This window comes from Ovis canadensis, chromosome 3 (assembly GCF_042477335.2).
Source record: "Ovis canadensis isolate MfBH-ARS-UI-01 breed Bighorn chromosome 3, ARS-UI_OviCan_v2, whole genome shotgun sequence".
Taxonomy (NCBI): Eukaryota; Metazoa; Chordata; class Mammalia; order Artiodactyla; family Bovidae; genus Ovis; species Ovis canadensis.
In genome coordinates this window covers 144,268,379-144,547,815 of record NC_091247.1, presented here as the reverse complement: position 1 = coordinate 144,547,815, position 279,437 = coordinate 144,268,379, and the positions used below count along the sequence as shown (strand labels likewise).

At 52.6% G+C, this 279,437-nt stretch overlaps 7 protein-coding genes and 2 long non-coding RNA genes across 23 annotated transcripts in view; 3 read left to right on the top strand and 6 right to left on the bottom strand.

Moving 5' to 3' along the window:
• ENDOU (endonuclease, poly(U) specific) overlaps positions 1-1,630 on the bottom strand; it is a 17,331-nt gene extending 15,701 nt beyond the window's left edge. The window contains exon 1 of the mRNA XM_069580910.1: positions 1,482-1,630. Coding sequence (XP_069437011.1) covers positions 1,482-1,536 — 55 coding nt within the window. The 5' untranslated portion in view covers positions 1,537-1,630. The remainder of the gene's footprint in view (positions 1-1,481) is intronic.
• An 11,648-nt stretch (positions 1,631-13,278) lies between these two features.
• Positions 13,279-35,145, bottom strand: RAPGEF3 (Rap guanine nucleotide exchange factor 3). 3 transcript variants are annotated; one of them, XM_069580908.1, is made up of 28 exons: positions 34,599-35,145; positions 33,910-34,122; positions 28,207-28,260; positions 28,013-28,119; positions 27,692-27,813; positions 27,380-27,525; positions 26,716-26,800; positions 26,329-26,389; positions 26,166-26,242; positions 25,839-25,985; positions 25,215-25,327; positions 24,843-24,931; positions 24,468-24,546; positions 24,130-24,280; positions 23,968-24,050; positions 23,188-23,227; positions 20,365-20,446; positions 19,929-20,075; positions 18,007-18,104; positions 17,513-17,638; positions 17,245-17,426; positions 16,903-16,993; positions 16,714-16,764; positions 15,741-15,828; positions 15,348-15,412; positions 14,848-14,902; positions 14,681-14,752; positions 13,279-13,702 (listed from the first exon to the last, which is right to left on the bottom strand). In XM_069580908.1, the coding sequence occupies exons 5-28, from the start codon at positions 27,782-27,784 to the stop codon at positions 13,584-13,586; spliced, it is 2,340 nt and encodes a 779-aa protein (XP_069437009.1). In that variant the 5' UTR covers positions 27,785-27,813; positions 28,013-28,119; positions 28,207-28,260; positions 33,910-34,122; positions 34,599-35,145; the 3' UTR covers positions 13,279-13,583. The 3 variants fall into 3 exon arrangements, with proteins under 3 accessions (XP_069437009.1, XP_069437007.1, XP_069437008.1); XM_069580906.1 differs by having other exon boundaries at positions 27,380-27,548; positions 34,599-34,994; XM_069580907.1 differs by lacking the exon at positions 16,714-16,764 and having other exon boundaries at positions 27,380-27,548; positions 34,599-34,952.
• Positions 35,146-51,255: 16,110 nt separating this feature from the next.
• On the top strand, positions 51,256-60,038 carry SLC48A1 (solute carrier family 48 member 1). The gene is made up of 3 exons (XM_069580905.1): positions 51,256-51,619; positions 57,060-57,227; positions 57,849-60,038. Exons 1-3 carry the CDS (start codon positions 51,484-51,486, stop codon positions 57,983-57,985), a joined length of 441 nt encoding a protein of 146 aa, XP_069437006.1. The 5' UTR covers positions 51,256-51,483; the 3' UTR covers positions 57,986-60,038.
• Positions 60,010-97,240, bottom strand: HDAC7 (histone deacetylase 7). 7 transcript variants are annotated; one of them, XM_069580903.1, is made up of 26 exons: positions 97,008-97,213; positions 80,888-80,938; positions 76,915-77,102; positions 76,726-76,816; positions 76,300-76,411; positions 75,394-75,509; positions 75,107-75,232; positions 74,676-74,767; positions 74,393-74,488; positions 74,081-74,261; positions 73,700-73,896; positions 73,304-73,477; positions 71,925-72,144; positions 70,268-70,401; positions 69,995-70,115; positions 69,690-69,739; positions 68,403-68,510; positions 67,475-67,530; positions 67,196-67,283; positions 65,773-65,892; positions 65,454-65,551; positions 64,121-64,239; positions 63,378-63,511; positions 62,976-63,060; positions 61,369-61,507; positions 60,010-61,224 (listed from the first exon to the last, which is right to left on the bottom strand). In XM_069580903.1, exons 3-26 carry the CDS (start codon positions 77,053-77,055, stop codon positions 61,179-61,181), a joined length of 2,844 nt encoding a protein of 947 aa, XP_069437004.1. In that variant the 5' UTR covers positions 77,056-77,102; positions 80,888-80,938; positions 97,008-97,213; the 3' UTR covers positions 60,010-61,178. The 7 variants fall into 7 exon arrangements, with proteins under 7 accessions (XP_069437004.1, XP_069436999.1, XP_069437000.1 ...); XM_069580898.1 differs by having other exon boundaries at positions 96,994-97,096; XM_069580899.1 differs by lacking the exon at positions 97,008-97,213 and adding an exon at positions 96,514-96,728.
• LOC138435819 (uncharacterized) lies at positions 90,597-92,971 on the top strand. Its single transcript, XR_011255244.1, has 3 exons — positions 90,597-91,130; positions 91,431-91,486; positions 91,762-92,971. It is a non-coding gene; the product is annotated as an uncharacterized lncRNA (long non-coding RNA).
• A 15,809-nt stretch (positions 97,241-113,049) lies between the features above and the next one.
• LOC138438216 (uncharacterized) lies at positions 113,050-116,297 on the bottom strand. The gene is made up of 2 exons (XR_011256286.1): positions 116,083-116,297; positions 113,050-115,000 (listed from the first exon to the last, which is right to left on the bottom strand). It is a non-coding gene; the product is annotated as an uncharacterized lncRNA (long non-coding RNA).
• Positions 116,298-117,952: 1,655 nt separating this feature from the next.
• VDR (vitamin D receptor) lies at positions 117,953-224,581 on the bottom strand. Of its 5 annotated transcripts, XM_069580896.1 has the most exons (11): positions 175,931-176,007; positions 153,889-153,974; positions 152,044-152,173; positions 150,329-150,476; positions 141,298-141,428; positions 134,090-134,274; positions 133,804-133,918; positions 130,746-130,917; positions 122,794-122,945; positions 122,490-122,606; positions 117,953-121,282 (listed from the first exon to the last, which is right to left on the bottom strand). In XM_069580896.1, the coding sequence occupies exons 4-11, from the start codon at positions 150,472-150,474 to the stop codon at positions 121,023-121,025; spliced, it is 1,278 nt and encodes a 425-aa protein (XP_069436997.1). In that variant the 5' UTR covers positions 150,475-150,476; positions 152,044-152,173; positions 153,889-153,974; positions 175,931-176,007; the 3' UTR covers positions 117,953-121,022. The 5 variants fall into 5 exon arrangements, with proteins under 5 accessions (XP_069436997.1, XP_069436995.1, XP_069436994.1 ...); XM_069580894.1 differs by lacking the exons at positions 152,044-152,173; positions 175,931-176,007 and adding an exon at positions 224,035-224,581 and having other exon boundaries at positions 153,893-153,974; XM_069580893.1 differs by lacking the exon at positions 152,044-152,173 and having other exon boundaries at positions 153,893-153,974; positions 175,931-176,047.
• A 9,884-nt stretch (positions 224,582-234,465) lies between these two features.
• On the top strand, positions 234,466-240,315 carry TMEM106C (transmembrane protein 106C). The gene is made up of 8 exons (XM_069580892.1): positions 234,466-234,922; positions 235,405-235,616; positions 236,732-236,795; positions 237,300-237,459; positions 237,549-237,689; positions 238,124-238,173; positions 238,634-238,687; positions 239,550-240,315. Exons 2-8 carry the CDS (start codon positions 235,433-235,435, stop codon positions 239,644-239,646), a joined length of 750 nt encoding a protein of 249 aa, XP_069436993.1. The 5' UTR covers positions 234,466-234,922; positions 235,405-235,432; the 3' UTR covers positions 239,647-240,315.
• Positions 240,316-245,325: 5,010 nt separating this feature from the next.
• COL2A1 (collagen type II alpha 1 chain) lies at positions 245,326-275,681 on the bottom strand. Of its 3 annotated transcripts, none has more exons than XM_069580890.1 (54): positions 275,233-275,681; positions 270,881-271,087; positions 269,410-269,426; positions 269,180-269,212; positions 269,046-269,078; positions 268,892-268,945; positions 268,644-268,745; positions 267,592-267,669; positions 266,917-266,961; positions 266,758-266,811; positions 266,282-266,335; positions 265,489-265,542; positions 265,035-265,088; positions 264,850-264,903; positions 264,519-264,563; positions 263,930-263,983; positions 261,464-261,508; positions 260,929-260,982; positions 259,434-259,532; positions 259,111-259,155; positions 258,919-259,017; positions 258,691-258,744; positions 258,265-258,372; positions 257,638-257,691; positions 257,458-257,556; positions 257,283-257,336; positions 256,750-256,848; positions 256,306-256,359; positions 255,889-255,942; positions 255,535-255,588; positions 255,298-255,351; positions 255,014-255,058; positions 254,718-254,816; positions 254,430-254,537; positions 254,078-254,131; positions 253,724-253,777; positions 253,276-253,329; positions 252,935-252,988; positions 252,588-252,695; positions 252,039-252,092; positions 251,567-251,620; positions 250,774-250,935; positions 250,429-250,536; positions 250,130-250,237; positions 249,847-249,900; positions 249,613-249,720; positions 249,326-249,379; positions 249,064-249,171; positions 248,767-248,820; positions 248,204-248,311; positions 247,547-247,835; positions 246,946-247,133; positions 246,378-246,620; positions 245,326-245,907 (listed from the first exon to the last, which is right to left on the bottom strand). In XM_069580890.1, exons 1-54 carry the CDS (start codon positions 275,315-275,317, stop codon positions 245,761-245,763), a joined length of 4,464 nt encoding a protein of 1,487 aa, XP_069436991.1. In that variant the 5' UTR covers positions 275,318-275,681; the 3' UTR covers positions 245,326-245,760. The 3 variants fall into 3 exon arrangements, with proteins under 3 accessions (XP_069436991.1, XP_069436990.1, XP_069436992.1); XM_069580889.1 differs by having other exon boundaries at positions 270,878-271,087; positions 275,233-275,383; XM_069580891.1 differs by lacking the exon at positions 270,881-271,087 and having other exon boundaries at positions 275,233-275,383.
• Between the last annotated feature and the right edge of the window lie 3,756 nt (positions 275,682-279,437).

Below are 279,437 nucleotides of genomic sequence, written 5' to 3'. Positions count from 1 at the left end.
CCACTGTTGCGTCTGCCCTCAGCAGTACCCCCCAGGGACTGAATGCCTCCAGTTGCTCTCATCTCCTGAGACTGGGATGCCCCAACCCCACGGCCACTGCTTCACACTAACCCTGAAGCTCTACACCCTCCCTCCCTCTCTACCACGAGCTCTGTACCACCCGGGCCCGGCTGCTCTGCCCCGTGTGCAGGAGTGGAGGTACAGCATCCCAGCAAGTGGGGAGGCCTGGAAATGACTTCCCCCTCCGAAGTCTTTTCATTTAGTTTCTTTGGTGGTCTCCTTACCCAAAACCTCATGGGAAATGATTGCGAGACTAAAGTCTGTATTTATATAAATTATTTTACATAAATAAATATTTATTATATCATATTAATATGATTAATATATTATAATACAGGTAAAATATACATGATCTTATATGTATTTACATTACGGGCTTCCCTGGTGGCTCAGGGGTAAAGAATCTGCCTGCCAGTGCAGGAGACTCAGGTTCAATCCCTGGGTCAGGAAGATCCCATGGAGACGGAAGTAGCACCCAGCTCTGGTATTCTTGCCTGAGAAATCCCATGGAGAGAGGAGCCTGGTGACCTACAGTCCATGAGGTCACAGTCAGGCATGACTGAGTGACTAAATGACAATTTATAATCACAATCATAATCAAAGACCCATTCTTGGAGACATCATTCCATGTAGGGTGCTTCTGATATATTGTCTTATTTAATCCTTATGACAGTCCTGTGTAGGAACACCCTGGTGGGGTGCAATGTGTATCCAGCTCAGATTCTTTCTCCTCTGGGCAGAGGAGGCTTCCCCAACACCCCTCAGCTCAGCCCCCTCCCTTGGCACTCTCCCTGCTCACCCAGTAACCACCAGTTAACACGGCAGCACCAGCGCCTGCCCCCTGCTGAACAGGAACGTGTTCCCGTCCTCAGCACTGGTCCCATCCCTGCACCACTAGTACCTGGGGGCCTGGACCTTTCTCCACTTTAGGTCCTCTACCAGGGACGAGACGGTGTCCTCTGACCACGTGGCCTGCCTCCTGGTCGGGGGCTCTACCCCTGGAGCCTGCCCACTGACTAGGGCTTCGTAGGGAAAAGTCCCACCCAGACAGCTCACCCCTCACCCAGGTAGCAGAGGAAGTGACCAAGGGCGGCCAGGCCACGCAAACCCAGCCAGTCACAGTCCAGCTTCACACCATATGGTGGCCTTGGAAAATAAAACCTTGGTGAAATCAAGTCAAGCTGGACTAAGGGTTGTTTGGGGCTCATCTTCCAAGGTGCGCTGGCCCATCAGTCCTGCAGCTCCCCTCACACAGCCCATCTACTCCAGAGGCAACGCCTGCCTCAGACCAGGCCTGGTCTAGGGGATCCAAGGCTTTTGGACAGAGCTGGCCCTCCCTTATCTCATGACCCTCACGCTCTCCCTCCCAGGTGCCCCAGCTCTCTGCAGGACCCCTGTCATCCACACCAGCAGTGACTTACCGGCCCAGGCCAGGCCGCAGAGCATGGCCACTATCAGGGGTACACAGGCCCTCATGGCGTCCAGTCGGAGGCCAGAAGGAGATGGCTGGTAGGCTCTGACTAGCGTCCACGTGAATGTCACGGTTCCCAAATGAGCCTTCTGGCCCAGGCTGGTCCTTTTAAAGACATCAGACCTTGTGGATCTGGTGCCTCCAGATCCTTTCAGGAAGAAAAAAAGAGGAGGGAGGGACCCCAGATGGAAGGAGGTGGGGAGGAGGTGGGGCCTGACACCTGTTAGAAGCCAGAGGCAAGGTGACTAAGGAGGCAGGTAACTCCAGATGTTTAGAACAGGTAATGCTAGCTGTTTGTAGCTTCGAAAATAGGCCACGCAAGCAGGCACAGCAACTCGGGCCTAGTTTGGGGGGGGGGTTCTCTGTCCAGGTGAGAACTCATGGGCTTGTCTCTGGGTGATATCCTCTAAACATCCACCTACCTGAAAGCCAAGGGCCTGACCTTCCAAGGGGCTATGACTGGCTCCATCTTTGAACTCCAGGTGCTCAGCTTGAGGACTATAGTGAAAAGATAATTATGCGTTAGACAAATAGTAAGTGCTTAAGCAAGCTTTGGGCTTCCCTCGTAGCTCAGTGGATAAAGAATCTGCCTGCAATGCAGGAGACCTGGGTTCGATTCCTGGGTTGGAAAGATCCCCTGGAGAAGGAAATGGCAACCCACTCCAGTATTCTTGCCTAGAGAATCCCATAGACAGAGGAACCTGGCAGGTTGCTGTCCATGGGGTCACAAGAGTCAGACATGACTTAGCGATTACGCCACTACCACCAAGCAAGGTTTGGGGCACCGGAAGGAGTGATCTAGGAGACACGGGTCAGAAACAAGTGCGGCTCTTACTACATCAAGCTGCACGTAGCTACCTCATCCTTGAAATATGCAAATGGGCCTCTACTCTTACTGAGTCAGCATCTCAGGTTTTACCTGTTTTAGGTTCTCCCAAGCTCCAGGTTTATGAGGCTGGGGAGGGCAAGAGGCCTCTTAAAGGCTGCCGAAGGACCACCCTTCCCCTCCTCCTTCATCCTCATCCCTGTTACATTTCTCTCCCCCATGGACCGACCCCGCAAGACACAAGGCTCTCAGGACTCCCATCATCCCAGGCCCAAGGGTAGAGATGCAGCAACGAAGAGCTTCCAAGCTCTCCCCCCCAACAAAGGTAAACTCTTCTAAGTGAAATGCCCTCTCCAGAAAGAGCCCTGCATGGAGAGTCTCAGCTGTCTCAAAAAAGGAAAGTCTCATAGGAAAAGCCAAAACTGATGCACAGTTGAGACCACACTGTAGTAATTTTTCTTGGGGTAGAGTCAAGGCGAGCACAGCCTCCTCAACAAGTGCTTTTTAACACTGGAAACTTCCTCTCTTTCAACTTCAATATTCCTATCTTTGAAACAATGATGGGGTTATAGCTAATGATCCCTTCTAAGTTCTCAGATTCTAATTTTCAAGCTTCCTGTCCATGCCCTGTGGTGGGCAGCTGCAGTGAGTTAAGGAGAATCCCCCAAACCTCCCTGTGTGGAGATGAGACCAAACCGTGGCCCCCTGGGAATGGAGCAGGCACTTTGTAAGGGACTTGCACCGGGAACACAGTAAGGAGTAAGCCTCGCCCTTCTCTCCAGGAAGCCCGGTTAAAGGGAGTAGGCGTCCTTTGTTTGCATAAATGTCGTTTGCACAATCAGAAAGCAGGAGCTAAGCCTTCGCCAGCCAAAGTACTCGCCCTCCCTGGACTGGCAACACAGGGACATAGACACGTTAGTTTAGGGATTAAAGGAGAGAGTCCCTGGCCGGGAGGAAGCAATGAAGCCTCAGAGTTTGGGACTGGAAGGTCTGTCCCTTCCAGGGGCCCAGCTGCATGGACCTTGGGTAAGGCCAAAGCTCTCAGGGTGGGAGTGGGGTCTGGCCGGGGTTGCCCTGATGTCCAGCTGAACAGACTATGGGATGGAGCGTCAAGTGTGGGAGCACTTCCCTCCTTCAGGGGAGTTTCAGGTCACGGGCAAGGCTGGGAGCTGGGGAGACCATTGAAACCAACCCCTCAGCGCCAGTGTGCTGATGGGGTCAACCTTAACAACAACTGCCAGCACTGACCGAGCACGTATTACGTGTCAGCCACAAAGAGCTGCCTACGTGCTGTTCCCTCCTCACTCACTGCAGTCCTTTAGAGGTACTATTGTTGTGTGTAGCCCAGCAGATTCCTCAGTCTATAGAATTCTCTAGGCAAGAATACAGGAGTGGCTTGCCATGCCCTCCTCCAGGGGATCTTCCCAACCCAGGGATCAAACCCACGTCTCCTACATTGCAAGCAGATTCTTTACTATCTGAGCCACCAGGGAAGCCCCAGGTACCACTATTACCCTCATTTTACAGGTGAGGAAACTGAGGCACAGAAAGGTTGGGAGACGTGCCTTAAACACCTGTTCCACCTCCCTTGTCCTCTCTGAAACTGAGGCCGAATCACTGCAGCCCAGGACCAGAGTCCAGATGGACCCTGCAGCTGGCTCAGCACAGGTGAGGCCTGGAGTCACTTACTGAGGGGCCCCTGGCACCAGAAGATGCTGGATCTCCAGCCTCCCCTCAGCTGTGACCTGGGAGTGCCCCCAGGATGGCAGCTCCCATCTCGTTACTTGTGAGCCACATTAATCTGTAGTTTCCTCTTACTGAGAGTGTCTTAGAATGGCTCCATGTGTGGGTTTATCCCACATTGGTTTGCCTGCTGTGTACCACAGTTGGGTTTCCAGGAATTTTTTTTTTTTTTTTTTAAGTTCACGGGCATCCTTGACATTCATTATCACATTCACCACCAGCCCTAGGCATATTCGTCAAACACGCCACCGGGCCCATTCGTATGTGATGTACCCAAGCTGTAAATCTGGTTCTACTGGCCACACCATATCCTGGTACTCTGCCTGGAATGCCCTCCCCCCAACTCATCCACTGTCCATCTCCCACTCATCCGCCAGCCCCAGAGCAAACCCACCCTTCCACAAAACCCGACTTCCTCCTCCACTCCTGTCTATGGACTCAGTTCCTACTATTTGTCACATGTGCCTTTGAAACACATCACACCTGAGACAGTGCTGCCAATGGAGTGGGGTTAACCGCTGCCCTTCCATTGAACTCTTCACCTGTACTGGTGGTCTCTTCAGCTGGCCTCTGAAATTCCTTGACCTAGGAACTCTGCCTCCTGGGTCCCCTCTACTGCCTTGCATTGCCCACCCAGTGAGTATTAGAGTACGGTCAACTTGTGCCTGGGACCATCAATGAATCAGTGAATGAGGAGTGAATGAGTGAGCAGGCTGAGCCTTCCAGCCTCACTGTGATAAAGGCCCAAGGGAAGATGATGACAAAACAGAACAAATGGCTTCCTCCAGTAGGTCTGAAGGGTCCAGAATCGGTCCTGGGGGAGAACGTGGGAGAGCTCGTCGGCAGTGGATGGAAGTGGGTGTAGGGATTCACTTTGTAGTTGTGTTGTCATAGCAAACACTATTTTCATCTGGGACTAATGGAAACCTGGGGGGACCCAAAGCCCCAAACCATTCCTTGGCACCACCACTGCAAAGGAGCAGCCAGTGCAGGGACTGGCTAGAACTCAGGATTCCAGCAAATTCTGAATCCACCATGTAGATCATTCAACTTTATCCTGCTTTTTAGAATCCCAAATAATCAGCTGCCTGCACTTTTTGCCAACCGTGCTGTTTGTTTTATACTGCTTGCTAGTGACTGTAAAATAAAATTTTTTCACGTCCCCGAACCCCAGTGGCTTCGGAGAGGTCTGGGGGCACAGATGGGAAAAAAGAGAAGTGGATGAGACAGCAGACAGGGATAAGGAGGCTTGGAGAGACAGCAGGGGAGTGAGCAAGGGCAAGATCAAGGCAGAGTGCTGGGCGGAGGCCGACCAGGAACCAGGTGCAGGCATAAGGCACCCTGCCCACCTCTCGCCCCAGGTGTGTTGGCACCGCCAGCTGCTCTGTCCTCACAAAGACGATGACAGGACTGGCAGGAGCAGTTCCCAACCCATGGCGTGGAGATCTGCAATCTGGCAAAACTTTCATAATTACTTGCTGAAGTAGTTGAATGATGGGCGGTTTGCCCCTTCCTTGTTCATCTGAGCATGCGCTCTGTTATGCCAAGCCAAGCGGACCATGGGTGAGTTCTCAGCGTCATACAGGATGACGGACAGAGCACACGGAAAGCTCGGACTGAAGCCAGCAAGGCACCATGCTGAGGCCACTGGTTCTAAGCCAGGCCGCCTGGGTCTGAATCCCAGCTCTGCCCGTCACCTGCTGTACAACCTTGGGCAAGTTCCCTGACCTCTCTGGGCCTTGGTTTCTCCTAGTAAGAATACCTTACAGGATAGGTTGTGGGACTGAATGGGTCAGTATTTGCCGAGTCTTAAAACAGTATCAGGCATGTAGCAAGACCAGGGAGGTGTGTGCTTTAAAAAATAAAAATAAAAAAGGTCTGGCCTCAAAACACAGCCATGGCTGTTCCCCTGGAGGAAAGATCAACAGGCTGTGAATGGAGCTGAAGAAGCTGTTCAAGCGGGCGCTGGTGTTGAACCTGGAGTGGAGACTGAGGCATCGGGTGGTTGGGGCTGTGATAGACGAAGGGCTAATCACGCGGAACCGCCTCAAGAAGCAGGGGTCCAGTGCGCGTGCCAACATTACTGTGTGGGAAGAGGCACAGAAAACTCTCCCAGCAGAGCCAGCTTGCCCAGAAAGAGAAAGCAGCTATGAAAGTGGAATCCCCTCCCAAGCCAGCCAGGACTAGTGTGTGCGGACTAGGTTGCCTCACTCTTTGCGACCCTATGGATGGCAGCCCGCCAGGCTCCTCTGTCCATGGGATTCTCCAAGCAAGAATACTGGAGTGGGTTGTCATGCCCTCCCTCCAGGGGATCTTCCCAACCCAGTGATGGAACCCACATCTCTTACATCTCCTGCTTTGACAGGCAAGTTCTTTACTACCTGGGAAGCCCACTGCCCAAATCAAAAAAGAAGACAAAAGCCCCCCAGACATAGAGGACCTTGAATATAAGAGCTAGATCTCACAGCTCTTCCACCAGAAGATTTCAAGGGGAACCAGGAGGACTCGAAGCTTGCTTCAGGGGACTTTGGAGAAACTGTTGCTCCTTTTTACTCCCTACAGATTCCTCTTCCCTAACAGCCTACTGACCCCCTATAGGGATGTACTGAGAAAAGGAGGGTAGAGAGAAAAGATTGGAGAGCGGGTCCAAGCAGACAGCTCTATTTGTAACAGAGCCCGAGTGTTCTCTCTGAGATGTGTGTGGTTAAGCATGGGAATGGGCCATGAAAAGGGGCTGTGAGTGTGCAAACAAGACAATTGGGAAACAGGACACACAGCGCTTACTTGAGCAAAGGCAACAAGAAGCCAACCTACGTGATGGCCCTGTTTCCCCAAAGAGTGACACTCCAACTTTGGATTTCTGACCAAAATGACTATTGTAGAGATGGCAGAGGCGGTAAGGGTCCTGATATGAGCCCTGCCACCTGCCCTGTGTGACCAGGGTGGACTAGTGACTGTGGTTGTCTCTGTTTCCTTTGCTGGATTATGTTTTTAATAAAGTAAATATTATTTTTCCCTTATAAAAATAGGTTCACATAGAATCTAATTTACATGGATGCTTAGGGAAGGTCTCCCTGAAAAAATGACCTTTTAAGTGGCAATTTTTCTTTTTGTTTGTGGTAATTTCTCTAAGCTTCCCATTAGGTGATTTTTTTTTTCTTTTTTGGCCCTGCCACATAGCTTGTGGGACCTTAATTCCCTGCATGCATGCTCAGTTGCTTCAATCGTGTCTAACTCTTCGCCACCCTATAGACTGTAGCCCTCCAGGCTCCTCTGTCCTTAGGATTCTCCAGGCAAGAATACTGGAGTGGGTTGCTATTCCCTCCTCCAGGGGATCTTCCGAACCCAGGGATGGAACCTGCGTTTCTTATGTCTCCTGCCCTGACAGGCAGGTTCTTCACCGCTTGTGCCACCAGAGAAGCCCCGATCAGGGATCAAATCTGTGCCCCTGCAGGGGAAGCCAGGAGTCCTAACTACTGGACCACCAGAAAATTCTCTATAAGGTGATTTTTAAAAATAATTCCAAAAATAAATTTACATTCTCAAACTGTACATTTGAGTACTTTCAAGTCTTGGGGACGACACTTTAATGAGTCACACCGTCTAGCTCACCTGGTTTGTTTGCCAAAGGTGACCACCTCTTTTCTGGGGATCCAGCTGCAGCCTGGGGAACTGAGCTTTCTGCTGGGGGAATCTGAGCACTTCAGTGGGAACAATGCACAGCTCTGGCCTCCTGGGCCTTGGCTGTTGATGAGATTGCCAACAGTTACCTGGCCCAGAAGACAAAAACCAAGGAGAGGGACAAGGAAGGCTGGCCTCTTCAGTGGGCCTCCAGAGTCCAGTAGGCTCTACCTCCAGCACACAGGTTGCCCTCCAGGGCCTGGTCCCAGTGAAGCTGAGTAGGTGGAGCTTGCCACCCACTTCTCTGTCCAACTATCACCCCGGAGGATTCTGCCATATTCCCTAAGTCATACTCTGGACCTTGCCCTTGGCCCTCTGTCATGAACATTCCCTTTATGCCATTGCTTTAGGCTCTTCCTTTCCTGTTCTCCCCCTTAAAGTGACCATTAGAAGTATTCGCTACAACCTTGACCATCAGAATCCTCCCAAGTTTGTTGTTCAGTTGCTAAGTCTTTCCAACTCTTCGTGACCTAATGGACTGCAGCACTCCAGGACCTCCTATCTGGGAGTCACTATCTCCCAGAGTTTCCTCAAACTCATGTCCATTGAGTGGATGGTGCTATCTAACCATCTCATTCTCTATGACCCCCTTCTCCTTTTGCCTTCAATCTTTCCCAGCATCAGGGTATTTTCCAATGAGTTGCTCTTCCCATCAGGTGGCCAAAGTATTGGAGCTTCAGCTTCACCATCAGTCCTTCCAATGAATATTCAGGATTGATTTCCTTTAGGATGGACTAATTTGATCTCCTTGCAGTCCAAGGGACTTTCAAGAGTCTTCTTCAATACCACAACGCAAAAGCATCAATTCTTCAGCGCTCAGCCTTCTTTATGGTCCAACTGTCACAACCCTACATGACTACTGGAAAAACCAGAGCTTTCACTACATGGACCTTTGACGGAAACGTGATCTCTGCTTTTTAATATGCTGTCTAGGTTTGTCAAAGCTTTCCTTCCAAGGAACAAGCATCTTTTAATTTCCACATCCGGTTCTAACTGTTGCTTCTTGACTTGCATACAGGTGTCTCAGGAGACAGGTAAGGTGGTCTGGTATTCTCATCTAAGAATTGTCCAGTTTGTTGTGATCCACACAGTTAAAGGCTTTAGCATAGTCAATGAAGCAGAATAGATGTTTTTCTGGAATTCCCTTGCTTTCTCTATGATGCAACGAATGTTGGCAATTTGATCTCTGGTTTCTCTGCCTTTTCTAAACCCAGTTTGTACATCTGGAAGTTCTCAGTTCATATATTGCTGAAGCCTAGCTAGTAAGGATTTCCTTACTAGCATGTGAAACGAGCACAATTGTAGAGTAGTCTGAACATCCTTTGGCATTGCCTTTCTTTGGGAAATGAAAACTGACCTTTTCCAGTCCTGTGGCTACTGTTGAGTTTTCCAAATTTGCTGGCATATTGAGTACAGCACTTTAACAGCATCAGCTGGAATTCCATCACCTCCACTAACTTTGTTCGTATTAATGCTTCCTAAGGCCCACTTGACTTCACACACCAGGATGTCTGGCTCTAGGTGAGTGACTACACCATTGTGGTTATCCAGTTATTAAGACTTTTTTTCATATAGTTCTTCTGTATATTCTGGCTATCTCTTCTTAATTCTGCCTCTGTTAGGTCCTTACTGTTTTTGTGCTTTATTGTGCCCATGCTTACGTGAAATATTCCCTTGATATCTCCAATTTTCTTGAAGAGACTGCTAGTCTTTCCCATTGGTTTCCTCTATTTCTTTGCATTGTTCACTTAAGAAGGCTTTCTTGTCTCTCGTTGCTATCGTCTGGAACTCTGCATTCAGTTGGATGTATCTTTCCCTTTCTCCTTTGCCTTTTGCTTCTCTTTTTTTCTCCCAAGTTACATACCTATGTAACAGGGACCTCCTAGAGATAACCGGAACTCAAGTAGGCTGCAGAAGGCAATATTAAGGGGCAGAGAACTCTCTGAGAATGCTTCTAACAAAATTGTGCTTGGGATTTCCCTAGTGGTCCAGGGGCTAAGACTCCCAGCTCCCAATCCAGGGGGCCCAAGTTTGATCCTTGGTTAGGGAACTGGATCCCAAATGCTGCAACTAAGAGTTTGAATGCTGCAGCTGAAGATCCTGCATGCTGCAAAGATCAACAATCCTGCATGTTGCAGTTAAGACCCAGCACAACCAAATAATTTCGTGACTGACTGTCCCTCCCACAGGCAGTCTGGCTGGGGGTTACCATGGGGAAGATTCTCAGGAAGTGGGGAGGGTCCACACCCTCACAACCCAAGAGGGTCACATCGCATGTGACGCCTTGCGCTAAGTCAAAGACAGCAGTTGCAAGAAAATATCACAAGCCCTTCTAATCCAAATCCCTGTTTATTAATAAGGAAGCTCAGCCCCCAGGAGAGGAAGGGACTTGCCCAAGGCCACTGCTCGCCCATGGGAGGACTGTCCTGACACCAGCCTGTGCTGCCTCAAGCTCTGGTTTACAGAGCGCTTTTTCTGGGAGGTGGAGTACGTTTTAAATGTCCTGTTGCCAAGGACGCAGCAAAAGGTTGCCCTCTCGCCACCCCTGTGCTGGCTAGAGTCCCTTGAGTGCCAGGAAAGCCTTCCAATCTCCTTCACTCAGCAACTGGGAAGCAGCTCCAGCTGCCCACAGCTCACACACCAGCGAGAAAACTGAGGCCCAGGCCCTCCTCCAAGGCCAACAGCATGGCAGGCAGGGTCAGGCAAGGCCCTGGGCTCCCTGGCCCACAGGCCATACTGGTCAGAATCTAAACACACACAAAAAACCAGAATCTTACTCTTTCCCACATGACGTGGGTCTGGGCTCCAAGCCCAGCCGTCCTCCTTCTGGGGGTCCCGAGGCCCAGACTCTTGCAGCAGCAGCAGCCCTTTAGCCCCAGCAAGACCACTTGCCCTGTGACATACAGGCGTGGGAGGAATGAGCTCTCAAAGCACAGGGCAGTCGGACGCGGCTGGCTGGGAGGGATGGTAGCCCCATTTCAGAGCACTGTCAGGTTGGGGGCTGAGCTCAGGTCTTGAAGAGCCCAGAGTCTCGGAGAGGGGTGCTTGGATTGGCTGGGGCAACCGGATGGGCCTGAGAGGATGCTTATTTTCAGCCCATGGCCTTGGCCCTCGGGTGAGAAGCCCAGGACTCTGGGGGCAGGGGCAAGGTCTGAGGACACATTCTGGAATGCATTTATGTTCTGGCCTACAGGTCCATGGAAGGGAGGAGAGATGGAGAACAATGGCCCAGTCAGAGACCGTTCCAGCCACCAGCCACCATACTGATACTTGGATGGCTGGTGCCAGTGGTGAGCTCAGAGCGCCCCAAGCCTGGGAGGCAGAGCTGTTCAGGCAGGCGTCCAGGACTCAAGGGGGCCAGAGTTGCAGCCAGGGGTGCTTAGGGGCAAGTAGTGAGATCCCATGGCCCCAAGCATCCACTGCTCTCTGGACTTGCCCTCTGTGGCATCTCCTCCCCTCTGCCGGCCTTCTTCTGCATCAGTCTCCCTAGCTGGGTGGTCTGCTCCAGGAGGCCATAACCGCCTGTCTCATAGGTAGGACTGCCCTACCAAGCCCACAGTAAGTATTTCAAAATAAAAGGAGGGACTGCTGTGCCGTTCTCAGTCATGTCTGACTCTTTGCGGCCCCATGGACTGTAGCCCACCAGGCTCCTCTGTCCATGGAATTTTCCAAGCAAGAATACTAGAGCAGCCATTTCTTCCTTCAGGGGATCTTCCCGACCCATGGACTGAACCTGCATCTCTTGTGTCTCCTGCATTGACAGGCAGATTCTTTATCGCGGCACCACCTGAAAGGAGATATGTATAGGCAGGGTCTAGCCTGGCAAGGCCTTCCCAGACCAGCTCAAAAGGTGTCCTGCCCCAGAGACTGAGGCAGCTGGAGGTGGCCAGGCAGTCGAGGCAGAAAGGAGATTCCTGCACTGCCAAAGCTCCTTGGGGACATGGGTGTGACCACAGGGAAGAAAAAGAAAAATGCCGATGGAAGATGCCCACCATGGTTGGTTTCCACTCCTTGTCACAGGGCTGGTCTCCCCTGGGTCTGAAAGGATGCAGAAGAGCCGTCCAGCTGGCTGGTCTGGACTTGGCCGAAACTTTGACACGGTTTAGGAGACAAGAAAGGCCCTGGAGTCCTGACTCACCTGGTCCACACCTCATGTCATGATTACTCAGCTCTGGAAGCTTCCATGCCCCTGGGTCTTCCATCTCCACCCATGGGTAAGGGCACTGGCTTGGTTACCCTGCTCTCTGCTCCATCCCAGGCTCTCCCTGGGGAGTGGGCTCCCCTAATTCCTCTGAGGAGACGCTGCCCCCAACAGGCAGTGGACATGGGGCAGCCCTCAGCTGTCACCTGAGCTGCAGAGGCAGAGCGGCCGTTTACCTTTTTGTCGCTAAGAGCGGACCTGGGATCTTCACACCCATCTGACAAATGGAGAAATGGAGGTGAACTGTTCACTGACTTGCCCGGATTCACTTAGAAACCTGAGGTATGATCCCCCAGTTGGGCTGCCTCCTGCCAAGGGCTCTGACCCTTTCTGGAGGCCAGTGTGTGTCCATGACCTCAGGGATGAGATCTGGCAGCAGAGGGGTGAGGGAAGAAGAGGGTGTTCACCCTGAGCCCCTGCGCATGTGCCAGCTGTCTCCCCTCTCCAGGTGTGGGGCCCGCTTCCTCCATACGCCCCAGGGCCCTGGTACTCAGAACCTGCACCAGGGCATCTCCAAGGCTGAGAGTCCCTCTCAGGGTGAGCCAGTGCACCTCACCCTGCCAAGGCTCGAGGCCACGGGAGCAGAGAGGGCTGTCCCACCTGGAATTTCCTCATGTGAGGGTCCCTGTGCAGGAGGGTCCTCACGTGTGGCTGGTTACCAGGGGAGATGTGGAGGACTCAAAACCGACAGAGCTGACGGGCCCACTCATCACCGATGAGAGATGTGACTCCCGGAAGCCTCCGCCTCTGCATCACTGCCTCCGCTCAGAGCACCACCCAGCGGCCGGAGGCAGAAGGCAGGAAGTGGAGTGGGAGGGGAGGAAGGAGCAGCCTCTCAGACCGCCGTGGGCCGCTGAGGGCCACTCTGAGGGCCACTTGGACCAGCCCCCCGCAGGGCTGCAGGCTCCCACAGCCCCTGTGCCAGGGTCGGGGGCTGAGGCCTAGATGAGGTCAGCCATGGAGCCCTGCCGGGTCCCAGAGACCATCCCGGGCAGGGGGCGGGGCTTGGCCCTCCCTGCCCCGCCCCGAGGGGCTGGCTGGAGAACACAGCCTCTGTCCACTTAGGGTAACAATACAGCTCCTCAGGGGCCACCGCTCCTGGACAAACAGCCCTGACCACACCCAGCTGTTTATCGCCCAGGCTGTGGAAACAAAAGCGCTGCTGCTCCCCGCCTCCGCCCGCTGCCTCCCCAGGCAGGGCCTGCTCCTGCTACACACGTGCAGACACTCAGCCCACCAGGGAAACACACCCCAGGGGCCAGAGACGGCTGAACAACAGAGCCACGAGGCGCAGAATCTGGGAAAATCCTGTTGTGGAGAGCTCTCTGTTGAACACAAAGAGAGAAAACGCGCTGCTCTCCTGCTCACTCCAGGGACTCTCTGCCCCCCACTCCTTGGCCTTGGGCCCCGGCTCCTTCCATCCGCAGGTCCTCCGTGGCCGCCAGTCATCGCGGGGGACGGGTGCCTCCACGCTGTCCGCTCCCGGGCCTCAGGTCCAGTCCTTGGAGAGCCCTGCCTGGCTCGGCCAGCCCCTGGGCCTCCTGGCCCGGCGCGCCCCGGGCTCTGCTGGCGGCCAGTGTCTGCTCCAGCCCAGGCCCTCCTCACGGCTCCAGCTCCCGGGAGAGGCGGGACAGCTCCCGCTGGTTGTCGATGACCTTCAGCTGCTGGACGTAAGCCCAGGTGCTGGCGGGACTCCGGGTGCTCAGGGACTGCTCCGAGCCTGGGGGGCAGGGAGGGCGGTCAGCACTTTGTAGAGCCCACCTTTCCCCCTTCCAAGAGGCAAATCGACCCTCCTACCTTCTGCCACCCAGCCTGCCGCTTCCCACAGCCAATCCGGAAGACACCCCACCCCCCATCTGGGACAGAACAGCACAGTGAAACGGGCCCCAAATTATATGCAGCTTCATACCCCTTTTACTAAGTTCAAAAACAGTGAAAACTAAAGAATATTTTGTTGTCATAATATATATGAGATATTTTAAAGATATATGTATATGTGTATTTAATTATATGTACACACGATAAAGCTATTTTTTAAAAACAAGGAAATGGGTAACTCAAAATTCAGCATAGTGGTTTCCCTGGGTGGGGAGGGGCAAGGGAACAGGAAAGGGGACCACCACTAGGGAGATGGAAATTATTGTCAGTGTGCTCAAGCTTGGCTTGGGTCCAGAAAGGCTCATCTTATTTTCAGAATAGATACATACATAAAGTAAGATAATGATGATGATGTGGTATGAACTGTGGATTACGACTAATCCCATTTCACACAAACTGAAGGCCAATTAAAAGAATACAGGTCTGGAGTAGGAGTGTGTGGGTCCCAGCTCTGTCTAACTGCTTATCTAACCAGCTCTACCTCACTTCGGCTTCCACCTGTTTTTTCAAGGCCCCAGCCCACTATATACCTTTAAGTGGGGATAACACTCTACCTACTTCATACAGCTGTTATGAACTATTATCACCATCGTGCTTTGCAACCCCATGGACTGTAGCCCACCCGGCTCCTCTGCCCATGCGATGCTCCAGGCAAGAATACTGGATCTTCCCAACCCAGGGATTGAACCCAGGTCTCCCTCATTGCAGGCAGATTCTCTTCCATCTGAGCCACCGGGGAAGCCCTTTCTTGTATGGATGTGCCTGTAAGTGCCAGCCAGGCATGGCCAGCTTGTCAGCACCCAGCCCTGCCCTCACTTACATGTGGAAACCCTGACCGCCTGGCTGTCCTCGTGCAGGTGGGAGACTCGGCTTCTGAGCGGTGACAGAGGCACTGGGAGGTGAGGAGGGAGTCAGTGAGAGGAGACCAAGTTGGTGCCTTGCAGGGGCCATCACTCAGGGGCACCCACCGGGGATCTGCCCTCTCACCATTACTGTGGCTTCGGCAGTGGTGTAGCATCCGTGCAGCTCTGGCCATCATTCTCTGGGGGTCAAGCAAGGACATGAGACCTGATATGAGGAACGGGGCCCTGGCCTGGCCTAGAGGACAGCTGAAATGCTCCTAGGCACCAGCGGCTGTAGGAGATGGGGCTGTGCCTGCTGCACCCCAGCTCACCCAAAGACCCAGCGGGAACCAGGCACTGGGAAGACAGAAGTAAGGGAGGGCTTAGAGAGGAGGAGGCCTGGTGGGGAGGGGATTCTGGTTGAAGGGTGAGATAGCTGAGGCCATCACCCCACCACTCCCTGGTGGAGACCAGATCCTCTGAAGGCATGCAATGGAGTAAGGCAGGGGCTATTTTAAAGGAAGTCTTCATATTTATGTTGTTGAGAACAACTTTGGACTGTCTCCCAACCCCCGCCCCTTCCAAAGCCATCGTCACAGCCTCCAACCTGTTCCAGCCTCAGACACCTGCTCTCCTTGGACTCACCATCTTCTCAAAGTTGATGAGATTCTCCACCAATGTGTGATTTCCCTCGTGGATGAAGGTCATGTCTGCAAAGAGATGGGCTTTGCTTATAGGTCCCCAAACTCCTTCCCCTCCCAGCAGCCAAGGAAAGGTGAGGGACCAATAACAGGGACACCACGTGGCCCTCTTCCTCCCTGCTAACCTCCTGGAGCAATTTCTTTATATCTCTTAGGCCTCATGTCATCAGCCATCTAATGTCTGCATGTGTTAACTCTGCTTCTATCTGGTGAACTCCTAGTTCACCTTTGTGGCCCCAGGGCATTGGCACAGTGGAATCACCCAGAGGGTCAGGTGGACACTCTGGGGCAGGGACGGGTGGGATGGGAGCAGGGTGGCAGGCACTGGTGCCCTTACCTTTGAGAAGAAGGGGCATGAAGGGGATGAGGGGAGGGGAGAGCTTGGTGAGGGCCAGACGGTACACTCGGTGGTTCCACGAGGGGTCCTGAGAGGGAAGAAGCCACAGTGAGAGAGGGAGGGTCCCGCACACCATGACCTACTACATGCCACAGCATATCCAAATGCCCACCCGCCAAGGAGAGGCCATGCGCGCACTCCTTGGAGCTTAGCCTCCCCTCGGCCCCAGATCTCTCCAAGGCAGGCTGTACGGCAGGCAGAGGGGCTGGAGCTGTGATGCCGGGATGCATGACGTGGTTTCCTGGCCTCCAGTTAGCCCCAAGACACTCATGGACATTGTCACAGGGGCTCTGAGGATTCCTGGAAAACTTTTCTGCCCCTGTTTCTCCCTCTCTCCCTCTCTCTCTAGTGGGTACACCCCTTTGAACTTCTTCAGCCCCAGGAGGATAATTTTTTCCTCAGGAGCTCTTGGAGCCTTGCTAATGAAAGCAGCCTGCACGAGTTCTCTCCTGAAAGCTATACATCTTTCGCTACCCCCGCTACAATTCCCGGGAGTGGAGGGCTCAGCTCCTCAACTCTTGCCTCGTTTTTTGGCCTAGGCTCCTTGAGTCTCCTGAGGGGCCTCTGACAGACCCCAGAACACCATGGGAGTTGGGTCAAGACCTGCTTCCTGGGTTCTGAGGCAGGTCAGCACCCCCCTGGTGGTCCCCTGGCACCTCAGACCCCAAGGCCAGCAAATGCCGCAGCAAATGCCACACGGGCCCCTATACACCTGCTGAGGCATATAATACAATACACAGACCCCCACAGTGCTAACACTGCATTTCTCAGCCAGCCCCACAGAGCCACAGGCCAAAGGGAACCAGGCCCTGACCCAGGGTTGGAAGTCCAGAAAGTGACCAAGGACAGGCAGGGGTGCTGTGGGGAAGAAGCCGGGGGTTGGGCCAGGGTGGCGGGGGCGGGGAGCACTCACCAGCAGCCTCTCGAGGGCTGAGTAGAGCTTTCGGACTTTGTGGGGCAGCCGCTGTGAAGGAGAGGCCGGCGAGGCTGTCACTGCTCTGAGGTGCGGGCCCCATTCCCAGCCAGGACGCCCAGGACAGGCAGGGGCCTGACTCAGGACTGAGGTGGGGAGGCCCTGACCCACCCAGCAGATGGCACTCACCTCCCAGGTATGGGCCAGGCGGCTGATGGCTGAGTTGCTGAGACCAAACATGACGGCAAAGAAGGAATTAAGATTCTTTTGCTCCTTGAGGCTGTGAACAGAAGACCCAGAGACCCTCAGGGGGAGCAGCCCCACACCCACACCACCCCCAAGCCACAGCACAAGACCCGGCCAGGCCAACGCTGCCCTTGCAGGGACTGGAGCTGTATGGTGTGGGGAGGCGGGGGCTCCAGGGGCCCTAGGCAGGCACAAGGGTGGGAGACTTGGCAGCACTCCGACCACAGATCGGGGGGTTAAATAAAGGCACCATGGGACTCTGCCACCCAGCCCACCGGCACTCACTGAGCTGCCAGTTTGATGAACTTCCTGAGCAGCTGGGCCCGTAGGCCGGGCACAGAGCAGAGACACAGCTCTGTGGCCACCCAGTACTGCAGCTCGTTGAAGCGGCGCATGAAGCGCTCCAGGTTGGCAGTGGTGACGTCCCGCAGGTGCTGGGGGCCCAGCACATAGTGGATCAGCTCCACCTGGACAGGGGGGAAGCACTGCAAGGTCAGCACACAGGGTGGGGTGTCCCCATCGCCCACTCCTCCCCTCTGCTCTGCCTCAGCACCTGGTGGATGCTGTTGAAGAGGCTCCAGTCATGATCCGTGAGCTGGCCCGCCAGGTCCTTGGTGCTCACCAGGTCCAGCCCCTCGGCAGAGCCCACCGTGGGCCCCAGCTGCTCGGGGTGTGGGGTCTGCAGGTGGAAGAGTGCTCAGAGGGCTGCCTGGGGGGTCCAAGGGGCATGGTGGGAGGAGAGAGTCTGGGGCCAAAAGTCTGTGCCCAGGGCCGGAGGAACGTCAGGAGGGCAGAGGTGCTGCAGGGGTGGAGGGGCTCCCCAAGGAGGCATGCCCTGACAGCTCCCCAGTGCTGGGGCCCCTCTCCCACTTGAGAGCTCCCAACAGTTCTCCCCTTGTGACTTCCTCCATCGGCTGAGACCCAATCCTCTCTCTTCCTCCTTAGGAGCAGCCAGAGCCAAGCCCTGCTCTCCTTTCCATGTGGCCCCTTCCTAGCACCCACCCAAAACAGCCCTTCCCGGGGCCCTGGCGCCCTGCCTGGCCCTACCAGCTTGTGCACTTCCTGTGGGTTGACAACAAAGAGCCGCTCGTTAAGCCCCAGGGATGTGGCCACACCACGGGCATCTGGCTGCAGGCCAATGGCATCTGCAAAGAGAGCAGAGGCTGTGCTGGGTGGGGACAGAGAAGGAGGCCAGGGAGCAACCGGAGGCGGGGTGGAGGCTGGAAGAGGTCTCCCAGTAGCAGCACTGGAGTCCTAGGCAGGTGTTCTAAATGCACAGATGTGCATGCCCACACACGCACAGCGGTAGCACGGCCAGAGGACAATGAAAGAGGAGTCTTGGTGAGACAGGCTGACACTGGGCAACGCTGGAGCCTCCCTGAGTCCCAGCTTCCTCCTTTCTCAAAAGCAGACACCAAGATTTCCCGTGACTACTCATCAGTCAAATGAAGTCACTGATATAAATAGTGGCTATAAGGATATGATACATATACAAGCCCTTTGAAAATTGGGAAATGCCTTACAGAAATCTTCGTGTGGATTTTCATCAGCTCTTGTGGACTGGGACTGTGTTTTCAGTCATGTTTGAGTCCTCAGTCCCTAGACCAGTAGCCTCCAAAGTAAGGTACACAAGACCATTCCATGCGTCCAGGAAAAAAATATTAGCACTTATATTGATTCTTCTTACCTGTTTTGCATTTGCTTTGTGTATTGCTCTATGATCACGTAGCAACAGTGTAGGAACGTATGTATGTGACTTGCAAGGAAATATACACAAATAAGGGCGTTTGTAATAAAATACTGATTACTGACATAGGTGTCCATCAAAACAATCAGTGCTCTAAACAGAACATGGCATGTAGGGTCTCAATTAACACTGGGTTTGGACAACTGCAACTTGCCACGTGGCCACCAGAGGGTAGTGCTTCCCAGAGGAGCACACAGGCACCGGTGCCCTCATCATCTCTCCCTCCTGAAGAAGGAGGCTTTGCTGGTCTCCCTGCCCCTCCTTGCCATTATTCTCTGGATGGCCAGCTGCTTACCCTGGGCTCCCGCTGTCATACCCATGCTGTGGCTTTCATGGATAACAGTGGTTTTTAATGTCCCAAGTTCTCTAAAGGCAGGTCTTAATATTCCTCATGCTGCCATACTCTGAGCACCAACTTTATGCCAGGTCCCATGCTAAGAGCTTCAAACACAGTAGCTCATTTAATAGCCACAGCAGTCCTAGGTGATAGGTAGTTACAGTGGTCATTCAACAGACAAGGAAATGGAAGCTCCCAGAGGTCAAACAACTTGGGCAGGATCATATACTCAGTAAGCAGTGGGTCTGGGAGTCCACAGTCTAGGCTCTAAACCATCAAGCTGCTCATCTTACCTGCCATGGTACCTCTGCCTCCTAACATGCTGCTGGCCCATAGATGACCCTCAAAGATGTTGATGGACTAAATGAGCAACTACCTAAATTCAAAGTCTGCCTATGCACTTAAGGGCTGAGCCTGGGAAAAATCACTGAATCCATTTGAGCTTCAGTTTCCTTGTCTGAAAACAGGATAAAAGTACCTATCTCATAAGACTGCTATTAGGATTAAATAAATGTGTAAGCATGGTAATAATGTCAGGCATCCCTGGTGGCTCAGTGGTAAAGAATCCGCCTGCCAACCAGGAGACGCAGGTTCAGTCCCTGGGTCTGTGCCCATCACCTGGAGCAGGAAATAGCAATGCATTCCAGTATTCTTGCCTGGGAAAGCCCACGGACAGAGGAGCCTGGTGGGCTACAGTCCATGGGGTCACAAAGAGTCGTACCAGACTTATACATAATATGTATAAGTAAGATGTAATAAGCCTCCCATAAATGCTAACTACCATTAACCTTGACAGAGATGGTGATGATCTTAATTCAGGGGATGGGCCCAGCTCTGAGGGGGGCCCCCTCCCTTGGGGCCACCCTACCCAGAGACACAACTCACCACCTGCTGAGTTGACCTTCACCAGCACCTGCCCCTTAGTCCAGCCGTCCTCCTGGGCCAACGCTGCCATCACCTCTCTCACTGAGGCCGTCACAGGCAGCTGCAGGGTTAGCACGGAGTGGTCTGGCCGGCAGATGTCGTAGGGAACTGGAGAGGACGATGGGACTGAACTGTGGGAGGGAGCTGCCTGGTCTCCCCGCCCCAGCAGGGAGAAGGCAGTGACTGCAGCAAGGGAGGGAGGGAGGGTCTCAAGGATGGGGGGCAACAGCACTAAGGAGAAGCCTGGGCAGGCAGGTGGGAGAGCCTGAGGTGAGCAAGGGGGGAGCCTGAAACAGAGGCCCCGAGGAGCACAACATGCCATCTGGGCCAGGCACCCCGAAGTCAAGGTGATGAGAGCAGGGCTCGAGCTCTGCCCTGGCTGACTCAGACCACCAACCTTTGTCCCCAACTCTGATGGCGCAGTTGTTGCTGGGGAGAGGCTCATCCTGGCTGGGGAGCCAAACGGGAACATTCCGGGCCTGAGAAGGAGAGGAAGTAAGGACCAGAGGACACAGGAGAGCATACAGGGACGGGGAGGGGCCTGTTACCCGGAGCGTGGGTCCCGCACAGCACACACACCACCTAAGGGATCTGCGCGTCCCGCAAAGCCGGGACAGGTAAAGCGCTGGGGACCTGGGGACCGAGGCTGCCAGGGAAGACAGAGCAGAGCTCAGAATGAGTCTGTGCCCCTGTATATGTGTGTTACCCCCTCTGCCAAATGGGTCCAGAGCCTCTCTAATATGAACACAAGGCAGCTGTTGATCCTGGTCTTTTCCTCCTTCAGCTACCATTTGCTATTTTCTATATGCTTATATTAAGTATCTAAATATGCACAAAAGCCCTTTGACAAAATATTATTATCCCCATTTTACAGACAAAATCAGTGAGGGCTCAGAGAGCTTAAGTAACATACCCAAAGCAGCACAGCTGCTAAGCGGCCCTAAAATCCTAAACCTGCCACCCCCCGCTCCCCCTCCCCCATGCTCTTGTCCACCAACACTCAACTGTATTAGCTGCCCCATAACGCTTTCTCCAAAGCCCCACCACAGTGGGCTCTTGGGGGCCCCCACTGCCTAAAGGCCTCCCTCACACAGCTCCTCTGCCTACTGACTATTCTTTCCAGATTTTGTACTATTTTCCTCCTCCCAACTCTGAAAGAGGCAGATGAGGTTTAGACCTTGGTCCATGGTTCTTCCCTGGATTTCCAAAGCCCTGCACTCCCCTCAGGGCTCCTCTCAGCATCATGTACCAATGGCCCCTTTCTCTCCACCCCCAGCATATGGAAGACTCTTAAAACCATACCACTGGTCACTGAATTCTCTTGCAGACCTTGGTCTCAAATGCCTTCAGGGTCTTCCATATCTGTGCTGCATCACGCCAAACTCGACACACTCCTCGGATGCCCTCACCCCGCCTCCCAGGCTACTCTTCTGGCCATTCCCCTGGGTTCAAGGCTCCTGCTCCCCCCTGCTCCCCTCCCCCACTTCCCCACAGAGTATCATCTAGTTCCGGGGTCTCTGTGTTCCCCCTTCCGCAGCCCAGGCCATCCCCAGATCCACCAGCCCGTATCGCCTCACGCCTTATCTACTACAACAGCGCAACTATTCTCTGGCAAGGCCAGCCTTGCCTCTCGGGTGCTTCCCTCCCTCCCACTCCCATCTGCCTGACCAGAGCCAGATTAACCTTCCTATCATAGCGTCCAGGCCACCATTGTCTGCTGAATAAAGCTCAGGCTCCCCAGCTGACCTATTCGATATACAAATCCCATCTTGTCAATCCTGGGCTCAAACACCTCCAATGGCTTGCAATGCTTAAAGGACAAAGGCCAGGCCCCTTTCCAGGGCCCACAGGGCCCCACCTGCTCTGGCCCCCCAGGGCTCCATCAGGAGGCAGGCTTCCTTCCCCACACCTGCCTGCAGCCTCTTCTCCCTCCATCCTCTCTCCCTGCATCTCTCAGTTCCAGCAGTCACTTCTCCCTGACCCTGACACTTTGCTTTTCAGCCCTTTCCTTCCTGCCTCCAGAGACCCCATCTTTGTCCTTATTCAGCATGAGGTTGCTCTGTAGCTCTGTCCCTCACTTCCCTGTGAACCCCTCGAGGCCAGGGTGGCTCTCCCAACCCTGTACAGCATCCTTGGCACCTAAGGCATGCCGCCTGCTCTTCACTGAGCATCAGCAAGAGGTGAAGACCCCTCAGGGATGGAGCCAGCATTCTAGTGGGCCGTGAGGGTCACTAGCAGACAATTAGCAAGGAGACAGCTAAACAAAGAGAACAATTCCACTAGGACAAGGCTTTGAGGAAAACCATTGAGGACCCCCGTGGAGAGGAGCCAGTGAGCCAGTCGGGGAGGGGCTCTCACAGGGAGATGGGAGGGGATGGCAGGTGGGGGCAGGAGATGGAGGAGGGAGGGAGCTTCACCTTCAGCAGAAAAGGAGTCAAGAGGAAGCAGAAGGATGAGGTGGGAGAGCCAGCTGGGCCCTGCAGGCCCAGATGTGGCATTTGGGTGTGATTCTCACTGTGAGTCTCCACAGGCGGCCCCAACCTACCTTCCCAGTCCTCCCCACCCCATTCTTCAAATCTCACTCCACTCAGGACTCCTCCTCCCACTTTCCTCTCCCAGCCCACTGCTGGGGATGGCACTGGCCCCCAGGACCCCTGGGGTTTCCGAGATGCCTCCAGGCACCATCCCTCACCTGCCAGGAGGGAACTGCTAACTGGCTCGAGCTGTGAGCATGAGGGGGCTTCCCAGGTGATGCTAGTGGTAAAGAACCTGCCTGCCAATGCAGGAGACATAAGAGATGTGGGTTCGATCCCTGGGTCAGAGAAGATCTCCAGGAAGATCCCCTGGAAGAGGGCATAGCAACCCACTCCAGTATTCTTGCCTGGAGAATTCCATGGACAGAGAAGCCTGACGGACAGGCTACAATCCATGGAGTGGCAAAAAGTTGGACACAGCTGAAGCAACTTAGCTCGCAAGTGAGCATGACCAGATGGAATAAAACCCCTTGTGGGGGTGGGGAGCAGTGACCTTAGACCTCTGTCTCCTGCAAGGCCCAGCCCCAGTGTCACACGCAGCCTGAGCTCCATGATCACCTATCCCAGACCAAGGATGTGCCTGTGTTTTGGGGGGACCTTCCCATGCAGAGGGGCCTGGAGGTCCTTGGAGGACGGGGAAAGCAGGGACCCGGCAGAGGCATGAGGAGCCCACTCTGGTCGGACACCTTCATCTGAGGAGACGCGTTCCCACAGCCGTTCTCCAACCTGTAGAGCAAGTGAGAGGGAGGTGAGACTGGGGGCAGGGTCCCCCAGCAGGCAGGACGATGCAGGCTCAAGTGCAGAAGGATACCAGGCTCTGGATTCCCTCCACCGTCACCAGAGGCTCAGAGGTTGGCAGACTTGGAGAGGATGACCCAGAACAGGCACAACTTGAAATCCAGCCCCTGGATCCTACGATTTTCCCAGGCTATCAGGGAAGGGAAGGAGCTCAAGGGAGAAAGGGACCCGGTGTGGTATCAGGTCAGGGAGGCCACACGTGAGCTCTCCCCAAGCCCCAGCTGCCCCCACAGGAGGCCTGGGAGGGCGGGAAGGTCTGGGAGCATGAGGTAAAGGCTGGGAAATTGGGTAGAGCAGGCGGGAGCTGGCACCAAGAGTGCTCAGCAATAAACAGGAGCCAGTGAGCAGAGCAGGTGTGCAGGGCAGTGGGAAGATGACGCACAAATGACTGTGGGCTGCCTGAGCATGGACGGACACATGACAGGAGGGTGTGCAGCTGGTGAGAACATTCGCTGAGATGAGCAGGACTAGACAAGTGAGCACAGCACAGGGTTTTACAGCCAGGAGCAGGAGCCCTGGGGGTGGGGTAACGGGCTCAGGGCAGCGCAGCTGCAGGGCTGCAGGCTGGATTGAAGCCACGTGTTTGCCCCCCAAGGCGGTGCTCCCAGCTCCTGCCACACAGCCTGTCCTGCCCGCCCGTGACAAGCTCCCTTGAGCCAAAGAATCACCTGTGGTGTCGCCGCCTCTCTGGCCACTGCTCCCGCAACAGGTTGCTAAGCCGGGCGTCCCTGCTCACCAGGTCCGACAGTTTCTGGGGGAAGCCAAGGTTCACTGAGACCCCCGTGTCCACCCCGGGCAACCCGGCCCAGCCCCTCCTGGCTCCCAGGTACCTTGAGGAAGCTGGTGGCCACAGGGTCGGTGTGGAGCGTAGGGCCGTACAGGGTCACCCACTGACTGACCAGCCGCAGGATCTGCTGCCTCTTGTTGCAGACGTAGGAGCTGCGCTCCTGCTCGCTGCCCCCCGCGGGCTCCGCGTGGAAGGTGGGTCCCAGTCAAGGGAACCACAGTGTCCAACAGGACCACCCACCACCCTCAGGAACAGGCACCAGAAGGGCAGGACACCCGGAGCCCATGAATGGGCTGGGCCTGGAGGGTTCAGTACAGCCATGCTTCGGGGGATCCCTCCCCACTCCACACACCATCCTCACCCCCAGGGCTGGAAGGATATTGGTGCAGGAGGGCAGCACAGAGCTGGGCAGTGGGCATGAAGACACTGTGGGTCAGGAGGAAGTCACTGAGGAATGTCTCTGTAAGGCAGGGGACAGGTGAGGGACTCAGCAGTCGAGTCTCCTGAGCTCAAGTATATGCGCAACCGGGGCACCCCTTTTACCAACCCCGCCACAGGCCAGGGAGCAGCGACACCCTGTCCCTGTCACAGCACTTCCTACACAAGCCAAAACACAGAAACGGAAACTTCTGGCCAGCTGACCAAAGAGACCAATCGAGCACCCGATGAGGTCAGATGCAGGGTGCCTGGCCCTCTCCCAGGCGGTGCTGACCACCCTCTGAGTCAGAAAGCAGGCAGGGTGTCTCCTGCCCCTACCTGTTGGGTCATGAGCACTGGAGTCAGGCCGCATGGCCTCCAACAGAAGTTCTAGGATCTTCTCTGGGGTGCCAGACATCACCGTATACCTGGCAGAAACAGCCGGTCCATAGCACTTGAGCCCAGACTCCCCCTCCCGCAGCTGGGGCAGACATCAAGAATTAATCGTATCACTCGTCCCTATTTGCCAGCCCTTTCCCCACCCCATGTGGTGGAGGGGGGACTCGGGGGATGCATCTTAATCCCTGGAAGCCTCTCCACCCACTGCGGGCAGATGTATGACACAGAGAAGGGAGTAAAGCCCGGGAAACAGAAGGAGAGAAGGTGGGCAAGAGAGATGGTATGGAGAGGGGAGCACGGCGGGCGTGTTACCGATTCCCGCCTGGGGTTGGGGGACGGGAAGGGCCCGTGCCCTGAGAGGTTCTCTCCAGCACTAACACCACTTTGCCATGTTCTTCCAGCCTCATGGTCTTTGCTTCCACGTCCTGGAGAACAAGCCACACTCAGTGCTCAATACATACCACAACTCCTTTACCCATCCTAGGGCCTCTCCCCCTGCCTCCCCCATTCCACACTCCAAGCCCCACAAGGCCCCCACAAGGACCCACAACCCTTCTCCTGCCCTAGTCAACACCCATGACCTTAGATTTGTCCCTCACAGCTGCCTCTCCCCCAGCCTGAGCCCCTCCTCCACCCTGTCCCTCCCAGTGCTCCTTCTGTGGACCCCACTCTCCATTACGCTGCCTCCCCCTGCACCCCAGACCCCCACCCCTCTGTAACCTCACCCCTGGTCTCCCACGGCTCACTGAGCCTCCTCAGCAAGCCATGCACCTCCTCCCACACTCAGAGCTGGGCTCCCTTCTCCAGCCATCATCCCCAAGGTTTCCACCTCCGACCTCTCCCTACTCCTTAAAGTCTCCGTCTGGTCCCTACTCCTTGCCCCACACCACTTCTCCAGACACATGTCCCTGCCCTCCCCACCCCCAGCAGCAGCACCTTGATGATACGGTTGAAGTCCTGCTTGTCCACGCGAAGAAAATGACAGTTGTCTTCTCCCAGGATGATGGTGGCTGCCCGGGGTGCATCGTTCACCAGAGCCAGCTGTCCGAAGTCGTCTCCCTCGTGCAGGGTGGTCACCAGGCCCTGCAGCCAGGCCCGAGTTACAGCCCAGCCCCCCAGCCCTCACCGGGACAGACCCAGAGCCACCAAAGCAGGAGGAGACCTGAGAGGCCGGCAGCCTTGGGTCCATTAAAGGCACTGCCCACAAGGACAAGGACCAGAGACCAGCTCTGCCCCAGGGGCTGGGCATGGGGGAAGACTCACCTTGCCATGGGTCACCACGTTGACCGATCCCTTCCAGATAATGTACCACGAGGTGCCCTTGTCCCCCTGGCTGAACACTGAGAGAAGCAGCACGAATCAGACATGCCCCAGGCACCCATCGCTTCTCCCCTGTGGCCTCCGCCCACGTCCAGGCAGGACTTACACACAGTTCCTGCCTTGCTGTGCGGTTCAAAGAGCAGGACTGCAGCCAGCTCCCGCTTCACCTGTGGGCAGGGGGACGACAGTCAGAGAGGCGAGTCCAGGGACGAGGGGCCAGGTGAGGAGGTTAGGTCCAAAGCCACGCATACTCGGGGGGCAGAGCTGTGATGAGGTCAGGTGACCTGGGATTCAGCAGGAGACAAAGCAGGGGAAGAAATGGGCACAGAGAGCCAGAGGGACCTTCAGACAAGGATGCCATGCCGGGGACAAGACATTACACTGAAGCATCCAGGCCACGGGTGGAAGGGGAGGGGCGTGTCTTCTGGCCTAGCAGGGGTCACAGGAAGGGAGGTTTGGGGGAGGGCAAGGTGGGGCGGAGTCAGGGGCTGACCGAGTTGGAGAGGTGGGCCACAGCCTTGATGTGCAGCAGCTCCTCGAAAATGAGGTCCAGCTCCTCGTCTGTGCGCTGACCAGGGCTGCGGGCACAGGGGACCAGGAAGAAGTGATGAACAAGCCAGGTGTGGGGAGCCACAGCACCCACTCAGCCTGGGCTGGCCGGGGCCCCAGCGGTGGCCGTTCATCAATAACGGGCCAGCCTTTGATGGGAGCACACCATGTGCCAGACGCTGGGCCAAGCACTTTACATATGACTTCATTCCACCCTCACAACAACCCCATGATGTGGGCTATCGTTATCCTTTGACAAAAGAGGAAGCTGGCCAGCAGAGACCCAAGGACACAGAGCTAGTAGCCAGCTGAACTGGAATTTGAACCCAGACCTGCCACGACTGTCTTGGCCACGGGTGCTTCTCAGAGGGGGCAGGGTCCCTGGAGGCCACAGGCCCCATGGCCTCAGTTACAGAGGAAGGACCAGGTTCAGAGGGGGCAGGAGGGCTCGAGATCACACAGCATGTCCGTGGCAGGTGCAGACCAGAGCTCAGGCCTCGGGTCCAGCCAGGGTCCTATCCCTCCACGAGAGGTCGGGGAGAAGTCGGGGCTCACTCCCCCTCAGAGGGGAAACTTCGGAGTCTGAGAGCGGGGTTTTGCCCACTTACGGCTTTCGAAGCGCCACCGTGAGCAGGGCATCGGGCCCCCGCTGGGACAAGAGGGCCAGAGCCTCTACCAGCTCCTCCTCCAGCTCATGGGCGCCCACAGGCTCTGGCTCCGGCCCCGGGAAACGGTAGAACTGGGTGTCTCGGTCCTGGAAGGCCCAGTCGTGTTTCACTGTGGGGCAGAGGCCCAGGTGAGGGGGAGGAGAGGAAATTGAGGCCACATAGGTATGAGGCTTCCATGGAGATGCCTGGCACAGGCCTGCTCCCCAGGACTGCCTGGCACTGGGTGCCCACCCACCCGGGGCTCAGGCTCACCGTGGCAGAGGGCGCCTTCATCCAGGAGCACCTGGCAGATACCCACGGCTTGGCTCCGGGAGTGGACGCCCAGCCCCAGGGCCAGGATCCCATCCACCAGCTCCCGGCCGGAGCAGCACTGCCTGGGAGGAGAAGGGGACAGGGCAGGGAAAGGAGATCAGATGGCAGGAGGGAGAGCGGGGAGGGAGGAAGTCCATCCGAACAGCACCTTCTAGAGCTAGCCCCAAGGCTGGGTCCAGAGCCTGGGCAGAGTGAAAAGGAGAGAAAACTGCTGGGGGTGGCGGGGAAGCGGGCGAGGAGGCAGCCAGGGCCGCCACTCACCGGTGGAGCCGGAGGTGGTACTTTCTGTCTCGGATGAGGTTGGGGCAGTTGGCCAGGAGGTGTCGATGCAGCTGCTTTCCGGCCCTGAGCACCCGTTCTGTGGAGGCCTGGAGGAGGCAGGCACAGCTAGCTGGCTCAAGCCCTGAGTCCAGGCGTGCGGGCCCCCTCCCAGCCCCACCCCTCTGGACTCATACCTGCTCCAGGCTCACGCTGAAATCCAGGGACTCCTCGCTGCTGGTGAGTGGCGTCTGAGGGCAGTGGGGAGTCTGAGTGTTAGTGCCAGGCCTTGAAACCCAGCTCTCAGGCCCCTCCACCATGACTCCCAGCCCCGGCCCAGTTCTTGACTCCAAGCATTCATTTAGCTAACGGTTCAACAAATACTCACTGGGCAACCCCCCATATGCCACGCATCTGCCCCATCACCACCCTATTACTAGACCCGTGTCTTCATGACGCCATCAGCGCATCCCCAGGGATAAGATCCAGGCTCTGCTTCCTCAGCGCCCAGTGTGCCCAGGCATCCAGGTAATTCAGCGCGTAGGGGAGGGAGGGCACAGTGGACCTGGGGGAGCATGGGGACACGAGATAAGAAGGCCAGGAAGTGAGCAGCTCAAGAGGTCCAGAGACCCACGGCCTGATGCCGAACCAGGGTCGGTCCCCAGTCATAGGACTATGGACAAACCTCCTGCCTCTGTAGACCTCGGTGCAGCCTCGTAGTTAAAGACACAAACCCTGGAGCCAACTCCTGGATTCCAGTCCCTGCTCCTATGTAACCCTGAATACATGATTTAATCTCTCCCTGCCTATAAATCTATAAAACATTCATAATAACAACTCAAGCTTTGGAAAGGATTATGTGAGTTAATAGAGATCAAACATTTAAAGCAATGACTGGCATATACACGCAGTTGTGTGTGCACGTTAGTTATCATTACTCATCTGTGAAGCACAGCGCCGGCGGCCTGCTGGAAGGCCCTTTATTCTCCGAGATGCTGCTGCTAGTCCCTAGCCCTGCAAACGTGAGTCAGTCTTGGCAGAACATGGGATGGCTCTGGAAATGGGGTTTATGTAGAATCACTGGTGAACGAGGTTCCCTGCCCTTGGCATCCATCAGGCCATGCAGGACTCGCCGGCCTGTTCGCCCTGGGATGTCGGCCATAAAAGCCTCTCACGCTCCTCTCCTACCACCTGAGGACTGGAATTCGTGAACACCCCTGAGCAGGATGCTCTACCCTTTAGGAGCCCTCCCAAAGGCAGGCACTGCACAGTTCATACAGCATGTCTTTCTCGTGATTTCATCTGACTTCACAGAGAATGGGCTTCCCTTGTGGCTCAGCTGGTAAAGAATCCGCCAGTAATTCGGAAGACCTGGGTTCAATCCCTGGGTTGGGAAGATCCCCTGGAGAAAGGAAAGGCTACCCACTCCAGTATTCTGGCCTGGGATCAGACAGGAAGTAGGTAGAGCAGGCAAGGTCAGTCCTCCTTGACTTATCAGGAAACAAAACTCTAGAGGTGATGTGCCCTGGTAACTCAGACACATAGCCAGACAGCCAGGGATAAACTCAAGCCCCTTCCAGAAGTGCTCACATTTTTGGTCTCACTCCACCCAGTACACCTGCCTGTTTCTTCTCCCTCCCCTTCCTTCTCTGCAATGCCTCCCTATCAGCACTCAGGGCCTGAAGAGGACCTGGCCTGGGGCCAGAGCCCTCTCCCCTGGTCCCAGCATCTTCCCATTGTGCACTGGGCAGAGGCCTGAGGTCCAACATGCGTAGATGCCTGGCCCAGTGCCGGGCGGAAGTTGCTAGGTGTCCCAAAGGTATACTTACCCTAGTCATGGGGCCCATTCTAGGGCCAGATATGGCCCTGGAGACTCAGCAATAGGACAGGAAAAGAGAAGGAGGAGCCAAGGAGGGAGGAAGGGCAGGAATGCTACCCAGCCAGCCTCCTGTGTTGGAACAAACAGTGCCAAGTGCTAACGACTTGTTGTTGTTCATGTCAGAGTACCCAGGTGGCCCCAGTCCCCCCAAAGCCCCTTGGTGTCCAGGACCCAGGTTCCAACACACACTCCCTTCCTGGTATTATTCTGACCCTAGAGGGCACATCAGGAGGGGAGGTGCCCAGTCATGTGGCCAGGCTGGGCAAGACTCAGATCTCAGATCCGCAGGCCTCGCTTCAACCATTTCCTGTCCTGCCCCAGGGGACGTGCAGGAGGCTCAGAGCTGGAACACTGGCCCATCAGAGCTGAGGAAGAGACCTGAAGGCATCCCCCTTATTTTTCCAAGAAAAGCAGCAGGAGCCCAGAGAGATGAAGTAACTTGCCCAGAGTCACACAACTGCTTAGAAATGTACGATCCTACTGAACAATTGTTACCAACACTGATCCAGAAGTAGGTGTTTGTCTCCTGTTTCCTGGCTAGAGAAAAGGAGGCACAGAGGTTATGTAACCTGCCCTTTTCAAGCTGGTAAATAGGGGCACCAGAATTCACCCTGTGCCCATCTGATTCCAAAGCCCATGATCTTAGCCACTAAGCCCTGCCATCTCCCATGGCACCTCCACGGTGCTGGGCCTCCCCCACTGCGCGCGATGGACACAGAAGTGGTAAATTCTGTCCTCAGGAATGTTCCGCCGGCAGGGAAGTCTGAACAGTCCTGGGTTAGACGAAGTTCCGTATCTGTGTCATCACAGTCCCTCTGAACCCCTGCCATGTTCCTATGCATGGGGACCTCCTGGGATCATGGTGGGGGTGCTATTCAGGGGCTGTGGTCAGCTGTGTGGGCTCTGGAGTCAGGTGCCTGGGTTCAAATCTTGGTTCCCCGCTACCAGCTTGTTGTGTGACCCTGGGCTGCTTATAAAGCTCTCTGTGCTTCAGCCTCCTCATCTATAACATGGGGTTGGTGGCAATAGTACCTATCCCATAGGGTAATTTTGAGGATCAAATAAGTTAATTAATAATATGGAGCATTCAAAGCCATGCCTGCTTTGCAGTAACTACTTACTCAATGGTAACTTAATATAACTCTTCCTTCATGATGGGCAGCTATCACCTGGACACGGTGCAAGACATGCTGTACTTTGACTGATGCCGTACCTGATCTGATGACCCTGAGTGTCAGCTTAGGGGCTTCTCAGTTAGAAAGCAGCGGCTGGTGTGGGTAGGGGTGGAGGCCCTCACCCACCACCTCCTGTCAGGTTTGGACAAGAAGGACTCAGGGTGGAAGAAGAGGTCTTAGTTTCCCTGCACAGGATCATGGCTTGCCCCACCCCCCTCCCTGTCACTGAGTGTCAGAGTCACACTGGAGGGGCAGGCACAGAGCCAGACAGCCACATGGGGACTTGTCAGACCAGTTCCCTTAGGCCACGGCTAGGGTCTCAGGCCAGGGTTGTGTGCGATGGGACTGGGAGAGGATGCATGAAGCAGGGTGAGGTTCTGGAGTGTCAGTGGTACCTTCTGTAGCAAGAGAATATACACCACAAACTTGAACTCTGCAGCCAGACTGTCTCAGACCCAAGCCCAGCTTGTCCCTTAGCAGCTGTGTAACCCTAGACTCTCACTTAGCCTCTCTGGGCTTCTGCTTTCGCATCTATAAAGTGAAATGATGGCGTTAGTAGCTATCTCTCAGGGCTTCTGTGAGATTATTTGATGTGATTAAAGCTCATAATAGCACTTTGGATATAAATACTGCACAAACACCAGCTACTTCCATCATTTGGACAGGCTGAATGAAAGCATGTTTTCTGAGTTAGAGAATAGAGACACCTCTCCTAAAACAATCACTCAAAGAGTAGCATCTCAGGGTTCTCTAAGCTCAGGGGACCCACGAGAGGTCATCCTGACCTTGCCCCTGCCTCTAGATAGACTGGTTTCTGTGTTGGCTCCCAGACATCCGATAAGATCTCATGTACCCCTAAAGTTTATCAAAGGAGACGTTCTTCCATCCTATTCCAGTATCAACTTTGCCATGGTTGTTAAGTCCTTTCTGTATCAAACCTCAGGGTCTCCTGCTGTAACCCGCTTTAATTTTCTCTTGTTCTGGTCTAATGGGAACAGAAAGTGCTCTCTTCAGGCCTCAGGAGGTTGATGGATTTCCCCCTCAGTTTTCTAAAGGTGGCCATGGCCTGGGTAACTCCCAGCACTGTCCTCCTGGGATGCTGGGCTCCACCTCCTTAGAACATCCACCCTTCACCCTGTGTGTGCACATTCCCTGCCAGACACTTGTTCCCTAACATGAGCCCCCTCAGCCAAAGGCATCATCCCAGAGGTGAGAATTAATAGCTTCACAGGGACCCAGAGTCTCTTAAACATAGACACAATGGGCTGAAACCACCTCACCCCTATTCCCCAGAGACGGTCCTCAGGAGAGGATGTGGCCCCTGCCTCAAGCCCTAAAAATCTAAGTTCCCTCTAATCATCAATTCATGCACATACACCTGGTGGGGGAGGGGCCTTGTTTCTGTGCCTCTGATTCCATCCCTCACTCCACTGATCCTCACCCCCACCTTTCTGGCCTCCCCTCGCATACCAGCCCTTCAATTCTGGGACTGAGGGAGTCAGGAGACAGCCTGGCAGCCTCCTCCACTCTCTCCCTTACTTTGGGTCCCAGGGGATCCTCCAGTGACCTCATTGTCCTGGCCCCTGACCTTCCCCCCACTCCCCACCTAGCCTCTACAAGCTAGGAGAGGGACAGGAAATGCACAAGTAATTATAGCCCGAGAGGGAAGGAGGGAGGGAGGGTTCCAGCCCACTGGCTCCAAGCAATAGCTACTGCCAGTGACCTGGGGTGGGGCTGGGTCTGGGGATGGGGGTGGGAGGGACAGACAGCTAAGCCCCAAAAGACCATGGCTCCCCTGCTCCATCCAGAGTGCCATCTGCAGCAGGACCCAGGCCAATAAGGCCCCTTCTCAGTAAGACCCAGGGAGGGAGGGGATGGAGGACAGCTGGGGACTGACACCTAGATTCTCCTCTCGCTTCCCATTGCAAGGGGGACCCCATTATCTTGGTGGGCCTTGGTTTTCTCAACTCAGCTTCATATTTTGGTACATTTGGTAAATATAAATGGCTATATTTGGTAAATATATAAATGGATGAGGTAGGAAGAGGGAGGCAGAAGGTGGTGGTCATTCTACTCAAAAGAATGCTCCTAAGAAAGGGGTTCTCCCAACTCTATCACCTGATCCAACTCCACCCCTTTGCCCCTATGCCCTCCCCATACCTACTTGCACACATATCACAGACACATATCAGAGCTCAGGTGAAGAAACTCAATTATTAAGTCTGGGTGGTTGGGGAGAACTTCCCTGATGTTTTGGATCCTGCAACCATATCCTACCCACCATCCACCATCTCCCCCCTCCCCACTTCTCTTTCCCTCATTCTTGCAGCTCCAGAGATGTTCTTCACTGGCAGAGGGAGCTCCGTTCATCTCACAGTCTCCAAACTTCTCATAATTCTCCCCTGAGCCCCTCTAAGCCAGATGCCAAGCAACGTTCACATGACCATTTCACCCCAGATCAAGACACAGACTCCACGCAGTTCAGTCCTCACTAAAGGAGAATGCTGCCACGGTGATGTTTAAAGAATAGTACCAAGCTTACCTCCCCAGCACTTGACCTGACCCCTGTATTTCGTACATGTCTCCCACCCCCACCTGAAGAACACACGAGCACCTAACTCAAGCCACGCGGAAGTGACAAGTTCTTTTCCCCTTCGCCACATGCCTGAATAGGGGGATTGGGCACCACACGCATGCACAACTTAGTTGTGTGAGCCACCCACACTGCAGCCAGGCTGCCCACCCCAAGTGTATCCCCCATGCCTGCAGAGCAAGCTGGACTGCCAGCAGCATGGTCGCCCTCCCAGTTGGGCCCCCTCCAGCCGAGGGACGGGGATGGGACTCACCCAGCGCAGCCCCTGGATGCAGCTGGGGCGCTGGTGTTCGAGCAGCAGCTGGTAGGAGCAGCTTCGGGACCGGTACATCCTCCTGAGCACCATGTTGAGCAGCGTCCCCTCCGGCACCACGTCCGGGATGCCTCCCAACGGCGGTGCTCCCAGAATCGAGTCGCCCTCCACAGCCAGGCCCACCTGCCAGCGGCTCTCACCTGGCCAGCCCACCTGTGATGGGAAGAGGACGGCAGACAGCCATGAGGCTGGGTCCGGGGCAGCTGGACCAAAGCACGGCCCGGCCGCCCCAGGCAGAAGCACTTCCTTCGAATCCTCTGGACTGGTCAGGCGGAGGTGCTGCGTCCCTGCCAGGAGCCGGGGGAGGGACAGGAAGACCTTCACTGGGGCCTGCCGGTCTGGCTCACTTAGGGGTCTCCAGCCGGCGGCGGCGGCGGCATACCAGGGATCTGGCCCTTCTTTGGAATTCTGCCCCACCCCACCGACCATGGACCTGCAGGGATCTCCACCAACTCCCAGAATGGAGCTGTGGACTCACTGGATCCCCGAGAAACGCAGCTTCAGCTCAAACCCTTCTTTTCTCCTCCTTCCTCACCCTTGACCAAGCCTCTGTCTCCCACCCCAACTCCCCCACCGTGTCCGCTTCCTCCCCTGCTCCTCCTCCCCTGCCCCCACCCCACCATACCCACCTTCATGTTCCTCCTTCAAGCTCGCACAGCCGTGCAGGCTCTAGCAGAAGGCAAGGGGTGGCGGGAGCACCCGCCCGCCCCACAACGAGCCACTGTGTGCCCCCGGCCTGTAAGTTCCAGGCGAAGTGAGCAGACCAATTCGTAGCTGAAGCCGCTTCCAAGGCAGCCCCAGCCAGGCTGGGTGGAAAGGCTCCTCTCGGGTTGGGGGAGAACTGGGGACTTGGTGGGGGTACGACGTCACCCCCGCCCCCAGCGACAAGGAACCCCGAGCCTCCCCTCCGTCCCAAACGAAAGAGCCAGCTGGCACCGGGCGCTGAAGCGAGGCTGCAGCTGGCACTGATCCGGGCGGGAGCTGTCACACCCCCTGCGCGGCCCGCCCCCTTCCCCTCCCGGGCCGACAGGAGGGGGCGGGGAGGACGCGCGCCGCGCTCGGGCAGGGGAGGGGGCGGGCTCCAGCAGGGGGCGGGGTCGGAGCGCAGGGTAGCCGGAGCTGGCGGGAACCTTGGCCTCGGGAAACCCCGGGGGCCGTAGCGTCCTGGGAGTGTGTGCCCGGGGGCGGCGGCGGCGGCGGCGGGGCTACTGGGGTAGGGGCTGCGGGGTAGGGCCGCCACGCGGCCGGGAAGAGAAACGCAAACAAGGAAACGGGGGGAAGGGGGAAGGGGGTGAGTCATTGCGGCCCCACCCGGGAGGGAAATCCGGGCTGGGGCCGCTTCCCGGCCGGGGGCGCCCTGCCTCCTGTTTCGGTTCAGGGTCTCGAACAGGCTGGGGGAGGGACTGGGCTATTTTCCCGGAGGGAATCCCGCTGCCCAGCCTCCCACCGCAGCGCTTCTGTGCATGCACCCCATCCGCCGCCTTCTCCCCGCCCTACACGCGCACGCACACCCCCGGCACGGGTGGGGAAGTCGAGGCTGGAATGGAAGGACGGCGCTTGCGGACGGTGGGGGCTGGAGTCGGGGCCGAGCTCTGGGAGGAGGGGTTAGAAGGCCTGGCCCCGCCCGCGGTTCCGGAGTCTCAGGCCGGCTATGTGTGGAGGGCCATCGCCTTCCCGGGCCTCAGTTCCCACCGCCGCGTCGGTGGCCCAGCGCCCCCTCTTCACCCTTCTGCTTCTGAGGCGGCGGAGAGACAGTGGCTCCGGGTCAGCTATTCCCCCGGCGCCAGCGGCGTAACTGGTCCCATTCTTCAGTGAGGGTTTTGGAAGGAGTCGCGCGCCCCGCCCCCGGCTTTCTAGAACGCACCCTCTTTTTGCCCCATCAGTGTCCCTTTCCCTCTGCAGCTGAGCCTGCCTGGACGGAGGAAGGCACATCTCTAACATACCCATGTCCCTTGGGGGTGTGGGTGTGGATTTTCATTGTGATTAAAACCTCAATTTCAATGTGTCTTTAAAAGTCTTCACAGGAGCTTATCAAATGTAAGTTCCAGCCCCTTAAATTCAGATTCAGTCTTACTGGCATGAAATGCAAAATCTGTGTTTTGAGCAAATACCCTAAAGTTGTCCGCTGAGTTCACACTTTGAGAAATGTTGGTGGAGTTTTAAATGCTCCCTCAGGGTAGGCGAGGTTAGGTATGCGTCCTCAGTCGCTCAGTCATGTCTCTTTGTGACCCCATGGACTTTAGCCCACCAGGCCCTTGTCCATGGGATTTTCCAGACAAGAACACTGGAGAGGGTTTGCCATTTCCTCCTTCAGGGGACCTTCCCAGCCCAGGATGAAAGATGAGTCTCCTGCATTGGCAGGAAGATTCTTTACCACTGAGCCACCTGGGAGGGGAGCCTAAAGATGATTCTAGCCCCAAGCCCAAACCCAGCCACCCAAGTTCAGGGAAAGATGATGCTGTGAAAGTGCTGCACTCAATATGCCAACAAATTTGGAAAACTCAGCAGTGGCCACAGGACTGGAAAAGGTCAGTTTTCATTCCAATCCCAAAGAAAGGCAATGCCAAAGAATGCTCAGTTCAGTTAGGCAGGTGGAAAAGGAGCTAGTGAGTAAGGCAGGACCCTTGCGTCCCTCACAGCAGACCACAATAGCCTATAAGTGCCTGGCACTGTTCCAGGTGTTCACAGGTATTTTCTCTCTGCCACCAGCCTATGAATTAGTACCACTGTCATTACCACCTAAGATGGTGAAGATGAGGTTCAGAGGTATTAAGTAACTTGCCAAGGTCACTCAGCTATTCAGTGATAGAACTGGGGCTTGAACCTGGGTGGCCTGGCTGCACTTAACCCCCAGGCTATGCTGCACTGTGTGTACATCATATTAATTTTCTGATCCAGACTACATGCCTTAGAGAGGGGGCTACAGAAACAGAAATTGAGTATGGTGGAGGGTAAGGTGCCACTATCCAAAGAAAGTCATCAAATGGGACCTTCCAACTTGTTTCTTTATCTCTGAAGAGCAGGCAGGGGCCCCCACCTCCCACCAAGGCAAATGATTGAGCAGGTGTTGCCTTCTTAGGATTCCTGGCTGAGACTAGTCGGTAGATTGAATGCTCAGTAGATTTTTGATTAGAGGCTGAGGCCTGGAGGAGGCAGGGGTCTAAAGGAGTGTGTCTGAGGAAGACACTTTAAGCTAGATGGTGACTCATCATGGGGACAGTCGTGCCATGCCCCGGTACAACCTCCACCCTCCCCCAGCTATCTTTAGATGCCTGAAAGGTGTGTTAGGACAGATAAATAATAACAATAGTTAGCATGCACTGGGCTATGTTCTTGACACTTGTTATACATTCACAGATTTAATCATCACAACAATCCTATCAGATAGGTACTATTTATCCCATTTTGCAGATGAGATGGAGACATGGAAAAGTTAACTGATGTGCCCAAAGTCTCACAGATAGGATGGGGAGCACTGAGTGATTCTCCCCAACACTTACAAATCTGTGTGTGCTTTATTTACCACTCTGCAGTCCTGCCTCTCAAATATACTGACAGCTCCCTCAAAGGCGAAGCTCACATCCAGAGTCCTTTCCCCCACACCTGGGTGCACAGGCTCCAAGAGGTGGGGAGTGGGACAGACAGATGATGGAGGCTGAGCACCTGGGCCCCTTGACACCGTCCACCTCCATGCTGAGCTCTCTGCCAGGACACAAGCCTCCTGGAACCATACCTCCCTGTTTTCAGACTGGTAGCAGAGGAAGGCAGAGGCTCCCAGGGAGTAGTCCAGGAGGGTCGATGGGTAAGGAGGGCTTCTTGGCCCGCTGTGGTCTGGGCCATAGTCCTCACCCAGGCCTCTCTGCTGAGCTCTACACTGGTGGAGCCCACAGCCTCCTGGATCTTCACACTGTATACATGAGTGAAAAACTGCCTTCCCACCCTAGCTGCCCGTCTTCCCACCCTGCCTCTCTCAGTTCCCTGCTCCAGGATCACCACCACTGCCTAAGCAGAGCACCTCATACCTCAATCCTTCCTTCTCTCACATCCAGTTCAGTTCAGTTTAGTTGCTTAGTCATATCTGACTCTTTGTGACCCCATGAATTGCAGCACGCCAGGCCTCCCTGTCCATCACCAACTCCCGGAGTCTACCCAAACCCATGTCCATCGAGTCGGTGATGTCATCCAGCCATCTCATCCTCTGTCATTCCCTTCTCCTCCTGCCCCCAATCCTTCCCAGCATTAGGGTCTTTTCCAATGAGTCAACTCTTCGAATGAGGTGGCCAAAGTATTGGAGTTTCAGCTTCAGCTTCAGTTCTTCCAATGAACACCCAGGACTGATCTCCTTTAGGATGGACTGGTTGGATCTTCTTGCAGTCCAAGGGACTCTCAAGAGTCTTCTCCACAGTTCAAAAGCATCGATTCTTCAGCGCTCAGCTTTCTTCACCATCCAACTCTCACATCCAAACATGACTACTGGAAAAACCATAGCCTTGACTAGAAGGACCTTTGTTGACAAAGTAATGTCTCTGCTTTTGAATATGCTATCTAGGTTGGTCATAACTTTCCTTCCAAGGAATAAGCATCTTTTAATTTCATGGCTGCAGTCACCATCTGCAGTGATTTCAAAGCCCCCCAAAATAAAGCCTGACACTATTTCCACTGTTTCCCCATCTATTTCCCATGAAGTGATGGGACCAGATGCCATGATCTTTGTTTTCTGAATGTTGAGTTTTAAGCCAACTTTTTCACTCTCCACTTTCACTTTCATCAAGAGGCTTTTTAGCTCCTCTTCACTTTCTGCCATAAGGGTGGTGTCATCTGCATATCTGAGGTTATTGATATTTCCTCCACGGTTCACGTGTTACTGAAGCCTGGCTTGGAGCATTACTTTACTAGTGCGTGAGATGAGTGCAATTATGCGGTAGTTTGAGCATTTTTTTTTTGGCATTGCCTTTCTTTGGTATTGGAATGAAAACCAGCCTCCAATTTGGGCTGATTCAACCAGTGGATAACCTCTTGCATCCATCCATTATGCCCCAGTTCAGTTCAGTTCAGCAGCACCCTGTCCATCACCAACTCCTGGAACTCACTCAAACTCATGTCCATAGAGTTGGTGATGCCCCATCCCCTCTGAAACTAGCCCAAGGATGGTCTCTTCCAGCACTTACTCTATGCAGGGTAATCTGCTTATTACTTTAGAGACATCACCTTTTAACCCTCAAAACAATCACTATTTACCAGTGAAGACCCTGAGGAACAGAGAGGTGAAGTAATGTAGCCAAGGTCACATAACTAGTAAGTAGTAATGCCAGATTCAGTCAGTCTGACTGCAGAGACCACACTCAGTCACAGTTTGGTACTGCCTCCCTGATCACTGATGCTGAAGCTCCAACACTTTGGTCACCTGATGTGAAGAGCTGACTCATCAGAAAAGCCCGGATGCTGGGAAAGATTAAGGGCAAGAGGAGAAGGGGTGACCGAGGATGAAATGGTTGGATGGCATCACCTGCTCAACGGACATGAGTTTGAGCAAACTCCGAGAGATAGTGAAGGACAGGGGAAGCCTGGTGTGCTGCAGTCCAGAGTTGCCACGAGTCAGACACGACTGAGTGACTGAACTCTCCTGATCACTACTGTCAGCCTTGTCGTCCTCAGCCATTCCTATGCAACGCCACAAGAATCTTTAATTTCTTCAGCAGCGTTTATTGCAAGTGTTAGGAACTCTGCCATAAACTGAGGATCTAAAACCAGGCAGATACTAGGCTCCAGGGTCATGGAGCCTGGTGGAATTTTCTGGTAACTCCCTAACATACTACTCTGGTCAGGCCTCTACCCAGCACAGTGTCTGGCATATAGTGGGTGCTTAATTATTCCGGGGGGAAATGAGATGAAGTCTGGGAGGAGTCAGCCGGGGCCAGCTGTGGGCATGTACCAATGGCAGGGCAGAAGGGACAGCAGCTGCTCTTCCAGTTCATTTTCAGGACATTTCACTTCGTCTCCTTCCCTCCTGGCTGCTTCCTTTTCTCCTATTCTTTCCTTCTCCTATGCTACAGACCTTGCTCACGAGGCTCAGCTACATCCTTTGAGGTTGTTGGTAGGATGGAGGGTGCAGGTTGGAGGTTGGAGGGCATCTTAGCTAACAGGCCTCCTGTGGGACTATGGAAAAGGGCCAGCTTGGAGACCAGAGGCGGTACGGGCTGTTCTTCAGCCTGTTGCAGCCTCCCTCAGCATCCCCACCATTCTCCCTTGGCCACAGCTTATCGACAATGGAGAGAGACTGAGAATTGAAAGAGCCCAGCTCCCCTCACCCGCGCTCCACCACCCAGCTCTGTAAGGCTGAAAGTCCACTAGGCCAGGCTCCTGACCCCAAGGGTGGTTCCAGTCCAGTTCCCCCATCTCCTCTCCTCCCCATTCCTGGGGTGGGGGACTGAGGCAGGGAGCTGGAACACTGATGGGACCCAAGCCAAACCTTCCTAGGACCAGCAGGTCACAGCTAGACACTCTTGAACTGCTAAGGACCGTGAGGGTAGAGTGAGGGGCAGAGGAGAGACTGGCTCCCACTTCTCCAGGAGAGCGAGCAAGCTGGAGAGAGGTCTAGGAGGGTGGACAGAGCTGGGGACCAGTGGGGAGCTGACCGAGGCCAGAGCCAGGACCCCACACTTAACTGGAGGTACATTTTTCTGGCTGGTGGTCAAGCTACCCGTGCATGATGGGGGCAAGGAAACGGTCACTGAACAGGCCTGTGGTGCTGACAGCGGTGGCCAGAGGGCAAGGAGAGGCTGGGAGAGCAAAAGAGAAAGCAGGGGCAGGTCTGGAGCTGTGCTACGGGAGGGAACAGGCCTGCCTAGCGGGCAAGTTTGGTGGTGTTTGAATGTGCAGGAGGGACCTTCCCTCTCCGGCTTCTGCTTCTCAAGGGTGTGTGTGTGTGTGTGTGTGTGTTACACACACCCAGAAGACACTGCATCTGCCCTTGAGTGATCAATGCTTTGGAACGCGGCTCCAGCCTAGTCATGACTACTTCCTCTCAGAGTCTTCTCCTTGGTCCTTGCTCCTGCACCCCTATTAGAGCTTCTAGTCTGCACTCGCCTTTACCTGAACCCACCCCACTCCCTGCCTCTCCCTGGGGCTCACCACCCTCACTACCTCCTCCCCCAGCCTTCTCCCAACATCCCCCACCCTCCCCAAACCCTCATCTTTGGGGCTCCCATCTTCCACCCACCCTGGGCCATGGACCCTTGCTCAGGACGCAAACTCTGCACCCACTTGGCCCTTGTGTTTTAGAGATGCGGCAGGGGTGCTGCAGGAGCCTGAGGGAGGGTTCTGTCTGATCTCGAGCCCTGGCCAGGGAGAGAGTAAGGCTGTGGGTAACCAGGCAAGCAGGCCAGGCAAAGAAGCCCCTTCTGAGCATCAGAGCAGACCCCAACCCTGCCCCCAGATCCCAGTCCAGAAGAGCTAGGGCCACAGGAAGCTGAGCAGTCCAAAGACTTGGCACCAGACCCACTGCCCATTTCCTCTGTCCAGACAGGACACAGCAAAAGGCCAGGGAGGCTGCAAAGAAGGGGTCCAGAGAGGGAAACAGAAAAGAGAGGTGACATCTTTTGTCTGAAGGTCTGACTGAGAGAAGGGGCTGCAGGCCACTCCCTCCCCTCCTGGGATCAGTGCTGGCTCCAGGATGGAGGGGCGGCCACCAGCTGCTCAGACTTCCTCCTAGCCCCACCCCAGGCCTCAGGAAGTCCTTCCTGCTCTTGCCTCAGCACCCACTCCTCTAGGAGCTTCACCTTCAGAGAAATGGAGAGGCAGCAGGCTCCCCTTTTAAACCCATGGCATGGGGGCATGGTGCCCACCTCATGCCTCCCCTTCTCATTCCACCTCTCATTCCACAGAGGGCTGGATTCTGATTTCACATGCAAGCTCCTTCAGGCCCCAGCTCCTGGGGCCTCGGCTGACGGAGCCCCTAGGGTTTAGGTTTTTCACCTGCTTTGCCCCAGCACGGCTCATCTCCCACACAGAACCGGCCTGTGTCAGTTCCTCCTGTGGGGCCCCATCTCCCTGCCGCACGCCTGGCACTCAGCTCAGCTGAAGATTAGAAATTTCACAGAAGTTGCTACTTCGCAGTGACTTTGGCGGGCAGGAGCTGGGTGTGCGTTGCCCCAGGCCGCCTGGCTTAGCACAGCCAGGGGGAGGCACAGAGGCCCTCAGAAGAGGTTTCCTGGGTTGCATAGGTCAACTCATCGCCCAGCTCCTGCCGCGGGTCCCTTCGCCCTCCTCCTGTCTCCCGCAGCTCTGCCTTTCCTGCCGCTACCTTTCTACCCAGTTTTCTTGACCCACCCCCATTCCTCACCCTGCTTCAGTCTATTTCTCGCCCATCCTCTGCCTCCTCCAGGAAGTGCCCTCAGATTCGTGTCTCAGACCTCTCTAAGGTGCTATCCGTGGGTCCCATGCACCAGACTAAGCACAGAACAGTCTTCTTTCTGGTCCCTTAACTTTACCCAGCGCCTTTTACAGAGAGACCAGAGGTGATTCCTGTGTGCTGACTGAGCCTCCCTGGTGACCTTCTCATTCTATAAATCCGATCCCTAAACACAAATCTAAAGGCTAAATGTGTACCAATCCCTGTCCTGGCCTCTGTCCTTTAGGGAGAGTTGGTGCCCTCCCCTCCAGCCTTTGTTGTCTCTCACTTCCCATGGCTCCAGGCTCTTGCCTTGCAGGGGTTAACTCCCAGCTTTCTCTCTCTCTCTCCCTTCACCCAACAGCAATCCCACAGTGAAACAGGAAGGGAAAGAGCATTGGAGGACATACCTGTGACCGAGGGGTTCAGGTCAGGAGACGGAGGCCACCAGAGGACTAGAGAGGCGAGTAGGCCTGGGCCCCAGGCCCTTCCTTGTTGCCCGTCCAAATGCCTCGGCAGCTGTGATCGCCCTCACGCACCCACATCCTCCCACTCCACACTTGTCTGTCTCTGGTGCTCATCTAGCTCTGGGGCTCGGAGACCCGTTGCTTCCGCTCAGCATCTTCTCACTCAGCATCCTATCCTCTGCACGGACCTCCAGGTTGTCAGTGCACAGGCAGAGGAAGTGGGGTTTCAGTGAGAAGCCAGACTGTGAGCGGTTTCACTCTGGCTGTACAAGATGAAGATGTCCCCTTCTAGGGGCAGAAAGCAGCCACAGTCCTAGGGAGCAGCACTGGAGGAGGGGGAGGCCAAGGTGACCCCCCTGGCTCTGAGTCCTCAACTTAGGCTTACTTCCTTCAGCCTGGGCAGCTGGGATGCTCACGATGGGCCTAGCTCCTCCCTGCAGTGAGCCACCTACTACTCCTCTCTAGAACAGTCCTTTCTGCTCTGTGGTCTACAAGCTGACCTCAGGAGGAAGATGAAGCTGCAGGAGGGCAAGCTGAGGAGTCAGGGACAGCCTCAGGCTACCTTCGCCAGGGTCCTCAGCCTTGAACCCCACAAGGGTTGGGGGTGGGCAAGGGGACCACATAAGGTCTGGGGAGAATCTTGTGGAATTTGCTGGACTTCCCTGGTGGCTCAGACGGTAAAGCGTCTGTCTATAATGCTAGAGACCTGGGTTCAATCCCTGGGTTGGGAAGATTCCCTGGAGAAGGAAATGGCAACCCACTCCAGTACTCTTGCCTTGAAAATCTCATGGACGGAGGAGCTTGGTGCAGGCTGCTGTCCATGGGGTCACAAAGAGTCGGCACGACTGAGCGACTTCACTTTCTTCTTTCTTTCTTTGTGGAATCTGCCACCTAAATACATGCAATAGGAGAGTCTTACCCCAATCTTGGCACAGCTGAATCTCAAGGAACAAGATTGGAGAATGCTGCCCCCTAGAGCCAGGATTAAAGAATTCTTCACAGACAGCTGGCCATTCTTTCCTTTATTTATAGAACAAATATTTATTGAGTTCCTACCTAAGCCCCTGGCATTAGACTAGGAACTGGGAATACAGAAGTGATCAAGGCAGGCGATAACACCACTAACCATGAGAATTTTCCATAGACTCTGGGATTTCTTGAAATGGACCTGTGATGGCACAGTCCCAGACAAACCTAGAGGAGCTGGTCCCTAACAGATAAAGCCCCTACCTTCATGGAGGTTTATATCCAGTGGGATGGCAAGGATGAGGGTGAAAAGATTAAACAAAATATATACGACAATTTCACGTAGTGATAAGATGTCACTTATCACAAGGTGTAAGACAGAGTAGGGGGCTGTGCTGCTGCTGCTAAGCCACTTCAGTCATGTCCGACTCTGTGCGATCCCATAGATGGCAGCCCACCAGGCTCCGCCATCCCTGGGATTCTCCAGGCAAGAACATTGGAGTGGGTTGCCATTTCCTTCTCCAGTGCATGAAAGTGAAAAGTGAAAGTGAAGTCGCTCAGTCATGTCTGACTCTTCACAACCCCATGGACTGCAGCCTACCAGGCTCCTCTGTCCATGGGATTTTCCAGGCAAGAGTACTGCAGTGGGTTGCCACTGCCTTTTCCGAGTAGGCGCTGTACTTTAGAGAATAAGGACAGGATTGCCTCTCTGATGAAGTAACATGTGACCTGAGGCTTGAATGATGAAGGATCAGTCTTATGAGCACTCAGAGAAGAGTTTTCCAGGACTTCCCTGGCAGTCCAGTAGTTAGGACTCCACATTATCACTGCTGGGGGCGTGGGTTAGATCCCTGGTCAAGGACTAGGATCCCACATCCTGCTTGCTGGGCTTTCCTGGTGGCTTAGACGGTACAGAATCTGCCTGCAATGTAGGAGACCCAGGTTCAATCCCTGGGTCAGGAAGATCCCAGAAAAGGGAATGGCAACTCACCCCAGTACTCTTGCCTGGAGAATCCCATGGTGGAACCTGGCAGGCTATAATCCATGAGGTCACAAGAGTCAGACAAGGCATGGCCAAAAAAAAAGAGAGAGAGAAGTGCTTTCTAGACACAAAGTTACTAACACCCCAGAGCAGGAACAACCTTTGCACATTCAAGAAACAGAAAGAAGACCAGTGTACCTGAACTGAAATGGGCAGAGGTGAGACTGGTTGGAGTTGGCAAGGCTCTGATTTGCTTACCCAAATTGCTATGGAAAATACTGAGGGATTTAAGCAGGGGAGAGCTGTATTCTGGTTGTTATCTTTAAAAGACCATTCCAGTAAAATAAAGTAAAAATAAAAATTTAAAAAAAAAAAAAAACAAAAAAAGACCATTCCAGCTGCTGGCTGCAGAGTGGACTGGAGGGGCAAGAAGCAGAGGAAGACAGGTTAGGGAGCTGCTGCAGAAGGGCAGGTAGTGAGGACTGGTGCTTAGACTAAGCATGGGGACAGAGAGAGGGCACAGAGGGCAGACCCAACTGTGCTTGCTAATGAATTGGACATAGGGGTGAAGCCATAGTGAATAAGGATATATCCCAGAGGACATCAGAGTTCCCTCCATGTGGGGATTAAGCAGCGAGGAGGAAGCCCTGACACATCCAGTGAACTCAATCAACTGGCGTACGGCTCGGTAGCATTGTGCTGTTGTTGTTCAGTCATTCGGTCGTGTCCAGCTCTTTGCCACCCCATAGACTGCAGCATGCCAGGCTCCCCTATGCTTTACTGTCTCTCGGAGTTTGCTCAAATTCAAGTCTATCAAGTCAGTGATGCCATCCAACCATCTCATCCTCTGTCACCCTCTTCTCTTCCTGCCCTCAATCTTTCCCAGCATCAGGCTCTTTTCCAATGAGTCGGCATTGTGGGAGGAGATCTATGTCTGGAATGTGCCTGCTTAGGAGGAGTGAGGAAGAAATGTCTTAGGAGACAAGATGCCCCTGGGTGGGAGTTAGGAGTCTGTCTTAATATTGATGTGGTCCAATTTAAAAGTGACATCAGAGGTTATGCATGTAAGAGATGTTTACATGACCTGAAATGGAATGAGGGATGGTAAATTAGGGTAATGAGGTTAATTGTAACAAGCCTGAAATCTCAGTGACTTAGTGCACACACACAAAAAGTGCTTTTCATTCATATTACAGTCCAGGGAGGGTCTGGGGAATGGAGTGGGTAGTTCTGCTCATTCACTCATTTAAGGGTCCCAGGCTCTTTCTATCATGTGGCACAGCTGTCTTCAACATGTGGCTTCTAAAATCATCACAGAATGGGAAGAGGGAATGCTTGGTGCACAGGAGACTGTATGGGTCCAGCCTGGAAATGGGGCACTTTGCTTCTGCTTTGATTCCAATGCTCAGAACTTTCTCTGATAGCATCAACTTAACTGCAAGGAAGCTGGGACGTGTTCAAAGTTCCAATTCAGTAGGTCATGGGCCAGAAAAAGAGATGCTCATGGTGAGCACTGCTGGTCTCTGCTGCAGGCAGGGAGAGTGGCTGCCTCTCTTAGGGATGTTGGGTGAGGGGGGTGGTGTTTTCTTGAGTTAGGATTGCAATGAGAGCTCACTCTCTGAAAGCCCCTTGGAAAAGAAGCTGATGTGGGGAGAAGAGCATGTGTGATGCACACTTGTGTGCTTTGCAACTTCATAATCCTCCCATGTTTTCCCCTTCTCCTGGCCTTTCTCCAGGTAAGATCTTTTTTTTTTTGGCTGCTCCAGGTCTTAGTTGTGGTATATAGGATCTTCAATCTTTGTTGCGGTGTGCAGGATCTTTTAATTGGCATATAGGATCTAGTTCCCTGAGCAGGGATCAAACCCAGGCCCCCTACATTGGGAGCTCAGAGTCTAAATGACCACCAGGAAAGTCCCCAGATAAGATCTTTATCCCACATCATATCCATTAAAATAGCATTGTGAATGCTTTCCCCTCTACAATTTTCTTTTCCCATCAAATCTAACTTGATACTAAAGTCTAAATAATCTTTCCTAAGACATGGTTTTTGTTGTGCTATCCCTGTTCAGTAATAACAATAACAACAATTTCAAAAATGGCAATAACAACTTGTCAGATTACCGAGTTGAGTACTTTAACTTCGGCATCTCAATATTTCTCAATTGCTGTAACAAGGTGATTATACATCATTCATTCCCACCCTACAAATAGAGCAGCAGAGATTCTGAGAGGTTCCTGTACTGTCTAATGTGCTGTCTAATATGGCAGCCACTAGCCATGTGTAGCCACTAGCCACTAGGCACCCTTCATGGTAAACAGATGAAGAAAAAGTGGAAACAGTGGCAGATTTTATTTTTTGGGCTCCGAAATCACTTTGGATGGTAACTGCAACCACGAAATTAAAAGACGCTCCTTGAAAGAAAAGCTATGACAAACCTAGACAGTATATTAAACCTAGACAGCATACTGGAGAAGGCAATGGCACCCCACTCCAGTACTCTTCCCTGGACAATCCCATGGACAGAAGAGCCTGGTAGGCTGCAGTCTATGGGGTCACTATTAGTCAGACACGACTGAGCAACTTCACTTTCACTTTTCACTTTCATGCATTGGAGAAGGAAATGGCAACCCACTCCAGTGTTCTTGCCTGGAGAATCCCAGGGACGGGGGAGCCTGGTGGGCTGCCGTCTATGGGGTCTCACAGAGTCGGACACGACTGAAGCGACTTAGCAGCAGCAGACAGCATATTAAAAAGCTGCATAATCAAAGCTATGGTTTTTCCAGCAGTCATTGCAGATGTGAGAGTTGGACCATAAAGAAGACTGAGCACCAAAGAATTGATGCCTTTGAACTGTGCTGCTGGAGAAGATTTTTGGGAGTCCCTTGGACTGCAAGGAGACCAAACCAGTCAATCCTAAAGGAAATCAAACCTAAATATTCATTGGAAGGACTGATGCTGAAGCTCCAATACTTTGGCCACGTGATATGAAGAGCTGACTCATTGGAAAAGACCCTGATGCTGGGAAAGATTGAGGGCAGGAGGAGAAGGGGATGACAGGGGTGGTGGTGAGATGGTTGGATGGCATCACTGACTTAAGGGACATGAGTTTGAGCAAACTCTAGGAGATAGTGAAGGACAGGGAAGCCTGGCATGCTGCAACCCATGAGGTCACAAAGAGACACAACTGAGCAACTGAACAACAATAAGCCATGTGTGGCCATTTAGATTAAAATCAATTAAAAATTTAGTTCTTCAGTCATGTGCAGTTCAGTTCAGTTCAGGCACTCAGTCGTGTCCGACTCTTCGTGACCCCATGAATCGCAGCACACCAGGCCTCCTTGTCCATCACCAACTCCGGGAGTATACCCAAACGCATGTGCATCGAGTTGGTGATGCCATCCAGCCATCTCATCCTCTGTCATCCCCTTCTCCTCCTGCCCCCAATCCCTCCCAGCATCAGAGTCTTTTCCAATGAGTCAACTCTTCGCATGAGGTGGCCAAAATATTGGGGTTTCAGCCTCAGCATCAGTCATTCCAATGAACAGCCAGGACTGGTCTCCTTTAGGATGGACTGGTTGGATCTCCTTGCAGTCCAAGGGACTCTCAAGAGTCTTTTCCACCACCACAGTTCAAAAGTCATATTAGGTACATACCAAATTTATGTGGCCAGTAGCTACCAGTGTAGAGAGGGCAGATATAGAAAATTATTTTCCTCTGGGCAGAAAGTTCTCCTGAATTAGGGGAAACCTACTTATGTGACATAGTAAGTAAGTGGTAACCGCATCTGAGCATGAAATTCTTCAACAGCTCCTTATTGCTTTCACAGTTAAGCCAAAGTTTCAGCCTGCTTTTAACCTTCTTGTATTATATCCTGGGCCCAAGCTACTGTTACATAATTATCTCTCGTTATTTTCTTGCACAACCTCACTCTCCAGTGTAACGAGTTTGTTCACTCCTCTCCATTAGTCCTGACATGTGCATTCATAAATATTTTTGCTCTCCTCCTTTCTATCTGCCCAGCTAGTTAATTGCTACCTGACCTTACGGTTCAAATAGCATAAATATTTCTTGAATCAGTTCCCTCTTCCCCATTCTCGCTGACAGCCTGAACCACCTTTCATTCTCCCCTCACCATCTGTTGCCCTCACAGCCTTTCCGCTGCTACTAACCATACTCGCTGGCGTTTATGAAGCACCTACTGCATACTAGTTACTCTTCTAAGCACTGACTCGTCACAGAATACTTTGACGCGAACAACACAGCTGCCTGCATTTTACAGATGGGACAACTAAAGCATAGGGAGATGAAGGATTTGAATGGCCTCTCTGCTTTCTGGTCTTCTCAAAGGAAGTTCATCCTCACACTATTACCCTGGCCACATTTCTTAAACACAGAACTGTTACTTCCCTCCCCTGGCTCCACAGAGAGGGGGAAACCTTCTAAGAAGAGCAAGCAAGGCCATTTTCGTTCAGAATAATTCCAACCTCAAAACCCTTGACATCACCCACAAACCACAAACTACTTACAGGTTCCCAAACCTGCCACGTTATTTCTTCCTTCTGGGCTGTCCCCCAGGCTGCTCCCACCGCATGGAGTGCTACCCCGCAGGCCAGCTCTGACGTCATCCACAGCAGTGCACTCTGGACCACAGGGCCTGCTCCCTCCTTGGAACAGCCAGCAGTGTCTCCCTCCATCAGCAGCTCCCAAAGGAGGGCTGGACACCGAGCTCACCAAATTGAAATCACTTCTCATTAAAAATATATATACTTCCAAGATTCAAACTTAATAAGGCAGGGGTGGATTCTGGGGTTGTTTTTTTTTTTTTTTTAAAGAAGCTCCCCAGGCTATTCAGAAGTGAAGCAAATATTTCCTTTGTAGCTCAGAGGATAAGAATCTGCCTGTCAATGCAGGGGACTCAGGTTAGATCCCTGGTCTCAGGAAGACTGCACATGCCTTGGAGCAACTAAGCCCCGGCCACAACTACTGAGCTGGCATGCTAGAGCCTTCTTCTCTTGTGCTCCACAAGAGAAGCCACCACAATGAGAAGCCCCTGCACCCCAAGGAAGAGTAGCCCCCACTTGCTGCAGCTAGAGAAAGCCTGTGAAAAAGCAATAAAGATCCAGTGCAGCCAAAAAAAAAATAAAAAGTGAGACAAATGCGGTTTACATCATTCACTTGGCAACTAATCATGTCCTGACTAGAGTTCTTGTATATGATCTCGTTTATTGTTATTTAATTCTTACCTTCATTCACTCACATTCATCCATTCAACAAATGTTTACCAAGGGGATTTGAAATGTCGGAAACTCTTTTATGTGTTGGTGTGAATGAAAGAGGCACAGATGCTGTTGGTGGAGATGACATTCCAGAGAGATGTGATAGTTGAATAATGGGCCACCAAGATGTCAGTGTCCTGATCCCCAGAATTTGTGAATTTATTACTTCACATGCCAAAGGGATTTTGCTGGTGCGATTAAGTTAAGGATCTTAATGGGGAAATTACTTTGGATTATCCAGGTTTTTAATCACAAGGGTCCTTATAAGGGAAAAGAAGGAGGCAGCAGAGGTAGTGAGAGAAAAGACGATGTAAGGACAGAAGCAGAGGTCGAGGTGGTGTGATTGTTGGCTTTGAAGATGGAGTTGGCTTTGAAGACACTCAGGAATCAAGGGCTGTGGGCAGCTCTAGAAGCTGAAAAATGCAAGAAAACAGCTTTCCCCCCTCATGCCTCCAAAAGGAAGGCTGCCCTGCCCTCCCCTAGACTTTAGCCCTCTGAGTTCCATTTTTGGACACCTGACCTAGGGAACTGTGAGATAATAGACGTGTGTTGTTTGAAGCCACTAGATCTGTGGTAATTTGCTACAGCAGGGGAAACAAATAAATACAAGATATATTGGATACTCACTTCTTGCCAGTATGCGATGAGCCTCCTCCACTATATTATAAATGTTTGAGGGCTCCGTGGGCTACATTCTTGTCTTCTCTGCGGGCCCCCAGCATGGCACTGGGCCCGCAGCCGTAGCTCAGTATACATCTGCTACAGATTCCAGTCTCTTCTTGGGTTTGTCTGACTCTGATGAAGTGGCGTTCGGTAGATTTTGGGTGGGAGGGGTACGCTTGTGGAGATTAGAGAAAGGAGCTGTCCTTGACGGGAAGGAAGACCGGAAGGGTTCCGAGAGAAGCATCTGCTGAGACTGCTTAACGCCTGAGGAGGGAACCTGATGGATAGATAGGCGCGAAAGCAATCATATTCGCCGTGTAATTTCCTATATCTTAATTTTTTATAATTGATTTTTAACGAGAAATTTACATCTTACATTTTAAACGAGAACGTGATAAATTTTAAAGGCAAACACCGCAGCTGGTTTGTAGAGCTGAGTGTTTCCGGGCCCCGCCAAGGCCTAAATATCCCGATACGGTAGCTCAGACGACGGGCCCCGGAACCTGCCCTTTTAGGCGGCATCCCCAAGAGATCCGGGCCGCAGACTGCAGGCAAGCCCAGGACGCGCTCGCCGCGGTGGTTCCGGGCGCGGGCGGCCTCCGGCCGGGGAGGGCGCTGTGCCGGCGGCGCAGGGGGCGGGCCGGGGGCGGAGCGCGGGCGGCCGGCGGCTCCGGCTCGGCTCCCGGCTCCCCGCTCCGGCTCCGGGCCTTGCACCTGTGACCAGCGGCCGCGCTCGCCCTCCGCGCCCGGCGCCCGCAGCCCGCAGCCCCATGGCCCCGTCCCGCCTGCAGCTCGGCCTTCGCGCCGCCTACTCGGGTCTCAGCTCCGTGGCCGGCTTCTCCATCTTCCTCGTCTGGACGGTGGTCTACAGACAGCCGGGCACCGCGGCCATGGGGGGGCTCGCAGGTACCCCGGGGCGCGCGGGGGGCGCTGGGGTCCGGCTCCCGCGGCTCGGGCGCCCGGCTGCGGGGAGGCGCCGGCGGCTGCTCCGGGAAGCTCCTCCCGGGCGGCGCTTCCCCGGGGAGTGGGTGGCGTGTTTACTCAAGACTGGCCGTGGGCAGAGCAGGCCCCGCGTGGGCCAGGGCTTCTGGGCATCCCTAGGGGGCCTCGGGGACCCAATGCCCGCCCCAAGCCCGGGGCCCCGACGTCCCGCCTCTGCCGTTTTCACCAGCCCCGCAGCCCCCAGGTTAGCCCGTCCGCTCTCCACCCTGTGCCTCGGTGACAGCGCCCCTGTGCGCCCGCTGCCCTCGCCACCTCCTATGGGCGGCCAGGTGTGAAGACACCCAAACACACAGGCACTTGTTCTGGGGGATCCGCGCCCCTTCCCTGGAGGCTGGGTGAGCGCGGAGAGGGAGTCAGTGGAAAGGAGGGCTGGGTTTCTCGGGGAAGCCCGGCTGCCTCCTTCCAGGGTGGAGCCCAGCCCCGGCAGAGTCCTTGGCGGGGACTCAGGACTGCGCTAGGGGTCTGAGGGAAACTGACGTTTTCTTTCCACCACGTCGGTCTCTCTGTGCCACCCTTCTGCTGTGGCTCCTGGGCCAAGGTCCGTTAAACGCCGCCAGCCTCTCTTTCTGTGCCCCCAGTAGGGCAGAGGAGGCTAGCACTGGTGTTGAGAACGTCAGCGCGCTGGTGGAGCCCGTGCTTACCAACGCTCTGTGCTCGCTCTGCCTCTTTGGGCATGTTCTTAACCTGTCTATGTTGTGGAGTCGGTGAGAAGAAGAAACATTTTTTCTACTTGCTCACCTTTTTTTTTTTTTTTTTAAGCGCTTTCTATATGTCGGGCACCCTGTTAAGCAAACTGCTTCCGCCATCTCATTTAATCCTTAATTAGTTAGGCATTATTCCTGTGTCCATTTTACAGGTCAGGCTTAAACTGAGGCTTAGTGTAAATAAATAGCTTACCCAGGGTTACACAGCTCCATAAAATAATATGTGTGGGAAAGCACTCTGGGAAAAAAGTACATGTGAGGATAATGCTTCTACATTAGGATGATCTTATTGGTAACTAAACTCTGCCAAAAGAGCCCTAAATGGACTAACTAAAAATAACTAGATTTGCTCATTGCCCTGAAGCTTACTGACTACTGTCTGGATAGAGGAGGAATGGAGGTGGGGTTTCTGCCTTGTAAGAGAGGCACAGGTTACCGCAGCCTAAGCAATGCCAAGCCGAGCACTGGGGGTCTCCAAGGAAGGGTGAGTGGGTGCCCTGCTGGGCTGCTCCTCATGCCCGCCTGGATTCCCCACCTGTGGGTTCCTGTCCTCCTGGGGGCCAGCTTGCCCACCTCTGCTCAGTTATCTAAGGACCCCTGGCCCCTTTCCGCTCTGCACCCCGCTCTCCCCTGCCTGCCATGTTCCTCCTGGTTCTCTTGTCCTAGTAGAGTATTCCCATTTCCCTCGGCCCTGCTGCTTTCCCCTCTGGATGGCGGGATGACTCCTCAGGCGAGGCCCAGGGGTTGCCCTGATGAGACCTGACAGGAGGGGGCTGCTTGGGGGTGAGGAGGAAGGGCCACCCCTGGAATCCGAGCTGGGTGTGTGGAGTCTGACCTGATGGAGTGAGCCCCACCGAGCCGTGTGACCGCAGGCACATCGATGCCTCCTGGGCTCAGTTTCCTCTTCTGTTAGGAATGGGAGGAGATGCTGCCGACAGGCGTGTTGTGTGAGGCCCCCATTCAGGTCTAGAATGTAACAGCTGTCTGTCCTCTCCCTGAATCACCCATCTTGCAGCTTCCTGTTGGGTGGCAGCCCTGGGGAGTCCCAGGGTTTCCCTCTGACCCAGTCCTGCCTTCTCTCCCTCCCTGAAGACCTCCCTTAGCCTCCGAGACAGGCCAGCTATGGAGCTCCTGCGGAGAGAGGTGTGAGGGCAGCAACAGCTGGGGCAGGATCCTGGCACCTCCCTGACAGCCTCGGCAGAACCCAAGATGCCCAGTGATGGTGGTAGTGGCTGCCGTGGTTGTGGCCCTCGTGGTAGCAGCGTGGCAGGTGGGGGGAGGGGCAGTGAGGGCCACACGCCCGCTCCATGTGAATGGGTGCTGAGAGTGTTGCAGCCAGTCAGCCTCTTCCTCTTTTGGGGGTGAATCATCAGCAGATTTGAGGGCACCCCACTTCTGACTCGGCATTTTCAGAAACTGCCGAGTCACCAGAGGGCAGCCCCAGCGCACTCCTTCCCCTGTGTGCCAGGTGGGGCTGCTGGGGGGTGCTGGTTTCCTGGAGCCCCTGGGAAAATGTGCCTGGGTGGAGACCCACTCTCCCCGATCCTGGTGGTTGTCTGGGAAGAAGTGGCTTGGAGGAGAAGCTAGAGAAATGGTTTTGCTTGGGAACCCTTGGGAAGAAGACTGACTGACTCTAGGTCTAGTAGACCAAAACAGAGAGTAAGATTGGAAAGCTTGGCTGGGTGTCTAGCAGGCTCTGGGTTCTTCCCGTGAGCTGTGAGTGAGAGAAGCAGTGGTAGGGGAGGGGTGGGGGAACAGATGGGCCCCAGCTTCGGTGGCTCACTCGTCTGCGTTTCCCTGTGGGCCCCCTTGGGCTCCTCCTGGCTCCTCACCTGTAACCCAGCCGCTGGGGGTTCTTTCACTGACCAGCTGTGTGCCTTTAATGCCCCGAGCCAAGCAGGGCCCTACTCCTTGAGGCAGGTGGGCTGGAGCAAGGAGTGAGGTCTGGCATGGACACGCAGCTGGGTGGACCTGGGAAACTATCCGCTCTGCCCTGAGTCATGCAGACCAGGCTTCCTGCAGTCAGTGTCCCAGGGAAGGGAGCAGGGCTGAGGCGAGGGAGGAACCCCGGGGGCTCTTGCTGCCTCACTGACCACCTGGGTGGAGTTAGGGCTGGTCCCTCTTCTATGGACAGAGGCAGGAACCAGGGTGAGTGGGGATGGGCCTGCTTCCAGATGTGGCTGGTGTTTATCTGGAGGCCAGGCCTGTGAGCAGGGGAAGTGAGAGGTGGGGGCAGGTTGTGCCTGCTTAGTAACGGAGAGCTGGGATCTGGAACACCCCAAATGGTCGTCTTCCTTTTCCTCCTGCTCAGCCCTTTTTGCTACATGGGTGGATGTGGGGGTGGATACATGGGTGTTTGGGAGGCACCGCTGGAGCGCAGCTAGTGGACTAAGAGAGGGCATCTCACAGGCCCTTATTTCAGCATTTCCTAACCCAGAAATTGCTGAGTCACAGGGGAATCGCTCTGACCTCCTTATTTTTCCCCTAAGCTGGCTTCCAGTATCTTTAAGTGTAAAACCTCAGAGAGCCGTCTATTTCAGCCCCTCCATGGCACAGTGAGGTGACAGAGGGCAAGTGGAGCTGTCACAGAGGTGCCCATCTGATGGCTCCTTGGATGTGCATGGTGACAATATCCTTCCTTCCTAGGGCCCTTTAAGAAATCAAACAGCTCCCTCAGTGAACACTTAGGATGCACGTGAGATGATTGGGAAAGACTTCTGGGAAGGGTGACTAGCACAGCATCCATTCAGATCATGGAAGATGTATGCAGAAGCCGGGGGGTTGGTATTCTGTCCTTCTCTGGCCTGGACCCGCTTCCTGCCTAGGCAGGGATGAGGACATGCTTGTCCTGGCTTGACCTGACTCTAGGGCCACATTCCAGGCCCCTAACCCCTGAGGGAGGTGGGGGTTGAGCCGGGGCCGAGCTGGGAGAGCGTGGGTCAAACATCCTGGGAGAGGAAGCCTCAGGTGTCGGCGGAGGTGAGTCCTCATTAGCGGGGAGCCCTGTGTCACCCAGTTTCCAGGTTGGTGGGACCTTCGGGCGTCCCTTCTTTCAGATGTGGAGGCTCTGAGAGTCACGAGCAGCCCCGCAGTGCCAAGCCCAGGCTTCCTGGCTGGCAGTCTCGTGGTTCTCTGTCCCTTGCCCGGCTGCCTAAATTGTGACAGCTTCTGAGGTGGTTCCCAGAGTAGAGATCTGTGATAACTCCCACTCCACCTTCTTATTTTCCCCCAACTTAAAAAAATATTATGAAATATTTCAGGCACATAAAAAGGGATAGACAATTTAGTGAACTCCCTTAAATATCGTAGATTCAGTCAAAGCACTCTCCCCCACCCAGATCTCCCTATCTGCGTCCCCTCCCTCTTTCCCCTGCCAGAGCTGACCACCGCTTTCCCCAGCCTTCCAGTGCCCCTCTGCATGTAGTGTGTGCGGCTCACTTTCTGAAAAGCCTCCTGACTCTCAGGATACAGCAACCTCCACACAGCTGACTCTGCCTCATTCCTCATTCCTCCCTTGTCGGGACCCTGCAGCTCTGCCCCAGACCTTTGCCAATGGAATTAATATTTGCTTCTCTCTTTGGGCTGCAGTGGCAGGCAGCGCCTGGCACAGAGGGCACTCATTGTATTGGCTGACTGGCAGCTGGCATTGGAGGGGAAGAGCCCAGCCAGGCCCAGAGGGCAAACCTAGGACTGGCTGGGGGCAACTAGCCTGCCGTTTCAGCAAACAACTTGGGAAATGGAGGCCTCAGGGGATTTCCCCGGCAGTCCAGTGATGAAGACACCACGCTTCCACTGCCGGGGTCTGATCCCTGGTCAGGGAACTACAGGCCTGAATGCCACATGGCACAGCCAAATAAGTAAATAAAATGGAGTCTGGCCAAGAGCAAGAAGAAGGCCACTTGGGCACTGGGTGGTCCTGGGGGTTTTACCACTAGGCCTCCCCAACCCATAAAACCAATACATGGAGTTTGGGAAGAGCCCCACTGCCCACGCCATTAGCCTTTCAATGTGGTGGTGGTGGTGGCTTCTGAAGGTGGGGGAACAGGAGCATCAGAAGTGCTAGTCACTCATGTCTGACTCTTTGTGACCCTATGGACTTTAGCCCATCAAGCTCCTCTGTCCATGGACTGCAGTGGTCCTCAAACTTTCTGACTTCAGGACCCCTTTATGCTCTTAAAATATGGGGAAATCCCAAGGAAATTGTGTTGATGTGGGTTATATCTATCAATAATACAGTATTAGAAATTAATACTGAGGAATTAAAATTTTTTAACCATTTTAAACTATAATACTAAAAATAACATTGTGATAAGTAACATTTTTTTGGTAAGAAATATTGTTTTCCAAAACAAAAAACTAAGGAGAAGAATGACATGGTTTCATATTTTTGCAAATCTCTTTAATGTCTGGCTTGCTGGAAGGCAGCCAGACTCAGCTGCTTTTGCATCCGTGTCCTCTTTATATCACAGGCCGCTGTGGTCTCCAGCAAACTCCGCTCCACAGGGACAGAGAAAAGGCCCCTCCTGCCTTACTGCCTTTTTGTGAGAACAGTCTGGTCTGGGGGGACCTGCAGGCCCTGGGGGTCGGCATGTGAGGACAAAAGGGCCCTGCCTGAGCCTCCTTCGGTCTCTCCCCGGCAGGTGTGCTGGCGCTGTGGGTGCTGGTGACACACGTGATGTACATGCAGGATTACTGGAGGACGTGGCTCAAGGGACTGCGCGGCTTCTTCTTCGTGGGCGTGCTCTTCTCGGCCGTCTCCGTCGCCACGTTCTGCACCTTCCTGGTGTTGGCCATCACTGGACACCAGAGTAAGGGCTTCCGCCGGGGCAGAGAGAGTATGGGTGGGCCGCTGGGTGGGGCGCTCAACAGACCCCAGATTACCTTGCTACGTCCAACGTTTATGCCCACAGGACTGGGCAGATCTCTTAACTTCCCTGTACCGAGGTTTTCTCATTGTTAAAGTGCGGAGAATGGGCTCCCCCCGCCCCAAACATCTGGGTTAGAAGGGGGAAGTGTGAGCTGCAGTCAGCACCCAGGAGTGTGCGGTTAGCAGCACCTTTAAGTCTCCTGCCCAGCTCCGGGATAGGAGCGCCCCCTGGTGGCTGCAGTAAGCAAGTAGCCAAAGGCCCTTCCTGCCCGCTCCGATGCTGAAGCAGATTGGAAAGTAGAGGTCTAAGGTCAGTGTCACAATAGCAGGGTGGATGATGATACAGACCTGTGATTAGCCAGCCCTGACCTAACTGCATCCCCACTGCTTCCTGCTAGCAAACTCTGAACGCTCCGGAACCTCTATTACACCTAATCTCTCCACTGGATCGGTTCAGCCTCTGTTGGAGACCGGGGAAGAATGGCCCGGGGCTTGTGGCATGGTGGCTAGGGGTCAAGGGCAAGGTCCTTTTGAGTCACAGTTGGATTCTTCTGCCCTGCAGGCCTCACAGACCCCAACAGCTACTACCTCTCTTGTGTCTGGAGCTTCATTTCCTTCAAGTGGGCCTTCCTGCTTAGCCTCTACGCCCACCGCTACCGGGCTGACTTTGCTGACATTAGCATCCTCAGCGATTTCTGACCCCACGGGATGAGGGCTCTGCACCCTGACGGTCCTCAGGACCTGGACTCAGCCTCTGAGACATCAGGCGGACTTGTACACCCCCTGGGAACCCTGGAACTGAGGCGGAAAATCTACAGCAGGAGAACGGATGGTGTTTGTGAAGCTGTCCTGTCCCCTTTGGGGGAGCCCTGGGTGCTGTGGGGAGGGGCCCCGCCATGTTGCTCATCAGCCTGGCTGGAGGGCAGCTTTAGACCTTTAAAATGTGGATCTATTTTCTTAGCACTCGGTGGGCAGTCTTTGTAAGCAGGCCAGGGCAACAGTGGAGGCAGTGGGGGCCGTGCCTGGGGCCCAGGGGCAGGCAGTATGGTCTCTGCTGCCCTGGGCCCTCTCCCTCAGGCAGGGTGGGACCCTGGGGAGGTCAGGTCAAATAAGGGATCTCTAGTAAAGGCTTCTCAACCCCCTACCCCAGCACCCCCATCCTTGTGTCCCCCAAGTGTCAGGTAGTTGAACTCATTGGTCCCAGGGGTGGGTGACATTGGCTCTTTTCCCAAGGCCTGGGGACCTGCGGGGAGTTTAGCGTCCCTCTCCCCACCCTGTTCCCACAGCGCTGGCTCCAAGATTGTGCTAGAGCCGTTGCCCTTTCACCACGCATATCAGAGCAGGAAGCCCCAAATGAGGCCAGACTCACAGTCTTGGGGGAGGTGCTCCTGCCCCACAAAGGGCTTTGGGGAAGGGGGCAGCACAGATTGGGCTAGAAGCAACTCTCAAATGAGGCTTCTATAGCCCAACATTTCCAGTCTTCTCACACCTGCTCCTCCTGGCACCCGAGTCACGGCAGCCCCCAGACGTGCCCTCGTACCGCCCCTGCCAGCTGCCCTTCATGAGAGCTTTTTATCTTTCAAAATCTCCCTTCGGAAGGACAAAATCTGCTTTACTACCTGTACACTGGCCCAAGGGCTCACCGCACCCGGGGGGAAGGGGCTACATCAGTCTTTTCTTCGGCTGCCATTTTGCACGGCCCACCCCTTTCCCACCCGACGTGTCCTGCCCCTCGGCTCTCTGCCTTATCTGTGTCCCTGTCACTTCAGCAGAAGCACAGCAGCCATTCATATCAGCCAGCCTCCAGTGCTTTCTTGCAGAGTGGACTGTGGGAGCAGTGGGTGGGAAGGGTGAGGACGGGAGGGCTCTCCAGTTGTCTCATTAAGCCATTTCTGTAACAGAGGAAGTTCTCTCCCTCTGGTCCCACTTGAAGGACTCCCCATGGGGGAACCCCAAGGCCAGCACTCCTCCTCCAGCCCCCTCAGCAAACCCCCAGCCAGGGTGAGAATGCCCCCGGGCACAGCTTCAGCAATGCCTATGGGACTGAGTGCCTGTCGCCCAAGAGGCCAGGACAGAAGGATGGACATGCTTTCCTTGTGTTCTCCAGGCTCTGAAGACTTGGGGCCAGATCCTAGCTAATGAGGCTGCTGCTTCTGCTGCCTGAAGAAGCCTGGCCATCTCAGAACTGTAAAGACAGGCGCCGGCAGCCCCAGCACCTCACAGTGGGTGAGCGTGCCCAGTCCGGTCGTCTCACCGCTCTCTTCTAGGTTCAGTAGATGCTTAAGGAGTCAAGGTACATCAGAGCAGGCCTGAACCAACAGTGTCTATTTCAGGAGACTTCAGCTGATAAACAGAGGCCCCAGGAGGTGATGTGACTTACCTGACATGACTTGCCAGTCCCGGTTGGGACTGAGACTCTTTAGGGAAGACCGAGTGAGTGGGTCTGCAGGCCTCCATGTCCCCCACCCCTTAACCGGTCCTCTGTCTGTGGACCCAGAGCTGCCGCCTCACTGTTACCCAGAGGTGGGGTAGGCGGGGACAGCCAGGGTGGGTTCAGGATGGATTCTTCCTGCAAGGCAGCTGCCACAGATCAAGGAGCTGGAGGGAGCTGCCTCCCAGCCCAACCTGTCCCTTCTCTTCCACATCAAATCAGGTATAAACTGCTGTGTAGCTGTAGGCCCACTGCCCACCCCTCATCCCCCAGAGGCCCTTTCACATGCACCTTTAAAGCAAATAAAACATTTATTGTTCAGATTTTTTTCCATTTTTTTCTTTTTTACAAAAACATGCATACATACACAGGGTATAGTGGTCCTGCGGAAGACACGCACGCTTGCACACACACACACACTCCCTCTTACTCTTTCACTCGTGCATGCATGCATGCACACGTGCATGCACACACGCACACACACAAATACTTTCCTTCTTGGCCCCAGGCCTCAACCCCAGAAGCCTCGAAGACTGTGCCAGGGTAGCCTCCCCCTCCCCCATGTCTTCCATCCACTCTCCCACCCACTCTCCCCTCAGCCAAGCTAGTCCTATGTAGGGCAAAAGTCAGCTGGGGTCTAGGAGACCCCAGAAAGAGAGAAGGCTCACAGAGGGGCATGGTGACTGAGGGAGCCCTGGGGGGGTCATGCTGTGCTTCTGAGGAGAGATGAGAGTTTGGCACCATTGGATCAGGAAGCACGAACTCCAAGAGCACCTGTCTGCTCCACCAGGGCACTGAGATGGTCGACGCAGGGAGTCCTCTGACAGGGGCAGGGGCCAGATGGGAGGCCTGCCGTGCCTGCTCTCAGAGGGGGTTTTGCCTCACTGCCCCGTGATGGGGAGGAAGCTTCCAGAGTCATCCGAGGGAGCAGGAGAGGAGGAACTCCCCTGCACCCAGGGACACGGGACCCCTCGGTTCCTCCTAACCATCCTCCCCCGACTCCAGCCCCCAGAGCCTAGGAAGGGCCTCTCTGGCAGAGGCCACGTTCACATTTCTGTGTGAAGCCTGGGGCTGTGTGCAAAGTCCGGGGTCTACAGAGCCTAGAATAGTGGTTACGGGCTGGGCCCAGCTGAGCCAGTCCTCCTCTGTGCAGTCCTGAGGAGCCGGGCCCAGCTAGGGGCCGGGACCCAGAGGGGTAGACTCTGCTTTGGGGAGAGGCCTACCAGGGCCTGGCTGGCTGCGCAGCCTACCTCCTCCAAGGTCCTCTGGTCCCTGTCCTAGACCCCCGGCCTTCTCGGGGTCCTTGGGGTGACTGTCAAGGCTGTTCTCTGGCCCCGACTACCTGCCCGAAGGATCTCTGAAGATCCCGGGAACCGGTACTGCTGCCAGAAGTTGGAGGAGAACCAGGTCCACGGGGTGGGGTGGGGAGGGCGCAGCGGGTGGCAGATCCGTTCTGGAGCCTCAGAGATTCATGGGTTCCTCCTCCTCCACCAGCTGCCCTGAGGTCCTGGGAGAGGGACAAGGCTGGTGCTGCCAGAGGGCCTGGGGCTGCAGGAAGCACTGGGGCCCAGCTTCCTGAGAAGCCTGGAGTGGCTATGCTGGGACCTGGGGGGATCCCTGCAGGGGAGGGGCCGTCAGCCCAGGCTCTTACCGCTCTTCAGCCAGGATGCCCACGGAGAGGGATGCCAACGCCGTCACTGCCTCCACTTCTTCTGCATCGGCCCCTGGCACCCTGTGCACCCAGGAGTCTGGACGGGAGGCCAGGCGCTGCATGCAGCCCCAGTATTCACCTGGGCAAGAAGCTGATTCAGAAGCGTCAGGGATACGAGGCCCCCCACCTGCCAGCCACGTGTCCTAGACTGGCACTGAGGCTGCACATCTCAGGCCAAGGGCCCCAGAGTAGCAGGCGTGTCTGCAGCATGGGGTCAGTTCTCAGCTGCCTCCACCTCCACACAACACCCTCCCCAACTTGATCCCCACAACCCTGAGAAAGTGAGGGTTCAACGTGCTGTGAGGAGCCCTCACAAAGCCCAGGCCACTCCCCCACCCCTACGGCTGACCCTTTCCCATGGGTATAGGGTTCCCGTGAGCACCATCTGGGCCTCTTTCCCCTGGATGGGGTCTGCGTCACAGTGACCTCATAGAGCCCTGAGTCCCAGCCTGCTGGAGCGCAGGGTCCCCCTCAATGCTCAGCCAAGCACAGGACAGGGGAGGTGGGAAGGACACAGGAGGGAGAGCTGAGCCAATACTGCAGCCGCTCTGTGTGGCCGTCGGAAGTCACTTATCTGCCCAGGGCTCCCGCTGCCCTATCTAGACCATGGACATGACCATCTTGCCTACTGTTGTGAGAAAGAATGTCCACGGAACATGCCCAGCACAGAGCCTGGCCAGCTCTGTGGGGCTCCATGCCCAGCATGGCAGCGCCTTCAGTGTCAATGCATGGCCCTGTGCTGAGCCCAGATGTGGGAAATCTGCTTTATTCATTTTTGTATCCCTAGCATAGGTCATGGGGCATCCCTAGTGGCTCAGACGGTAAAGAATATTCCTGCAATGCAGAAGGCCCAGGTTTGATCCCTAGGTCAGGAAGATCCCTTGGAGGAGGAAATGGCAACCCATTTCAGTATTCTTGCCTGGAGAATTCCATGGGCAGAGGAGCCTGGAGGGCTACAGTCCATGGAGTCTCAAACAAGTGGACACGACTGAACAACTAACACACACACACACACACACACACACACACACACACTCACTCACTCACTCACTCACTCACTCTACACAGATCATGGGTAGCATATAAAGTGCTCCACAGATGCTGAGCTGAAGTTGAAAATTTAAAGTGCTTTCCAAATGTGGGGTTAACCTAGGACACAGCTCCCAAAGCAGGTAGAGTTCCTAAGACGCTGTGGCCAGAACTGAGGGTCAGGGTGGGAACCAGCACTTCCACAAACGAGGCCTGAGTGCTGCTGGGGGCAGGGCCCTGGCCTAGGGCAGCAGCTGGGGAAGGGAAGCCAGTCCTGCCTGGTCCCCACTGTCTGCCGGTCCCTGCTAGGTCCATCTGGAAGCCTCTGAGGGTATTCACCTGTGGGGGCACCTGCCCCTCATTACTATGGGGTACTTTACAGAATGCCTACTCCGATGCAGCAGCAGCTCCCCTGGGCTGGCTGGGGTTGGAAGACCTGGGGCTCTGGTCCCTGGGGGCAACAGACCCCAGAGTTTTCCCCAAGTCTGGGGTCAGCAGTGTCCTCTCTCCACACTCACTGTGCACTCGGATCACAGCTTCCAGGGAGCGGATGGCATTGAGGTTGGGTTTCTGCTTCCAGCCTTCTTCTGAGAGGGGATCCACCTACAGAAGAAAGCATGCATCAGTTGCCTGCCTCGCAGGGACCCACAGGCCCAGCTCTCTCCCACCCCGGGGCCCTCGCTTTCCAGGCTCAGATAGGCATATGCTCCTGGCTCTGCCTGGGGCAGGGGACGCTGACCTGAGGTCTGACCCAGAGAAGAGGCATCCACTCTGTTCCCCTCAGTCCAGGCCTGGCCACCCCCACCCTGCCCATCTGCAAGCCCCCAGGGAGGCGCCCCAACTGCCTGCCCCTTGGGGTGCTCCTGGGAAAACTGGACTGCCTGCCCCACAGCTGCATGGATCAAGGGTGGGCACCTCACCTTGTTGCCCAGAAGCGCAGCCACGCAGGCCTCGGAGGCATCACAGATGGCTGTGAGGTCATGGCCCCCCTCCAGGGCCAGCACCACCGCACCTCCAGCCAAGCTCATGAGCTGCTGTGTCATGTACCCAAAGCCTGCATGGTGGGTGAGAGGGTTAGGAGGGGCCGGGGCGGGGGGGGGAAGCCCTCTCTACCTCTGTTATTTCCCTGCTCGGCTCCTCCCTGAGAAAGAGTGACTCGGGGGACAAATCTCTACTTTACCAATGGCTTTCACATGGAACCCCCTGTAAATCTTACTAGTGTGCCTCACTGAATGTTCAGTGAGGTTAAGGGTAGCTAGTAAGTGACAGGGCGAGGACTCGAACCCGGGGTAGGGACTCCAGCCCATGTCTTTTCCGCTGAGACACACCATATTCCTCCCTGTCCTCCAGGCTCAGCACTGCTGAGTGGGCTCCCTCTGTTCTGAGAACTCTGCTCCTCCCCATCCACCCCCGCCCAGCCTGGGAAGGACACAGTCAGGGTGGGAGAAGTCCTCTGACCGAGCCTCCAGTCTGCAGGACTTGAGTCCCCAGGTGTGACTTAGGCCTTGCTCGATGAACTGACCTGGCCTGTGCATGATCCCCGTCCCATGCTCATGGCCCTGGGCCAGCCACTGTCACCTCCCTGTTGACTTGGGCAGCGCTGCCCACCCCCCCGGCCCAGCCTTCATGCCCTTGCCGCCCCCCTAGCCGGGGCCCTCCTTACACTTGGCAGAAACATGGTAGCCACCCAGTGGGGGCGGGTGACCCTCGGCAGCATCAAACCCAGCCGACACCAGGACCAGGTCCGGAGAGAACTCCCGGGCGATGGGCATCACAACTATCCTGTGTGCGGGGAAGGGGGGCTCACAGGCTGTGCAGGGCCGCCCGGCAGCAGAGGTGGAGGGCCCTGCCTGGGGCCAGTCCTCTCCCACTAACTCTACGGGGGAGCACCCTACTTTCAGGACTCCCAGCAGGATGAGCAGATACCTCTGGCTTCTCGACCTTGGCCCACCATCCATGTCCCTGGTACAGCCTAAGGACTCAGCCACCCAGGGCTCTTAACTGGCAAGAGGCAGGAAGGAACCAAGGATGAGGGGATGAAAGAGGAGCCGGTGCACTGTGTTCAGTGGGGAGTGGTGGGCAGGGCCACAGGGAAGGGGCAGGTTACTAAAGCCTCAGGGCAACACCGGAAACACTTGGCACTCAGCTGCCACCTGCTTAGGACTGAGTCGGCCACACGTCACCACTCACCACCTAAGAGCTGACCAGGGCAACAGATCTTCTGAGGTCCTGGGCCACCAGATCCATGCTCATCCTTTGCACCTGCCGGCTCCTCACAGCTACCTCCCTCCACCGCTCATTCCTCACCCAACCCTAGGTCCACTTTGCTGTCCTTCAAGACCCTGGGTGCACAGATGCCAGGAACCCCAGCCCAGGGTTCCTACAAAATTAACTCTCATTAAGAATACTCCAGAAAAGTATACAGAGACCTATTTCCAGGCTTCCCTTTCTCCAAATGGAGTCTAGGAACCCCCAGAGAGAAATACACAACAGCTCCTGAGCCAAGTCCCCCTTACAGAATGGCTTTGCTTAAGCAACGACCCCAATATGGATATCACCTGCTTGTTTTCCCTCCTCCTCCACAGTTTAGGCTTCTCAGCTCCTATGCAAAGTCCGCCTCCTCCAGGCAGCTTTCTTCGCCTTAACATAGCAGCTCTGCTGCTCACTCCCCCAGACTGTCTCCCTGCACTCAGCTCAACACTGGCTCTTGGTAACGTGTGACATTATAAAGTACGCCTTGACCTTTTCAGTCTGTTTTCCTGTCTCCCCACAGGGACTGGATGCCCCTAGAGTCTAGCGTAACCATGCCTTTCCCTGTGTCTCAGTCCACAGGCCCACTCCAGGGCTGGCTTATAATGACAGTGGCTGGCTTATAGTGATTAGATGAGGACGAGCTGACAAGCCACCCGATCACCTCCAAACTGGTGCTGCTGTAAAAGGGGAAGAGAGGAGGGCCCTGCTGGGCCAGGCCTCCTCTGGGCCCCTAGTGAGCTTACCTGAAGGCAGCCAGGTACTCAGGATCCCCCATGGGAGGGTCAAGACCTCCAGCCCAGGCCACGTTGACATTGAAGCCCTCACCGCTGCCAGCTCCCACCTGGAACACAGGAGGCAGGAGAGATGTGAAGAGAGTAGTGTCCCGGGAGCAGAACCCCTGGATGTCAGTGCTACAAGAGCAGCTCATGCAGCCCCTTCACTTCCGAATGTAGAAACGGAGGATCCGAGAGGCTCAGCAGCCTACCCAGGATCACACAGCTAGCTGTGACAGAGACAGTTAGGGCTACTCGTGAGAGTGAGCAGGCCGGAAGATGGGGTTACCTCATCCACAGCCCCACTGCCAGGGAAGAAGTTGCCGTCGTCATGGCGATGAAGGGAGATGTACAGCACATTGGGGTCCTGGTAGAAGGTCTGCTGGGTGCCGTTGCCATGGTGAACATCCTGTGGAGGGAGATGGGCAGTGAATTAGGGCAGGTCTGAAAACAGAGAGATGGGGGCTTGGACAGGCTGGAAAGGTCTCCAGGTCAGTGGCCATTGTGAAGGTCGGGAGTCTAGACCTGGGGGTGAGAACACGGGGGCTCCTAGAGTTAAACTGTCAAGGGACCCATGGGTGTTCAGATATGTACATAACACTCTGGGTGGGGGTGATGATAACATGAGGCCCGGAAGGGGAGGAGCTGCACCGAGGGCAGGCCAGCCAGAGCCAGAGGGAGAGTATGTGTTGGGGGAGGGTGAGTGCCAGGAGAGGGAAAAGTCCAGGGTCACACATCAGGAACCCTTACTACTGCGTTTTGCTCAAGGTCAGGGTGTGATGCAAGCGATGGAAACCACGCTCCATTACAGAGGGGCTAGGACAACGAGGCCCAGCCCCATCCTCAGAGGAGCGCCGAGCACCGCCCCCAGGCTCCTGCTTGGCCTGGGAACGCGAAGGTGGACTGCGCATGCGCACAAGTGTGGCCTGTTCCTTCTGCGCTGGAACATCCCTTAAGTAGATGTGAATACGAAGTGGTTAAACACAGGTGCTCCAGGGCTAAGGGGCCTCAGGTCTCAGGGCTTACAAGGTGTACGGCTGTGTACAGGTTAACCTAACCCCTGTGTGATGACTTCCCTCATCTGTAAACCAGGGCAGAGTCAGGATTAAATATGTGATGTGTGAAACCATCAGTGTCTGGATGAGAAGGGCTGACTCATTGGAAAAGACCCTGATGCTGGGAAAGATTGCGGGCAGGAGGAGAAGGGGACGACAGAGGATGAGATGGCTGGGTGGCATCACCGACTCGATGGACATGGGTTTGGGTGGACTCCGGGAGTTGGTGACGGACAGGGAGGCCTGGCGTGCTGCGGTTCACGGGGTTGCAAAGAGTTGGACACGAGTGAGCGACTGAACTGAACTGAGGCTGATGTTATGTGCTATTATTGGCACTCTCACTACCTGCAGGGGAAAAGCAGAAGTGACCAGATCTACAGAGGGAAGCCAACAGAGGCCCAAAGTTAGCATTCAGATGGCTCCTCCCCTGTGGGAGCCGGTTATGGCTGAGCCCTTCCCACAGGCCAACTCCTCCGGGCCTCCCAAAGGCCCCGTGATGGGGGCACTCTCTGCACCCACGTTTACACACAGGGAAACCGAGGCTCGGGAAGGCGAATGCAGAACTAGGCGGGACACAAAGCCTCGTCTCGGGTCGCCAGGCTCAGGGCTCTTTCCACAGGGCTCTCGGACCTGCAGGGGCCAGGAGCTGGGACCTACCCAGTCCACAATGAGGATCTTGCTGGCCTTGCCCTGCTGTTGTAGCTGCCGGCAGGCGATGGCCACTGAATTGAAGAAGCAGAAGCCCCTGAGAGGAAAAGACAAGAGGTCGTGCCAGCCCGTTCCCTCCCCGTGCCACCCCCACTCCCACTCCACCTGTCTCCAGCCCAGCCCCAGAAGGCTAACAGGAAGGAGGGGCCAACCAAGGACCCTCCCCAACAGGAGGGCCGTGAGGGCCTGCCCCCCACTCCAGCCCATCTAGGCCTCCCCGGGCCTTACATGGCTGTGGAATGGTCTGCATGGTGTCCTGGGGGCCGAACCACAGCAAAACCATTCTGGAAACAGAAAGAATGCTTGTCAACCGAACAGCCAACTGTCTGCCCCACACCTCCACGAAGCCGTCCCCCAGCCGCAGGCTCTTCCCCTGAGAAGGGACTACAAGACAGTATGACTGACCAAGGGGCCCTCTGCTGACCCCCAGGCCGTGAACACAGAAACTCCCATCCTGGGGGCTCCTGGCTGTTATCACTTTGTAATAATAGCTATTATATTGGGCAAAATCTATGTGCTTGCCACTGTGCTAAGCACAGGGTAAACACTGGATTTCACTCGCACAACGTTCTGAGGTAAATGTTACCTAATCTTCATAACATCTTCATAAGATAAACATTGTGATTATCTGGTTTACAGACAGGAGAAACCTGGAGCCTCAGGTGGATTTAATATTAATAACTCATGCGAAGTTGCCTGATAGCAGAGCCAAGACTTGGGCCATGAGCTCCCAAACAGAGGGGGCTCAACACAAGCTCGCATAAGGTGCCAAGCCCAGGGCAAACAAGCATGGGTGTCAGCCCAGTGTGTAAAACTTCAGCATCACAAAGGGCCACTCTGCCAGTGCACGGGGCCCTGGAGAGGCTCCACGACTTGCCTGCGGTCACACAGCAAATATGTTAACTGACCCCGCATGAGCATGGGCCTGCCTCTCTTAGAGACCACAGGACCAGGGGCCCAGTGACTTGATTCCTCAGCAGGTAACGTGAGCCTAGGATTCAGATCTCATCTGGGTCCCCAGAGCTTTCGGTGTCCCTCCCGAAACCCTGTGGTGATCTCCAGGAATGCCATGCTGGGGGCTGGGTCTGCCTTCCCTGCTGCCTGTCCCCTGCCTCCTTCCTCCGTGACTCACCCACCCTCCACTCGAGCCTCCTACCTTTAGCTCACGGGAGGCCACTTTGAAGGCGAGGTCGGTGACACTGCCAGCAGCCCAGCGGGCCGCATTGGAGGAGTGCAGCTCATTCCAGATGGTGTCGGTGTCCACCTGTGGGGGCCAGAGTCAAGGCCCGCCTCACCCACGGCCTCCCACAGGAGCCAGGGCCTCAGGGGCAGTGCCCACCCCATGGCTAGGACCCCAGGGGCAGGGAGCTGGGCAGATGGCTGCCTCCCCCATGCCCCACCGCCCAAAGGCAAGGCCTCCCGTGTCCCCCAGTCCCAGCACAGCTTCTTCCCAGCTTCAGTCCACATCACCAGCCCGCACCTGGCCAGCACTCTGCTGGCAGCAGCGCGCCTGCCCCCCCAGTCAGAGGAGGGGGCATGGCGTTACCTGGGCGGGACTTGGGGTTTGGGCCTGGAGGGGGTTTTAAGCCCCCGCTGACTCTGCTCAGGCCCTCGGGATGGTCGGAGCTCGAGGGGCCGTCTGCACCACTGTCTTCCACTCAGGGCCCCTAGCCCAGGCTGGGAGGCCCCCCAAACCCAGTCCCTGGGCCTCAAGGCTAGGGAGGGGCCGGGGGGCGTGATGGGGAGATGGGGAGGGCGAGGCGGACCGAGAGAGGCGAGGAAGGCAGAGAGAGTCGCAAGAGGCTGGAGAAAGAGAGAAAGACAGAGACAGAGAGGGAGAGGAGGGAGGAGAAAACAGAAGCAACAACAGTTGGAAAAATCAGAAAGTGGCAAGAAATGGGAAGTTGTGAACAGGGCGCTGACCGGCTCCCACACAGCCTCCCAGAGACAGTTCCCATCCCTCCAGGACTAGGCCTCCGTCCCCTACTCCACATGCCCAGCCAGGAAACCACCACGGGGACATTTTGAAGTGAGGAAGGGCACTGCCAGGAGGCAGAAGTCCCCAGGCAGAGTGAGAAGGAGCAGGGAAAGCTAGGGCATCAGAGGGACATGCCTGGGTCTCCAAGGATGCCAGAGGCACCCCACAGCCCCGGGCCGGGTGGCCTGGAGGCCAGCGTGCTCTCAGAGGGAGATGAGCCCAAGCCCCAGGCTCAGCCCTGCTCTCTCAAGCCTCCTCAACCTCCACCAGAGGCCTTCGAAGTGCAAGGCAAGGGGCTCTACACTCAGGAGGACACACCCACCAACGAGGAGCTTCTAGCCGGCAGAGGGGGCACTAGGGGAAAGCCCCGGCCCACTGGGCCCAGCAGGACCACCGAAACAAGCAGGCAGGGGCTGGGCCTGGGGGAGTTGGGAGGGAGGAGGTCTGGAGAGCCTGCACACTTACCCCAACGCCACCACAAGGCAGCATCACGAACATCCGCTGTGCCAGGAGGCCTGCAGGGAGAGGCCCAGGTGCATGAACTGAACCCGCTCAGCCTCTGGCCCAGCCCGGAGCAGGGGGTCCCTGAGAAGAGGGCTGGGAAGGGCTGGCAGGGAGGGGTGGAGGTGGGCAGCAGAGGAACCAGGGGCAGCACAGGGGTGCCTGGATGCTAAAGGGACAAGCTCTATAGCGCAAAGACTAGAGCACAGAAGGATGCTCGGGCTGAGTGAGCCAGTGGCATGGGGCAGGGGGAGTCTGGGGGCCCCTACCTGCTAGCTTCCCATTGTCCAGTTTGAGGCGGCTGAGCGGGTTGGTGCCGTAGAGGAGTACGTGCCGCTCAGAGTGCACCGACTGCAGCTCCTCCAGGGAGGCCTTCCGGCCCCGGAGAGACTGAGGAAGGACCCACAGAGCCCCTGAGCCTCTGCTTTGGGCAGCCCTCTCCTGCCATTCCCACCACCCAGACTGGCTCCAGGCCCTCCTAGCTCCTTCCCTCCCACAGCCCTCACGCACTCTAACCCCAAAGCCCCCACCTGCCTCCTCACCTCACACTGGCTCCGGAGCCCCCGTTCCAGCAGCCGGGACCAGATGCTCTGGATACGGCCCGCGTGCTCCGGGTGCCTGCTGTTGTCCCCACAGGAGCACTGGTGCTTCAGCATCACCGAGTCATAGACCAGCCCTGCGGGGAGTGGGCTCGGGGGTCAGGGCCCCGGGGAGCCCCAGACACACCCCACACAGTCCCCCATGCCCCGTCCTACCCCATGGCGCCTGCACACACACCCCTAGCTCCTTACCCAGGCAGCCTCGGGCACCTCACCCACATACCCCCCAGCCCCAACCTACACAACTGCCACATACTACTGCCTTCCCGACTCACTGACCTTCCTCATGTGGCCCAAGGATCATAACCTCAAGAGCTTGGAGCCTAACAAAGGGAGGCCTGAGGCTGGGGGCTCGCCTGGATATGATGACCCAATAGGAGCCCCAGACCTGGGAGCTGGGAAGCCCACAGAGACACCGGGCCATGTGACAAGACAGATGTGGCTTGGGGAAATTCAAATGGGGGAAAATGAATAACCACCTAACTGCTCAACCAGTAAGAAACGTTTACACTAAAATACTATGATGACACACTATAAATTCTCATTTTCAGGGCTTCCCTGGTGGCTCAGTGGTCACGAATCTGCCTGCCAATGCAGGGGACATGGGTTTGGTCCTTGGTCTGGGAAGATCCCACATGCCAAGGAGCAGCTGAGCGTATGTGCCAGAACTGCTGAGCCTGCGCTCCGCAGCAACAGAAGCCACTGCAATGGGGAACCCACACCCCGCAACTGGGGAGCAGCCTCCACTCACCGCAGCTAGAGGAAAGCCTGCACAGCAGTGAAGACCCAGGACAGCCAAAAATAATAGATGACATCATTACTTTTTGAAATCTCGCTTTTAAAGGTTGATTATATCACAAAGTATTCATAATGTGTAAACTGAATAGCGTATACAATGTAGCCACAAAACGCAGTGTCTATAGGATTTATACGTGTGGCCAGAACGAAGACTGGCCTGAAATACGGCAGCATTTACGAGGGGTTGCCTCTGGGTGATGGGATACTGGCTCGTGATTTTTGTTATGAATTTAAAGGTCACACCTGTATTTTTTTCTTTCCTTGTTTAATATTTATTGATTTGGCTGCACCAGGTCTTCATTGTGGCCTGCAGCGTGTGAATTCTTAGCTGCAGCATGTGGGGTCTAGTTCCCTAAAGATCGGACCTGGGGCCCCTGCACTGAGAGCATGGAGTCCTAGCCACCGCACCGCCAAGGAAGTCCCCTGGCTGGTGGTGTTTTTCCTGTTCTTATGCTTTTCTATTATTTTTCAAATTTCTAAAATGCTCGTGAGTTCTTCTCACAAGCAGAGCAACAATGTAATTTCTGAAAGGCCTGAATTAATTGTCAGGAGACCTGAATTCTTAGCCTGGCCTGACTGCCAGCCAGCTTCCCCTTGATTTCCCGAGCCTGGGTCTCCTTAACTGTAACATGGATACAACCACCTGCTCCATGGGACACTAGGTAGACCTCCTCAGACTAAGAAAGGGCTCTGTGCTCTCGAAACATGTCCAGAGTGAATTATGACACAGGGAATTATGGAATCCCCTCCGAGCCCCCGTGTGCCCCGGCCTCTTCCTCCTGCCCTCTAATCCAAGCCTTACCCGTGGTGAAGGGCAGGGTCCGGGCAGGGGTCTCTGAGCTGGGCAGGATACGGGCCTGGCTGGCGGGCTCTGGGGTCGGCAGCGAGGCAGGTGCGGCCGGGGACGACTGAGCCCTGGACAGGGGCCGGTGACTGCCCGGGGCCAGGGGAAGCAGCATGGAGTCTCCAGTGGCTCCTCGGGGGAGCCGCCCAGCCAGCCGCTGCTGCTCCCAGAGGAACACCTGAGGGACACAGGGGGCCTCAGGCTCTAGGTTCTCAGACCCTGCTCCATTCGCCTCTGCCCACAGCCAAGAAACTTCCCGTCAGGCCCCTCTTCTGCAGAAGCCTCTGACCCTGCCGCCCAGCTGGGCATTGAGTCTCTGAGCTCCCTGCCCATATACTCCCCCAAAGATCTGCAGCCCAAACTGACCACCCCATTCCACCAGCACTCCCTGAGCCCTCGAGACCCCAACACCAGAACTAGGGTGAGGGGCCTCAGGTTGGCTCTGACCAGGATCTCCTCCTGGTCTCCGAGGACTACCCACTGCCCGAGGACACAGGGGCCTGTGCGAGCCGCCGCACTCTGTGCACTGTTACCACATCTTATGGGCTGAGCTGTGTCCCTTCCCACCTTGTATTTAGGATGGGACACCCAGTCCCCTCAGAACGTGACCTGATCGGAGACAGGGTTTTCACAGAGGTACTCAAGTTAAAATGAGGTCATCAGGGTAAGCTCCAATATGATTCTTGTCCTTATAAACAGGGGAAGTCGGCATACAGACGTGGACAGAAGACAACGTGCAGACCCAGGGAGAAGGCGGCCATCCACAAGCCGAGGGAAGAGGCCTTCCTTCACAGGGCTCAGAGGGAGCCAACCCACCAACACCCCGGTTTCAGACCTCTAGCCTCCAGAACTGTGGGGAAAGGAACACCTGCTGTTTCAGGCACACATTTTGTAGTACTTGTTACATGAGCCCCAGCAAATGAAGACTCCACAGCTTGACTCGTGCAGCTGAAGGGCCAAGCCCGGCTCTGCCCCACCTCCTGCCCTAGCACCTTCCTGGAAACAGCACTAACAGTCACGGGGGGAAGTCCTACAGCGGGGGTGCGTGGGGCTCCATGTGCCAGTCTCACCACTGGAAAGGCACATGGCTTCACCCTGAGGCTGGAAGGCTGCTGGAGGTGCACACATGTATGTGTGTGTGAATGCACGTATGCACGTGTGTGAATGCATGTATGCCTGCGTGTGTGTCTGTCTGTACCTCAGTGTGGGTTTGGCAGAGGAACCATGGTCCTAGAGTTGTCCCCTGCACTGACATCCCATCTCCCTCCCTTCCACCATTACCAGGCCCCAGAGTCTCCTGACTCTACCTTCCAAGAGGCCCCTGGGCCCGACCATACCTGCTGGTGCTGCTGGAGAGGAACAGGGCCTCTGGCCTCCTGCTGCCCATGACTGGACTCCCTATGTTCCAGGCCATCATCCCGCAGCGGCCCCACGCTCCCACTGTCCGTCTCGAGGTCCTCAGCTGAGGGTATCTGCCGCAGTCGGGGCTTCTCACTCGGCTTGGCTGACCTCTGGGGTGGGGGAGATGACTACTGAGGAGACTTGCTTTGGCACAGGGCGTGAGGTGGGGAGTGGTGGTCGGGGCCAGATCGTCCTGCATCCCGCTGGGACTCTAGTGGCCACACAGCCCTGGGCCCCACACATCCCCTCTCTGGCCCTGCCCCTCCTGAGTCTCCCTTCTTTCACCCCAGTTCAGCCACCCCTCACTGCCTCCCCTACCCCGTTCCCCTCACCTTGATCAGCTGGACGTGAGGTTTGAGCCGCTCCAGGCGGGGCTGCAGGGGGCCCAGCAGTGAGGGGGCAGTGGCGCTTGGGGGCAGGGGCTCTGAGCGGGTCCGGCTCAGTGGCCGGTGGAGGCCTGATCCAGAGGGCCGCTCGGTGGTCAGTAAGGACTGGGCAAAGTGGAAGGGCAGTGGCCCAAGCCCGGGCACTGGAAAGAATGGGGTGGGGGGCATAAGGAGGGGACCACAAGGAAGAGTGGAGGGAAGCCAGGGTTGGGGGGTGAGGCGAGCCAGGGACTCAGCAGCAAGACGCACAGGAGGATGGGACCCTGGCCATGCTTGGCCCTCGGCAGGGTACTGGGATCCAGCCCTTCTGGAGAAGCTGGGACTCACCAGTCAGCAGAGGGGTGTGAGACACTGAGGGATCCAGGAGGAGAATGGGCTGCAGGCGAGAGGGCAGGGGGCCCCCAGCCTCGGGCTCCAGGCCATGGGGCAGGAAGAGGTGAGCATGGGGGTTCCCCAGGACTGGGCCCCGAGGGCCCAGAGTCGCATGGGTCCTGCGGTCACCATCAGCCTGGAGGAGAGTGGGGGAACATCACTGGCGAGAAGACCCCGGAGGGGAGGACAGTGAAGGCCAGGGGCGGGGTGTAGGAGAAGGGATGGAGAGATCTCGGGTGTTTGGGGGAGGGCGCCTCAGCCACTCACCCTGGCAGGGGCGGGCAGCCCCAGTGTGATTGTGGGCAGCAAGGCGAGCGGGGCCAGAGAGGTCTCCTGCAGCCGCAGCCGCTGGCCCAAGTGCGCCTGCCACGGGAGCAGGGCAGGGGTCACCGGTTCCAGACCTTCACCCCCAGGCACACATTCCCCGGAGCCCCCCCGAAGCTTGGGCTGGGGCTGCCCAGATGCTGAAGCCCCAGCCTGGCCAGGCTGCCTGCTGAGGGCCGCCGAGCCCCAGAGATGCCCCGGGGCGCCCAGCCTGCCAAGGCCTTACCTCGGAGCCCAGGACGGGGTTGGGGCCATGCTCGCTGTCGTTGGGGGAGCTGCACCCTGATGCCGGCGTGCTGCTACTACTAGGGGAGGAGTCTGAGGGTTGGGGAGAGGGGGGTGCTCAGTTAGGAGCCAAGAGTGGCTTAGGAGGGGGCCAGGAACAAGCCCCTTCCGCGGTGGGTGGGCTCTGCTTCCTGCTTTCTCCCCAGCAGGACAGGAAGGCCATCACCAGCCTCCAGCACTTCTGAACACTTGGTTTTTTTAAGATGCCCCTCCTTTTGGGCAGACGTCAGATTAGCCAATGGAGCAGGAGCTGGGTTCTGCCCCAACTCACCCCTTGGCAAGTGTGTAGGCCACCCTGTGACAACCACCCACCGGAGCCCTGGGGGAGGGCACCAGGCCTGCCCGCCACCCACCCACCCTGCCGGGCCTCACCGCCAAGGGTCTCTGCTGGCCGCCGACGGAGGCTGGGAGGGGCGCTCTCCTTCCGCAGTAGCGGGTTCTTCCTCCGCTCCAGGGACTTCTTGGGCTTGTAGCGCAGCTTCAGGTTGGGCTCGGAGACTGCAGGAGTGCCGGGATCACTCGGTGCACGCCCACCCCTAAGCCTTCCCTTCCAACCTTCTCTGAGACAGACAGGAGAAGGAAGTACCCCCTCCCTGACCCTCCCCCAAGGCTCTTCCCCCTTAGCCCCTCTGGAGATCCCTGCTGGCCTGTCCACGCACCTGTCTTGCGCAGAGGGAAGTGTTCTGGGGGGTCGCAAGGCAGGCTGGGAACAGGAGGCAGGAAGCTGCCGAGCATGGAACGGGCAGCTCCCTCCGTCTCCAAGGGCTCGAGAGTTCTGCGGAGTGAGCACCAAGGCTGCTTCAGAGGGGCAGGGATGCCCAGAGGCGTAGCAGCCATCTCCTTCCACCCTTTGGGACCTGCCGGGGGAGGCAGCGGGGCTTCCCAGGTGGCGCTAGTGGTAAAGAACCCTCCTGCCAATGCAGGAGACATGAGATGTGGGTTCGATTCCTGGGTTGGGAAGATGCCCTGGAGGTGGGCACGGCAACCTACTCCAGTATTCTTGCCTGGAGAATCCCATGGACAGAGGAGCCTGGCGGGCTACAGTCCATGGGGTCACAAAGAGTCGGACACGACTGAAGCGACTTAGGATGCAGGCATGCTGGAGTGGCGGCGGCCAGCAGGGCCAGGCGGAGTGCATGGCCAGTAGGAACAGGGGCCATCTCCAGGGGGCAGTACTGGGCCACCCATCCTGATCTGTCCTTAGGAGCCAGGGTCCCAGACACAAAGGGAGGAAGCTGTTCTAGGAATCTGGATATTTCTGTGCTTAGGGGAAAATACAGAGGAGAAAGCCAGCGTGGTGTGCGTGAGAGAGTGTATGTGGGGGGAGGAGAGGCTTGTAGGGAAGAAGGGCCTCAGGCGGGGTGAGGCGAGATAATTAAAGGCCAGAGGAGAGCAGGTATCAGCTGGGAGAGAGGGTCGGAGAGGCACTAGGATTAGAGGTGAGGGGTGAGGATTAGGTGAAGGGCACCTGAGAGCAGCGGTCTGCGTGTGCTGTGTGCTCATTGGCGGACATCCGGAGGGGGGCGTGGCAAGGACACAAGGAGGCGGGGCGGAGAGGGAGTTACCTGTAGGGAACGCTGGGGCTATTAGGATGAACCGTTCTCTCTAGGGCCGCCTGTTGTTTCTTCAGAATCACCTCTGCCAGCTTCTGCTTGACCACACTGCTGGCTACGGCACCTGCAGGGGCGGAAATCATGAGTGGTTTGGGGGGTGGGGGGGTGGGTGGGTGGCCTCCCTGGAATATTTTCTGCCCGTTGCCCTGATCACGCCCCCCGCCGCACCACCCCCCACCACTAGGCTTCCCAGGGGCCCTTCATGCAGCAGCCAAGCCTGAGGCTACATCCCTTCTGTGAAGCCCGCGGGTCCCCCTTCACCTCCTCCCGCGTTCACCCGCAGTGCCTGGCAGGCAGAGACCCCGACTGAGGCTGGCATCCTCCTCCCCCCGCAACACAGGGGGCCGTGGACACGCCGGGGGAGGCTTCCACCCTTACTTCGCTTGCTCTTGTCCTTATTGAGAAGCTGCCGCAGCTCTTGTTCCTGCTGCCCCATCTGCAACTCGGGCATCGGCGTGTCCATTGAGAGCTGTGGGGAGGGGGCGAGGAGTTGAGGACAGAGGTGGAGGCTGAAGGGAGGGCGGGGCCGGGTCTGGGCTCGAGGCTTCGTGGGAGCTTTAGCTTTACCCGCATGGGCTCTGCGGAGCGCTGGGGCTGCAGGCTCGCCAAGAAGAGGTGGTGGTGGAGGCGCTGGGGGTGCTGCAGGGCCAGCAGTGTGGGCTCCGGCGGGGCATCCACCGCGGGCCGCTGGCCCACCCGCAGGTCCATGGGCTGGGGCTGAGGGCCTGGCGTGTCTGCGCGGGGCCTGGGCCAGCCTGAGGGCGCACAGAGAGGGCAGGGTGAGCGGGAAAGGCCCGCAGGTGAGCGGTTACCTAATCAGCCTCCTTCAGCCTCACTTGACAAGGCACAACACCCTCCAGGGGCCTTTCCCTTGGGGGCCCTCAGCACAGTCCTGCCAGGTAGGTATTTTCAATTCTGTTTCACCCGTGAGAAAGGAGGTCACATATACCATGGCCTTAGTCTATCGCTGGTGGTGGTGAGCTGAGCCTTTTGACCCCAAGCGTAGTTTTCTACTAAATATATTGCCTCTCCAGGCCACGGTTGGGGGCTGTGGGATTTAGGAATGGACTGAGGACCCTTTAATGATACATCCTGGACCCTGACCTCTCCTTCCCTTCTTCCCCCCTGGAGGAGGATTGGACACACATGCCCTCTGATAAACTGATCTCAAAAACAGCAATAGGACAGGCAGTTCCCTTTGTTCTGCCTCCAAGCCCAAAGGGCACCCCAGGCCCTCAGCGCCATCCTCCCTACTTTATCCCAGGCCACAGGATAAAGAGGTGCCTCAAACCCACAGCCAGCCCTGGCCAGCACCCTAGGCCTGCACAGCCCATGTGCCCAGGGAGCTCCTAGGTACCCTCACGCCAGCTCCGGGCGGGGCGTGGCAAGGACGGCAGCTTCAGCGCCTCGAGTGTCCCCTGCGCCCACACCAGGAGCACCCTGCCAAGGCCATGGACGCAGGGGCTATATATAACCAGTTGCCAGACTAGGTCCCATGCCAGCACCGCCAGCTAGGCCAGGCTGCGCTCAGCAGCCAGACATTCCCAGTTATCCTAGAAAAGAGGTCGCAGATGGGGCTGGGAGCAGGTGAGAGCACACAGGCGGAGGAACCTTTTCAGAGAGGCTTCCTTCAGCTAATGCAGTGCTGGGCATCCCCTGTGGAGGCAGCCATGGGCTGTCTTCCAGGCCAGCACTGAAGAGGACTGGAAGGCGCTGGGGCAAAGACCAGCCAGGGACTCAGGAAACACAGCCTGCAGGTCCAGCTGAACCATTATCTTAACATCCACAGCACATGTGCGGACTTGCTGCAAACCCTTTCACCTCATCACCCTGGGGCCCTGGGAGGGAGCTACTACTGTTCCCACAGGAAGAAACTGAGGCTCGGGTGAAGGGACCTGGCCAAGGGCACCAGCCCAGGGCACAGTGAGCTCAGGCTCTGTTCTGCTGAGACCAGCGCTCTGGCTCCACTTTCCCATCCACTTTCAGGAAGTCGCCTGCCCTGCCTCTCACCCCAGGATGGGTTTCTCGCTGGAGAAAGGCAGAGGGGCTTGCAATAGGTGGTCACTAAGTGGTGCCCGCTCTTATATTCTCTGACTGTGAGATGGAGACGAGAGAGAAGCAGAGCAGGGAGGTGCCTGTACCATTCTCTGGATGTCAAGAGACCAGAGCGGACAGCTGGGCACCCAGATACTGACGACAGCAGGCAATGCACCACTTTGATGTCCCCACTTCTTGCTCATGCCTCCACTCAGGGATCCCAAATTCTCATTCTGGGTTGAGTTTGGGCCCTGATGCCACTGCACTCCTGCCCCAGGAAGGGTCTCAGTCCTCTCATGGCAGGTGTTCTGGCTTCCTGGGGGGACTCCCTCAGCGATGCATGAGGGTCCTCAGGGCAGGCCCCCTGGACTTGCGGCCAGCAGCTTTGGCCACACAGACTGGGAGCAACCCATTCCGCTCTCCCTCACTGCCTCAGCCCCTTCCACTGCTGGGAAGGTGGGAGGGGCTCTGCCTTCAACCCTGGGAACCCCTCTCAGGGTGAATTAGCATTGAGGGTCTCCACAGTCTGGTGCTAAGCTGGTCTCTCTCCACTTTGTCTCCCACATCTGAACACGGACCCTCCACCTAAGCTATCAGCTCCCGTCTCATCACAGCCCATGTACCTTCCATCCTCTGAGCTTGTGCTCATAAAGTCCCCCTGCTGGTGCTGTCTTCACCCCTCAATTCCACTTTTCTAGATCTTGCCAGACTTCCAAGCCTTGCTGGAGTCTTTCCCCTTTCCTGAAGCCAGCCCAGGGTCCCGTGTCCAGCCCTCCTCTGGATTTCCATCATGCTGGTGGTTCTGTCCCCTGAAAGCACCGGCGAGGCAGGTACCAAATCTGAGCTATGCTCCAAGGGCAGGGACTTGCTTCTCCCTATTGCTCACTATCCCAACACCTAGAACCAGAACCTAGCGCATGACAGGCACTCAGAAAATATTGTCTGAATCAATAAATAAATCCCTATGTCCTCTGTGCCCTGGAATAGAGATGGAGTTCATTCATGCTTCTTTTTCTTTTTCCAATTTCTTTCAATGTTTAGAAAATTACACAGCTGCTGCTGCTAAGTCACTTCCGACTCTGTGTAACCCCACAGAGGGCAGCCCACCAGGCTCCCCCATCCCTGGGATTCTCCAGGCAAGAACACTGCAGTGGGTTGCCATTTCCTTCTCCAATGCATGAAAGTGAAAAGTAAAAGTGAAGTCGCTCAGTCATGTCTGACTTCACAACCCCATGGACTGCAGCCCACCAGGCTCCTCCGTCCATAGGATTTTCCAGGCAAGAGCACTGGAGTGGGGTGCCATTGCCTTCTCCAATGCATGAAAGTGAAAAGTAAAAGTGAAGTCGCTCAGTCGTGTCTGACTCCCAGCGACCCCATGGACTGCAGCCCACCAGGCTCCTCCGTCCATGGGATTTCCCAGGCAAGAGCACTGGAGTGGGGTGCCATTGCCTTCTCCAATGTATGAAAGTGAAAAGTGAAAATGAAGTCGCTCAGTCGTGTCTGACTCTTCACAACCCCATAGACTGCAGCCCACCAGGCTCCTCCGTCCATGGGATTTTCCAGGCAAGAGCACTGGAGTGGGTTGCCACTGCCTTCTCCGATTACACAGCTAGGAAGACTAAATGACAGTAGGTGGTGAACTCAATGCTTCTTGAATGGGTGGATGAATTCCTTAATCAGCTGCTGCCTCCTTTCACATAGATCACATATTACATTCTACCATTATTTCTCTCTTTATTTGTGTGTCTCATCTCCCCAGGTCTGCAAGCTTTCGACAGCAAGGACTGGAGCAAAGAGGACATGCCCTTCCTTTTTCGCTGCCCTAGGCTGGGTGTCAGGTGTGGAACCTGCACCCAGAAGGCCCTCAGTGGATCTGGTTGAAATTAACGACAAAGCAGACCTCAGTCAGTCCAGCCTCACCCACCCCAGCCCAACCACGGGCACATCCTCAACTATGGACATCCACCCCCCCCCGCCCAACACAGCCTGACAGCAGCGGGGGTGTGGAACGCTGAGAGGATCACGGAGTGGGGTCCTCAACCTCCACCCAAGCACCACGAGGCATCTTCCCATCCTGCAAGGGCTGCTGTGCCCAACCTGCAGGGCCAGCATGAGGACCTCAGAGCCGACAAACAAGAATGCACCCCCTCCCCAGAGCCCCTGAGGCAGGGACCTGAGCATAAATATTAGCTTCCTACTTGCCTTCCTGTTTCGCTGCCCCAGCGCGGACAAGAAGAGCATCCTGCCTTTCCTTTTCCTGTTGTGCTTCCCAGCTCTGGGGCCTGCCTGGACCCAGAATTGCCGCTCTTATCCCCCACCCTCACCTCTTCCCCACAAAACCCCAACTTTGCCCCCTCCCCCAGAACCCCAGTCTCCCAACTCTGGCCCATCCTCCAGGCACCCTGCTGAACCACCTTCTGTCCTTTTCCGCTCCTCACCCTCCTTTGTCCTTTCCAGCCTCATCTTCCACTCCCACCACACTCCCCCTCAGGCATACTCTTACCTATGATGGGCGGGCTGGAGCAGGGGGCAGCCGGGCTCACCTGGGTCCCATCTGTACAGAGAAGAGATGGAGTGAATCAGCTGCCAGGAGAGGAGGGGCAGGGGAGGGAGAGGAGAGAGGGCTAAGCCAGGCAGGCTGCCTGCCTGTCCAGGAGGCCTCACTCCAGCCTGAGCATGCCAAAACCTGGCACCTCCACCGGAAGCTAGCCAGAAAGTCAAGACCCCACCCCATTCCTTTCCTTGAACTCCCATGCTGCTTAAGAGTGATCCCCAGCTCCATCTTCCTCATCAGATCTATCAAGCAGCTCAGATATCTCGCTCTTCTGGAGCTCAGTCCTGGACAGGAAACTCAGGTGGTTCCAGTTTACCCAGCAGTGTCAGCCCTCCCTGAGGTGCCCAGCCTTCTCTGGGCAGCTGAGGCAGGCTCCCAGAGTTGGAAGGGGAGGGAGAGGGCTGAGGGGTGAGGTGGACAGCAGGCTGGTGAGACTGCACTAAGGATGCCTGGAGGGAGACAAGGGGAAGGGGGAGCAGGACTGAAAAGGGAGCTGGCCCCCCCTCCACAGTGGGGGAGGGATTAGGTCGTGGCCTGGAGGTCAGGTCAGATCTGATGGGAGCTGCGAAGGGGTGGGTCTGGAATGCACAGCTCGAGGACCCCACAGGAGGAACTCCCTCTTCCTACTGCCCTATCCTGGGTCTTGCAGCCTCTGTGCCCCCAGAGAAGGGAATCTCTCAGCCTTTGTTTCACGGAGAACCTGAAAAAAGAAGTCTTTCCTTCTGGAAATGGCCACCTCTCCCAGACTCCTAGGTCCAGTGCAGGGCCCCCAACCCCACCTCCATCCAGTTCAGAGCCCATGGAATCCCATGGTAGGACAGTCAGCAGCAGAGAGGCCTAGCGGAGCCCAGAGACTGGCTGGGGTGGGGAAAGCTGAGTCCTGAGGCCACCTTGCCCTCCTGCTGTCCAGCTCAGGGCAGAGGACGGAGCTGGAGACCAGAGGCGTCCTGAAGGGGCAAGTGGTGGACACACAGAAGCCCTCCTCAGACCAGATTTGGGGCAGAAGGGGTGTTTTTCTGAAGGTCAGCTGGCAGGTACTGCTCTGTGGCCTAAGGGCAGCCTCAGTCCTCTTTCAGAAGCTGGACAAGTAGAAGTCCCTGCAAGCAGGTGCCTGTCAGGGAGGGGCGCCTCTGCGCACAGAGAGAGATTCCCACCAACTGCCCCCAGATACTAGCGGCCAGCGCCCGGATGACATTTGGTAGGGAAATGTCGCTCCGCCTATTCAAATGAGGCCTATCCTCTCAAGTCCAGCCCAAGCCCATCTCCTCAGGAAGCTCCCCCTGACCTCCCCCTCCTCACCTTCCCCAGCACCCACTTGGTACCCACCACCTTGAAACTTCAGTAATCGGGGTCTCTGCAGTGCCACTGGTAAGCTATGACCTAATACCTTGCTTGGCACATGGCAGGCTGTTAGGAACTGGTGACTCGAACACAATGACACTCTCCGGCCCCATGCCTAGGACATGGCATGCGTATCTCTCAAGGTTTGTGAGTCTCAAGGAACAGGAGTGCGGGAGGCAGCCTCCCGGATGGGATGCCCCCCACCCCGGGCCTCTCTCAGGAACCTCGTTCTCTGAGAGAGGCTTCAAAACTAGGCTCGCGGCTGCATGTCCAGAGACTGTAGAGTCCTGTGTCTCCAGTGCCTGCTGCTGGGAACTGTCTCCTACAGCCCTTGGTCCTTGCCTGGGGGCTGGCCAGCAGCACATGCTGTAGGGGCACAGCCAGCTTCTCTGCACCCCACTCCCCTGTAACCACGGGTTCCGGACACCATGCACCCTCTGGAGGGGACAAAACTAATGGCCCTGAACTCCGTAGTGTTTGTTACGGGGCTCAGAAGAGACGCTGTGATGATGATATGATGTAAACTCTTTTTAGGAAAGCTGCGTGTGTGTGTGTGGTTTGCCTACCAACAGGGGTGGATTTTAGAAGAAATGCCTGGAAAAAGCTCTGCTTCTCTCAAGCCCCTGGGTCCATGCTGAGAGACCAGGGGTTCAGAAGCGCCCAGAGCAACAGAGATAATTGTTGGGGAGCATCTCTCCTGTGTCCCAGAGAGAAGAAAAGGCACCCGGTCAGCAGCTGACCTGAAACCATGAAGTGACCACCTGGCATCTCAGACTTGGGGATGAACTTGGGGGCCCTTCTCATCAGCCCCTCTCACAGTGCTATTACCACGAATTTGGGTGCAACCAGGAGTGAAATGTGGGCATTCCTAGTGGCTCAGACAGTAAAGAATCTGCCTGCAATGCAGGAGACCCGGGTTCGATCCCTAGCTCAGGAAGGTCCCTGGAGAAGGAAATGGCTACCCACTCCAATATTCTCGCATGGAGAATTCCATAGACAGAGGAGGTTGGCGGGCCACAGTCCACGGGGTCACAAAGCGTTGGACACGACTGAGCGACTGACACTTTCACGAGTGAAATACAATCAGGACTGAATGGACCCAAGGGATGGAACACAGCATAGGTCTAGCCCTTTTGCACACTGCTCCAGGCCTGCGTGGACAGCTTTCATTTCTGGAATCCTGGTCACTCCCTATTCCTACCTTCTTTGGAGGCAACTGCAGTCAGGCTGAAGAGATGGTTTACCAGTTGCTGAAGTTTCCATCAAGTCACCTTCCCCAACTGGACACCTGATCTTACCCAGAAATTCTGCCCCAGTGGGTCTGCCCTGGCCCTCAGCCACTTCCAGGGCAGACATAAGTGCAGCTCTCCCGTCCCCGAGCACCTGTACAAGCTGGCCTCCCGCTCTTCCCTTGTTTCCCCTTGGCCCTCACCTGCCCAGCAGATGTGACTGGAAACCTGAGCTCGGCCTGGCCACCTGCTCTCCCCGGCGCTGCCAGTCCTATGTCAGGGGAGGGCTTCCCCAAGAGCATGGCCACCCACAACCCCTCTGAATGCTTTCCATGTCTTTGTCAAAGCTGTGTCCCCCTCCCTGGTCTCCTGAGGAGTTGAAAAAGGAGGAGCAGGCAGATCCCTGCCCTGCAGGCACGAGGCAGTGAAGCCCTGGATCCTGGGCTGACTCTCCTCCCTCCCTCCCCCAGCCCCCTCAGCTCAGGTCTTCCCCTGACAAAACTTGACTCCGCAGCGGGCTGGCAGAGAAGACAAAGCTGGGAGTGAAATGGCCAAGAAGGTCCAAGAATCAATAAACACAAGAGAGAACGTCACAGTTGCCCGACTGACAGCGTGAGGACAGTATGGTGCATGTTAGGAGCTGATGAGGCTTCAGAGATTGTGCAGGCAACACTCTCACTTCCCAGAGAAGGGAAAGAGAGAGGGGAGGGGGGCTAGGTCACAGTCACCCAGCAGGGCAGCAGTACAACCAGGCCAGACCAGTGCGGGGAGAACCCAAGAAGTCGACCCCAAAAGTGGGTTCTAAGTACCTCTCAGTGAGGGCACTGGTCTTGTGCTCAAAGGGGTAGAAAAGTGGCTAAAACCTGACTTTCACTTTCAGGAGTTTCAACTCCAGACAGTCCACGATTTTTTAAAAATTGAAAAGTATATGACTTGTAGACACTAAAAACATTTCAAAGAGTCCCTCAAAGTATGAAACTAGAAGTTTCTCACTCATCCAACTCCCTAGGACTTCCTTAGACTCAACTCCTTATGTCCCCCTTCCAGAAATTCTCTTGCTATTTACTAATTCTATTGCTTGGCACCAAGCTGCTTATTACTCAGATTTATCCAGGACCCAGTGTGCTGCAAGCTGGATGGGAACTCTGGCCCCACGAAGTGAGAGAAATGAGGATCCACAGCACGGAGGACGTTGGCTTTGGGGTTAGATAGACCGGTGTTCACACTCCGACTCCCTCAATGACTGGCAGGGATAGCCAGGGACACACTGCAGCCTGGGCAAGGCTTGGCTGTGCCTCTGAAATTCGAAGGTAAGAATATGGACCAGGAAGAGGTCATCTGAGATGAGCGACGCTGTGCGTGAAGCACGGGGCACGTGGCGGGTACTCCCCGCCAGGGCTGTGATTCATCCTGTTTGCCCCTGAACTCACCTGCAGCCGCCCTCTGGCATAAGCATCTCAGCATCTGGTCCCGTCTGCGTTTTGCCCTCGTCTCTCTGTCCACTTGCTCCCAGATGCGTTCCTGTCCAGTCTCTTATCTCCTGACTCTCCCAAAACAGGCTCTTCTCTTTCTTCTCCATCTGAACTTTTGTAACTAGCAGTTTACTATGTGCCCTGCGTTTGCTAGTTCATCTAACCCTGAAGACAAACCTATGTGGTGGCTACTATTTTTATCCCTATTATATAGATTAGTCAACTGAGGCCCAGCAGTATTAAATAACTCATCTGGAGGCACATAACAGGGAAGTGGCTAAGTTGGGACTTCAGCCAGATAAATGGGCTCCAAAATCCATGTTCTTAAGCAACACTCGTGGCTGCTTCTCCCCAGCACCTCAACTCTACAGGCTACTGGGTGGACAGCCGAATGCAGGACTTGGCTGGGCACAGGGAAAGATAAAAATCACGCAGCTCCCAGGAAACTTGAACCAGCGGCAGACTCCAGTCCTGCTGCAGGTGAGAGGGCGGAAACTGCCTGTCCCATCTCTAGGCCCCGGTGAGGACAGTCCTCCCAGATCACAGATAGACACCAACTGCTGACTCTGCAGATGCCATGCCAAGCGATGACTTCGGACTATAGGTGGGAACAGGGGCTGTCACCGACAAGGCGGGAACTTGGACGAGCACCGCCTTCATCTTCAGGCTCTCGGGTATCCTCCTTTGTCCCTTCCTTAGATGCTCCCAAGGGCTTCTGAGGCTTTCTCATTAGCATCTCAAAGCAAGCTCCACCAGGCAGGCAGGAAGGCGGGCGGGCCTGGGGCGGAGGCTCCCAGGTGAGCGGCCTGGGACGCAGGCCTGCCCAGACAAAGGCCTCCAGTCAGGCCGAAGCGGGGGGCCCAAGCTCGCAGGCTCCGCAGCTGTGTAGCAGGCAGGAGGCTGATGTGAGGGCCGCAAGGCCGGCCCTCCGCCTCCGCCTCCGCAGCAAGCATGCCCCTTTCCCCACGCCTGGGGCCCTGGGGCAGCTATTTTTAGCTCTTGACACCTGGGTATTTTGCAGCCGCAGGATGTCCGGTTTGGAGTCTCTTTCTGGGAATCCCACATGCGGCTGTTGTAAACAGCCCCACGCAGTGGTGGCCTGTGCTGGGAGCCGGCACCCCCCTTTCTGCTGTTTGAGATGAATCAAACAGGAAGCAGATGTAACCATGGCAGCGGCAGCTTGAGCTCCCTGGGGGTGGGATGGCGTCCTCTCTGGCTTCTTGTCCCTGCCCCGGGGTCCAGTCCCTTCTGTGGCCTCTCCTGGCGGATGGAGACCACGCTGAGGCAGGGGAGCTGGGCCTTTCTGAGTCCTGAGGGGCTGGCGGTTCCTGGGACTCTCTGGGGCATCTCACTGCCCTCTGGCAAGGAAAAATGGGAGTCTCTCCAAACCCGGCGGCCTCGGGGCCACTACCCAGTCTCCCCTGGCTAGTCTCTGTGACGGTAGGAAGGGGAGGGCAGAACCACTTGCTCAGGGTGTGTGGCATCGCTCAGCAGCAGGCTCCCCCCAGTCCCAGGCCAGGCCCCCTCGTCCAGACTGCCCTAGGCTTTCTCAGGTCCCCAAAGGCCTCAGAAACCAAAGTTGCCACTTACCCTCAGCCCTCTGCTCCAGGAGCGCCAAGCCCCAAAATAGGAAGTTCACCACGATGTCTGCCCACCATCTGTCTTTCCTATCACAAGCAAAACAACCTGAGCAGTCAAGATGGGGGCCCCATCTGTAATTCGGGGAGAAGAACTGAGTTTCTGTCAAGCTTCTGCCTTTGTCTCTCCCCCTCCCCCACCCCCTGGTGCCCCACTGAGACCAGCTGCTCCCTCTTAGCCGCCAGCCCCAGCCCCAGCCAGTCTTTCTCAAGGGCCAGCGCTTGCCCCAACAGGAAGCACGGTCACCGCCCTGGGGCTGTCTCAGAGCTGCTCCTTTCTCCCCTCTGAGGTCTGTGTTCACTCCCTCACCCTCACTGGTCCCCCAGCTCCTGGGCCGTCCTTGGCCAGACCCTGCCTCCCTCTGCACCCCACTTCTGCCTCCCACTGGTTCTGTCTCTCTCAGCTATGCCTTTCTGGCTCTGCTCACTGGTGCCACCCACGAGGCCACTCAGTCTACTCCAGAGACTGCCAGGGAAAAGTTTAAGTTATATTAATATCAATCATTATTATTTTATTATTACCAGTAATTAGTAATATTAGTAAGGATCAACAACCATATACTGAATGCTTACTGGGTGCTGGTTACTGTGCTAAGTATCTGACTTGTACTCTCTCATTCGGTCCTCACAAGCACCCTATAAGCTCAACACTCCTCCCATCCTCAAATTACAAAGGAGGTAACTGAGGCTCAGAGAGGTTACGAAACTTGCCAAGGTTACACACATGCTAAGTGGGGCTTCAGGGACTCCAGAATCTAAGCACACAATCCCCAGACCGGTGTGTACAATGAGCCCCACCCACTGAGGTGAGGTGAGGCCACCTGGGGTCACTGGACAGAGTGTGGCCGGTCCCAGCGTCAGAAGGCCTGGGCGTGACTCACGTGTTCCCACAATGCCGGCACTCCATCCAGAAGACAACAACAAAAATAAAGACAGGACCATCTCTGCCTGTGCCTCCATGAGGCCTCCAAGAGGCACTCCCCAACTCCATCTTCACTTCCTTTTTCATCCTTTTCATTTTCCCTACTTTTTAAATGTACTTGTTACCATTTTATCATTTCCTGTAAGCTGCCCCCAGCCGCCTATAACTAAACAAGCAAACCCCCAGGCCTGCCTCGGAGGACAAACGCTGTGTGAAGGCACTCTGGAAACCGTCAGGCCCTGTCTAAAACCCAAATTACATAACCCAAGCAAGACACTCACAGAGCGGCTACTTGGGAGTGAATCCCCAGGGAGAAGATGCTCTCTTCTCTCTCCCTCTCTTGCCCAGGCCTTACACACTCCGGCAGGCCATGGCAGGGGTGGAGGGGGTCCCACGTGCAAAAGAGAGCCCCCATCCTCAGGGCTTCCCTGGTAGCTCAGTGGTAAAGAATCTTCAGGAGACCTGGGTTTGATCCTTGGGTTGGGAAAATCCTCTGGAGAAGAGAATGGCAACCCATTCCAGTATTCTTGCCTGGAAAATCCTGTGGACAGAGGAGCCTGGCAGGCTAGTTTATGGGATCACTAGAGTCAGACATGACTTAGTGACTAAACTGCCACGATCCTCAGGGCAGGCTCCTGAGGGGCTAGGAACACAAGCAAACAGCCATCAGCACCCCTGGACCTGGATGTCTGGAGAGAGACAGAGATCACGGTGGAGACCCTGGCCTGCTCCATGGCCTGGGGCATCATGGATATGAGTCCATGAATAGTAACAAGCTATGAATGCTGGCACTCACAGGATGCCACATTAATATTCATGACAGTTAAATACCAGATCCCCATCCCAGCTAAGCCCCGGAATCCCACTCATTTCGCCTGTTATTTTTGGAAGGTGGCGGGTAGATTCTCCAGGTGACACAATTCCCTTTTGTGGCCAGAGCTGCCCTTCAGGCTTGCTCGGCTGGGGTGTCTCCAGACCACAGACCCAGCAAGGGTGCATGCACAGCTCTCAGGGAACTCAAATGCCAGATGCATGGTACTGGGTACTGATTTGGGCCAACCAGCTGTCTTGGAAAATTTCTAGCCAACTGGGGATTTGATGAGATGAAAATTTACTGTAGTGGAAGGTAGAGATCACTGACTGAAAAAGCGGCATACACTGTGTGGTCTTGTTTCGGTAACATGCACAACACGTGAAGGCATGTCAGGAGATGGAAAGGCGCTCAGAGGGACCGTGGCAGTGATCTCCCATTGCTGGGACTGGATGTTTCGTACTCTTTCACCTTTGCTCTTCTGTGCTGTCCGGCTATCTACGAGGCGCATGAACTGCCTCTGTGACAGTGAAACAGAATTGATATGTATATATACACCCCATGCACAATCAAGATGGCACTGCCAATGGGCATGTAAGCTCTGGATCCCGTGAGAACTAGGACACAGGGCTCTCACTGATTCCTCGTATTCTTGGACCCCGTATCCTCTGGGGTTCTGCATTATCTACAGCCCAGGATCCTCGACCTCTCCCTGAAGCACGCAGAAGGCCGAGCACGGGCCTGGGCACCAAGTCAGGACTGACTTAATGGATGCCTGCAGCCTGAATAATGATCATTTCCTGAAAGAAATGCCTCCCGCCTCTTCCAGGGCCGCTGTGCTGGGAATAGAGACTGCTGACATCACTGACCTTCTCGTCCCTCCCCTGCCTCATGCTCCTTTTAAAAGTTGCCAGGGAGGGGCTAAACTAAAGGTCATTCCGGCAGATGCTGGCAAGGTACTTACTGCACAGCAGGGCTATCAGGGCCAGTCCCATCCCAGACCCTCCCTGTGCCAGCTGGCAGCGAGGCCCTAGGGTCCCTTGCATCCTGCCGCACTGGGCGAGCCGGGGGTGAGGGAGTGAAAGAGAGAAGGGGTCCACCCTGTGACTTCTGGCTACAGACTCCTGCTGTTCCAGGCCCTTATGGGTGGAGGAATCTGTGAATTTGGCCTGATTTTTCTGTGAACTGGGGCTGAGCCCAGTTTCTGTTCTTCATGTCTTTAACATTCCCTATCCCTGACCTTCAAAAATATGAACAATAACATCAATGATGGTGATGATGTTCTCTGTGCACTGACCTCATACCGGGCACAGTGCTAGTCTTACTTACTTGAATCTTGGGAGCAACTCAAGGAGCTTGAAGCAATTATTACTTTCATATTACAGAGATGAGGAAACCGAGGCACAGAGAGAGCTACACTTGGTTTTTTGCAGGAGGAAAATAGGGACGCTACCATATTCCTCCCTGTGCCCTCACTGGAGGGCCCTTCCGCAAGCTCTGCGATGGGCCCAGGAGAGTGAAGGTGATCACTCACATCTGCAGGGTGCATTTCAATCTGCAGAGGGTTGACAGGCACATATGAGTAAATCCCCGCTTGAAAGATTAGGAAATCAGGTGTCAGAGTCCTTGGCAGCCTTCAACTGGGATTCAAACCCAGGTCTCTGGTCTGAGAATGGTTTCTTCCCCACTACCACACTATCTCCATGGCCCGACTCTCCAGAGGACTCTGAAGGCCTGGAAGGGAGAGGCCGTCCTTCCAGTGCCCTGGAGCCGAAGTCAGGGCCCAGCCCCTCGCCCGGTGGGGTGGGGGTGGGGGGCTGTGCCAGCGCGCCTCCTCAGCTCCACCGTGACTCACTCCTGGGACCCAGGGGAAACACAGCCCTGAGCTGCGGGCAAACACGGCCTGCCGCCTGCCCCGCCTCCAGCTCCCCGCCTCCACATTTGCTAACCGAAACCCGGCTGTTGCTATTTTTAACCCTCCAGCTCCCCCTTGCCTGGGGCTCCCCCCTTCACCCCCCGCCCCCGCCCTGCCCCAACCGGGTGCCACCGGCCTGTCATTCTGAGAGCAGTTCCACAACCTGAACGCCCCTGGGCGCAGCGGATGCCCGTGCAGGTTTGTGGGGCAAGCAAAACAACACGGTTACAGCCCTGTCGCCCCAGTCGCCAAATTCCCCCACCCCGACTCTTTCCGAACCTGTGACTCCCAGCCTGCCCTGCTTCTCCCTGTCATCCTGGCAGCGGGGGAGGGAGAAATGGGACTTCAAGGGCTGGGGGGGCAGGTGGTGGGAGACTCCAGGAGCCAGAGCTGGCCTCATGGGGATGGGAGGGAGCTGAGCTGGACTCCTGAAGGGGGACAGGGTCCCCCTCACTCTCTCCAGGGTGCCAGGCTCTCCCTGAAGGCCCAAGGTCTCTGCCCACCAGGATTTCCAATCCCTGCAGGCAACATGGGGAAAAAAGGAAGTGGCTGGTGACGGGTGGGGATGGTGAGTTTAGCCCAGGGCCCTCCTCATGAGCCGTCCTCTCCCCCTGCTGGGCAGAAGGCCGGGGAGACACAGGAGTCCAGGGAGTGAGTGCACCAGAAGCCTAAAGGAGGCCCAGGGTGGAAGGACTCCAGGCGGTTGGTTGGAGGCCTCTTCTTTTACATGAAGGCTCCTCTGATACACAGCCCTCTGGGGAGAGGGCCGGATCATCCTGCAGCCCACAGCTCTGGGGCCCCCAGGAAAACCTACCAGAAGAGGCTGGAGGCGAGAGAGTCTGAAGGCTGCTGGCTGACGTGAAAGGTAACCTTCTGAGAAGGGACCGAAGGAGCAGGCCTGCAGGGGGGCCAGAGGGGCCCGGCCTTCTAGCTGTCTTCTGCCGCCCCCACTCAATGCCTCCCAACCCCGCCCCGTGCACAGAATCTCTCCCGGTTTGAGGAGCAGATTCCAAGGGCCCAGGAGAGGTTCTGCAGTGCCCAGCCCAAGGTCTCCTCCTCTCTCTCTCCTGCCCCAGGCCCTACTCGACCAGCCTCAGCCCCCACTTTGCTCTGTCCTCACTGGCCTCGGCCCCAGTCCTTTTTTCTGGTGTGTCCTCTCTTCCAGGGCCCAAGTCTTCTCTACATAGGATCCCCCTCTCTCCTCGGTGACTCCTGAATCAGGTAAATAGATCCCAGTGGCCACAGAGGCAGCCAGGCTAGACCAAGAAGGGAGGGACTTGGCACAGGAGTCACAGGGTGGCGAGAGGGGGAGGAAGGGAATGAGGAGGGAGGAAGGTGAAGCAGGGGTGGCATTTTGCTGCCGCCTCCCTGGCACCCAACACATCCATGGCCCTGGACTCAGCCCCTGGAAGGGAAAGAGGCTGCTCCCCCGAGCGCTGAAGCAGCCTGAGGTCAGCCCTGTCCAGCTCCCCTCTCCTCTTCTCCCCTTTCATCAGCCTCTGTGGATTGCCTGAGGAGCCGAGACCCCGATGTCTTCCGTGCCAGGCCAAAGGCTGGCCCTCGGGCTCTAATCCTCAGCCTAGGTCCCTCACCTGAATCCAGGTGGTTGCCAAGCATGGCTCAGATGCTCCGAGGGCTCACTTCCAGGCTGGGAAGGTGAGAGCAGGCATCCATTTCACTTCTCGGGCAGACCTCCCCTGGCCTCCCTGTCTAAGGAAGTCCCCCCTTGTTATTCTCTGTTGCTGCGCCCGGTTCATTTCCTTCTTAGGGTTCATCACACTGGGTAACTAAATGTATCTACTCATTTCTTGACTTGCTTACTTGTCTTACCGTCTCCGCCACTAGAGTGGAAGTTCCCTGAGGTCAGACGCCCTGCCTATGAGATCACTGTGTATCTGTGCCCAGGACTTGGCATACAGCAAGGCTCAGCAAGCACCCAGTGAATAAATAAATAGCTGAATGCTTGGCACAGCAAAGGGGGCCTTCTGGTTGCCAACGTCACTTTTAGGATTGATGAGCCACAAGTCCAGGATTTCCCCAGGGAGAAGGAAGCAGTATGTAAAAGGAAAAGCAAGGTCAGGAAGCCTGGGACCCCAGGGAAAAGGTCAAGGCCAGCGAGCATCCACTCCAGTTCCGTCCGGCCCACGGTGTCATGCTGAGTGTGGACATGTACACAATCGCACGCCCGGAGGACGCATGGGTGAGTCCTGGACTGGTGTTGAAAGGCTGGGATTTTGTCCTGGTTCTTGTCTTACTATCCTTGTGTCCTTGGACAAAGCACATACCTTCTGCGGGTCTCAGTTTCCTCAAAGGAAAAACTGAAGAGGTTGGCCCAGACCAGCAGTCCTCAAACACGGCTTGGCACCAGATCACCTGAAGCACGTGTCAAAATCCAGACTCCCAGGACCCACCCCTGCAGATTCTGAGTCAGGAATGGGGCCTGAGGATCTTTATTTTGAATACATTCCCAGGTATTGAAATGTACCTGGAATTGGAAATGTCCTAGGAAGCCAAAACGGGAAGGGAGGTGTCAGATTTAAGGACTCCTCCTAATACTCAGACCACTAAGGAAAGGGATGTCTGGGGGCACTTTCCTGCAGTTCCAAGTGTCCTGAACTCTAAAGCAAGTGGTCTGGGAACCAGCATTTGAAGAGAGATGAGCATGCTTTCCAGCAAATACCTAGACTTCAAAAAAAAAAAAAAAAAGCCATTCCTGCACAGGCATACATCCCCTCCAAACACGTCCATCCACCCCATGCAGAGCCGTGAGTGCAAAGGTGCACAACTCTAGAGACCACAAACATCCATACTACATGTGTGCATGTTCCCCAGACACCCAACAAAGAGCCACCACACAGACTGCAAATTGCCATGGAATCACCACCTCTACATACAAGCCTAGGGGCACACGTGCAGACCCCCCACCACTCACTCATTGTGCATACACACCCATCACGTGTTGATCCACACGAAACAGACACTATGCTGAATTTATTCGGCTTCTGGGAAGTGGTGCAGGACCAAAGAAGCTATGCTCTGCTGATGAAAACATCTCTCCCACCTCTGCCACTCCTCCCCACCCCCGACCCTTTGCCCCAGGCAGCATGGTGTCCAGTTCCCTTTCACAGGGGGAGAGCTGGAGGACAGTGGAGAGATGGGATGAGGAGAGGCACAGAGCCCCTCACCCCAAAAGTCCAGGAAAAAACGTCTCTTCTGCTTCCCCAACCAGGAGGTGCAAAAGGGCCTCCACCCAGCCCAGCCACCCACCACCCACCCCCAATGCTCAGTTACTTGCTTAGATTCCCAAGCCCCGGTCCCCAGGAGCCAAAATGGTAAGGGAGGTGGCCAGATTTAAGGACTCCTCCTAATACTCAGACCACTAAGGAAAGGGCTGTCTGGGGGCACTTTCCTGCAGTTCCAAGGCCTGGGTCCCCCTGGGAAGGTTGCCACAGAAACAGGGGGAAATATCACAGGGAAACACAATACCCGGCAGGGTCACCTGCTGACCAGGCTTCCTGCTGTGTTGCCCACCGCAGCCCCGCCTCCCCATCTCATTGCCCTCTTGGCCTCCTTCTCTGGCCTTACCAGGGCCTCCTCACCGAAGCTCTCCTTCCTGCCTCCCCTGCCTTATGCAGAAAGCTCTGCTCTTTTTGGTTCCAAACAACATCAGGGATGGCCCAGAGCTGAGTCCCCCACTCCTAATCCTACCAGCGGCCCCCACCACAGGAAATCAAAGCTTCCTGCCCCAGAGGAAGTGCCCCATCTAGTGAACAAATCCAACACAGAAACGACAGTCCCAGAGCCTTGGAAAGATAGATGCCAGCTCCCAGGCCTCACCCCGGCCCTGCTTCCAGCAGTACCCCTCACCCCACCACAGGCCCCAGTCTCAAGTCTGCCTAAGGTCAGGTCAGGCCAAGGCATGATGAGGGTGTGGGCGGGACCTGAGCCTGGCCAGGGAGGAGAAGGCCAGGAGTATGGGCACTGGCGTAGTTAGAAGGTCTGGTCCTGGCCTCACTTGGCCTGCCATTCCCTGGCTGGGTGACCCTGGGGCTTACCTTAGCTTCTCTTCTCTCAGACCCCTGACAACTTCAAAATTACCAGCTCTTAAAATGAAAGGCCAGGAGAAGGAAGGCAAAGAGGTGGTGGAGGTTACGCAGGCTTCTGCCTTGGGCAAGGACGCCTGCAGCCCAAGGAGGGTACCCATTCCTCACACTCGTCACACGTGAGATTCTCATATCCAAGGGCTTTCTATCCAGATTGAGGAGAGGATGGTGGAAAAGAAAGTTCCAACTCTCATTCCCGGAAAAGAATGAAAGCTGGGGTCCACTATTACTGAAGGAAATGGGGGCCATAACAGGCCCCATCCTGGACACCAGTCCATCTCCTATTGTCAGCCTCTCCTCCTCTGTGGTCACTTTATTGATGGGGAAACTCTTCAGTGTCAAAGTGGAGTGACCAGTTTAGATTCTTGGAACGGTCAGTGCAAGACCTGAATGCAATCTTCCCAGCCACAGGATAACAGCTTAAGACTTGGTGGCCAGAGCCACCCACCCCTGGGCTCAGGCTAAGGAACACAGAGACCTCAGGACAACACTGCCCCGGGGCCATTCCAGGCATAATACCAAGAAGCAGCTCTGAGCCTGGCCTTGGCGGGGTCCAGAAACATCAAGGGACTAAAGGGCAAGGAAGAGTCCCAGAGGGTCCCGGACCTCGTTCCAGTTCAGGTTCACTGGGAGCAGCACAGCGAGACTGCTTTGTGCCTTCGTTTCCCCAGCAGTGACTCCATGGAAGAGGAACATTACTTCTTAGTTCAGTGGGTAGAGGGGACAGAGAGAAGAAAGCAGGGAGGCTGGGATGCTGAGCAATGAGCTCTGCAAGAGGTCTTGCAGAGGCTGGAGAAGGAGCTTCCAAGAGGGTTGGTATGAGGAGAGGAGTGTGTGGCTGCCCAAGCCACTTGGAGGACCTGACCTATGGGGTACTACAGGGGAGAAATGAGCCACTGTTAGGGAGCAGGGAAACCAAGTCACAGTCTCCTTTCTTTCAACCCAGTGGCTGGGCAGGGGTTTTGAGGAAAGTCCTCATCGACCCAGGTGCATGTCCAGGGAATAGGATGATGAATCCAGATGCTGAGTCCCCAGCAGGGCCACTGAAACTGGCAGGCAGAGCTGGGCCTCAAGCAGATGCTGAATGAGGGTGTGGGGAGGGATGGGCAGCAGCAGGACAGGCAGTGTCCAGACGCAGGGGGAGGCCTCTGGGGTATGCAAGACCGCCAGCAGGGACAGGGAATGGCCTGGACTGGGTGGGAGGAGCCCCAGTGGCTGGCCAGGTCAGATCTGAAAGAGTAGCTTGGGGCAGCAGGAGAGAAGGAAATAGGGGTGGAGGTGCTGGCTGGCCTACAAGTCCCACCGGTCCCTCTCTTAGTTCACAGGCCGAGAATCAGAGCCCAGCCCAGATGCCGGATTTGCCGCCTGCTCTCACTCCCCAGGACCAGCGGACCCCAGGTTTTGGGGGCACACATCCTGTCCCCCACCGCTCAGGACACAGCCTGCGGTCCCCATCTTCCCGCGCCCCGACAGCACCTCCACAGCTCACTTGAGCACAGGTGTCTCTTCACCCAGATGGGTGAGCGGGAGGGGGGGGGGCGGCGGCGGGCGGGGGGCGTTGCTCAGAGAAACCTCGCTGTCAGAGACCCTCCCTCCTAGGGATCACTTTCCCCAGCGGAGGGGTCGGAGTAACGTCCAGCCGGAGTCCGCGGGCTGGGGGCGCTGATGTTCGGGCTCAGAGTGTGGCCCCAACTCAACGGGTCCTGCCCTTTGCCCAGCGCTTCCAAACCTTCCGCCCGGGAGCACCGCCCCCTCCCAGGGCCGCGGCGGCCGTCCCTCCCTCCAGGGTCCCCCGGTCAGTCCTCCCGGCGAATGGGGGTGATGGGACGCCGGGCCCGAGCACCGGCGGCCCGGGGCCTCCAACTCCCTTCCTCGGGCCTGTCGCTGCCCCGGGGCGGGCGGATGTGGGCGCCCCGCAGGAGGCCCTTAACCCTCCGGCCCCGGAACCAGCCCGGGCCGGGAGCCTGCCAGAGCCCCGCGGAGCCGGGCGACGCGGGCACGATCGCGGGGGCGCACGCCGGGCTGGGCCCGCGGGGCCGCCCGGAGCCCCGCGCGGGAGCCGGAGCCCGAGCCCAAGCCCGGGCGGGCGGCGCTGGGTGCCGCGCGCAGGGCGGGGCGGGCGGGGGGCGGCAGCCCAGTACTCACCAGCGCCGGGGCTGTGCATCCAGGGGCCGGGGCCCTCAGAGCGGGGGGCTCATGGCGGGGCGGGGGGCTGGGGCGCCGGCCTTACATCCCCCCCGGTCGCCGGAGGCTGCGGAGCGACTGTGAGACGGCGAGAGGAAGGGAGGGGGCCGGGAGGGGGAGGGCCCTGGCAGCCCGGCCGGCCGGGTAGGATGACAATGGAAGGAAATGCTTTATCTGAGTCTGAGAGCGGGCCAAGGGGGAGGGGAGGGAGGGGGCAGGCGCTCGCGGCCCGGGGACACACCACCCGGCAGACACGGCGCGGTGCCCTGGCTGGCGGACGGGCGGGCGGACACCCCGCGCGGCCGGAGCGCGGGGAGGCAGCGCCGAACCCGGAACGCGGGGGACGCGGCCCCGACCCGCGCGCGGCCGCCCCGCTGCAGCCCAAGTCCCGGCCGCCGCGCGGCGCAGCGACCGGCGCACAATTCCCGGAAACCCAGATACCTGAGCGCACGCACCCTCGCGGGCGACCGGGGCCGCGAGCACACATCCATGTTGGCCCGGGGCAGAGTCGTCTACACAGACACGCCGCAGGGAGGGACCCCCGCGCTCAAAGGCACAAGCACGCAAGGCCCAGCAGCCAGCAGTTACACGGGGAGGGGCGGGAGGCGCGGGACGCGCGTGGAGTCACCGGTCCCGGCGAGGAATCCCAAACGGACACCCCCGACCCCGCCCCAAGCACAACGTGCCTGAGGAAAGTTCCAGGATCTGATTTGAATCACTGCCCAGCCCTCCCCCTCTGCCATGCCCCCCCCCCCCACACACACACCATGCCTGCTGAGGGGAATAGAAGGGTCCAGCCTGTTCCTATTAAAAGAAAAAGGGGGTGGGGTGGTGCGGATTTTGAAAGTTTTCTTTTTTTAAAGAAATTTCTCAAGGGATTTCCTTCCCTCCTGTCCTCTTCCTCTCTTCCTCCCATTCCTCTCCCCCCACCACCCTCCCCCCCTACTTTACCCCTCCCGGTCCCTATGAGTCAAACTTCAGCAATGTGCCCAGTGTCTCCCAGTGCATTACAGCGGATCATAGAAATGTTCCAGTCTGTGAGTCGGAATGTAGCCGCCTCCAGCCCTCCCTCGGCTAATAAACTCAGCTCCGGGCTGGCTTTGCACAGCAGCCCTCCCTGCCCGGCTCCCTGTTAGCAAGACCAGAAGGTCAGGGTCAGAGGTCAGGGGCTGAGGACCTCCCCATTGTGCTTCCCGGCCTGGTCTGTCAGCCCTGTGCCTCTGGCAATCTGCTGGGTCAGAGACACAGAGGCTCCAGCGAAGTGGAGAAGTCTACAGGAAGCGCTGGTCTCTCTCCCTGATGGTGGGGGGCTCACCCCCTGGAAGGCAGAGGGCAGCTTCCCTCTGACCCCATCCTGCTTCCCTCAATCCTGGGAAGCCTGGAGTGCCACGATGCTACAGAGAAAGAAGAAATTGAGGAGCCAGAGACGTGTCAGATTAGAAGCAAGAGCCCCAGTGGCCTAGGAGAGCTTGGCCATGCTGAGGTCCAACATTCGACCATAGCTACCCTGTTCCTGCAAACCTGGCTCCAGTCTCACCTGTTGCTCCAGCTTCCTACCTCAGGCCGTTTTGTGGTCCCAGCACTCACAAAGCAGGCAGATCTATCCCCTTTGCCCTTGTTCACTTATCCTCACAGACCCCTTTCCCAGCATGAAGGCCTCCTATAGCATGGCACCACACATGCCTCTCTCCCCGCCCCTTCCACTGTTCTGCTCAGAGCCTGGAGGTACTTAGTGCTCAGTACTTAGATGTTAGTACTAAGTACTTAGATGTTAGTACTAAGTACTTAGATGTCAGTTGCTGTTGTTACTATTATTATTTCAGCCAAACCGGGCTACTGGCTGTCCCCCTCATGTCCTCATGCTCTCCCATCCCCCTACTTTGGCTCATGTCATTCCCTCCAAAAATGAATGTCCTCCCTCCCCCTTCTATCCTGTTAAAATCTGTCTAATCCTGTCTATCCCACCTTCTCCAGGAGGCCTTCCCTGATTCCCATAACCAGAGGGATTCTTTCTTCTCCCTGAAGGACTCCACTCCAGCATCTTGTCAGTCTTCCTCTGTACTTTGACCTTCACCCACTTGTATACTTGTCTCAGCTCTCACCTCCTTCGCAAGAATGTTCCAGAGTGGACGTCCCCTGAGCCCAGCTACTGCCTTAGTCAGGGGTACATTCCTTGTAGTGTCTTGCTGAGCGTCTTCCACAGAATTCAGGCTCAGTCTGGGTCATTTTTGGAATTGAAACAGATTCATGGACTTCAAGGACCATCCCCCAGCGGAACAACCTCAATTATACCTTTTTTCTAGTGACTCTTAAAGACACATGTTCTTCTGCCTCAGGTGTGTTTTTCCCAGCCCTCGCTTCCCTCTCTGTGCCCACGGCCTCCATACCCACAGCCTCCAGAAAATCACTTGGCTGCTTCAGACGCTCAGCCTCTCCTCTGCTGTGTGTCTCCTTTAGCCTCACAATGCCCCCTCCTGACACCCCCCAGGACTCTTGTAGCTATTTCTGGACTGAAATCAGGCATTTGTTTGCTCATTTCTACCATGTGCATCATTCATGTATTTGTTTGTGAGTTTTCTTTTTCTTTTTGACCTAATCACTGAGTTCTAAGAGATTTGCACAGAAAGGTTATCTCCTCTCAACCCCTACCTGTGCCCTCGGTACTCCACACATGGCTTTCTACACACACCAGAATTCCCTACCTGAAGTCAAGGCAGAGAGAAAGACAGCAGGTGAGTCCTACATCCAGAAGCTGGACTGTGCCCCTTCTTATCTTGCCCCTTTACTTACCACCACCCCACTCGCATCTCATGGTCCAATCTTAATCCAGTTTCTAAGTCACACCTCCCTTGCTGGGGTATATTAGGGAGTCTCCAGAAAAGAGACCTGAGGCAGAAAAGTGCAGGCTACCTTTTTCTCCTCTACCCTGGTTACCATGTGGAGAGGTTTGTTTTGTTTTGTTTTTGCACAGACCGCTCAGTTAAGCGCCCTGCAGAAGAGATGAGTCTTATAGAACCTGCCTTGGCTCCCTGGTATCTTCCTTGAGGCTCTGGCCATACAAAGCGTGAGGGCACTGCCTTCTGCTTTCTTTGGGGCTCTGGGGCTACCTGACATTCTCTTTCCCTTTCTTCTTTCCTTCTCTTGCTTAGCTACCTTTTACTGTTTACTGTGTAGCAGCCCTGTGCCATCCCCCTGGCAAATATTAGATCATTTATTCATAACAGTAATCCTTGTTATGCTTGTGATTAACGTACGGATGATGGCTCATAAAGGCTGAGAAACCTGACCACAGTTACACAGCTGGAAATCGAGCAGGGTATTCATCTATTCAACAAGTGTTATTGAGTGCCCACCTTGTGCCAGGGTTTAAAACTCCATCCAGAGTCATCTGGTCTAAACCTCAGGCCTCTGAGACCACTCCTGACCCAGCTTTCTAGATGTGGTAGCTGAAGCCACAATCCCTCCCCTAACCCACACTTCCCCCACACTCTCCACAAGGCCAATCAGAAAGTGTTCATCCCTGGCGCCTGGGTAGATCTCAGAGGGACAGCCACGTCCTTGGGTGGGTTGGGCCTTGGATTCCAGTTTCTGAACCTGGAATCAGATGCCAATGCATGGACTAGAAATATAAATAGGGGAGATAGATCCCCATATTCAAATAAAGTGTTTCATGGAGCCAGATATAACAAGTGGAAGGAAGGAGAGGGAGGGTAATTAGGATTTATCGAGAGGCTCCTTTGTATCACATGTTCTTCAAAGCCCTTTCACTTATACCTCAGTATTATCCCCACTGTTTTAGTTAGCTCAGTAAGACAAAGTGTTTTGTCCAAGGCTGGAGTTTCCCACATGGCTCAGTGGTAAAGAATCTGCCTACAATGTGGGAGACCTGGGTTTGATCCCTGGGTTGGGAAGATCCCTGGAGAAAGGAAAGGCCACCCACTTCAGTATTCTGACCTAGAGAATTCCATGGACTGAATAGACCATGGAGTGACAAAGAGTCAGATACAACTTAGTGACTGGGCACGCACGCAGGCATAGAACCAGTAAGTGAATCACAAATGAGCCTGATTCAGAGCCTGTGCAGTTTCTTCTAACAGATCAAAACAATGCAGAAGCTGTGGCCAGGTCTCCTTCTCCAGTGCAACCTGGTTACTAGAGGTCCCCGCTGATCAAGGAATGACATTCTAGATGCCACGTTTCCTTCCTCACCGACCCCAGTCATGTCCTATCATCCCCGGTCTCCACCTTTGTCTGTTGCATTGCTCTGGAGGGATCAGAGGGGCTATGTGAATATTCTGGCTAGGATGGAGGGGTGCGACTTCGGGGTGCAGCTAGGCAGACTCCCACTCAGGACTTTAGGATCTGAGAGAAGAAGCCATACATTCTCCTGGATCAGAGTTAAATTAAGAAGAGGCTGGATCATGGCCACCAGTTCAGATAGCCCCAGCTGGGAGGCGAGATGACTGTGGGGACAGAGGCAGGTGGAGAAAACTAAGCAAGTTCCTCCCTCGTCCCCCTACCTCCCTCATCCCCCTACCTCCCTCCATTGTCAACAAAGGTGATGTGGTTTCCCCTGTGGTCTGTTGCCCTAGACACCTGCAGTTCTGGGCATATATGTGTATGTGTGTTTGTGCCAACCATGCCCTAGAGGGACACGGGGAGAAAGCAGTGGACAGGATGGGGAGGGGCAGGAAGCCAAAGACAAGACCCCCTCACCCCAAGGTGAGGAAGGCTCAGTGGCTGAGGACGGCAGAGGCCACCCCCTTGGCTACTCCAGGTCCCAGCCGGAAGCCCAGGAGAGCATCGTGGCTGTCAGGACGCCGGCTCCGCTGGGAGCCGTGGAACTTGAGTTCTCGGCCCGGTTCTGCCATTAACTTCCTGGGTCACACCTTTCTAAGTCTCAGTTTCCTGCTTTGTAAAATAGCAAGGCCTTGGTTATCTACCTCACAGGCCTGGTCTGAGATTGTACAAATGAAGGCTGTAAGACTGTGAGATTTAGAAATATTACAGTTGGCCCCTCCACACACGCACGTGCGCGCACACACACACACACACACACACACACACCATAGTGCAGATAAAGAACAAAAATAAAAGCAAAAGCACAGTTTCTGCCCTCATTTTGCTCACATTGTGTTGAGGAAATAAAATAAACACATAAAATATTTGAAAGCCTCTTGTGCAGCCAACTATTTTAAAAATCTCACCACTGTGTGATCTTGGCTAAATAAAGACCTCTCTGGGCCTCAGGCTGGTTTCTCATCTATTAAATGTGAGAGCGGGTCTAAATCATCTCTACTTACTTTTCTGAGTCTGAGGCAGTTTTCTGATTCTGTTATTTCAAATGTACATGGCAAAGAGGAAAGACCTGAGCAGATCACAGCCTAAATGAAATCAGTGAGCTTTAAGCTGGGTTTTGAAGGAGCCCAGAAATGCGAATCGGTGTGGGGGGAGGGGGTGACATTCCAGGTAGAGAGAATGGCATGTGCAAGGGCGAGGCAAGGAAGCGGAGGGTGGCAAACAGATTAGTGAGGCTCAGGAATGAGGTTGGTGAGGACTGAGGGAGCCTGGGGAGGAAGTGGGGACCGGAGGAGGAGAAGGGTCAGTCCCCAGGGGTGAGGCTGCTGAGACTGAAAGTGGGGCAGGAATATGGATGGGAAGATACTCTCCCAGCTTCTGAGGCTAGTGCCAAAGCCCATCCAGCCAAACTCCACCCAGGAGGGAGAGAAAGAAAGTCCCCTGGCCAAGAGGCCCCACCTACAGGGACAGCCCATTCCTCCCTTCCTTTCTCTCCCAATTCTGCTCCAGCTGGGAGGTAAGCAAGCACCCCCTTCCTAGCCCCCCCACCAAGCCACAGCCCTGTTAGTGACACAAACAGATAGAAGAGGGCTCTGCCATGTCCCTCCCTAACAATAATGCCAGCTGTGAAATAATAATAGAAAGAGTAAGGATGACCAAAATACTGAAATACCAGTCACTGTGTCTTGTAACAGAAACAGAATGTCGGAGGTCAATTGTGCTTCAAAACAAACACACAAACAAATTCCTCAAGAAAGAGATGAGGTTTGTGGTCACCAGAGGCTTAGAGGCAGGGGAATTGGAGAAGGGTAGTCAAACAGCAACCCACTCCAGTATTCTTGCTAGAGAAATCCCCTGGACAGAGGAGACTGGCGGGTTGCAGTCCTAGCGGTCACAAAGAGTCGGGCACAATGGAGTCAAAAGGCACAAACTTCCAGTAATAAGATAAATAAGTACCAGGGATATAATGATAATGTACAACATGATACATATAATTAGTACCACTTTATATCTAGGAAATTGTTAAAGAGAGTAAATCCTGAGTTCTCATCACAGGGAAAAATCTTTCTTCCTGTCTTTGGTTTTGCGTCCATATGAGTTGATGCGTTTTCACTAAGCTTATTGTAATACACGTTTCATGATGTCTACGAGTCAAACCATTATGCAGTATACCTTATACAGTGTTATAATGTCAATTATATCTCAACAAGACTGAGAAAAATAGTACTTGATGATGAAATAAGCTACCCATCACTTGCCCTCTGATAAAACCCCACAGCACCAAAACCTCTTGTTATGGCTGTTCCATTGACTAGAATCTTTGCTCCTAAGAGCCACAAGCGGTGTGTAGAACTATCCAATTTGTAGGATCTCCCAAACCTGACATTATATCAAAATCATGCAGAAGAACCTGTGAATAGCAGATTCCTGGGCCCTCTCACAGTCTCTACCTTTTGGGGTGCTGGGGGTGTGGGGTACCTAGTAATCTGCAGCTCCCCAGGTAATTCTAAGGTGTGTTTAGGTTTGGAATACTCTGATCTATTCAAACCACTCCTTTCTAGTTGAGGAAACCGAGGACCCAGTCTCCTTGCCGGAGGTGTCATGGTTAATCAGTGGTGAGGAGCAGGCAGAGAAGTCAGGCGTCCCAGCTTCTAGGTCAGCGCTCCTTCCCCAGCCTGCACCGCCCAGCCCCGGAGATGCCTGTGCCAGCAGAGATTATGGTCAGGGAGGCAGCCACTGGGCCATACCCTAATCATGAGCGAGAAGATATTCGTCTGAGTTGCAAAATGCCTCTCTGCAGCCAGCTAACAATTACTCGCTCCAGTGGCCCCTGCAGGGATGCTACAGTCCACCCACTGGTGGGCTTGGGAGCTCGGCCTTGTTACATGGCCTAGCAGGGCCCTCTCTACCCCAGTGACTCTATCGACTGGAGGGCAGGATCCTACCTTGTTACCTATCTTAATGGTCCCTCATGAGAGCACTTACCTCTGACTCTGGAATCTCCAGCAAAGACCTTGAGGAGTCCTGGCCTAAGAACACTTCTCTGTCTTCCCCAGGCGTGTCTTTAGGGTGGGTTTGAACTAGGCTCCTGTGTGCACTAGAAGAGCTTCAGCATAAGGTGTGGGTGAAAGGGGGTGAGGGTAACTATATAGCGGGGTGAGTGGGAGTGTCCTTGCTATGACCTTGAAGTATCCACCCACGTGTGACCACCACTACTACTCCTTTTCAATAAGTATAATTGGTTATTTTTTGAGCATCTGCTCTGGCTCAGGTTCTTGGGCACAGAGGCAAAGGGAGCCACAGTCCTTATCCCTGGTGAATTCGTCATCTCCAGGAGCAGGATACAGCCAAAGAAAAGAACCTGAAATGGAGAAACCTGTCAGATGCGGGACGACAACACCAGTGCTGCAGAGGATGCTGGGTTCCCAAGTCACGGGAGCTCCACACTGGAGGGGCACTGATGGACCATCAGGTCCTTGTGGGTGAGGGCAGTGGCTCTGCTCTGTGCTGCCCACTCTGCCTGGAATGGTGATTCTAGACGCCCCCGTCCTGCTCTCACCTCCCTCATTCTAGCTTGGCCTGAGTGGCAGGGGCAGGAGGGCACAGGAGGCATGGAGACAGCCACTCTCCCCCTGGGCAGACCCTGAGGCTGGGCTCCAGGCTTCTCTGCGTGCAGCTTTCAATGAACCATTTAAATAAAACCCACAGAAGACCGGCTGAGGGAGCCTGTGTTGTCCTGTCATTAAAACTGAGACTCTGGAGTCAGGCTGCTTGGGTGGAATATCTTGGTTTTCTCATCTGCAAACTGGGGCATGAAGTGCCTGCCACATTCGGGTTGTTGTGAAGACTGACGGGACCAGGACATGAAGCGCTCAGTGCGGAGCCTGCGGTCCACTGGCTGTTAGGGATGAAGCCCGAGCTGACGTTACTAATAGGAGACAGCATCCTGTCCCTTCCGTCCTTCTCAGTTGAACTTTTCCCCTAAACAGTCAGTCTCAAAATCAGCACTGACCTAATTTATGCAAAGACATCCAAATGGGTCTTTCCTTAGCTATCCATTCTCAGATCCGGAATGTGGAAGTGGAGAACATGTGGGGGACCTTCCCCCCACACCCCACACCCCTTCTCAGGTGTTGTTGACTCAGAGCTGAGGAGGGGACGGACCCTGAACCAGGCTGCAGGGAATGCCCGCACCACCTGAAGAGAGGCCCTCGCCTGCCCTCCCCCTTTGTCTTGGCACTGCACATCTGCAGTGGACTGAGCATCTGGCTGCATCCCTGGGGCAATGGCCACAGCTGCTGACATTTGAGGGAGGCGAGATCCAGCCCCTCAATCGGGGCCTGGGGGCTATAAATAACCAGCTGAGAGGGCCAGGGGGACAAGGTTGACCTTTGTGGGGGGGTGGGGGGGGCGGGAGCTGCTGGCGACTGACTTCCCCCACCTCCTTGGGTCCAGAGCCAGAGTTTTAGCAAAACAGGAAGAGGCAGCAGCAGCTGCTGGGAAAGCAGGAGTGACTCCCCTCCCCCCACTCGCCTGGGGCCTGCGGATCCCAGCCAGGACCTGGGAGAGGTGGAGTCCTCTCGGCTGGGTGGGGTGGGAGCTGCTGGTGCCCTCCTACCGCAAGGCTGGGGCCTGGGCAATGGGAGGATGAGCCAGAGCAGGGCAGCCCAGTGAGTTGTGCCTACCTCCCAACCCCCTAACCCCAGCCACCTCCTGTTCCCTTTCTGTTCTTCTGCCTCTGGGACAAGAGGAAGGATAGGCATTAGAAATGGAACATAAACCATGTCTGTGGCCCAGCTGGTGTATCTAGAGGCCCACCTTCCTCTCTCATCCCCTCCCAGCCCACACGTGGGCTGAGCCAAAGCCCGAGTGGGTGGGAGGATGCTTCTGGCTCCTGCAGAAGGGTCTGGCCCCAGTGGAATGATGGAGAACTTCCTCAAGAACTCTTGAGGTGGGGAGAGATCCAAAACTCTGGGGGACCATTCTCTTAGAGTAACTTGTCCACAGGAACAAGCTCTGCAGAATAAGCGCCAGCTCAGAGGCTTTGTGAAGTCCAGGAGGAAAGTCGTTATCCAGGAAATGCTGCTTCGCTCTGCCTTGCCTGGCGGAGACGCGCCACCGCCTGGTTGGTGACATCTGGTTGGACTTCAGCTGGTCTGCATCTCCAGTGGGTCTCTGTCTGCATCTGTCATGACCCCTCATTGGAGCCACTCAGCCTAGAGCCTGGTGTTTTCCCTGCTGGGAGGGGCTAGACCAGCACAGCCCAATAGTAACAGAATGGGAACCATATTTGTAACTTGATCTTTAAAAAAGTAAAAATACATTGGTGACATCTATTTTAATCGTATATTTATTCAACCTAATATATGTAAAAACATCATTCCAGCATGCAATCAAAGCACAAAATTATTAAAGAGACCATTTTACATGCTCTTTTTCAAACTAAATCCTTGAAACCCCGTGTGTATTTTACTTGCAGTACATTGTAGCCGTGTTTTAGGTGCTCAGTAGCACTGGTGCCTAGTGGCTACGGTATCGAGCTGCACAGGTTTAGAGGAGATGGCAGCTTAACCTCTTCTTCAGCCCTTCTAGTCCCTTGCTGGGGAAGAGGCTCAAGAAGTGAAAGGGAAGGCCAGTGAGGTCAACGTCCAGGGTTGATTTGCTGGAGAAGGACGGCATCCCACCTTGGCTTTCAAGCACCCATCGCTAGACCTGGGTCCAGTCCTGGTCAACAGGGAAGCAGGGAGACTGAGTCGCAGTGGGCCATCTCCCTAGATGATAGTCGCCTTCTCCTCTCCCCAGTCCTGGCCCTAAGCTGAAGATAGGATCTCATTGGTAGAATCTCGTTTCCTCTTCAGGTGTGTCAGCCTCTGTGCTCCTCTTTCTCCTTCCAAACATCACCCGAAGGCCTTCAGGCAGCAGACTTAGGGGATGTGGAGTGAGAATCAAATTTGGAGTGAAAAGCAGAGTCAAGCTATGGACACATGGACTGAGGTGCTGGTGGGGCAGTCCAGGGGAAGATGAGTGAACAGTTGGTCTCCGGAATTCAGAAGAGAAGGGAAGGACCAGTAAAGACCTGGGATCACTGGTGAGAGTGGAGAGGGAACGGTCAGAGATTTAAAAGAGCAAGAGGAAGTGCCGTGTCAGAGTCCAAAATGGGGAGAAGGTCACAAACGAGAGGGGTCCACTCGGGTGCCATGGACGATGCTTTAAAAACACTGAAACAGAGGTGGATTAAAACTCAAAGCACAGAAAGGATTTTTCAAGGAAAGGTGAAACATAGCCAGTAAGCAAATGCGGGGGAACATTCAACCTGCTTGTTGTCTAAGTGATGCCAGTTGAAACAAGTTGAAGGCAGGCACCATTTTCAAGCATTAGTGAGAATGTGGTGAAATGTACATGTTGTTGTTGTTGCTGTAACTGCTTTTTGAAATCAGTTTGGCAATATATAGTAAGAGCTAGAAGATGTTTTTACCGTTTGGCTCAATAACCCCACCCAAAATACCCTAAAACCAAAATTCGAGGTGGGGCAAGTGGAATATGTGCATAGCAATGCTCACCACCACATTCTTTACCATATGGAAAATGAGAAACAATCTGAACACCTACAGTTGGAAAATTGCAAAGCAAATTATATTTCCACTTAATAGAAAATCATGAAGCTGCTAAAAAGATGTTTTGAATGTGACATAGCATGGCAACAGAATACAGATTTCCCCACGCCCAGTGATGGTGACTGTGTTTAAAGAAACCCGATGTAAGCACAGAGGAAAAGATTGAGAGGAAATATGAGTGACAGGGAATGATTGTGTGGCGTGGTATGAAGGCACACATTTTTCTAGTCTTTTTCTTTTTGGTTGTGTCACATGGTATGTGGGATCTTAGTTCCCCAGCCAGGCTCAAACCTGTGTCCCCTGCATTAAGAGCAAGAAATCTTAGCCACTGGACCTCCAAGGAAGTCCCTCTAGTTGTTTAAGAACTGTCAGTGTTGCGAAACGTTGGGGAGATTGGGGTTGAGGGTTGACCACCAGCTTCCACTGGGCTACAGGGAGGGCCCTGAGGACCGGAGGGAGGTCCTCAATTCATTCCTCCAGCGGATATATTAACTGGACCATCCATCTGCAGGACCATCACTGCGGGCACTGTCCACTGAAGGCTCCCAGAGCTCAGTTGACTCTCAAGTCCATGCTGGGGGCAAGACTTTGTGCTAGGGCTGGAAAAGTGTTAGTTGCTCAGTCGTGTATGACTCTTTGTGACCCCATGGACTGTAGCCCTCCAGGCTCCTTTGTCCATGGGATTCTCCAGGCAAGACTACTGGAGTGGGTTGCCATTCCTTTTTCCAAGCGATCTTCCTGACCCAGGGATCGAACCTGGGTCTCCCACATTGTAGGTAGATTCTTTACCATCTGAGCCCCTGGAAGTGTTAGGTGCTCAATCGTGTCCAACTCTTTGCAATTCCTTGGACTGTAGCCCGCCAGACTCTTCTGTCTGTGGGATTGTCCAGGCAAGAATACTGGGGTGGGTTGTCATTTCTTTCTCCAGGGGGATCTTCCTGACCCAGGGATCAAACCGGGGTCTCCTGCATGGCAGGCAGATTTTTTACCATCTGAGCCGCCAGGGAAGCCCCTGAGCCCCTGGAGGGATGGCCCAAAGAGGATAGACACTGGGGAAGGGAACAGTGTGGGGGGTAGCAGTGGCCCAGGGAGGTCACGGGAGGGCTGGGGGATCACCAAGGAGCTTAGGGTGTGTGAGGGCTGCTCTGCCCTGGGGGAGGGGTTGGCAGGCTGTGGTCGGCCACCTGCTGTTTCATATCAAGCTGAAGGTGACAAGAGGCGTGAGTGGGCCCTCACCTCCACCGCCCCCCCACAGGAACTCTACCTGGGCCCCCACCTACAAGCACCATCCGGCTGGGCAGCCTCCTGCTCCTCCCCCCTCAGCTCTCTTCCGACAATGCACATTGGGGCCTTGAAATAACATATCTTTATTTATGCCATCATTTCCACATAATTTGCCTATGATTCATCTGTTGTCAAGAGGCATTAAAACCTCCAGCCTCAGCCCCCAGGCACCCACCAGTCCCCATCCCACTCTCTCCTGGGACCCACCCTGCCCCTTGCCACCATCTCTTGTCTAGCTCTCACCCAACCCCAGCAGCCCCTCTTCACAGCGCCTCTTCCTCCACAAGTGCCCCCACCCCAAGCTCCTCCCCACTGGGCTTTTTGGGGAGTGGGAGACAGGGGCTGGGACTCTCCATCATCTCCCCCAGCCCAGACCTGCCTGGCCTGAGGCAGGCCCTGCTGAGACTCCAGATGAACTAACACGAGCAAGAAAAGGGAAGAAGCTTCTCCTGGCCCAGAAGCAGGGAGCTATGAAACCCCTTCAGGGACTTCCACACTCTACTTCCTCAGGCTGGATTTTCCTGGTACCTCAAGGCTGGTCCCTGAGTCCCTCCTTCCCCTTTATTCTGCTCTGACAGGGCGCAGGGGTGTAGAGTTTCCAGAGTGCGTGTGTGTGTGTGTGTGTGTGTGTGTGTGTGTGTGCACATGTGTTGGGGGGTAGGAACAGGAAGGGTAGTCTCACACCCTCATTGATTACCTAGTAAGGCTTTAAGGCTTTGGGGACCCCTCCCCAGCCCTCCCCGGGGAAATGTGAGTGAGTCAGGGAGCCGCAAGGTGGGGGAGGCAGGGGAGGAAGAGGATGGGGGCGAGGAGGGGGCTCTAGAAGGCGGCGGGGGTGAGGGGCGCTGTGGTTGTGTTATCTGATGTGAGGAGCCAGGTGTGCTCTGGGGGTGGGGGGAAGAGCAGCCTGAGAGAGAGAGGCAGAAACTGCAGACTCGGCCTGGAGAAGCAGAGAGGCCGAAACAAGAAAGGCAGAGCAAGCCTGGGAGGCCCATCAAGGTCTCTCCTCGGCAGACACCAGTTTCCCTCTTGAGCCCTGGAGGCAACCCGGGGTGGGGGCAGTGTCCTCCTGGCGGCCCCCAGCCTGGCTCCCCCAGCTCCCCAGAGAAGCAGGCAGCCTCTCTCCACTGCAGGACAGAGCTGGGGTGGCCAGGGCAGTGTGGTGTGGGCGAGGTCCAGCCTCTTCCCGAATCAGGGCAGTTGGAAACGGTTGAGGGTCTGTAATCTCGGTTGGGGGTTGACGGGTGGAGGAGGCTTTGCAGAAGGAGATAATGGGGAGGAGCCGAGCCCTGGCCTGGAACAGGGAGCCGGGGGCAGCCTTCCCCCTCCTTGGTGGCCTGGGCAGGCCTGTGAGCACTGTTGGGGCACCGGTGGGGTCCTCCACAAGTGGACCCACAGGGTGTGAGTCCCGCCTGCACCAGCCCCAGCTTAGGTGTGTGTACAATGGGGGAGGACGACTGAAGAGAGGAGTGGATCCCCCGGGGGGAGATGAAAGCTCTAAGAACGAAGTCTAATGGTCACCAAGCACTCACTGCGTGCGCACCAGGCACCAGTCTCAACGTCTCCCAAGTGAGGATCACCAGCGTCTTCGCTCTGTGGGAGAGACAGACCCTGTCCATCTGCCAGCAGTCCTGGCAGCAGCTACTTCAATCTGGCTGCTCCCCTAGTTGGAGGCCCTGCCAGAGCGGCAAGCTCCCCCCTGTTAGCTTCACAAAGACCCTGCGTTGCCCTTCATGCAGGGGAAACCAAGGCCCCCAGATCTCCGGTCGCCGCCCCCAGGTCACACAGCTGGTGAGAGGTGTAACAGGCTTCAGGACCACCTGCTGTCTAGTCCCTCTCCACCACTGTGGCTGCTTTCCTCAAGGCCAGGAGTGGTGTGGGGTGGAGGGGCAGGGGCCCCCCTTGTGGCCCTCTGCCTCTGCACCCTCAGCCCAGTCCCTGCTGGCCTGCAGTGGGGACAGCCGTGGGGAGCACCCAAGAGAACCAACACCCACTGAACCGTCCACTGCCAAGGCAGCTGACATCCTGCCGCCGACAGCACTCCCCCTGCTCCCGCCCATCCACTCCTCCACCACCTCAAGGCCTTCCTGTGAACAAGGCGAAGGCAGGAGCCCCTTGGGGCGGGGTCCCTATCAGAGAGGAAGTGAAGCTGGCTTCTTTCCCATCCCCTTTATCACTTCTCCCCATCCCTACTTTATCACCCAGGGCTGTTCCACCATCCCCCCCTCCCGCCCCCCCCACCGTTGCTCCCCTGGGGCTCCAGGATGGGAGAGGGGAAGAAATTTAAATCAGTGGAACTGGGGGTGGGGCTGGAGGGAAACAGAAGGGACAGCTGGAAGGAGTTTCCCTGGCTCTCTGAACCCAGTTGCTCCTTGGTCCTCTGCTCTGGGCTGGGCTGGCCTTGGTTGCGGAGCCTTTTCTGGTGGGCTGCTTGCCCTACCTGGCCCTGCAGGGAGGCAGAGGGAGAAAAAGGAGCCAGGGACAGACACAGCTGGGGCCTCTGCTCTCCCCTCGCCTTGTCCTTGCCCCATGCTGGCTGCCACAGGTGTTCACAGAATTTCTCATGAGACGGAGTTGGGTCTGGGTGGCAGGGACCTTTCCAAATGCCCTGGAGGATTCTGAGTGCAAGTGAAGAGGACTGTGGGAGGCCCCACGGAGCTAAATAAGTGCTGCCAGGCTGCGCTGCATGCAGCTTCTCCACTTTTCACCGTGGCATCTCTTGGCGGGTGCCTCAGGAGAGTCCTGCCTGCTGCCCACTGTCTTCCCCTCTCAGTAACCAGGATCTAAAAGACTATGCCTTTCTTGCCCCAAGTCTAGCTCAGACAGTATTTGCAGAACAATCCAGCTTGGAATCTGATACTTGATCCACCCCTTCCTGCACCCCCTGTATCAGATATCCTTGGATCCCCGAGCCTTGGCTCAGATCTGGTCTAATTCTGTAAGAATCTGTTCAGACTTGGGGTGAGATGGTTGGGTCTTGGAGAAGGAGGGGCTATAGAAGCATTGCCAAGTTCCCCAAATTCTTGTGAATGCCTGGGATTTTGCAAGGCATCCACCTACCTCCTCAAGACTCAGTCTCATTACCCACCCCTTCCCTTGTTCCCAGGGAAGTCTTGAACAACCAAACCAAAGGGCTCTGGTCAGGACACTAGTGTCAGCCTGCAAAAAGGCATTGTCTTAGCTCTGTCTTAACCAACTCTGTACTTGATTTGCAGACCTAAATTTTGGAAGATGCAAGGCCAGCATGGATAGTCAGAATGTCAGATGACAAAGTGAGGATTCCAAAGATTTGAACAGACTAAAATGTGGGTAAAATCAAATCAGACAGATATGAATAGGGATAAATGCCATGATAAATTCTGCCTGTTGGTCCCCGAACCCAATCATTCACATACAGAATAAGGGAGATATGGCAGCTGCTGTAGAGAGAGGCAGTTAACATATGGGTTCTGAAGCTAAAGGGACTTAACTTCTCAGTTTCCAAAGTTCAAGGGAAGGTGTTGAAATTTGCATAAGTCTGTTTGCATCTCATCTTCCATCAGGGACCCACACAGAATTTTTTTTTTTAAACTTGACTTCTATTGTGAAGATCAGATCTTTGAGACACTGACAGGAGTGAGTGGCACATTGCCTCATTTTCACTCATTCATTCATGTATTTTTATTCAACTACATTCATGGAATCCCTCCTCTATTCCAGTCTGGTAGGGAGCCCCAAAGGCCAACCAGAAATGTAAAACACACTACAACGTACACTTCATTCTACGAGAGTGGGTGCACCATTCTATCCAAAGGGTCAAGGGAAGGTACAGTGTGGTGAAGTTCAGGGAAGAATGTGTGCAAGACATGAAGCCTGAGCTGGAAGTTGAAGCAACAGGAAGAGTCTGACAGGTTGAGAAGACTAGGAGATGGAGAACAGGGTGGGGCAAAATCAGGCCAAAGAAACCAAGCTTAGAAGGATGTGCAGAGTAGAGCTCAGAGTGTAGGCTGGGACTCCTGTGGATTCCTGAGCCCCTTTTAGGAGCTCTGCAAGGTTGAAACTACTTTCATAATAATACCAATACGTTAAGTGCCCTTTAAACTCTCATTCTCTCACTTGTGTACACAGAAGTCTCCCAAAGTTTTCATGATGTGCGTTACTCTAGCTGATGGGCTGCAGAACCAGTTATGAGAATCTAGCTGCCTCTATGAAGCCAGACATCAAAGAGATTTGCAACACTGTCAAACAATCCCTTCTTGTCACTAAACTTGTTCGTTGCTTTTAGTAAAAGTTGTGTTATCTTATAATAGATTCATTACTATTTTTTAATTTAATGAGTATTTAATATTTTTCTCAATTTAAATTTCTAATAAAAATGGTATAGATGATCTTATTTGCAAGGCAGAAATACAGACACAGATGTGGGAAACAAACGTATGAACACCAAGGGGGAAATAGAGAGGGGGACAACTGGGATGAACTGGAGACTGGGATTGACATATACACACTAGAGATACTATGTATAAAACAGATGAGTAATGAGAACACACTGTGTAGCTCAGAGAACTCTACTCACTGCTCCGTGGTGATCTTCATAAAAAAACAAAACAAAACAGAGATATGGGTATATGTAACCCACTCCAGTGTTCTTGCCTGGAGAATCCCAGGGACGGGGGCGCCTGGTGGGCTGCCGTCTGCGGGGTCGCACAGAGGCGGACACGACTGGAGCATATGCCATAGCTGATTCACTTTGCCGTACAGTAGAAACCAACACAACTGTGAAGCAACTATACTCCAATAGAAATTAATTTAAAATGTTGAGAAATAAGTTTCTAACTGGGCAAATATTGATGGCTATAACCCACATAGACGAAAGCTCTTTGTGGATGGGGGGGGGTAGGCATTTTTGGGGCTTCCCAGATGGCTCAGTGGGCGAAGAATCCGCCTGCAATACTGGAGATGGGGGTTCAGTCCCTGGCTTGGGAAGATCCCCTGGAGGAGGGCATGGCACCCCACTCCAGTATTCTTGCCTGGAGAATCCCATGGACAGAGGAGCCTGGCGGGCTACACGACTAAAGCGACTGAGCACGCACGCAGGCGTTCTTTACTGTTAATGGCCCAAAGACCGAAACATTTGAAAAGAGCTGATGCGGAAACAGCCTGCGGAGCCACGGTCACAGCTCCAAGTGGGTGAATGTGACCACAGCTAGTCTCACAGTCTGGACAGTGGCGTGTGCTCCTGGATCGCTGTGGGCTGTGCACCCCCCCGCCCCCCACAATGGAGCGTGGGTCCAGAGAACACCAAGGTGGGAGAGGAGACGCTGACACATCAGATGCGCGGAGCAAGCCTGGCGCTTGCGGCTCATCGCGAGTCCCCTCTGCGAGCCACTTAGGTCCAGAGAATCCTGACTTTAGTTACGGGGTGGGTAATATGTGTACAGTCAGGTCACTGGGGAAGCGAAGCTGGTAAAGAAAGACCATAATTGAGGGAAGCTGGGAACAGTATTAACTAGAGTTCCCGTTTGTTGAATTTCTGTGCCTGCCTTCCCATCTCTTTCCCACAATTTTCTCTCCAGGGGAGCGGTTTCAATTCAGGCCTGTTCGGCTTATTAAATTGCACACCTGCCTCCTGGTGGCCGAATGGAGCAATGACGCCTTCTCCCCTCGCCGATAGATTTTCATGGAGCAGGAGCTTATGGCTTCCAGAGGCTGAGATCAGCGTGGCAGGGTCAGCCAGATCCCTCCGGAGTTACTCCAGAGAGACTAGCAGGGATCAGTCGTTAGAGGGCTGGAGCGGTGTCAACGTCCAGTGAAAACTTGTTTGACCATCCCTTCACTCTGCAAGTTAATAATGATGCTGGCAGCATTTATGATAAGGGCTTTTCAGATTGTATCACAACAACGAACTAGAAGTGGGTACTATTATTGTTACATTGTATAGATGAAGATACATTAATTCATTTGCCCAAGGTCACACAGATAGCCATTGGCAGAGCCAAGACAAGGACCCGTCAGTTTATGCCATTAAGTGTTTGGCTTCTGCTTGTGCTCCTGGTGATGGCCTGTTTGCAGGCCTGTCTTCTTCCAGTGGACTGTGCCTTTCTTGGGGTGCGGCAGCTGTCCTGTTCATCGCTGTATCCCCAGCACTGAGGCCAGTGCTGGGTTTGTGCTAAGAGACACTGCAAGGACTGCACAACCAAGCTGGACCTCAGGGGGCACCGGGGGCCAGCAGGGAAGGTGCTCAGAGGCTCCAGACAAAAGGGGTCAGGCACCTTCGCAGAGATAAAAGGCAAGAGCAGGTTAGCGGAAGAGGAGTGGGGGAGAGTGGCCAGGCAAATAGCCCAAACCTGTCCCTGTAGGGCAGTATCACCACCTAGTGGTGGAACTCAACGTGACTTCGGGGGGAAAAACACTAGACAGTCCAAAGCTCAGAAGAAGCTGGGAACAGCTCCCTCTGGAGGGAGCCCCAGGAACTATTGCTGCCCACTACCTAGAGCCAAAAAGAAGGGCCTGGAAGCGAGCTGGGCCTTCCTCAAGGCGTCAGGTTGTACAAAATGTGAAGAAACAACCCCCAATTCTTCCCTAGTCTTGGCTGAAAAGAGGACGCATGAAGTTCACAGTCTTTTCTGGGGGGAAGCCTGCATCCAATGACCAGGAATGTAAAAAACAGCTCCCTCACCTCAGCTCAGGGCAATCTGAAGGGCCATCCCAATCTTTCAGAGCCCCTGTAAGGGCTGGTTGAGACCGCACCCACCACCCGACTCCACCTTCTTCCCTGCCACCCACAATGATGATCTTGTGACTACTCCCTGGTGAGCTCCCTGCACTTCCATCTGCATTTCAGAGTTGGCTTCCCCAGAACCCAGCATGCAGCAGTACTGTCTCCTGAGTCACATACGGTGTGTCTCAGTGTATAAATTCCAAGCAGCTGTCTGGACCAGTGACCACCCCCATCCCTACCCCCAGACTCTGCTCCACATCCTGCTATGCTTCCTGGTCGGCTGGAGCACACACCCCCCTCCAGGAGCCTCGCAGACATCATGCCCACAGTGAGTGCCACTTGGCAGGAAGAGGCATTCCCTTGGTCACACTGGGATGTCACGCATCACCCTTGTCCTCTGCAGGGCCACAGGGCAGGCAGACAGACCTGAGGTGCATAGACAGCCTCCAGGGAATCTCAGTAGCAGCCAGAGACCCTGATCTGAGGGCTCTGGTCACTCCAGGCATAGCCTCCCTGTCTGCTGGTCCCCAGAACTGAGGTAAATAGTATGTCCTGGCACAGTGCTGACCTATTTATGCCACAGGAAGCTCTGAGCCTATCAGCTCTGTGATCTGTGAGATGTTTCTTACTTACATTTCTTCTGAGGAGTGGATGTATTCACAGCAGTCCCATTGCAACGTTGCTTGATGTAAAGGGAGGGTGTTTCCTAAATAGCCTCTGGTGGTGGTGGTTTAGTCGCTAAGTTGTGTCCAACTCTTGTGATCCCATTGACTGTAGCCCACCAGACTTCTTTGTCCATGGGATTTTTTAGGCAAGAATACTGGAGTGGGCTGCCATTTCCTTCTCCAGGGAGTATCTTCCCGACCTGGGGACGGAACCCATGTCTCCTCCATTGCAGGCAGATTCTTTACCACTTAGCTACCAGGGAAGCATTTGACACCTCTATATGGTATCAAATACTTAGTGGCCATCTGACCAACAGATGGACAGAAACGTACCATCTGTGAACAGGATGCATTGTGTAGACCAACCCTGTCCAACAGAACTTCCTGCAAAGAGGGAAATGGTCTGTCCATTCCCATAGGCCTGAGGCTACTGGGCACTAAGAATATGGTGAGTGCAGCTGAAAAACTGTTTACTTTTATTTAATTTTAATGAATTTTAATTTAAATAGTCTCATGTAGTTACCTTATTGAACAACACAGATGTAGACCCAAGGTCTGGAATATGAAAACTAAAAATCGCTTTCTCCTAACTGGATGCATTCTTCTCTGTTTACCTGGAAAAGGTGATTGTAACACAAAGCCTTGGAGATTTTGTGTTCCTCCGGATTATCTATAAAAATGCTAAATAAAAGCCTCCTAACAGTTTCTGGGGACTCATCTTCACATTTTTCCTGCCAGAGATGTACCCTGGGATGGTATTTCTCTAAACTCATTCACTTTTCTTAACAAAACAGCCCTCAAGCCCCATCCCCAATTCTTCTACTCCCATCCCATCCCCCACTGACACATTTGATTTGAAATCAAATTTTTCAGATGCTCCTGAAAAATTAAATCACATCCAGAGGTTCTCCGACCAGTTTATCCTAAATAAATACATTGGTTATGTTTTCCCGCATGTTTCCCCTGAGATGACCATTCTGTGTCTTTGCTAGTTATTTGTGCTTGTGTGTTTAGCAAAGCTGCCCTTTATTATGTGTGCTGTGCTAAGTCGCTTCAGTCACGTCTGACTCTTGTGATCCCATGGACCATAGCCCATCAGGCTTCTCTGTCCCTGGGATTCTCCAGGCAAGAATATTGGAGTAGGTTACCATTCCCTCCTCCAGGGGAATCTTCCTGGCCCAGGGATCAAACCAGTGACTCTGAGGTCTCCTGCTTTGGCTGGGGCGGGGGGGGCTCTTTACCACTAGCGTCACTTGTGAAGCCCCATCCTTTATCATAAACCCCACCTTTTTTTGGAAATGGAGGGGGTGCATTGGCCCCTCGGGGTCTTTTGAAGTCCTGTATATTCACAAGAGTCATTTGCAGTTTGCCAAGTCATGTCAAAGAGTCGGACACGACTGAGTGACTGAACTGAACTGAAGTCATGTCAAATACAGGCACAGTTTAGTCAACAGGCGCCTGGTTTCTATTCTGGAGGTTTTAGGGGCCCCACAGAAATGGACACAAGACATGCTGCTGAATGCTTCCTGAGAGCAGAGCCCTGCTGGGTCCAGCACCTCCAATTTCTCTTTTCCAAAGTCTGCTTGAGGAATGGGAACCTCCCTTACACCCCTTTTCGTAGAGAGCTGGCATGACTAGCTGTCATTTGTCAGCCCCTTCGGCTCAGCAGGAATCAGTGTAGTGTAGCAGGTAATTAATGGCTTCTGGAGCTAGCTGCCAAGGTTCAAACCCCATCTCTCACTTACCACCAGTGCCGCTTTGGGCAAGTTATCCACTCTGTGAAATGAGTGTAGTAGTTGTCCATTTCCCCAAAGGGTCCTTAAAAGGATAAAGCAAGCTGGTTTGCATAAAGCATTTATTTACAGCAGTACTTGACATAAAGTAAGTGCTATGTAAGTATCCGCCATCTTTATTACCATATGGGAAGTATTCATCGGTTTTATTTGACAAATTCTTGGCAAATGTTTTTTTCTCTTTGGAAATCACCAGGAACCATTCTTCAAAGCCCTCTTTGCTGTTTTATTTCCAGATTTAACCAGATCTGCTGTACGTTCCAAACTTCCCTGTTGACCTCATTCAGATTCTCCTACTTCTTCCAGGCAGCCAGAGAAGGCTTTTCCTATCTCCCAGAATCTTATTTGGCATTTTTGGTGTACACTTTCCTGGCTTCCCAGGAACTCAGAGGGTAAATGCTTTTCTGCAATGTAGGAGACATGGGTTCAATCCCTGCGTCGGGAAGATCCCCTGGAGAAGGAAATGGCAACCCACTCCAGTATCGTCTGGAAAATCCCATGGACAGAGGAGGCTGGTGGGCTATAGTCCATGGGGTGGCAAAGAATCGGACATGACTGAGTGACTAACACTTCCTGGCTTTCCAATAATATACTTTAAAAGGTTGAGATTTATGACTGTCTGCCTTCACATTCTCTCATTCTGAAACAGAGAGATGACCACATTTTCTTTCCATTGAGGAAGCCTCACTTTTCTCTCCCTTCCAGCTGCTAGACTGGACTTTGGGACTGCACGGGGCGGTCAGGGGCGCCGAGGCTGAGGAACAGCGTCCTCCGTGTGCCCTGCCATGCTCCCGGGGGAGGCAGGGCTGGGGAGCACTGGGCAGGTGAAGGCAGCACAAAGGCAAATTCGCTTTATTGATAAGGCAACAGCATTAAACCACGCTGAGGCAGAGACCCCACCCGACCAGGGCCACACTGGGGTGGGTGCGAGTCACACTGAGATGCAGGCTGAGGCGTCCCTTTTCCTGGTTCTGGGGGCTCAGTGGGGTGACAGCCCAGGAAAGAGAGGCAGGGCTCTGGACTTGCTCCATCTAAAACCCAGGGCTTCCCCCAAGGGACAGGTCGGCCACCAGGGGAATGGGACGTGACGTCTGAGCTGTAGCGCAGTGTAGGAAAAACAGCACAGGACCCCATGGCCAACGTCCAGGTCCAGACCTGGGGCTGCTCCAAACTAGTTAAACGAGCTTGGGTGAGTCACCCCTTCTCCACAGCATCAGTTTTCTCTACCAAGGGGGCTGAACTGGGTTAGCGATTTTCAAGCCTTTTCTACAATCGGATCCCAAGGGTCTCTCCTTAATTTGTAAAATAACAACAATAGTGCGCAGAACTTAGCCAGCATAAGTCCACACCTCCCACAAGCATCTCTTCATTAGCAGTGCCTACTATCCGCTTTATCAGGATGTGGTCCCAAAGGCGGCTGATTCTAAAGACAACTTCCACCCATCAGACGTCAGCTCTGGATACGGGAAGAACACCGACTTTGAAGTTTGGTGCCCCCACCCCACCTGCCTCACCGGCCCTTTCTGACATTAGTGGGTGGGGTGGGAACAAGGAGGAACCAGCCTCACCCAACTCCACCAGAAGCACTATCCCAGACCCGCTGCCCCCCACCCACACTTGAGATGCTGGAGCAGTGCTGGAAGCGGACCCAGGCGGCCAGGGTGGGCTGGGGCTGTTGGGATCTGGAAATTCCTCTCCCTCATCTCACCCTCCCATGGACAAAGGAGCCTGACGGGCTACAGTCCATGGGGTTGCAAAGAGTTGGACACTACTGAGTGACTGACACTTTCACACTTCAGCCCACCCTGCCAGGAAAGAAAGACGAGGCCCTACTGGTAAGTGGCTTCTCCAGACTCCTGGGGGCAGGGACAGTGGACTGATCTCTGGGTCATCACCCTTGGCCATCCACCCCAGGGAGAGGCCCGTCCAGCCCCACAGCCGCTGTGCAAGGGCTCTGGAGCCTGTGGCCAGTCCTGTCTGGGGTGGGTTGTAGGGACCTGCAGGGTGTGAATGAGGACAGTGGCTGCAATCCTCTGAAGCCTGGGGGCCGTTCAGTCCTGCCACGTGGACTGTGGGAGGGAGAAGAGCTCCTGCCTCCCCAGCCCCTTAGATCCCGGCTGAGGAGCTGTGGGCTCGGTGGCAGGATGGGTGGGGCCTCTATCTACTACTCTTCTACCAGGCTGGGTTTGCCTGTCCCCTCATCGCCTGGGCCCTGCTCACTTCCCTGCTTGGCCTCCAGCACTTGGGTCCTGGGCCAGTGGCCCCTACCTTGGGGAGAAAGCCCATCCTTCCAGGGCCACTCCCAGGGAGAATGTCACCACCGTAGGATGAGGGTGGGCCCTACAGCGTTAGGCAAGCACCCTTTGGCCGGCAGAGTGTGAATGGGGGTGGGGATTGTGATTTCGGTCACCTTGGTTTTGGGGCTTCCTTGGCAGCGAGTGTCCTAGGAGGGCCAGGGTAAGAAGGCAGAGGAGGAGGGCCCGTCGCAGCACACTGCCCAGGGGCAGACAGCAGAGACCAGCAGCAGAATGAGGAGGGGGTTGTGAGTCAGTCTTTATCATGGGTGGGCGGAGGAAGGGTGGTCCCAGCAGCTCTGGATGGGTGGGCTTGGAGGGGGTTGTGAGTCAGTCTTTATCGTGGGTGGGCTGAGGAAGGGTGGTCCCAGCAGCTCTGGATGGGTGGGCTTGGAGTGCAGTGGAGGTACAGGTGTCTGTCCCTGAGGAATGGGTCTGTCTCTCCCACCTGCCTGTTCCCTCGGCACCAGCCAGCAGCCACTTCCGGATGGCGGGGACATCCTCGGGCAAGGGCCTACCTTCAGCCTCTGCCCTCTGCCCCCACTCGAGTTCCTTTGTCAAATAAATGAAAAATCCTCATGACTGAGGCCTTGAGGGAAGTGGGGGTGGGTTGGGAGGGCAGCCTGTGGCCTGCAGGTGAGGGGGACCTGGCGTTAGATGGGGCAGGAGAGAGGATGGGCCAGCTGGGGAGGAGAGGCAAGAGAGGAGGGGATGAACCCCAGCAGGTGTGGAAAGGGCTGCTGGGCAGCCGCCAGCCCCAGGCCTGAGTGCCCAGCCCTGGAGAGGCCGCCCTTCCCAGGCGCCAGTACAGGCTGCCAGAGTCAGGAGATCTCGTTGCCAAACACCTCGAGCAGGAGGGGTGTGAGCTTCATGCTGGACTCGGGCTGGAATGAGAGGCAGCGGTACTGCTTGGAGTGCTCCTCGTTCAGGCTGCGCAGGTCCGCCAGCTTCTGGATCATCTTGGCATAGAGCAGGTGGCTGCCTGGGGGCGGGTGGCGGCAGCGGATGTAGGTCTGCAGCGTGTTGGACAGGCGGTCCTGGATGGCCTCGACCAGCGCGGCGTCCTGCACTCCGGGGCGGTCTGTGGGCAGAGAGGCGGGGGGCGGGGGGGAGCTCTGGGTCGGGTCCCTTACTGCCCAGGCCCCACCCCTCAGCCCTAAGACAGACCCCCAGCCTCAGCATCTTCCTCCGTCCCTCCTGGACGGCTGCGAATCTGTGACGTCAGGCCTCCCCACCCCCTTGGCCACTTCCCACTGCCGTGAGGATCGAGTCTCAGGCCCACCCAGGTCCTCTGGTCCTGTCCCCACCTCCTCTCTCTCCTGTCTCTATTGTCCATCGTTCATCAGGATCCAGATCCCAGGCTCCACATCTGTGTTCCCTTTACCAGGAACTCATCTCCTTTACTTTTGCCTGCCTCTTACTGATCCTTCAGGTAACAGCATAAAGCACTTTCCTCGAGGTCATTCCTGATGAGCCCTTACGTCCAGATGACATCAGGCTCCCATTTTCAGCTCTACCCTCTGTAGCATCATTTACTTTATTTTTAAAACTCTCATCACACAAGGAATTGGTTGTTAAATTGCATGTGTTTAATGTCTCCTCCTACACTTGATGGGGGGGATCTGTGTCCTGTTTGCTGCTGAGTCCCTGTGCCAGGCACAGTGCCTGGTGCTCGACAGAAGCCTGATAATTCAGTGTTGAATGAATGAGTGAATGCTGGGCAGCGGGAGGGGTGCCCACGTCCTCACCTTGGGCGCCTGCCCAGGAAAGCATCCCTTTATAGAGGCCACTGGCTTGTTCCCTGAACACCGTCTAGGTGGAGCCTCACCAGCCTCCCAGCATCCTCCGGACTGCAAGATCTCCTCCTCCTCGACCTCTCTCCCTCCTCCCACCCCAAACAGGCAGGAGAGCTTGAGGGTCACAGCACTCTGCCTCCAGGGTCTGTCAGCTAACCTATCAGGCCAGTAGAGCCACCTATCAGGCCCCAGGGTTTTGTGCCCTGTCCCCAGGGTACCTCAAGTGTCAGCAGAGGTCAATCCAGTTCACACAAGAGCAGAGCCTGAGTCTGGTTCTTCAGAATCCCACCCATGAACCAGCAATAGTCTCACTAGCTCAAGGGCAGTGAGGAAACCTTCAACAAACCCACACCATGCAGCCTGGGCAAACCCAGCAGAGTGGGTCCTTCCTGGCCGGACTCTCCTTTTGCTCACTTCTCCCCCCGAACTTCTCTGCTGGCCCTCAGCGGGGCTCACCCTTCATGCCTGCCCCCCAGCCATGCCGCTAGGTACCTGGGGAGACAATGCAGATGGCCATGAGCAGGACATGTTCCTCTTCGTGCAAATTCAGCTTCTTCAGCCCCACCTGGAACTTGATGAGGGGCTCGATGAGCTCCAGGCTGTGTCCAGCTACAAGAGAGAACGGCCCGCTGCTGTGGGCATCTGCAGGGGCCATCCCCCCCACTCCACCCACCCTCTGGCCCGACCCTCGCCCTTCTCCCCCAGTTGCTACCTCCCTCCCTCTGAAGTGCCTGGTGGGGCACACGACCCCAGGAGGGGTGGAGCTTAGGCAGGTGGAGGCAGAACCCAGCCGCACCTCTGGTCACGTCGCTGACTTGGTACTTGTAGTCCGGGCTGCCACAGGTCCAGGACATGTCGTCCAGGGTGAAGGACTGGTTGGAGCGCAGCATGATGACCTCAATGGCACTCGACTTCAGCAGCACGATCTGGTCGTCAGCGGTGAGGTCTCTGCCGGGGAGGGTAGAGGGGGAGGTCAGTTACTCGTCGAGACCTTCAGGTCATGCCGATCAGTGCAATGCTTTGATAGGCACACCCTGCCAGGTGACCAGCATGTGCTCTGGGTCCTCCACCGAGGAACTTGCAGCTGGGTGGAAAGATCAAGACTGTTTCTTGAAGAAGAACAGCTCAAAGGTGTGACCAAATGCCAGCTGGTGTAGCTCAGCCACTAGGACAAGGAAAATCCAGACTTTCCAGGGTCTCCCAAGTCTAAGCAGTCACAGCTCTTCTAGTGTCAGGAAGATGGAGCCTGAGGAGGCCCCCAGGGCTATGGCATGAGTATGTGTGTGCCAAGACCCTTCAGTCATGTCCGACTGTTTGGGACCTAATGGATTATAGCCTGCCAGGTTCCTCTGTCCATGGGATTCTCCAGGCAAGAATAGTGGAGCGGGTTGCTACTCCCTTCTCCAGGGGATCTTCCCGGCCCAGGGATCAAACCCATGACTCCTATGTCTCCTGCACTGGCAGGTGGGTTCTTTACCACCAGCACCACCTGGCAAGCCATGGCATGAATATGGAGGTCTGCAAGAGCATGGCCAGGACCATCCTCAGTGGTTTCTAGTCTTTGGTCCTTCCAGTAGTGAAGTCAACTCTGTCTCCAGGACATCTCTGGACCCCACTCCCTCCAGACTGTTTTGATTCAGAGTTCCATCATCTTTTCCAGTAGCCTCTTGTTAGAATCCTGGAGTCAAGTCTCTCATTTACCTTTCTCACTGTCGTTACAGGAAAGTGTCATTCCTGCGCTCAGAAATCCCCAGTGACCATCCAACACCCTAGGTCAAGCCCACACTCCATAACTCGGCTCCAACATGTCTTTCCAGCCCTGCTTCCCATCACAGACTCCACTAACCCTCCATTCTAACAACATGAAACTACTCCATGTTTGGATGCTAGGCATTCTCACACTGCCATGCCCTTGAACACAGGACAGCTCCAGCTTAGAGAATGCATCTTCTTCTCGTCCTGAGTCCAGTTAGGCCTCCCTTGGATCCCTCCACCCTCTGATTCTCTTCATTGAATTAGAGCCATTCCTTTAAGACCTGCTGCACATTGCTTGTACTCCTATTTTGCCTTTCCCCCTTCACTCCTGTCCTTTTTTTTTTTAATTAATTATTTTAATTGGAGGCTAATTAGTTTATAATATTGTAGTGGTTTTCGCCATACGGGCTTCAGTGATATGAATGAACCACGGGCGTACATGTGTCCCCCATCCTGACCCTTCCTCCCGCCTCCCTCCCCATCCCATCCCTCAGGGTCATCCCAGTGCACCAGCCCTGAGCACCCTGTCTCATGCATCGAACCTGGACTGGCGGTCTGTTTCATATATGATAATATACATTTTTCAATGCTATTCTCTCAAATCATCTGACCCTCGCCTTCTCCCACAGAGTCCAAAATACTGTGCTATACATCTGTGTCTCTTTTGCTGTCTTGCATATAGGGTCATCATCACCATCCTTCTAAATTCCATATATATGCGTTAGTACACTGTATTGGTGTTTCCTTTCTGGCTTACTTCACTCTGTATAATAGGCTCCAGTTACTCCTATCCTTCAGATGTTTGTCTCTGGCTCTTCATCATAAGCTGCTTGAAGGCCAGCTCCACACTCACACTGATCACTGAGCCCTGAGCCTGACGAGAGGGTCAATAACTCTGTGTTGATGAGTCAAGAGGCTCATGACTAGTTCCACTATTCTGAGTCACGAGCTGAGCTTATCTGAACAAAGACAAGGAAAGAATCAGGGCCCACAGATCAAACTGCTTCCACTTCTTCTTCCCTTTCTCTTTCTGATTGCATACTTCCTCTTGGATATCCTGTTGAGGGGCTGTCACCCCCTGTGGCTGCACATTGGAATGTAGAAAGGTGGGAAACAGATGTTAATGGATAAGAGTCCTATGTCAACAGGTGATGGGTGAGGAGGTGTGGAAAGGCTTGCATGATTAGATGGGCACCAAAGGGCCTGGGCTGAAGGCAGATCACAAAGTGTTAGGGTTGGAAGGCCCCTTCTAGAGACTGTGGTCCACTTCCTTCCTCAGCATCTCTCACAGATGGCTCTCACACAACCACTGCAGGATTCCCCCGGGGCCAGGGAGCTCCCAACCTCTGGCCACAGTCATGAGGTGCTTGGCTCTTGGGCTAATAACGTCTTCTCCTGTTGAGCAATAACCCACAAGATGACACACTCATCCATAGCTTGTAGTTCTGTCCTCTCAAGGAAAACAGAACCTGAGTTCTGCATTAGCCGTGGGCGTGGTGGTGGTTTAGTTGATAAGCTGTGTCCAATTCTTTGTGACGCCATGGACTGTAGCCTGCCAGGCTCCTCTGTCCATGGGATTTTCCAGGCAAGAATACTAGAGTGGGTTGCCATTTACTTCTCTAGGGGATCTTCACCACCCAGAGATCAAACCTGGGTCTCCTGGGTTGCAGGCAGTTTCTTTACTAACTGAGCCACCAGTGGAACCCAGTCCATGGAACATCCCTTTAACCATTTGAGGAAAGCCACCATGTCCCCCTCCCCTTGCCTCATCTCTGGAATAAACAACCCTGGTGCCACAGTGTCTGAATGTCTCACTACCTCGGCACCCCTCAATCCACACTGAAAAAGTGAAAACTAACACCACCCTCATTTGGGTTTTAATTCATTTAAGTAAAATATGCAAGTAAAATATGTTCATTATTAAATCTTGGGAAAATACAGACAAAATATAAAGGCAAATAAAAATGGCTCATAAGCACAATGAACATTTTATTTTCTTCCTATCTGTTTTCCATGCAAATATCTCTTTTTCAAACGTGCACCAGGTCATAGTAATCCTGTGTCCCACTTTCTATGTCAGTTCATAGTACGTGGCATCATGTTACATCAACGTATTATAGGTTATTTAATCAGTCTCCCACCCACCTATGTTTGGGCACTTTGGTCACTTCCAAGTTTTGCTGTTTGGGGCTTCCCTGGTGGCTAGTGGAAAAGAATCCACGTGCCAATGCCCAGAGATGTGGGTTTGATCCCTGGGTTGGGAAGATCCCCTGGAGAAGGAAATGGCAACCTATTCCCATATTCTCACCTGGGAAATCCCATGGACAGAGAAGCCTGGTGGGCTACAGCCCATGGGGTTGCAAAGAGTTGGACGTGACTTAGCGGCTGAGCAACAGCAACAACGAGTTTTGCTGTTATAAGTAATTCCATGAGGGACATCTTTGTACGTAATGTTTTGTTCAATGGCCCACTCAGAATGGATGGCTGGAAGTGAACAAACATCCCATGGGTGCCTGGCTACAGAGATTTCAGCAGGACCACTGCCTACTGTGATCCAGACATACTACTTCTATGAAAGCAAATCTAGAACGACCTCCACCCACAGCCTGGAAATACAGGGACTTTCTAAGTGCAGCTTGCAGCCAGAACTGGTAATGGTGGTGGGTGGGGGTAGCGGTGGAAGTAAAGGGGGAGTCAGGAAGAGACCTAGGTCCTCCTGGTTCCTGCATCAGCTCTGGCTCTGGGCTTCTCTCTGGACCTGACTAATATTTACAACCAGATCAGTTTTCACCCTTGCGGCCGCTTCTGGGCACCTGTGAGATGCTCTGGGTATGTGTTGCTTGTCTTTCTCATCCCCACCAGGCGGTGTCCAGACCCTCCCTGCTTGTATTCCCTCAGCTGCGTTGACTGCAGCTGCTCACATGTTGATCTCTTCTATCAGACACCAACCCTCTGGAGGCCGGTCATCTTTGATCTCTCATGGTATATGTAAGAAAGCTGAGTTCTGGACAGGAGGAGGGGAGCACTGTGACCCCAGGCCTTTGACCCAAGAAGGAGTCTCTAGGGATAAAAATACTGGTGAGGTTGAAGGCATGTAACCTTCTGGGGCTGACTGGGTCTGGTCCCTCATGCACACCTCTGGGCAGTGAAACCTGGGGTCCTTGGTTCTCAGATCTAAGACCACCCGTGGTCATTAAGTTGCTGCTCCAGATGCCACATTCCCCTGCGTTTCTCTTGCAGGGCTGAGGGAGGGAGATCTGTGGGGTGCAGACTAAGAGGCTGAGGACGAGGAGGTGGGAGGCAGGAGCAGAGCCAAGGTCACACCGCAGGGCAGTTCACATCCAGCCCTGCCCCACTTTGGCCCCACACCTGCCCTGGAGCCTCGTCCTGTGTTCTCGCCTCCGCTCATCCACCCAGAAGTCTCATCCCGCCCTCCCCACACTTTCCACCCCTGCCTCCAGGCAGCAAGATCAAAGCTACCAGGGACGCAGCCGCTGTTCTTTCACTTCTTGGAAGAACAGAACCTCTAACTGCAGAAACCGGCAGAACCAGAGAGCAGATGGGCTGGCCCCGTCTGGGTCCTGGGAGCCTGGGCTCTGGTCCAGGCCTGGTGCAGCATCTGCTCCATCCAGTCCCAGGGAACATCCACATCAGTGACCCTCCCAGAGCCCTTGCTAAGGCCTGCTTTAGTTTTGTTGGAAAACATTCCACTTTGCGACTTCTCAAGCCACGCTGAAGCCAGAAAAGTCAACTCAAGCATGTTTAGGACTGATTTAATCCATTTGGCCTCAATAGTTGGGTGGCTGCAGTACCTGTTCGTATATACCTCACTTCGGCCAGGACTGCAGGGCTAGACCAGGGAACTCTGGAGAATGAGACTTGAAAGGGAAGGTAAAGGGGAGATTTTAGCTCATCCTTGGGGAGAGGAGGGCTTCCCAGGTGGCGCTAGTGGTAAAGAATCTGCCTGCAATGCAGGAGATGCAAGTTTGATCACTGGGTTGGGAAGATCCCCTGGAGGAGGGTATGGCAACTCCAGTATTCTTGCCTGGAGAATCCCATGGACAGAGGAGCCTGGTGGGCTACAGTCTATAGGGTTGCAAAGAGTTGGACATGACTTCCACTTGGGAGAGGAATTGAGGGGATAGTGATGCTATTTTGTATGAGGGTGTGTGGGGTAAGAGTAAGGGATGGGGGCCAAGAGAAAAACTGGGGCTCAGGTTACTTAGTGGAGGGGTGCATTGGGGTAGTCTGGTTAAATGAGTCACTTTCTTTTTAGGACGATTTTTGCAGGTGGAAAATCACCCAGCCACCACTGAAAATCACCAAACCTCAGCCTCTGGACAGGGCTCCGGGTGCTCTCTGGTCCACTGGGCAGGAAGGAGGAACCCTGTGCAGAGGAGGGCCGCTGCTCCTGCAATTCAGCCGGGAGCTGCCTGCTACAGTATATCCATCAACAACCCGAAGTGTTTGTTTTCTCTAGCTATTTACACAAAACAAGACTTTGGAACAAGTACAGTTTGCCAACAGTAACATGAAGGGAGGAGGAGGGAGTTGGAACTTGTACTGAGCAGAATATGTCATCGGTTCCAAGGAAGGGCTCTGGAGGGTGAATCTTAGGCCTCACAGACAACACCCGTTCGCCTGCCGGAGAGGCCTTTACTCCTTTTAATGCGACCGAGGTGCACAATATGAATGAATGGTAAGAATGTCTCAGCACCATTTGGTGTTTTTGCTCCTTTACGATTTTCATATCAATTCCAGGAAAGAGCATTGGCAAATACCTGGTATTTGAATTGGGGTGAGGCATAAAGTAACAGACAGCAAGTTGTCTCAGGATAGAAACAAACTGGGAAGTGCTGGGTTTGCTGCTGCTGCTGCTAAGTTGCTTCAGTCGTGTCCGACTCTGTGCGACCCCATAGACGGCAGCCCACCAGGCTCGCCCGTCCCTGGGATTCTCCAGGCAAGAACACTGGAGTGGGTTGCCATTGCCTTCTCCGAGTGCTGGGTTTAGCTGCACAAATTACTAACATTTAGCTGGTAGCGTGGTAGCGTGGCAATTTTGACAGCAGCTGATGGCTTCCCTACACAGCAGAGATTTCTCAAACAATAAATGCACCCTCTGTTAGCTTCCATCCAGAGCTGGCCAACATACAGTCATTTTCCGTCTCCCAATGTTCTAGCCCTGAATCTGAGCATTAGTGTTGAGGAAGCATGCTGCCCCTTTCTGGTATGACTTCGACTATTGCCATTAGTTGAAATGATGAGAATACTGCTTGATATTCATTAATTTACTTCATGTCTCAATCACATTGTCTATGTATTTGATGACAATGTCCCAAATGAACTTTTAGAAAGAAGGAGGCTATAAACATTTATAAATATAGATTCGACTGCTTCCCAGCATATCTACTAAAAGTGTCAACTTTTACACACTTTCAAGAATATTTAACGCTGCATGACCATTTAAATGAGGAGGGCATGGCAACTCATTGCAGTATTCTTGCCTGGATAATCCCATGGACAGAGGAGCCTGGCAGGCTATAGTCCACAGGGTCGCACAGAGTCAGACACGACTGAAGCGACTGAGCACACACAAGCATTTAAATATAAGTATAATATACCATTATTACCGAAGCAATAGAGCATTTAAACGTGTATAAATGAATCCATAAGGGAGGGTCTCTCTCTCAGTTGAGGGCTTCCTGCGTGGCTCAGAAGAAAGAACCTGCCTGCTAATGCAGGAGATGAAAGAGATGCAGGTTCTATCCCTGGGTCGGGAAGATCCCCTGGAGGAGGAAATGGCAACCCACTCTAGCATTCTTGCCTGGAGAATCTCAAGGACAGAGGAGCCTGGAGAACCCCGTGGGCAGAGGAGCCTGGCAGGCTCCAGTACATAGGGGCTCAAAGAGTTGGACACAACTGAGTGACTAAGCATGCCCTGCTGCTGCTGCTGCTAAGTCGCTTCAGTCGTGTCTGACTCTGTGCGACCCCATAGACGGCAGCCCGCCAGGCTCCTGAGTCCCCGGGATTCTCCAGGTGAGAACACTGGAGTGGGTTGCCATTTCCTTCTCCAAGGCATGAAAGTGAAAAGTGAAAGTGAAGTCACTCAGTCATGTCTGACTCTTCGCGACCCCATGGACTGTAGCCCACCAGGCTCCTCCACCCATGCAATTTTCCAGGTGAGAGAAGCATGCACTACTTTAGTAGACCTCCTTATACTTACCTACTTTGGCAAAAAATATCTCAGTACTATTAGGAAATGGCCTTGGATGATATATAAATTGAGTGAAAGATGCCCAGGTTATAGATGCAAGCCCTCCCCTCTAGGATTTCTAACTTACTTCACAAACTCAGCCCTTTCTCCACTCTATCTCTTCATCCTGATTTCAGAATTGGGAGTGAAGGATTAATGTAGGTTTAATTTAAAAGGTTAACATGAGGGACTTCCCTGGTGATCCAGCAGCTAGGACTCCACGCACACTCCCTATGCAGGGGGCCTGGGCTTGATCGATACATCGCAACTAAGAGTCCGAATGCCTCGACGAAGCTCAAAGATCCTACGTGCCACACCTAAGACCCAGCTCAGCCAAATAAATAAATTAAATATTTTTAAAACAAAAAGATAATATGAGAATTAGATTCAAGGCAGCTGGAGTGGACACAGCAGCAAACTCAGAGTTGTCAACCCAGTTCTGACACACTGGCTGCAACACTGGAATTCCTGGTGCTGAGCTTCACCGGGCAGTGTCTGTTCTATCACACAGACACTGAGAAGGATGCGTGGCTTTCCACTGCTGGCCTGCCCCATAATGCTGGAGAGGCTGCACTTCTTAAATACAGATTTCTGGACCTCGCCTAGAGATTCTGATTGAGGAGGTCTGGGATAGGACCTGAAGGTGTATTTTGGGAAGCAGTAGGTTGAGAATTTCCAAGACTTCTTTGGGCTCAGGATTGGATTCTGACTGTCTCCTGGATGCCCCAGAAGCTCCTTACCTGAACCCTGGGATCATCTTGGCAAAGCCGATGACCTTTTGGATGCTGTAACTGACCAGGTCAGCCAGGTGGGGCAGCATGGAGAGCTGGGACAGGTCCAGGGTCACAGAAGGGTCATCGGAGTCTTCTTCACTCTGATGCTGGTTGGAAAAGCTGGTTGGCTCTGTTGTGTCTGGGGAAGGAAGAGGGAAGAAAGGAATTACTTGAGCCAGCCTGCCTCCTGTGAGGCCCTCCTGTTCTCTGGCAGCAGTGCCAGTTGGGAATTCAGCAAGACTGCCTCTCTCCAAAGTCACTTCCACCCAGGCGTCCCCCTGGGGTTCCCCGCGTCTTTCTTCAACAGAGTAAAGAAGCAGGAAAATCAAAGAGCAGAGACATTCTGAGATATGAGACTTCTTTAAGAGTGATTTTGCATGTCATTCCTAATGATCAAGAGTCAAAGATGAATGTGGAACCAATAAACTTGTGGAAAACAGTGTTCGGCCTCACTAGTGATCAAAGAACAGCCAAGAAGAACATCCACTTTTCACCTCTAAACTAGAAGCAAATATGTTTAAAGGTTGACACCAGTATTTGTGAAGATGCAGGAGATTAGGCAATCCTTGTGCAGTGCTGGGGTGCTAAAGGAGGCACACAGCTATGCAGCTAATCTAGAGCGCAATTTGACCACGAGGGTCAAAAGCCTACAGTCACATACACTCTGTGACCAGTAATCCTATGTCCATGAATTCAGCATAAGGAAAAATTCAGAATGAGTGCAAATATTTAGCCACAAGCATGCTGTTATCTTCATCGAGAGCTGGGGGGAAAATCTAGATATCCAATGATAGGGGGTTTAGATGTGTTATTGTACATTATACCCCAGAAAACTATGCAGCTTCAAAAATGATATTCTAGGTATGTACTGAATGGCATGAAAATATGATATAATACAGGTGCTAGTGGTAAATGCAGGTACTCTGCCTGGGTACCCTGCCTGCAATGCAGGAGACATAGAGAGATGTGGGTTCAATCCCTGGATCAGGAAGATCTCCTGGAGGAGGGCATGACAATCCACTCCAGTATTCTTGCCTGGAGAATCCCATGGACAAAAGAGCCTGGTGGGCTACCGTCCATGGGGTTGCAAAGAGTCGGACACGACTGAGCACGCACACACACACATACCAAACATACCATGGGGGTAGGTGAGCACCTCAGATTAATCAACCTGTAAGGGGAAATCAAAACTTCTAAATAACATAAGTGAAGTGAAAGTGAAGTCGCTCAGTCATGTCCGACTCTTTGCAACCCCATGGACTGTAGACTACCAGGCTCCTCTGTCCATGGGATTTTCCAGGCAAGAGTACTGGAGTGGGTTGCCATTTCCTTCTCCAGAGGATCTTCCCAACCCAGGGATTGAACCCAGGTCTCCCACATTGTAGGCAGAAGCTTTACCATCTGAGCCACCAGGGCTGTTATTAAAAGTCGAAGTACAAGGTGAACCTATTTGCAAGGCAAGAACAGAGATGCAGACATAAAGAATGGTAATGGGGACAGAGAGCAGGTATGGAGAGGGCGGGAGGAACTGGGAGATTAGGATGAACACGTACACACTACCATGTGTAAACATAGCTAGTGGGAACCTGCTGGGTGGCACAGTGAGCTCATCTCAGTGCTCTGTGATGGCCTAAAGGGGTAGAATGGGTTTCAGGGGGAGAGAGGTCCCAGAGGGAGGGGATGTATGTACATGTATAGCTGACCCACTTTGCTCTACAGCAGAAACTATATAGCATTGTGCAGTTGCTTTACAACACTGTAAAGCAATTATACTCCGAAAAAAGTTGAAGTACAAACCAATGTATAATATACAGATTGACCTTCATTGATAAAAATGATTATACCATAAAGTAAAAAGAGTAGGAAGGTGGATAGAGAAAATTAACACAGGAGAGGGGTTAACTACAAGGTGAGGGGCTCAGGGATCAGTTATCTGTGCAGGGGTCTCTGTAGACCCCTGTATCTGGGCACAGATCCATCAGTGAGTCTGGAAGCACCATGTCTGAGGGTTCCAGCTCCCCAGAGGGGAGGGAGCTTTTCCATCCCTGCCCTCCTATCCAGCAGAGGGCAGCTGGATTAGGTGGGAGGTAGAAGGATGAAGACAAGGATAGGGGAGGATGAGGCAGGAAGATGCAAAGGATGGTAGAGAAGCACAGTAAGAAAGCAAGGATGAGTTGGAAGGGACAGGTCCTCCAGGACATTAGCGGAAGGCAGCTTGAGTGGAAAGGTGGGCTTCCATGTTGAATTTCACCTTCCACAGGCTCAGGCTCTGGTGACCCGTTAACAGCACTGTCAGCTATATTTAAAAGTTGCTAAGAGAGTACATCTTAAATGTTATCACAGGGAGGCGGGGGGAAACTCTTTGTAACTCTAGGAGGTTAACTAACTTATTGTGGCAATCATTTCCCAATATATACATCTATCAAATCATTATGTTATACACCTTAAATTTATACAGTGCTGTATGTCGATTGCATGTGTGCATGCTAAGTCGCTTCAGTTGTGTCCGACTCTGCAACTCCATGGACTGTAGCCCGCCAGGCTCCTCCTCTGTCCAAGGAGATCCTCCAGGCAAAAATACTGGATTGGGGTGCCATGCCCTCCTCCAGGGGATCTTGACCCAGGGATCGACCCCACATCCCTTGCATCTCCTGCATTTGCAGGTGGTTCTTTACCACTAGTGCCATCTTACATTTTTATAAAGTTGGAAAAAACAAAAACCAAACCAACAAACAACCCACCCGGCAGCAAGGACTCAGGCTCAAAGGACCACTGAGAAGAATCAGGTAGGGAGCCCGGGGTAGAAGCCTGGCTTAGAGGAAAGAACAGAGGCTTTGCAGGCAACAGCTTGGCCTCTTCCTCAGAGTCCTCAGCACAGGCCCTTGGGCAAGTCACACCTCTTCTCTAAAAAGGGGTTGTTGTGGGCAGCACACAGTAGTGAGTGCTGTCCTTCTGGCTGCAGCCAAGGGCAGGTGGGCTGGGAAAGCTCTAGGTCCTTGGGGAGGGAGTACGCTGTCCCCCTCACCTGGAGAGGAGGTATAGTGATCCGAACAGGAGGAGGACGAGTTTCCAGAGAAGCTGGGCGTGAGTATCGACCTCGAAGCATGGTTCCCCTCGTCCTCATCCTTGCGAACTGGAGGCTGGAAGGGAAAGGAGGAGTGTCAGAAGCCCACATTAGAGGTCACCTTCCTCCCCCAGCCCTGGTCTTTTGTTTACAGGAGGGGCAGTCCTCCCCAGGGTCAGAGGGCAGAGCAGCTTCCAGCCCTCCCCAGGTGCTGTGCCCAGATCCCCTCGCCCTTCAGCTCACATACTCGGAACTGGCTGAAGTCGGAGTAGGTGTCATCGTAGGTCTTGTGGTGGGCGTCCAGCAGGGTGGTGATGATGCGCTGCTGCTCCTCCGACAGCTTCGGCCGCAGGCTGTCCTTCAAGGCCTCCTCCTCCTTCCGCTTGAGGATCATCTCCCGTTTCCGCTGCACCTCTTCATCAGTCAGGATGACTGTGGGGGTGCCGGAGGGGGGTGTCAGGAGGACGGGGCCTGCAGTGCCTCCAAGGAACGTTCCTCCAGGTGTAGAGGCCCCAGATGGGAGGGGCTGGGCCCTGACACTTGGCGCTCACCAGGCCATCCTGCCACGGGGACCCAAAGCCCATGATACGGATGGAAGAGTGGGTGCTGTATGTTGAAAAGGCAGGAGCATGAGAGAGGAGGAAACAGAGGATTTGGGAGGCAGGATGCTTGGGCATCATTAAGGAGACTGGGATCCCAAGAACAAGATGTCTGACTCTGAACAGAATGAACTCTCCAGGCTTCTGGTTGCTCATTTCTAAAATGAGGAGTTTGGACCATAGGATCTCTCCTAAGATCCCTTTTTGTCCCTTCTTCCAGGAAGCATGTGGTGTGGGGATCCTACCTCAAAGGACCAACTGCTTTGAGACCTGAATGCAGCCCAGCAGAGAGCAGATGCTCACTCAGGGGGAGGGAGGGTGCAGGGTCCCAGTGTCAGAAGCTAGGAGATGCTGAGAAGACCCCTCTACGTGGTCATCCCCATGTAACTTTCCAGGCATGTGATCTACTCTGACCAATGTAGAAAGACTTTGCCTCTTAGGTTCCTCCTAAGAGGAGGAACAAGCCCTCCTTCAGTCCTTCCAGTCTTGAAATTTCTGCCCAAGGAAGTTTTCCAGTCCTTCAGAAGTCCCTGAGGATAGATAGCAGCTCACAGCTCTATCTGGGAAGCTCTCTCCAGTGGCTAACCAGGGTGTCTGACTGCAGGGGCTCCAAGCCTCCCTGTGCTGGGTGACTGCCGGGAGGGTGGGGCCGGGAGCAGACCTGGCACACAGACCTCCCGGCCGGGGCTTGCAGAGCGCTGACGGCAGGAGTGGGCACTGGGGCCCTCGGCGTGTAGCTGCTTGCTCTGTGCTAGTCTTGCCAGGGCATCTGCCCACAGAACCAAGCGTTTCACAAGAGCAAGAAAAAGAACCAGAATGCCAGAGTGGGTGGCTTCTGGGCTTCAGGAAAGGCCCATGGGCCTTGGCCTCTCGGGTGGGGGTAGGACGAGAGAAGTGGGGGTGAGGGAAGGAGAGCCTGTGGTGGGTGTGAGTGGGCAGCGCAGGAAAGGGAAGCCGGTGGCGGAAGATGGCGCGTTCCCTCCAGAGCTGAGGTAAACCGTACCTAGAGGAAGACTGGGCGGAGGCCACGCCCAGGTTACTGACTCACCTACCCAAAGAGCTACCTACCCAAAGAGCTGCCCGCCCTCCTCCCACAGAGGGTGTCAGTTCAGACCCCAAGAGATACAGCAGACGGGAGCGGGAAGGAGCAGGGAGCACCCCATTCAAGGCAGGGTGTGAGACGCTAGCCTGGGGAGCCCAAGATTAGGGACAGAGTCCTTCCTGTTCACCTGAGGGGCAGGCGCAGGACGCGATGAGGCTGGGCTTGGGGGGACGGCTCTGGCTGCCCACAGGGGTGCTTTTCAGCCCCACGGGGCTCTCATAACCCCCTGTGATCCTATGACGTCACTGTCCTGCTCAGAAACTTCTGAATCCTTCCTGCTTACCATGCCCCACGTAAAGCCAAGATTCTTGGTGATTTCCCTTCTTCCTAACTTTCCAACCTCACTGCCAGGGTCTTGACGCAGCAGCTGGTCTGGCTGCACTGGGATTGCTGGCCTGTGAACAGGACCCGCTTCTACTGCCACGGCGTTCCCCGTGCGCCATCTGCCTGTCCAGCTGGGCCTTCTCTCCCCAGTAGCCATGCAGATTTACCAGTTCCCCAGCACCCAGCTCACACCCTCTTGTACCACAAAGGCTTCTGTATTGCCCTGATCGGCAAGGAGCAGTTTTTCCCACACACATCAGCACCCGATCTTTTTTCACTCTGTCCCATCTATGGTTATAGGTTCCAATAAATACTTGCAATAGAGAGAGCCTAAGTTCAAGGTCTTCTTCACTGGAACTGCAGGGCATCTAAGGATGGGGGCTGTATCTTACAATGCCTATATCTCCCATGCCAAGGCTAGCCCAGTGGGGCATCCTCAGTGGTCTGATGCACTGGAAACCCAACATATCAGCACTGACTGTACCTACTGTGTGCTGGTCATCCTCTGGACGTGCACCAATGATGCCCATCCCCTACAATTTCAGGATGGCACGCTCCACCTACCAGTCCACCAGATCGCTGAGCAAAGTTTACATTTTCAAATACTTGTGACAAGTATTTTCAAGACAGAACCCCTTGTAACGGAGCACCTGCAACATCAGGTGACCTTTGCTTGATGGTTCAGAGGCATCGTTCTGAATAATTACTGGACTTTGCGGGAATAAGGCTATGACCTCAGAGCCATAGGGGTCTGTTTTTCTGCACTGTGTGACTCAGTCTGCCATGATTTTGAGTTCCTGTCTTACTCTTCCAACCAGTCTATCCTGCTGTCTTAGGCTATGTGATGTCTCTTTTTACTGGAGTGTACTTTTATCCTCCTTAACGGTTACGTCTAATCTTCTGGGAGCCAGAAACTCTGGTGATCAAGCGGTATGTCATTAAAAATGCCATTAATAAATACATTGTTAATAAAAATAAAGGTTTTTTTTTTTAATGTACCAAGCACTATTCCAAGTACTTCTTACATATTAACTCACATTATTTGGTCCTTATAATAACCCTTAAGGCAGATGCTGTTATCCTCATTTTACAGGTGAGGGAACCTGAGAGCCAGAGAGGCTATCAAGCTTGCTCAAAGTCACAGAGCAAACAGACAAGGCAGAGCTGGAGTCGGGTCTGAGCAGTCTGGTTCTAGAGGCCAGTGTCCTAACCACTACTCTGCACTGCCTATGACTATAATTGGCTGTGAATGCTCAGCCAGACCCTGGTCTTCAACTGTGGAGTCATGACACACAGGTGTTCTGATCCACCCGAAGAGTGTGCGAAAATAATGATTAAATAAAGTAGCAAGGCTTGTAAGTGATTTACGTTAAAAGGATAACGTTAAGAGATTTGAGGTTAACCTTACGGCATTTCTCCTCTCCGTCATTTCTAGCAAATAGCAACCATCACCCTGTTTGCAGTACCAGAGGAAGAGCCACTAAGGTCTGCTGGTTTCAGATGAAGGCTGCCAATCCATGGACCTCCCTGCAGGCAACGTTGGCAGGGGACTAGATAAGCTATAAGCCTCTCACATATGCAGATATTGTTGTGACTTATAAAATAGTTCATTTCCTTAAAGGGGTTGTTAATTTCATAGGATGCTTAGAAAATAATTTTCTCAATAAATTGCTACTAAAAATACCATTACTTTTGTGTAGGAGAACACTTTTTTTGTTGTTTGTTTTGTATGTTTTTTCAGCTCAAACAGTACAAATTTATTTTTCACTAGGAGGCACATTTTGAAGTTAAAAGCCCATTGATGGGTTTGTTAATGAATAAAGGGCATGAGCTGTGTACACGGACTTTGTGAAATCCATATGGCTGCTTAGTAGCTTCTCAATTCCTTGCTGACTGGGTAAAGGGCTTTGCTGAAGTTAACCCCTTGCAAGATGTTCCCTATTCCATGAAGCCTATGATCGAGTTAGGGAGTCAAGATCTGAAAGCACAAGCATCTTAAAAGCGTTTCAATTTGCCAAAGGTGGCCTAAGGACAACATTAGGTAAACAGACAAAATTTTTCCAAATGAATGACATTGACAATATCAGATGTGCGTGATCTTCTTGATCTGTAAATCAGTAGGAGATGCAGAGATACAAAGAAGCACAATGGGGAGCTAATATTTAATCATTCAATACATATTTACGGAGCACCTACTATCAGAGGTTGTGCTCATGATGGGCAGAAAAAATGTCCATGTATAAAAATATTTAAAGTTCACATGTGCAGGCCAGGTCTACAAGAGTCCAGAACTCAGCTATGAAATGTCTTGGGCTCCAAGGACATCAAGTCAACCTGGACTTGAAGAGACAGAGAGAATCTTTAGTGAGAACAAATTCTCTTCAGTCCATCCCTTAGGGCCCCAGGCAGTGCCTGGAAATGCAGAGTGGAGGAGCTCTGGCCCACTGAGGAGGGTAGGGGAGAATGGAATGGATTATGCTGGGGTGGAGCCCACAGGCCTGGCCTTTGGAAGCACACAGACCTAGATTATTAGCTTCGGAGGCATGATATTTTGATGTCTCTGAGATTGCTCATCTATTACAAAAAATAAAAATAAAAACAGAAGTATTTACATAGTCAGGGGTTGTTGTCAAATTTTAAGAAGGTGCTAGTGCCTGACACTCATATAGTAAGTGGCCAACAAATGTTTGTTCCCACATGCATCCCCGACCCCTTCCCATGCCTCCTGTAGGGACAAGCCACCTGCTCATCCCCACCAGAAAGGAGCCTGGGTTTCCAGCTTCCTTCAAAGGGAGCCATGGGGTGTGCTGTGGTTTTACTCATGTTGACACTCGGTTGTCTCCAGGAGGCTAGGCTTTGGCGATGACGGCCAGCCTGGATGGTCAGTAAGCAGATCCCCTAGGGATCAACTGGAGCTGGAGAGTTCCAGGCCAGACATATAGACAGGTCTCCCAAAGTTTGGCTAAACAGAGGCAGGAAATAGAACTCTTCCCGGAGGACCTTCCTTTTGGGGCAGTGGAAAGAATAAGTTCAGTGTTGCCCCAGTATTTCCATCTTACCTGGAGCTCTGGGGCACAGACCATCCTGAGCTCAGCACAGCTCCTTGCATTAGAATGGTGAGAGTGGTGGGCACCGGGCTGCCCTGAGCATAGAGCAGTGAGGGAGCACGGGGCTCTGTCACAGGGACTGAAGCTGAGGTGGGGGTGGCTGAGGCACAAAGCTGATTGGAGGCTGGGGGTGAGCATCCACTTCTGGGTTGCTAGACTCCCCACCATGTGGCATTCCTGGGGCCAGGGCACCCTGGAACACTCAAGGCCTGCTCATCATGGTGGACGCAGTGCTCTCCATGGGGACCAGGAGGGATCTAAGAGGGGACAAGGAGTTGGGTTCTAGTCCCAGCTTGCTTTCTGACCCCAACCCTGGTGCTTTTGCTTTTCTGGGTTTCAGATGATTTCTAAGTGTGCTTTCTGCTCTAAGCTGATGGACATCTCTTTTCTCCCAAGATACCAGGAGAGGCACCTCTGGGACATCACTGAGGCTGGCCCTGACCAGAACTCCTGTGGCAGAGCCTTACTGGATTCCAGGTATAAGTCTGGGCCAGTCTTGGCTGGCTGAGGCCTTAGAATCATGGCTGTCTGCCCTGTGGGGGCTGTGTGCTCGGAGCGGGCAGGGGCTTCACGTTCTGCATCCTGTGTCCAGCCCAGCACCTTGAACAGAGCAGGCTGCATGGAACCGGCATGTGAGAAGCCCCGTGAGGCACCCAGGCCTTGAGCCTCCACGGCTCCAGGATAAACAGGAGAGGGGTGGGGCAGGGGACCGGGCAAGGAGTGATCCACCTGCCCAGGCCTGCCTGCTCCTGTTGGGGTGAGGAGGAACGACGGCTTGGAAACTTCTTCCAGCACTGCCAGTGTTGACTGGGGAGCTGGGATCAGGAGAGGGGCCATGGCCCACCAGAAGGGAGCCTGTCAAAGCCTGAGGAGGCTTCTGTTTTCCCCAAAACAAAGAATTTTTTTCTCACCAAGGAAGAAATTTCCCATCCCCTCAGCCCTGTCCTGCGACTTTTCCCTTGTTCAAGACACATCTCCCCTGTACCTGGCCTCCCCACTCCCCCGCACCCACCTACACACACCCAGAATGGGCCCCATAGCCAACATGACCTCCAGATCTGGATGCATCTGAGTGCCTCTCTTGAGCCTCCTCAGCCCACAGCTCAGCAGGACACCCACACAATCACAGATCCTGGAGCAGATCAGGGTACAGAGCACAGACAGGAGTGAGCCAAGGGACAGGGCAGGGCAGAGTGTGCAGAGGGTACCCATGCCCAGGGCAGCCCAGTGCCCTTGCTTCCAGTCCAGGGAGGGCCTGGCCAGCGCTTCCCCAGGTCCACTGGATTCAATGGCGTCTCTGGTTACCAAGTAACTCATACGAGAGCTCAGATGCAAACTCCAGGAGTTGTTTTTCACAGAGAATCAGAATATGTCAACCTGCCCATTGGTCCTCTCCTGCAACCCCAGAGCTAGACAGAAGTCCTAGAAGATTGCTCCTCCTTCTTCATCTGGATCTAGAGGGTCCTGCTAGAGTTTGGTGCTTCCCCTTGCAGGATCTATCCACCTAGCCCTGCTGCTGCTGCTGCCGTTGCTGCTAAGTCACTTCAGTCGTGTCCGACTCTGTGCGACCCCATAGACGGCAGCCCACCAGGCTCCCCCATCCCTGGGATTCTCCAGGCAAGAACACTGGAGTAGGTTGCCGTGCCCTCCTCCAGGGGACCATCCCAACCCAGGGATTGAACCCACATCTCTTACATGTACTGGCATTGGCAGGTGGGTTCTTTACCACTAGCGCCACCTGGGAAGCCCTAGCTCTGGGTACCAGCCCCCAGATTTGCTCACTGGACCAGACTGACTGGAAGGCTAGGGTGGGGCAGAACCCCCACGACAACCAGGCTCCGAATATTTCTTCTCCCCATCACTCCTGCCTCTTCCCACCCACGGCAGCCCTCTCCCCCAAAGCCCAAAGAACCCTGGGGTCCTTGAGCCTCATCCTTTCCCCGAAGGTCTTGAGAAAAGGTTGCTGTGAGAGTAGCGATGAAGTCTCAGAGGAAGACTAACCTGAGGGTGGGGACTCATGAAGGTAGTGCCCTGTATGTCCCTCCTCACAGGCCTCGCGCCGGAGAGGCCCTTCCCAGGCCTCCGGGACACACACACAGATCCCAGAGAGGCTCACAGGGCCCCTTGGACCTTGGAGTTGCAGCCACCCTGCCTCAGGCTGCGGGGGTCTCGCTCACGCGGCAACTCGCAACTCGGGGCCCCAAATCTCTGCAGCTACAGGGGAAGAGCAAGCGGATCTCCCCGGCCAAACGCCCGGAAGGCGGCCGCCTTCCCCTGACCCCGCCCCCGCCCGCCCCTCCTCGGCCTCGCCGCAGAAACTCACATTCCTTCATCATGCCGATGTCAATACAGCGCTTGAGCCGGCAGGCCTGGCAGTGGCGGCGGTTGTCCTTGGTGATACGGCAGTCTCCGTTGAAGGGACAGGTGAAGAGCGCCTTCCGCTTCATGCTCCGCCTGCCGAGAGAGAGCAGGGACCCTCCGCTGGGTCACCCACCTCCCAGCCCCTCAGCCCTGCCTGCGTGAGAGAGGCCATGACTGTGAGACCTGCTGGCCAGGCCCCTGGCTCCAAGACTCCCAGGGAGAATGGGCGCCCAGCCAAGCCCCTGGCCCCTCTCAGTGGCCACCCCTGCCCAAGCCTCTGACTTGCATGCCCGCCTGTTCACTGCTGATTCTTCCGCCATCCTTGCTTTTATTTACCTTTAAAGTCCTCTACTCCTCCTTATCTTTTATTACACAGGAAATATGAGTGAATTAACCTAACAAAATTTTTTTTTATAAATACTGAAATCTGCAGAGCAGCTTTCACTGCCCTTAGCTGTGTGTGTGTGTGTGTGTGTGTGTGTGTGTATGCAAGCCCAAGGGTTCATTTTCCTAATTCTGCCTTTCTCCCCTGCTGCCAGCTACAGCACATGGGACTTTTATGAGGCTGCATAGAGGCCATCTTCCTAGAGGTTCCTCTTACAGCTAAGCAATTTAGCAAAGAATAAAGACTCCCAAGTTGGGGTCTTAGGAGTGTGACAGTGTTAGTCAGTCATGTCTAACACTTTGTGACCCGATGGAACTGTAGCCCACCAGGCTCCTCTGCCCGTGGGATTCTTCAGATAAGAATACTGGAGTGGGTAGCCATTCCCTTCTCCAGGGGATCTTCCCAGCCCAAAGATGGAACCTGGGTCTCCCGCATTACAGGCAGATTCTTCACCATCTGAGCCACCAGGGAAGGCCTTAGGAATGTGAGTTCTTAGCTTCTTGGATACTGTTTCATCCCCAGAAATTCAAGGAGCTTGATGAAGCTGAGCCCACAAGCAGAAGGCTCCAGGCAGCTGGCCCTTGAGAACAGCTCAAGGCAAGGACACACAGTCACCTGGGAAATAGCTGCTGCTGGCTTTGGACCTCAGCCCCTGGTACCCTCCCATCACAACCCTCATACCCAAGGGGTCACCAGCAGACTGGGCAACACAGGGAGGTGGGGGTGTTGGCTATTTGGTGGTTTACCCCCAGCCAGCCCCTGCAGTGACCCCCCAGGGAAAGACTGCACCCTCAAGATCTTGCCTATGGAAAGAGAAAGCCTTTCTCCTTGTGCCTGCGTACATTTACCGCAGCTTCCCAGAGGAGCAAAAGAACACGGAAGCACCTCAGTTAGCCTGAAATGAGACACATCTGTGTGTTCCAGGACCCGATCCCCCTTCACTCCTTTCTCTCTTTCTCACCTAGTGGTTCCTGAGGTGCCACCTGTTAGCATAAATGCTCAGGCCCCAGAATGCCCATGATTCTCTAAACCTACTTAAGGACCAGAAGTTTCTAATTAGAGCAAACTCTCATTTCCTTTTTTTTTTTAACAGCTGGGCATTTTGCCTGGGGAGGCTAGCTGAGAGGCTTCCCTGTCCTCCCACCCACTGTTTTGTCTGGCTCACAGTCACCCTGTTCTTTTTCGAGAGCCATGGGCACCAAAAAGAACATGCATCATGGTACCTCTAGACATGTGAGCCGAAGCCTCTCACAGCCCTGTACTGGGGGCCAAGTGTTTCTCAAGGCCCCAGAGGGAGGGGGCCCCAGTGTCCTGTCGAGGCCTCTCCTTCCTCAAGCTCTTTGGGTCCCACCTCTGACCCTCCTTGGTGGGCATTTCCCTCAACTGCAAATTTGCTTGGAGAGAGAGTTTGAAACGTCATCCTTTTTCTTTCATCTTTCTCAGGCTGCAAAGCTGAAGCCTCACCCGGGAAAGCTGGAGGCGGCCGCTTAGCCCGACTTTGCCTAACAACAGGCGTGGACTCCGAAGAGGCTGGGATAGGACTCCAGCTGGGTTAAAAGATCCTGGGGGCGGGGGCCTGTCTCCTTGCTTTCAACCGTGTACTCGGAGTTCGAAGCCCAAGAGAACTGAGACAGACAGAGAAGGAGGAAGAGGACCAAGACCATGACGAGGAGAGAGAAGTGGAGAGACAGGAGGAGGTGGAGGGGAAGAGGAAAGGAGAGGGAGAGGAAGGGAGGGAGAAAGATGTGGCCAAGCACACGACCTCACAGCAGGGCTCAGGCCAGGCTACTAATGTAGCCTGGGCTTCTCACCCTTTGCCACCCCGTGTCCTGGAATCCACCAGCCTTGAACTATGTCTCCACATTGTTTGAGCAAAGCAGAAAGGAGCCTATGAATGCATGGAGCTCTAAAATTATTATTATGAAAACATGCAGTAACTAGCCCTCCCTCAGCTCCTCTACAGACAGAATCAGAGGCAAGGAGCTGGATAGTGGCTGGGGAGACAGAGGCTGTGCCTCGTGAAGAACATCATCATGCTCTGGGCTGTGGGGTTCAGTGTCCGAGGCAGGGGGTGGGGGCAGAAACCTCCCTCACCAACTCCAACGGCAGACCCAGGCCCTTCCTGGAGCCTGGGTCCTGCAGCCAGCCCTTCAGGCATGTGGGCTGTTTGCCAGGACCGTTTCCCTGGGCTCCGAGGCCTAGCTCGGTCCGTTCTGCCGCCTTCTAAGGGCTCTTGCACACACGTGGCTGTCATCTGGCCTCTGCCATGAGGACTCAGGGCAGCCAGACTGGCCAGCTCTGGCTCTGCGCTTTGTCCTCAAGATCCAGACCCTGCCCTGCCTTCCTCCCAAAGCTAATTGCCTGTGAGTTGGTTTGGGTTTGAGAAACAAGAGCCTCAGGTTTCCATGGGAGCCCATTTCCTCAGCAGCACTCTCAGCCTCATCCTCTGGGTGGTTGGCAATTACACCCCAGCTCAGGAAAGGGGGGTAGTGGTGGTGCAACCAGGCTAAATATAGATGCAGTTTCTAGAAAGCCAGGGTGAGAGAGGACATTGACCAATTCTTCTGCCAGAGACCAATTCATCAAAACATGAGACAGGCAGCTCACAAAAGCATCAGGCGCCTGAGCCAGGGGCTCAGGCCTGGGACGGGAGGGTCCTTCTTTTTTATTTTTATTTTTCCGGAGGGTCCTTCTTGAGTAGGTGATCCCTGCCAGCAGAGACACACCTTGTAATGTCCAAGACTGGGGCCAAGTGCTAGCTCTCAGCTTTGTCTCTACTGCAGCTCCAGTGTCAGAGAAATTCCAGAGCCTGGTCTAGATGCAGGCGCCTGCTAGAGCTCTTGATATCAAAGGTCTGTGTGGTCTGATAGTGAGACCTACGGGGCTCACTGTGTGTGGTGACCACCAGGGCTTCTCAGCAGGTGAGTTAAAAAAGAAGAGCCAATTTTAAGGAAAGGAAGGTTGATGGTAAGGAGCACAGGCCTCTTTTTTGGAGAGCTGTTCAGCAAGACAGGTATATATTGCCACATGGCAGTTTTGTTCCAGACCACCATGATAAAAGCAATATAGCAATCAAGTGAGTCACACAAATGTCTGGTTTCCCAGTGCACGTCAAAGTTATGTTTATGCTGTATTGTGCTCTGTTAAGTGTGCAAGTGCACTCCATCTATAAAAACAATGTACACACCTTAATTAAAAAATACTTTCTCACTAAAAACTATTAATTATCATCTGACAATGCAGAATTGCCACAAGCCTTCAATTTGTAAAAAGCATAACATTTGTAAAGTGCAATAAAGCAAAACACAATAAAACAAGATCTGCCTGTGTCTACCAGCATGTAAAATGCATGGAGCCTTTATTCATCCAGTAAAGCCATTTCCAGGAGTTCATCCTGGAAATGGGTAGACCAGTCTCATGTAGGGACCTGAGAACTGGATTGGGAAGATTTATTTTTCACTTATGTCCCCTTTTGAACTGTCTACATCTAAAAAGAAAAAAAGAAAAAAAACATTCACAGGGGTTATTCATAGGACCAAATACAGCAGCAAATAAACACCACCCTTTATAACTATTTAAAAAATTTAAATGAAACACAGGCTTTGGTTACATGGGTCTATTTGGGCTTAAATTCTAATGCACAACCTTAGGGAAGTCACTTAATCTCCCCATGTCTTAGTTTACACATCTGTAAAACGGAAACAACCCTACAGAGAGCGTGTTGTAGGGATTAAGCAAAGGAAGCAGGACCTTTACTGCACCTTTAGTGCTTAAGCACTAAGTAAAAGGAAGGGAGAGGAACTGGCAGGCAGGGGCAGTGGGAGGGAGTGCTGACGGGTGGCTGAAGGCAGCAGTGTGTAACCTTCCCATGAGGATCTGAGACCCTGGAAGCAGTCAGCACGTCTCCACTCACTCTCAGCATGGCTGGTGTGGGGCTCCATAGGTAGAGAGGCTCGAAACATATCATCGCTTCATGTGCTGTTGCTTCTGATGTCTAGACCCACAGCCCTCTTTGACTTACAGCAACCAATGTCCGGTTTCTCTGAGTGCCAATCAGGTCCCACAGAGTTCTTGACTGACATGAGGGTCTCTAGAGCTCCCTGGACAAGCCCTTGCTTTCTCATATCTGATATTTAACTCCTGTTTGGGGACCTTTTGCCAGAGACCCTTGCTGACACATCACAGTTACATATGTTCCAGGTCCCATAAAAGAGGATAAGAGAGGACTATCTGTTCTCAGAAACTGCAAAGGAACAGTGATAAAAAGCACCGTTGATCAAGAGCCTTCTCTTCCAGCACTTTACATATTCTCTCTGAGGCTCTCAACAGCCTAGTGGGATAGGTATCCTCCCAATTTTACAGGTGGTACGAAAAGGCAATGGAAAGTGAAATAATTTGTTTAATGTCATACAGCTAAAAAAGTGTGAAAACTGACATTAGAATCAAGATTGGTTGGATTCCAAAGCCTCTGGGATTCTTATGTAATATGGTCTTTAACATGAATCTACCATATCTCAGCTCCAGCTGAAGCAGGTGTCAAAAGTCTGTCCCCCCCCAGAGTCCACAGGCAGGAAGTAGGTGCTGTTTGAAAGACTCATGTAGGACAGAGAAGGACAGAGGCAGGACCCGAGATGGGCAGTTTGGAAGTGGGAGTGACCTCTGCCCATCCTCTCCATGGGCGCCTCTATTGCCGGGACATGGAGAGGATTCCCAAGGTGCGCTGAGAGGGAATTCACACCAGTGAGCCCTGAGGAGAGCTGGTTCCTAAAGAAATAAAACTGACCAGAAAGAAATGTACGACCTTCCTCATGTCCAGGGAGCTGCCTTTCTTGACACCTCCAGTGGAGTCCCCTCTCCAGATATCTGGCTTCTCCACCCAAACTTCCAAACATCAGTCTTGGCTGCTCTGAACATGACCCCCCTCATTCTCTTCCATTCACATCCTTGAGCAGCTGCCAAGCTGACCTGGACAAAGTTCTCTCTAGCAACACTGACCTCTTGGTGACTGATTCACTCGTGCCCAAGGAACACCCTGAGCGGCAACTCCTCGCCGCTTGATTTACTCTACTGCCTTTAAGCACCTTGAGTCGCTGGACACCTGCCCCATTTCTCTGCCTCCCTTCACATCACAGCTCCTGCAAATATCATTTGGGTGAACTTCCTGAGAGCCAGAACATTGTTCATGTTCCTGGATCCTCACCAGCCTACACTTCCCCAAACCCACCATTAATGAGGTCCCTGAGCACCTTGCAGCTCACAAATAAGGAGGCATTGCTCCACATCATCTTTGTCAGCTTGGCGCTTACTGCACATATCAGCTTCATGGTGTCCTGATGAGGAGGAAGGCAACAACATAAGAGAGGCAAATGCAATCTGTTTCTCAGGCTTGCCTTCCAGGCAAGGATTTTAAACTTCACCATATTCTTCATTCTCTTCATCAAAGGGGTCTTTCTGATTTTCTTCTCATCCTTTACACCTTCCCTTATATTAGAATCTGGACAAAGCCATTCATGACCAGAGATTCATCCACAGATCATCACTCACTCTCTCTCTCTCTCTCTCTCTCTCTCTCTCTCTCTCTCTATATATATATATATATATATATATATATATATATATATATATATATATACTTATGCTTTATAGTAGATCTGCATATATTTTTCCCCTGTGGCTCTTGCTTATGATTTGTTTGTTAACATTGTTCAGTCACCTGGGTGTGTCCTACTCTTTGCAACTCCATGGACTGCAGCACACCAGGCCTCTCTGTCCCTCACCATCTCCCAGAGTTTGCCCAAGTTCATGCCCATTGTCATAGATGATGCCATCCAGCCATCTCATCCTCTGTCACCCTCTTCTCCTTCTGCCTCCAATCCTTCCCAGCATAAGGGTCTTTTCCAATGAGTTGGCTTTTTGCATCAGGTTGCCAAAATATTGGAGCTTCAGCATCACTCCTTCCAATGAGTATTCAGAGTCTTCTCCAGCAACACAGTTTGAAAGCATCAATTCTTCGGAGCTCTGCCTTCTTTATGGTTCAGCTCTCAAAACCATACATGACCACTGGAAAGACCATAGCCTTGACTATATGGATTTTTGTTGGCAAAGTGATGTCTTTGCCTTTTAACATATTAGGTTAACATACTACCAAGACATATAATCTTCTAGAAGCCTGTGCATGCCAACCTTTCATTCTCACTGGAAATAGCATCTTTCTCTATGGACTGCATGTATTCCAGAGGAGCAGGGAGTAGAAACAGTATGAAATGGCTTGCAGGAGTGACTGGCTGGCAATAGTCTCTAATTCTTGACCATAGGTCAATAGAACCAACCAACCCCCATAATCACACTTTGATTTGATTATGAGTCTTAGACTTGCTGAAATGATCACAACTCACTTCTAGAGCAATTTAGTTTGATTAAGAAGTCAATCAAACACTAAATGGTCAAAGGGGCTTATATCCCAGGGGTTAGAATATAGTCAGTGGCTCAACCCTAAGGTAATGCTTTTTCCTTGAGAACTGCTCTTGCAGGGCTGAGAGAGCTTCTGGAGAGCAAGGGCTTGTGCTATCTTTGTGTTCTCAAGGATGCGGTACCCAACGCAGAGAAGGACCTCCTTCTGACAGAGGCCTTCCTACCCAGGATGAGGATTCTGCAGACAGATACAACTGACAATGGAATTCTCAAACAGCTATTTGAAATAGACTAAAGAAGAAGATTATCAAATAGTATATGGATGAAGCAAAGGAGGAGAAGTATGTGGAGGGGAGAGAGGAGGAGAAATTATATGCAGACAGTCTATTCTTGTTCTTTGTGGTAGTTACATTCATAAAGCCATCATGAATGCCGAATCAGCAAATATTGAATCATCGCTCCTAGGAGAATTTGGATTAGGTTCCTGTGAGCCTCCGGTCACAATGCTTTCATCAGTCCATCAGTAAATAACTTTGTTTCATGTGTGGCATCTATTTAAACGCACCTTATTTAATACATGTTGTTGACTCATTAACATTGAACTCATAGCCAACAGCTCTACAGCCTGTGTCTAAACAAAGCTTGTCTAACATGTCTTTTCTCTGTAAGGCACCTTTCAGCTTTCACATGCTTAGGAGAACCTGAAAGAATTTCAGCACCATGCTTGGGTGCCACCTTACACAGTGAAATCACTATCAAATGGTACAAAGATGGCACTAAATATACCAAGAACAGGACACTTGTTCATAGTGTGAGAATTGAAACAGAAGGCAGAATGTCTGGCTCAGCCTTGGCTGGGAACGTGTGCAATGAGAGACAGAATTTTTCTCCACTCTGCACGTGTCCAGAAACACCAGAGCTGCAAGTATTGATCTGGGGATGACAAGTAAAGCTTACCAGGTCGTCAGATTTGCAGATGTGGACTCCACAAACAATGAGGATCAACTGTGCATATTTATAAAACAGAATTCAAGCCAAACAATGGGAGAGATGTTGGCTCTTCAAAAAGTGCAGCCTGGGCTGTCATCAAGGCAGAGGCAGTAAAGTTATAAGGTAGATGGAGGACAGGGAAGCAAGATAAAAGCAGCTTGCTGACCATAACACCAGACCTTGCTGGAGGGAGTAGTGGCCGTCAGTCAGCTCAGACTCAAAGGGGCCTCGGCACGGTGGCTCAAGGCAATCAAACTCCAGGCCTGCCAGTTTCTGCCGCAGAGGGCAGGTGAGTTAGGATTCTAACTCTGATTCACGCTGCCCTCAGTGCCAGTTCAGGGAAATGGATTCCTTGTTCTGGACTTGATTCGCTCTTTCCTCTCTTTGATGGAAAGCCCTGCCATTAGCTTTACTCACCCTCAGCAAGACTATTACATAGAAGCTCATTTTTGGCTGCCTTCTTCCAGGCTCCATTCTGTTTCTCTCTCCAAAATATGCAAAATGCTAACTTCTCCTGGTTTTGAATCCCACCCTGCCATTCCTCACTTCTCTCTCCTCCCTCCCTGGCTCCAGATGGGAATAGCCTTTGTCCAGCTTTTCCAGGACTTTCCCATACAGTCTGCACTGGTAATGCTGGGCCTACATGAAAAGAGAAGAGGCTGCTCGCAGAAAAACTAGCCCTGACCAAACCAGAATGCGTGTGCTTTCCTGCACACTCTGAGGTTAGCTTTCCAACTTTGATAAGCAAGTCGTGGTGCACAGATCAAGTATGGAGGTCCAACTAGGGATGTCATTTCCCTTGTTCCAGGGGATGGTTTGGTTTGGATGGTGGCAGGAGGGGAGAGGGTGGGGGTGCGTGCTCTGAGGCCAAGTTCTTGGGCTTCCTGGAGGCCATGCCAGTCTCCTGGACTAGGAAGCTCTGATCATCAATGGTAGGAGGTTCACTCTGGAAGGACATGGCTGTATGTCAAGGGGTGATGGACGGATGGGGGTTCACATGAACTGCTTCCACCCAGGAAGCAGTTGGGCCAGAGGACAAGCTGGAGCTGAGGGCAGAGGAGGAAGAAACAGACCCTGTTGGCCCGGGTGGCTGTGAGAACGGGAGTGTTTCTGGGCCTGGTGAGGAAGGAGACACAGAACACGCAGGGTCTCTTTGCGGGAAACTCTGTTCCTCACCCGCTACTCCTCGCTCTTGCAGGGCACTCACCTGAAGAAGCCTTTGCAACCTTCGCAGGTCATAGCGTTGAAATGGAAGCCGGTGGCTCGGTCCCCGCACACCCCGCAGATCCGGGGCACGTTCCGGTCAAAGTCGCCGGGGTCAGGTAAGGAAGTGCTGGCCGCAGTCGCCTCCATGGCTGCAAGAACAGCAGGCGGGGATGAGGCCGCTGGCACCCTTCTGCCAGGAGCTCAGCAAAGTCGAGCTGTCCCCAGGGCCCAGGCCTCAGTGGGATCCTCGGCACCCTCGCTTTGTGGTTCCGGGTGCCACCAGCTCACCCTCCTGAGGCTGCCGGCCACAAGCAGAAGCGGGTCTCCCCAGACAGGCTGGAGCACGTCTGCAGGGGGCGCTGTGGCGATGCTCATGGCGTGGCCTGGCGTCAAAGCCCGGAGAACCAGAGGCCGTATCTGGTGCCTCCGGGCTGGACTCCTTTGGGTGAGGGCTCCTGCCTCTCTGCGTCCCACTGTCCTCATCTGAAGAGTGTGTTTACTTCACTGGGTGTGAGGAAGGTTCTTGTGAATGATACCCACATCACTGGCCTCAGCTGCACCTCAGCAGTGGACCTGCTGCAGGTCAGAGGCCTCTTTGCCCAGGGTCCCCTCCAAAAGGGAAGGGGGCCTCCAACAGCCTTGTACACAGAGGGACACCTTCAGCCCCTCTATCCTTCAGGGTGAGGGGAAGAGGACAGGTTACCTGCCCATAGCAGACCCTGTCATGCCAGCTCCAAGCAGCCCCACAGCTCAGGACGGACAGCCTGGTGTCCTTGCTGTCCTGGTATCCAGGTTATCAAAGCTTTCCCCCTCCCCCTTCTCCCTTCAATGTAAATTCAACGCATTGTTCTGAACATCCTTCTGAGTAATGTGAGTCGTATAGGAATTAATTTTGTTTTCAGAGGCTGTTTTTATAAATAGGCATTATCATCTAGAGATAGATTTCACACTTGAAGAAGGAGGGAAAAGAGACAGAGAGAACAAAATATAATAGCTCTGGGAGAGTCTTCTCAGGAAGCAGCTGACAAGCCTTCCCTTGGGCAAGTCAGGACCTCAGCTTCACCTGCCGCCTGCAATCCTGCCGGCTACTAGCTCAGGGCTATGTCTGGGGTCCCTCCTGCCTGGTGAAAGGTTTCAGATGGGGCTGCCTCCCAGTTTTATCTGAATCCTCACAAGGGTCACTACAGGTTTAAGTGCCTTGGCCTCAGGGCAGAAGGAAATCAAGTGAGAAAGTCAGTGGCGAGGGGCAAGCGCCCTAGCCCCTCCCACACCACAGTGCCACGTTATCCCACTGAGAGAGGTAGCTTCCGGGGGCCCCTGGGGGCTCTGAGCTTCTTTCCAATGACTAGGCCCTTGACCTGAGCCAAGGTACATCAAAGACCAGTAGGGTCTTTTCTCAGTCCATCTTCAACTCACTCCAATGAGGCAAGTACTATTATCATTATTATTGTTATTATCGTTGTTGTTATTAGGCTTGCGGCATCCCAGTTCCCTGACCAAGGATCGAACCTGTGCCCCCTGCAGTAGAAGTATGGAGTTCCAACCACTGGACCTCCAGGGAAGTCCCTTGCAAGTACTACTATTATTACTCGTTATGGACAAGGCCCAGAGAAGTCCAAACATTGAAGTTCTCTAGCAACTAAGAGTCAGACACGACTGAGCGACTTCACTTTCACGTTTCACTTTCAGGCATTGGAGAAAGAAATGGCAACCTACTCCAGTGTTCTTGCCTGGAGAATCCCAGGAACGGGCGAGCCTGGTGGGCTGCCGTCTATGGGGTCGCACAGAGTCGGACACGACTGAAGCGACTTAGCAGCAGCAGCAGCAGCAGCAGCAGCAGCAGCAACTACAGTTACCAAATGTACAAAACAAAGACTTAATATTGGAAAAAATAATCCATGAAGAATTTTAAGCTAAAGGAAGGAAGTGGGACAGAGAAGGACAGGTACTATCAGTCCTGAAGGGGTAGAGGGTCCCTGATCACAGACAGACCTAGCAGACCCTCCAACTTTCTCTTTCAGCTTTTCTTTTCCTGGGAACTTTATTAACAGTGACCCTGTTGCCCAGCCCAGTCATAGCAAGGTTGATACTTGTTAAGCTATAATGCTTTTATATACACACATGCACAGAGAGAGAAACACTTAAAAAAAAAAGAACAAAGGAATGATTAACAGAAACTTCTGATGGAGTGAGATTGGGGAGGACTTGCAGAGGCATTACATACTAGCCATATTCAATTTCTTTGAGTGGTAGGTATTATGGTGGGTGTGTGTGTGTGTGTGTGTGTGTGTGTTTAGTCACTAAGTCTTGCCTGACTCTTTGAAACTCCAAAGACTGTAGCCCACCAGGCTCCCTGTTCATGGGATTTCCCAGTTAAGAAAACTGGAGTGGGTTGCCATTTCCTTCTCCAGGGGATTTTCCAGATCCGAGAATTGAACCCGTGCTTCCTGCATTGGCAGGTGGATTCTTTACCACTGAGCCACCTGGGAAGCCCCATTACTACTACTACTACTAAAATACCATTATCTGTTTTATATGCTCATCTGTATATATAAAACATGGCCTAATTGTTAAAACAAAAATAAAAGAGAGGGTGCCTTTAGTTTGTCAGCCTTGTCCCCACAACCCTTAGGAAGTCTATGCTGACTCCAGGCTTCTGGAGTATGACATACACATCCAAAGAGTGGGCATGGACCCCAGAGGCCCCAGGAGGAGAAACTGTCTAGGATGCCTGTGGCTTAACCCTAGGTCAGCTGAGATGTTGCAACTCCCCGTCATGTTGCTACAGACTCTGTGTCATTCAGAGGCCAACATCTGGTGGATTTGGTGGAAAAAAGACAAATTAAATGTGGGGGTGGAGGGAAATTGGTCGAATCAGTCTAACAAGTATTCAGCATCATCTGGGCTCACGGAAGATGTGATAACGCAAGAGAGTTGGCAGAACGTGTCAACACGGCACCGCAACTGTGCCTTCCTGTAACAGGGGGATGCCAGGAAGGCTGCTGGCCCCTGGAGTGGGGCCCCAGGCACTGGGTTAGGCCCAACCGAAGGCTGGACCCAGCAGCCAGAGGCCCACAGAGAGCAGGACAATTTCAGGTGAACTCAGAGACAACTCAGCCCTACCTAGGGTTACATGCTGCTACCAAGAAGCCAGGACCTAGACCAGAGTCCAGAGGTGGAGAGGAGGTCCAGGCATCTATGGCCTGAGAGCTGGTAGTGCTAGGAGTGAAGGGCAGAGACTGCAGAGGGCAGGAGGGACAAAGGAAATGGGAGTGGGGCTGGAAATACCACATTACTGATGACCCCCTGGGGTCCTGGCTGGGGTGTCTGCAAGCCCCTCCCTCTGAGCCCCCACCCCAACCTGGGCCCAGCTCTGGGTCTCAGTTTTGGGCTGTTGTGGACTCTGCTGACACAGGATGCACCCACCCACATCTACCAAAGGCAGAGAGTATCTCTTCCTCCCTCTGACCACTGCCTTCCTATTTGCCCCCATCCAACATCCCTGCCCGCCTCACCCCTCGAAAACAAAAAGCCCAGAGGTTGTGGCTGAGGAGGAAACACCCACCTGTAGGAGCAGGGGGACAGGGAAGTCAGGCCAAGGGGTGCCCTTCTGTGAGGGCTTGCAGATACTTCCAACCAAAAGGACTCTGAAATGAAAAAAGGGAAATAAATGCTTTATGTACAGCCCTGTGTTGATCTCACCACTGGAGCTCTAGAGGGCCCATCAGGGAGGATGTGAGCCTCTTTCCAGGGACTTTGGTCCTCAGAACGGGGACTGAAAACTGGACGGAAGTGATCTGTTGGGGGCAGATGTGTCATCACTGGCAGGGCTGAAGGGGCAGGAGCCCAGCCGGCAGCCGGGAACCACCTTCTCTTGAGGGGGGGCGTGAGCAGCGTCCAGCGGGAGGGCAGATGGAAGCAGCCTCCTTGCTTCAGAGGGTGCCGGGAGCTCGACTGCTCCCGCGGCCCCACCCAGGTTTTAGGGATGCTTGGAGGAGCAGGGCCAGAGGGTGGCCTGGCAGGCTCTGGAGGGCGGGAAGGAGACCGGCGCCTGGGCGCTGGGGGCAGTGCAGTCAGACCTGGCCTCTTGGGATGGCTTCAGAGACAGGTGTCTGGGGTGTACGGTCTGTGGAGCCTGGGTGTAGGTGGAGCAGGTGCTGCAGGGGTTAAATACAGCAACGTACAGCTTTCAAACAGGATGTTTTCTGCCACTTTTAGCTCTTTCCCAGACATGCTCAACACCCCCAGCCTTGGTGAAGGCTGAAGGTGGGTTGAGTCTGGTGTCCAGACTCTGGGTCTTAGTGGTGTGATGGGTCACCAAGCTGGGGCTGGTCGAATTTCACCCTTCCTACCTTCACCCACACCCAGCGCTACTTGTCTACCACCCCCCCCCCCCAACACACACATGCACACACACGCACACACACACACTCTTTCCCCCTTCGCTGACACCAATAGGAAGTAGCTTGGGAGATAATAGGTACACAGGTGTCTGACTTGAGCCCTGGAAAGGCCTTTAAGGCAAACCCCCCGATGGGGAAGGTTCAGACCCTCAGCTTCTGTTTCTCTGCCTCCTAGTGGTCCGACGAGGCAGGGGCAGGGAGAGCGCAAGGAGCATCCAGACCTGGGCTCAGTCCTAGGACTGCCAGCCCCCTAACCCATGTGCCCCCAAGGAACATGCGAGGAGAGTGTCAGTGGACCCTACTGAGATAACGTGGACATGGCCGACCCCCTCCCAAGGGCCGTGGGTGGAGGAGGGATACCTGCAGGGCACAGAGATGCTGCCACCGCCCCGGGCTCTCCTCTGCTCCCTCTGCTCGTGTTGCCCAAGGCCCCCAGCCAACAAGGCTCTTCAGGATCCTACCCCAGAGCCTTGGCAATCTCCCAGACTCCTGGCTTGCTCCACAAGAAGTCTGAGGTGAGGGCCAATTGGGTATAGAAAGGACCACTGCCCTCAGCCCTTAAGACACTCAGAAGTCAGATCTGAGATCTAAGTGGCTCGCCATCCCTGAACTTATAGAGAAAGTGTGTGCGTAGCTACCATGTGCCAGACTGCTAAGCTTCCCACCTGGGATCTCATGTAACCTCCTAACCGTCCTGCAAGATGCAGAGGAGTCCCATTTTACAGATGGCAAAACCAAACTCCAGGTAGGGCACTTTGAGACTTGCCCAGGGTCCCACGGCCAGGCCAGCAGTGAAGCCAGGGACCAGGCAAGGATGGGCTGCCTGCAATGGCCAATAAAGGGCGGCCCTCTTCTCCTTGCCACTCTTCCAGCCCAGTGATAACCACTGGCAGGGGCGCTGGTACTCACTCCCACCCTGCTCCAGATTCCTCCTGTGCACTCGCTCATTTAATCCTCACAACCACCTCTAGGCATGGAGAAACTGAGGCACAGAGAAGATGATTATCTCTGGAGCCCAGATTTGAACCGAGGCAGCTGAGCCCCGCATCTCCACTCTGCCACCTTTCCTAAGGGACATAGCTCAGTGGTTTCCTCCCCCTAAGCCCCGGGCTCCCCTCACCTCCACCAAGTCAGGGAGGAACGGACAGGACCATCCCCAGGTCACCACGGAAGAACGTCGTGGCTCTTTTCTTCCCAAGGCTCCCAAATCAGCCAGGATCTCTCTTCATCCTGGCAACCCCTTTCATCTAGGAAAAGCCCCATCAAAAGGTGGAGCTTTCCTCCCCAGGCAACTTTGCACCACTGGGTGGTCCTTATAGGAAAGATGGTCCTGTAGGTCCAAGTTGACGGAAAGTAGGGCAAAGACACAGGGTGAAAACAGGACAAGTGGAAAAAAACAACTTAATACTACCCCCTTTGCCACATCATACAACCCCCACCCCAGTTCATGTTCTGAGTATGAGAACATCCCACTGCCTTTGCTGGGACTGTCCCCAAAGCCACCCCCTCCTGCCCCTGCCTTAGAAATACCCATGCCCCTAGCACTGAGCCTCAGAGAAGCAGAGGGGGAGGGGGGAGTGGTTCAGCTCTGCAGAAAGCCCCTGGCTTCCACTCCTCCAGGCTCTGCATCCCACATCAAAACCCCTGCCTGAGTCTGACCCCAGGTCTGACCCTGCCTTAGCAAGAAATGAGGAGATAACATGTTTCCTTCCAGTCATCGAAGCCACAACCACCGCCTCTCCCACACGTCTGCCTGGTAGCTTACACAGCAGGCACCCCATCTTCCAGCGGCTTCTGCTGAATGGATGCCCCCAGGCAGAGTTTCGCTTAGGACGTCTCCTGGGGTTGGCGCTGCAGGGTGTCTGCAGCAGAGCCCTCAGAAGGCAAGGATCAAATTGCTGCTGGGCCAGGTTTAACTCTGCTGCAGTCACTGGACCTCCCTGGACTCCTGAGGGCAGCAAAGCTGTGACTCTGGGAGGACCAAGCAGTGGACAGAGGTCTGGCCTCTAAGGTCTTTTCCAGGTCTGAAAGTGTGCAACTCCCAGGCCAAATTCCCACCATGATGAGGCCTTAAGATCAGTCAGGAATGAAATTCCCTCACTGAGTTCTCTCCCCGACCCTCCCAGGAACACGTGAGGCCCCTTCACCCTCAGATGCTAAAGCCCAGGAAGAACAGGAGGGATGTGGCCCCTTGCAAGGGTCCTGTGGGGGCTGGGAGCCCAAGAGTGGGCTCCCCGCTTAGCTGCGCCGGGAATGGGCTGATCAGAATGGGCTTTCTAACTGTGAACATTAGCTCAAAGCTCCCTCTCCTTCTGGAAAGAAATGGAAAGCTATGTGATTTCCCAGCAGAGGGGGAGAAAATTCCTCCTCTTCTTAAAATTGGCACACATGGAGTCAGCCACACATCGGGCTGTCTCTGGAGGGGGTGAGTCTGTGCACACGCCAGCCGCAATTGCACATGGGCTTACGCGTGCACGCCCTTTTCTGGTTGCTTTCGTTTCATCATCCTCGCAGCTCTGCCCATGGAGCGCTGAACACTGTATGACCGACCCAGCTTTTCACTTGTCATCTCTTTATTCCAGTATGATTTAGGCTCAGCTTAGTCTCATGGCCAGTTGGGGTCACGCCCTTTCTTCCTTCTCTCCCATCCCCAACATATACCCACATTGTTTTTCCAGAACAATCTCAGCATTGCCTTCCAGAAGAAGCTGAAAGGAACAGAGTGGACACGAGAGCAAGGGGAGAGGAAAGTACACTGCAGAGTTAGAACTCGGCCTAACGCTTTCTTCCCCCACCATCTCCTCAGTTCCTACACACACACACACACACACACACACACACACACACACACGGTGAGAGCGTTTGGAAATTATTTTCTGCAGACTACAATGTCCAAAGTAAAACCCAATGGATACCAGTCATCTCAGAATATCTCAAGATTGAAAGGAAACTAAACATCACCTAGTCCAACCATTTTAAATCCCTTCTACAATATTCTAGCCTGTATTTAAATATCTTTTCTGTTGGAGAACTATCTCCCAGGCCAACCCATTCTCTTTGGATGGCTCTACGCTTAGAAAGTTTTTCATTATGCACAGATGAAAAAGCCCCAGTAGTTTTCAACTACTGGTCCTAGACCAGCTCTTCACAGCCATCTAAGATGAATCTATCAGGCCATTCCCACACGGTACCTTGAGGAGGGGTCGACAAGGCCACCATATGATGCCACCACACACAGTAGGAAAAGTAACCCATTCCTCACCTGCTGGAAAATTGTCATAAAAAATAGAAAAATTCTGCAACGTTTATGATGCAAGTGAGGTTTCAGGGGAGAAGCAGAGGAAGCTAGCCTGGCTACATTTCGTTTGATTTAGGCTTCATACACATCCCGGGTATGGTCATGATTCCCACCAGGGCAGTGAGTAAGGTGGTCAATGCAGACAGTGTCTGCCTCCTTGGCCTTCACCTGGAAAGAAGCTTCCAGCCTAAGAAAAGGGCCTACAGAAGAGTGTGAGTAGCTATATAACCTCTTCCAAGATTTTCTGCCACCTCCGTCTCAGGCTTAGCTATTTCCAGGGGAGGCTGACCCCCAGCACTGTGGCTCTAGGAACAAGGCTGAGGCGGATCAAATTGTTGAATGGCTGACTGAAGCACAGTAAATTAAGTGATTGATGACCCAGCAGTTTCAGGAATAACTTTTCTTCTGAAAATGCTTCTTAATTAACTTTTTGGGGACTATACCTCACTCTCGAGAACCTGATAAGGGTCATGGGCTGACTGACCCCTACAGTGTCAAGAGGTAGCGGGTCACTGCACAGAAACCGTGCCATAGGCTCCCACTCTACTGGACATTCATCAAGACTGTTTCTCGGTAGACTGTCCTGTCATTCTTGGGAGAACTGGCAGCTTCCTGGAGCTGCGCAGAACCCAGAGGCAGGAATCCACGAGGTTCTAGGCAGTGGAACAGGAGATTCATAGTTTACTTAGATATGTTTCCACTTCTTATCAACAATTATTCCTGCAAGCTGCTTTTTTTCCAGTGGAAACTCAGTCCTCAGCTTTGTCAACAAGATCTCTGGGTTGATTACTGCTCTCCAGGTAACTACCGGAAAGTGTGGGCAGTGACGGTGACTAGTGAAGGGAACCAGTCTGTGCGTAGCTGCAGCCCAGAGTCTGGTTTCCTAGCAGAAGAAAACTGAGACCGCCACAGGGGAAGCGAGTGGTCTTCCTCGCTTTTCTTCTGGGATCAATGCGATCTCTGTATCACTTAGCCTCTTCCGGCACTGCAGGAAAGGTAGTACCCAAGCCCCAGGTCCTGCCAGCTCCAAGCAAGATATTCCGGATCCTTGGTATCACAGCCCTTGTTCAGCTCCACAATCACTTGGCCAGCCTGACACCTTGGTTACCTGACTACACTCCCACTTCCCCCAGAGCCCCTCCCCGTGTCCTAATCTACAAATAGAGACATGAGCGCTCCCAGGTCTCAGGCGGTCACGGAGACCGAGTTCTCCACGCAGCACTCAGCACGGTGCCCAGGACACCAGAGTTTTATATGTTTGCTCTCATTATTACGGCAGTTACTGTTAGTACAGTCACGAAGAGTTCAGGACCCAGAGAGGTCAGGGTCTTGATCCCAAAAGCCCCACCCCAAACAAACATTGCCCAGAAAGCCACGTTTCTTAACTGGGAAAAAACTGACCACCCCACCCATTGGCTGTGGCTCCCAAAAATCTGGCTGCTAGGGACGGGGAGAATGGGTTGCTCTCTTCTCTCCCCAGCAAGCAGAGAAGCTGAGCTGCACATTTGGACTTTCCCTCCACAGGGAAGATGACACTGTGGCTACCAAGGTGCCACCAATTACTAATCACTTCTGCTCATCGCCAGTCCTTTTCCTCTCTCACCCCAAGTCTCTCTCCTACCTCCTTCGCCGTCCAGGGCTTATTGAGCATCTGTTCTCTCCACGGTGGGACACTGGCTCCGCATACCATAGCATCCCCTTTGTGTTCTCAGGGTGGTGGCATTTCCTTGCCCCACTCCTGCCCCTCTGCAGGCGGCAGAAGGCTGCAGAGGCCAGTGGCTCTGTCATGGCCCCAAACCTAGGCACTGGGCTGGTTCTGATTTAGCAGGCCTAGACTGCTGACTGCTCCCCACTCTTGGTAGCCCTGGAAAGCCACTGAGGCCTGTGTCAGAAATCTACGAGGGTCCCCAGGTTCTCTGAGATAGGCAGGGCTGGATAACTCTCTACGAGTCCCATGTCGAGTCCCATGTTTGTGCGTGTTAATCGCTCAGCTGTGTCTGCTTCTTTTCAACCTCAAGCCTGCCAGGTTCCTCTGTCCATGGAATTCTCCAGGCAAGAATACTGGAGTGGGTAGCCATTCCCTTCTTCAGGGGATCTTTCCCACTCAGGAGTCAAACCTGGGTCTCCCGCATTGGCAGGTGGATTCTTTACTGTCTGAGCCACCAGGGAAGCCTCATTTACCCAGAGACATCTTGTCTGTCTTCAGCATTATTCGCGAGGAGGTGAACACTCCTCCTGTATTCCTGAGGCTTCTTAGGAACAGGCCAACCTGGGAGGTTCCCGTTTACTTTCAAGGGCAGGCCTAGTCACCCCCAACTTGCTCCTCAGTTCCCATGTAGAATGATGTCCTCCGGAGAGCTTTTCCAGAGTTTCAGTCTGGTCAGAATTCCAGCCATCCTGCTGTGTAGACTTCTTCTTGGGGACTCTACTGGAGAACCAGGGAGGCCACAGCATTTCCTCTTGGCCTTTCACTGTGGTGGCCATCGGTTCTGGTCTCTGATGCCTTATCTCTGATGGTGACCCTTGCCTTGCTTTAAGCACTGACTATATGGCAGGCCCTACACAAGGAGCCGGAGACACCATGGGAAGCCGCACAGAGGCCCGACCTCGTGAAGCTTACTGTCTACAGGGAGAAAAGGACAGGAATCTCCAACTCGGATCTGGGCTGCAATGCAGGTAAGCACAGGTGTGACGGGAGCAGGTGAGGGGCACCTGGCCTGGTCTTGGAGAGGCAGAGAAGCTCTTCAGAGGATGTCACTTCTCTGTCTCCCAACTGAGACAGGAAGGACCATAGTTCTAACAAGATAGTGGTGAGAGGGTAGAGAGAGGTCAGGCAGGTGATACTGAATGAGCAAAGTCTTCGAGGCAAAAGGGAAAGAGTGTGCTGGAGGCAGAGAAACTAGCTCTATATGGCTGGCTGGGTGGGTGGGGGGCACCAGCAAGAAAGAAACCAACTAACCACACTCATTTCAGTCGGAAGTAAATTCCATTCTTTCCACTACTGAGCACTTCTTCTAGTAAACCCGCTGACTCTCAAATACCAGGAATTTTAAATTGTTGCAGTGGTATTTTGCAACCAAAGACTTTCAGACTCCATTCAGATTCCCGTTCCAACCTGAGTCAACCTTGAGTTTTGTGAAGGAAGTAAAAACGGGCCTCCTACTCTATGGTTCATGGAGAATGGACCCCTGGGTCATCTGGGCAGCGGGCCTCTCTGCACTGACTCTTTGCCCTGGGAAGAAGACCATCAGTAATTGTGTGGGAAAGGAAAGGTGGAGGGGAGAATTCTGGAAAATCCAGCCCAGTTAAATAAGAAAATGTGAGAGAAAGCCAAAAGAGAGAAGAAAAGGTTCAACAAGTGCAGACGGAAGCTGTGAACAACTCAGTGGCATATCACCAGCCAATCCTTATTTAATGCGTCCATCTGTCTAGGGCAGCCAGGTATGGTTGCCAGGCACAGGGAGAACTGACTTACCACACAGCCGACCGGTCCCCAGACCTGCATCCACCAGCCGCCTCGGCTCACTCCTGTCTCCCAGTCCACAAGGTCACTTCCTTGTTCCCAGAAATCCCTCTAAGGGCATCAGCCACACACACACACACGACGGTCACAAACAACTTGCACCATGGACACGTGCAGGAAATCCCCTGCACCTGCCAGCCCATACCCCAAGTCCAGAAGTCCACGCTCACTGCTGATAGCCCTTAGAGCTATCACTGAAGATAACCCTTTTGCTTCTCTGTTTCAGGCCAAACCACGGGAGGATTCTTCCCTGGGGCCGCAAAGTGGTAGGAAATAGCAGCCTTTGTCCTAACCCTTGAACTGTCTCCAAACTAAAACTCTCTCCCCCAACCCTACCCCTTGGCCATCTTCCTCTTCCTTGTTTTTCTTTGGCACCTGGGGCAAAGATGGAACTGATTTGCTGCACAGAGCGCCATTCAGTGCTGCCCAGATAATCACGATGGTGTGATCACTCACCTAGAGCCAGACATGCTGGAATGCGAAGTCAAGTGGGCCTTAGGAAGCATCACTATGAACAAAGCTAGAGGAGGTGATGGAATTCCAGTTGAGCGATTTCAAATCCTAAAAGATGATGCTGTGAAAGTGTTGCACTCAATATGCCAGCAAATTTGGAAAACTCAGCAGTGGCAACAGGACTGGAAAAGGTCAGTTTTCATTCCAATCCCAAAGAAAGGCAATGCCAAAGAATGCTCACACTACCACACAGTTGCACTCATCTCACACTAACAAAGTATTACTACTAGCTAGCAAAGTATTACTCAAAATTCTCCAAGCCAGGCTTCAACGGTATGTGAACCATGAAATTCCAGATGTTCAAGCTGGATTTAGAAAAAGCAGAGGAACCAGAGATCAAATTGCCAACATCCGTTGGATCATTGAAAAAGCAAGAGAGTTCCAGAAAAACATCTTTTGCTTTATTGACTATGCTAAAGCCTTTGACTGTGTGGATCACAACAAACTGGAAAATTCTGAAAGAGATGGGAATACCAGACCACCTGACCTGCCTCCTAAGAACTCTGTATGCAGGTCAAGAAGCAACAGTTAGAAGTGGACATGAAACAACAGACTGTTTCCACATCGGGAAAGGAGTATGTCAAGGCTGTATATTGTCACCCTGCTTATTTAACTTATATGCAGAATACATCATGAGAAATGCTGGACTGGATGAAGGCACAAGCTGGAATCAAGATTGCCGGAAGAAATATTAATAACCTCAGATATGCAGATGACACCACCCTTATGGCAGAAAGTGAAGAAGAACTAAAGAGACTCTTTGATGAAAGTGAAAGAGGAGAGTGAAAAAGTCGGCTTAAAGCTCAACATTCAGAAAACTAAGATCATGGCATCTGGTCCCATCACTTCATGGGAAATAGATGGGGAAACAGTGGAAATAGTGACAGACTTTATTTTGGGGGCTCCAAAATCAGTGCAGATGGTGACTGCAGCCATGAAATTAAAAGATGCTTACTCCTTGGAAGAAAAGTTATGACCAACCTAGACAACATGTTAAAAAGCAGAGACATTACTTTGCCAACAAAGGTCCGTCTAGTCAAAGCTATGATTTGTCCAGTGGTCACGTATGGAAGTGACAGTTAGAGTATCAAGAAAGCTGAGCACTGAAGAACTGATGCTTTTGAATTGTGGTGTTGGAGGAGACTCTTGAGAGTCCCTTGGACTGCAAGGAGATCCAACCCGTCCATCCTAAAGGAAATCAGTCCTGAATATTCATTGGAAAGACTGATGCTGAAGCTGAAACTCCAATATTTTGGTCACCTGATGTGACTGATTCATTTGAAAAGACCCTGATGCTGGGAAAGATTGAAGGCAGGAGGAGAAGGGGACGACAGAGGATGAGATGGTTAGATGGCATCACCGACTCAATGGACATGAGTTTGAGTAAACTCCGGGAGCTGGTGACAGACGGGGAGGCCTGGCATGCTGCAGTCCGTGGGGTCGCAAAGAGTTGGACACGACTGAGCGACTGAACTGAACTGAACTGTGCCATTCGGTGCTGCCTCAGGGGATGGGAGGAGCTGAGCCCAGGCCTCCAATGCAAAAACCTCTTTCCCTCCTTGGCAGTCAGCCATCTGCAGCCCCCTAGCTGCCCACCGGGACCTCCACACCATGTAACAGAGTTTCCACTACCTTCACTCAACACTCCGAGCAGAGGCAAACAGCCCTGGACCTGCTCAGGGCCTGCACTCGGTGAAAGGAGCCTTGAGTGAAAGAGCATCTAGCTGGCTGGGCAGGCTGCACACTGTTGGCCACTAGTCAGGCTGACCAATGGGCAGCATCCTAGGGAAGAGGGCTGGTGCTTGTGGTCATCATGGTCCTTTGGGGGAAAGGTGGCACCCCTCCAACCACGGCTTCCCCTTTATTCCCTGACCCCTCACTTTTCCCAGAACTCCCCCTGGCCTGAAAAACAATTCTGCAGCCAGGCTCATCAGGAGCCCAGGATTGAAGTTTAACAGAGACACAAATAATTCTCTTGAGTGAGCTATTTTCTGCCCAGCTTGGGGAACAATGGCTCAAGGTAACAGGCAGTGGGGGGAGGCGTGGAGAGGAGGCCGGCCTCCAGCCATCCATTGGTTTAGGGCATTCCCCAATGCCCATGCCATGGGGCGGGAGTTTCAGGGAGGTGGAGACCTTAGTCAGGGGCTCTGGACTTTCTGGCTGTCCCACCTACCGCACACCCTCACCTGTGGATATCAGGTGAGAAGTGAGAGTGGCAAGTAAGAGAAGGCCTGGGGGAGCCAGGGGCTCCTGCACTCCGAGTTGCAGGCCTTTGTGGCTACTGCTCTCTTATGGAATGGAAGGAAAAAATATCAAACACTGCTACTTTACCAAGCCTCAAAAAGGGGGTTCTATATCCGTTCACCTGTCTTACAGGAGTGCTGTATCAGCTGAGACTCAAACATATGTTACAAAAACCATTATATTCCATACCAACATTGGCTATTAGTTTACAATTCTCCTCCCAGGTGTTTAAGAGGGCGAGGAAGCCTACATTCAGGGGCACAGTGGAAGGCTGGGAACGCACTCTGAAGTGTAACACGTGGAGAATGAGCCCTTCTCCGTGAGATCACAAGAGAGCGAGCAGCATGGCAACCTCACAGCCCGGGAGAGCCTGCAGTGCTGGTAGGGCTTCAGCCCAGGCTCGAGGAGCATCATTCATTGACTGCCAAGCCCAACCCCAAAATGCCACTTTTTTTTTTTTTGCCTCAAGATCTTTTCTTTGATGATTAAGAAAAGGAAACTTTTGTTTTCTCTACACTGAACTTTCCTTCTAATATCTATAGGAAAAATATCTGACTGGGAAGACAGAATAAGGGAAGGAGGAGGAGGAAAGGAAGGAGAGAGGGAGAAAGATAAGGAGGAAAGGGGAGGATTCATTCAAGGCCTATCAGATGGCAAGATTTCACTATTACTCTCCAGGAAGAAGCACTCTGCCTTGTGAAGTATCATGCAATGGGACTGAACCCATGGAGAGGGATCACTCATGGCATTAGTAATGAATTCTGTGCACATTAGGGCTTTCCTAGTCCCCCTCCAGGGAACAGTCATCTCTTAAAAGAAACTACCAAAAAAAAAAAAAAAAGAAACTACCAGAGGATACACAGGAAGCTAAACCCGACCATGAATCAGTTCGGTTTGTCACCCTTCTCCCTATCACCACCAGTGAGTATACATTTTTAAGTCACTTGTCAATGTTTAAAAAAATAGATTTCACTTTTGAAAAAAATCTGGGTGTCCAGCTTCCTATTAAAAAAAAAGGGGGACATTTTGGCCACACTGTTCTGCAATTCCAGGTGACCTGCTGGTCTGAGTGGGGTTGCCTCTCTAGAACAGGCTTGTGCCCTCCACTCCATCCCACCAGGGTTTGCATTCGCCGTTACCCACCTGGCCCTGATCCCTGGAACCAGCCTCCAGTGACAGCTGAGCTCTATGGTCAGGGAGACAGTTGAGCAAAGAGGTTCTGGGAGGCAGCCTGTGTGTTAGTCTCTCTGCTGCTGCTGCTGCTAAGTCGCTTCAGTTGTGTCTGACTCTGTGCGACCCCATAGATGGCAGACCACCAGGCTCTGCCGCCCCTGGGATTCTCCAGGCCAGAACACTGGAGTGGGTTGCCATTTCCTTCTCCAATGCATGAAAGTGAAAAGTGAAAGTGAAGTCACTGAGTCATGTCTGACTCTTCGAGACCCCATGGACTGCAGCCTACCAGGCTCCTCCGTCCATGGGATTTTCCAGGCAAGAGTACTGGAGTGGGATGCCATTGCCTTCTCTGGTTAGTCTCTCAGTTGTGTCCAACTCTTTGGGACACTATGGACTGCAGCCCACCAATTTCCTCTGTCCATGGAGTTCTCCAGACAAGAATACTGGAGAGGGTAGCCAATCCCTTCTCCAGGGTATCTTCCAGACCCAGGGGTCAAAGCCCGGTCTCCTGCATTGCAGGCAGATTCTTTACCATCTGGGCCACCAGGGAAGCCCAGGCAGCCTGCCTGGGTCCAAACCCTGCCTTCCCTCCTTGCTAGCGGTGTGACCAGAGCCAATGACCTGGGCTCTCTAAGCTTCTGTTCCCTCACCTATCCAATGAGAAAAATAACAATGCCTACCTCATTTGTCTGTGAGGATTAAATGAGACAATGTGTGTAAAGCGCTCAGCATAGCACCTGGTGCATGGCTCCTTCTCAGTAAGTGGTAGTGTTTGTTATCATGCAAACTGTTCAATAACTGGAAGGATTCGTCTCATGTTTTAGTCACATGAAGCAACTGTCCTTCAACTGTCCTTTTTAGCTTAAGGGACCCAGTCTACCTACAAACACATTTCCACCCAGTAAACTACTGAGCATATCTGTGATGAGTTAGGTATCTTAGGTGTAGTGATGACACCTCGGACATGGGGTTCAGTTCTGTTCTTGAGGGCTCACAGCACAATGCAGGGAATGGACAACTGAACAGTCATAGCCTCGTCCCCTCCCAGCCCTGTCCTACTACTGGGGAGCGTGGCTTTCAAAGGAGAGCAGGAATGCATCTGACTCTTCTCTGTCTAGGCTCTACACCCTCCCAGAGCCTTACTGAGAGACACTGAGGGGGAAATTAACTCCATTTCACCTCCAGTTTCTCATTTAGGAGTTCTTCCCTACACCCAGGTTAACACAATTCCATTTCAACAAAGCCATTCAGATCTCAGGTGGTGATCATTACAATGGAATTTTACCTGAGGCAGCCCATCCCCCACTTCTTAACAGGGCACCCAAGAAGTTGGTGTGCTTGCCAGAGAGGCTGGGCAGAAGTAACTTCCCGCCTCCGGCAGAAGCCTGGAAATTCAGAGTCTTTTGGAACGAAGAACTCTGCCCCGAAGGTGTTTTCCAGCATCACCCTGGCCAGCCTGGAACTGCCCCACTCACCCTCCACTGGCACCGCCTGCTGCCTCTTTCCAGGCCTCTTCAGACAGGAAGGGGAGGGAAGGGGAGGAGACAGAGGAGTCTCAGCTCCCTCCGGCTTGGGGAGACAGGACCCTGTGCAGGAAAGGCGGTGGGCAGGGGAAGAATGACCACACGTCGGGTCTTAGAAAGACCTGAATTTAAGTTCTAGCTCTGACTTGGAAGTTTTGATGGTTTGGGGCAAGAAATTTAGCACCTTAACTTCCTGGAACTCAGTTTCCTCATCTGTATAGTGGGCATAACAATATCACCTACCTCATAGGATTATTGAGACGCACACACGAGAAGATGCATGCAAGACATTTAACCCAGTGCCTGGAACGCATAAAGTTATAGTAGCCTTTTGGTTTATTATGATTATCAGCTATTACATAATATGTTAGACTCAAAAGGGTCAAAGGTTGATGTAGAGAGAGACATTCAGGGAGAGCTGGGGGTGGGGGTGGCTGAGGATGGGCGGGGCCCTGCCACGGAGCCCAGCCTGGGCCTGGTGACCAAGATGAGGCCCAGGGCACAGGCACCCGCCTGCCCCTGGAGCTGACAGGCACAGACTAGATGGGTAATTACAGGACTGTGGGCTGGGGTGGCCCATGCAACTGCCCGACCAGCCACATTCTTTTATTCTGTGGGTGGCTAGGTGGGTGGGCAGCTGGCTGTTTATATAGCTGCCAGGACACTGAGTACATCTAATATCATTTAAACCAGCACCCATTCTCCCCCAGGCAAAATATTCAACCCTTGGAAGGGGAAGGGGTTCTCTGTGGGCATTCTGCTCCTGTCCACACGGCACTGCCTCTGTTCTCTTCAACTCATCTTCCAGATACTCCCTGCTCTCCAATCGGACAAGTCAGAGAGTCAAAGAACAAGGCCAGACTCTGAACAGTTGGTCAGTGGAGACTATTCAATTCACTTCACTTGGAGTCTTTAAATGATCAAGAAGCCTGAGACACTCGTAAATTCCACCACTGTTCCCAGCCCCATGTGCTCTGCTTAGCTAGCACACACACGATTCTGATACTTCCACGTCTTGTTCTTAAAATCAGCGTTCAGGAAAAATATCCATCCCTCCCAATCCACTTGGCAGGAAGGCAATTCAGGAAGTATTAACTGAGCATCTGGTATGTTCTCAGCCCCGATATCACCCTTTGGTTGAAGTGAACAAAACCCCAAGTTGTGGGGAGGATGTGGAGCCGCCGGACCCATCTCCCACTGTTGGTGGAAGCCCAGTGAGGAAGGGCTTCAGCTACACATGGGGACCCTGAACGGGGCTCTCAGAGTCAGGCTGTGGCATTTACAGGACCATCTGTGCACAACACATCAGACAAGCACATGCATAAAGCCAGAAACCGGGTCCTTAGGTGGAGAATTATACAATTACTATAGCCGAATGGCAGCCCACTCCAGCGTTCTTGCCTGGAGGATCCCAGGGACGGGGGAGCCTGGTGGGCTGCCGTCTATGGGGTCGCACAGAGTCGGACACGACTGAAGCGACTTAGCAGCAGCAGCAGCATAGCCGAAAGGGACTTTGGAAGCTCACCTAGTGTCACTTCTTCCTTTTAGAAATGAAGATTATATCAAGTGTTAAAAAGGATGGAGAACAATAGGAACTTTTATCTGCTACTTAAAGGAGTGTTTCTGGTAAGACCATTGTGGAAGACAGCTGGTGCTATAGGGTGATGCCAAGCATGGAATGCCATGTGCCCTAGAGAAATGCCTACACACGCACCAGAAGACGGCCAGAGCATATTCCCAGCAGCGTTAGCTGATCGTAATAGCCCCAAACTGGAAAGAGTCCAAACGTTCATCAACAAGAGGAAAGATACAAATTGCAGCACATTCTTAACGGAATACGATGCTGTGGTGAAAGCTAATCAACACATCTGTGTGCTTCGACATGGGTGAATCTCAGAAACATGAGACTGAGTGAAAAAAGTGCGTCACAGATAACACACATGTATGTAAACTCAAAACACGTAAAGTTGAACAATACATTGTTTGTAAAACAAACAGAGATGATAACTTGCGAAGGAAAGCAAGGACTCATTAATTAAAATTCATATTAGTTTCGCTATTGGGTAGAGTGAGGAAGGGAATGTAAAAGGCAAGAGGAAAGTGGGTTTTAAAAGGTTTTGAAATTGTTCCACTTCAAACCTGGGTGGTAGGTACCACATATATTACACTAATTTTGAATCTGTACATAGGACTACTCGTACTCTTGTATATATGATACATTTAGTTAAAAAAAATAAGACTCTGAGCCCCAGAGAAGCTAAACAACTTTTTAAAGCTCATCAGCTAAGAATTGACAGAAAGAGAAATCAAGTTACTCAGTCTGAGTTTAGCCATTCCTGGATTCTAAAACATCCTCTCACAATGATGAGTTTCTGGTCTAGTAAATTTAAAACAATTGCAAGAGTCTTTTTGCACTGTTAAATCGCCAGTGTCTTGCATGGTGCCTGGCACATGGTAGGTAAACCTCAGCTCATATCTACTGAGTGTCTGCACATACTCTCTCTTCCAGGGCTTACTTCGTGCCAAGTGCTTGGCTTGTATCATCTGTAATCCTCATACAACTCTGCAAGGGAGTTACTCTCCTTCCAGTTTACAAAAAAGGAAACTGAGATTCAGAGAGACCAAGAAACATGCCCAAGGTCACGAGCTACAAAGTGACAAAGCCAGAATTTAAACCCAAGTGTGTCTAACTCAAATCCAGTGTTTCTCCTGTCCTATGAGGTTGCTAATAACACTACATGAGAATTCATTCATTTACCAAGAACCTCTGAGAATCCCACCAAAGGACAGTTTGAGTGCTTCCTACTGTCTCCAGGCTCTGGTGTCTGGAGTGGTTTGCACAGCCAGGCCCAACACCGGGTAGAGCAGTGCCTGCGTGCATGCTAAGTCGTTTCAGTCATGTCTGAGTCTTTGCAACCCTATGGAGTATATCCCTCCAGGTTCCTCTGTCCATGGGATTCTCCAAACAAGAATACTGGAGCGGGTTGCCATGCCCTCCTCCAGGGGATGTTCCCTGCCCAGGGACTGAACCTGAGGTTCTAACATCTCCTGCATTGATAGTAGGGTTCTTTACCACTAGCACCACCTGGGAAGCCCATAGAACGGTAATCATGGGTAAACTTTACATATGGGGCAGGTCACTGCATCTTTACTTTAAAGCTTGGTTTTCCATATACATGCTGGAGAGAATACAGTAAGTCCCCTACATACGAACCTTCAAGTTGTGAACTTTCAAACATTAGAAAGTGTATTCGCATATCCAGTCATATCAGGCAGTTGTAGCTTGGCCTCCATCTCCTATTGTTGATGATCCCTCAGCTCTACCGTCTCCCACCTCCTCTCCCTTCTCTAGTTGGTAACTCTTCTTGCCTGTTCACTCGATGCCAGTCCCTGTATGCCAGCCAGCCACTGTACTTTTCAAGGTATTGCACTGTAAGATTAGAAAGTTTTTCTTTATATTTTGTATTTGTTTTTTATATATTATTTGTGTGAAAACCTATTACAGTACAGTGCAATATAGCTGATTGTTGTTAGTTGGGTACCTAGGCAAACTTTGTTGGGCTTACAAACAAATTGGACTTAATGTGCTCTCTGAACAGAATTCACTAGCATGTAGGGGGCTTACTGTACTCATAACCTAATTCAAAGAAAAGCTAGCAAAGCTGGGAAGATGAAAGGAGACAAGGAGAGTGATCAGCACAGTATCTGGCAGAGGCTGTCAGGTGAGGCTGGAATCCAATTCTCTTTCCGCGTGTGTAGGTCCAGGAGCATTCCTTAAGGGACAGCCAGGAGAGGAAGAGGTAAACAGAGTGAGACTAGCTTCCAGTTGACCCATGGGACAATGGCCTCTTCTTCCCTGGTAGACTTAGCACTTAGATGCTCATCAATAATGTGACTTGTTTGAAATTGAGTTTATTTGCCTTCCAGACCATCCAAGTCTTGTTTTATTCATGCAACCTCTCCACACGGGTTCTTGTCTGCTGCTTTTACCCAAGTAAGGAACTCAAGAAAGTGGGACAGGCACCAAGGTCTGAGGCTCTAGTGGAGGGGGACTTCTTCTGAGAGAGCACTGTCCCCAGAGTAACCTTCGGGCAGACTGAACTCACTCCCAGGTCACCTCCTTCAGACTGGTGTGTAAGTCCAAACCTGCCACTCAGGAACATTTCTGCAGGCCTCCGTACAATGTGCAAGGCAGGCCCTGAATGCCTGTGGCCGCCTGCTGAGAACAGAGGTGTCAGGTTGCCCAGAGGCTAAGACCGACCCGGTGTGGGTCCTGACTCTCCCACTCACCAGCTGTGTCACCTTGGCTCACCCTCCCTGAGCCTTGGTCTCCCATCTGAAAATGGAACCTGGTTGTGGTTCCCACGTCACAGGCCCTGGCAGGTCTGGGAGGCAGTGCCGCACCTGATACCATGGAGCCAAGCGTGCGGCAAGTCGCTGTTCCTGGAGCTACAGCCTCAGTGCCAGCAGGTGGCACACACTGAGCATCTCACTAGCAGAGCTCTGGGCCTCGTGGGCGCCCCACAGGGCCTGGAAAGTCACGCGTGACCTCAGAAGGCCAGTGAGAGGAGCAGCTTCCCAAGGTGCTGCCCACGCTACACTTCCCCGCCAGTGTGGCTGCCAACGCCCTGCTCAGGACCAGGGCTCTCTCCTGTGTAGAATGGGGACTTTGTGTGGCATCTGGTTCTGGGAACACTGCTCGGTCTATTCCTCGGCACGGGACCTGCCCAGCAGGTTTGCAAAGGCATGACACATGCTCAGACTCCTCGAGAGTCTGCTATTTCTCCCTCTGGCTCCCGCCATGTACTCACCAGCCTGCCACCCCTGCCACCCCAGAAGGTCTCTCCTCTCCCCTCCCCACAAGTTGTTTCAAAGGGTAAGACTTCCCCAAGAGGTCTTCACCTGCCCTTTTCATTTGCCAATGATGAGAATGACTTCCTTCCTGCCACAGTAGACAGTGTTTGCACAGTCATCAAAGAGGCTCCACCCTCACATCCCCGTCACTCTCAGGCTGAACCTCCGGGGATTCTCCAGGGAACCCACCCTGAACATCTGGACCACCAGGACACAGGACTCAGAAGGGAAAGTGGTTTCTCTTCCACATGTCACCATGTCAGGATGCAGCGGCTGCCACCAACGCCTTTTAGTCTGGGTTGAGCAAGAACAGTTTGTCCCCACCCTGGACCATTTCCCTAATAGTCAGACCTGCTGAGAGTCAAACTCCAGCGTCCAGGGGACCCGACTCCATCTCCTGCTCTGCAGCTTCTCTCGGCTCCTACCTCCACTTCACTTACTATATCCTGGGAACCTGATCACAAGTGACCCGTGCCCTCTATCCACATGGTAAGGTTTGACTACCCTTCCGTTTCCGGTTGTCTACCCGCGTTAATGCTGAGCTCCCTTGCCAGGCGGCGTGGCCCCTGGAGGTCTGGGAAGATGCATGGACAGAATGAAGAGACTGCAGAGTTGGGGGAAAAGGGAAGAGGAAGCGTGAGGTTGGGTCTTGTCTCCAGGATAAATCCCGGTTCCCCCAGGGGCAGCTGAAGGGGAGTTGGCAGGCCTTCCTGTCCCTGTCTGAGGTAGGGGTGGGGCAGGAAAACCAAAGGTGAGGCCGGTCACAAATCAAGGGTGTAGGAAAGTCATGGGGAAGGGAAAGGGGGTGAATGGTAGGCTGGTCCTTAGAGAGGGGAGCGAGGAACAGTGCTGCCCTCAGGGAGAGACTGCGCTTGGAGGTAACGCCACATTACAGGTTACCCCCAACTTCCCTTCACCTTTAAGCCCCACCCCCATCTCCTCCTCATTAAACTCACACTCACCTGTCTTTCCTTCCACACCGTGACCTCAACTGGGTCCGTGGCGGGGTTCGTTAGAATGCCTTAATGTTCCAATTTGTCCCGAACAACTTGGGTTTATGTCTACTGTCCTGACAGAACTATTCATCTCACCTCTTTCGCTCTCAGTTTGGGCAATAAATTTTACAGTCACTCTGTCTAGCCCATCCAAGAGGGGGCTGACACAGAAGGTCAATGGCAAATCAGAGCAAAGTGTAACTAGAAATATCAAGACCACACCACTCCCAAGCGTCAGCCTGGCTGGCTTCTGCCCAGCTGGATCCCCTGAGAACAGGACAGTAGCGGAGGGAGAGCCCAGGACCCACTGCCCAGCCTGGGCTCAGACCGTCTAGCGGGAGGAGGCCCAGTCTGGGGGTTCTGCTTCCCGTCATCCCTCAAAGGACCTAGTACCATGCTGGGCACACAAGAAGCTCTGAAGCAACTCTTGTCATTTGCTTACTTGTCTTTTCCTGCATCCAAAACACACATGAAAGAAAAGTGAAAGTGTTAGTCACTCAGTCGTGTCTGACTCTTTGCAATCTCATGGACTGTAGCTCATCAGGTTCCTCTGTCCATGGGATTTCCCAGACAACAGTATTGGAGTGGGTAGTCATTTCCTCCTCCAGGGGACCTTCCCAACCCAGGGACTGAAGCTGGGTCTCCTGCATTGCAGGTGGTTTCTTTACCATCTGAGCCACAGGGAAGCCCACATGAGCCGTGACAAACGGAAAGCTGGAGCTCCTATAGCTCATCCTGTTAGCAACACACCGGAGAGCCATCCCGGCTCAGACCTCCAGGCGCTCAGGACTCTGGCTCTCTGGCCACTGGAACCCACATGCTGGACGTAGGCACTGGCCGTTTCTAGGCGAGAAACTCCAGTTCTCAGGCAGGACGGCCGCTGCCTTCTCAGGATGTGGGGTAAAGAAATGAACAACTGCAAGCCCTTCTCCTGTCTTGGTCTGGCCCATGAGGCCCCATGCTTTCCTCCAAATGTGGAAGGCACTGGCATTGGCACTGGCTATTTGCTCTGGGAATAGAGGGTGGGAGTCCAAGAAGACCTCTTGGTGTTTCTTCTGGGACTCAGTCTCCAAAGGAGATTAATTCTGAGGTCAAATAGGGAAATAAGACCGAGAAATCACAAACACAAGTTATTAGGGCACCTCACACAGCATCAGACTTTCTACAACATTTATTTGAATAAAGTGACAGCCTTGGCTGAAGAGCTGTGAGGAATTAGAAAAACTTCCTAGCCCTCTTCTTCCCCTTCTTCCTTCTCCTGCTCTCCTCTTTTCTTATGCCTTTTCTCTTTCCTCCTTTCTTATCCATTATCCTGGAAAGGGTCCAAGTCATGGTTGATGAGGGACAGCCAAACTGAAGCCATGGGACCCAGCCAGAGCACACACTGTGAATTCCCCAGCTTTCTGCAGTTTGAGTCAGCCCTATGGCCCGGCTGTGGATTCTCCTCAAATGGGTCCAGAGAGGCTACTGAGGTGGTTGCAGGGGGGAAAGAGTTCTGGAGCTCCTACTTCTGCCCAAGGATCTGAAGCACCCAAAACAAAAGTCAGAGAGAAATGTGAAGTCTTAGTAACAACCTCCTGGTCTGACACCATTTCAGAAGGACCTACAATCTCTTCCGGCACTTTGACAAGGATGCGATGGGGAAGGTCTCCCCCAAACGTGACACTCTTGGTTTATAGAGTTGACGCTCCAGTGTCCAGATAATCCATTTCCACCTCAGCAAACCACCTCTATTTCCCAGCCCAACTTAAAACCTTTGCCAACGCCATGGCTTCTCTCTTCCCAGAATCTTCCCTGATTTCTTGTGCATAGCCATCCCACTAAGACACTGGCAGCTAACGAGATCACTAGGCAAACATGGAATGAGGGACTGGAAAAGTCTGCAGTGCTGGGATGCACCTCCTGATCCGAGGAGAATAAGAGATGTAGATTTACCACAAAGCCACAGCCCCTTCACTGTCAACCCATTCTGGAGTCATACCATAGCCATCCCGTAATCACTGCTGTGCTGTGTCCCCTTCAGGAGTGGCCACCACCGGCTTCCAGCAGGGAGCTGGCGCAGAGCTGAACTCTGCCCAGGAGAGCTTTTGCAATGCTCAGAAAATGCCTGCCCAACTGCTTGCCTGGGCTCTGGCCCCTCTGGCTGCAGCTGAGCCCAGACAGGAGGCTGGCTGACTCACTCACCACACGGAGGAGGAAGACGAGGAGGACAAGATGCGGGAAGGGCCTGGGCTCACAGGGCTTTCCCAGCCCAGGCAGCCTGGGTCTCCGTCTCAGTGGTCCATGGTGGGGAGGGGACAGTGTCCACCTGCTCCCTGGAGACCATACGATGTTTCCTCCTGCATACTTCCCCTGAAACCCTCTCCACCCACCACCCACAGATGTGGGGCTCCTCATTCCTCCAGTAGAAACTACTCCTTGAGTCCCCTCCTCAGTTAGATGCTTGTCTCCCAGGTTCATCCGGACACCTATGAAAGGGGTTTCTTGAAAAAATAAGTCCAGTGCGCTAGGGTCAACCAGGTCTAAAATAATTGGTAGGGTTTTGTTTTTGTTTTTGTTTTTGTTTTAAGTCAAGGAAAAAAGAAAAAACTCCACTTAAAAGATCCAACTCCATCATCGCAGGTGACCATACACGGCCCTACAAGATAACAAGGCTACACACACCCCACCCCCAGAAGACCTCAGCACCTCCGAGAGCCAATCCTTCGCTGTCTTATTCCTCCCGCTCACGCCAAGGCGCCCAGACTGGGGAAGGACGCAAACGCTTCTGATTGCTCAAATGCCGAGCACCCTGCCGGAGCAGCATTTCTGCATTCGGCTGTTTGAGCCCCGAGGAGCTCGCCGCTCCCCCGTGCCAGCCTGGCACGAACTTCAGGTCTTTCTCAGACCTCAGGATCCCCTTAGTGCCCCAGCCTTAGGGCACGAAAGCCCAGTTCTCAGTCGCCAAGTTTACCCAGACTCTAGTGTTTGTTCCGGGGCACTGAGGTCCGGAATTCCCGAAGCCCCCAACCCTGCGCCGCCTAATCTCGATTCTGGGACCCCCCCGCCCCCCCGCCCCGCCACTCCCGGGTGCGCACCTGGTCCTGCCGGTGGGCACGCTGCTCCGCGCTCCCGGCGCCGGGGGATCCGCGGCTGCCTTTTGACAAGCGGAGACGACCCAGCACCTGACCCCGCCCCTCGCTTGCCCCGCCCCCGAGCCAGCCCCGCCCCGGCCCCACCCACAGGTCCAGTCTTCACTTGCCAAGCGCTCCAACCGCGCGGCAACCATGCTGATTTGGAATCAACCACCGCACTCTCTCCTGGGAGACTGCCCAGTATAGACTGTCCAGGACTGCTGTCCATGGGCCCAGGCAAGCTCTGCCCTCCGTGAGCGAGAGCTTTCGATGGTTATACGTGTGCAGATCCACGAGTCTGCTTGCGATAATCCGTGATGCTTCCCCTTTCCTCCCGTTGTCGTGGTTCTACCCAACTCTCCGCGGACGCCTCCTCCAGGTGCGTCACCCCCACCTGGGATGACCCGGCCAGGACGTCTTCGTCGTCTGCTGGTCTCGAGAAGAGGGGCGGAGGCGCCTGCAGCCGGCACGAGCTGTTCTCCCAACGCTCTAGGGGGATCTTGGGGGCCAGCCGCCTTCGCGCTACCCCAGCCGAGCTCCAGGGAACTCAACGGGGCTGAAGTCGAGTCTGGAGTTGCACTGTATCCCTACTCGATGTCCCCACGGGTGCGACCACGGCTGACCACGTACTTGGCCAGTCTCGAAAGTGTCATCCAAGCAAGCTGAGTCTCAGCTTCCCTGGGCCCTGGGGCCCAACACCACCCACCCAACCATGCCATGCGACCTTGGTGTGAAGAGATGGAAGGAGGTGAGAAGCACATCTGAGACCTAGAATTGTAGGTGGATGCGGAAAATTCGCCGTAGAAAATGCGAATGGCTATGTGCTAGGCACCGCTGTAGATGCTAGAGGAGAGCCCAAAAGGTTGTGGTTCCCTCCTTAGAGCTCACTGTCCAGTGGGAGGATGCATAAATAGTAATTACAACCTAATGTTCTATAGTAGAGATGCCCAGGAAGTCATCCACCAGATGGTACCCCTGTTCAGGCAGGGAAGATGTTGCCATTCACCTTTTATAGAGGAGGAAACCATGGCTCAGAGGGACAAGCTGAACAGGTGGGACATTGAGATACAGAGAGGTTAAGTGATTTGCCCAACATTACACAGCTATGCAATGAGGGGCAGTTCTAAAGCTCAATAAGTTGTCGCTGCAGTGGCCTCATCCATTTCTGAAACAGTTATGCTAGGCTATAGAATAACCCAGCCCTCTCAAACTCTCAATAACTGGATCAAGAGAAAGGGACCAAGGCTAAAAAGAAAAAAGAACCTTTAAATAGCCAAGTTTGTTAAGCACTGAAACAATTCATTAAGAGAATATCATTGATACTTTCTCTCTGGAAAGGTTTTAAAATATAGAAGAAACACAGATTGATTGACCTTGGGAATGGGCTATCCATTCTGAGAAAACAGATGAAAGGAAGTGCCCCTTGGAAGATTCTGCCAGCCTGATGGATGGATTCCCTGCTTGTAATGAAAGCCAAAGAAAGGATCCCCTTGCCCAGAGCACCATGGGAAAGCTAGCAGCTATTTTCATGGGCAAGAGAGTTTAAGAGGAAACCTCTACCAACCAACACCTTGAAACACCCTCAGGAAGTTCCATGAACCTCTGGAAGAAGTTGATCACTCAAAAGTCACTTTGTAGTGCTTATTTGGCCAGGTGAACCTGGCATCTTGAAAATAAACCTTATCAAAAAGTGGTAGAAGATGAGTACTAAGTGCTCCATAGTAATTGATAGTGTCTTTCACAGCTCTTCATTTGACCTTCATCATGACATTCTGAGCCAGGCAGGCTGGAAAATACCCTCCCCATGGTATAACTGATGTGCAGAGGTGACAGAACCACTTGAACTCAAATCTCTCTGTACTTTTCATGGTTCCATGCTGCCTCTCAAAAAAAAAAAAAAAAAAAGTCTATAGGCTTTTCATCTATTGGATCACACACTAGATAACCCAGCCTTGGAGAACTCAGAGGTTCTGAGTTTGGCAGAATTAGCCATTAACCACTCCCCAGCACAGGTACTCATTAGTGTGTGTGTATGCACACTTGCGTTAGACTCTTTGTGACCCTATCAACTGTAGCCCACCAGGTTTCTCTGTCCATGGAATTTTCCAGGCAAGAATACTGGAGAGGGTTACCATTTCCTACCCCAGAGGATCTTCCCAACTCAGGGGGAGAACCCATATCTCTTGCGTCTTCTTCACTGGCAGGCAGATTCTTTACCACTGCACTACCTGGGGAAGTGGCACTCATTAGCCCCATCGCTAACCAATTTCTTTTTATCGTCCCCCAGTACTGGAACTGCTCCCTCTCATCTATCCCTCCAGGCCCTACCCTCTTCCAGGCTGCTCTCCAGGTAAAAATGTGCCCTTTGAGCCCTCTCTGTAGCACTCCAATCTAGCTGTTTGCTTTTCCCTTTTTTAGGGCTCTTTTCTCTTCTAAAAATTTTTTATGGTTATGGGTATGGTGGGAAGGAAGGAAAGACACTCACTCAGAAAACTCTGGGGCTTCGCTGGTGGCTCAGATGGTAAAGAATCTGCCTGCAATGCAGGAGACCCGGGTTCTATCCCTGGGTTGGGAAGATCCCCTGAAGCCGCCTACTGCAGTATTCTTGCCTAAAGAATTCCGTGGACAGAGGAGCCTGGCAGTCTACCATCCATGGGGTTGCAAAGGGTCGGACACAACTGAGCGACTAACGCTTTTCACTTTCAGCAGACTCCGTAACATCAGAGAGACACAGAGTTATGGATTCATAAAAACAAAAGCTACCAGGTCATCCCAGTTAGTTCTCTTGTTTTATAGATTAAAAAAAAAAAAGTCCAGAAAGGTAAACTTATTTATTTTTTCTAAGCTAGGTTAGGGTTGTTCTCTTTGTTTATGTTCCACATGGTGAAAATGGAATGAATAAATGGAAGAAACTGTAAGCAGTAAAAGCAATCCAAACAAAAGGATCTTCCTGGGATAGTTTTATCGAATTTTTAACTGCAACTGATAGTAAGAAATGATTTTTGTCATGGCTCAGTATACCCATGAAGATACACATTTTATAAAACAAGAGATGCCCTGCAATGTTTAAATTATTTTTCTCTTCCTTCCTTCCTCCCTCCCTTTCTTCTTTTTGTCTTTATTTTTGGGATCCACCAAATTGATTTCGCAATCCACAGTGGGTTGTGACCTAAAGTTTGAAAAATCCATTTTATTGTGAGATCCCTTCATTTAGAACCCTCAACATGAGATTACCAGAAAGGCCTTTGAGAGCCCAGCCTGGCTTGCACAGGGCACTCTCAGAATCCCGTGAAGAGTCTAAGGCTTCGGAGAATTCTACATCCAAGGCCACATTGCCAGGGTTAAGGCATTGAGGAAGCTTGTATCCACCCAATGTTTGCCTTTGTGGCCTTAACTCAGCTGTTATCCTACCAAGATCCTGCATTTTCCAGCTTTGGGGCGGTTCTTTCAGCCTCATGAAGTTTTATGGCATGTCAGGAATCCTGACTTCCCCAAAACAGAATAGTGGTGGAGGTGTTACATGCAAGGCCACACATAGTGAGTGTCCACAGACTTGGCTTGCCCTAGACAGAGTAGCTCATCACTGTTGATTCAATCCAAATCCGTCTGGCCCCAGGGCTCCATTCCCAGTAGCCCAGCTCATGTCTCCATCCTTGGGGCTTTTGGCTCTTGTCTTTCCCATCTGCCCCCATACCCTTGAGCCCTAGGCTGCCAGCCTGCTGGCCCACACATGGCGCTTGCTGGCACAGTGAAGTGGAGCCTGGGGGCCGGACAGAGGAAGGTGGAGACTCCCACCTGAATCTCCCAGCAGAGGCAGCTCCAGAGCTCTCCGAGGCTCCCAGGTATTTGCTGGGCTCCCATCCAAACCCCAGCAGACAATGATGACTCTTCAAGCCCCCATCCCAACTGTGGAGGCCAGTGGAATAAACAAGAGGCTCAAGTACTTTCCCACCTACAAGGGCCTGTGGCAGTCAGTTTTACAGCAACTACGATCACTCTAGCAGGAAATGAAGGGACCCTATCCCTTAGCCCTTGGGGAAATTCTTATTTTGCTCCTCTAGGGAGGTGTATTTTGGAGAGCCTGGTGAGGCTGGTGGGTGGAAAGGCTCTACAGCATGGGAGTAGATGTCCCGGGAGCAGATAAGAGCGCCCTTAGCGTCACATCGCTGCTGAAGAGGTCAGTAGGGAAAGGCTGACTATTTTCAAAAGAAGCCCCCTCTACTCAGAGGAAAGTCTCCACAGAAAGTGATTATGCAATGATCTCCTTTTCTTCATACCAGTGAGCAGAAGCCTCACAAGCCCCATCCTGGGCATGCCTGCTTCTTTCTCCAGAAGAACAGGAAGGACATTCCGTAAGTCACCCAGGAATGCATTAAACAACTCTTCCCTGGGGCCTCAACTCCAGAAAGATGTGGCTGTTGACAGCTCTTTTCCTTTGGCTTCTGTCCTGGGACAAACACTACAGACAATGGACACCCCTCTCTCTGTATATTTGCCTCATTGCCCTATGTCATTGAAGATGTTGACATTGTTAAGACTGGTGTTTCTGATGTTCGTCTCCACTTCCACCAGGGATCACTCTGGACTAAATGGTAGTGATGTTGTGCTGCTTTGTATCATTTGCATATCCTATAGCCAGGACGTGATCTCTAAACATTTCTGATTGTGAAACCTTCTTGAGTCCCTTGGACAGCAAGGGATCAAACCAGTCAATCCTAAAGGAAATCAAACCTGAATATTCATTGGAAGGACTGATGCTGAAGCTGAAGCTCCATTACTTTGGCCACCTGATTCAAAGAGCTGACTCACTAGAAAAGACCCTGATGCTGGGAAAGACTGAGGGCAAGAGGAGAAGGGGAGCAGTAGAAGATGAGATGGTTGGGTAACATCACTGACTCAGTGGACATGAGTTTGAGCAAACCCTGGGAGATAGTGAAGGACGGGGAAGCCTGGGGTGCTGCAGCTCATGAGGTCAACTGAACAACAACAATTGGCAAAAAATATGAATATATGAATATGAGGCTTCCCAATATGACTTTAAAAGTTCAATCATTAGCTCATATTTCAAGTCAAACTATACAGTTGGGGTGAGATTCATCATCAACATTAATGAATGTAAATTCATATTGCAAATGATGGTCTTGATACTTGTGATCGACTTTCCTAACACTCCTTTGCACTCAGATGTCTCACCCAACATAACTGACATGGGACCATCTGATAAGAGGACCAACTGAGGGTGCAGTGTCAATCTGTATATTAAACATACCAACAGTTAATTTTTTTTCTTTTTTTTCTGGCCACACAGCATGTGGGATCTTAGTTCCCAGATCAGGGATTGAATCCACGCTCTCTGCAGAAGAACCTTGGAGTCTTAACAATTGGACTACCAGGGTAGTCCCACTAATACTTAATTTTTAAAAAGTAAAAAAGCAAATGAGAGGCTTCCCTGGTGGTTCAGTGGTAAAGAACCTGCCTGCCAGTGCAGGAGACATGAGTTTGATCCTTGATCTGGAAAGATCCCACATGCCACGGAACAGATGAGCCTGTGTGCCCCAACTCTCGAGCTTGTGCTCTAGAGCCCAAGACCACAGCTGCTGAAGTCTGAGTGCCCTGGAGCCTATGCTCCAAGACAAGAGGAGCCCCCACGCCCTGACTAGAGAGTAGGCCCCACTCGCCGTGACTAGAGAAAGCCCTTGCAGGAATGAAGACCCGGCACAGCCAAAAACAAACAAGTAAATAAAGTTAAAAAGAAAAGAATGAAAAAGGAAGGCTTTGCTATCATCCTCCTGTACCCAGTGGATCATGTGCCATGCCTTCCCTTGGAGACTTGTGCTCTAGAGGACACAGAAGCAAGATTTAGATCCAGAGAGCTCGGCAAGTTAGGTGACCCATTCAAATTTACAACTAGTGAATTGCAAAGCGGGGACTAGAGGCCAAGTCTACTTCCTCGAAATCCAGGTCTTGCTCTTTCCACCACCATCTGGCTCCTCTTCCCTCTGCTTTGTGCAGAAATGAAAGCACATTGTGTGTGAGAGAATCTCTTGAGGGTTAGAAACTAAATACCGTGATCTGATTGGCTTATTTAAGCAGAGCCTGAGGCAGGATCCAGGTGGAATTCACTGTGGTGTGTTTGGGACCACAGCTGTTAGTAGTCTGATGCCACAGGTCTTCAACCAGATTAAACCAGAGAGGCAAACAGGACAGGTTCTCCCGGCAGTGGCTACCAGCAGGAAAGGGTGTGGTGGCCACTTGTGGTAACAAGGAGTAGGAGGGCAGCCCTTAAATTCCTAGCTTGGCCACCACCAACGGCCTTCCTTCAACCCACATTCTCTAGAAGTGTCCCTCAGCTGGGGTTTCTGGGAGGGAGGAGTTGCCTGACCTCTGAGTGCCAGCTGCCAAGCCCAGAAAGAATGTGGTGAAGAGAATCAAACCATCAGGGGTTTCTATCTCTTTACCCTTTAACCCTCCTCCTCCCCACTCCTCTTCTCTGTCCAGACAAGTCAGTTGCTCCCGTCTAGGTCTTTCTTTTCTGCCCTCCCTCTGCTCCCCAGTTTACTTCACATACTTCACATACCTCCGTACCATATTCATCACCAGGCTCCTCATCTGTCAAGTGATGGAGAATTTGAGGGCCATCAAGGGCTGATGGTCAATGAATCTATGACTTAGACCTGCCTAGAAAGGAGAATAACATCCCAGCTGCCAACATTCCCCCACATTCTCCCTGCCTTTCCTTCCAGTGAAACCTAAAACATGGGTGAGCATAGGTCAAGAGAGAACATTTAGGCAAGTAGTTCAGGTGCCTAGGCATGAAAACACCAGCTGTTGTCTCCTCACAAGGCTGAGACGGAGATGCTGAGTGGGACGCTGGACACAGAAAAATAAATTACAGCAACTGAGTCTTTGTTCTATGTCCTTGAAGTAATCTTAGTACCCCAGTTCCCTGTTCTCTTCTCTTCCCAAGAACCTTATGATTGATCTTGACAAGAATTAGCAATGAATTCCAAAAGCAAAATGTCAAAATCTCCACCGTTACTTCCTAGAGATGACTGAAGTAATTCAACCATTTCCTCCATGTTGGAAGCTGGAACTCTAGAGAAATACATATTTCTACATCATTTTCACCCCCTCATCTTCTCCCCTATTTCATGAGGCTTAAACTTTGGACTGATATCATATACCCTGTCAGTTGTAACAATGCAATCTAGCCTGATAGATAGTCTGATTTGGTGCCTACAGCTGGTTTATTTCCTTGACAAAGCCCTGAATGTGAGGAGATACAATTCCTGCTTTGTGATTAATAATAGTCTCCCCTCTAATCACTTGTTATCTTACTGCATTAGACTTTACGTTTACATTTGATCTGCAGCAATTAAAGATTTATTGCCATGTTTCTCTCTGCCACCCTTTAAGTAGAGGGCATTTGAGGACAACTGGTGTTGGAACCAGAACAATTGACAAAGAATTGTGTGTGTCAAGGTTGCATTACTTTTGTCTCAACCTCAGTCTAAAAAAGATGTTCGTTTCTAACAATACAATGGATTAGATGCCTTGAATCACCCTTTCAGATGAAATAACAATTTTAATTAAGCAACATTTAATCTTAAATATATCACCAAGCTGGCACAAAAGAAAGAAATCTACAGAATTCAAGATGAATTGAAAATAGGAACACAGGTTGGAAAGCAAGGACCAAAACTGGTCTTCATCCTGAGACAGTGTCTTTAGAACCTTGGGAAACTTGGCCTTTCACTTGGACGGCTTTCACTCTTGCTGGGACAAGAGGTATGGCCAAGGGGTTATCCGGATAAAGTTGGCTTCTCAAAGGTATACCCCAGAACTCTCTGTGTAAGGAGAATGAGAAGTAAACCTCCATATAGCAGGGAATCTGACCTGTGTCATTCTGGATGGTAGGAAAAATAATAAATAACTCCTCAGATTTCATAACCACAGCCAGGGCTCAGCTGGGTCTGCATTCCACCCACCCCACAAATACTCAAACAGAAAATTTAAAGTGATTTCAAGTTGGTACTACTCAGGTAACTGGTTGAATCAATTGTAATCCTCTCTTTAGGAACTTAACCACATCCTAGTAAGCAAAGACTCACCACAGGTGAAATCTCAGGTAAAATTACAGCTTATGGTCCAAGTCACAAAACACATATGCAAATAAAGCATGCTGAGTGAGGAATCGGCTAAAATAGACCCACAAAGGCATTACATATTTAAAGTTTTAGACACAGAATATAAGGTTTTTGTTTGTTTGTTCTACAAAGAAAAAAGAGAAACTCAAAAAAGTACAGGAAATAAGTTATTTATTAATTATAAATAACTTGGAAAATAATCAAAAAGAATTTCTGGAAGTAAAAAATAACGTGTTGAATCTTAAAACTCAGTGGATAGATTTAGTAGCTGATTAGATATGGCTGAGGAAAAAATTAGTAAGCTGGAAGCTAGAGCTGAAAAAATGATCTAGAATGTAATCCAGAAAGACAAGACAAGGACAGTATGAGATTAACAGATATAAAGGAGAGAAAAATCGAATTGTGCCAAATTGAAGCTCTGGAATGATGCAGATAGATAGGAAAGAGGTAACATTCAAAGAGACAATAGCTGAGATGTTTCTAGAACTGTAGAGAACTTCTGGAAACCGAATACCAAGAAGATAAATAAGAAGAAACTCACATCTAGGAACATTGTGTTGTTGTTCAGTTACTCAGTTGTGTCTGACTGTTTGTGAGCCCCAGGACTGCAGCAGGCCAGGCTTCCCCGTCCTTCACTATTTCCCAGAGTTTGCTCAAACTCGTGTCCATTGATGATACCATCCAATCATCTCATCCTCTGTCACCCCCTTCTCCTCCTGCCCTCAATCTTTCCCAGCATCAGGGTCTTTACTAATGAGTCGGCTCTTCACATCAGATGGCCAAAGTATTGGGGAGGAAACTAAACACAAAAAAAGAGAGAAAAGATTGTGAACATTGGCCTACAAAGGAATGGTGATTAGACTTAAGGCTGACTTTTCAACAGCAAAAAATGGAGGCCAGAAGATAGGGATATAGCAGTATCTTCAAGATGCTGAGGGGCTTCCCTGACAGCTCAGTTGGTAAAGAATTTGCCTGCAATGCAAGAGACCCTGGTTCAACTCCTGGGTCTGGAGAAGGGATAGGCTACCCACTCTAGTATTCTTGGGCTTCCCTTGTGGCTCAGCTGGTAAAGAATCCACCTGCAATGTGGGAGACCTGGGTTGGAGACCTGGGTTCAATCCCTGGGTTAGGAAGATCCCCTGGAGGAGGGAAAGGCTACCCACTCGAGTATTCTGGTCTGGAGAATTCCATGGACTATACAGCCCATGGAGTCACAAAGAGTCAGACATGACTGAGCAACTCTCATTCTTCAAGGTGCTAAAAGATAATTACTGTCGACCTGGAAAAGTCCTAAAGAAACACCTAAAGTGTTTTTGTATTGTTCAATACAAAACAATACAAGATTTTTGTGTTGTTCAAGAGGGAGACACAGAAATTGATTCATTGCACACTTTATTAAGGTAAGAATGGATATGAAAAATAGCTAGGCTAATAATTAAAAAAACAGATGTTGAGGAGATAGTTTCAAGGAGCAGATGAACCGATGAAGTCAAGAAAAAGTAGAAAGAAATGAATACAAAAATCAAGACAAAGCATTTAATAAGACAGTAGCAGTAAATAAAAATGTCAATAACCCCCAAATTGTAATTAAATAAATGTTCCAGTGAAAAACAAAGTTAGATCAGATTTTTAAAATTCCAGATGTAAGCTGTTAAGAGTTAATTAATCAGGAAGATAAAATAATACTAAAGTTGTGTATGTTAATAACATAGCCTCAAAAATACAGGAAAAAGAGATGATGAGAAAATGATAAATACACTATCATAATGGGATATTTTAATATATCTTTGTCAGAAATTGATAGATTATGGAAACAAAAAATCAGTAAGGATGGAGAAGATGGTTAACAAGTTTGCTCTAATATTCCTTGAAGGAATATTGCACACACAGTTAGAGAATAAATATTCTTTTCAAACAATACATGGAATGTTTAAGGAAACTGGACATATGGTATGCCATAAAGCTAGCCTCAACAACTTTTGGAGAAGGAAATGGCAACCCACTCCAGTATTCTTGCCTCGAGAATCCCAGGGACGGGGGAGCCTGGCAGGCTGCCGTCTATGGGACTGCACAGAGTCAGACACGACTGAAGCGACTTAGCAGCAGCAGCAGCAGCAGCAGCAACAACTTTAATGCACACACAATTAGAGAATAAATATTCTTTTCAAACACTACATGGAATGTTATGGAAACTGGACATATGGTATGCCATAAAGCTAGCCTCAACAACTTTAAAGGATGTTTTAAAATTTCAAACAGATTGTATTCTTGGACCATAATTCAATTAAAACACAAATAATATCAAATGGGATAGTCTAGATTATAGTGTGGGCTTCCCTGGTGGCTCAGATGGTAAAGAATCTGCCTGCAATACAAGAGACCCGAGTTCCATCCCTGGGCTGGGAAGATCCCCTGGAAAAGGGAATGGCAACCCACTCCAGTATCCTTGCTTGGAGAATTCCATGGACAGAGGAGCCTGATGGGCTACAGTCCATGGGGTCGCAAAGAGTCAGACACGACTGAGTGACTAGCACTACCAATTTCACTTTTCAACAATATCAAAACTTGTGTAGCTTGACACCATGGTGCATATATTTTTGTTCAAGGTGTTGAGAGCCCCCCAGGGCAGCTGCCTACTACGTATGGCTCTGTGTTCCAGACTGCTCTCACCTCGTGACACCTACATCTAGACATGTATTTCCCCAATCCCTGCAGAAAAAAGAATGAGCATGGGAAATCGCATACTACTTTCTTAAACTCTTCTACTCACATTTCATTACTAAAGCAAGTCCCTTGGCTGTGACAAACTCCATGCAGTCTATGAAGGATAATCTTCTCACAGGTCCAGGAAGGGACAAAAACTGGAAATACGATGATTAGAATTTTAAAAACACACTTCTGAAGAATAAATTATAATGGCTCTTCTCATAAGTTCAGGAAGGGAGGAAAAAATTGGGAATACTGACTAGATTTTAAAAACTAGAAGTTTAAAAGTTTATTCTGAAAAATAAATTATAATGTAAAAGAGAAAATACTAAGAATTTAATATTAACAATACTATATATTCAAACTTATGGAAATAGCTAAAATAGTATGTTTGTGTATGGATACATGTGTGTGAGCATGCTCAGTCATGTTCAACTCTGTGATCCCATGCATTGTAGCCCACCAGGCTCCTCTGTCCATGGAATTTTCCAGGTAAGAATACTGGAGTGTTGCCATTTCCTACTCCAGGGGATCTTCCTGACCCAGGGATTGAACCTCCATCTCTTGTGTCTCCTGCACTGGCAGATGGATTCTTTACCTTTGAGCCACATGGGAAGCCCCAGCTAAAATAGTACTTCAAGGAAAATACATAATACTAATATTTACTTAGGATTTATTATATAGCAGGCATTGATTTATGAGCTCTGCATATTTTACTCATTTAATTTTCATAACAACCCTTGAGGCAAGTGTAAATGAGGAAACCAAAGCACAGAAAAGTGAACTGAAGCTGCACAGCTAGCAAGTGGCAGAGCCAGGATTTGGACTTAGCCTGCATGGCTTCCAAGTCCAGATGTTATATTTGCAAATGTTTACATTAGGAAAGTTTCGAAGCTGAGAATTAGTGTGTTAAGAACTTTGTTTAGGAAGTTAGAGAGGACCAAATGCAAAATGGCCCCGGAAAAGCCTAAGAAGAGTAAAAGACTGTTAGAGCTTAAGGTAAGTTGAAAAAGATTTAGGGAAAATCAACAAAGTTAAACATTGCTTCTTTGAAACAACTCATATAGACAAACCTATCACAAGATTAATTAAGACAAAAAGATGAAAAGAAATAATATTAGCAATTGAAAGGGGGCTTTAACTAGAGATGCTGTTGAAATTAAATAGTTGAGAAAATATTATAAACAACTTTATGCCAATATAGTTGAAATTTCAAGGAAGTGGATAAATTCCTAGAAAACTACAATTTGCTAAAACTGACTAAAGAAGAAATAGAAACCTGAATAGCTTATAAGCCTTAGAGAAAAAGAATTGAACTGTCGGTTAAAATTGTTTCCTCAGAGAAAACACCAGACCACACAACTTAATTATAGGTGGCTGTTGTAGCCTGGGTTCCTCAAGAAAGCAAAGTCGAAGTCAAGGGTTTGGGCACAGATGGCTTATTTTGGAAAGTGAAATGTTTTATTTTGGAAATGGAGAACCAGGAAAAATGAAATGGAAGAAGGAACAGCCAGGACAAGGGAGTCATTGCTACGGGCTAAGTCTCAATCTTGCTGGATGGAATGCACTTTAGAAGTGTTTGCCCGAGGGATAGAAGAGGAAAGCCACCAGTTTCCATCCTCCATTGGTCAAGAGTTGCCCCATGTGGATATTAACTTTCTTGAATTTCCAGATTTGTTAACCCTCAAGCACTAAGGGTTTTTCCAGGCTCCCCTCACATCCATAGTGGAGAAGCCCCAGGACAAAAAGTGCGAGGTTGGTGGGGCTGCTGATGTAAGATGTCAGGTTACACCTGTGCCAAGCTGGTTGTCACTGCCGTAGCTGGAATGCCAAAGGGGTGTGTTGTGGGCACAAGAGGCGATACATATAGGAAGTTCTGGCAAGCATTCGTAAAAGGACGATCCTCAGACCTCCCTGGTGGTCCAGTGGTTAAGACTGTGCTTCCAGTGCAGGGGGCACAGGTTCAATCCCTGGTCAGAGAACTAAGATCCCTCATGTCGCAAGGTGTGGTCAAACAAAGAAAAGACGCTTCTTAACTCATTTTAAGAGACTAGAATAACTTTGACTCGAGAATAAGAACAGTATAAGGAAAATTACAAGCTAATCTCAGCCATAAACACAGACATAAAAATCTTAGATAAAATACTAGCAAATCAAAATCCAGCAATGTGTGAAATGCTGGCCTATTAAAAAGGGGGAACTAGCCACATCCATGTGTGTGTGCTGAGCTGCTTCAGTGGTATCCGATTCTTTGTGACCCTGGGAACTGCGGCCCTCCCGATTCTTCTGTCCTATGGAGCCTCCAGGCAGGAACACTGGAATGGGCTGCTGTGCCCTCCTCCAGGTGATCTTCCCAACCCAGGGACTGAATCTATGTCTCTTTATGACTTTTTCATTGGCAGGCAGGTTCTCTACCACCAGTACCACCTGGAAAGCCCAAAAGAGCTGCACAACTATCTAAATAGATACCCGCCCCCACAAAGTGTTCAATAAGATGTAATATTCATTCTTGATTAAAAAAAAATTTGCAAACTTGGTATAGTTTGGAACTTACTAAACCTGATAAAACATACATAAAACAGTATACTTAACAATGAACTATTCTATTAAGACCTAAAACAAGATGAGAATGCCCATTATTGTTAGACTGGATGACAATGAAACATACATTCTTCTCGAGACCACATGAAACGTTCACCAACCTATACCATAGCCAGGCCTTAAAACATACCTTAAGACATTAAAAAGAATTTAAATAATGCAAGGAATGCCTTCAGACCTCAATGGAATTAAACTAGAAAACAACAAAACATAGTTGTACAATTCCCTATTCAACATTATAATGGAAGTCCTAGACAGTTGATATAAGTCAAGAAATAGAAATGAAAGCTATGAAGATTAGAAAGGCAGAAATTAACTGTCTGATCTGATGGGAAAATTAAAAGAATGAAAAGAAGCAACTTACAATAATAGCAAAAATATAAAGTTCCTAGGACTAAATCTAACAAAAGGTGTTCAAGTTCTTCAAGGAGAAAAATATAAAATTCTATGGAAATATATTAGAGAAGATCAAATAAATGGATAAAGACACCATGTTCTTGGCTAGAGTGACTCAGTACAATAAAGATGTTGATTATTTACAAATTGAATTGTGAATTCAAAGCAATTCCAATAAAACCCCAACAGAGTTTTTCTTGGAACTGGGTAAGCTAGTTCTAAAATTTATTTGGAAGATCAAGTGCCAAATGCAGACAAAATAGTCCTGATAAAAAAAGAACAAGGTGGGATACTCACTCTACACAACATTATCATAATATAAAACTCTAATAATTAATATTATGAGATATCAGAGCAGAGAAAGATAGATCAGTGACTCAGAAAGGAAACATGCATATATGGAGGCTTATTTGCAGCAGACTGAGTATTGCATATTAGCGAAGAAAAGACAGACTATTGAATAAGCTGGAACAAATGATTATCCATTTAGAAAAAGATTAAATTGGATCGCTACCTCAAGCAGTACACTTAAACCCATTACAAGTTGATTTAAGCCTTAAATGGAAAAGCAAACCTAGAAAACTCTTAGTAGATAGTATAGACGACTCCTAATAGGACTTTGACATTAAAAATGGATTTATTTTATACTTTGGGTAATAATCCAATACTACATCATTTATTTGTTGTTAAAAGCATTCCAGTTTTAGCATGGGGAGCTCTGAAGGCTGCTGTGTCCCTCGGGAAAACTACCATCATTGTGGGGGGTTTTGAGTACTTCCTTTCTTTCTGGCACTATAAGATGTTCCCGGCTCATCTAGTATATTTCCTGCCTAGTCCTAGAATCAGCTATTTCTCTAAAAATTCATGGTTCTTCAGACTTTTGGACTCTGTGGGAGAAAGCGAGGGAGGGATGATTTGAGAGAATAGCATTGAAACATGTATATTACCATATGTAAAATAGATGACCAGTGCAGGTTTGATGCATGAAGCAGGACACTCAAAGCCCATGCTCTGGGGCAACACAGAGGGATGTGGTGGGGAGGGAGGGGGGAGGGGGATTCAGGATGGGGGGAGACATGTGCACCCATGGCTGATTCATGTCGAGGTATGGCAAAAACCACCACGATATTGTAAAGTAATTAGCCTCCAATTAAATTAATTAATTAATTTTAAAATTCCTGGTTCTTTTAATTAATCTATTTTGAGAGTTATGTTTTATACTGTGGAAATTTTTAAGGCTTCAAGCCCAGGAGATAGCATCTCACGTAACCCTGAGAGAACCTCATCAAGGAAGTGAGGGGAGGAACCGGGTAATATAGAAGCTCTGCAACAAAGGGCACGTAGTCTGAACATCAGAAGACTATTGCTAATTGAAGGAAGCCAGATATCTCAGGGTGAGGAATTTAGTGTTTTTCTTATATGGGAAGATGCAAAGAATCTGGGCTCACTGAAATCATCCCTTTCATCATGCATCTCAGCTACGCAGGGCCAGTATCTTGTGTTGTTCGCGTCCTGAGCTTCCTTGAGGCTCACCTTAGGGAGTGGCTGCATCTGATGGCTGCCTGATGACTGACATTCTTCTCCTTCCTAAGTGCCCCTAGGGCTCAGGAGCTCACACTGGGCTGCAGTGGTGGATGACTGTGACATTTTTGTTAACTGATATGGCAGGAAATATTCCATTTCTCAGTTCCTCCCCATGGTATGAAATTCAACCACTATTTGGGAGATGTTTTAAGACCAATTTTTGTCCCATGGTGCTGGGAGGCTCCTCCCAGACTGGGCAAAAGTTCTTGTTAATATGCCACTTAAGGTGTTAATTTTCAGATTAGGCTCATTAGTAGATGATTAAAGATTCTTTGGATCGTCTATCTTGTAAACTATTATGATCCTGAAGATATTTTCCTTGTTGTTTCTTCCCATACATAGAATCACACTATTATAATCATTTTCACATACAAAACTATATATCTGATCAATTGTTTTAAGTCACCTAGTCATCATTACATTCATTGGGGGCCTGGTTACACACTGTAAGAAACAACAATCTTATAAAATAGACAAGATACAAATACTGTAGCTAGTAACACTGACAAAGTCATAGTGTAGCAGAGAGACAAGGCATAAACACCTGATTCTTTTTATTAGAGAATGGCGTTAGAAATTAAAAGCTTGGCACCAGGTCTGCTCATAGTTACTGGGATACTGTAGACCCTCTGTGCACACAGAACTAGGAAATATGTGTATGTGTACTCTACATGTGTATACATATTGATACATCTATAATTATTTCTATTATCTCTATTAAGTAAAACATGAGTTCATATTAATAGCTCCAACTCTCATCCAGAATTCCATGGTTTATCCCAGCCTTGTCCCCTTGCTTATATGTGACCTTCTCTCCAATAGTGGGAAACTAGGCTTCTACTATTCATGTGCCATAAATAAATATCCATGAGAAATAAACAACTATCAGTTAGTGATTGAATAAGTAAATAGAAGAATATAAACAACTTCCATACAGAAGAATTCTAAATACTTTAGGTATTCCCTCCTAAAGAAAATGAAACATAACTTGCTACTTATTAAATGTGGTATGTACATTATGACTTTCTTCTAAAGAACACAGAATGGAAAGTGATGGCAAATGTAACTTTACAGCGGAGAACCTAACAAACACTACCTCAGTGAGGGGATCAAAATTACTGTCATCAGTGGTAGATAACATTAATAGTGTATACTTTTCATACAATATGATGAAAATGGCACTTTATCCCTGGTCTTCTTCCTGAAAATCCATAATTCTGTCCAACCATTATTTTCTGTGTGAAAAGAAACCAAACTCAAATTGAAGGGCATTTTGCAAATAGTTGATCAGTCCTCAAAATGGTGAAGATCCTCAAAAACAAGGAAAGTTTGAGAAACTGTCATAGTCTAGAGAAGTCTAAGGAGACGTGATGACTAAATGTGATATAGTATCATCCTAAATGGAATTCCAGAATAGAAAAATTAAGAAAGCCTGAGTAAGATATGGACTTTATTTTTTTCAATTCCATTTATTCATTCCTGGCTATGCTGGGTCTCCATCGCTGCATGTGGGCTTTCTCTTGCTGTGGTGAGCAGGGGCTGCTCTCCAGCTGCAGTGCATGGCCTTCTCATCGCTATGGCTTCTCTTGTTGCAGAGCATGGGCTCCAGGGCATGAAGGCTTCAGGAGTTTCAGCTCACGGGCTTAGTTGCCCTGTGACATGTGGAATCTTCCTAGAGCAGGAATGGAACCCATATCCCCTGCATTGGCAGGCAGATTGTTAACCACTAGACCATCAGGGAAGTTCAAATAAAGACTTTGGATAACGATGGTGTATCAATATTGGTTTATTAGTTGTGACAAATGCATGGACAGAGGAGCCTGGTAGGCTGCAGTCCATGGGGTCGCTAAGAGTCGGGCACGACTGAAGTGACTTAGTAGCAGCAGCAGCAGCGATAACGGTGTTAACAATAGAGGAAACTGGGTGTGAGGTATATGAGGACTGTCTATAAGACTTTTGCAAATTTTCTGTAAGTCTAAGACTGTTCTAAAATTAAAAGTTCATTGGATGTTTAAAAGAAGGATTCCTTAACCAAAAAAGGAAAGGAGCAAATGAAAAGAAAAAGACTCTCTACTCAATATTCTGCAATGACCTATATGGGAAAAGAATCATAAAAAAGAGTGTATATATGTATATGTATAACTGATTCACTTTGTCATACAGCAGAAACTAACACAACATTGTAAATTAACTATACTCCAATAAAATTTTTTTAATAAATAAAAGAAAAAGACTAACAAATCTGACTATATTGGAATGGAGAATTTCACTTTACGAAAAGACCCCACCAAAGAACAGAAAGACAAGCCAAAGAGTGGAACAAGATATTTGCCACATTGATAACCAACAAGGGGTCAGTATCAAGGATACGCAAAGAACAACTTTGAGTCCATAAGAAAAATACAAATTTTTGCATAAAATGATGAGCAGAAGACATGAATAGGCATTTCACTGTAGAAGAAACACAGATAAACATGGCGGGGGGTGGGTACGAGCAGGGTGTCTAATTTCATCATTAATCAGGGAAAGACAAATATATGATACTGGTTATATGTGGAACCTAAAAAATCTGGTACAAATGAACTTATTTACAAAACAGATATAGAGTCACAGATGTAGAAAACAAACTTATGGCTACCAAGAGGGAAAGGGCGTGGGGATAAACTGGGAGATTGGGATTGATATACATACACCACTATTATACATAAAATAGATAACTAATAAGGACCTACTGTATAGTGGGCTCCCTGGTGGAACAGCAGTAAAGAATCTGCTTGCAATGCAGCAATCCTGCGCCACGAAGACCCCCTGGAGGAGGAAAAGGCAACTCACTGCAGGATTCTTGCTTGGGAAATCCCATGGACAGAGGAGCCTGGCGGGCTACAATCCACGGGGTCACAGACAGTTGGACACAACTTAGCGACTGAACAACAGCAACAATAGCTAGGGGTACTTACACAGGTGACAAAATTATAAAGACAAGGAAATGATTAACACAAAGTTTAGGATAAGAGTAAAATACATGAGGAGAAACATACAGGAGCTTCTGATGTACAGATATTCTTCTCTTTCCAAATCTAGATATATGAGTATTCATTGTAATATTAGCCTTAATACTTCACTATGTGTGTAATAGTATGTTCTTTTGTGTATTATATGTGTGTCCATTAGTCATAACTGCCTCAAGGAAAGAAGTGCTGATGACAAAACCATGATGACGTATTTATTTTATTTATTATTTCTTTTTACGTAGCATGTGCGTACATAGTTTTGATGATATGAGTGAGCTGGAAGCATTTAGTAGGTAGAATCCATTCCTCACTTCTCCTTTCTGAGGTTGACTCCATTATCCAGTCCATCCAATTTCTCATTTTAAATTTGTGTTTAGAAGTCTTCCTTTTCTTTCCAGTCATTGCAGGTAATCGTCACCGTGGTCTTCTTCCAGAGCGCCCCCTGACTGAGAGCACTGTCATTCCTGAGCACATGCTTCCTCCTGACGTGGCACAGTCAGATCTGCTGGACTTCATTCCCACTGGGACTGGATCTGTTAACGCCTGGATCTCACTCCAGGTTCCCAGGCCCTATCCATCCTTTTAACCGAGGCTGAAGATCACCACCTTTCATGAGAGTGTCTTGTCGCCATCTTTGGGGGAATCTTGCCCACTCACAGCATCCCAGTCTTCCCCTTATTGTTCTGCTGTTTATGTTCTGCCCATTTCAAGGCAAGAAAAATATTCTGCTTAGAAATCTGCATCCAGACCTAAGATAAAAAGATTCCTTTTCCCACCTTACCTTCAAATTCAACAAGATCATGATCAATGTTTTGCCTCCACAGCAATGGCACCCCGCTCCAGTACCCTTGCCTGGAAAATCCCATGGACGGAGGAGCCTGGTGGGCTGCAGTCCATGGGGTCGCTAAGAGTTGGACATGACTGAGCAACTTCACTTCACTTTCTGTCAGTATAGAGTAGTGATTAAGTATAGTGGTTCTGGACTCAGGCTGATCTAAGTTTAAATCTCATTCCTTCTGTTTAACAACTTCATGACCTTAAGCTAGTTATTTAACCACTCAGATGCCCATCTTCTTCATGTATATAATAGGGATTATTTTTATTCCAGGTACTTTTGTTGCAAGCGTCTTTGCCATAGACATCTTTGCCATTAGCATTTTGGACGCAAACATTTTCACAGCATAACTAATAGGCCGTAACCCGATTAAAAGATAACCTGTTGGCAGTTTGGTTTTAAATCCGTGGTATTGGCACAGTAGCCTCATTTTTATATTATATAAATTTTAGCATTCACAATGGTCTGTACAGTGAGGAGATCTGGCAGGCTTGAAAAAGTGGATGATAACAACTGTGGATGGATATGGATTTGGTGGAAAATATAGTGATAAGACTCACTGAATGTGTGAATTAAGAGAAGTTGCACATTATACTACAAAATGATAACATATCACTGTGCAAATCCTTCAGTGATTTGAAGTTGCAGAGTTGAACCCACATTTCCCATAGAACTTTGGAACGTCTATCAACAGACATTGTAACATGCCAAGAACAACCAACAGTAGAGAGGCTCTCACAAGGCAATATAAAGCTCAGTTACAAATACAGGTTCTATGACTTGGAAATGGATATCTCTCTCGATGAAGGAAGAAATTTTATGGGAAAAGAAAACGTGCAATGCTGAATGAGGAAGCAAATCAACAAGCCCCCAACATGCATAAAATAAAATGCTATAAACAAATGACCTGGAAGTCATGTGCTATGCACACCATGACTACGCACACATTTTAAATGTATTCAAATATTTTGTATTTCACGACAGTTTTTGTAATTTTCTTATTTCATTTTTCGTGTTTTATTCGGTTCAGTTCAGTTCAGTTCAGTCGCTCAGTCATGTCCAGCTCTTTGCAACCCCATGGACTGAAGCATGCCAGGCTTCCCTGTCCATCACCAACTCCCAGAGCTTCCTCAGACTCACGCCCATCAACTCAGACTCACATTTTATTATGTCCTTCTTAAAGTCTCTCTTTTATTTTTCTCTTATTTTATTTTTTTATGGCAAAACTGCCTTACGGTCAATTAGTTATGCAGTGAAAATGTTTGTGGTGAAAACCCTTGTGGCAAACATACTTACTAGCAAAACACCGGACATGATATTTCTTCCTATTTCACCGAGGTGTCACAAGCATTGAATTAAATAAAGCACTCAGTCTGAAGTGTAGCGAGCACTCAATAAATGTCAGACATTATTCCCTTGTTTTTTGTCTTAATATTATTTGTTTTGGAAGCTGAGTTCTTCCTTGGGGTGAAATTATTTCTTGTTAACTTTCTTGGTGTGGTGGCATTTAGTCGCTCAGTTGTGTCTGCCTCTTTGTGACCCCATGACTATAACCCACCAGGCTCCTCTGTCCGTGGGATTTCCCAGGCAAGAATACTGGAGTGGGTTGCCATTTCCTTCTCCAGGGGATCTTCCCGACCCAGGCATTGAACCCGCGTCTCCTGCTTTGGCATGTGGGTTCTTTACCCCTGAGCCACCAGGAAGGTCCTAACTCTGAAACTGTCCTTTCTTGAACTTACTTAGCCCCCTGCTGACACTTTCCCTGCCTTGGCATCGAAATGGGGTTCCAGGAAATTAACCTAAAATCTCACCAGGCAGATGGGAAGCCTGTCCACGTCCTTCTAGGCTCTTGAGCAGCCAGAACATTCTATACAATTTCTCAGTAATTCCTTATACTACCACATTTCTTCTGCTCGTCTTGAGTCTTTTCCTGATTTCAGTTCCTTTTCCTGGACTCATGACCATTTACTCATTCATTCTTCAATGAGGCTTTTATCTTTAACTCCATGATAATAGCTGAAAACTTTCCATCTCTATTCTCATTCACACAGAAGAATCTTAATTGGTTTGTCCCTCCCTTCTCTCTGTCATTCATACTCATTTCAAAACTTTTTAGGCTGTAATAAAAAAAATCCAAAGTTCAAGAAGTATCGATATTAAAATACTTAAAACTTACAAAAAGCAATATATTACAAAAATAACATTTTATAAACTTTTAAAATAACTTCTGTTAACCAGGGCATGTTTTATTGTTCAAAACAAAAATCAAAAGAAAAGAAAAAAGAAATTACTCTGCTAGTTGAAGTCTGCAACTCTACTTTAGAGCTTTATTCTGTCAGAACAAACCCCCGTTAAAATGCGATTCCTCCAGGAAGATGCATTCTGAGAGGGATAGCGCCTTTACACCAGGAATTTACAAACTATGATCTACAGCAGACTAATTATATGGGATGCTAACAGATTTTTAAAATACATGTATTTATTTGGCTGTGCTGGACCTTAGCTGCAGCATGTGGGATCTTTAGTTGTTACAGGCAAACCCTTAGTTGTGGTATGTGGGACCTAGTTCCCTGACCAGGGATCAAATCCAAGCCCCCCCACCCCCCACCCCTCCCCGTTGCATTAGGAACATGGAGTCTTAGCCACTGGACCACCAGAGAAGTTCCAACAGATATTTTTATGCCCGTTACAAAAATGTTCTGTGGGCCAGTACGATTAGGAAATGCTGGGGGAATAGCTCACTGTGGATGGCAAGAGAGTGAATGTTCTGGACCTTTCTTGCCTCTCAGCTCTCACCTGGCACCACGAGTCTTCTCTCTGGTCTAGGGCACTAGCCTTCACCTTTCAGACCCAAGCAGGCAAAAGCTCACCCTCGCCTCAGCACCTCTGCATTTGCTAGCCCCTCTGCCAGAGATGCTCTTCCCCAATCCTCACATAGCTGGCTTCTTCTGATCATTCATTCAAGTCTTGGTTCAGATGTCACAAATGACCATACCGTTTAACAGTTTGTAATAATCTTTAACACTTTTTTTTAACTTGTGTATCTGTTCCACCGATTAAAATGGAAAACCATCAATCCTATATGTGGCCATGGCTCTGGTGGCTAGAAAAACATGTGGGACAGTGTAGAAACTCAGTAAATACTGACTGAGTGAATGAATCAGCATTAAACAGGTTTCTTCCACGTGAGACTTCTCAGGGCCTTTCCTGCATGGATCTGTCCTGGAACTCTCAAAGCAGGAAATGTAGTATTCAGGCTTTTCCAAACCTAAATGCTCCCTGGAGCACTGAGTGGAAACTTTTTTGTTGCTTATACTTTTGTAGATACTGTTTCAGGTTGTATAAATGAGTTTATACTTAATGAATTTTTGGTTGTCTGAAGGCTGGTTTAGAGGACTAAGAGAGTCAAGATTACCCGTGAAGCTATAGGTAGGAAAAGGACGTCTAGAAAATGGGAGTGGGGATGGAGATCTCAGAAGTGGTAGAGGCAAACCTTTTCCCAAAGTTGAATCCCAGTGTTTAGATCATTAGATCTCTCTTAGGATATGTCTTTACATTAAGAACTTGCTCAGCCCAGTTGTACCCAGGGTTGGCCATTACTTGCTTCTGTTGAAGCTTTACTTATAAACAGAAAGGTTACCATCCTGAGTAAAAAGAAAGTTAAACACATACACACAAACGCACATCTTCAATAAATGCTCCAAATGACATCCTAACAGGTAAATTAGAATGTAACTAGCAAGGCTGTTATTTTGAAAGTAGCAAGCATCCTCGTCCCTCCACCATTAGAACATTCCTTATCTAACTGTCTCAGTCATTGCCTGCTGATGCATCCATGAAGGGCTGAAGTCAAGGCAGATGGGAAAGTACCAGGGAGATGGTTTTGCCCACTTTCTATCTTCTGGAGAAAAAAATATTGAAATATCCTTGAAAATGTCTTTCTGAACTTCGTAACTGCTTTCGTCTGGTAACAGACGGATGAACAGGGAGATGGGGAGGGCACAGTGGCGGGAAGGAGAGGAAGCTGTTATCCCGGAGAGTAAAATAACACCTCATCTTCGTCTTGGGATGAACTGTAAACAGGTTCAATAATTTGCTTGAAAAGTGGTATTGTTAACTGCTTCTAAATTGGCTTAATAGTTCAGAGAAGAGAAAACGGTCTTTATGGAAACCAGGTCTCAATTAAACTGTGTGCTAGCAGCAGAGTATCATTACTGAGCTTAAAATGCAAGTACCATGAAATGTTTTCTCTGGAAGGAGTTTTAAGAAACCGTTAACAGTAACAACTTTGGAGAGAGATTGCTCTTTGAACTTAGGGCCTGGAACTTAGGGTGGGTAAGAGAAGTGTACAGGAGATTTTGACTTTTTTGTCTAATCTTTCTGTTCAGCTTGGGTATTTACTATATGTATATGTTACATTTATTAGTTTTCTCTTTAAGGTCAATGTATCAAAAGAATGCATTTCCTTAATTGAGCAGCCTCTCTCCATTTTGGTACCTGAGGCCAGGGTAGGAAGAAGAGGACCCAGAAAACGTGAGAAGAATCAGAAGAGGCCAGCTGAGGACTCACCCAGGAAGAGCGGGGGCCCCTTCACCACTCTGTCCTCTGTGATCTGTCTCCTTGATCCTGGCTTTTTGAGAGAGGGTATAACCACTGGGCTTACACAATTTAGGACAGATTGCTTTCTTTCTTCTTTAAAAAAAAAGTATTTATTTATTTGGCTGCACCAAGTTTTAGTTGTGGCATGAGGGATCTTTAATTGAGGCATGTAGGATGTAGTTTTGGAGAAGGCAATGGCACCCCACTCCAGTGCTCTTGCCTGGAAAATCTCATGGATGCAGAAGCCTGGTGGGCTGCAGTCCATGGGGTCGCTAAGAGTCGGAAAGGACTGAGCGACTTCACTTTCACCTTTCACTTTCATGCATTGGAGAAGGAAATGGCAACCCACTCCAGTGTTCTTGCCTGGAGAATCCCAGGGAAGGGGGAGCCTGGTGGGCTGCCATCTATGGGGTCACACAGGGTCGGACAGGACTGAAGTGACTTAGCTTAGCTTAGCTTAGGATATAGTTTCCTGACCAGGGATTAAAACCAGCCTCCTTGCGATGGGAGTACAGAGTCTTAGCCACTGGACCACCAGGGAAATCCCAGGAAAAATTTCTGGAATTGGTTTTTTTGATGAACATACTATGCACTTTGCTAAGAAACAAAGGTGTGAAACGTTAGTTCTTGCCCCCTTGGTGTAGCAAACGAGTGCTGAGTCTGAAACTTCCAAATCAAGTTGAGGAAGAAGGAGCAAAAAGAGAAACAGAAGGAGAAACAGGAATAGAGGGAGGGAGGAGGGGAAACTTTAAAAAAAAAGTGAAGTGGTCCTGTTATCCTCAATATCTTTCTAGAGATATAACCCTTCAGACTCAGGTCTTCCCAAGTGGCAAGAGTAGTAAAGAACCTCCCTGCCAGTGCAGAAGGTGTAAGAGACAGGGGTTCGATTCCTAGGTTGGAAAGATTCCCCTGGAGGAGGCCATGGCAACCCACTCCAGTATTCTTGCCTGGAGAATCCCATGGACAGAGGAGCCGGGCAGGCTATAGTCCACAGGGTCGCAAAGAGTCAGACACGACTAAAGTCACTTAGCACGGCGCAGCACAGCCCTTCAGATAGGGTGACCTTTCAGATGCTTGCCATCTTGTCCTTGTAGTCTCTACCTCTTCCCGCCTTTCTTTCTTTTCCTTTCTACTTTCCCCTCCCTTCCCTCCTTTCCTCCTGTCTTTCAGTAGATGTTTATTGAGCACCCCCTAAGGGGGAGGCGTTGGTGCAACAGAAGATGCAAAGATGAGTAAGACATGGTTCCTATTCTCAAATTGCTCATTAATACAATGAGGTAAGAGGTTGAATGAAGAGCCAGGGACGTGCTAGGAGAGCAGTTAATTCTGAGTAAACTGACCAGAAGGCTCTACAGTGGTGGTAGCATTGAACTAAGGATAGAAGGTGTGAGAAGAACTTTCAGATGGATGATGCTACTCCTATAATAATATGGCAAAAGGGAAATTGTCCATATAGGCCTAATCTAATCACACAAGCCTTTTAAAAGGAAAGGGCTTCATCTAGCTGGTGGCAGAAAGGTACTGCGAGAGATCTGAAGCACAAGGAGGGCCCAACATGCCATTGATGCTTCACAGAAGGAAGGACAGGAGAAGAGATGGGGGTGGATCAAAGGAGCTGAAAGAGACCCCTGCCTGACAGCCGGCCAGGACACCAGGACCTCAGTCCTGCAGCCCCAAGGCAATATACTCCACCAAAAGCCTGAGTGAGCCTGAAGGTTGATTCTTCCCCAGAACAGCACCTTGACTTTGGCCTTGTGAGAACCTAAGTAGAGACCTGAGTGGAGCCCCCTGGACTTTTGATCTATAGAACAGTGAGATCATAAACAGGTGTTGTTTTAAGCCATTACCTATGTGATACTCATAACCAAGCAATCAAAAGCTCAACAAGAAACATTTTCTACTCAGCGGGGAAAACTTGAGTGCTCAGGGACTTCAGGGGAGAATGAGTAGCTGGGAACCATGAGGTCCACATGTACATAGGCACTATCCTGGATGTCTACCAAGCTGAGTTTGAGCCAGATCAGGAAACTCATGGAATGTCATGCATGTTGAGGAGTTTGGGCCTTATCTTGAGCACCACTTTCTACCTCCCTTCTCCCTCCTAGAAGTGAAGTGAAGTGTTAGTCACTCAGTCATGTCCAACTCTTTGCGACCCCATGAACTGTGGCCCACCAGGCTCCTCTGTCCATGGGATTCTCCAGGCAAGAATACTGGAGTGGGTTACCATTCCCTTCTCCAGGGGGTCGTCCAACCCAGGGACTGAACCCAGGTCTCCTGCATTGTAGGCAGATTCATTCCCTCCTGGAAGATCTGTCATCTCCTGTCCAACATGGAAATACTTCTCTTACTTGACTAACGTCTGAGAGGTCCAGACAGTTGTTTACGCATCTGTCTTTCTTTTCTTTCCTGTTTAACATCCTCCTGTATTGTTCCTGCTCTTCACTCAGGCACTGTTTCTCTTCAAGTAGGAGTCCTGCCTGGGGACAGTGAGAAGAGGACATAGCTGTAGGGTCAGAGCCTTGACAATGTCCACCAACATCCACCACCAGGCCCTTGTGACGGGACTGGCTGATGGTGACTGGGAGTAGAATCAACTTTTCCACATGGAAGGAACAGAGTGGATCAGAGCCCGGGTATCGCATATAAGAAGTAAGGGAAGACGTATTGGCAGCAGGGCTCTGAAAATGATCCAAGGATCCTGTCAGAGAAGCGCTGTCAGTTTAGGCAATGGACAAGGTGAGATGCGTCAGGGCCCCACAGGAAAAGCAGTTTTCCCCAGAGGGCTCAAATGAAGACACTTTGAAAAAATGTCTTTGGCATATGTGTGGGCAAGGTTAAGGGAATAAAATCGGAGTGTAGGAATGACTCCACATTACCACCTCAAGAAAGGAACCATTACCACCTCAACCTCACTGATCTAAGGAATAAGGAATGTGATAGTAACCAGGGCTTGGTGAGAGCTGGAGCCAAGCAGAACAGGCCCCTGGGTGAGAGCGGTGGTCATGGATGCAAGTGACTATCGCCAAAGAGTGAGCTTTGAAGCAAGGAGGGGCAGAGAGAAACACCTGACTTCTCTTTCCTCGCTCATCCCCTAAAGCGCCTCCCCAGCTGACTCATCAGATGCCAGTCGGCAAGGGAGCCCAGGAAGATGTGGTCCAGACGTGTCATCCTCCTGCAGCCCAGAACAGGGCAGAGAGAGGATGGTGGCTCTGGGGGAAAGGTGGGAAAGAAGAACAGAAAACAACACGTTAGGGAAGCAAGTGGCTCCTGGGCCTTGCCATGATGTTGACTTTGCCATGGCCAAGATCATCTGTGGGCTCAACCATGATGGCTCTTAACCCTGGGACCCTCGTTATGGCTCTACTCTTGCTGGTGGGATCCAGAGGAGGTGTGATCTGACAGGAGAAAAGATCCCATGAGAGCCAAGCCCACGTGCTGGGGACCCAACAGTTCAGGGACACTCTGTGAGTGCAGTCACCTCCCATAAGAGGAGAGGGTTTGGAGAATGAACACAGGGGTATCATATGTTCATTGTGGGAGCTTCTAGCCCAGGGATGTTAGGGGCTTCCCAGAGATTGCAGCCTGAACTATTTGGGGTCTACACATTCAGAGTGGTGGGAAACCGTGCTTAGAGTTGTGGGCTGGTCTGACCGCTTGTGCCAGGGCTGTGAGCTTGTGTTTTGGAGGGAGAGGGGCAGCACAGAGACGGCCCAGGGGAAGGATGTGGTTGAGTCCTTCTTTAAGAGCACAGCTTGTTATCTTTTGGGTCAAGAAAATTATAGGGGGTTGATAAATTTACTAGAACAGCAAGAATCACACTGGTTTTTTTTTTTTTTTTTTTTTTTTCAGCTTTAAATAAGGATATTCTTTTCCCAAAATATCTTCCTTGGGCTGAGAATGATCCTAGGAAAGTTTCTGACCATCCAAAGACTTTAAAATTAATTCTGGTGAAGAGCCACAGTCAGTACTATTAGTTCAGATGAAGCCCTTAAGTGACCCAAATCCCACTACACTCACTCCAGGCTGCCTGGTCCAGTTTGGACAACACCCTGCTCCCTCTCAGCATTTGGCTCAGAAAGGCTAAGTATTATCTCTCACTTCTAGCCTGATCCCATGGCTTAGCCAGCCCCAGACAAGCTTCAGGGCAAACTTCTCCAGCCCTGAGGAACTTTAAGGACCAGGTCAGCAGTTGCAAACAAAGATAAGGCAGGCTGCGGCACCACGTGAAGGTCCGGGGAAGGTGAGAGGCTCAAGAGAGGATGCTCTCGCCTGGCTGAGTCCAGTCTCCCCACCGTCCAAATGATCCTGTGTGGCCTGGGCCCCTAGCTCTGGGGACACCAGGCCCTCTCCCTCAACCTCAAGCAGCTGGTCAGGACACTTCTTCCCAGGAACACGGCCTGTTTATTCTACCCCTTGGCCCAAGTTTCCTCTTGAGCCCAGAGAAAGCCCCCACAGCGGAGGTCTGGACCCAAACTTGCACAATCAGGCCCTCTTCCCTGGGTCCCCAGGCCAACATGGGGGTGGGAGGCCTGGGTCAGCGTGGCCAGCGGCGAGGGTGGAAGCTGAGCCCAAGACCACGCAGCCCTGAGCTATCTGCCGCCTGCCTGAGACCACAGGCGAGACGCGTTTGGAGGCGTCACAGCCCCTGCCGTCCAGGCCCTCTATGGCTCCCCAGGGACTCCTGGGGCCCATGAGCTTGGCATGAAGCCCTCAGCCAGACTTTGGACCCATTAAGTGCAGGCTGGAAAGATGGGTGAGGGGACCGGAGCTGGGAGGAGTTGGCAGCCACCACCAGGCCCTCCCTGGGTTGATGTCCAAAGACGAGCTAAGGGTCAGATGTGACTGACCCTCACAAATGAAGCAGGAGCAACCCACTGTAAGCAAGCAGCCCAGAGCTGGGGATCTCTGGGTACCATCAGCACCTCCATCCTCACCCTGACTGCTGACTCCAGGCCTCAAGGTCCCCCGGGGCAGAGCACCAGGCGCGGGGGTGCTCTCCCGGTTAACAAGCCAGCTTTCAGTATCCTAAACTTGCTTTGTTAGGTTCCGGTCCCCACCACACACACACACACACACCCCAGCCCAATTACACACCCCACCCACCATGTTGGTAATCAGTAATCTGGCCAATTACTCTAACTGCCGTTCACCGGGGAGGAAGGGACCCACCCACACACCCGCCGCTGAGAAACTTTCTTCCAGAGCTGTTTCCCTCTGAGTGGGGCTGACACCTGGGTGCTCTCCGGGAACTCAGTGTCCCCTCTGCTCCTGATGACTCCCCCGCCCCCCCCCCCACAGGAAACAGAACTCACGGCAAGTTGAGGCGGGGGCAGGCAGAGAGCACTTTCAAGATGCTACAGAGGAGCCTTGAGCCTGTCTCAGCTGAGCGAGGGGTGGTATCTGCACAGAGTCCATTAGAGTCCGTACCTGTGCTATGGGCCACTGTCCTCAACCCTGGGTTCTTGCTGCCCTGCTGTGGGGCCCAGGATGGCATCTTCATCTAGATCTGTCCATCCAAGTCAGTCTCAACCAGCTGGTGCCAGATGGCTTGCTGATACCTGGGTATGTTTGGGGACAACCCAAGTGAGACGATGTCCCCATTGCTGGGGATCAGCACACAGTGAAGCTTTGATCTCAGCTTAATCAGCAGAATATGTTGTACAACTCACGCGGCTGCTCCCTTTTGTCCCATCCTTGAGCTCTGAAAACTCAGATATTTGGCCATAGGACATTGTTTAGAATTTGTTACAATATATCATCTTGGGTAATTGATTTGTGTATTTGAACATATATTTTTAACTGGGTTGCTTGGTCCCTAACCTGGGTTATAGTTTCTGAGAACCCTCTTGTTACCAAGGAAACCTGGCTCCTTCCATTGTTTCCTCCCAGTAGGAAGGCTTTCAAGCGATGGAAGTCAACCCCTGCCCGTACCCGCTGGTAGCATCTCTGATGAGCTGGTCTTCAGATCCTGCCACTTCAGTGAAGGCTGGATGGTAGCCATGACCCTGATGATACTTATAAAGTCCCCTTCGATACTCACACCCGCAGGGTCTGCCACCTCTGTCTCCCTGGGTCCCCACAAGTCACCTGGCCCCTGGTCAGCCCCAAGAGAGCCCCGCTTCTGGGCAGAAGGGAGGGTAGGCTGTGAAAGACTAGGTGCTCTTTTGCTCACAGCTCTCTTGGGGCCTCCTCTGACGAGCCCCCACGTGTCCCACAGACTCCTGCTGTACTGTGTGCACCTCAGGGCCCTTGCCTTGTACCTTGCAGGGCTTTCCCCAGACCACAGACGCTCACACAGCCTCCACAGTTTCCAGCCTCTAAACCACTGGGATGGGACTTTCAGAGACAACATCTCCACAGCCCCCCTCCCTCCAACTCAAGCTCAGCTTGAGGTCTGACCTCAGGTTGGGTGGGGAGAGACCCTGGACACTCCAAGCCCAACCCTATTGTGGCAGCCACAACTGAGTAAATATGAGTGCTTCTTATGTCTCCCCCTCCACCAGCACCATTTGGTCACTGGATCAGTGTCCCTTACCTGCGCTTCCCCTCCTCAAACAAAAATATCTGCTTTGCTAACTTCAAAGAAAAGCAGAGACATTCCTGACAATGATACTCATCAGAGCAAGATCTGCCTCACCAGTCTGTACTGGAACCAGCAGAGGAATCTGTGGGCAGATGTGTGAGTGCACATATGTGCGGGCCTGCGCGTGCAAGGAAGGAGGTTTGTGAAGGGACCTATGAGATAGGAGAAAGCACAGTGATGCGCGGAGGGGAGGACAGGGGAAGATCCAGGTGGACAGAGCCTGGGAGAGCAGAGCGCCTGGCTCAGACGTGCGGATGCTGTGGCTCACTGTGCACGGAACTGAGTCAGCCCGTTCATACAGCCCTCATATGTGCTGAAGGAAATGGACCGCCCAAGGAGAACGCCCTCCTGTGGACTGCGAGAGCCAAGCAGTAGGAGACAGGGGCACAAAGGACAGATCCAGGGCGCATAGACGCAGGTGGCCGTGACGATGACTGCACTTTAAACGGATGGTAAAGGTAAAATTAGTATATTTTACTATAAGGGTAAGGTAACGCCCGGGCCATGCTCAGGAGAACTGCGAGAGAATAATTCACACTCATTTTTCTGGGGATAACCATGTCATCCTCAGCTCCTCTGGACACCTCCTGTTTAAAGTCCAGGGATACAACAAAGTAAATGTGTATAATGCTAATTGATATACATACATACATGTCTCTAAAGGATAGAGAATCTCTCAGATTGGATTTTTAAAAGTCAGTCTATCTTTTGTTCATAATTAATAGTAACACACAAAATTAAGTTGGCATAGCAATATTAATGTCAGCAATAATGTTATTAATTTACAGTTATTATCAAATAGACTTTTTGTTGTTGTTCAGTCGCCAAGTCATGTCTGACTCTTTCCGACCCCAGGGACTGCAGTACATCAGGCTTCCCTATCCCTCACCATCTCCTGGAGTTTGCCAAAGTTCATGTCCGTTGAATTGGTGATGCCATCCAACCATCTCATCCTCTGACTTTCAAGAAACAAACAAACAAACAAAACACAAAATAACTGAATCTGCATCCCTTTAGCAACATAGTCTTGAAATCCATGATGCAAAATTGACAGAATTACAAGGAAAAATTAATAAAACTACAATTAGAAGAGGAGATTTCCATTTACCTGTTTCAGAAACTCAAAGCTTAAAAAGTCAAAAATTGAGTAAGAACATACATCATAAATTGTTACAGTAGAACTTATTATTAAGTCTTGATCAGAAGGTCATGTATAAAACCTTGAACCCCAAGCTGGAGAATACACATCTTTTCAAGAACGCATGACAAAATAGTCACAAACGTAGACCATAAACCAAATCTCAGAAAAGACCAACTATCTGTGTTCATGTTCTCTGACCACAATGAAGTAAAACAAAACTTCTAACCAAAAGGTCCTAATGTATCGCACAGAGAACTATATTCAATATCCTGTGATAAACTATAATGGAAAAGAATATTGAAAAAGAATAGAGGCATATAACTGAATCACTTTGCTGTACAGCAGAGATGGGCACAATATCGTCAATCCACTATATCTCAATTAAAAAAAAGAAATAAAACAAAACTTCAATTTCAAAAAGATAAACAAAATCTTTATTTGGCAACCTTCAAATGCTCTCTGAAATAATTTATAGGCTAAAGAAAAATAACTATGGTTATGAAAATAATAACTAATAATTAAAACAACACTCATGAAAACTTGTGGGTGCAGTGAAACCTCTCTGTTGGAAAATATATAATTTAAAATGTACTGATAATAATGTGGAGAAGGCAATGGCACCCCACTCCAGTACTCTCGCCTGGAAAATCCCATGGACGGAGGAGCCTGGTGGGCTGCAGTCCATGGAGTCACTAAGAGTCGGGCACGACTGAGCGACTTCACTTTGACTTTCCACTTTCATGCACTGGAGAAGGAAACGGCAGCCCACTCCAGTTCTTGCCTGGAGAACCCCAGGGACGGGGGAGCCTGGTGGGCTGCCGTCTATTGGGTCGCACAGAGTCGGACACGACTGAAGTGACTTAGCAGCAGCAGGTAATAATGTAAGACTGAATGTTAGTGAGATACATATTCAGTTTTAAAAATCAAGAGAACAGAGAAAGCAGAAACATAAAAATAAAAGCAAAGATTAATAGTCTAGAGGCTAACAATAATGGAAAAATTCCAAAGCTGGTTTCTAAGAAGATTACTGAACCTGACAAACTTTAAGGAAAGGAAAATAGGAAGATTCATTCAGGAAGAAAAAGTGGGGAAAAGTTGGCAGAAACAGCCTTAATGGCAACTAGAGACAGTGTGCTGTTGCTGCTAAGTCGCGTCAGTCGTGTCCGACTCTGTGCGACCCCATAGACGGCAGCCCACCAGGTTCCCCTGTCCCTGGGGTTCTCCAGGCAAGAAGTGGAGTGGGTTGCCATTTCCTTCTCCAGTGCATGAAAGTGGAAAGTCAAAGTGAAGTCGCTCAGTCGTGCCCGACTCTTAGTGACTCCATGGACTGCAGCCCACCAGGCTCCTCCGTCCATGGGATTTTCCAGGCGAGAGTGCTGGAGTGGGGTGCCGTTGCCTTCTCCAGAGACAGTGTAGATACACTGTCTGATACACTGAAAGAAGAGCACGTCTTCAGGGAAGACAGCTCTCCCTCCCCTTTCCAGCTGGCGACAGGGCTCATGTCTTATTTATCTTTGTATCTTCAAAGGCCGGCAGCCTGGTACAAATAGATATTCAGTGGGTTTGTTATATATAATCAAGTGAGTAGGCAGTCCGTGGCCCCAATATTGGAGCAAACAGTCCATGGACAGAGCTCCCAACAACTGTGCAATGTCACTGCTTGTTCTTACTGTCAAATAAAGCACCACAGTTTAGAAACTCCATACCTAAAAATAACAATAATCAGAGTAAATTAAAGTTATCCTTATAATATTCATCTTCCTTACTTGGAGGAGATTGGTCTGAATAACAGTGGGAAGGGGCAAGGATGCTAGGGGTGGTATTCATCACCCAGAACACCTGGAGGAGATCATGTCCCATACGTGACCACAAGGCTGCCCCATACGTAACAGCAAGGCTGTTAAGGGGGGAAGCAGATTGGAAACCCATAGCTCATCATGACATCTGTGTCCAAGCTTCTATGTGGCCAAGAAAGCTGGACTGGCCAGGTGTTCATATCAGTCTCTGAAATCAAAGGAATTTGTCTCAGCTTTCACAAACACCATGCAGGCCAGGAGCGAAAACACTGCCAGGCTGGAATGTTTGTGGCTGAAAATGAAGCACTGCAAGGCTGACATATGCAGGACACCAAAGTTTGGGATCTCAGAAGTTGTAGAGAAGCCTCCTAAGCCCTTCCAAAAATGCCCTTTCCAGGCACTGAGGCCGGAACTGTTCCTCTGCGGTTCTAAGCACATCTTGGCTCTGTCCCCTAAGGAGTGTATGTGTGGGTGCTCCAAGTCGCCAAGTTGTGTCCGAATTTTTTGCGACCCCATGACTTGTAGCCCACCAGGCTCCTCTGTCCATGGGATTTCCCAGGCGAGAGTACTGGAGTGCATTGCCATTCCCTTCTCCAAGGGATCTTCTTGAGCCAGGGATCAAATTCCATGTCTCCCGCACTGGCGGGCGGGTTCTTTATCATGGAGCCACCAGGAAGCCCCCTAAGGCGAGGTCGCCCTAAGGTTATCAGCCATTGCTAACCTTGAATTCGAGAAGCAGATGCTTTCCTGACAGGAAGATTACTAGGGGCGGGTTGGGTGGAGTGAGCTGAAGGCAGGAGGACACGAGGGCACTGGCTGCCTGAGGGGAAAACAGGGAGTTAAAACTGCCTAGTGCCGCGTTCTGCCGGGGCCAGCCCTGAGCACGCAGGAGCTCAGCGAGAGTTCACCAGGAGAATGGGGGTGGAGGAGGAGGAACGTGCTCCGGAAGCCCCAGCGCGGCTGGAAGCCATGTGGCCTCTCTGGGTCCTGGGCCAGAACAAGCGGACCAGCAATCATGGGGCGGAGGGACAGACACAGAGCATCTGGCTTTGCAAATAACAGCTTCCAGGGGAACGGCTTCACGTGAGCACACTGTGGAACCGATGCGAGGATGGAGGAATGCTCCCTACTATCACCCCATCAGTCCGCCCACCATGTCAGCTCCACTCCAAAGTCTTTGAAGGTAAAGCCAGGCAACCCCGAAACAATAATAACCATTTGTAAGACACTTTACCACGTAGAGCGATCGCTCAGATACGTTATCTCCTATGAGTCTTACAACATCCTCTGGGAGGGTGTATTTAATACTGCTTTTACTTTGCAAAAGAGGAAACTGAGGCTCAGCAAAGATAAGAAACTAGGGACAGAGCTGGGACTTCTCACTCCAGACCCTGGAGGTTTAATGCCTTTTCTTCTCAAAGTGTGGTCCATGGACCAGCAGCATCTGTCTACTCTGGAAGCTTGTTAGAAATAAGAAATTTCAAACCCAGACTTGGTGAGTCAGAATCAGCATTTGTACAAGATCCTTAGGTGATTCATATTTTAATATTCACATTAAAGTTTGGGGCATACTATGTTTACCAATGGGCTTCCTAGGTGGCATTAGCAGTAAAGAACACCCCTGCCAACGCAGGAGAGGGAAGAGATGTGGTGGGTTCAATCTCTGGGTGGGGAAGAGCCCATAGAGTAGGAAATGGCAGCCCATTCCAGAATTCTTGCCTGGAGAATCCTGTGGACAGAGGAGCCTGGTGGGCTGCAGTCCATGGGGTTGGACATGACTAAAGTAACTTAGCACACAAGTCCACCATATCAGCCCATTCTCATAAGCACCTGATGGCCCACTTGAGTACTAAGGCCCCCACTCTGGGGGAGTTTCAGTATTTTATAGCTGGAAGGACTTCTCTAAAGCACCTATACCTACTTCATCATGGTACAGATGATGCTGACACATTCTGAAAGCAAGTCTCTAACAAAACTAAGATGAAAATGCAAAAAAAAATCTCTCTTTTGACTCAAAAGGCTTCCATTAAACCTCCCATCTTCTTCTTTCTTTCTTTCTTTTTTTAAATATTAATTTGGCTGCCCCAGGTCTCAGTTGCAGAATGCAGTATGTCAGTATCCTGACCAGGGATTGATTCCAGGCCCCCTGCACTGGGATTGCGGAATCTTAGCCAGTGGACTACCAGGGAAACCCCCTATATCTTGACTTTAAATTTGTTTCCTATTTAGTGCTTATTAATCGGAGTTCTGTTAAAAGAAAAGCAGGTTTTCTTTGCCAACTTATGTGCAATTTAGGCTAATAGTAAATGTCATCCCAATGACAAGAACAGAAGCAATCATGGCCTTTTCTTTGTTTGGTATGTCCTATTTTTTCAGTGTTTTCTACCTATGGTTCAGTCACATGCTAGGCAGCTGTAGAAAACCGGCCTGCTATGAAAGTTTGGTTTTGGATAATCTGAGACAATCACTGAGTTGGTTACAAATATAAATTAGATGTAATAACATGTGGAGAGATACACTTAATAATAATGTGTGGAGAGATATCTATATGTCTATAAGGATGCAGGCTGTGCTAAAAGAGTGTTTTGCACCAGTTCAGGGCTGTGGCAATTTTCTGGTTAATTTGCTAAGTCAGGAAGGCCAAACCAGATCCTTCAGGCCAGTGGCAGATTTTTGAACCTAAATATTCTGGTTTGGCTGTCTTCATTGTAAAGTTAACCTGTTACTTGCCAAATCACTGCTTCATTCATGCTCTATTAAGGGGAAAGAAATTCTTATGTGAGTGTGAGCACACGTTTTAACATGTGATTTACATGGAGCTTGGCTTGGGTCATTTGTTCTTTGAGATATCAACTCAAACATTCGTCCCATAGGAGGTGGGAAATCCAGGGTCCCTCCCAATATGTCTAGGAGTGGATATTGGCCTTAGGTCCCCCTACCCTGACCCCAGCCACTTCGCTCACTTCTGGTTCTACGTTTGTGCTTCTGTGGGATTTTCTCTACCATGTCTTGCCTCCTGCGGACATCTCCACTCTGTACTTGCATGGATTAGAGTATCAGATTTACTCCATTTTGCTTGATTTCTCCAAAACATCGCTCACCAAGGTCAGTGGATGTAGCTAACTTGCCCTGTGAATGGAAAAGGAACAGAAAGGCTGTTCTTTGCCACACAACAGAATAGCTCCTAATGCTGATTACTAGAATCTGTATCCTTAAAAGTCTTCCAGTATTCTCTTTCCCTACATTCCTGCCACGGGAAACTGTCTTCTACTTGGGCTCAAGCCTCCTACCATGTTGTGGCTCCTTCTTTACCCAACTGCCCTCTAAGCGAAACAGCCCTCACCCACAAACAAGCCTATCTCTCCCCGGTGTCCAATATGCTACAAAGGTCCGTATGGTCAAAGCTATGGTTTTTCTAGTAGTCATGTACGGATGTGAGAGTTGGACAATAAAGAAGGCTGAGCATTGAAGAAGTGATGCTTTTGAACTGTGATGTTGTAGAAGACTCTTGAGAGTCCCTTGGACTGCAAGGAGATCCAACCAGTCGATCCTAAAGGAAATCAGCCCTGAATATTCTTTGGAAGGACTGATGCTGAAGTTGAAGTACCAGTACTTTGGCCACTTGATGCGAAGAGCCAACTCACTGGAAAAGACCCTGATGCTGGGAATGATTGAAGGTAAGAAGAGATGGGGGCGACAGAGGATGAGATGGTTGGATGGCATCACTGACTCAGTGGACATGAGTTTGAGGAAACTGGGGGAGACAGTGAAGGACAGGGAAGCCTGGTGTGCTGCAAAGAGTCAGACACGGCTGAGTGACTGAACAACAACAATAAGCCATCTCATGCAAGGAGAGCCTGCTAAGACTCAAACAGCACATCGTGAGGTTTGTTCAACAAAGGGCCAGAGGATGAATTCTCCCGTGGGTATCAGCAACAGCGGGCCCCTTCCTGACACACACACCAACGCCTTCTGTTACAGGATAGATAGATGGATGGCATCCAGGTGCGAGTGCACGTGTGTCAATGTGTGTGCAAGCATGGCTGAGAGAATATATATATGCAAGTGTGCATACATGTGACTATGTGTGTATTTGCATAGGTAGAGAGCAGCCCTAGGAATCAGATCAAATGTGATGAGGGAAATGTGTAAAGCATGGGTCTAGACTCATTCTTGGAGAAGGCAATGGCACCCCACTCCAGTACTCTTGCCTGGAAAATCCCATGGATGGAGGAGCCTGGAAGGCTGCAGTCCATGGGGTCGCTGAGGGTCGGACACGACTGAACGACTTCACTTTCACTTTTCACTTTCATGCATTGGAGAAGGAAATGGCAACCCACTCCAGTGTTCTTGTATGGAGAATCCCCATGGACAGGGAAGCCTGGTGGGCTACAGTCCAGGGGGGTCACAAAGAGTCAGACATGACTGAGCGACTAAGGACAGCACACACAGAGAGACACAAAGGAAATGGACAGAGCCATGGGGAACTGGAAAGACAGAAAGAGTTAGCTAAAACAAGATCGTCTTTGTTCTCAGAGACCTGGGCTCCGTATACCACAAATGCCACTGGAAGAGACAAAGCCGGGAAGACGCTTCTAGTTCTTAGGCACAGAAGACCCTGGGGAGGGTGAGCTGCACAGATCTCTGACGCCACAGGAGCCTAAGTGGGGGAGGAGCCTGGCCCTTCTGGAGGAGGAGGAGGAGGGCAAGGATACCTTCTCAGAGCCCAACCTGACTGGGGCTGAGACCTGGGGTTTCCAAGCAAAGCAATGTGAGCCCGCCTATGGCCCCAGAGTTGGAAGGATCTGAGACCCTTGGGATGGGAGGGGATCAGGGTAGGGCTAGCATTTCACCAGCCCCTTCCCCCGTACTGCTCATATTCCCCAGACCTTGGAATCCTCTGAGGGACTGAGGACAATATGTTTAACGTCACTGGGAGAGGCTGGTGAGGCCAGGACACCCCTGGACATATGCTGGTGGCTGGTTCCATCCTGTGTCCAGGCAGATCCCCTAGGCTTGGGTGTAAAGAAACTGCTGGAAGTTTGTGCTCCACTGCTTGCCCCAGGCAGCACTGTCCCAGGGAGTGGCCCCTCCTCTCCTCTCCTCCAGCCCCACAGACTAACCTGGCTTTGCTAGCTGAGACCTAGAGGGCTAGTTAGTGTGCACAGGACAGCGTGGAAAGCCTCTCTGAGGAGATGACACCCAGGCCAACAGACAGGCTGAGAATGGGGCTGGCTGTTGGAAGGGGAGGGGCAGGCAGGGGGAGTAGAAGTTCTAGGTCCTGAGGCAGAAAAAGAACTTCAACCTTGAGGAACTGAAACAGCCAAGGGCCTGGTCAGTAAGGAGGGCAGATGAAGCTGGGGACATGGGGGAAGTCCAGAATTACTCAGGACCTGCCTTACAGTCTACGGTAGCATTCTGAGCGTGCGCGCATGCGCGCGCGCACACGCGCACACACACTCTCTGAATGGTTTGCGGCGGGGGGGGAGGTGGGGAAAGGCTACTACGGTCTGAATGGTGATTCTTAATGCTCATGGGGACTGAAATGGAGGAGTCCCATGCTGGGAGCAGGGGACTGGTCATGAGGGCAGAGTCCAGGTAGGGAGAGGAGGGTAATTTGAAGTCGCTGGGATGGTCATGGCAATTGAGAGAAATGGTGGGATTAGCAGTACACTTTGGAGGCAGGGTTTGCTGGACCTGATGATAATATGGATGTGGAAGGTGAGGAGGAATCAAGGAGCACAGTCCTTAGCAATGAGAAAGCAGAAGAGACATAGGCAACCCTGGAGGGGTAGGTAGCAGGCTCAGAATGACCAGGCGCCTCAGGTAGAAATGTCACGTGGGACCTGCCTCTTGGAAATTGGGCCTCAAAGAGGAGGAAAGGGCCAGTCAGAAATGAGGACTTGCCATCTTGGGGGTGGTCTGTACAGCCATGGAAACGCACGGAGAGGAGCCCCAGGCCAAGTGCAAGGGCACTGGCTTTAGAGTCACTTTGAAGCCACCACCGGGGCAGGAAGAAAATCAGGAGAGTGCCGTGTGGGGAAGCCCGGAGAGGGAAGGGTTTCAGGGTGGGGTAGGCTGAATTAAAGCAGCTGAGAGAGAGGAAGCCTGTGAGGTGAGAGTCTGGTGATTTTATTATGAATGGTGGCATGGCAGAAGTCAGGCTGGAGGGCGTGGGAAGAGGGGATGGCTGAGGAGGAAGTAGAGGCAAGTGTCATGTCCCCACAACTTACGGCTCTAGGGGAGGCGGTGTGGATCTGGTAGAGGGAGGTTGGAAAGACCTGTTCTGCATTCTGGGTGGAAGCCAGAGAATGAAAGTGTGAATGAGATGGGGGTTAGGCCTCCCTCAGGCACCCCTACCTCTTCCAATAGAGTTGAGGAAACCTCTACCCCCAAATAGAGCTTCTCTCGTAGCTCAGTTGATAAAGAATCTGCCTGCAATGCAGGAGACCCCGGTTCGAGGCCTGGGTCAGGAAGATCCCCTGGAGAAGGAAATGGCAACCCACTCCAGTATTCTTGCCTAGAGAATCTAGAGAATCTCATGGACAGAGGAGCTTGGCAGGCCCTAGTCAATGGGGTCGCAAGAGTCAAACATGATTTAGCGACTATCACCACCTACCCTCGAACCCAGACCTCTGCCTCTCGGGCCCCTCGGGCCCCTCTGGCCCCTCTTTGGGCTGCATGGAGAGAAGTGCCAGGACCAGGGTGAAGGAAGCTGGGAGGGGAGGGCCTGCCTCGCTCTGGAAATAGAAAACCAGTGCTGGTAACTGAGTAACTCCTGGAGATGGGGCAAAGGCCCTGGCAGAGCCTGAAGGAGCAAAAATAATCTGTGCCGCTTGGGCGGTGAGGCAGATCGGATGTGGGGCCGGAGAGGCCTGGCCTGCGGTCCCTCAGCCCCCAGCAGCCCTCCCTGGCATGCAGGGGCGGGCTCTGCTCTTCAGTCTTGCTCTGGCCCGGCCAGAAGCAATGGGTCCTGGCAGGCAGAGCCTCCTCAATTAATGGCCATGCACCAGTGCCCAGGCCAGTGAGCTCGGTCCCCTCTGCCTCACAGCACTGCCTGTTCCGGACCCCAGATGAGAACATCACCCAGACAGACAAGCAGGCAGAGCCCCGCTGAGCCCCAGCCAGGCAGCCGTGGCCTAGACAGCCCCAGTTGCCTGAGGTCAGGGAGGGGTGGCCTCCCACCCTACTTCAGGAGGCAGGCCTCGACCGCCCCAGCCTCCCTCAGATCTCCTTGCCCAAGGTCCAAAAGGTTATGCACACACTGCCCCCAACATACCCTCGCACACACAGCAGATGACAGAGTCCTCAGAGGGAAGGCTGATCTAACAGCATCCATGACTTGCTGGGTGATGGGTGAGTTTTGGGTGCAGAACCTGCTGAATAAGGGTCTGGTCCTTCCCCCTCTTTCAGCACCCCTGTCCTAGCTCACCTTAGGCTCCATCTCTCTGCTTCACTTCCTGTTCCCAGGCTCACTTCTAAGATTGCAGGAAGCAAGAGACACAACTCTCACTGAGCAGATGGTGCCGGAAGATGGAGTGAGACCCCCAGGCCTGCCCCTCTTCCCTCATAGCACACCATCCCCAGGAAAGTGGGACTTTGAGGAGCAGAAGGTGCCAGGCTCCAGAGCACAAGGGTTGGGCCCCTCTCTCCCAGGGAAGGAAAGGAAGGTGAGAATCACTGACCTGAGAAGTTTCCATGAACTCTGGCCATGCTGGAGAAGGGGGAGAGGCCTGCACAAGCAGGCAAAGCACAGGGGAAGGCAATAACCTCTCCTAGTGGTTTCCTTACCATAAATTTCTAATTGGATCTGGATCCAGTGGTACAAACAGACACACAGGACCTGCCTGAGGAATGAGCAGGGCTGGGAGCCACATGCCACCAGGACTTTAGAGGAATTAGGGGCGCTGGTATCAAGGGACTCAGGCCCTGGTCCCCTGGGGGACTGGTCTCAGCGAGGGGAGGCGTTTTACCCAAGAAGGAACCCGAGGCCAGGCCCATGCCCGCTCCTTCTGACTCCCAGCACAGGAGTGCCCTCTGTTTACAGACGAACTGTGACTGTGGGTAAGAGAGAGAAGGGGTCGTGGTTGATCCTCAGAAACAGCAGGCTCCGTATCCCCTGCTGCTGATTCAGCCACGGCCCCCACCCACCTCACACACCTCCCTCCCAAGCTGATGGGAACAAAGAGGCTGCAAGTTTCCAGTTGTAAAAGTCGGGGAGGAGCGATCAAGAACAAAGATCAAGGCTTCGGATTTTCCATGACACTTGTGCAGGGGCGGGGGCACCGAGCCTTGCTGAACTGTCTGGCTCAGTTCCCATCACCGTGCCCTCTGGGAAGCAGGAAGCTGCCACCTGGGCCTAGGGCAGTGCCAGGCTCACCACCAGCATGGCGCCCTCTGCTGGGGCCATCTGGGTAGGAGGCACACTCACTGCTCTGCAGAGCCTCCTGAACTCTGGGGCCTCAATCCCAAGTCCTCCCAGCTCTCTAAGATCAGACAGCCTCAGAGTTCAGGAGCTCACTGCACCTAGTGGCCCCCTAAACCTGCACCCCTGTGCAGAGGTCAAGTGACAGAGCATAGGAGGCGTGGACGTTGGGTGGGTGGGGTTGAAGGGAATTCATCTGTAGGAGGTCAAAGGGCAGTTGGGCTTCCCTGGTGGCTCAGCTGGTAAAGAATCCGCCCACAGTGCAGGAGACCTGGGTTCAATCCCTGGGTTGGGAAGATCCCCTGGAGAAGGGCATGGCAACCTACTCCAGTATTCTTGTCTGGAGAATCCCATGGACAGAGGGGCCTGGCAGGCTACAGTCCATGGGGTTGCAGAGAGTCAGACACGGCTGAGCGACTAAGCACACAGACTGCAGCTGGGACTGGGCTGCCTCCCATAGTGGGGCCAGTCTCCGTGGCCCCCGCCTCCACTTATACCCGACTCTCTCAGCCTCCAAGCAATCTGGGACTGGGAGAGGTCCACCCAGTTAAACACATGATGGTATGGCATGGAGCCCTCGTCAACTTTTTAAAAATGTCAGATAAACCCATGTATCCAGACAGGGAGCGTCCTCCCTGTACCAAAGTATAGTACCAAAGTACAGAAAGTGGAAAAACAATAAGTAGATTCTGAAACCATTTTGCTAAAAATAATTAGACTTCAAACCACTGCACTTGGATATCTGTATTTAAATAACTAGTGACTCAGATGGTAAAGCATCTGCCTGCAATGCGGGAGACCCAGGTTCAATCCCTGGGTCGGGAAGATCCCCTGGAGAAGGAAATGGCAACCCACTCCAGTACTCTTGCCTGGAATATCCCGTGGACGGAGGAGCCTGGCGGGCTATAATCCATGGGGTTGCAGAGTCGGACACAGCTGAGCAACTTCACTTTCACTTTGAATGTGCTTAGAAGGAAGCATAGAGAAGTAAATGTCCACACTTACGCCCGGGGTCATCTGGATTAGAATTAAAGGAAAGAATTTCGTATTTGAATTTTTATGCTAAGCATGTGTGTGTGTGCTTAGTTGCTCAGACGTGTCTGACACTTTCTGACCCCATGGACTGTAGCCTGACAGCCTCTTCTGTCCTTGGGATTCTCCAGGCAAGAATACTGGAGTGGGTTGCCATGCCTTCCTCCAAGGGATCTTCCTAACCCAGGGATCAAACCCGGGTCTCCTGTATTGCAGGCAGATACTTAACTCACCCGAGCCATCAGGGAAGCCCCCGAGTGTGTATAATTTTATAATTAAAAAAAAAGATGAGGGTGGGGGAGGTGGGTTAGAGCAGTCTAAGTATGTAGACAGAGTTGGGCACACGCATAGACGTGCCAGGTGTGTGCACACACTCACACACACACACACTCCTGGGCGCATGCTCACACCAAGCACATCTGGCCCACCAAGGAGGGCACACCTGGTAAATCTGGCAGAATCCTGGGTGCACGGCTGGCTCAGGCGCTCCCCACAGACCCAGGCCCCCTGGCTTGCGGCTGGCAGGGCCCGAAGCTCTCTCTAGGCACAGGCCCCATCCTCTTGCGTCCCCAGCCTCCATTTACTCCACCTCCCCTCCCCGCCCAAGCCCCCCAGGCCTCCAGCATTTCCTGCCAGGTATTCACACAGCAGGACCCTGCCCAGTCAAGGGAGTCAACAAATCCAGGAGAGGAGCGCATGGCCTGGCCATGAAGATGGCCTCCCCCTCCTCTGGGGCCCTGGGGCACCCATCTCCAAAACCGGGGCTGTCCCAGGGTTTCCTTCGGATCTCGATTTGATTAAGAAACCACCTGGGCCTCAGCCAGTCCAAATGTGATCCTGATTCTGCCGCTTACATGTTGGGTGATCTTGGACTAAGGTTATTAAAACCGTCTGAGCCTCAGTTTCCTCATTTGTAAAATGGGAATAATGAGGTTAATATCTATGAGACGAAATGCTTCGGAAGACAAACAAGGAAATGACGATCAGGTGTCAGGATCTGGCTCCCTCCAGGGCAGAGAATAGGGCTGTGATCAGGGAAGGACACAAGGACCTCTGAGGTGCTGGCAGTGCTCTGATTCTGGGCTATGGGAACAAGGATGTTTAGTTTAAAATTATTTATTAAACTGTTCATATACGTATATATTCAACAGATGCACGTGATGTTTCATAAAAAGAAAAAGTGTTTTGAAAAGTTTCATATTCAGCATAAATGTAAAATAATATGAGCAAGTATAAGGTCCCATTCTCATTCACACTCTCTGAGGTCAGGGTTAGCTGTGTGGCAAGGGTGACCTAACAAGTGGAGATTTCATTTATAAACCTAGACCAGTGCTGTTTTCTTTGCTAGGGGAGGCCTGGGAGGGCAGAGGTGCCTAAGAGGTGTGGGTTGCTGTAGTTGCTGAATGGTTGCCACTCAAAACTAGCCCATTCTTCCCCACGGCTCCTCTCCACCACAGAGGGCTGAGAGCTATGCACACAGTGGCCCAACCAGCTTCCAGGCTGGCATTATCCTCGCCCCTGCAAAGTTCCCTGAACCCCAGACAGCCTCCTTTCTTCACCCAGCTGCCACTCCGCATTCCTCAGCAGCATGGCCCCTTCCTTGGTCCCCAGGCCCACCACTTCCTGCTTCACTGGGGTCCTTCCTCGTGCCTGGAAGGTCTGCCCCTCCACTTCCCAGCCTTTCCTGGCCCTGCTCCTAGCTCTCCTAGACAATGAGGCATTCGCTGCCACCCCACAGCACCCCAGGGCTCCAAGGCCAGTCTGCACAATGGCGTCCCCCCTGTGCTGGCTCTGACTCCAGTAGAAGGCTCCCTCGGGAGGACTGGGCATGGAGGCAGGGCTCCCGCTGCCCTCCCAGGCCAGAGACGCCATGCTGGGCCACAGCACCCCAATGGCCCTCAGGCCTGAGCCCACCCTGCCATCAGAGGCCACAGGAATTTCTGTGGGACCCGGCCAGGGCTTCTGCCCGGTGACCGTCAGCTCCCTACCCCCCATCTAACTTGCTCCCTGTCTCTTCCTGACTTGGCTTCTGTTCGACTCTGTGATTTAGTTTGTCTCCCCTCCCTGATTTTCTGTGGGCCTCTGTCTCCTCCATCCTGCCCAGCCAACACAGGGGCAGCAGGAACCTTCTAACTGCATTGCAGGGGGGGGGGGGGTGGATGGGGGGGGGCAGCCCCTGGGCTTCTGACCCTTGCCCCCAGCCTGAGCCTTTGCTGGCTCCTCTGGGAGGTCTCCCCACCTCACAGCACCCCCCCCCCCGCCCCCAACAAGGTGAAGAGAGCCCAAGGGCCTCAGTGGTAGAGCCGAGCTGAAAGGGAAGAGGAAGCTGATGAAACTGGGGTGCAGGCAGATGGAACTTCTGTTGTTAGGGGAATGAAGAGCAACGGGGTGGGGGGCTGTCTGAGGTCTTGTGTAATAAGAGCTAAGAAGGAAGTTGAGTTCTGGAGGAAAACAGAGCCTTGAGTGACGTAAGAGTGGGTTTCTGGGATGAATTCTGATACTACGTTCTTCTTGGGGTCTAACCTCAAGCCTGCCTGCTGCAGAACTAGCTCTTCCCCATCTGTTCCTTTCTTGCACCGTCAGAACCTGTGCAGGGAGTAACGTGAAAGCAGGAACAGGAGGTGCTTGCAAAGGGTAGAGAGAGTCTTTCTCGTCAGCCTGTAAAGCCACCAGGATGTCCCCTCCCCACCCCCAATCACCTGAAGCTCCCCAGTCCTTGGCACAGCCCAGAGACCATGCTGGAGGCAGAGGCCACTCCAAACCATGTAGACAATCTTCCTTTCATGACCTTATTTATTATTCTTTTCCCACCTCTCCACCCCTTCCCCACCAGCTGCTTAAAATATTTTTCAAACAGAAAAATCCAACCACAGCTGGAAACCAACCCTAAAGTTAGTCCAGAACGTGGGAGCTGCCAGGGAAAATTGCCGGAGCTCAGGCGGGGTTGTGGGAGGCAGGGCCTCAGCCACGGAGGCAGCCCGGCTCTCTGGGGGCCCCAGAGGGACAGGAGACCAGGCAAGAGGGCCCTCGGGTCCCATCACCATTCCACACAAGGTCAGTGAAGACTCGTGGTGGCCAGGCCCTGGGCTGGGGCCCTGAAGGGACACAAATCAGCTTAAGTAAAGGGACCTCTCCTTAAGGAGTAACAGGCTTCAGGAGGGGGTAAGGCACAGGCCCTCCAGTGACAACAAGAGCGTACGCTTAGAGAGCGTTTCCTGCGTTCGAGGTCCAGGCCTAAGTACTTTTACAAATGTGGCTCACAGCCCTATCAGGGCTTCCCTGGTGGTCCAGTGACTGAGAACCCACCTGCCAATGCTGGGGACATGGGTTCGATTCCTGGTCTTGGAAGAGTCCACATGCCACAAGGCAGCAAAGCCCATACGCCCCAGCTACTGAGTCTGCGAGCAGCAACTACTGAACCCTGCACACCCTAGGGCCCACGAGCCACAGCTGCTGAGCCCGAGGGCCACAGCCACTGAGGGCCTGCTCCATAACAAGAGAAGTCACCACAAGGAGAAGCCTGCTCACTGCAGCTAGAGAAAACCCAGGCACAGGTGCCAAGACCCAACACGGCCAAATATTTACATGAAATGTTAAAGTCCTATCAGCCCTGTGCAGAAAGTACTGCTGTTCTCCTCATCTTGTAGAGGAGAAAACCGAGGCACACAGAAGTTAGGAAACTTCCACCCACCATAGCACTATAAAGGCTAGAGCCAGAATCTTGGCCCAGGGAGCCAAGAATCCATGCTCTCAGTGCTGTACTGTGCCACCTCTGTACGTGCAAAGGCAAGGCAAGAACCCCATGAGACATAAAACAAGCTAACATGAAAATTCAGAGATGGTCCCCAGCAGAGGGTCAGAATCAAGGAGGGCTTCGTGCAGGAGGTCGCACAAGCACCACTTCTGGAAGGAGAGTGGGGACTTTGGGCCTTTCTCAGTGGCAGGGGCAGAAGGTATAGAGCAGAGAAAGCTGAGGCAAGAGCAGACAGAAACGGGACGCAGGGGACCCGACTCCCAGCATATGACCCCCATCACTCGAGAGGCCACCCCCACCCCTGCCCAGTGCCCAGAGAGAAAGAATGCATAGCTGAACCCAGGCCTGGCCACAGTGACCACGGTCTGGATTCACCCTCCGTCTCTCCAGCATCCCAGGCTGTGTTCTCGCCTCCCTCTGACACCTCCCATCCAATCCTCTCACCCTTCCTGTTTGTACTGGTCCCTTTGCACACCTGTTCACAAGGGTGGGTGAGAGGCCAAAACTACTAAAAATTCTCTATAACACAAATGTTTGGTGGCATTTAATTTAGACCAAAGTCACCAAGCTATCTTGTGCCCATGCAGCCATGTGGCCTCAGGACCCCAAGAGATAGGGTGGCAGGTCCCTGGGCTGGACACCCCTTCTCTCTGCCTTGCCTCCACTTATCTCTGAGGCCTCTTCCAGTCACGGGGTCTGAGCCTCAGTTTTCTCTCTGGATCTGTTTGGTGTGTTGTGTTTCAGGACTGAAGGCCTCGTGAGCACAGAGTACTCATCTCTCTTCTCCATCCCTAAGGCTTGCCATGGAAAAACCAGCTGGGTGGATGCTCAAGGCTAATTCAAAGCTGTCGGCATTGGCCAGTCTCCCGCGCGCCTTCCATGTAAGCTTCTAAGAGCTTGTTGGTACTGAATCACCATCACCGTAATATCTGATAATAGCTGCCGTTTACTGAATGCTTATTGCCTGATGCACAGTAATCTAGAAATGTCTCATGGATTAGCTCATTTCATCATTTAAACAATGCTACATATGGTTGGATGGCATCACTGACTCAGTGGACGTGAGTCTGAGCAAACTCCAGAGGTGGTGAAGGACAGGGAAGCCTGGTGTGCTGCAGTTAGACATGACTTAGTGACTGAACAATATATCGGGAAGCTGAGGCCCAGAAAGGGTTAAAGGCGGTGCCCAAGGTCACACTCAGGTGCAGGGCTTCACAGGGAGGGAGGGGGCACCCGGAGGGCAATGACTGTGTTTTGTTCCTCATTGTCTCTGCCCCAAGTCCCTGCAAGGCTGGCCTTTACTAGCACAGGAGAAGTGTGAAGACAAAGCTGTGAATTCTAAAGAACTGCCTCCTGTCCGGGAATCTGTGAAAACCACCTGCCCCAGGCCCATGCAGTGGAGGGCTCTGAGTCCTTTCTCAGCTCTGGGCCAGCTCGACTCCAGTTGCAAGGACCTACCTGTCCCAAGGTGGGCCTCGCCTGGGTGCACGGAGATCCCAGGATGGGCAGCTGGCTCCTTCTGGTCCCACCAGGCAGGCCAGGCCCGGTCAGTGCCAGGCCTGTTGCTGAGGCACTTCAGCTTTGGGTGGACTCCCCTCCTCGGATCCTGGCTCCTCCTGAATCCTTCTGTGGAAGCTGCTGCTGCTGCTGCTGCTGCCAAATCACTTCAGTCATGTCCGACTCTGCGCGACCCCATAAACGGCAGCCCACCAGGCTCCCCCGTCCCTGGGATTCTCCAGGCAAGAACGCTGGAGTGGGTTGCCATTTCCTTCTCCAATGCAGGAAAGTGAAAAGTGAAAGTGAAGTCGCTCAGTCGTGTCCGACTCCTAGCGACCCCATGGACTGCAGCCTACCAGGCTCCTCCGTCCATGGGATTTGCCAGGCAAGAGGACTGGAGTGGGGTGCCATTGCTTTCTCCTTCTTCTTCTGTGGAAGCAAACAACCCCAAACCTCTGCCGGTGTTAAGGCTGATCCTCAAGAACCGAGGGCCAGGCTCCTGGGCCTCTTGCGCCCCCTGGTGGAAGGAACAAAGTAGTGCCTATGCCTGCAACTGCTTTGTGAATCCAACCTTCCCTTTTCTCTCCTCGCTCCATCCTCTCTCCTCTCCTCACCTTCATTCACTCACCCTTGACTGCACGTCCACTGGGGGCTGGGCACCTGCCGTGAGATGGGGATGCATACCGTGTCCTGTGACTGTGACACTGTGCTTGTCCTGAGGTGCTCACCTTGTACTCACTTAAGTCGTTCCCTCATCCTACACACAGCTGCGGAGCTTCTACTCTCCGCCAGGCTCTCCTCCAGGCGCCAGAGACGCCACCTCTCCCCACACGGAATTGACAGTCTAACAGGACATTCAGCCTGGTTAACAGAGGGTTATAATGGAGAAAGCGCAGGCGCTAGAGAAGAGGCGGATGTGAAGACAGCAGCGCTGACGCCGAGCAGCGTGTGCACGGGGGCGGCAGGAGAAGACCTCAGAGTGACATCTGGGCTGGGCTTGGGTGGCTGTGTGGGATCTCTCCGGGAGTAGGACAAAGGGGGTGGATTGGGTGGGGCAGGGAGGAAAGATTATCCCACACAAAGAGGGCAGAACTAGCGAGCACATAGAGTCCCGGCATGTTTAGGGAGCTACAAATAGCCTGCTGTGGTCAGAGCGTGCGGTTAGAGGGAAGAGGGCAGCAGTAGAGTGGAAGGGCCTTGCAAGCTGTGGAAGGGGTTTGGGTCTCTTCCTGCAGCCTGTGAGGAGCCACCGAAGGTTTTAAGAGACAAGATGATACCACCACGTTCGCATCTTATTTATGGTAATTAATTAATTAGGATGTGCCAGGTCTTAGTTGCGGCAATGTAGGATCTTTTATCTTAGTTGCACCATGTGGGATTTTTAGTTGCAGCATGCAGAGTCTTAGTTGCTACATGTGGAATCTAGTTCCCTGGCTAGGGATTGAACCCACGCCCCTTGCATTGGGAGTATAGAGTCTTAGTCATTGGACCACCAGAGAAGTCCCTGCATTTTATTTAGAAAAGGACCACTAGACCAATGGAATGTGGGCTATAAGAGCAAGCACCAGGGGCTCGTGTACTCCAGCTGGGTGACATGGATTCACTTCTCCAAGCTGCAGACTCCTCATCCATCAAAGGCGGTAATGATGCCCCATCGGCAGAGCTGTTGAGGGGACCAGATGAGACTGTGTGGGTAGCGCCTACCCCAGTGCCGGACACGTAATAGACACTCAGTAAACGATCATGTTTTTTGAAGTCAGAAAGCCTACTAGGCAGGCTATTACAACTGCTTAGGCAACAGATGTGGAGGACTGAATCCAACCACCAACCATAGAGGGATGAGGAGTGAGAAATGGAGCACTTCCTGCCCTATCAGTAAACAAGGATGTCATAGTCATCAGCAGTCGCAGCCCTCCAATGTGACTGGCGAGAGCCCTAAGGGCACTCAGGAAGGAGGAGAATCCCTGTGATCCTGCAGACATCAGGACTGCAGACACTCCCTACGGTGAGCCCCAAGGGAGCTCAGGATGTGAAAAAACAGAGGATACTGGCCCAGGATAGCTGGGATGCTTATGAAATGAATTTCAGTGAGCCCAGACTCTTGCATCCTCCCATACTTAGAAAAGCACTAATTTCCTTAACTTGGGATATCTGATTTTCTTCAATTAACAATAATCTTCTGAAGTCCAAACTACCAATCCTTAGCAAAACTTCTATATGATCTGTCTCCTCCCCTTGCCTCCTTGGAGCAGTTCTCTCAGGGTTACTTGAGATGCTGCCTCCTGGGTTTTGAGTCCTAAAAATCCCCACCGAATAAAGCATATAATAAAGTCATAACTTTTAGGTTGTGATAATTTTTTAAGTCGACAGGAGGGAAGACACCCAGAGCTTTTTCAGACAGTTGGCTTTCAGGATGGGGTTGGATGTGGATTTTGTTTCTCTAAGGACCTCTTGGAGTCCATCTCTGCCTCCTGCCCTCAGGCTCTCTCTGGGGCTTCCTTATTCCTATCACTTTCTTAGGGGGTGGCGTTGCTTAGGGGTGTCAATTCCCAGAGGGGAGGGAGGGCCATGGAGTTTACATTACGTGTGGATAGCACACACATCAATGTGACTTAGAGAGTGCTCATCTCAGGTCATCGTCAGTGGAGGGACTTTGGCAGTTATAAGGATCAAGGCCCCCACAGCCATTACATAGATCCCGGGGACAGTTGTCAATAGGCTTCAGGGGCGGGCATTTGTCTCCTTCATCTGCAAGTCCCCCTACAAGAGAGTCTAGCTTTGTGTGCCTTTTAAGATGTCCGTTTGTGTTTTGGTTTTCCCTGTATTTCTGTCCCCTGTTCCATTTAGATATCAGCCCTTTGGGGCTCTTTGATTTCTGTGGGGTAGAAGCTTTCTTAAAAGACTGCTTTAAGACTATTCCTTAATCTGTCTTTCATCAGTGGCTCAGTGATTGAGCTGAGAGAGATAATACTAGGTGTCCCTGAGGTGCTGTTGGGAGAGAGAAAGGAAAAACAAGGGGAGGGCAGGGAGAGCTGGAGCCTGCATCAGTTGGGGAAAGTGATAGGGGCAGAATGAAGGGACAAAATAGGTGATCAGTTAACCCCACTGCCTGGCTGCGTGTGTGCTCAGCCGTCTCTGACTCTTTGCTCCTTTATCCGTGGAATTTCCCAGGCATGAATACTGGAGTGGGTTGCTGTTTTCTTCTGTTAGGTAGGTAGAATAGGGAAAAGGAGTCCAAAATGGCATTGGCTAAAAGACAAGGAAGGGAAAAGCCTGCGAAAATGGAGCAAAAGAAGGTCCGAGGACCGGAATGAGGACCTCAGGTAAAACAAACAACACTCCTGGCTGCCCAGTTTCCACAGGACAGGCCCAGGGAGAGAGAAACGTATAAATAGAGGAGCCAAAGCCAGCTCTCTCTCTCTCTTCCCACCCCCACCCCGCACGCTGGGGCGCTCTTCTCTTGTCTTTGGATCGACGTGTCCTCACGCCTCAAAGATGGATTTTCCTGCTATCTTCTAAATAAAATAGAGCTGTAACACTGAGCTATAACACTGATTTGTCTAAGAGCTATAACATGGTCCATTCAAGACCTAAGAGCTATAACATGGTCTATCCAAGACCCAAGAGCTGTGACACGCCTAGGGGGCTTTAATATCCATCACTCCGAATCTTTGTTGTGACGAGACAAAAACCGAGGAACATACACTCGTGTGACACTTCTCCAGGGGACTGTCCCCACTCGGGGATCAACCCCGCATCTCCTGCGTCTCCCGCACTGGCAGGATTTTTAACCACTGTGCCACCTGGGAAGTCCATGAATCCCATTAAGGGACTGTAAGTAGAAAAATATGGGAGACCCTGATAAGTTAATGATTACTCAAAAAAGCAGGTTTGCTTAACCACAAAACCAAGCAGGCTTGCTTAGCAACAAAACCATACAACAGAAGCATGGGACATGCCCCCAAACAATAAACAAAGGTGGCGAGAGACCCACATCCTGCCCAGTGAGCTCAATAAGTTAATGATCCCTAGGACAGGTTCTGTGCACACAAAAAGCAATCATTTATGGAAAGGTGACTTTTCAAAATAAAAAACCCTCATTGTACTGAAACCTGAAAATATTTTTCCAAAGTGCTATATGGACAGTCCTGGCCTGACCATACAGGGACAAGTAAATGTCCCTGCCTGACCAGGGGAGGAACTGATGATGGAAACGTGCCGTCTGCTCAAGAAAGACAAAGAAGGCCGTTCTCCACCCTGCCCCAAACCCCCCACTTTTCCTTTGATTATAAAACTGTAGCCCAGTGAGTTCTTGGGACACAGCATTTCTCACTTGCCTGCTTGTAAGCCTGACAAACATCCTATTCTAATAAATCACTTCTTACCTACCACATTGCTCTCGCTGAATTCTTTTCTGCACCGAGGCATAAAGGACTATGGTACCAGAGCTCTTCAGAGCCCCGGAAGCGACATCAATAGGTTTTGAAAGGACCGCCTGCAAGCAAGCCCACTGACAAGGCTGTGAGGCTCTGAGACCCCTGCCCTGGGTCTACCCTGTGCACTGGGCATGCTGAACCCTGGGCATCAGCTGTGCCAGGCAGAGCAATGATTCCCAGACCCCGAGAAAGCACTAACAGCCCCCAAATCGGAGGCCTGTGGAGTGCTGGATGAGGAGGAGAAAGCATGCCATGGTGGGCCGAGTGTGAGAGGCCCTTCCTGCCCCTGCTTCCTGACTCTAAGAAGCAAATCTGTGGGGCTCTTGAGACATCTTGGGGAAGAGAAGAAGCCTTGATGACCAAGGAGATTAAATTCTGTGCCAGTCTGGGTCTCCGAGTTAGATTTAGGTTGGTTCCCCAGCCCCCTTTTTTAATAGTGATCTTGCAGAAGCAGCAGCAGTGAGTAGTAGCTTGAAGTGAGATCTTAGTTCCCTGCCCAGGAATTGAACCTGGGCAGCCTGGATGAAAACGAGGAATCCTAGCCACAGTACAGCAGGGGCTAGAGACTAGAAGCAAAATTCCCCTGGCCCTTGCCTCCATTGAAAAGTGCATTGCTCAAGGAGGCAAAAACTGTAAAAATAGATTAAAAGTGTATTATTAGAGACACAGCACAACAAATGGGAGAGTACACAGAGAAACAGCTTGTTTAGTTAAGACAGAAGCAACACAGAGATACACACCCAGAGAGAGAGGTTGGGCGTCCCTCTTTGAGAAGGAGAGCGGTAAAGAGGTGGTTAAGTCATTTATATGGGGAGTCTTTGCTTATCTTTGGCCAACTACCTGATTTCTTTTTCCTGACCTGCCCTAGGACCCTCCCCAACACGCATGCACAACTTTTTTCCAAGATGGATTTCAGCCCAGAGTCCTATAGAGGGACCTCGGCATCACTTGTTCTGAGATGATACCCTTCCTTCTCGACGGCCAAGGAGCCTCTCCACACGTGTGCAGTGTCTCCGCTGCCCCAAGAATGAGAAATATGTGACCTCTTGATCTTCTACTCAGGTAGGGCTTAGCCTCTCTCCATCCCTGCCATAGCTGTTATCTTCAAGTGTCCTCAAGAGACAAAGCCTGGCTATTCGACCTGTTTTTGTTGCTTATTTCTAAGTGCAAACAGGAGGCTGATTGTAAATATCTAGCCCTGAGCCCACCTGCTCCTTCCTCAGGAAATGTACACAGGAAACTAGCTGTAAATACCTACCCTGGGCCCATTTATCTCCTGCCTCAATAGGATATCTTTTGTCCACCTGGGTTTCTGGAGGAAGGCTCATACCTCCCATGCAGACAGCACTCAGAACACTATTGGCTGTCCCAGGGTGCACCCCTGAGCCAGGTGAGCGTGGGTCCCACAGTCAGCCTCCTCTGTGCCCTTGGGGATGGAGCTGAGAAGACCCTGGCCTCGCTGACCTTCAGTGGTGTGTGGTAAATTATCAGTTCCTTGAAAGCACAAGCCTCTGCATCCCCACTGTCTTCCCATCAAGGTGGGAAGAGCTCTCTAGGCAGAGCTCCCTGCCTCCAGCTGCTGTGGGCTCAGCACACAGGGAAGCCCCCTCGCCCCCAGATCCCTTTTGCATACAAGCACCCTCTGGGTCACTTCTCTTCCTAGAACAGGCCTGTAAACCTACTTCCTGTGACCATTCTTCATAGGATATAGCACAGTAAAGTATAGCAGAACACTCTTGATCCAGTTCTGACCTTACCACTACGGCTAGGGCAGGCAGCCTCCCGGACTCAGCCTAAAATGGAAATAACAGCTGCTTCCCATCTAAATAAGTGCCAGGTAAGTGGCAAAATGCTCCACTGCTAGAAGAGGTTCTTAAAGGCAAGGGACCATCTTCTCCCTCTTCTCCCTCTAGACCTTCCTAGCGTTACCGAAAGGAATTTGTATGGTGGATCCAGCTGCTCATCGCTCAAAAGCCAATAAACAGGCCGGGTTGGTGGAAAGGACAGTTTGCTTTATTTCAGATGCTGGCAACTGGGGGTTGGGCAAGGGGAAGTTTGTAGACATCTGTCCAAAGGCTGACTGCCCCCCTGCCACTGCCCCTAACAAGCAGGGGGTGAGAGCTTTTATAGACAGGGGGTGGGGGTGGGGGGCTATGTGCAGAAGTAGCACAGTCATCTCTAAGAGTCATCTTTAAATTGGTCATCAGTGGTCTGACAAGCATCATCTTGATTGTTTTAGGTACAGTTAATCTTCAGTTCCAGGGTCAGTTTGTTCCCGTTTCTTTGTGGTCAGTTCTTAGAATTATGGCAGCTCATGTCCTGGGTACAGTCTGGTCATCATGGAGTTATCTTCTCCATCTGGGGTTTTGGTATATATAAGACAGCTCAGAATATTATCTATAGCCCTTGAGAAAGAACTAAAGGTCCTTGACTATGCTTAAGGAGCACATTATTATTATTTAGGTTCCTTTGATTGTTTTCCTTTGTTCCAGCATTTCTCACTTCTCTGATTGAACTTATTTTTTGACTAAAGTTTTCCACAGGCAAAAGGCAGGCAGAGGATATGGGGGGCAGGACAAAGACCATACAGTCCTGCTCCGTTTCACTAGAACTGGACCTGGAATCTTGGAGGGCAGGGCCTATTATTTCTCTTTATCTGAACAACACATGCGCCAGAGCTCTGCACACTGAAATCTCTGAGCTGGAATAAACGCAGAATCCTTAAGTTAAACGGGTTGTGTGCCCCTTAAATCTGCCTGTGGCCACAGTGTCTGCAGCAGTCTCTCTCTACACTCTAGTGAGTCCCCAAATCTCTTTGGAATGTATACGGAACAAGGCAACGGCATGTCTGGTTCCGGTCTGTATTTTTAACAGCAAGCAAATTTTCTTTGGACTTTCCTGGTGGTTCAGCAGTAAAGAACCCACCTGTAATGCAGGAGATGCGTGCTCCATCCCTGGGTCAGGAAGATCCCCTGGAGAAGGGAATGGCAACCCGCTCCAGTATTCTCACCTGGGAAGTCCCATGGACAGAGAAGCCTGGTGGGCTACAATCTATGGGGTCACAGAGTCAAACAGGACTTAGTGACTAAACAACAACGGTAAGTTGTCTCCACTGTGTGAATTAACAAAGGGCACAGGATGAAGAAAGACCCTGAAGAACTCCGCCAGCTTTAAGCGCTCACTTTCCTCCTGCGCAAGGCCTTTCAGGACCGCAGCCACTCGACGCATGACTCCCCTCAGCCTGTGGGGCAGGGGTATGTGATGCACATGGAGAAACCAAGGGACTGGGGGGGCAGGGATCTCTGGTTGGTCCCACTCCACTCCACACACCGCCCCCCCCCCCCCGACACCACCAAGAGCCCCGGTGAGCTCACGTCTGCCGTAACCTCACTGCTCATAACCGGATGCTCAGACAACCTTGGAAGCCAGGCACAGGTGAGAAGTGATGGGTGGCTCTTCAGGAATGTGCTGCCCCATTAAAACAGCCACCCGGATGGCTGCGGCGGATGCTGAGACTGCTCCCCCAGGCAGTGCAGGCCAGGCTCCAGGTGAGGTCATTCCGCAGGCATTTATTGAGGGCCTACCACACACCCGGCTTTGAGCTGGGTGCTGGGGAGACAAGGAGGAATAGGAGGGTACAGTCTGTCCCAGACAACAGACTGTCAGAAAGCCTCAGGGGCTCTGCTGGTTAGCCCCCTAGACCCCCTTTCTATTCCCCAGCAACCTGAGCACCGGTTTCCTCACATGGGCCCAAGCCCTTAGCCTGTCTCCCTTCCTTTACGAAGCATCCACAGCCCTCAATCTCCCCCTGACCTTCTCTTCTGCTACCTTCCTCACCCTCCCTGCTCCTAGGACAGCCTGGATTCCCTCGGCAGTGTCCGTCCATAGTGCGGGCATTAGGCTCACTGCCGCTTGCCCTTGGCAGGCTTCCAGCGAAGCCACAAAGTGAGGCCCCATGTGACTGAAGGATGGGCGCTTCAGATGCCCCAGGTGAATTCCCTGTGAAAGGGGGTCTTCAGATAGGAAAACTGAACTTGGAAGATGGGCCTCAGACAGGCAAAGGGCCTCCCTCTCTCTAAAGGCCTGTGACCTGAGGGCAGATGTTAGAAGATGATAGAAGCCTAAGGGTGGCCTACATGGTGTTTGGGTAAAGCAGTCAGACTGCCTTGTGAAAATCGAGGCTTTCACCTCAACCAGCTCCATGTCTGTATCTTTTAAGACTGCACCCCACTATGAGAAAGACATACACACACACACCACAATCTGTAGAGGTGGGGGTGGTTATTTTTTTCATGTAATGAAAAGTCAGAAGGAAGGTAGTCCAAATGTCATCAGCCACCTGAGCTCTTTTAATCCCTCTACGCAGCCTTCCTTAGCGCACACTTCTTCCCTCATGGGCAGAAGAGATGGCTGCCCCATCTCCAACATCAAGTCCAAACTCCAAACAGGAAGAATAAAGTCAAAGTACCAGTTGAATCTTCATCCCTTATAAGGAGCTTTCCTGGAGGTCTCACGCATCTCATTGACTCAAACTGTGTCACATGGCAAGTAAGGCGGGGAAATGTATTTTTCACTGAACATACTGCTACCTCCAACGAAATCAGAATTGTGTAAACAAGGAATGTAAACCGGTGTAGAGCTTGGAAGGAGAGAAGTGAAGAACAATTTCATGAAGGAGAAGGTGTGGGCCAGAAATGGAAAAAGAGGAGCAATGGCTCCTTGTTGTTTGGTCAGGTTCCTGAATCTTTTCCCAGGTCCATCTGTGCACTTATTATAAAATCCAGTTTTAGCATGAACCCTGATAAATCAGGGCTTCCTTCATAGCTCAGTCAGTAAAGAATCTGCCTGAAATGCAGAAGACACGGGTTCAGTTCCCAGGTCAGGAAGATCCTCTGGAGAAGGAAATGGCAACCCACTCCAGTATTCTTGCCTGGAGAATCCCATGGACAGAGGAGCCTAGCAGGCTACAGTCCATGGGGTTGCAAGAGTCAGACATGACTTAGCATCTAAACCAACACCACCTGATAAGTCACCTTAGCAGGAATCCCAGGCCCTCAAAATTGGATCACCTTCCATATCTGATTGGATTCCTTGTCCTCCTCCAGCCCCCAGGTGATGTCTAATCACCATGGCCTGTCTTTAGCAAGAATCCTGTTAGGTCTGTTTGGCCAGGATTCCCCTTACCCATGATGCTGTCTCTTAGTAATTTTCCATCCACTGACCCTCACCTGCTCCTTGGCTCTAAGTTCCCACTTGCCCTGCTGTATTCAGACTTGAGCCCAGTCTCTCTGCCCCATGGCAAGACCCCACTGGTAGCAGCAGTCCTACACCTATCACTGTATCCCTTCCTTGAATAAAGTCTGCCTTACTGTCTTCAGTGTGCCCCTCAGTGTTTTTCTTTAACATTTCTCACTCTAAATGTTCTGTGGGCTGACTGTGACCAGTAGTTGGCAGGTGGCTAGAGAGCAGCAGGGACATCAGCCTTCCTCACAAGAGAAGGAGACGAGAGGGATGGAGGCGGCACGGAGCTCACAGGTCGCTATTTTCACTCCCCATTGCAGGGCATGCCCCCAGTTCAGAATCTCTGCTCTCCCCAGCATCATCTTCATAATTTCATATGGTTAACGTCTGCTTCGGAGAAGGAAATGGCAACCCACTCCAGTATTCTTGCCTGGAGAATCCCAGGGACAGAGGAGCCTGGTGGGCTGCTGTCCATGGGGTCGCACAGAGTCGGACACGACTGAAGCGACTTAGCAGCAGCAGCAGCAGCAGCAGCAGCAGCAGCAGCAGCAGCAACATCTGCTTCTGCGGCAGGCGAAGGTCAACCAGGCAGTCTCTACAGAGAAACTCGCTCTTAAAAAAGTGTCCTCTAACCCATCATGCGCATGGTGTGTGTGTGTATGTGTGTGTGTGTGTGTGTGTCTGTTCTGTCTGTCTCTAGGGCTGGGGACGCCCTGAAGCAGGTTGAGGGCAGGTTCAGCGATGCATCTTTCTACTCTCAGCATCTTCACAACTCCTGTGCTCAAAGACTAGCTGAGAATGGTTTTGTCTGCCAGCGCCTTCCGCCTCTCTGTTCATCTGGAACCTTCATTCGAACCTTCACTGGAACCTTTCCCGGTGTTTCTGCCGACCGCGGAGCATCTCCACCGGTCCACCAGCTTCAACCCCCGAGAGGCGCTGCTCCCCACCCCACCCCACTCTCCTCTCTGCTGCCCTCTATCGGCGCCGCCAGCTGGGCTTCGAAGGGCGCACGCGCGCTCACGCCGGCGTCCCGAGCCGGCTTGCGCACCGAGTGCATGCGCACCGAGGGCGTGCAGCTCTAAACACCCGAGAGGCAGGTAAACCTGCGGGATCCGGCGGGTGGCAGCGACGTCCGGCCCGGAGAGGAGCTGCCGGGAGTTCGTGTCCTGCAGGTCGGGGTCTTCGGCGTTCGCTCCCGCCTGGGCGACTCTGGTGGGCTCGGAGCGCTCTTTTTGACAAGGGGCGTGAACTGAGCCCGCCTCCTGGAGCTGGGGGCGGAAGAGAGTGGGACTCTCTGAGGCCTGTTATTAATTTGGGGCTTGTTGTTTGTCCGGGAAGGTTTTTTCCCAGCAAGACCCAGAGTTTGCAAGTAGCAGACAGGAGGGGTGAGCCTGGAGTTCGTAGGAGCTGGGTTGCCCCGATGCCCGGGGCGATGAGGAGCTGGGCAGATTGGCGAATGCGGCCCCTGTTCCCCCAGGCTGTGTGTCGAGAGTGGTGGGTTAGGGAGCCCTGGTAGAAAATGAGGGGCCTGCTAGAAGTTGTGCAGGTGTTCGGGACCACACTCGGGAAGGGAATTTGGTCATTTTTGTGTTACACTTTTCTCATAGAGGTGCACAGCCAGTAACACGCACTCCCTTGCCTCTTTGCATCCTAGGACATGACACAAGGCGCACGTCCTGGCCATGGGGTCCCCTCATTCCATCTATGCTCACCGGCCTTTCAGCAAGCGACGGAAAGCAGATGACACTGAGGATTCTCTGGCCGAACGGGAGCAGCAGGAGGCTATTGCTCAGTTCCCCTATGTGGAGTTCACCGGGCGAGATAGCATTACCTGTCTCACGTGTCAGGGGACAGGCTACATTCCAGGTGAGTCTTTGGTGATCACGGTAGAAGATGATTCCTCAAGGAGAGTGCCAGGATGCCCACATGACTCCCCCTCTCCCAGACTGGACTTTTTTCCTTCCAGCAGTGCCACGGTCATAGACCATGCCCTGAGCAGGAGCCAGCTCCGCTGGATTGATAAACTTGGGCAGGTTCCACAGCTTCTCTGGGTTTCCCGATATTTGAAAGCCTTACTTCTCTTCACTTTCGCTCCTCTATTTGTTGTTTCCTTGGGTTGGAACACGTGGTTTGCTCTACATTCTGCAGTTTGACCTACGTTTCTTCATTGCTGACACTCAGGGCCTGGCATGGCTTTGTGGGGGAGGAGGAACAGACACCATCTTGGAAGCTTCTATTCAAGGAAGCAGATAGTGAATCATTAACAACCTAAGGTCTGAAAAAATAAAATGTCAAGTCGGGGGAGAAAAAGCATGCCCCAGACTGGAGCCTGGATCGGGTACAGAATTATCTATCACTCAGTTGGCTCTCAAAAAGTCTTAGCAGTTTAGATGAAGGGTCACAGAGGTTTAAAGCTGATAAAAACCTTAGAAATCATTCAATCCAAAGCCTTCATATTATAGATGAGGACACAATGGCCTAGAGAGGTAATGACTTACCTAAGGCTAGACAGCAGTTCATAACCATGCCTCAGCTCAAGGCCAGGCGGTAAAGCCAGAACAAGATCTGAGATTTCTTCTTCTTCTTAATATTTATCTGGTTGCTCCGGGTCTCAGTTGCGGCATGCAGCATCTTTAATTGTGGCATGTGGAATCTCGTTCCCTGACCAGGGGCAGAACCTGGGCCCCCTGCGCTGGGAGCACCCAGTCTAAGTCACTGAACCTTCAGGGAAGTCCCGAGATCCTAGATTTCTCAGCTTCCGAGTCAGCGCTCTGGCAGCACCGATAGATGTTTTGTAATTTGTAGCCCTCTCTACAGATTTATTTGTTTCTTGTTCATGAGACCCAAAATGTGAAACGGGAATCTTAGAAACAAATAATCCCGGACAAGTGTATGTTGTGGCAGGCTTCTGCGTATGTGAAGGAAAGTACTGTCACATGTTGGATTTATTTTACCAAAATTGTCAATTGTTTCTTTTTTAGAGCAAGTTAATGAGTTGGTGGCTTTGATCCCTCACAGCGATCAGCGGTTGCGTCCTCAGAGAACGTGAGTCATCTGAGTCTCGCCTGTTAATACCTGCAGCAGTCCCTAGTCCTCTTTTTCTGTGTATGAATGCCAGTTCAGTTTTTGAAAATGTTATCTGTTCTTGTAAAATTCCCCACTTCCTTTAATACTTTTTGCTTAAGCAAGATGTCTCTGCCCTCATCGCAGTTTGGGGAAGGAAACGTGAAGCTAGAAACACTCTGAGGGCCGAGGCTCAAGTGAAGGAGCTGAATTGGGAGGAATTGGAGAAGAGGGTGTCCTGGCAGGGGAAGAGATGTTTGTGTCCACACAGCTCCTCTCATCAGCTTCTTTTCCCAGATTGCAGACAGCATTCAGAGGGCTTTGAAAGGCTTCTCCCGCTCTACGCCTTCTTGCCTGGTTTGCGATTCCTGGCCCTGTGCACTTTCTCATCCCTCCCCTCCTCATTCCCGGATTTGCATTTTATCTCAACTCGTTGGGCCTTGATATCTGACTCCCTGCCTTGGTTGTGTGCTTTGTCATTTGCAGGAAGCAGTATGTCCTTCTCTCTATCCTGCTCTGCCTCCTGGTGTCTGGTTTGGTGGTTTTCTTCCTGTTTCCACATTCAGTCCTCGTGGATGACGATGGCATCAAAGTGGTGAAAGTCACATTTAATGAGCAGAGGTCCCTTGTCAGCCTCGCCATCACGGTAAGATTAGGGCCGCCCTTCCTGGGTCGTGCACCTGCAAGTCTTGTACCCAGGACACTTACTGTGTTCCCTCACTTGCACTGATGCAGGCCACCCTGAAAATTAGAAACTCCAACTTCTACTCTGTGGCGGTGACCAGCCTGTCCAGTGAGGTTCAGTACATGAACACCGTGGTTGGGTCGTACACGACGACTAACATCTCCCTCATTCCACCTCGGAGCGAACACCTGGTATGCCTGGTTTTAGGAGCCTGGCCCCGCTGGGCCAGTGAAACACTGTGGCCTCACTCCTTTCCTCTCCCTCTCCTCATTTCTGCTGGTAGGAACTAGCTGATGAGGAAGAACTGACAGGCTCTGTAGTTATGAAATATTAGGGGAAAAAAATCAGCTAAGAATTAAGTGTTACGGAAGCAAGAATATGTAGGAAAAAACAATTCACCAACAATCAAGAAGAGGCCTTAGGATGATCTGGGGCCCATTGACCTCTCAAAAGGGAAGAGGTGGGAAGTTTTGTTAGAGGCTCATGGCCTTAGGATTAGTGACAATCTGGGGGAAGTATTTTATGTGTGATACAAGAATGTGCTCAGGTTCTTGGGTTGCTAGTAATAGAACCATTCTATGTCAAGCTTGCCCGGCCACAGACTGATTCTGTGTCTTGTTTTCAGGTGAATTTTACCGTGAATGCCGAGATGGGAGGACCATATTCCTATGTGTAGTAAGGACAGTGTTCTCTATATGTGTGCGTTTTATGGGATGAAAGGGGTTCAGAGTTGAGCTCAGTTGAGGGGAGCTGGTCCTGCCTAAAGTTCCAGCCTTTTAGCCTGTGGGTTCGCTATCTTGAGATTTTTTTGGAGGATGTGGTATTTGATATATGACTCAAGTGCTCAGATTTCTGAAAAGAGAACATTAGGTCACTAGAAATATTTCCAAACTCCAGCATTTTGTGATGGGCATTAAAAAAAAAAACAAAAACCAAGAAGATAGTGATGTGGGAGGCTGGAAGGACACTGTGGGGACCTGGAACCAGTGAGCCGGGACAGTGCTTAGGCCAGGAGGGCGGGTGTGGGGTAGGGGAAGCACCCAGATGGGGCTGGCTGCTCCTCAGTTTGACAGGGTAGCTCAGCATTCCTGCTGATTCACCTAAACTGACCATTCCTCTGTCTGTTGTTTGGCAGCTTCTTCTGCACGCTACCCTATATTGGAGCGCACAACATAGTGGTCTTCATTCGGTATGTTGCTCATTTCCTTGTGCCCAGGGCCCGGACTGGCGGGCCACGTGAGCTGGCCAGCTTTGCTCGAGAGAGCCTGTGGGACCCACAAGGCAAAGAGGTTATGCCGGATGCACTGTGGGCATAGTCACGGCAGAGCCTTGCTGTCCTTGAGATGCAGTGTCCAGGTCCCTGTCACCAGTCACCAGACTCACAGGAAGCAGTTAGATAAAGAATTTTCTCCATGAGATGGGGTCCAGTTGTGTGATCACTTTAGAATCCTCATGGGACTGGTAAAGAGGAGAAAAGCTTTCTCAAGGCGTAAGCCCAGGGCATCCAGCCAGACTTACTCTCTGACCACGCAAATTACGACATGTCATGGACCTGTAGGGTTATTTTTAGAACCATGACAATTAAATTTGCAAGTGACAAGGGTCTGCTGCAGACATTTGAACTATGACGGTTTAGAGCAGGGTTTTTTAGCCTTGGCACTGATGACATTTTGGGCCAGACGGTTCTTTGTTGTGAGGGGCTGTTCTGTGCATTGTAGGATGTTTGACCGCATCCCTGGCCCTTACCTGCTAGAGGCTTACCTCCTCCCCCGCTCAGCTGTAACAACCCCAAATGTCTAGACACTGCCAAAAGTTCCCTGTGGGGTAAAAATGTCCCCAGCTGAGAACTATTTATTTAGAAGGTCATCTCAGGGCACAGTGTCTCTGGGGATATGAAAAGATCCTCTGACTTCCTGGTTGTGTAACCATGAAGACATGCGTCTGAGACCTGTGTGTTACCGCCTGAGCTTGCAAGAATTTATTTGGGCAATCTCTCTTACTTAATTTGTCTCAGAAACAGAATTAATTCTTCTCGGTTTCCTTTTCCCTAGAACTTCAGTGAAGATTTCGTACATTGGCCACGTGACCCAGAGCTCCTTGGAGACACATCACTATGTGGATTGTGGAGTAAATTCCACAGCCGTTTAGAAACTGCCCTCTGTTCTTCCATGGCAGCACCTGTCAGAGGAGACACAGCTTCTCTTCCCAGGACCTGAGCCCTGTACCTGCCCCAAGTGGTAGAACCAGAGGAGAAACTGGTTCTCTCAGTCCCCAGCCACTTGGGAGGAAGCGTCCTCCCCGTAGCACCACTGGCCTTTCCCAGAACCAGCAGGACCACTCACTGCCTAGCGCCCAGCTGATGCCAAGCCAATAGCAGGCACTCAAAGAAGGTTTGAAGAGTTTGGCTGAGATCTTTTCAGCTGTTTGGGAGGGGGGGGCGGGGTGCCGTTACAAATTGAAATCCTACCACGGTTCTAGGTTATCAGACGACACAATGATACGGAACTAGGACTGCCAGTATAGCTGCAGAAGGGGCCTCTTCACAGAAGAGGCAGCAGGGAGGGAGCATTTGAATATATTGACGAAGAAAGCACAGAACATTCAACCTGTGAAAGTTTTTCAAAAGTTTTTCATCTGTTTGCAAATGCCTAGGAACTTTATTTTAAAAAAAAAACTTTTTTTTTTTTTTCTGTAGAAAGTTAAAATTGTTTTTACTAAGAGTCTATGTGGGTTGTAATTTATCCTCCATCCATTGGCTGGAACATGGATTGGGGAGTTTGGTTAAAAAGAAAATAAATAAACCCTGCTTTTGATTGATCTGTGTCTCCTCTGATTTCCTGGATGTCTCAAGTGGGCACCTCTGGGGGACTGTAGAACAGTTGCCTGCGCAGTGGATCAGCACAGGATGGGGAGGGAAGAGAAGCCCTGTTGTGAGCTCCTGTCACGGAAAGCAGCCTCCTACCAGGGAAGCCTTGCTCTTGTGCGTCCTCCTCTGGTGGTGACAGGCTGTCCTAGCGCTGTTTTAGTGCCCCCTGGAGGTTGGAAGAGGTAGCGCAGTGGTGCCTGAGAAGTGAGAAGCTGCTTCTCTGAGGAGGAATAGTAGTGTTAGTCGCTCAGTCCTGTCCGACTTTGCGACCCCATGGACCATCGCCCACCAGGATCCTCTGTCCATGGGATTCTCCAGGCAAGAATACTGGAGTGGTTGCCATTTCCTTCTCCAGAGGATCTTCCCAACCCAGGGATCGAACCTGGGTCTCCCGCACTGCAGGCGCACTGCAGGCAGATTCTTTACCGTCTGAAGAGTAACTTGCTGATTAAGAGGACGTGGTGTCAAGTTGCAAGTTTCTTGAACTTCTCCATCCTCTGGGCCACTGCCAAGCAGGCTCCAGCCCCAGGATGGCAGGGCCTCTGGGGGAAGCTTGAGTAGCTGGTTTCAGAGCTGAACTAAGATAGGCTCCGGCTCCTTCATGTGCTCTGGTGCTTCAGGAAATACCTAACAGCAGTAGGTGGTGGCTGGGGGTCTGTTTTTTTGGCCCCCATTCCCATAGCTTGATTTTCAGTATTAATGATTTTTGCACTCTGAGTCTTCAGACTGAGGCTAAATTTCCTGGCTGTTTGGCTGATTCTGACCACGACTGTGTAACTCAAAAGCTGAGTTTCCCTGTTAACCTGAGTCGAACGGTCTGCATGTACATGATGGTGATGACTGTTCTATGTGTAAACGATGAAACATGACTTGTATGGAGGCGCAAGTGCACCAGTTTTGAGAACATGCCCTAAATACTTGAAGATGTTCATATTGCTTCATTTCTTCTTTTTCCATTTTCCAAACAGCCTCCAGCATATTTTTCACGTGATTCTCAAAAAGCTACTCCTATTGGTACTTCAGTTTTGAGTAACTTTTTGTGACCATGTGCCTCGGTAGCATTTCCTGCACCTCAACGTTGTCTTTAAATGCAACTCTAATATTCAAATGAGAGCAGTTACATTTTTAAACATAAAGGAATAAGCCTGATCTAAGGACACTATAAACTGTCATGTCTTTTTATAGCCTCAGTATCCCATCCTGCACTGTGAGATGCTCTGAGTAGTTGTGTCATGCTCTCTGTTAGTACTTGAACGAATGCATACAGAATTTGCTCTTAGCAATGCCCAAATAGAGGAAGTGGTTGGCTCAGCTGTCACTGCCATCACCTTTGTACTGGATTGAGATTTGGAAGGAATGCATTGCTTTTTAAAATTTTGTTAAAATATAGTCGATTTACTATTTGTGTTAATATCTGCTGTGCAGCACAGTGATTCAGTTAAATATATACATATATATATATACTTTTTTTCATATTCTTTCCCATTCTGTTTGATCACAGGATGTTGACTTTAGTTCCCTGTGCTATGCCATAGAACCTTATTGTTTATCCATCCTATATGTAACTGTTTGCACCTTAATCCAATGGTTCCTTCCCCCTCCTTCCCTCCTCCTTCTCACCCGCAAGTCTGTTTTCTACGTCTGTGAGTCTTGTCTTCTGTTTCGTAAGTTCATTTGTGTTGTACCTTAGACTCCACATATACGTGATATACGGTATTTGTCTTTCTGACTTACTTCATTTAATTTCTGGGTCCCTCCGTGTTGCTGCAAATGGCATGATTTTGTTCTTTTGTATGGCTGAGTAATATTGCCATGTATTCCATGTGATATATATATATATATATACACACACACACACCTTCTTTATCCGTTGATCTGTTGATGGGCATGTAGGTCATTTCCGTGTCTTGGCTGCTGTGAATAGTGCTGCTGTGAGCATAGGGGTGCATGTATCTTTTGGAGTTACAGTTTTGTCTGGCCATTTGCCCAGGAGTGGGATTGCTGGATCAATTGCTACTCTATTTCCATTTTTCTGAAGAACTTGCATAATGTCTTCCATAGTGGCTGTACCAATTTACGTTCCCACCAACAGTGTAGGAGGGTTCCCTTTTCTCCACACCCTCTTCCACGTTTATTCTTTGTAGACTTGTTAATGGTGGCCATTCTGACCAGTGTGAGGTGGTACCTCTTTGTAGTTTTGATTTATATTTCTCTAATAATGATGTTGAGTATCTTTTCATGTGTCTATTGGGCACATGTATGTCTTCTTTGGAGAAATATCTATTTAGGTCTTCTGCCTATTTTTCCAGTTGGGTTGTTTTTTTGTTGTTGTTATTTAATTGTATGAGCTGTTTGTGTAATTTGGAACTTAAGCCCTTGTCAGTTTCATCATTTGCAAGTATTTACTCTCAGTCCATAAGTTGTCTTTTTGTTTTGTTTGTGGTTGGTTTCCTTTGCTATGTAAAAGCTTATAGGTTTGGTTAGGTCCCAAACCACAAGAACACTATTCACAATTATATGCCAACAATACCAGGTCCCTTACAGGCTACAGTATACCTCCACTATCTGTTCTGCAACACTAGTTACCCCAAAGTAGGGTCCCTGAGACCTCTAGGTCAACTGTCCTGCTAGGGTTTCTAGCCCCAGATGTGAAACAAATTATTGAAAGAATCAGTCTATTTGTAAAAGTTCTACATGAATCTAGGGGTCCTAAATAGTGGCAGACTTTATTTTGGGGGGCTCCAAAATCACTGTAGATGATGATTGCAGCCATGAAATTAAAAGACGCTTACTCCTTGGGAGGAAAGTTATGACCAACCTAGATAGCATATTCAAAAGCAGAGACATTACTTTGCCAACAAAGGTCCGTCTAGTCAAGCCTATGGTTTTTCCTGTGGTCATGTATAGATGTGAGAGTTGGACTGTGAAGAAAGCTGAGGGCCAGAGAATTGATGCTTTTGAACTGTGGTGTTGGAGAAGACTCTTGAGAGTCCCTTGGACTGCAAGGAGATCCAACCAGTCCATTCTAAAGGAGATCAGTCCTGGGTGTTCTTTGGAAGGACTGATGCTAAAGCTGAAACGCCAATACTTTGGCCACCCCATGTAAAGAGTTGACTCATTGGAAAAGACCCTGATGCTGGGAGGGATTTGGGGCAGGAGGAGAAGGGGATGACAGAAGATGAGATGGCTGGATGGCATCACCGACTCGATGGACGTTAGTCTGAGTGAACTTCGGGAGTTGATGATGGACAGGGAGGCCTGGCGTGCTGCGATTCATGGGGTTGCAGAGAGTTGGACACAACTGAGTGACTGAACTGAACTGAACTGAAATATTTCTCCGGGCAAAAATAATCCTTATTCTTTGCCTTTTAAAGTAAGACTCTTCACCACCTCCAGTGTCATTCTCTTTCTTCTTTTCTTTAGAAGAGGAAACTATTTTAGAAGTTTGTCTGTGATGTACCCAGGATCTTGAGTAAGTCTTCACTGGAGTCAGACTCCTGGGTTCCAGGCAGTGCCAAGAACTAAAGCCTTTTGAGGCTGGACACTCTGATAGAGATGAGGAAGCTCCAGAAAGGGACAGTAACCTGACTGAGGACTTCAGCTAGTCAGCCAGGTCTGTTCACCCAGTCCTGCTGGGGTCAAAAGGTTATCTGAGAGGTTATTGTGCCAGGAGAGACCTGCCTTTCCTGGGGGCATCAGGGATCATGGGAATCAGTGGCAAGCCTCTGGCCCCGTTTAAGACAAGGGGGCAGTCGTACTGCATTGCAGCACTGCCACCCAGGGTGGTTTTGATCTGGCCACAGATGCGGGGCTTTCTGTCCTGCTGCTTCTCTTCCCGTGAGCTCCACCTTCTGGGCCATTCATCAGTTACCTATGCAGCAGTTGCTGTTATTTCTAGGTTTTAACTGGGTCCCTGGGAAATGGGTGGGCTGCGGGAGATTAGCTTGATATCCTGGTGCACATGGGATTCCTCTTACCAGGGTCTGAGCTGATGATCAGGATCTACTGAGCCATCGTAGAGTAAGCAAGTAGCTCTGATCCACCATGGCCAGTGAAGTGAGCCAAAGGGCAGGATGGGCTTCGAGTGTGGCTGACAGATTGGAACCAAACTCGACTATCAGCTCCACCTGTGGTCTGAGGAAGTTTCATAAGCACCTATGTACCTCTCCACACTGCCCCCATTAGCTCCCCAAGTGTTGTTGAAATTATGACAGAGCTCTTCTAATTATGTTTGTATTGTACTCTTTAGTTTGTCATCCACCAGCCCCTTCTAGTGGAAAAGGTGTCCACTTCCTCATGTTTTGCCCCACATACACAAGTCTTTGAAAAGCAAGAAGTGGAAGGCTGTCCATTCATAAGCCCACAGTTAAGACATCCGTGGAAGCTTCAAGTGCCAGCCCAGGAAGTGAGGAATAGGGGCCAGGAGAAAGGAATAAGGGGTGAGTGTTTAGCCAGCCCTAACACTTCTCCTTGAACTAAAGTCTTAGGGAAAGACATAGATAAGTAGGTCAGCAAGATTGTCTGATTATGTGCACTTATCATGGGCCTCTGTGGATTTACTCCTCTCTCCACATCGTGCACCCCCCCAGCTCCCATGGAGCATCTTTGATCTCTCCCCAGTAGCAGGATGCAGCCCGCCCCCCCAATCCCTACCCGAGCTCAGAGCGCATCTCTCCTCTTGCACAATCAGCCCTGGAGGTGTGCCCGGGTTTATGCTCAAGAACAAGCCCCCTCATCTCCGCTTCGGGCCTCCCTTCCCAAACCTTGGGTCTCTGTTTCTTGTTCTCCCCTGGGATCCACTCAGCACCAGGGGTTACAAAAAGAGGCGTTTGTGTGAGGTGGCTAAACCAGGCAGTGTGGCTTCAGTCAAGAGAAGGCCTGAGGACAGCCGTTTTGTCCTGCCCACAGAATCCAGGACTCGTGGAAAAGAAAGAATAAAGCACAAAGCACAAGCCAGTATGTACTTTCCAATAATTTTTTTGTTTTTAATATCAATTGACGTTTTAAAAAATACAGAGGTGTTTGACACAGAATAGCACCATTGTGTAGGACACACACAGTTCCTGCGGCCGGCACCTGCAGGGGGCCTCTTGCCTGGGCTGGGGGGCAGTCACTCAGGGGGCGTTTGACTCACACCAGTTAGTTTCCTGTCTCTGCCTTGACCCAAAGGTCTTACAGGAAGACAATAAATAAATAGAACACCGAGATTTTATTTTGCAGTCTGCCCAGTTCAGGTCTCTTAGAGAGGGGAGCAAAGTCCAAACTGTGAGAGGGTGGGATGAATGGGCATCAGGTCAGGTCAGCCATTCAGTGCAGAGTCCTAGAGTGACTTGGATTGGAAAGTACTTGGGTCCTTTGGGTTTGCCATGGATTGTGTTGGTTCTGGGTTCGGGTTTTTACAAGAAGCAGACAGGCCCTATGTCCACACCGAATTCCTGCTCGGGCCCTCCTATGTCCATGGGTGCAATGTCAATGATGGGGAGACGTGAGGTCTTCTGTGACCGGTACTCAATCACAGTCTCGCCCCACTTACCGGTGTGTTTCTAGGGAAGAACAAGAGGAGAGTCAGTGGATGCCTTGTGATCGGGAAAACCAAGCATCACAGAACACCAAGCGCAGAACACCCTGGGGGGCTCTCGTTCTCTTTCGGATTGACCTCCACCTCGACTCCAGACTCTAGTTCTCAGCAGCAGGGCCTCCCGCGCCCCCCGCCCTTCTCCTCCCCATCCCCTACAGTGAGCACCCCACCTGCAAGGGCAGAGGCCCCCACACATTGCATGACTGTTCCTACAAGTCACTGGACACACTGAGTTGAGGGAGGGGAGGAGACAGAACCAACAAGCTCCTCGCCCCCAGCTGTCGCTGGTGTGTCGTCCCTATACAGCCCCTTACACGCGTGCCCCTTTAGGACCATGACGCCCACTGTGGACCAGCCCTTAGCCTGCTCCAGCCTGAGCCCTGTGCCCCAGGAAGCCCTCTCTCTCTCTCTGGTGGCCCAGCCCGCCCGACTCACCGTGCAGCCATCCTTCAGAACAGTGTATGTGAACCTGCTGTTGCCCTCAGCCCGGATCTCCACGTCGTTTGAGCCCTGGATGAGCAGAGCCTTCTTGAGGTTGCCAGCAGCTTCGTCCAGGTAGGCAATGCTGTTCTTGCAGTGGTAGGTGATGTTCTGAGAGCCCTCGGTGGACAGCAGGCGCAGGAAGGTCATCTGGACGTTGGCGGTGTTGGGAGCCAGGTTGTCATCTCCATAGCTGAACTGTGAGGATGGAGAGCAGTGGCATGAGGCCCGGGGATGGGGGCTGCCAGCGGACCGGGGGGAGGAGGAGCTGAAGGCGCTGGGGGAGGGATCACTGGGAAGACATTTTTGCTTCCAGAAAGTGGAGCAGGCCTCTGAGGACCTCTTCCTCCACCTCTAAATGGTGGTTAAAAAAAAATCCTATCTCTCCTCCTTCCTTCCTCTTAAGCCCCTTCTCTCACCCAGAACTGGTGGGAATGTGAGCAAGGTGCTGAAAACTCCCCAGAAGAAAGCAGAGGGAGGTTCTGAGGCGCTGTCCATGGCCTAGAGCAAGCGGGGGACTCACATGGAAGCCACCGTTGATGGTTTCTCCAAACCAGATGTGTTTCTTGTCCTTGCTCTTGCTGCTCCACCAGTTCTTCTTGGGGACGCTGGCCGGGTTGGGGTAGACGCAGGTCTCACCAGTCTCCATGTTGCAGAAAACCTTCATGGCATCCAGGGTGCAGCCCTGGTTGGGGTCGATCCAGTAGTCTCCTGCAGCAGGGAGGCAACACCCCATCGGGGCTCAGATAGGCACAGACCCACACCGCCGAGAGGGCCAGGCCTGCCTGGAGTGACTGACAGGCCTACAGGGACACCCAGTGGGAGAGGAGCAGGGTGTGAGGGCCACATGCAGCCAAAGGGAGGGGAGAAGGAGGGAGCGGGCCAGGGGAATGTCCAGGGCTAAACAGGGGTGCGAACAGAAGGGCAGGCTTAGGGCCAGCCTGTGGATGGAACTTGACCCTGACATCACTTCCACCGTGATGGCTGCAGTTTCTCTGCTGTGCGATGTGGGGTGCAGGGGGACACCCACGCTAGACCATTCCAGGTCTGACTCTGCTCCTGTGCTCTGAGCGGGGCTGGGCCCAGGGGGCTGACTGCTTGCTCTCTGTGGTGGGGGTCCTCACCGCTCTTCCACTCAGGGTGGCAGAGTTTCAGGTCTCGGCAGGTGCGAGCTGGGTTCTTGCGGGAGCCTTCAGGGCTGCGGAGGCTCTCGATCTGGTTGTTGAGGGACTTGAGTGTGGCGTCCACCTCGGCATCGTGCTGTCTCAGGTTGCCGGCTGCCTCGTCAGCCCGCATGTACTGCAGGGGGTCGGGGCCTTTCTCTCTCTGGCCAAGGCCAGCAAAGGCGGACATGTCAATGCCAGGGCCGGGGGGGCCAGGAGGGCCAGGGGGGCCAGGGTTTCCAGGAGGACCCTGCAGCACGAAACAGAAGTCAGCCAGGAATGACAGGGACGCCGCCCTTCCTGTGTCCATCCCCACCTTCTAGAATGTACCATCAATAGAATGTCTTTTTACCAGTCCCAGGAGGCTGGGGATGTGGGGGGATATGGGTGTACGTGCAATGGGACAGGACCAAGAAAACCACAGAATCTGCCTTATTCTTTCATTAGCCCCTCTTCTGTTTCCCGTGGACCCTCTGAACCTCCGGGGGCTCCCAGGATAAAGGGTGCTGTCACACTAGCTGCAGGCGGACACCCCGAAAGAAGCCCTTAGCGTCAGAGAGCCCCAGCCTCCCAGTGCTGGGAAGGCCCCATGCAGTAGGCCGGGCTCTGCACACTCACAGCAGGGCCAGTCTCGCCGGAACGTCCACGGGGCCCAGGAGGTCCAATGGGGCCAGGGATTCCGTTAGCACCATCTTTGCCAGAGGGACCGACGGGGCCAGGAGGACCCTGCAGGCCAGGAGAGAGGCAGGCGGTGAGGAGAGAGCATCAACAAAGGGAAGGTTGGGGAGGAGCTGGCATTGGGGAGGGGCCCTCCTAGCACTAGCCACGCTGTTCCCGATTTTCCTTGCTTCTCAGTCACGGAACCCCACGCTGGCCCGTGTGTGGCCGAGAACCAGCAGGGTGGCCTCCCAGCTTTCCTATCCTCCGACAAGCCTCTCTGTAAACCCTTGTTACAGGGGGGCTATTTGACAGCCGAGAGCCACTTGTATACTCATCCCGGGGTCTCAGGTTCTTCTCTGGCCACATTCTCACCAAGCTGGTCCCACTTCTGCTGCCTGGTGAGGCCCCCTGAGGCCAAGGCTTCCCCAGGAGCAGCCACACTCCCCTCCTCCTCAGACACCTGCCCAGAGCCCCGCCCCCCCCCCCCCCCCCCGAGGGAGGGCTCACTCCCTCTCACTCACTCTGGGGCCAGAAGGACCTGCAGGACCGGAGGCACCCTGGTCTCCAGAAGGACCCTGTGCAGAAGGAAGAGGCCAAGGTCAGAGGTGAGCACAGACAGGCCCCAGGCTGGGACATGTATCTGCTCCCCAACCCCCAGCCCCATGGCTGTTCCATGTGCTCCACCCTCCGACTCGGAAGAGGTCCAGGCCTGGACATTTCTTAGGATCATCCCAAGTCACTTCAGCAGCCTGGGAAGCTCAAGTGGTCCCTGTGGAGCGGGAGGCCCTGGGGAGCCAAGCACAGACAGCAGCACTCACAGGGGGGCCGGGCAGACCCTGCAGACCGGTGAAGCCACGGTGTCCCTTCAGTCCCCTCTCGCCAGCCTCTCCAGTTTCTCCTTTGTCACCTCGGGGGCCTTGAGGGCCCTGGGAACGAGACACACAGACACAGGTTGGGTCAGCTCAGCCCAGAGCAAGAGCCCTCTGCCGGCTTCACCTGAGCCAAGGAGCCCCAGGTCCCTGTGGGCACCCCTCCCCACCGAGCCCGTCAGGACCCAGCACAGGGCACTCAGATACTCACTGGCATTCCCCGGGCTCCAGCAGGTCCTGCAGGTCCCATGGGACCTTGTGCGCCCTGTGGGGGGAGTGGGGGGGCAATGTCAGAGAGCAGTTGAGGCAGGAATGGCCCACTGCTGTGTGCCCATGGCCCAACGGCCCATGGGCTGGGCACTGAGGCAGCTGCTTCACAACCCAGACCCAGGGTTGTTCCCAGGGCCTGGGGCAGGGGAGGGTGGGAGGTGGAGAGGCGCTCCCTGCCGACCCGGCCACCCTCCTGCACCACGGCTTTTACTGACTCAAGATACTCACAGCTTCTCCTCGGTCTCCCTGCTTGCCAACTGGGCCGGCGGGACCAGGAGAGCCAGGGGGCCCAGGGGCTCCGGGGGCACCCACAGCACCAGTCTCTCCACGGTCACCCTGTCAGGAGAGAGGTCCCAGGCTCAGGGAGGAACTTCCAGAGGAGGCAAGGAGGGATGTGGCTCTGACCCTGACCCTGCCAGGCTGATGAAGTGACCTTCCCACCCCACCGCACGAGACACTCACCTTGACTCCAGCCGCGCCATCTCTGCCAGGGGGGCCGTCAGCACCGGGGCTTCCCTGTGCAAAGGGGAGCAGACGCCATCAGAGCTGCCCCCACCCCCGTCCAGCCAAGGCTTTCCCAGTTAGCCTCCTCCTGCCACCCTCCCGTGCATCCAGGTCTTAGTCTCCCTGGCCTTCTCTCTCCCGTCACGACCTTCCCATCACATCTGGGCACTTGGGCTTGGCCCACCTTGTCGCCCACCTTCTCCAGGGCTCCCCTGTCCCCGCAGTGGGACCCACTGCTCACCTCACGTCCAGGCTCGCCAGCAGGACCAGTCAGGCCAGGAGGACCCACAGGGCCAGGGGGACCTCGATCTCCAGATGCTCCAGGGGCTCCCTGCTTGCCAGGCTCACCCTGGGGGCAGCGACAAGGAGGGTAAGTGTGCGCTCTGAGGCCCCTCTCAGCCCTTCTGGGAAGACGGCTGACCGTGGGTCAGTTCCGAGGGTGTGGAGCAGGTGGCCGGGCCACCAGGGACACCCAGTGAAGACCCTCCACCTGAGCCAGGCTGGGCCGGCTCGCCTGGAGGAAGGGGCGTCCCCACTTACCGAGGGGCCGGGGAGGCCGGGGAATCCTCGCTCACCACGCTGTCCAGGCAGACCAACGATGCCCCTCTGGCCAGCCAGACCCTGAGGACCTGGAGGACCGTCGGGACCCTGAGCGGGGAGAGGAAGGAGGTGAGAACTTGAGAAGTGACACGCAGCCGCTGCCTATCTGCGCTGCGGCCAGCTGCCCACTGCGGGGGTCAGGTCAGTACTCCTCCTGCCCTGCAGGGCACTTTCTGCAGCACCCCCTCCTGGCAAACCCACAGCCCTGCACCCAACTCCAGGCTCTGGGAGCCCCTGCCCTTTGCACCCCTTCCCCAGGGACCTTGGCCCTGGGGTGGGACTTACAGAAGGGCCATCATCTCCAGGCTCTCCCTTTTCGCCAGGGGGTCCAGCAGGACCTTGGAGGCCAGGATCACCAGCTCGGCCAGGGGGGCCGCTGTCTCCTCGAGCACCTTTAGGACCATCTTTTCCAGAAGGACCAGGAGGACCGGGGGGTCCAGGGTTGCCCTAGAGAAGCAAAACACAGGAAGTGAAAATTCCTCTCACCCTTCCCCGTCCCTCCAGGCTGCCAGGACCCTCTGGGGGCTTCCTCCACAGCAGGGGCAGCTTGGCCCCCTTGGTCCCCCCCTTTCATCTTTGCTCCGCGTGAGCTCTGGACAGCCAGCCTGGCTTCCCCAGCCGCTGCACACTCTCCCTGTTCCAACTCTCCTGCTTCCTTCCCTGTGGCCTCTCTCCCACCACCCATCCTCAAGGAATGCTCCAGTCTCGATCCCCTCAGCCCTAAGCCTCTGCGCCCACCCGCCTGCACTTGACATTGTTGGTGAGCCCTCTGACTTATCACTTCTCCTCCCTCTGCTGTGAGCTCCCCAAGGGCAAGATGCAGACTTTCTCATAAAGCACAGTGTTTTCAGGAAATGTGTGTCCACGGTGAAGCGGAGCCAGAAGCCCATGGCCAGCACAAGGGCGCAGCCCCCGCTCCCAGCTGTGCATGCGGAGAACAGGACCCCACGGTCAGTTAACTGCTCCTCCCAGGTGTGGGCCTGGGCACAAGATGTGCATGGGGTTGGGCCAGACTCTGTGACCCTTGCCTGTGCCTCCTGCTAGGGGTAAGGTAGAAACCAGTCGGGGTGGCACTCACATTGGAGCCTGGGGGTCCGACACGGCCAGCTGCTCCGGGGAATCCGGTAGCTCCCTATGTGAGGAGAGGGGAGACTCAGCACCTTGGACCCTCAGGAGGCCCCAGAATCAAAGGTTTTGGGGTGGTCTCACAGGCTGGAGCGGAAAGGGGCAAGGGGCTGCAGAGCAGCCAGGGGAGTTAGAGAGGGAGAAAGGGCCCCCGGGGTGTGGCCACTGCCTCTTGCTGCGGCAGCTTCTTGCCTCTGCAGGGGAGGATTGGACTGGGGCATTCAGACTTTAGGGGCGTCCTCTCTCCCACCTGGCTGTGGGATGGGTGGGGGCAAAAGTGGGTGAGAAGGAAGGAGGTGGGGTGCAGCCTCTGGGGCCGGGCCTTCCCTGTGAGGCCAGGATGGGTGTGAGAGAAGCTGCCAACACCCCCCCCCCTAGTGCCCTCTACCCCGCCCAGAGACAGTGAGGGTGGGGGCCTCACTCACCGGGGGGCCTTGAGCACCTCGGGCTCCTTTAGGACCAGTCACACCAGTAGGACCCTGAGGAGGAAGGAGGGAGACAGTGAGGCCCTGTCGTCCTGACCACAGACTCCTGAGAGCCAGGACCACAGAGATGGAGCTTTGTCAGCATGAACATCCTAGCCTGGGAAGCTATCACAGGCGGGCCTGCTACCCCGACCAATAGAAGACTCATGTTCCAGGAGACCTTGGGAGGAGAAGCCCATCAGGCGTCCTCAGAGCCCAGCCAGGGTCTCCCAGGAGGCTGGCTGCTCCGTCCTGAGCCACACGCGGTACCTGGGTTCCCTCCCCCCGCCCCCACCACGCACCCACACCCGTGACAGCGAAAGCAAGGGTAGCGTAGCTCCTTGAGCCTTCATCCCTGAGTACAAACTCCTCCTTCCCGCAGCCTCTGCCCTCTGCCTGGCTGCAGCAGCCAGGCCGCCCTGCTGCCCTTGGCCCGCCCAGACCCCTCCCCCTGCACCCAGCCTCCCTGTCCTGTGGGGTCAGCTCCCAGGGGAGCTCAGTTTTACCCACCTGAGGCCCAGGAGCTCCAGAGGGGCCCTGAGGACCGGGGGCACCAGCGTCACCTTTCTGGCCGGCTTCTCCTTGTTCACCTTTGGCACCAGGCTGGCCATCAGCACCCTGGCTCGGGGAGGAGGAAGCCAGTGAGTGGGGGGCAAGAACTCCTCCCACAGGGCCGGAGACTCTGTGTGAGTGTGTGTCCACCCTGGGTCTGAGTGCCTGCTCTGAGGTCGGAGCTTTCACATCGGTGTGGAGGGAAAGGAGCCATTCCCCTCCCCTTAAAGCCCTGTCCCTCCCTCCCTGCCTCCCCCAAGCTGAGCAGAGTAGGTGTGGCAGGGGAGGTGGACAGAGATACTCACAGGGGGGCCGGCGAATCCAGCGGGTCCAGGAGGGCCTGTCTCTCCACGTTCACCCTGTGAGGAAAGGGGCGCGGAGGCTCAGCTGCCTGCCTGCTCAGTTCCTCCTGGCGCCCAGAGCCCGCCCTGGCCCAGCCTACTGCGCAGTAACCCCGGAGAAAAGGGGTCAGGGAGCTCCATCCTAAACAAACCGAGCCAGGCCTGAAGGTCCTCCACGGTGATCACATCACGGGAGAGGGGTGTGTGCCTTCCCCTTTCCTTTCTCATCTCTCCTCCCATCCCCAGACCTGAACTGCAGGGAGGGAGCCACGCCCCTGCAGCGCCAGGTCCAGGCAGATACTCACCGGGGCGCCTCGAGCACCAGCAGTTCCGGCAGGACCAGGGGGTCCAACTTCTCCCTAAGGTCAGGGACAGGGGAGGACAAAAGCCAGAGATGAGGGGTGTGGGTTCAGAGGGGGCCCCTCCAGAGCAAAGTGCACCCAGGAAGCAGCCCTGACGGTGGGGGGGGGGGGCTCCGGTCTCCCCAGCAGCCTGTTTTCTCGTTGCTTCAGCCACACCTGCACCCTCCTCAGGGCGTTGAGAAAGACACCCGTGCCCCACCCCTCTGCTTCCCTCAATGGCGCGCACCCCAGGACTCTGCTGCTAAGAAGGCCCCCACCCTCACTCCTTACAGCAGTTGGAGAGGGGGAGGGTGACAGCTGTTGACCGAGGGGAGGAGAGAGAGCAGTCTTTGGCAGGAGGTGAGAAGGAGCTCTGATGGGGGCAGAGTGAAGAAAGGGGTCCATGACTCACCTTCTCACCGTTGGCACCGGCTGGGCCAGGGGGGCCAATGGGGCCAGTCAGACCCTGGGAAGAGAAGGCCGAGTGAGGGGCCGGGAGAGGCAGCCAGGGACGCGGTGCCCAGCAGGGAGCCTGGGGCGCCCACACCCAGGGGCCCTTGGTGTATCCTTCCATGGCCCCCAGAACGCCCTCTCACCCCGGGGTTCCAGTGTTGACAGGGAAGTCCCTGCGGATGCCCAGCCCACACGACTGAACACAGGAGCAGGGACCACGCTCACACACAGCCCCTCTGTCCCCTGCGTGCATGGGATCCCTGCATCTGTCCCCATCCCAGCCCCAGGGAGCCTGCCACCAGCACCCACTTACTCGTCCACCGTCCTTCCCAGGCGCGCCCTCGGGGCCTTTCTCACCAACGTCACCCTGTGGAATACAGAAAAAGGGCCACCTCAGGGAGGCACTCCAAGACCCCCTTTGCCAGCTCAGTGTCCTCCCTGAACGGGGGTCCAGGCGGGGTCAGAGCCCGGCCAAGAGGGGTTTGCTGTGGCCTCAGGGTGGGTGATGAGCAGTAAGAGAAGTGAGATGGAGGGATGTCGTTGGATGACGTCACTAAAGGTCAAACAAAGAGCCGTGGGGGGCCTCCAAGTTCCTCAAGAGGATGTCTGGGTGCTGTGGGGAGCAGGAGGGAGTCGGGGGGAAGCCTGCTCAGCCCGGTACTCACCCTGTCTCCCTTGGGCCCAGCAATACCAGCTGCTCCCCTCTCGCCGGGCATGCCCTGTAGACCTGGAGGGCCCTGAGCCCCAGGGGGACCAGCTGGGCCGGCTGCGCCCTGTGGGAGAGAGGACTCTGTGACGGGCAGCTCCGCCTCTGGGCGCCCCAAGCCCCCTTTCCTCCCCTTCTTCCTCTGCCCAGACCCCTTTGGGTCTCAACCTCCATCCCTCCCTCCTTCCATTTTCATCCCACAAGCCCCATCCCCTTCCACCCAGAGGACCACACCCGCCTCACTTACTTTGGGACCATCGGTGCCAGGAGTGCCGGGGAGGCCGCGGGCCCCCTGGAGGCCCTGGGAACCAGGGGAGCCACGTTCTCCGGGGAAACCTCGTTCACCCTGGAGCGGAGACACCACGGAACAGTCAGGTGGAGGCCGGAAGAGGACGGAGAGCCAGGGAGAAGCAGGGAGGTACGGGCGGAGCTGGATTGGCGGAGGCAGGGGGGCAGGCAGGACCCGGGGCTGCGGTTCTGCTGGAACAGGCAGGCCAGAACCACTCTGAGAGGCCACTTGGGAATGGCCAACAGGACACTTACCCTGGGACCCACAAGGCCGGGAGCTCCAGCTTCACCAGGAACACCCTGAAGATCAAAGTAGAATGTGAGAGAGCAAGGTTTTTCTGCCCCGGAGCCTTGGCCAAGCACCCCTCCTGCTACCTGCGGAGCTCAGACTGTGGCGAGCTGGGCTGTGGGACCCAGACACTCCCTTCCTCACTGAGCTCCTTGTTCCCCCTCCCGCCCTTGCCTCCTGGGCATCAGAATAGACCTTCCCACCTAAACACGCTGCAGATTCCCAGGTATTCCCAGGGCCCTGTACTCACCTGGTCACCTGGCTTTCCACCTTCACCTGGGGGGCCGGGAGGGCCAGGAAGTCCCTAGAAGCCAAGGTGACTTAGTTAGGAAAGGAGTGAGGTTGCTGCCCTACCCTCTGGCGAGGCCGGCACAGGGCAAAAGCTGGGGTGCAGGGAAGACCCATCCCCTGGCCCCCACTGAGGGGGCGCTGCGCCACCCCAGAGCCCTGGAGAGAGAATAAACAGGAAGCCGGTCCAGCTGCCTACCTGGAACCCAGATGGCCCAGGAGCACCCTGCTCGCCTCGTTCACCAGCTGGTCCCTGCAGAGGAAGACAGTGGTGAGCTGAGCCAGCTTCTGGAGAGCCTGGACACCACATCCAGGGCTAGAGGGGCCAGGGGGCCACCCACGGCAGGCAACGCCACCCTCACTGCCCGCTGTTCTCCCACCAGCGAGTGACCCGCACCCTGGACCACCAGGGCGGGGTCCACACTGCCTCTGCTCAGGCTGGGTCATGGTCCTGGATCAGCCCAGACCCACATCTGTCAGCTCCATCACTCCCCACCTCCACCCCCCAAGCCCCTGCCCACGGGCTACCTGGAGAGGCTGGGCGGGTACTTACAGCGGGTCCAGGGGGGCCTGCAGCACCTGTCTCACCATCTTTGCCAGGAAGACCCTAGTGGGGAGAGAGAGGGGCGCTATCATGATACACTCCTCCAGTTCTGCAGACCCCAGCACCGGGCAGGTGCACTGTGTGGCCCAGAGTTTCCAGCCAACCCTCCGCCTGAACTCCATTTCTCCACCCGCCCTTCCCACTCCGCTCCATTCCCTCAGTCCTCAGCACAGGAGCCTTCTCCACCTCCCCGGCTGCTGTCAGCCCCCAGTCTCCTGGTGTGGACTCCCACAGGGCCCAGGGCAGCACAGGCTCAGCCATGGGCATCATGCGGCCAACCAGGGGTCCCAGGAGCATGCCACAGGGATGCTCCCTCCCCACAGGGAGCAACAAACACCCAGGGGTGGGCAGTGGGGAGGCACTCACTCTCAGGCCAGGAGCACCAGGCAGTCCTTTCTCACCAGCTTTGCCAGGCTCACCCTGGAAGAAAGAGGGCAGGGCCATGAGGTGGAGGGCTTTGGTGGGAGTAGGGGTATGGCCGGCGGGGGAGACTGGGGCGTGGGGCCACTGCCTGATGGACAACAAAGGCTAAAGTCGAGGATCAGCGCCTCTCTTATGCTCAGAGGTGTGGGCTGAGAGCGCTGACCCGGGGATCAGTGTCATGGCTGAGATGTTCTGAGGGCTCTAAAGAACCCTGGGATTCCCCTGATCACAGGCACTCCTTGGGGCGTGGAGGTCCAAGCCACCCAGAACACCATGGACCTCACTCATCACAGCCCTTGGGTTAACTCTGGGAACCAGCCCTTTCCCCAGGGGCAGGGAGGTAGCGGAACCATGTGGAAGGAAATGGAAGGGCAGGTGATTACTTACATTTGCACCTTTGGGGCCAGGGAAACCCATGACACCAGGCTGCCCACGAGCTCCCTGAGGGCCTGGGGGTCCAGGGCGACCATCTTCACCAGGGGCTCCCTGAAAGAGAGGACACCATTCTCAGCACATGGACAGGAGACCACCTTTGTCCCACTACTCAGCGCAAGCTCAGGGCAGGTCACCGGCCAGACAAACAGCATGTAGGATTGACTAAGGTCGCAACCAGCAGCCCGCATCACACACGGGACTCATCAGTGACAAGGCACTGCTTAGCTTAGAAGTTTTGTTCCTGGAAGTGCACACCAGGCTTTGTCTTCCCCAAAGGAAGGCCCAAAAGCACAAGGGGTGGCCTTTTTAGAACTTGCAGCCACTGCATAGGCCACACATGGCCACAGGACCCACCATCCCATCCATTCCCCTCCCCAATTCTCAAAATTCACAGGCTGCCTCCACCCGGCTCCTGTCTCTTTTCCCACCTGCCTCCCCAAGAGTGCCCCCCAACCTCTCCCAGTGACCCCAGAGGATGGACTTACGGAAGGACCAACTTTGCCTTGAGGACCAGCATCACCAGGGCGACCAGTGAGACCCTTTGTTTAGGAGAGAGAAGGGGCTGGGTGTCAGCACAGGGTTGGAGGGACCAGGTTGGGTAGGGCGTGAGGAGTCTTCTCAGAGTTGGAAGCTCAAAACAGAAGCATCCCTGCTACCTACCCGGGCTCCAGGAAGGCCAGGCTCTCCGGGACGGCCAGGGTCACCGTTGGCTCCTTTGGGACCAGCAAGGCCACTGGGTCCTCGCTCTCCAGGGGCTCCCTACACGAGAGGAGGCAGAGGGTCAGCAGAAAGCCATTTGACCAGTGATGTGTGGACCCCAGTCCCTGTTCCCCCACTCACCTTGGGACCTGCCAGACCATCCTGACCTGGGAAACCACGGTTGCCAGGAGCGCCCTAGGAAGAAGTGGAGGGGAGAGGCAATGAGTTAGAGAGGCCCTTGACCCAACTGTGGCTGCAGAGAGCCTAGCCAGGATCCAGGTGTCAATCCCACCAACCCTCCTACTGCAGTCTCAGCAGAGCAGAAACTATGTGCATGCATGCCTACTAAGTCATTTCAGTCATGAAATGCGACCCTATGGACTGTAGCCTGCCAGGCTTCTCTGTTCGTGGCGATTCTCCAGGCAAGAATACTGGAGTGAGTTGCCATGCCCTCTTCCAGGGAATCTTCCTGACCCAGGGATCAAACCCGTGTCTCTTACGTCTCCCGCGTTGGCAGGTGGGTTCTTTACCACTCGTGCCACCTGGGAAGCTCCAGGTGCAAGATTCTGAGAGATTAACTTCTTGGGCCTGCCCCCACCTCTTGGAAAGGAACTCCCACTGCTTCATGTCACCCAGGGGTGAGGGACACTAAGGAGTGTGGAGGTGGGTGGAGAAAAGAATATGAGGTCCACAGACTTGGCAAAGACCCAGAGCCACTCAACTTGTATCTCCAGGGCAACAAGCGTGGGGAACTCCTGGCCCACTTACTCTTTCTCCAGGGGGACCGGCGGGCCCAGCACCACCAGGCTCTCCACGGGCACCTCTTTTCCCTTCTTCACCAGCAGGACCAGGGGCTCCTTGGGGACCAGCAGGGCCCTGAGAACCAGCATAGCAGAGAAACAGGGTGAGTCTTTGCCTGGCCCTGGGGCAAGCACAGGCCTGGCATGAGGAGGAGGTGGCTATGACTGCTGTTTCAGGGCTGGGGGGCCTGGGGAAGTGAGGTCACAAAGGGTCAGCTGGGTGAGGAGAAGTGGCCCAGTGGGCAGTCAAGCTGGTCAAGCCGAAGATGGCAGGTGAGACTGCATCAGCTTCTCTGTCACATTCATCTCTGGGTACACCCTCAGAGGGCCCAGGATAGGGACACGCCTGCTGCGGAGGTGGGCAGTGGGCCATGGGTGGCAGCCAGGTACTCACCGGTTCTCCCTTGGGGCCTTGTTCGCCTTTGAAGCCAGCAATACCAGGCTCACCCTTAACAAAGGAGAAAAGCAGATTCTCACACTCGGTTCTCCCCACGGCCCTAAAAATCCTCCACCACCCCCACCCTTAAAGGCAGCCCGCTAGAGGACACTGTGGGCACAGGAAGTAGGGTGGTGGGTTTGACTTTGGGGCTGTGGGTGGGACTCAGAGTTCACTGGATCTTACCGTTTGACCTTTCGGGCCCAGAGGACCAGTTGCACCTTGAGGGCCGGGTGGACCACGGGGTCCAGGGAAGCCGGGAGCACCAGCAATGCCAGGGGCACCCTGTCAGCATGAGCAGAGAGAAGGGCATTGGGAGGGGGGTGCGAGGAGGGACTGACCCCACCTGGAGGAGCGGAGTCCGAGGGCAGCACTCACAGCAGATCCCTTGGCTCCAGGGATTCCGTCAGTTCCAGGGTTGCCCTGAAAAAGGAGACAGTGTCGTTATAAGATAAGCAGTGAAGAATACATTCCCACCCCACATCATGCTCCCAGGCCCCTGGTCCATTCCAGGCGTGGCCCTGCCGGACACTTCAAGGGAGGATGGGTGATGGAGGGAGACGTGTCTCTAGAGACTGGTGGCTGGGTGGCAGGCATTGAGCCAGAAGGAAGGTGTGATGACTGAGGCACCAGTTGCCTCAGCAGACAGTCAAGTGTGCCAAGGCCTCAGACCCCAGACCCTTCAGGCAAAATACACTCACAGCGGCGCCAGCTGGCCCAGGGGACCCAGGAGTACCAGGTTCACCACGAGGACCCTGGGCGCCTTCGGGACCTCGAGCACCGGTGGGGCCAGCTTCACCCTGGAAAGAGGCAGGGAAGGATGCAGTGAGGACAGGTCAGGGGACACAGACCCCGTGGGCAACAGTTCAGGACAAGCTGCACACACACACCAAAAAGGGTTCCCATGCAGGCTGCCTGGCTGAGCCCGCTGACCTGATGGCTTTCCACCTGCCCCGCTCTACTCTCCATCGCCCACCCCCCGCCCTTGGTGGCCACCATGAGCAGGCACACAGGTTCATGTTACAGGCTGGGCTTTGTGCTGGTTCCCTCAGCACTCATCAGAAAAGCCTGAGCTGGGCAGCCTGCCAGTCCAGCACTGTGGGATGATGGACAATGGCTGAGATGGGCAGGCACCTTTACCTCCCCTTTCCTACCTATTTTCTCTTTTATTGAGGCTCTTGAACATCTCAGCTCGGGGTGCCACTGGGCGTGTATCTGGCTAATGTGAACCAGGCTCTGAGTCAAGCCTGTTTGAAGGAAGCCAGCAAGCCAGGACAAAAAGCAAGCTGGGGGACCAGTGCCCCGACACCACTTTTCCCAAAATGGGCTCTGCTTTTACTTTAATTTTTTTCCTGAAAGTTATAGCTGGCTGTGAGCTGGGCTCTCTGGATGGCAGAGTCCCTGGGGAGGACTGCTGACCTGGAGGGAGGGCACGGCCTCCTCAGGTTTCTTCTCAGAACATTCTTGCTTTACTTTTGTAATTATTATTTTCTAAAGGTCAGGCCCCCTCACCTTCCGCTGTCCCTCTTCACAATGGGTCTCCTTCACCCAGCTCCTGGGGCCTCAGACACTGTCTGGTTGCCATGGAAACCCCCACAAGGGGAAAAGCAACCTGATGCCAGTGACCACATGGAGGCTCCTTATTCATCTCCTGGCGGCACCAGGAGAGAATTCCCAGGGACGCACGCGTGTTGGAATCCCTCCTGGGCCACAGGGGCCTTTCCCTGAACTGGCTGGCCTCCCACTGGCCTCTATTAATCCTTGGAAGAACTCTATTAACACGGTTTGGGAGAGACAAGCCCTGCCCCCCAAGATGAAGCAGGGGTGAGAGGGAAGGATGGAACCATCTCTGCGCCCACTTCCCTCCAACTCTCTTCCGGATCTAAGCCAGCTGAGCTTTGCCTTTTTTCTTCAGTTTCCTTTGGTCCCCTCCCAGGTCTCAGGGGTCCCCCCATCTTTTTCTGCCTTGTCCCACTCTGAAGCTGTAACTGTATCTCCAGCTTTTTATCATTCCATCTTGCTTTCCCTTCCCACTAGTGACTCTGCAAAACGCCTGGCTCTTTCCTTGCTTCCACGGATAGCAGTAGTGGGGCGAGGGGTGGGGGACACTCCAAAGGGAAGGCGGATCATCCGGGGGGCAGTCAGCAAGGGTTATGGGGAAAGGGGGGTTCCTGACTCGACAAGCAGAACACGCACCTTGGCACCAGGAGCACCGGGGAAGCCAGGACCGCCAGCAGGACCCACGGGACCCTGGAGGAAGCAAGCAGATGCAGAGGTGAAGGCCCAGTCTGGGCAGACCATCTCCAGCCTCCAAAGCAAGCCACCCCTCACCTCCCATGCCTTCCCACCTTTGTACTGATATTGCTCTATATCCACTGTGGCCGAAAGTCCCTGGATGAAAATTGTCCCCGCTGCCAGTGTCCCCAAGCCTGGCTTGGGGAAACTGCGTTTCTGACGCAGTATATAGTTTCTGAATATATACATGGTGAGAAGCAAGTCATTCTTTCACCTCCCTCTCTACCCCTCCCCAGAAAAACTACCAAAAGTGTAGCTGAGAAAAATGAACCATTGCTTCAAAGCTTGTCACCAACATACTCCCTTAGCAATGAAAAGTTGTTCCTCTTTTTCCAGGAGAATCCAGAATGTGGCCTGGATATTGAGTAAACACTGCCACTTCACTGGGCGGCTGACTGGGACTCAGGCAAACCTGCCGGGGCTGAAGTGAACTTACCGGAGGCCCTGCAGGGCCTGGTTGACCGTCATTGCCTCGAGCACCCTGTGAGCGAGAAGGAAGCAGCCGTTACGGGAGACACACACGTCTCCAGTCCCTCTCGCGGTGCCCCAGGGCTGAGCAGGAGGCTGGCAGGTGTGCACTGCGGGAGGAAGCAGCCCCAGGACCCCCCCATGGTGCCTTTGAGAACTGGGCCTGCAGTGGGCTTGCTCTCAGCCTCAAAGAACTTGGGTAATTTTCCAGCTACTCCATCATTTTTTAAACTTCCTTTTAGACCCCGAGTATCCCCAAATTCAAGGCCATGTTATCATTTAAAGACTCAGTGAAAATGAAACAGCCAAGCATTGATTCTGACTCAGTTCTTCCTGCCTGTTGCAGCAGAAAGCTCTTTCAGGACCTGGTTAATCTCCTTGGTCAACTCTTGGATCTGTGTCCCCATCCCCAACCCACAGAACAACCTGCTTCTATGGAAGACAGAGAAGCTGCAGGGCACCTGCTACCAGCCCAGGAAGAAGCTTGGTGATGGGGATAGGGCACCGGGCACAGTCTGAGGACCAAATTTGTCCTGAGACTTCTTTCACAGACAGCAAGGCTGCCGCTCTTCCTCTACAGGCCATGCACTTTGAGGGGGAGCACCTCCAGGGTCTCTTTCTCGAGGCCCCTCCGGGTCCCGGGAATCATTAGGTCGGGTGGAGCTGGGCCGAGCACCTGGTCCTTGGAGGACCTCAGCTGAGCCCCGCCTGCCTGCCTCTGCCTCTCCTGGGAAGCTGAAGAGGATGCTTTAGGGGGAGCTCCTGTTTTAAATAAGACTCAAGTCTTTCTCCTGGCTGTGGTCCATTTCTCATGACTGAGACTCTCCTGGTTGGCGTTAACCAGGGAAGCAGGAGAAGACTTAACAGAAGAAAATGTCACAGGGAACATAAACCCTCGGCATTGGCCAGAGCCCCTTCTGGGCTGGCTGCTTCGCAAAGTACCCTCCCTCCAGGGGTCAGCCAGAGGAGAGGCCTGGGCTGCTTGTGAGCAAGGGGAGTGTGGTGCTGCCCAAGAGGCCAAAGTTGGATGGGTATCCAGGGCTGCCCCCTGCAGGAAAGCTGGGGAGTGGGTACCATCTGGCCCAAGGTGGGGGGCACATGACCACAGCCCAGGCCAGCCCCTGGCCAGGCCTGGACACCAGGCCTGCACTGAACTATGTGAGCTTGTCAATCTTCCATGCCAAATCCTAGGCACACCCTGCCAGTCTAACTACGGTAGGGACAGGAGTCAGCAAGGAGAAGCAAGAAGCAGGGCCGACTGGAGGAGGAAGGAGAACAGCGGTGCAGGTCATCTGTGCCCCTCATGGAGTGTGGCCCCCATGACTCCAAGCCTGGCCAAAAAGGCGCAAGCCAGGTCTGGACAATCTGTAGCAGTCACAGTGCTTCTTGGCAGGCCCGGGGCTCTCTAATCCCCTCACACAAAGTGACCCAGGGACAAGCCACTTCAACAGTTTTGGCTGACAAATGGGGGTTGAGACTGCATGCTATCTCACTGATCTGCTTCTGAGGGAAATTTCTGCCAAAACAGATACATTATCTGGACTGCGGCACAACTGAGGGAAGCTGATTTACTTTGGCTGGTCCCATGAGGAGGGGCCTCAGAGCCTGGGTGGCTGGGGTGTGAAATCAACAGAGAGCATAATCTTTCTTAAACACAGCTTTCATCGCATCACTCGCCTGACCAGGCGCCCACAAGGGCTCTCTATTGCTAGGGGATCAGAGCTAAACACCTGCACCCTCCACTGCTACAAATCCCCATGCTCTTAACTCTCCCATTAATGCGAGGCCACTGGAGTCTGAGGCTGCAGAGCACGGCTTGTCTTAGGCTAGTTAACCATTCAGTGCCTCAGTTTCTTCTCCTCTAAAGGGGGGAGGACAACAGAATCTGCCTGGTAGGATCCGAGGGAAGGCTGGATAAGACAGAGCATCTGGGTATTAAACAGAGGGCGTGCCCGTGAAGCAGCGGCCACTGGTATATCACAGTGTCACCAACAGTGCAGTAATGTAAAGTACGTGAGTTGACCCTAGACTGATACACTTTTCTAGGGCAGCGTCTAAGTGAGCAGAAAGAACTAAAAGGAACACAGTACTATAGCCAACTAAAGTCTGTCCATATATTCAAACAGGATTGACTGGGGAGTGGGTGAGACTGTCGAGGGATTACCTGAATAATCGAGACTGGTTAAAGAGACTCCTGTCCTCGCCTGCCAGCTCTCCCATGGCCTCCCTCCACCCCCCCAGTCCTCTGATTGTGCAGACCCAGTCTGGGAATTTGTGACGGGCACACTCAGAGTGAATCCTCATGGGAGGATGATACTGTCTACACCTCGTGGGGTTGCTTTGAGGGTCAGGCAAAATAACCCTGAACACAAGTGCGTTGTGAACTCCAAAAGAGCTGGGCAAATAGTAGCTCTGGGTCTTGTCAATTACTCACTGCAGCGCCGGCAGGGCCAGTCCGTCCTCTCTCACCAGGCAAGCCGCGGGGACCCTGGAGCACACACCAAGAGGCACAAGCATGAGTTGGTTCAAGGACTGCTCGGCCCCATCACTTAACCTGCAGGCCCTTCATGGACACTGGAAGGGAGGGAGCCGGTAGCACCCAGGAGGCAAAGGTGTGGATGCCCCTGGTCCGCCTTCCTGATCCTGTCACACCAAAGGGTTCTCGGCCATGGCAGAACACACAGGTGCTCCCATTGTTACCTATTAGGAGCCCTGTTATAGGCACATCTTGCTCCTTGCAATAGACAAACTCCCCCAAATGTTGAAATAAACAGAATTTGTAAAAACTGAAGCACACCTTAAGGGTGTTAACAGGGTTATTGCAAAGAAATGCTGGTGAGCCCTTGCACAAACCATCCACTTGACACACTTTACGTTTTGCTCATAATTGAATCAATCTACAAAACTGAATATCTACTTTGCCCAAAGGGAGCAGTGGCATCTACAGTGGCGCCATCTGCTGGGCTTTAGAAGGTGTCTCAAGAGTGTCTGGAGGCCCTCCAGGGGGTGGTGCTCATACTCACCATTGGGCCTGGAGAACCGTTCTCACCTGGGGAACCACTCTCACCCTGGAAAAAAGATGCAGAAGGTCAGTGAGCAGGGCCCCCTCTGCCAGCCCACAAGACAGTTCCCATGGAGGAAGCCGAAAGCTCTGGTCATCTCAGCTAGCACCGACACCTCCAAGCTTTAGTTCCATGAGGGACAATTCCCGGAGCTCTCCAGACCTGCTGTTCATTCATTAGGTTGTAGTGCTGGTGTTCCTAACCCAAGCTGTTCAGACGTCCTAACTCCACTGAGCTCAGCAGCATCTCCTCATCGTCCGTCCCCCATGCCCATGTGCTTCTTGGTCCTTACCTTCACACCCGGAGCACCAGCTTCTCCCTTAGCACCATCTAGACCTGGGTAACCCTACGGGACAAGAGAAGACTCTCAATCACGCTTCTGGGGAAGCCAAAGAGGACGATTCATGTCCCCCCCAAGACTTTTTTCTCCCTTGGTCAGTCTTTTTCCTTCCAGCACTCTCCCCCCATTATACTTACTCTGTGACCTTTGACACCAGGAAGGCCTGGGGTTCCTGGGAAGCCGCGAGCACCCTGCAATCCAAAGCAGAGATGTTCAGAGCATTGTGCAGAACCAGGTAAAGGCTGCCTTGGGCTGATGGGAGAGGCCTTGAAGCCAGGTCCCTGGGTGGCCAGGAAGCAGAGGAAGCCCGGCACCAGGAACATCTTTCGGTCACTCCCAGAATCCCCCTCTCTGTGCCTCACCCCAGCTTAGGCAAAATGGGTATAAACATCTGCCAGCATCCCCGGACGCCCCGAGACTGTGCTAGGATCAGGGACATGGTCATCAGTATGAAAGCGTGACACGTGGGGACGGCTGGAACTTTAGGAGCGAGCTATCAGAGCTGGATGAGCTGGGTGGGAGGCCACTGCGTTTGTTGCAAGGATGGAGACGCTGCGAACGAGACTAGAAACCGAGAAAGGTGGGCTTTACCTGAGGGCCAGGAGGGCCTCTCTCGCCAGATTTTCCAGGCTTTCCAGCTTCACCCTGAAGGGAGAGAGATGTACCTCAGCTTCCTCAGAAGACACGTTAGCATCACTCGTGCACACTGGCATGTTAGCACTCCTCCCACCTGCCGTGCCTTTGCCCACATGCTTCCTCATCTCCTCCCACCCCTGCAGGTCCCAGACTTCCCTGAATGCCTTCCCTGCCTGTGTCCTGGGCAAGCTCCTCCACCCCTCACAGCCTCCAGCCTTCCCTGGTGGGCTCACTGTCTCCTCTCATAGGCACTGCTGACCAGCCTGTGTTCCCTAACCTCGGAGACGTTCACTGCCTAATGGGATACTCACGAGCAGCTTCAGCGCCAGTTCTCCTCTCTCCCCTTCGTTTACATCCCTTGTAGACATCCTGACTCAGCCTGAGCTTTCCCCAACTCATTTACAATTAAGATAATCTTGGGCTGTTGAGTGTTTCTCTTTTGTTTTTCCTTCTCTGCATCTTTCCCCTTGTGTTTTCCCCCTCCCTTCTCTCACTTCTCAATTTCCCTTCCTGGAGCTAATGATGTTTTAATTATTTCCCTTCCCAGTGGGTCCAAAGCTGTCCCCAAAGGCACTTGCAAGCTAAGTTGCCAGCGGAAATGTAGACGGTGCAGTGTCTGAGTCTCTGCCGGACGAGCCCCGCCCCCTGGGCCCAGTCGAGGGTGTATCCGCCCATCACCACCCAGCACCCCCCCTCTCCAGGCCCTTTCCAGTGAGGCAGCCACTTGATTGACTCAAGGTGTACTCACATCATCACCAGGTTTCCCAGGGGGGCCAGGAGGACCACGGGGGCCCATGGGACCCTACAAACAAAATAAGTGAGCTTAAGAGATGGTTGGAGGGGGGAAGACACCTAATCAGTGGGAGAAACCTGGGGATTATAGCTTTTGGAAGCTAGTGCATCTAAAAGGAAAAAAAGATGGAGGAACCCAGTTTGTGCTGAGAGAGAGAAGAGGCGCAGAGCAGATCACAGCGGGAGGCAGTGGACAGCACAGGCCAGAAGGGGTGACCCAGAAAAAGGACTGACATGACAGAATCCTGGGTGGTTCCTGCCACATCTGGCTCCCTGTCAGTTCCCCCAGAGCTAAGACGGGACATCTGAGCTTCCGTTGAGCCCTCCACTGGAGAAAGCACTGGGCAGAGCCCGGAAGGCAACAGGACTAGAGTGTGAATGGTGCATCGCCAGAAGATCCCCCAGGAGGGCAGGGCCAGCGCCAGCACTCACAGAGACACCGGGTTCCCCAGGTTCACCAGGGTTGCCTTGAAATCCTTGAGGTCCCTAAAAAGTAAAGCGAGGATACCAGGTTGGCCCCCTAGAACAGACATCAGAGAGCTTGAAAGCATCTGTGTCTCCGCTTTCCAAAAGGAAAAACCCAATACTTACGGGAGCACCAGCAGGGCCTGGGGGTCCCCGAGGTCCCATGGGGCCCTGCATTGGAACAGAAAATGAGGAGCTTTACTGGAAAGGCTTCACCCTTGGCCTCCACGGTGCCACCGCCTCCCAGCCAACAGCCCAGACAAAGGACAAGGAGTTACTCTGTGAGCAGGGGCCTGCAGGGGCTGCTCCCTCTCATTTTCCTCTCCCCTCGCAACATTCTATTTTTATTTATAGGTACCATTTGGACAGAGAAGCTGGCCTTGCGTTCCTCTGGACAGCAGCCATGTTTACTAAAGTCTGAGTTTCATTTAGCATGTGCCAAGTGGGAGCTGCAGGGCTGAGATTTCCTGCTGGAAGTCTTGTGGATGCTGGAGAACAGTGGCTGCTGTCTGCATTCTTCAGTTCTCATTCCAAGAGCAATAGCAACTGGCCTTCTGACAGATCAGCCTATATGCCTCTCTCCATCCTCATTCTTCTTAGTCACTCCAGCGCATCATTAAAACTGGCATCCATCGCCATTAAAAACCAAATGCTCTGGGCTAGCTAAATGGGAGGTTATGTAACTGATGGGGAAGGGCCGCTCCAAGTAATTATCTGTAAAGTGAGGTTGTCAGAGTCCCTGGCTCTGCTGAGGGCCACCTCCTGCCATTTTGGCTGCGAAGAACTGGTGCCTTTTCTTACCATTGGTCCCTGCATTACTCCCATCTGGGCGCCACCAGCCTTCTCATCAAATCCACCAGCCATCTGGGCAGCAAAGTTCTACAAATAAACCCAACAACATTAAAAGCTTGAGAGGCTATATGCTTTTCCTACATGGCTAGGTAAGCTATATATGGATAGAAAAAAACATTAATTGTGGGAGACTAACCTAGCATTGATCAGAAACACTAATGATTCCTGAAAAAAAGTTTTGGAAATGGCTTATTAGATGGCAGTGGCACAACCATTTCCCTGGAAGATGAAGTGTTACTTGGAAGAGAATCCATTACTTGCATTTCATTTTGTAAGTTTTCTTTAATTCTAAAATATTAAATATATTATTCCACATAAATTGAAAACTATAACTAAAATATAACTTTTAAAGGTTTTTTTTTCTTTTCTAAGACCTTAATGCCCAGCAAAACACTAAAATCAACAGTCTTAAAATATTTCACCAGAGAATATAGTAGGCATCTATGCGCCATTCAAGTTTAAAAATTTAAATCATAGCAAACATCAAAATGGCAAACCTGCAAAAACTGGGCAATAATGTAATTTGTTGATTGGTCTGATTCCAAAACCAACTTTAGCCACACACCTTTCCTCAGTGGGGCTCTTTCATGAGAATAAATAGTTGCTTGGAATGTACTTGGCAAAGATGAAGTTTCAACGTCTTCCAAGGACAGTGGTCACTCTTCTTCCAGGGAACCGCAAGTGCCCAGTCATCCTCTCCTCCAACCCCTACACCCACTCCCAAGGATCAGCCACACAGTAGAGATGCCAGGAAGCCAGGTAACTGAAGACTTTCTTTACAGAAACCCAGTGAGTGAACAAAGTCAGTCCTTAGTGCCACAGTCTCACGCCCACTATGTGATTCCACTAAATTACAGGCCTGGGGGAGAAGTCCATGTTCAAGACAGGCTGTGGACACACTTCTGGCAGCCCTGGGAGCCAGCTAGGTGAGTGTGACTAGCAATTTAGAAGCCACATTTCTGGAGAGACAGCCTGAAGGAAGGGGACATAAGGATACTTACTCCACCAAGGCCAGGGGGGCCGGGGGGGCCGGGAGGACCAGGGGGCCCAGGGTTTCCAGGGGTCCCAGGCTCTCCATCTCTGCCACGAGGTCCAGGAGCACCCTTGGCAGAAAGAGAAAGAAGCCCCGATGTGAAGCAGTGTTTATACAAGACCCATCTGTCTACGGGCTGTCCTTGAGGCATTTGGGGGGGTCATTAGAGAACGTGGGGAGTCCACAAGGGTCAGACAGCATTGTTTCTCTACTCACTTTTTCACCTTTGTCACCACGATCACCTCTGGGTCCTTGTTCACCTGCAGGTCCCTGAAAATGAAGAAAATATTGAGACGACAGCAAGACCGGGAGAGCCTGCTGATCAATAACTCAAGGAAAGCATGGAAAACGGGGTTTCTCTCTTTTTTACCTGAGGTCCAGGAGGTCCCTTGGGTCCTACGATCTGTGAGAGAGACACCGACAAAATGGCAAGTTAGAAGAGACCTCAAGGAAATGACCCAGTTAGAAAAGTTGATGCAACATGGGAGTAGGAAGTGTACTTACATCCTTGATGTCTCCAGGTTCTCCTTTCTGTCCCTGAAACATGAAACACTGTCAGGACTGAGTCAAGCTCACCAAGCCTCCAGTACAAAACAGTAGCCCCTGCATCAAGGTGCCCACTGTAACAGATCTTTTGTTGATGCCTAAAAACCGCACGCTGAATGAGCACAGTATTGCTTTCAACGAAGAAAATTTAAAGAGGAAAAAAAAAAGCAAACAACAACAATCCTCACCTTTGGTCCTGGTTGCCCTGCAAATGGAAGAAATAGAGAAGGAGAATGTAAGAGTCATGAAATGGATAAGTACATCTTCTTGTCATTCAAACTTTCGTGAAGGCATCATAGAAAGGGACACAACCAGGGAAGGGGGTAGCTTCCTGTTACTCCACTGAAGCCCTCTGTTGGGGTGTTAGGTTCCACTGGGGTCTGGAGTTGCTGAGGTCCCAAGAGGAATAGAGATGACCCAGAATTTGTTATTGAAAGGCAATCAGCATGCAAGGGCCAAAAAGAATACAAAGAACTCAAGGTCTATCAGCCACCAGGAGAGAAAGCACCCAAAACTGAGAAACGGAGAAGCTCAGTTTCTTCTCTTCCTCAGAAGGGTAAGAAAACCCTCCCGTAGCCCAAGCACCCCGCAACACATCCCCCACCCCAGAAGAAGAGTTAGGTATTTAGAAAGGTCTTACATTCAAGCTGGGTCTCCATGAAGCAAGCACAAAAAAACAGCAGAGCACAGAAGTTACAGAGGGCATTGGAGCCAGTGCCCCCCGAATCAATAACCCTTTCCCCATTTGTAGCAGCGAAATAGTAAAGGTGATCAACGCTTCACTCACATAGGCCCCCTGAAAAATGATCTGGGGAAGTGGGCTATCAAAGCGGCTTCCCCAAGCAGCTTTCCACGGTGGGTGAAGTGTTAAGGAAAGGCAACTGCTCGCTTCCTTTTCAACTGTCTCCTCTGCTTGATCAGGAAGAAAATGGTGAGGGCTACCCAAAAGGCCTAGATGTCTGTCCCCATCCTCCTTCAGGGGGATAGGGCATGGGCTCCAGAGCTGGGGAGGGGTCACCTGCACACCTACACATTCACCAGCCCCAGCTCCGGGGTGTAGGAACCTGGGGCTCTGTCCGGGGCCCAGCTCTGCTCTTCACCACTAGAACTTCCAGACCCCAGCTCTTCCTTCTGCTAGGAACTTGCTTCTTAATTGGCAGTCAGTACCAACAGAGGCAAAACCAAAAGGAAACTGCCACCAATGCTCCATATTTTTCAAAAGGGGGCCTGCCCTTTCTGTCGCCCCATTGGCCAGCAGAGCTTGCTCCACATTGGGCATGTTTGGAGGCCAAGGTGTGGGCAACAGAGGAGAAATGAATCTGTGTTTTGGCCAAAAGGAGCACTGGATCTCCACTGTGGCTCAAGGACTTTGCAGAGGTGCTTACAGTGAGGACGCTTGTGTGGAGTCCCCTCTGTCCTCCAGGTCTTAGGAGCATATTTTCTGGAGGTGTCAGGTGAGGAAGGACCCCTCTGGTGTGTCAGGCTCACTCAGTGTCATCCTGCAAGCGAGAAGTCGCCTTTCCCTTCAGCTTCAGCTGCTGGGGTGCCATGGATAACCAGTCCCTCTGCTTCACAGAGATGACTGGCATCCATGGCAGGGCATTTGCTGCCCCTGCAAGTAATTTATTTATGTGGAACAGGAAATAAATAAATTACAACCACTGGCAGTGGGGAGGTCAGCTGAGCAGATGGGGCAGCACTCTCCGAAGGGGGTCTCGGGGCTGAGGCAGTCTTTCATGTCTTCACAGATTATGTCGTCGCAGAGGACAGTCCCAGTGTCACAGACACAGATCCGGCAGGGCTCGGGCTTCCACACATCCTTATCATTATACCTCTGCCCGTCCTGCACACAGCTGCCAGCCTTCTCTGCACCAAGGGTGGGGCGGGGGAAGCGCAGAGCCAAGGGAAGGAGGGGATGTGGAGCCAGAAGAGAAAAAGAGAGAGGTTGCAGGTCAACTTGACATCATTTGAATGCTGAAGCGTGTGGACTCTGGCCACCCAACATAGAGAACTTGTTATTTTTTCTAAGACATCATTCATTCTGCCATGTAGTCAACAAATATTATTGTCCACTTTGCACTCTGCTCTCTATTCACCAATGAAAATCCTGACCCAGCAGGAAAGGCTGCGGTGGGGGGGGGGGGTTGGCACTGAGGATGAAATACTGCCTTCATGCATCTCATATTGGGGAGACATGATGATGTGGGGGTCATGGGCAAGCTAGAGTAGGAGCAGGAGGAGGATGAGCCTCTGAACTGTGGGACTCAGGACTGTACAGACAGAGGGGAGGGGAAAATGCAGAGCCGCCCACACCCCACCCCACCCCCAACACAGGGACAGAGGCCTTCTTTCTTCTGCCTGCCTCTAGGAATTATGGGATATGCTGAATACAACTGACAGCTAAAATTCAGAAGGCGTGGAGAAAATTCTACCCACAGAAATTAGACTCTATCAGCAGCCAGGCTCCAGAAGTAGATATATGGGGGTGGAGGTGTGTGAAAGGATGAGCTATTAGAGGTAGGATCTTGTCCCATTCTTTAAGTAATATTAGTCTTAGGACCGATTTAGGGAAGGGGTTTGGACCAGTCAAACAATACACCTGGATAGAACCTACGAGGGCTGATAAAATGCCCCGGAGGCAAGCAGGGCCAAAGATCCCTCTACGGGTGCTGACCTCCAGCTGGACCCCCCTCTGGAGAGAGCCTGCTTCCATCTGAAGACAACGGCTCAACGTGACGGAGGGGATATGGAAGGAGGCTTTGAATGCCTGGTCCCGGACAAGAGTAGCCAGTCCAGGCCCGGCCCCCTCCAAGAATGCAGACAAAGAAGGGCACAGAGTAGTCCCCCTCCATAAGCGCCCTGCCGTCTGGAATTCACCCTGCAAACGAAGCCTGTGCTGACAAGAGCGCTCCGAAGAGCGCCAAGCGTGGCAGAGCCCGCACCACGTGCTAGGGAGCGCCCAGCGCTGTTTTTCTCATCAGAATCGTCAAAGCACTGGCAGCAATGGATGAATAATAGGAACGGGCCACAAACCAGGTGGGCGGAGAGAGAAACGGGCCTGCCCCTGCTCTTTAAGGAGACTCTGAAAGATAAACCTTTTTTTTTTCCACTAGAAAAAAAAAATCCATTCAGCATTTAGGCAAGATAATCACGCGGTGGGGGGCGGGTGGCGGGGTGGGGGGCGGAATCCTAGCTTAAGTATCAAAATCGCTGGGCCACACCCACTGCTAAAATGGGTGGAGCTGCAGAAAGCGAGGGGTGGGGTCCAGACTAAAGAAGAACCCACTTTCAGCCAGGAGGGCCGTAGGGGGAAAAGAGCAAAATGCTGGACGAGGGGTTCACCCAGAAGGCAGATCAGATTTCCCTCGGAAGGGCGGTCCGGGGATGCGCGGGCGCTGGGGCGCGGCCGCAGCGCTGGGTGTGAGAGCCCTACGGTGACTCTTTGTGACTGCAGCTCTGGACGCAGCTCGCCCACGGACACTGGGAGGGTGAAAAGTGCGATTAAATGACTGCCCCAGAAAGAAGCCAGCTCCGTAACCGGATCCCTTAGGTGTGGACGGAGGAGCCCAGCACCTCCATAATTGCTGTTCGAAACGGCTGCCGATAGCATCCCGGCGCGCCTGATCGTGTTCCCCTCATTACCGCAGGGCCGTATAAGCGACTCTTTGTAGTAGGCCAATTAAAAAGTTACCTCTTTTGGGGAACTGTTTTGCTTCGCGGCTGCTCCGCGCAGGGCTGGAGCCTGAGAGGTGGCGGTGGGCGGGCACGGGGGGGGGGGGGGGGCATTGTGGGAGAGGGGGTCGGGGAGTCCGGGGGAACCCACCGGACCTTGCCTCTCATGAATGGGGCTTTTCTCGAGCGCACACAGAGTCCGATTCACAGGTCTCCGCAAGGAATCAGTTTAAATAAATACGGGCAGCGTTTCAGCCCCATCTGGAAGCCATCGCTGCCAATCTCCTAACGCAAACAAGCCTCACAAAGACGGATTGAGGTCTCTCCCCCGAGCCGAGGGGCACTTCAGAGACGAGGGCTGTGAAATGCAGATGTGGGTCAAAAACGCAGCAGCCAATAAGCTTCTCAAACTTGTGGAAAGATGGGGAGGAGGGGCGTGCCCGAGCCCTAGGTTACTGACATTCCTGACGTCCATGCAGACTGCGTCCTTCCCCACGTCACGTCTTTGGGTCCTCTGACCCAGGGGAGTGGGTTACCCGGCCAGGGTGCGCTAGGGCGCAAAGCCAGCGGCTCCAATGCTCTGCCCCTGGGGAGGGGGGGTGGGGGGAGGAGCGACTGGGAGATCTGGGCCCAAAGAGCTGTGGAATTCATTCCCTCCTAGGAAAGTTGCGGCGCTGAGAACGTTCTGCCACTTAAGTGAGCGCCTCTAATACCAGATGCAGAGTTTGGGGAATTTGAGACTCACCTAGCTAATTCCATTGCGCACTATGGCAGAGATCAGTCAAGAAGACAGCTTTGTGGGTGTCTAAGTGCAAATTTAGGACAAATATATAGTCAATCCGAGCTGGGGCCACTAAGTGACACCGTATTCCAAGTGCCGTGAGTGCGCCTCCAGCTTAGTGCACCTCCCGACCCCCTGACCAAAATCTTCGGCCTGAGGCTCCTTGCTGCTGCGCTGCGGGCTCCAGTTCTGCCCCTGTCGATCACCCTAACGAACGGAAAGTCCTTCTGGGCCCGAAGCCTTCTAAACTGTCTCCAGAGATAGCCAGGTGGCAGGCGAGACTGCAGAGAATCCTCGGCAGACGGACTTTTGATTTCCATACCTTCCCCCCAAATTTCCCCTGCGATTGATTTACAATCTGTAACATACAAAGACAGGGCTGGAATCCCAGCCGTCGGAAACGTGCCCAAACACGTGGAAAAAAAAAATCTCTGCTTAATACACTTTCCAGGCTTCATTTGTCCTAAATATAATCCCAGACAGTGGGACTTTACCAAAGGAGATGATGGAAAGGTGCGGTTCGAACTGTCTTTGGACCAGATTGTAAAACTGCCATCTCTAACTATATACGGTTGAAATTGTTATAGCAATCGACCAACCGTGTCCCACTCCTCTGCCACACACACACACACACACACACACACACACACACACACACACATCGCTCACTCACTGCTGGCAGAGCCTCGGCTAGTTCCAGAAACTTTTATAAAAGTAACTCATTGTAGTACCTGGCTTGGGGGGGGGGGCGGGTGCGGGAGAGGGCGGATGGGGGGAAGACGGCGGGGAGGGGGCGCTGTTTCCCCCGGACGTTTCAAAAGCAAGGTCTGGTTGGAATGTTATCGCCTTTCAGATGGCCTCTCCTGCGGGAAGTTTCTGTATCTTTTAGAGGCAAGGGGAAAGCCGAGATGCCAAGCGGGCTGCACCTTGCTCCTGGGCCAGCCATGAAGGGCAGAAAACCCACGAGGGGCGCTGAGATCTCAGGGTGTCTCTCCGAAGCCCTTCATCGCGGCCTCGGGTTTCAGCCTACTAGTTTCAGAGCGTCTCCTTTGTCTAACTAACTTCCCTTTGAACCGCAGACACCGACCCCTGGACACGACTAGGAATTCAACCCCTTGGCCCTTGCTCACTTCTTCGCTCGTGCTTTTTCTCGCCTACTTTTCCTAAGATCTATGGGCCACAACCTGTTTTGCCGAACCCTGAGTGCTTGGCAAGCAGTGTGTGTTTGCGCTTAGTTATCAAAGCTGGTCAAAGAGAGCGCGCTTGAATCTAAGCGCAAACTTCCGACCCGACGCTTTGCTTCTTTAATATTCCTGCGCAACGCAAGGACCGGCAAATGCCTCCAACCACCACCCGCAGGGAGGACGCTAGGACAGAGTCCCTGACTTGCAGAATTCCATTCAATGAGCTTCTGCGCATCCTGCACCCGTCTCCGCGCGCCTTGACCCCGGAGCCGCTCTAACCCAGACCCGCGGGCTCCAGAGTGCGAGAGGGCCAGGGAAGAGGATGCTGAGGGTCGACACAGAAGGGTGGCAGGCGGGAGCTGTGGACGACTTACGGACATCCTGGCCGTGACACCGAAGGACAGCGGCGACGAGCAGCGTCAGCAGCACCAGCGTCTGGGGAGCCCCGAGGCGGATCATAGCTCACCGCGGGGCCTGGCGGAGCCGGGCCCGGGCGGAGCGCGGCGAGGCGGCAGGAGCACGGCGTGGGTCCGGGTCTCTACCGTGCCCTCATGCAGGAGGCCCTCGGAGCAGGAGGAGGAGGCAGGAGACCCGGCAGCCCAGCGGCGCTCTGCGTCTTCTCTCCGCCGCGGCGCCCGTTATATGCGCCCGGCCCCGCTCGAGGCTGGCGAGCTCTCCCAAACCGCGGGCCGCCCCCGGCCCCCCGCGGGGCTGTAACCTGAGACCCCGCCCCGTACCCCGCCTGGGCCCAGCCAGAGCCCGCACCTGCCCGGACCGGAGCCCCCCTCTCCGCTAGCCTTGCTTCCCGCCCCCCACCCTAAGTGTGCAGAGTGGCCTGATCGGGCGGGGCGCAGAGACGGCCCCTGTCTACCTCCCCCCCACCCACCCCGGGCTGCGGCGCTGCCCTCTCCGACCACAGGCTGGAATGGGGGCCTCCGGCCCCTCCCCTCGGAGTTCTGCCCGGATTGGAGGGGTGGGGGTGTTTGCAGAGGCGCAGGCCGCGAGCCCTAGACCGTGGACGGAAAAGACTCGGGAGGGAGGAGGGGAAGCGGTAGAAAGCAGCAGAGGGGAGGGAGAGAGGGGCATCGCATTGGGTCCCTGGGTTGCGGGCGAGGGGAAGGGCTCAAGGGGAGCCCACGAAGTATCAGGAGTCCTAAATCTTGGAGACTGGCAAGCAGGGCCAAACTTGGTGGGTGGGCGGGGAGGCGGGGGTAGGGTCGTCCCGATCTATTTTCTAGCCCCTTCTTGGAGCATCTGGCCCCTGGATTCCCACCTGGAGGTTGCGAACGACAGCGCCCCCCGCCTCCGCCCCAACTCCTCCCCCATCCAACTATGCGATGAATGAGCTTCCTCTGGAAGCTCAGCAGACGTTGACCCGAGCCGAGCGCCGGGAACTGGGCCGGTGTTACAGCACAGACCGAGACCTGTGTGAAGGTGTGGGGGACGGGCGCAGACCCTGGGGAGAGGACGCGAGGAGACACAGAAGACGGGTGGCGGGTGGGGTGGGGCGAGAATACGCCGTGCGCGCTGCCGAGGTCAGGGGCTGTCTAGCTCCAGGCTCAGCCTGGGTGTCTGCTCTCCCTGGCCGGGGTCCGGTAGTCCCTGGGGGGAGTGGGCGCTGCCGGCGGGGGTTGAGCAGCTCTGGCCAGGGACGGTCGGCCACTGCTGCAGCCCTGGCCCGGGAGGAAGCACGCCGCTCCAGCTGGACTGAGTTCTGTGAGCTGGGGGAGAAGCCAGAATTTCCCAGTTGGCCCCCTGGCCATCACTTCCCACCTCATCTCACCTTGGCCTAAATGCTACCTTCTCCCCTGGGCTCAGCTGTGCTGTCTTTTGGCTCCAGGTGTCTCCATTAATACCGGGGAGGAAAAGTTCCCTAACAGACCTCCTTCCTCTTGAGTAAACCATTTTCTATCCCCGAGGATTGTAAAGTCCCCCAAGGAACTTTAGGCAGAAATGCAAACTTTCACAAAACTCAGAATTTGGAGCTTGACTTAACCAGTACTCCCCTCCCCAGCGATGGGGTTTCTGCAGCCCTTTCCTCCTTGAAGCTGAAGCCACTTAGAAGCTGCTTTTCTCACCCAGGCCTCAGTCTTCACAGGAGGCTCTGGGCTTCTCCTCCCTCTCTCTCCACCCTCTCATGCTCTGATGCTTCTCAGAATAAAGCCCTGAATTCCAAGTGTGCAGAATTTAACTTCCATGCAAGTGTGCTGGCTGGAAAGTGAAGGGGCTTACATTGTTTAAAGAAATACATCCATACTTTGTCTGGATGGAGGTGGGTGAAGGTTTAAAGCACTGGTTTCAACTTCTCTACCTGCTGTAAGCCCTCCTTGGCTATTTTCCTGTCTTCCTGTTCAAGTCCTAGTGTTAAGCTCTTAGCCTTTCCCCAGCCCCAGCCTCTGGCCAGAGAAAGCCAGTCTTACCCCCTGATATGTCCCATGCCCTCCTTGGAGCCATGGCTTCTATCTTCTCCATCTGGAAGGTAGAAAGACCAAATTTCACATATTTCTGAAGACCCCCTATGTTTAAGCCCCTCTGAGAGTCTTTTCTGATAACTCTAGAATGCAATGGCTCCCTGCCTTTCTGAATCCATCAGGCAGGTATAGCCTGTATCCACATCCTATATTCTAAGCTACATGTTTTTATGTAGTTTTCATTCCCTCCCCCCAACTCTATATTCATTGGTCTTATATTAACGATGAGTCTAGACGCTCCTTGGGGACAAGAGTGCCTAGCACAATTTTAGCACATAGGAGTATTTAAACCCCTCTGGATGGATGCATTTAGATGTAAAATCTGATTTATTTTCTGATATGAGCAATCCATAGACAGCTACAAAGCAAGGCATTTATACAACTGATTTTTTTAAAAAAAATCTGCCATAAAAATTCAACAGCAACAACAACAACAACAAAAGTTTGGGTGAAGACACTCAAATAGATGAAAAAATTGAAGCCTTTTTCAAAGTGATCTAGTTAGTGGGCAACAAAGTGATACGTACTTCTGTTGGTTAGTTGCTTTTGATTTCATACTCTAACTGTGTGTGTGATTCATCTTTGCAGTAAACTGTATCTACATATAAGAGCTCTAGAGTCTGTCTAGTAATAATGGTTCATTTGTGAATACAAAATTTAGTTCTCTGCTCCTCATGAGAAAAAAAGAAAAGGTTTTTTCATCAGAGATGAGAACTGACAAAAGCAAAATAAATTCTCAGAACCAAAATAGACTATGGAAATTATTTAAATTCTAAACTCAACTAAACACCAATACCAATATTCTACCCACCCATGAATCCAACTACAATTTAAAAACCTCTAATCTGTGACTCAGACTGGGACTGAACCTTTATGTGGGGAGAAAAAAAAAATTCATTGATTTGGAGGTCACTTACCTAGTAATCTCAATATCCAGAACATAGCCAAGAAACTGAAAAGAAGGAGAAACAAACCTGTGAGCTGGGGGAGAAGCAGCAGGCAGAATTTTGGGCAGCCAGAATTTGTTATGTGCGAAAGCTTATGCATTTTATGTGTAGTAGAGTCCCTCCTATTCTGTCCGTGTTTATTCATAGTTTAGATATTGTGTTAACAGATGGTCATCTGACCTCACCAATTAGATGCAGAAACAATGAGGGCAGATAGGAGAGCAGTTGATGAAACATAGTAAGATAGCAAGATGGGACAATAAGATAGGAGATAGAAAAATAACCAATAAAATAGATAACTAATGAGAACCTACTGTATAGCACAGGGACTTCCGCTCATACTCTGGTGACCTAAATGGGAAGAAAATCAAGGAGAGGAGATATATATATATATGTGTGTATATATATATATATATATATGGCTGATTCACTTTGCTGTACAGCAGAAACTAACACCTCACTGTAAAGCAACTATACTCCAATAAAATTTTTTTAAAAATAAAGTGCAGCTTTGCCCATGCCAAGAAAAAAAGAAAAGGAACCAATTAAAAAAAAAACAAAACCTGATAGGGTAGGGGTAAACAGCCCATGTCCTGGCTTACAGCCTCTGCTGCTGTCCCTGTGATTCATAATAATAAACTTAAATGTCCAACAAAATGTTAACTCAAGTTTATTATGGTCTCTTCGGGGAGAAAGGGAAATCTGTATTCCATTTTAGAAAAGTCTCCATTAAACATAATGAAAATAAATGTTTGTTCGTTTAATGTGGAAAATCTTATATCCTGGCAGTGTTAGATAGATGAGAAGCACTGGAATGTCTATAACTAGAAGAGGAATCAAAGAGCTGCTGTTTCCCCCACTTAGTGGAAGAAGGGCATGGATGGCTAAGAATGAAGGTCCCACGTGGCAATCATTGTCCACTTACAACTTTGAGTAGGGCAGGCCTAATATTAGAACAGTTAGAAATTAAACAGACACCATCAGTGTATCTACCCCAAATTACATCCATTTAGTGAGGCAGGTGGATTCAACCCGTCATTTTGTGTTGTGTAGACAAAATAACCATTTCACTGTTTTTCTCTCTTTTATGGCAATATTAAATTTAGACCTATAGTGGACATAGCCTTCCTTATTGGGAAAGATATTTATAGGTAAACTGTA

What these genes read in the sequence shown, in the direction of transcription:
- RAPGEF3 (XM_069580906.1), bottom strand. An exon ending in ACGCGTCTCCTCAGATGAAG is followed by an intron (nt 20,447 to 23,187) that starts GTGTCCGACCAG and finishes TCTCCTTCTCAG; the next exon opens with GCCCGGAATGTTCCCGTTTG. An exon ending in CAGCCCTCGAGAGGCTGCTG is followed by an intron (nt 15,829 to 16,713) that starts GTGAGTGCTCCC and finishes CTTCCCTCTCAG; the next exon opens with GACCCCTCGTGGAACCACCG.
- HDAC7 (XM_069580898.1), bottom strand. Translation starts at nt 97,039, where the DNA reads ATGTGTGCTCGCGGCCCCGGTCGCCCGCGAGGGTGCGTGCGCTCAG. An exon ending in TGCCTTGTGGTGGCGTTGGG is followed by an intron (nt 68,511 to 69,689) that starts GTAAGTGTGCAG and finishes TGGCCCCCACAG; the next exon opens with GTGGACACCGACACCATCTG. An exon ending in CTGCGCTTCTGGGCAACAAG is followed by an intron (nt 63,061 to 63,377) that starts GTGAGGTGCCCA and finishes TTTCTTCTGTAG; the next exon opens with GTGGATCCCCTCTCAGAAGA.
- VDR (XM_069580894.1), bottom strand. Translation starts at nt 150,474, where the DNA reads ATGGAGGCGACTGCGGCCAGCACTTCCTTACCTGACCCCGGCGACTTT. An exon ending in TCACTATACCTCCTCTCCAG is followed by an intron (nt 130,918 to 133,803) that starts GTGAGGGGGACA and finishes TTCCTTCCCCAG; the next exon opens with ACACAACAGAGCCAACCAGC. An exon ending in AGTCAGCGACGTGACCAGAG is followed by an intron (nt 122,607 to 122,793) that starts GTGCGGCTGGGT and finishes TCTCTCTTGTAG; the next exon opens with CTGGACACAGCCTGGAGCTC.
- COL2A1 (XM_069580889.1), bottom strand. Translation starts at nt 275,317, where the DNA reads ATGATCCGCCTCGGGGCTCCCCAGACGCTGGTGCTGCTGACGCTGCTC. An exon ending in AACCTGGAGACATCAAGGAT is followed by an intron (nt 269,079 to 269,179) that starts GTAAGTACACTT and finishes TCTCTCTCACAG; the next exon opens with ATCGTAGGACCCAAGGGACC. An exon ending in AGGGTCTGCCCGGCCCCCCT is followed by an intron (nt 248,821 to 249,063) that starts GTGAGTGCTGCT and finishes CCTTCTGCACAG; the next exon opens with GGTCCTTCTGGAGACCAGGG.
- SLC48A1 (XM_069580905.1), top strand. Translation starts at nt 51,484, where the DNA reads ATGGCCCCGTCCCGCCTGCAGCTCGGCCTTCGCGCCGCCTACTCGGGT. An exon ending in GGCCATGGGGGGGCTCGCAG is followed by an intron (nt 51,620 to 57,059) that starts GTACCCCGGGGC and finishes TCTCCCCGGCAG; the next exon opens with GTGTGCTGGCGCTGTGGGTG. An exon ending in GGCCATCACTGGACACCAGA is followed by an intron (nt 57,228 to 57,848) that starts GTAAGGGCTTCC and finishes TCTGCCCTGCAG; the next exon opens with GCCTCACAGACCCCAACAGC.
- TMEM106C (XM_069580892.1), top strand. Translation starts at nt 235,433, where the DNA reads ATGGGGTCCCCTCATTCCATCTATGCTCACCGGCCTTTCAGCAAGCGA. An exon ending in CACCTCGGAGCGAACACCTG is followed by an intron (nt 237,690 to 238,123) that starts GTATGCCTGGTT and finishes TCTTGTTTTCAG; the next exon opens with GTGAATTTTACCGTGAATGC. An exon ending in GGACCATATTCCTATGTGTA is followed by an intron (nt 238,174 to 238,633) that starts GTAAGGACAGTG and finishes GTTGTTTGGCAG; the next exon opens with CTTCTTCTGCACGCTACCCT.